This window comes from Macaca thibetana, chromosome 2 (genome assembly GCF_024542745.1).
Source record: "Macaca thibetana thibetana isolate TM-01 chromosome 2, ASM2454274v1, whole genome shotgun sequence".
In the NCBI taxonomy this organism is placed as follows: Eukaryota; Metazoa; Chordata; class Mammalia; order Primates; family Cercopithecidae; genus Macaca; species Macaca thibetana.
This window is the reverse complement of record NC_065579.1, coordinates 5,448,779-5,737,136: the sequence shown is the minus strand read 5'-3', so window position 1 is coordinate 5,737,136 and position 288,358 is coordinate 5,448,779. Positions and strand designations below refer to the sequence as shown.

Here is a 288,358-nt window from a genome sequence, read left to right as displayed (position 1 = left end):
TCTTTACTATTCTAAGCTTCTGAAAACAGTGGAGGATCATTTAGAATGGATGGATGGATAAATAGATTAGATAAAGTCAGAATATATATCCATTTATCTATCTCTAGCTAGCTAGTTAGAATATCACTTATTCATCCTGGCATGGAGAATTACAAAATTTTTAAAAAATTATGATTGGATGAACTATTACAGATCATGTAGTCCAATTGTCTTAATCAGTGAGGAAACTGCCACCAAAGGGCAGTTTGTCCAATGTGAATCTTGAAAGTAAAGATTATACATACAGTGAATGTGTCTGCAATCTGGTCCCAACCTACCATTTTAATCTTACCACCATGAGCTCTCCTTCATGCAAGTTATACTTTCTGTCCCTCATTCTACTCCCAAACCAGCCATGTTATATTACACCATTTTTCCTTGTTCTTTTAAACAATATGCATGTCCTTTCAATTTTCATATTCTGATCCTGTCCACTCTTCAAGGCTCTGCTTTCTTGAATTCTTAATGAACTTTATTAGTGTCCATTTCCAGTGGCACTTATTTTTATACATTCATCATTCTGGTTTTTACTGTTTTATATCGGTATATACATTATAAATAGTACGTATATTTTTCTTGCTAGACCACATTTTTTAAACCACAGAAAAGACTATCAAATAAGGGAAATTTTTTGGCATCTGAATTTTGGTGAAACAATAAAAATGAAAAACCAGTTGAATTCATACCGTGTGGTAAATCACCTCAATGAGTTCTCACAAAATAAATGGGTCTTAATTTATTGGAAGCTTTCTTGTTCTGAAATCACTGACACCCTACTTGAAGAGTAAGCCAAGTGACTTCAGAACTTAAAAAGCTAAAAAACCTAAAGAACCTTCTAGGATGAACTTCCAGCCTTACACATAAAATATGAAGGTCTAAAAAAGATAAAGCAACTCACCCAGCATTAAGACTTGGGTCTTCTGGTTCTTTGTGCCTATACATCCCCATATGATCATAATGCTTCCCTAACGATATTTTTTAGTTGGTGATGTCCACTGCTAAAATGTAAATATGTGTTTTGCTGCTTTGCTACTGTTATCATGTCCATACATTTTTAGAACAAACCACAACTTCATCAATAACTTAGTCTGAACATACCTTTGGAGTCCTGGATTCTTGCATGAATTCTTTCAGATTTTCAGATCTGGCCTTCAGCAAGTTGGGAGGAAGCAGAGTCCAAGTCACCCAGCCCTCTCTCCAACCACTCTAGGCTAAAACCCCTGTTGTCATATATCTGTGCACCTGTTTTCTGGACCACCTCATAAGTTTATGTTCATTTCTATTTTATTGTGTGCTGGTTTCATCATGATTCACCAACAATAAATTTAATTTTTGTTTAATCATTGATTCAACAAATGTTACCAAATGTCAGCTGCTGTCCCACACCTGAGACACTATTGTTACTTCTATTATTAAAAAGAATATGAATAAGAATTACTATTAAGTAAATACTTATTATACGTCAGGTACTCTAATAGGCACTTTACACACATCTTCTCAGTTAAAGAGTTAAGGGTCACACCCAAGCTGTGGGACTACAAGTAAGAATCAGGATTTAAGCCCAAGTCTGCCATCATCCGAAGCCTAGGTCAGCAGAGAAGAGTTTTTGCCCTTCAAGGGCTCAGGTCTAGTGTTAGAGAGAGATCGCTGTCATGATGATTACATCCACAGGGTTCAAGCTATTATTCAGGTATGTACAGGTGTCATTGAGCGTGGTGGAAGAAATCCTAACTCTTCTAGGGTAGTTAGCCAAATCTTTGAGAAATATGTGACATTTGAGCAGAATCTTAAAAAATGACTAAAGTTTGTTAAGTAGATAGGAGGAAGAGGGCTTTGTGGGTAAAGGAAACCTTATGGGAAAGGGCACACAGTTTTTAAAACGTAGCATATTTCGGGGACTAAAACCAGTTTGGCATGACTGGAACATGGCTCCTGCTGAAGCCGAAGAAGCTTGGGGCTTGCAGGCCAAGTAATGAAGTTGGGACCTCACCTGTAAGAAATAATCCCTAAAGGCTTTGAAGCAAAGCAGTTGACATGGTCAACTATTAGATTGAGAAAGCTCACAGCGGTGTGAGGTATGAATTAAATAAGATGGGAGTGGGGTGAGGCGAGTTAGGAGGATATCATAACACCACGACAGAGAGAAAATAAATAATTAAAGTAAGATAGTGACGGTGGAAATAAAAACATATTAAAGAAATGTTTAGGACACTTAATCAACTGTACCTTATGACCAGTTCGATATTAATAGCTGAAGAAAGAAAAGAATTTAAGATGATGCTCAGATTTCTGGCTTAGGTAGTAAGAAGAATTTTCATTCCACTAAACAGGGCAGGTAGAAGCAAAGTTGGTGAAGAAAGATAACGAGTCCAGTTTCAGAACTGCTGACTCGGTGTACATGTGGAACATTCAGATACAGGTGTCAAGATGACAGCCCATACCAGAGAGGAGCATCAGATATGTCTAGGAGAGAGATTCTAAGTAGGCAGTCATCAGAGTACAGTGGTAATTAAAGTCAAATGTTTGTTCTACAAATATTTACTGAATGCCTATTCTGTGCCAGAAGCTGTTTTAGATGCTGAGGATACAGCAGTTGACAAAGCGGGTTAAACAAAAAAAAAAAAGGTATAGCCTTCTTGGAGCCAACGTTCTAGTACAAACAAATCCACGATAACAAATTTACTTTAAGTTAAGGAAAGATGTAGAGTGCTATTAAAAAGGAATAGCAGGGGCCATGTAATCTAGACTGAGTTGGGGAGTAGGAGATGGTCAGAGCCTCTCTGAAATATGGGCATTTAAACTGAAGCGAAAGTCTGGTAAAGGGTTGGCTAAGTAAAAGTCACCCCAAGTGGGAACAGCACATGTGAAGTCCCTAAATTTAGAAAGAGTTAATTTTGTATTCAAGATACTGAAAAAGGTCAGTGTGGTTGAGACATCTCACATGTACCCAGGATGAGAGGTAGAAAGGGGTGAGTTCAAACAGATTTATTTATGCAGAGAAAATGTATAGCTTGAGACACAATATAAATCAATCAATCAATCAATCAATCATCAGAGTGTGGAATACAGGAAGTCAATGTTTAATAAAAGAGGCAGGGGAAGTAAAGCCTACAAAAGAAACCTAGATTTTGACCATTTCCATCACAGTATGGTATCTACTAATGGGCCCCTTTCTCCTAATTAATATAAATATATGAGTCATTATATATGGCTAATTTATCCACCAGAAATGTTCTCGTCCAGGGAGTAGGAAGAGGAATCCACAAAACACTTTGATGAAACTAAAGAACTTATGGAATGAATAAAAAAATGTGAGATAGCCATACAAGAGAATTCTGTTCAGGCATACAAAGGAATGAAATACTCATACATACTACAAGAATGACCCTTGAAAGCACTACGTTCAGTTAAAGAAGCTAGATTCAAAAGACCACATATTGTATGATTCCAATAATAAGAAATGTTCATAGTAGGCAAATCCTTAGACACAGCATAGATTAACAGCTGCCAGGCGCTGGGGAGAGGGGAAAATGGGGAATCACTGCTGAATGGGTACAGGTTCTCTTTTGCAGTGCTGAAAGTGTTCCGGAACTTGATAATGGTGGGAGATGCACAACTCTATGAATATACTGAAAACCATTAAGTTGTATACTTTAAATGGGTAAACTTTATGCTATGTAAATTGTATATCAATAAATATTTATTTTAATGTCCTGGGATACCTCCTTGCATCCTGTTAGTGTCAACACATGACACACTAACATACAGATAGATCTAGAGAGTTTGCTTATATCGGATTATACCAGAATTAATTTTGAAAACTGGTATTGTCTTTAACGAGTTGTGGCTCAATGAGTTATGTCTGTATTGAACAATGAACTTTGGAAATTCAGTTTCATAAGATTAATTTTTTACCTGGAGAGAAACTGAAAAGGCTTTCGGTAATCCATCACAGATACAGGAAGATGACAAGATCCATGTGTCTTATGAAATGTTGCCACTCGCTACCTTATAAAAGTACAATTAGGAAGTCTCATCCTTCGTGCTGAATGATAAGACTGATCAAAAATGAGGCAGAGTTATAACACACTGGGGTTTTAATGAGGTTTTGGGTTCTATCTCACATAAAATATTCATCAAGGAACAAGAAGGGGTGTTTTGCACACCATTTATTCTTCCAGCACTAACCTAAGAGTTCATTTCATTAAGAAGACAGAGAGAGGGGTTAAATTCATCCAACATTCTGAAGACTGCTTTGTGCTCCAAAATTTACATGAAATATGAAGGATGAGAAACGGCATTAAAAGGGAGCAACAGAAAAATAGAAGGAAAAAATACTTTTTAAACAATACTTACAGAAAGTAGAATAAATTACCTGTGAGGTAAGGCTTTCCATTGAGTAACAACTAAATACAAACTGAAATGGAAGTATGGGGCCAGAAGCCAGTTAAGGAGTTCACCATACTCGGAGCTGATTAATCTCCAATATGGATTCTCAAATAAATCGAGGAGCTCATTCTTGGAATTATTTCAAGTCATTCTTGGAATTATTTCAAGTCATTCTTATCTTTGAGGGGTAGAGTAGATGTTGATGAGTGTGGAGGAAGGGAAATTGCGATCTTAAGGGGTCATTCTATCATGTTAAAAATCAACACAAGCAGGGTGTCAAAAGTTGAAGGCTTTTGGCCAGGCGCGGTGGCTCACGCCTGTAATCCCAGCACTTTGGGAGGCCAAGGTGGGCGGATCACAAGGTGAAGAGATCAAGACCATCCTGGCCAATATGGTGAAACCTTGTCTCTACTAAAAATACAAAAATTAGCCGGGCATGGTGGTGTGTGCCTGTAATCCCAGCTACTCGGGAGGCTGACGCAGGATAATCGCTTGAACCCAGGAGGCAGAGGTTGCAGTGAGCCAAGATCGTGCCACTGCACTCCAGCCTGGTGACAGAGCAAGACTCCGTCTCCAAAAAAAAAAAAAGGTGAAGGCTTTTGAGTCACCCTATCTAATTGCAGTTATCTTAGCTCTCAAATCAGTATATCTATAAGTAGCCATCATATGATTTAACTGATAGTGTCCCAGACAGTGAAAAATTCCTAACTGTGATTTCACCTATCCCTCATCCAACAGTAGAGGACTGATCCCCACAGCCAAACCTCAGCCACTGCAGACCATTGTAAGCACTTGTAATAAGTAGAGTGACCCCAGTGGTAATGTCTGTTCAATGGCAGGGGAGAGACAGGCCCTCCCAAAGTGCAGTAAATCTCATTATTCATTTACTTCTCCGTAAGAGTTCTGTTGCTTAACTAATGACGGTTTTAATTCTTAATTCATAGGATACCTTGATAATCTAGTTTTCTTCTTATTATTATAACTTTGAGTTGTAATAAACATCCCAAGTGTTCTGTTATTAAAATTATACTGAAATATCATTTTAATTATTTCTTTTTATTTATTTATTATTTTTTAATAGAGCCTCACCCTGTCTTCCAGGATGGAGTACAGTGGTGCCATCTCGGCTCACTGCAACCTCTGCCTCCCGGTTCCAGCAATCCTCCCACCTCACCTTCCTAAGTAGGAGTGCGGAATTATAGGCGTGCACCATCACATGCCTGGCTATTTTTTTATTTTTATTTTTTATGGAGATGGGGTTTCACCAGGTTAGCCAAACTGGTCTCAAACCCCTGACCTCAAGTGATCTGCTCACCCCTTCCTCCCAACGTGCTGGTATTACAGGCATGAGCCACCACACCTGGGCTTTTATTTTAACATTTTAACTTATGAATTATTTTCATACAAGATAATAGTCTTTTTTATATGCAGCTTAAGTTTATTCTCATATTTTTCTTACTAGCAGCTTCAGGAGAAAAAGCTGATTCTGAAGGAAATTTATTTCCTTTGATAACTTGGCAACATGCAAACCTGTTCCCTCTCTCACAGACTTCATGTAGGAAACAGTCTTTCACTTTGTTGCAGACTGTAGGGAAGAAGAACCAAAGAGAGTCATGGAGGAAGCCACACAGACAGCAAAATACCCTCTTTAAGTGTACATCTGATCATGTCACCTGTCTCTAAAATTGCACATACTCCCAACTCCTTTTTGCCTGCAGAATACTTTAAACATTTTAATGGGCCTTCAAAGGCCTTCCAGGAACTTGTCCCTACCTCCTTTTTCAACCTCAGTTTCTACTACCAACCTACACAAATTCTGCATTTCAGAGATGTCTACCGACTTACAACCACTTGAATATGCCATACTGTTTCACATCTCCATGCCTTTGCACCTGCTATTTCCACTACTGGAACTGCCATCCTTTTCCTAGTTTCCACTTTTGATAAACTCCTACTCATTCTGAAAGACAGTTCCCATCTGTATGAGCTTCCCTGAGCCACCCAAACAACTACCCACTCCCTTGTACTTGTGCCAACCTTATACCTATTATTTATCTCATTGTTGAGTTTATTATACCTCACTGTCATAATTTGTCCTTAAATACATTTTTAGTCAGTCTATAAGTTTCTTCCAAACAAGACCTGTGTATTTTTCAACTTCATATTATTAGCAATTAGCACAGTTCCTGGCACACAAAAATGTTCCATAAAAGTTTCTGAATAAATCTAAAGTATTCATGACCTAAAGAATGAAACATCATCTCTTAAAGAGCAACTTTTTAAAATATAAAATAAAATAATCTCATGTATTAATGTATGTCCACTAGGACAATTATGACTTTAAATATTCTGTCCTATCATCCAACAAGATATCTTGATATTTTTACTTAAAAAATATGAATAACATGAACATGAAAAGTGTATAATGGGTTTCATTGACCAACATTTAATTCTAAACAGTAAGTAAGATTTTAAGTTAAATATATTTCTGTCCTAATGTTTCTGTCCTAGATATTGATTATCTAGACACCAAAAAATAGTTTAAGATGAAATCTGTACATCTATGTCCTTTGTATTCATAGGCACAGACATCTACTAGGAAGCTAAATGTGTAAATTCAGGTGAATTTTCAAAACACACAAAACATTCTAATTACTTGGGTCAATGGGTTGATAGAAACCTTAATCCCAGGACTGACGAGCAAACAGAACATTGACCTCCTCAGACCAATTGACATTTGTTGCAGCCTTCAGGGTGGGATCTTCAGGTGGGGTGAACTGGGTACCAACCAGCCATATGAACCTGGGCAGGGGACTTCTTTCTGAACTGCAGCTCCTCTTCTGTAAAATTAGGGGCCTAGATGATATTCCTTAGAGTCTTCCAGGCCTCACACCCTGTCAAGCTATGGGTTGTTTCAAGCTATAATAAATGATGAAGGAGGCTAAGTGATATTTACTGGTATATGGCAAATAAGAGGCCTGCTTCTCAATTCAACAATCTCATTTTCCCTCCTCACCTTTGAAGACAAAAAATAAAAAATAAAACAAATTAAAAACAAAAGTAAGATGGTTTTCTTACATGCAACACATTTAATATGGGTGGACAAATAAAACATTTATTCTAGTTCATTATAGAAAATATATTGAAACCACTGTCACTGGGTCATTGTAGATGTACATACTTTTGTTATACGTGGAAACATCAAGCAACTAACATATTCATATTTATATAGGATTTACAGTTTTCCAAAGCACTCATGTATCATGCCTTGTTTAATCTTTGAAATATCGCTGAGAGTTAGAACCCTTTGATTTAGACAGAGGATGGGACAGAAAGTTTCAGTGTACTGCATGAGGTCCAGCAACTAATAAATGTAGAGCTAAGATTCAATTGTCAGTCTCTAGATTCAATTCAGCTTCATTCTGTATCAATGCAACCGCTCCCTCCAGTCATATTATTCATGCAGAGGATGTTGCTAAGTGAGACAAGAAGAGATTGGAAGGCTCATTAATTTATTCAAAAACTATTTGCCAGGCACCTACTCTATGCCAGACACTCTGCTAGATGCCAGAGAATATCAAACCTCACATGATCCCTGCCCTTCTGGACTTCCAGCTCTTACACCTCCAGGAGAGGTTAAAGTGGATAAAATGAATTGTATGCCATGGGCACATGTTACAAGTGGGACATAAAGATATAAGCAAGGAACTATGGAAGCCCATTGAACAATTCATTGTGTTCATGAAAATCAGAGACAGCCTCTGGCATTTAGCGAGGCCTTGAAGAGGGAGAAGTATTTCAATAGGTGAACACCGGAAGGGAAGGCATGCCAACATGGAAAGAAGAGCAGGAATGGCAGCCCAGATGGATGAGAGTGCAAAGCTCACCTAGGAAGGCAGTTCTTTTGGCCTGTATGGCAGGAGGAAGACTGAGCGGGCATTGTTTTGTTCAGAGAAAGCCAGACCAGCCCTGAGGCAGCAAAGCAAAATATCCTCTCTATGTTTTTCATTCTCCAAGCTTTGCCACAGAGGATGTTGACTTGCTCTTGGCTTCAGAATATCCTTAAGAATGGTTCTCAAAGTGTGGTACTCAAATCAACAGCATTGGTATTATCTGGTAACTTGTGAGAAATGCAAATTATCTGGCTAATCTCACAAATTTACCAAATCATAAACTGAGGGTGGGGCCCAGAAATCTGTGTTTTAGCAAGTACTCCAGGTGATTGTGATACTCACTCAAATTTGAGAATCACTGCTTTAAAGGACTTCTGCCCATTTGAATATCCTTATACCAAAAGACATCAGTTCTAACCCAGAATTACCAACACGCTCCTGAAATCTACAGGCTAATGTTGTGTGCATGTAGGGGGCAGGGAAGCTTACAAGATGGACTATTTGGGAAAAAACTAGGAATTTATGCTGAGGTGGTGAGTCATCACTTTTTAGGGCTACTTGAAAGGGAGACTTAAGCACCCATTGTTAATTTGAGTGGATGCCAGCTGTGGCCCTACTCTCCTTGGAATAAACTTTTGTTGAGACACAGAACTTACTGTTAGCCTTCTGTAACATCATATTTCGAATGGTGCACAAATAGAAGTTGTGAAATGCTCTTTATGGAACACCCATGTCATATTTAAGCACGACAATTACAGAAGAGACGGTGGGCATATCCATTTCTCTACAGTCTTTGGGTTTGGCTTAAAACTGGTTGTAATTCAGTTTGATAAACGATCACCAAGCTCTCTTTATGTCATCACTATGACTAGGCTGGGAGTGGTGACGGGAAATAAATCACAGCTCTTGTTTTTGGGGCATTCAGTCCATTTCTTCAGAACAATCTAAAAATCTTCTCACTTTTCCCCAGTAATCCCCAGGAGTTTCTCTGGTCCCTACATTTTGGTTTCTTCCTGGAATACTCAGCCAGCCTTGCTTTCTGTGCCCATCAAAATCTGTCAAAGTCATGCTCCAATGCCACCAGTTTTCCTCAACTAGATACGATCTCCTTTTAGACCATGCAGGCCAAATAATTATTTTTCTTTCACAGAGTTCTGTAGCCTTCTAAGAATGCAGTACAGATCTATAATATTAAAAATATTCTAATTAGTTCCTGTATGTCCTGCATGAAAACATGGAAGCAAATAATTTCTAATTAAAAAATACAACAGATCAAATTTTCATTAAACCAAAATAAATAAAAAAAACTCTTTCAATATAGATTCCTCATTTTAGGCTTTTTTTTTTTTTTTTTTTTTTTTTTTTTGAGATGGAATCATGCTCTATCACCCAGGCTGGAGTACAGTGGTGCTATCTCAGCTCACTGCAACCTCCGCCTCCCTGGTTCAAGTGATTCTCCTGCCTCAGCCTCCTGAGCAGCTGGGATTACAGGTGCATGCCACCATGCACGGCTAATTTTTGTGTATAAGTGTATTTTTTAGTAGAGATGGGGTTTCACCATGTTGGCCAGGCTGGTCTAGAACTCCTGACTCAGTTGATCCACCTGCCTTGGCCTCATTCCCAAATGTTGGGATTACAGGTGTGAGCCACAGCACCTGGCCTCATTTTAGGCTTCTTAAGGTGAGGGTGCCACTCAGACTTTACAAATATTTAATGTTGCCTAACAAATATGTGACGGATTTCAGGATTTTGCCATTGTATAAACAAATAAATAATAAAAATACTTAAGAATTTTAGGCTTGGAAGTAGGCACAAAAGAAGCTAGTGTTTTGTGGAAGTTTGGAGGGCAAGTAGGAGGACTGGGAATAAACTATAGGTTATCTGGCTGTGCTTCCTAGGTCCTTCCTAATTAGCATTAATGGGTAATACGTAGTTGCAGTGTCACACAGGACAGCAGAATTTTTTTGAGATAATTGATTGCTACTAGAAATTTTTGAGAAATAGAGTTTATCTGTTGCCAAGAATGGCTAAAATCTGATCTGGATCTAAGTGATAAAATAAATAAATAAATAAATAATCTCCATGTCAGCAACCTAACAGCATTTTGAATTTACATATGATTTTCTACATGATATTTTATTTACGCCTAACAATAGCTCTGTCCTACCCTAGTATCTTGCCACAGATGGGCATTCAATGTATCTTTAAGAAGGGACGAAACGGCCAGGCGCGGTGGCTCACGCCTGTAATCCCAGCACTTTGGGAGGCCGAGGCGGGCGGATCACAAGGTCAGGAGATCGAGACCACGGTGAAACCCCGTCTCTACTAAAAAAAATACAAAAAATTAGCCGGGCGTGGTTGTGGGCGCCTGTAGTCCCAGCTGCTCGGGAGGCTGAGGCAGGAGAATGGCGTGAACCCGGGAGGCGGAGCTTGCAGTGAGCTGAGATCCGGCCACTGCACTCCAGTCTGGGCGACAGGGCGAGACTCCGTCTCAAAAAAAAAAAAAAAAAGAAGGGACGAAACAAAGGATAGCCGAGGTAAGGATTAGTCCCATTTTACAGATGAAAAGCAGAGGCTTACAGCGATTGAGGAAAAGTGACAGAGTCAGAAATGTTCAACGTGAAGCAGAATACAGGCTTCTTGAACATAGTCCGTTCCTTTCCCCACACCACCCTGCATCACAGTTTGACAGACCTGGGTACCACTCCTTCCCTTACATGGAGAAACTGCTTATGGTTTTCATATATTCGAGAGAAAGAGTGTCCTCATGATATTCTCTGATAAACGCTAGCTATGTATAGAAACCCATAGCTAATCAGCCACTTCTGACAGATCGGTGTGAAAGAAAAAAAAATAGTCCACATTTTTTACTTTTACTTTTCAGAGGAATGTGACAGTTTCCCCCTCATTTCTTGGGGCAATGATAAAGAATCCTTCCAACTCTGTACTTAAGCACAAGGAACAAATGTTAGGAGTAATAACTCAATATTAACATAGTAAATTTTGCTGTATAGATTATGAAAAATCTTCTTAAAGTCCTATTTTGTATATGGTGTATATAATATCGATGACATAAATTCCACTCAAAATTCTCTGTGTGCAGAGACATCTGCTGCCTGGCCAATATCTATTCTCACTTCCTCCTTATTAACACAATCTCTATATTGTTGATAGCAACAATGTGCCCAGCTACATATCCTAGCCGCTCTTGTAGATAGGTGTTAAAATTTAAACAATTTTAAGAGGAACTTCAGAGAAGCAGAAAGCATTCCATTGACAGGCCTTTCTTTTTTTCTACATCTCTATTTCTAAAACTCAGATGTGATGGAGCTGCAATAGACAGACATCTTTCGACCATGGCTTGACCTTGAGGATGGAAGCTACAGAATAGGAATGCAGAACAGAAGGACTGAGAACAACTGAGAGGCTGGTGAAATCACAACATCACCATACCAGCCTCTTAACTTCTACGTCAAGGGAAAATTAATTCTATTTAGTTGACAAGTATGACTTAGATTTCTGTTACTAGTTGACCAATTCAATCATAACTGATGAGTCTCCCAAAATATAAGTAAACTAAAGAGCTAGAAAATTTTGATTTGACTATATTTTGAAATTAAAGAGCGACTGAGTAATAGATGGACCAGTGTCCCGTGCTAATATGGGCTAGAAAAAGATGATGATTTTCCCTAAATAAGGCAACCAGAAATGGAACGTTATCAGGAGTCTGAGTCATGCCAGAAAGAAGATGATGATGTTTGCAAACCTGCATAGTGATGCAATAGAGATGGGGGAATGAGGAGAGGTGAATATAAGCATGAAGAGTTTAGAGCAAAAGGTCAGTGAAGCCACAGGAAAAGAAGCTGTCTGGGACTGCAGGGGAAGAAGAACTAGCCCCCCAGACACGTGGGCCAGGAAAAGAAACGTTACACGCCAGAAAAGAAATTCCCTCGTCCAGGAGGTTCAGGAAAAAAAAAATGATTTTCCTTGCAGTACCTGGCACAGGACTTTTTAGAAGGGTATGCACTCAATAAATGTATGTTAATTGATGTACAGCCATTCAAAAAAATCAGTGACGGAAGCTCACCTGGGAAGACTTAGTCTCAAAATACTGGATAAAACACACTGTTTCATCCCAATCCTTTCTTACTCTCCTTTCACTGTCACTAAATAACACCTAAATTATAAGGTGAAAAGACACACAAACACACACAGAGACAGAAAGAGAGAGAGAAAGAGAGAGAGAGAGAGAGAGAGAGAATTATAGTAAAGCAGATGCACATAGTCAAAGCCTCATAGCACAAAGGAATGAGAATTTAAACACACTCAGCATTAACCTGTGACCACTGTTTAAAACCTCATGCTCCATATGTACACATTTGTTTCTCTAGTGCAGTGGTTCTCAGCCGGGGTGATCTGGCCCCCAGGGACATTGAGCAATGCCTATATCTCTGATTGTTATAACTGGGGTGGGAGGAGGGGTGCTACTGGCATCTGGTGGGCAGAGGCCAGGGATGCTGTTAACCAACCATCCTGCAATGCACAGGACAGCCTCCCACTTCCAAACCAAAGACTTACGCCATCCATATCTAGTAACAATGCCAGCTACTTCAAGATTATGGCATACTCTCTCCAATGTTGACAGTCTTTTAGTTCATGTAATATTTGTCAGAGTACCCAACAAGAAAACACCTAGCAGTGTAGGCTCATGAAAATGTAACGTGTGCTCTGTAATTCTTGGCACGACCCAGCTTCCAATGTATTTTTTGTTCACAGGAAGCTTGAAATGCATAATAGCCACAATTATTAAATGTACACTAATTGGCAAGTACAATGTGAAAAACTTTACAAGATAAATCTTACTGAATCTACAGAACATTACTGAGGGATAGGTATTAGTATAAAGTCCCACAGTCAAGGTCACAGCACTTATAAATAAGAGGATCCCAGTACATATCAACAATGGGAAGGTTAATATGTAATCATATAATGGTTGCTATTCTGGATATCTATGTTCTCTGGTGAGTTGAGTTTTTTTTTCCCTTATGTTCATAAAGACAATAACTTGCACAGAATGCTTCCTGAAATGTACTGTGCATTTCTGAACTTTATTTGATATACCATATTGAACATAATTTAATCTTCCCTTAACATGTCAGGGCGGTTATGATGAATATCCACATTGTCCTGTATTAGAGCAAATGAAATATTCAGGGCTTCCTGTCACTTCACTAGATAGTCCCAATGTTTTTAGAGTTTTTCTGTCTGATTTTTATCATTTTTCTTTGTCTGCCTTTCCTGGCAGAGTTGGAACTGCGTCTTTTTAACTACAGCTACTCTGCCTACATTCAGATGCTTCCAGTCTTCTATGGGATTAAAAAGAGAGAAAGAGAAAGAGAGAGAACTATTAATAATAATAAAAAAGAACTATTAGAACTGTAAAATAAGCTCCTAAAAGAACGTCCCATAGCGTAGGGGGAGAGGGGAGGGAGGTAAGAAGGAAGAAGAGCTGAGACTATATAAGCTTCTGGGTATCAATTTTATCCACACCAAATTCCTTTTGGCTTTATTTCTTGGTTTACAACTGAGTTCCAACTACCTGAATTTGTTAAATCTATGAGATTCCGACTCATGTGGTTTTAAAATACAGGTAGTAGACATTTTAATCATCATAATTTTTAAAATCCTACATTTCGCTATACTATATTGAGATCTTATATTATGCATCTACCAAGCTCTGCATGTCCACTGACACTTAAACCCAAATTTATCAGTAAAACCACATTTCCTAGACATTTCCAAACAACAATTTTAGTTTTCAAACATGCAGCTCCCATTTTTAATTGCAGAAAACATCAAAACCCTAATAAAATGTTTAGAAGTAATAAATGTGGCAAGATAATACGAAGTTTTAAAGACTTTTTCACTCTGGGCTAAACTATATTTCGCAATGAGGCCCACAAGACCATTTGGTTTTGTTTTGTTTTTTTTTTCTTTTTTCACTCTATCATTGCTCCTTTGGAAAAGAGAAAGGACCTTTATCAGTACTTAGCAATTGCAGATACAAAACTGCACTGACAGAGATGCTGTGAAGTTTAACTAGGACAAAATACAATAGGACACATCAGTGATTCTTGAAAAATCACAGAAAAACCATGATATATGTGCTACATAATCAATCAGTCCACTGTTTAAAAGATCACATTTAAACAGATTTTCTATATAGTTTTACATAAACAAAATAGGTGGTAAACTGGACCCATGCCTTAGCAGGCTGAAAGCTGACACTGAACCTGCCAGTGGTCAGGTACTCAGAACTTGGCATATCAGAGTGCTGCACTGCTTCTGTAGCTCACCACTTCCCTCTTTAACTCAAGATCAGCTGCTGGCTTGTGAGAACGTTCCCTTGGGTACCTAAATGCTGCTACCAGCAGTTTTATTACATTCTGCCACGACTTTGTGAAGCTGAGCAAGCTGCAGCCTCTGCACGAAGATCATCATGGAGAGCAGAGCAATGCAGAGTTTGGAGCATGCTAACTAGTAAATGAAGTTTTAGGGTGCATTAGCTTTACCTAGAAAGCAGGGCACTTGACTTATTTTGAAATAATGGGTTAGCATGAGAAGAGTTAAAAATTCTGCTTTTCTTTTCAATCATAGTTTTGCGTCACTTAGGTTTTCAATGAAAATAATTTATTTGTCCAGTGCAATAATTAGTATGAAATTATCATTGCAGTTAAGATGTTTTTAAAACCTCATTCGCTACATATCAAAATAGTTATCCCATTAGAAGCTGAAGACACTGTGCCTGAAAAGGTGACTGAGTTTTTCTCTAGAAATTTTGCAGGCTTTTCATTTGCTCTAAAAAAACAAAAACAAAAACAAAAACATAATTTGATCTATTATAGAAACCCAGGTGCCAGGCCCTCTGCAAAGTACACAGGATTCAAAGGTAAGCCATACACGGCCCCTGCCTTCCAGGGGTGAGTGGTCCGGCCAGGCCACCAAGCTGCTTCCCTATGTGCCTTGAGTGGATCATGGGACAGGACAAATCAGGCTTGAAAGTCATCCTAAAACTGATGGTTTCAGCTGCTGATGCGAGGTTTCCACGGAAAGGAAAACATGAGCTCAAAAATGGACATCATCTATTCTAAAAGGATCCCAGAAAATTATAACTACCGAGGGTAAGTTTGTAGCAATACATTAGTGTGACATCATACAAATAAAGTGTTGATACATCATATGGCATTTCATATTTTTTCTCCCGACATCCCGTTAAAATACACAAAAACCAAAAATATGAGCTGACATCACTATAGCAATGAAAAGTAAATTAATAATATCTAACAACAGTTTTTCAGTACCCAGGAGAAATCAGCACTCATCTGTATAAGATGAGCATGCGGCCTCATCCCCAGCTGATGTGTATATACAGGGCTAGAAAAGTAGCAGAAGCCATCAGTCACTCCCAGTGTGTAGCTGCCTCTCAAACCTGCAGAAATCAGAAATCTTACATGCCCTTCCCACATATATTACAATAAGAAAATACAATAAGGAAATGGTTAACTAAGTCATCTAGGATGATTTTCTCTCTCCCGTGACATCTGCTTTTTCCCTAAAGCAGCATTAGTGGATTACCCTTATAGAAGAAGTTGAAGACTGTAATGCCCAGTGGTACATAAATTCCAAGTAGGACGTAATGTAAAGCTGGTGAGTGGCTACTGGTGAAGGTAGGAAGAGCTCTGACCATTATACTCTCTTTTTGGAAAAGTAAGAACTAGAAATATTTCAACTTACAGGGGGTGAAAAATTATCTTCAGAAACAAAGAAGTATCTTCTACATTGCAAGCAGAAGATACTTCCTTATTTAGGCAGAGTCACACTAACAGACCGCCTAAAAACTAGCGAAGAGCTTTGTACAAACCTATTACACTCTCATGGGAAGTACTGGGAAATAACGGAAAACAGAAGCCTCACTTTTGGAAAACTGCAGGGTTGGATTCATGCTCAAGGAAAAGTAAACATTTGGGGGTGGGGGTGGGGCACAAAACAGCATAGGTCGGACCCATGCTATAAAGTTGAAATAAGGGCCGGGCGCGGTGGCTCACGCCTGTAATCCCAGCACTTTGGGAGGCGGAGGCGAGTGGATCACGAGGTCAGGAGATCGAGACCATCCTGGCTAACACGGTGAAACCCCGTCTCTACTAAAAATACAAACAAATTAGCCGGGTGAGGTGACGGCGCCTGTAGTCCCAGCTACTCCGGAGGCTGAGGCAGGAGAATGGCCCGAACCCGGGAGGAGGAGCTTGCAGTGAGCTGAGATCAGGCCGCTGCACTCCAGCCTGGGCGACAGAGCGAGACTCCGCCTCAAAAAATAAAAATTAAAAAAAAAAAAAAAAAATTGAAGTAAGGAAAAGTTGTTCGGAAAGTGCAGAAGAAAACCCTAGTTCTTTAAAAATAATAATAATAATGTAATATTAAGAAAAAACTGGGAATGTCTGTTCTAGGCTGTCAAGTAAATATATGAAATAGTACACTTGTTAAGGTTAGGGATGATGATAAATGATGAGACAAAAAGACAATTTATGGAAATATAGTCTAAAATTATTAAGGGACCTGGCTGAGAAAAGCAAGGTAACAATAGCCAAATTAATCCTACATTGGAATTGGAAAAGAACAAAACTGGCACTATAAAAAAATTAAATCGGCTGGACACTGTGGCTTATGCCTGTAATTCCAGCACTTTGGGAAGCCAAGGCGAGCGGATCACCTGAGGTCAGGAGTTCGAGCCCAGCCTGACCAACATGGTGAAACCTCGTTTCTACTAAAAATACAAAAATTAGCTGGGCATGGTGGCATGAGCCTGTAATCCCAGCTACTTGGGAGGCTGAGGCAGGAGAATTGCTTGAACTTGGTGACAGAGGTTGCAGTGAGCTGAGATCTCGCCACTGCACTCCAGTGTGGGTGACAGAGTGAGACTCGGTCTCAAAAAAAATTAAATCATGGATGTAAAGAGGAAATTCTCCCAAGAATCAGAAAAGGTGAAAGATATGAAAGGGAAGATAATAAAAATAGTACAGACTGGAGATTTATCTTTACAAGTAATTTTTATCCTTAAGAACAAATCTTAAATAGTGAAATAGAAATAATAATCAAGAAAATATTTCCTAAGCTGAAGACTGAGCAGAGTCTGAGATTACCATGTTCCAAACAAAATGTAATCAATCTAGCAAATAAAAATGACTGACATGTCAAGGTTCAACCTTCTGCTATCCAAAACCAATGAGAGCCAGCTCTGGTAAATTCCCTGGGGCCTCTGGATTCAAGACAAACAGACCCAGTTCAAATCGTAGCTTTACTACTTAAAAGCTGCATAATATGGGCAAGTGACAATATCACGCTTGCCATAAAATTCTACTTCAAGAAGCTTTATCACCTCAACACATCCCACTCCCTAATGAAAAATCCCTTTCACTGATCTCCTACTGCATCTGACTCAGCCTGAGTAGGCTTCCTTATTCCTCACTCCATATTCCACAGTCTTCATTCACCAGGGCATGTCCAAAAGGAAGGGTTAAAGAAAAGAAAAGGAAAGGTAAGAGAAAGAAGGAATTAGCCGCAAGGTCATTCTCCCTGGAGTAATAGCAACTGCCTTCAAAAGAGAGTCACAGCTAACCTTTAATAAAATATCTCAAATGATATGTTATTCATCCTCCAGAGGTAATATCCTTGTCTTATTGTAAAGGCAGGTTTGCTTTGGTAGCTGAACACTTCCTGTATTAGCTTATTTCCACCATTCATTTTCATTACAAATTCATTTTCATAAATCTTAATCGTTGCAAAATCCAAATAAATAGTCTCCAATAACTTCAATAAGCATATTAGCCATCTCATTAATTCAACCTCTAAAATGATCTTTCCCAGGGATTACCTGAAAGCTACCTAGGTCAGAGTCAGTCTCCAATACATTCATTTGCTATGACAAGCTGATTTCTATAGGCTTTCACCTTCTAGGAAGTCTGACTTGGGTCCTCTACAAAGAGGAGCCCTTGATAGACTCTTTTAAGTATAGCCCAAACTCTGTCTCCATTTTTTACAGATTCAATGCCTCAAGCTGGGGTTTCTACAACTAATGCAAGCTTTAAACAGCTTCTTCTCCTTTGTCTCTAAGTATCATTTTCATTATAAATAAGGACCAAACCTTTATGGTAAATCTTTTTCTACCAACATTTTCGCTTATTTCATTTTATGAGTCAGAGTCTTATTGATTACCAGAAGGAACAGATCTTAATTATACTTTTTAATTAAATAATGACCTCAACAAATGCACAAATGCTTGTATGTTTAGTACTTTTTATCTCCAAAGATCATTGGGAAACCTGGTTCTCAAGAAGCCTGAGTTCTCCTCTAGATTCTTCTACCAAAGAGCTACAGTAGAGGCAACTCCTTTCTCTTTCAGGGCTTTCAGTAGCGAAGCTAATTGGTGAAGGAGACAATACCAGAATTCTGGTTCATGATCATGCAATGTTCTTTTTAGGCAGGTCACCAGAACTGAGACAGAAACAACACACAAGCATGACTTGGAAAAGTCAGGGGCAGAAAAAGTAACAATCAATTAAGGTAATTTGTGTAGAAGTGTTTTATAAATGCGTAGTTACTAATACAGTTATATGTGGTTGTCAGGCAGTGGTCTATAAAATGAGAAGAGTACCAGATTTAGAATTAGAAGACCTAATGATAATTGTAGTCTAGGGAATATTTGAGTATGAGTTTTCCTACAGATATTAATGGTACAATAGTACTCTCTTCACAGAATTGTTCTGAAGGTCAAATGTAATAATTTTGTCAAAGCACCTACTCCAGAGGGTAGCACATAGTAGAATCTCAATAAATGAGGTCCAAGGCTGGTGGGTGACTTGTTTTTGGGTCATTCACATGCCACAGAACAGGCCTCCTATGAAGCCCATAAAATCTTAGGCAGATGAGTACCCTCAGTCAAATACACTGGTCAGTCCCATTTACCCTTCCATGTCATCTCTCTGGGGATAGCTTTTCATCAGTTTATAGCTTTCCTGATTTAGTGGGCTCTCATGTCAGAGAAGCCACTTAAAAGTCAAATTATTATTATCATTAAACATAAAGAAACATGTTCCAGCTGTCAAATATCAGACAGGCTCTGATTTCTATTCAACATTATTTTCCCTCTCAGAATGGTTGCCTTCCAGCTGCAATCAATATATATTTTTGGCAGAAGAGATACTAAAGAAAAAAAATCTTCCAGCTTGTCTCCAAGGATTTCACTTTTGCACATACATAGAGATCCTACAATAATGGTGACAGCATCCATTTGTTCTGTGTTTGCAATTAGTCTAGCATTTTCACATGCATTGCATAATCCCATTAGATAGAAAGGCAGGTAATAGTATCCCCATGTTAGATAAGAAGTCCCTAAAGGACATAGTACACACAAGCTTCTCCAATCCTACCACTAATAAGTGATCAAGCTGATTGTGGTTCTATGCATGTGAAGAGTAAAAATGTTCCTACCTTTCTCAAGATACGTGGAAGAGGAAGTGGTTGGAATTGTGACGTTAACCAATGCCCTCCTCGTTATAACATACCTTAATATTTCATTTTGTGTCAACCAAATAAATCTATTGTGAGATATAAAAAGATACCTTCATAATAAAATGAAGAGACATTATAATCCAACAAAGTTACCACTGTGTGGATTAGACAAGTAGTAGCAACTGAGGAGCATTTAGTGTGAGCACTTCCTGTTTTAAATGAGCCACAGACATTCCAAGTGATTGAAACTACTCCCCACAGTTGTTCTAGGACCTTGGCCCTTCTGATTTTAGAGGTCTTATCAGAGCACTAAAACTACCATCAGCATTACTTCCCTAATTTATACAAAGAAGGTTTTTAAAAGTCATCAAAGGCCAGGCAAGGTGGCTCACGCCTGTAATCCCTGCACTTTGGGAGGCCGAGGAGGGTGGATCACCTGAGGCCAGAGTTCAAGATCAGCCTGGCTAACATGGTGAAACTCTGTCTCTACTAAAAGTAAAAAATAAAAAAAAATAAAAAATAAAAAGCTGGGCGTGGTGGTATGCACCTGTAATCCCAGCTACTCAGGAGGCTGAAGAGAATCGCTTGAACCTGGGAGGTGGAGGTTGCAGTGAGCTGGGATCATGCCACTGCACTCCAGCCTGGGCAACAGAGTGAGACTCCGGCTCAAAACAACAACAGCAACAAAAAAAAGTCACCAAAAAGCCAGCCCCAAACAGTTTGATTATTTATTGTTATTCTTTCTGCACAGAAGAATCCAGTACAAATTGACGTGATGTCTACTATCTAGAGTTTTACTAACATTTAGTTTTTGTACAGCTAAATAATACCTACCCAGTAGAGAAGAACTAGAAAACACAGAAAAACGCAAAGAAGAAAAACAAATTATCCAGAAACCCCATCCGTGTCATTCAATAAGATTTTTAGTGCATTAATCCTGAAAATCCAGCAAAATCAGGACCATGGTTTATCTAAGGGTAATGAGAAATAAGATTTCTGTATTAAAGAGCTTCAGTTTTTTATTGAAATACAGGTAGTTACAAAATATTTTTTAAATGCATGTTACACACTGGTAATAGGATGGGGCAGGAGAGTGGGTGGAGAGTAAAAAAATAAATTTGACCCAGTTCCTCTTTATAGAATTTTACCTAAATATGAAAAAAATCAACTTCATCATGGTTCATGGAACAATTATAGGAAAAGGTAAGGAAATGAAGATTGAACCAAAGATAAATTGAAGCGAGAGAACAGATTGCTATGCCATTACCATAAATGATAAACCTGAAATCAATAAAGGATGTGCCTTCATATACCCCACGGAATACTATGCAGCCGTAAAAAAGAATGAGTTCATATCCTTCGCAGGGACATGGATGACGCTGGAAGCCATCATTCTTGGCAAACTAACATGGGAACAGAAAACCAAATACTGCATGTTCTCATAAGTGGGAGTTGAACAATGAGAACACATGGACACAGGGAGGGGGACATCACACACAGGGGCCTGTTGGGGGTGGGGGCAAGGGGAGGGAGAGCATTAGGACAAATACCTAATGCATGCAGGGCTTAAAACCTAGATGATGGGTTGATGGGTGCAGCAAACCACCATGGCACATGTATACAAACCACACGGCACATATAACAAACCTGCATGTTCTCCACATGTATCCCAGAACTTAATGTAAAATTAAAAAAAAAAAAAAGAATATGCCTTATCTAAAGTCTCATGTGTGGGACCAGCACTCAAAACAGAATTCAGGATATTCAATTCAATTAGTTATGGAATAAGAGCTTTCATAAAGAAGACACAATCAGTAATGATGAAACTGAATTGATTATCAAAGTTGCTGGTACTTTTGTTTGTTTGTTATGACTGAGTACATACATCAAATTTTAATACCACTAAGAAATAATCCTTAGTACTAATGCAGCTGAAACAAAACCAATATAACTTACCTATGAAGTAGAAGAGAGAAAGATTTTTAGAAATGAATCCCAAAACAATAGCTCTCAATTTGATAACAATAAAATAAACATTAAAAAGGAGGTCATTTCATTTTAAATACCTTTCTTTTCCATAATCAATTAAGGATGCTTTCTTGAGTTTCATATCTGTTTTCAACTCAGTTTTATATAGCTCTGCTTAAATTTAAGATTTTATTTTCAGTCTATGACTTTCTCTACAAAGCAGCAAATGGTTTATCATTTTTGCTATCACTTTCAAATTCGCTAGAAATATGGATGGGTGTTCATTTGTAGTCAAAACATTTCCAGAAGGATTTACAAGCTTTCTTCCTGGGACTTTAGATAATCATTTTTCCAGATGTAAGTTAAAACATAAATACAAGTGCTATGACTTCTATTTTAGCACTCCACAAAATACAAATATACTATAAACAAGTGCCACTATGAAACACGAGGCTCACTTATTTTTTATAGAACAGGGGCCGTAGTCTAGGTGTTGGACATAGGATTATAATTATGAGTAAGAAGATCGACTATTAGAACTGGAAATTACCTTGGAAGTCTTCAAGTCCAAAGCCTTTGTTTATGTCTGAGAAAGCTAAGAAAGGGAAAGAGGCTCATCCAAAGTGAATATTCAGTGAAAATATTCTGACAGCCTAGAGTGTAATGACCTGCAGCAGAACTTCATAATAAACTCACTTCAACCTCACCAATACTGTAATTTTGCTTAATAGTCAATCAAACAGTAAATGTTTAGTGTGCCAACAATATGATTGACACCACATTCCTAGATTAGAGATTAAATAATACAATAGTTTAGATGGATGGATAGATGGATGGATGGATAGATAGATAGATAGATAGATAGATAGATAGATAGATAGATAGACAGACATAAAGACATCATAAGACAGTCTTCACCCAAAACATGTGGAAGCAAAAGGAAAAAAATCATAATACAACATGACACAATTCACAACGTTATAGAATATCACTCATTCATTGATTAGACATTGAGTGAGTACCTACTGTGTATAATGCACTCTGCTAAGTGCTGGGATTCAGATAACAATTTTTTGAGAATTTCCCAACCTAGTGGTGGAGATAATCATGTAAAACAACTGTAGTGAATGCTTTAATAGAGGATCTATATAATAGCATAGAAGGGAGAAAAGCTTCTGGAAAGGTCACAGAGGGCTTCACAGCAAAAAGCCCACATGAGCAGAGTTTTAAAGGATGCGTAGGGGCTGGGTATGGTTGCTCACACCTGTAATCCCAGCAGTTTGGGAGGCCAAGACGGGTGGATCACTTGAAGTCAGGAATTAGAGACCAGGCTGGTCAATATGGTGAAACCCTGTCTCTACCAAAAATAGAAAAAAAAAAAAAAATTAGCCAGGCTTGGTGGGCATACCTGTAATCTCAGCTACCAGGGAGGCTGAGGCAGGAGAATCACTAGAACCCAGGAGGCGGAGCTTGCAGTGAGCCGAGATCACTGCCACTGCACTCCAGCCTGGGCGACAGAGCGAGACTCCATTAAAAAAAAAAAAAAAAAAAAAAAAAAGTAGGAGATTACTATTCAAAGACATGGGGTGGGGGGAAGTATCCCTGATAGAGGGGCAGGCACAGTGAAAGACAGAAGTGAGAGAGCAGAGGCTGTCTACAGAATGGCAGAATGGCAAGTGTGTCAGAGAAGACTGGTATAACAGGAGGCAAGAGGTCAGAAAGAGTGAGATATTGACAGATTTTTAACCTCATGTTATGTATGTTGTTAGTGCTTTATCCTGAAGGAAATGAAAATCCAAGGAGGGGTTTTAAGCTGGAAGAAAAATGTTATCAGACACACATAATGAAAAGGTAAAACTTATCATTCGTTTTACTTCTTAAAATGTAATCTCGGGTTATAATAATGGATACATGCAAATGGTTAGCTAGAAAGATGTTTATCCTTGTGATGTTTGTAATAACAAGAAACTAAAAACACCCTAAATGCCCAAGAATGGGGAATTGGTTTAACAAATATTAGTACTTTCCGAAAATGGATAAACGGGTAGAAATGGCAGATTAAGCACATGCCAAAAATTCCCTCTTCCACTCTGAACTCCGAAAAAAATGGTAGAATAAGTAACGAAAACATGCGACAAAATAAGTTATATATAATTGAAAACTGCGTACTCTAAACTAAGAATGAAAAAAATTTCTTCATGGTGGAAATAGAGCGGCAACCCACAGCAATAAGCGGAGACAAAGCTACTAGTCTATAGGGACCTGGGAACATCTATAAACATTGGGTCGGGATTCTTAATGGGAATATTCAATGGGGGACAAATATGACTCCTGCCTAGTAGGAGAATCTGAGATAGGCTCTCCCAATAAATGCAGAAGCTGAGATTGCACTGCCCACCTTCAAAGAGAAGAGTTCTTCCCACTCTCCTAGGTCTGCGGCCAGAAATGTGCCACTCTGAGGGCAGAAGCAGAAATCCGGCTTCCGCTGGTTTTCTGCTGGTACACAGGGTCTGCGTGGTACACAGAGGCAGGACCTGAAATCTGACTACCCACGAAGGGTAAAACTCATACTGAGATGCTATCATGAGACTTGGTTTGGAGCTGTGCATTGTGTAGGTCCCAGATTTTAAAAACCGCAAAACTCCCTACAGTACTAGAGAGCAGTCTCCAAAGAAAATGACACCTCAAATAAGAATCTTAAAGCACATGAAAAAGCTCAGCAACGGGACATAAAGCAACCAGACCCAACTTACAGGATAATTCATATCCATGAAACGGAGAAAACAGATAAATCTGAATAAGACTTTTTAAAAGGAGGATTAGAACCCTCAGAGAAAAGAACAGACAATAACCATGATAAAAACCGAAAGAATAAGCAGTTAGGAAATTAGAAGAAGCAAATAAGAAAAATGCAAAATGTGAAAAGCAAATAAATATGCTCTAATATGTTTCATAGGTAGTTTTAAAAATGTTAGAGCAAAAAAGAATAGGCAAGTAAAAAAGATAAGGTTTTTAAAAATAAAATATGGCTATTAGAATAAGAATCTCAATAGATAAGTTAAATCGTATGTAAGTTAGAGTAGAATATTGTATTAGTGAAATGGAAGTTAAAAGATGATAGAAAATGCAAAACATGAAAAAATAGAAGAAAAGAAATGTAATTATGGCTAGGAATTTTCCAGAAATTGAACATCGATATGAGTGTGATTGACAGAATGGAACAGCTCTTAAAGTGTGGTCCGGGCGCAGTGGTTCATGCCTGTAATTCCAGCACTTTGGGAAGCCCAGGCCGGCGGATCATGAGGTCAAGAGATCGAGACCATCCTGGCCAACATAATGAAACCCCGTGTCTACTAAAAATACAAAAAATTAGCTGGGCGTGGTGGTGGGACCTATAGTCCCCGCTACTCGGGAAGCTGAGGTAGGAGAATCGCTTGAATCCAGAAGGTGGAGGTTGCAGGGAGGCGGGAGCTTGCAGTGAGCCGAAATCGTGCCACTGCACTCCAGCCTGGCGACAGAGCAAGACTCCGTCTCAACAAACAAACAAACAAACAAAGTGTGGTCCAGAGAATCCTGGATGCCCCCAGAAATTCTACAAGGAGAGCACAAGGTCATGATTATTTTTCCAATAATATTAAATTGTTATTTACCTTTTTCATTATCATTTTCTTATAATGTGTTTTCCAGAGGCTCCATGACAGATGATGACATTGTGTAATAAACTGTGTCAACATATGAAAGAGCTGCATGACTTAGTGAACCAATATTTTTCAAATGATCAATATATGATATTAAAGCATATTCCATGGGTAAAAGATCCATTCAAATTACAAGGTAGGTAATGTGAAAGAATATAAAGAGTTCATTGATATGACTTCGAATTCCATTTTGTCTCTAACCTTTAAGAAACAATCACTGGTTGAGTTTTGATGTACTGTTAAGAAAACTATCTACAATTATTTAAAAGAATTATTAAAATATTCCTCCATTTTCCAACTATATTCCATACAAGGCTGAATTTTTTTAGTATACCTCAACCAAAACAGTATTTGCCATATATTTAATGCAGAAGTAGATATGACAATCCAGCTGTCTTCTATTAAGCCAGACATTAAAAGAGATTTACAAAATATAAAGTAATGCTATTCTTCACACTAATTTTTTTGTTTTTAAAAATATAGTTATTTTAATAAAAATATATTGCTTATAGTAGCATGTAATAATTTATTTATTTTAAGCAAATAACTATTTTTGCATTTCTCAGCTTTAATTTTTAATAAGGTAGGTATTAATAAATATAATTCACATGAAAGCTCATCGAAATCTTCAATAATTTTGAAGTAGGTAGCTCTTCTGAGACCAAATGTTTTGGAGTAATCATCACACATGAACAATCTTTAACAACAATAATATTTTTGAAATGATAATAATAGTGTTGTGAATAATATAAATTGCCATACAATAAAAAGGCCAGGATCTGATGTACATGTATCCATTGGGATAGATCTATGGGCAGATCAGTCTTTCTACATATAATATGAGCACAATAAATAGACCAATGTTGGTTTGTTGATTGCAAAGTACTTTGACTCACAAACAGCTAAAGCACTGAATAAATGTTTATGGAGTCCCCTACTTTCAAAAAGTCTTCAGTCTAGTACACCAATAAGAATGGTTAAAGCATTATTCGTGCATCATAAACATACAAAGTATAATGGGGGCCTGAAGGATAGTTTGAATCTCTTTGAGACTCAAGGAAAGGTTTCATGAAGGGGGTAAAAACTGAATTGCGAAGACGAGTAGATGTTTTCCAGGTACAGTGAAGATAGATAAAACGGGACAGCAATCCAGGCTGAGCAGTGTCAAAACCATGACATTTGGCTCAGCTGGATTGTAGATGGTAATCTCAGGGAATCACCTAGGTCTATCTTATTTATCAGCTTTCATGTCTATCCTAGCCTGGAAACATGGAATGTTGTAAGTATGAAAATAGGTTCTCAACAAATAAATGGAAGGCATGGAAAGAGAGGGAATTGTTGAGGAAGACAAAGACCAGGTTATGAATGTTTTTATATACCAAGTAAACGAATTTCGATTATCCTGCAGAGCTTTGAAGAAGACAGCAGGAAAACATCAAAAGAGAGTGATGTGATTGTTTCTGTGCTTTAGAAAAAAATATCTCTAGTAGTACAGTAAAATATGTATTGCAGGGGAGAAAAGTGGAGATCAGGTGAATAGTTTGGAAACTATTTAGAGATTATATCCCATTTACCATTTATTCTGTATTAGGTGAACAGGATTCAAAGATATCAATTATTAAAGACAAAGTATTTGTGGGGTTTCAGTGGAAATTCCATGTATTGGTCATGTTATCTAATCACCAGTTTTCTAGCAGTCAAAAGTTAGCCCAACATTTGGTAGATGCATTGGACAGGTAGGCAGAAATACTCATAACCACTTACCAGCTGTGTGTTTTGGGGCAAGTCCAGAGGCTTCAGCCCTTTCTTCCACTGTAAGATGGACATGAAATGCCCTTTATTATATTTATACAGTTTCTATAAAGATCACACACAATGATAAATGGGATAACTCTTTATACCTTGGAAATAGTCCTCTAGTTAGGCAAGAAATTGAAGGCTGTGGTGAAGTAGAGGCATTCAACAAAGCATCTTATGCTTCTTGGCCAACACACACACACACACACACACACACACACACACACACACACACAGACACGAACATTCAAACATCATCTAAGAAATCTGAATCCCGTGCTCATTGCTAAAATTATGTGACTATAAGTTAAGTTGAAAGGAATAAATAATTTTTCATAATTAATTGGATTTAAATAAAACTATCAATCTTTTAGGTCACCATAGCAAGGAACTCATACAAATTTCTTTATTTCACTGATGAAGAAACTGAGACCCAAAGAGAGAGTTTGGCTTACTCAACATTAAAGCAAGTTAACAGCCAAGCCAGGACTAGAACGTGGCTCCCTTGACTTCCAGTCCAATAGTCTTCTATAATAAACTGCAGCAATATGACAATAAAAGGAAATAATACAGAGGCTTTATGTGTTTCATAGAATCTCATAGTTGTGAGAAGAGCCTAGGGTGGGTAGGAGTGGGTGATAAAGTAAGGCAACTCCTCTGATACATACCTCCCAGACCAAATGCTTTGAGGGCAACTCTGGATTTTTATGAGTATTTAAAAATAAGATTTTCCTGTTGCCATAAATAAGGAAAGAAATCACTAAGGTATCAGAATGTTCTTTTTTTAAAAGTCTGGTATGGACAAACCTGAAAATTCCAAGTAGATGAACACGTATTAAAATTGTCATTCTAGGTTGATATCCATGCACTCATCTCTATTTACCTCAAATTCCTGCACACATATTGCCGTGTAGCCTGGAAAGATGCATACAGCTTTCACCCATGACTAATCATCACATTTTACCACTTCAAACACAGGGGACAGATCAGGGAGAAGGCACAGTTATTTACCAAACCGTTGAAGGGATAACACAAACAAGCTTCTTTAGAAGTAAAAGAGCAGAAGAGTAGACTGTGTGGGCTTCATTTTGTTCCCTTTATTGACCAATTTGCTTAAATTTTCATACATGTTTCAGTTGTTGAACGTTCTGCTGCCAAGGAATTCATCAAGGCCATAGAAATATGCAGCTCAGGTACAAAGACGAAGTCTGGAACTCTTGGCAAGAGCTGGCCTTGGTCCACTGAGTTTCCTTGCGTTCTCTCTCCTGTCCAACTCAATTTCAGTGGACATTTTATGAGCTCCTACTATGTGCACACTTGGAAATGGAGGAAAAAATAAGGCATAAAGTCCAATCCACAAGGCAATAAGAGAATGCAGGTGCAGCTGCAGTGGTTTTCCGATCGCTTCAAGTTGGAAGCTCTTAGTGATTGAGCGATCGCTTCAAGTTGAAGGCTCTCCCTGGGAAATGATAATGTTGAACCAGGCCTTAATAGGAAATTGAGGATTAAAAGGGCAGTTTTTGCCCAGGAAATCAGCAAATCCAGGTGATCTAACTCCCTTGGCTTCCTGACAGGAGGAGGTGCTCTCCTCACTCATTTACTCTTTGCTTATATTAGGTTGTGTTGAGGAGCATCAGAAAGAGGCAACCACAAAGAGGCCTGTGGTGTCAGCAAGAAAAATGTAAAGAACACTCTAATACAGAGACAAACCAGTTAAGTATTACAAGTTGCCCACATTCATAAAAACTACATCCAGAGACCTCTTCCTTTTTTAAAAAAATTATTTTATTTTAGGTTCTGGGATACATGTGTAGAACGTGAAGGATGGTTACACAGGTAAACATGTGCCATGGTGGTTTGCTGTACCTATCAACCCGTCACCTAGGTATTAAGCCCCCCATGCATTAGCCATTAGTCCTGATGCTCTCCCTCCTCCTGCCCCCCTGAGAGGCTCCAGGGTGTGTTGTTCCCCTCCCTGTGACCACGTTTGGTTTTTCTGTTCCTGTGTTAGTTTGCTGATCATTATGACTTCCAACTTCAACCATGCCCCTGCAAAGGACATGATCTCATTCCTTTTTTATGGCTGCATAGTATTCCATGGTGTATATGTACCACATTTCTTATATCCAGTCTATCATTGATGGGCATTTGGGTTTGTTCCAAGACTTTATTATTGCGAATAGTGCTGCAATACACATATGTGTGCATGTATCTTTATAACAGAATGATCTATATTCCTTTGGGTATATACCCAGTAATGGGATGGTTGGGTCAAATGGTATTTCTGGTTCTAGATCCTTGAGAAATCACCACACTCAGACACCTTTTCAAATTATCTAATTCTTGATCCTAACTCATTCAAAAGTTATTGCTGAGTGTTTTATGACCAGACTCTCTTATTGAGTGATTCCTCCTATATCCAATGTTGCAACTCAAGGAATTTACATTCATACTCAGGATTTTTTGTGCCATATCTCATGTAATCCCTAGAACAATCCATGTGGTAGTTATTAACCTTGTGACAAATTATTATGTACCATAGACTTGGGTCAGTTGCTTTGTATCTAATCAAAACACCATGAATGTTAAAAGTACTGATGCCAAAGTCTGGCCACTGTAATCCACAAAAGCAGCAAAAGGCATGCTATCCACAGACTCAATTCTTGTGATACATATTTAGAAACTACACAGTCCATCCATAATTGCATTGTTCATTGGTAAACACTTATTACATTCAATACAGTGGACTAAAACAAAATGATAAACAAATGACTATGGATAGTATGTTAGAAAGAAACCCTAAGCCTACAGACCTGCATAAGGCCCATACTCTGTAATTAAAGGGCAGTTTCTAACCTCTGAGTACTCATTTTCTTCCACTGTATAAGGGAGATGACAGCAGTAGATTTTGTGATCCCTAAGTTGCTTTCCATTGTAAAAAAAATTTTAATTATAATATTAATAAGATAGATGCAGTTCGATGAATACAAGTTTCTGGCAAATGAGTACTCTCCACTCTAGAAATTCTCAAAGGTGAAAACTGCTCATTCAAGGAAAGAATATAACCTGTTACTCAGCCTTAGTCGAGGAACAAGACTTTAATGGAGAAATGCTTTTTCCCAAAGGAGAAAATGTATTATAAACTAGGAGAGAACTGTGTGTGTCCTGGCTTTAGCCATAAATGCAGAAGACAGAAGCCCAGTGGGGTTTACAGTGTCTGTCACAGCAAGGGTGTAGGGAAGGATAGGTTTAGGCCAAGCCCTTTGCAGGAACATCATACCCTTTCCTAAGCTTTGCAGCCTTTCCATGTTTTTATTTTTTTTACCATCATCTATCTACAAGTGTGATCATGGTTTTTATCCTATAAATAGACTGGGCTTCAGTACTTGTGTTTAGGTGCAGAAAGAAAATAGGGAAATGCAGAAACCAGTATCACTTTGGAGACAGTCTTAGGGATAGAGTAAGTGGTAGGAGAAAATCAGTTGAGTGGCTGAAGCCTGTGGATGGCCTGAGCGCCGGCTAGACCTGGATGGTCCCAGGACACCACAGCAACAGGGTCTGCCTGGGATGCACTGTGGCCAATGACATTCAACTATGTGAAAGAGTGTGGGTATAAAGCTCTTATTCTGTCCTTCGAAGTAAGAAAAATAAAAAAGTCCTACTTTTTTTTTCAAGTGAGACTAAGAAACCAAAATTTAAGATAATTTACATAGTGACATAAATGATAAAACCAAGAATCCTTACATTCACTGTTTTATAATACAAGAGGATTATATAATTTATTATGCACACTCAGACATTTTTGAGAGTACAAGGGGATGCCATTAATTATCACTGCAAAACAGATATAAACAGGGACACATGGTTCTCATCCCTAAAACCCTGTGTTCATGATCCACCATTTCATCTGCTCCATTTTTGTAGCCTAAGAAGGGAGCAGAATACAGGTTTTTATGCCTGTCTTACAGATGAGGAATCTGTTGCTCAGAGAGCTGAAGTGCCTTGTCCAAGACACACAAAAGGTCACCTTACGATAGTTGAAGAATAATACTCAAAGGATTCTTAAAGAGAGGAAACATTAAAGAACAAACTAGGAATCAAAACACCTTATTAAAATGCTTGCAAGTCAACAGTTCCCTGATGTGCTTCACAAGGCACTCAAGAATAGCTGGGCAGATCAGTGGAAACAACCGAGGTCTGCACAGCGTGGCTCACCATTTGCATTGGCTGTGAATACTCAGCAAAATCCACTGGTGCCTATACTCCAAAAGGGTCTTAAACCCAATAGACCACACCAGGTGGTCAGACTCACTCAGGTTGACATATCCTAGGTAAACTGAAACTGGAGAGATGTGCTTTTGACAAAGCCTGTCCAAATGGAGAATGTAGAGGAGAAGGAAGCCTCTACTGGGAACCCATCACACAGCCACCAAACCAGAAGACCATGTGAGTATTCTCAGTTCCATTTAGCATTAAGTTCAAGGAAAAACATGAATCAGTTCTTCCTCCCCTCTTGCGATGAGTGCTTGGAATTAGTTGGAGCAACCCCTGGTCCAGCTCACATCACTACAAGACAAAAGAGTAAGTATGATGGTATCACCCAACATCAGACTTCCTAGACAGAACAGAAGAACGTCAGAGAAAGAGCTGCAGAGTCCTAGGAGCAGAGAGTTGAAAGAAATCTAAGAGAACAACACCAACTCCTCTCTTTATGAAATGGAAAGAGGCCTTAAAATCTGTGTCTGAGTCACATTGCAAATAAGCGGTAGAGTCGGCAAATTAGAGGTAGACCTCAAACTTCCTGTTTTGTGGTCCACAGTGCTTTCTAACTCTTTCCATGTAATAATGTATGCAAGTGAATTGGAATGAATTCATTATATGTGAGTTTTTGGATTGTACTGTGTCTCTCCAAAATTCGTATGTTGGAGTCCTCACCTACAGTAACTCAAAATGTAACCATGTTTTGAGATAGGGTCCTTACACAGGTAATCAACTTAAAATGAGGTCATTAGGTGGGCTTTAATTCAGTATGATTGGCATCCTCAAGGAATGGCGAAGATTGCCAGCAAACCACTTGAAGCTAAGGAAGAGGCATGGAATGGAACAGACTATCCCTAATATTTCTCAGACGGATCCATCCTTGCTGATACTTCAGTCTCAGACTTCCAGCCTCCAGAATGGGGGGAAAATACATTTGTGTTGTTGAAGCCACTCAGTTTGGGGTACTTTGTTACAGCAGCCCTAGAAAACGAATTCAATGAGTTTGAGTTAGAGGTACAGTGTTCCTCCAGCGCCTAATAAGTCACTCATCTGCAGTCTGGATTTGCTCACCTCTAGTGACTGTCGTCCTAACTCCAGCCTAAACATGTGCCACAAAGATTGCTTGACTTTGTGTAGCATGAAAAGTCCATACTTCAACACATACAATAAAGATGGCCTGTCAGACAGTGACTTTACTCCTCCCTCATCTTCCAAACTATCAGCGCCCCCCCAACTCCCACACTGGGAGTTGACTGGGCCTAGTTCTCTATGCAAAAGTGAGCCCCACATTGATAATAACTGGTGAACTTCGGGGTTGAGATGATCATAGCCTTCTCCCTCTTCCTGATCTCACCTATACCGATGAGTAAGCCAGAGAGAAACTCTTTAGGTTGTGTCAGGCAAATTTGAGGACATACCGTGGTGCTCTCAGAGTTCTGGCCCAGAGCGTTTTACATGTAGACAACGAGAGAATTTTTTTTCTCTTGGAACAGAATTTCCAATTGTTTAAATATGAATATTTTCTAGTCATTTTACTAGCTAGTTCAATATATTGTCTTTTTTTTTCTTCTAACAAAGAGGTACAAAATGCTCCAAAGAATAGAAACTGGAAAATTGGAAACTGAGAAAACGAAATAGCCACGTGGTCTATGCCTGAGCAGAATGCTTTGGCACCAATGGACGCAACGTGACCTCACCCTTTTTTTATATTTTGCAATGCAAGCTGCCCCACCCAGAGACATATGATGGTGCAAAAGACAGATCCTGCATGTCTTCCATCTCACACAGAGGTGGTACCCTAAGTGGACCGCCGGGCATTAACAGTTCTGGATTTGGCAGTCCTAATCCGTAAGTCTGGGGCAGGCTGACTGAGAACCCATTCATCAGAAGAGGAAACACTGGAGTCATTTCCAGATTAGGTCCTGGCACTATATTCTCTACAAACACGAAGTAACTGTATTGGTAGAGTGTAAGCCTAGCCGGGCTTACTGTCTAAATGCTTTCCAAAGCTACTCCATCATGAGGAAAACATCGTAAAAACAGTTATACAATATGGTACTCATTTGCGGGTTTTCAATTACACAAGTTGCTATCACAATAGTCAATAACAAAATGACTCACCTCGAGTTACTATGAGCCCTTACTATGCGACAGGCTAAATATTGCAAATGCTTTTCACTTATTTTGTGCTCATCTTGTGCTCATCTTTACAAAGATGAGCACACAATAAGTGTGCCTTTACCTTTACAAAGGTACTCTTGCTATTCCCACCTCACAGATGAGGAATACAGGTAAAGACGTGGTTGAGTAAATTACTCAAATTCACACCGCTCATAAATGGCAGACGCAGAATGTGAAACCAAGCTGGTTGCAGAGCTCATGCTTATAAACCACTATCCTGGTCTGCCTCTCGCACCAAGAGCCACCATTACTGTCACTTCTTTCTCCCCGACTGTGAACTTTTTTGAAGTCAGTGGGGATCCCCTTCTCAGCTCTTCCACCTGCATTTAATGACTGTTGTTGAAAGACTCAAACTCATTCATGTCCTTATGCCCTAACCAAGAAACAATTTCTCCCTCCACTCAACTTTCTCAGTTTCTCATAGATGATTTGACAATTTTTGCCTGGTAGTTGTTTATATACCTTAAACTTCCCTCCTTTCCCCACAGCTTATATACATGCAAAATTCATAGCTAATTTATTTCTGCAATTTCCCTGAAGCCCACCATATTCCCTTGCATTTAATAAGAAGTTCTCCATAAACATTTATGGGATAAAGAAAAACAGGGTCAGTGCATGGCGTGGTACAGAATCCAGGGCCTTCCTGCGAGCTAGCCCAGGCCCAGCTTATCTTTCATAAGGTCTATTTCAATGGGTGCTTAGACAGTGCTCACTGGGAAATGTGGAAGACCCGGAATTCACTCCAGAGCAGTGGTTCTCCATCTTTAATATGCTTCAGAGTCCCCTGAAGACCTTGCTGGGCCTACTCCAGAGTTTCTGATTCAGGGAGTATGTGGGTGAGGCCCAAGAATTCTCATTCTTAACAAGTTCCCTCATGAGGTTAACAGTGCAGATTTAGGGGCCACACTTTTGAGAATCTCTTCTCTGGATCCCAGCTTTGGAGAATAGTAAGTATTTTAAGCAAAAAAGAAATGAGTAGACAGTGAGAAGCTCCTTGGTGGAGTAAGGGTATACAGCAAATAGAGGAGGCATGGAAGGTCATATTTAGATGGGAAATGGGTAAGTCTGGGATGCAATAATGTACAAAGTGAGGTACAAGAAGATAGGCAGAAAATGTGGAGTTGACACAAAAGATAAGCAGTTCTGCTCCAACTTCAGATCACAAAGCGATCTAGCCAGGCACGGTGGCTCAAGCCTGTAATCTCAGCACTTTGGCAGGCCAGGTGGGTGGATCACTTGAGGTCAGGAGTTTAAGACCAGCCTGGACAACATGGCAAAAGCCCATCTCTACAAAGAATACAAACATTAGCCAGGTGTGGTGGTCATGCCTGTAGTTCCAGCTACTCAGGAGGTGGGAAGTGGGAGGATGACTTGAGCCCTGGAGTTTGAGGCTATAGTGAGCTGTGATTGTGCCATTGCACTCCAACCTGGGCAACAGAGCAGGATCCTTTCTCCTCACTGTCCCCCACCCCAGCCTGCCACCCAAAAAAAAAAAAAAAAAAAAAAAAAACATTGATAGACATCTAGATTCATTTTCTCATGCAGGGAGGCCCCAGATCCCACCCACCACTACCAATCAGGGATCACACCCAAAGGTCAAACACCTTATTATTCTAAAGCTTCTAAATCATGATGGCTGCTTTTTGTGGCTTCTCCATACAACTGCACATTATCAAGGGAACCAGCTAACCAGGCCATAGGGCTTCAGACCTGGGAGCTGAGGACTTCATATTTCAGGAGCAGGGCAGGAGGGAGTAATTCTTCCTGAGTTGAGGGAGCCTAAAATCCTCTCTTCTACTCCCTGCCACCAGGTGCATGCCTGATGGTAAAACATCGCATTTTAAAAGATGGAAATAACAAAAACAAACATTTTCTCTGGCTCCCGTGGCGGTGGAAGATTTCTATACTAAGGGCTTTTTTTTTTCCTTTACTGGAAAAAATAGCTTATCCCATGTTTCACATTGCCTCAATGTGAAGAAAGCAGTTTATAAAAGTCAGAAACAGATACAGTAGGGTCAAGGGAGGAATTCTGTTGGGTCCTCAGAAAAATCTGGAAGTGAACACCACTGTTCCAAAACTTATTTTGAACAAAGAACTAGAAAAAGTGGGGAATGATTAGAAGATGAATGCCATAACCAGGTGAAAAACAAGATGACTGCTGCTGAAGGAAATGGGGCAAAGGGGACAAGGGACTATGCCCAGGACACAGGGAGAAGAGGTTCAAGGAGCTGGAAGAGCTATAAGCGCAATGGACTCAGGCAGAAAAGCAGGTGGTGGTGGCCTTTGGTTGGGAGGTGGTGGCGGGGGGAGGTTATGAAGAAAGGAGTTATTGCAGGGGTTATTCAGGTCATCACATGGTGAAAGCCAAAGAGGGCAGACTGTGAGGTGAGGTCTGGTGCGGACAGAAGAAAACTCTCCGCAATGAAAAAAACCAGTGATTGCACAGCAGGAAACCCAATAGGAAACGTGAGAGGCATAAGAACAGCCCAGCCAGACAAGCGCTGGTTCACAATGTGACTTGCTTCCTCTCCTTTAACCATAGCATCTATATTTATAAATGAATACATTCTATTAAGTTTTCTCTGAGGGTCCTCCTAGCTCCCAAGTCCATTAGGAAGTATATTCTTGCATTCATTCTGTCCACAAGAACTTAAGCACTTACTATTTGCTAGGTCATTAGATACTAGACTCATAATAATAAATAAAAGTGTCCCTACCCATAAAGCCCAGGCTCATGAGCTTCCAAGATCACAGCACAGGAATACTTGGAAACTACTTTAAATGAGACTAAATAATGTATTTACATGAAGACATTTAGTAAGGGCCTGTGCTGGGCTCAGCTGAACAAGTCTTCAGGTTATTCGGTTGTTCAATAATATAGGCAGCTCAAGAATATACTTGTAAACATTTTATCTATTCAATACTGTTTCTGACTGTAAGCCACCTGGCTCAACATAATACAGATCATAGAATTAATGTCTTCTTATAAATGATAAAGGGTCAGAATAAGGGAGGCCAGTTAGGCCTCCACTGCAGAAGATAAGAGGTGAGGAGTGTGAACTGAGACAGTAGAACCAAAGGGATATAACAATGTAAACTAGAGATGCTAAAAGGGGTGACATAAAGTCAGACTGGGTGAGGAAAGGGCTGCCTTAGGAATGACTAAGTTTCCACTCTGAGTGCCTATGTAGATTGTGGTGTCATTTGGCAAGGTGAGAAAAACAGAGAGAAGGGAGTGACTGAGGAGAAGACAAAGAGCTCAGCTGGAGTCAGTAGAGGCCTCTGTCTTGCCTCTACCAATCTCTAAAAATCCCTGTGACCAGAGGGATTTAGAAATGAATAAAAAAAAAGCATGAAAGCGAAAAAGTCAGCTAACTGGAAGTCATTTTTTTAAGTTTTCTATTTTTTCCTTTCCCAAGTATCACCCAAATCCTTCTTTTTAAAAGGAAATATCTTTATTCTTGCTTTACAGGTGGGCATACAGGAAGCAATGATGACCTCCCCACCCAGATATTTACTCTAGAAGCTGGCTGGGGCCATAAAAATCATCTCGTCAGCCAACCCCTCCATGTAGAAGAGGAGGAAAGAGAATATGCTGAGGGTCACCATAGGATGACTGCATTTTTTTTTTGCATTTTTAATAATTTGTGCCCCAAGAAAAAAACACACACACCATGTTTCATAGATATTCCATAGTGTCACATTGTGATACCATTCTTCTCTGCCCACCCTTTTTATAAAGATGGAGAAGTTAAGACAGTGGCAGGTAGAATGGTTTGCCCATCATTTTCTCGTGAGTTGACTGAGTCAGACAGAATCCGGGCTCTTGATTTCTCTTTTATAATAGGTTTCCTTAGACCGGGAGAAATGGTGACACACATCTGAAGTTTTATGTTTCAGTAATTCCCCCAGCGGTGGTTTAAAGAGCCCTCATTAACCATATGGCAGCCCTGGTACAAGCAAGCTAAACAGCAGACACCCAATATTCTCTGCTATAAGCCCCGGAACACATACAGCTCATGCACACACAGTCATGCATGTTTTCTCCAATCCCCATTGTTTGCCATGTAAATTCTGCATGAAAATTTCCATGCGGGTCCCAAATCTGAGGTCTTGAGATAAGAAAACCTAAACCTAACTCTGACTCCAGCTCCACCTCTGCTGTTTACTAGTAACTAACTTGGGAGATTCCACTCACCTCTGGACCTCAGTTTCCTCACCTGTCAAGTGAGAGGTTTAGACTAAATCATTTCTAAGATTCATTCCTCCTCAACACTGTACAAGGTCCCAATAGATAAGACTTATTTAATATGAAATATCATCCTCTGAGAATTACAGTGTTATACAACAAAGAATTTGGTCTTTGTCCTGGGCTTCCGGGATGGAGGTTCTAAACTTTTGAAACTTCCCAAATCATCAGAGTGTCTGTGATTCATGCTGGGCCCATGAACCACACCTAAGTTTGAGTTGAGGTGTCTCTGGATGGCGGCTAGTCCTGCCAGAAAGATCAAACATGTAATTAGAGGGTTGCAACTTTGACCCATGGGTCAGAAGGAGAGGGAAGTTGGAGGTTGACTTCGTTCATGTGGCCAATGACTCAATCAGTCATGCCTATGTAATAAAACCGTAATAAAAACTTTGGACCTTGAGGCTCTGGTGAGCTTCCTTGTTGGGGGACCGTATCAATGTGCCAGAAGGGTGACATGCTCTGATGGGGAGAGGGCGTAAAACTCAGTATTTGAAACTCTTAGAGACCTCACTCTATGTGTCTCTCTCTTTTTTTTTTTTTTTTTTTTTTTTTGAGACGGAGCCTCGCACTGTCACCCAGGCTGGAGTGCAGTGGTGCAACCTCGGCTCACTGCAAGCTCTGCCTCCCGGGTTCACACCATTCTCCTGCCTCAGCCTCCTAAGTAGCTGAGACTACAGGCACCCGCCACCACGCCCGGCTAGTTTTTTTGTATTTTTAGTAGAGACGGGGTTTCACTGTGTTAGCCAGGATGGTCTTGATCTCCTGACCTCATGATTCCCCCGCCTCAGCCTCCCAAAGTGCTGGGATTACAGGCATGAGCCACCGCTCCCACCTCTATGTATCTCTTCATTTGGCTGCTTCTGAATCATATCCCTAATAATAAAACTATAATCCTAAATACAATACTTTACCGGGTTTTGTGAATTGTTTTAGTGAATTATCTAACCTGAGAGGGTCATGGGAAATCCCCTTCTGAATCTGTATTCAGTTGGTGAGAGGTGAAAGCGGCCTAAGGAACCTGAACTGGCAGCCGGCATCCGAAGTCAGTGCAGTCTTGTTGGGGGTTGCATCCTTAACCTCTGGAGTCAGTGCTAACTCTGAGTGGTTAGCATCAGACTTGACTTGTAGCATTGCATACAATATATCTACTAGACAATAATTACAATTTATACGTGTTCTTAGACAAGTAAATGGACTCTAAACACCTTCTACAAGTGCTCCTTGGCTTACAGTTACTGGTGTGCTTTGGCGGCAGCATGGGTGTTATGTGATTATAAGAGACTAGCTACTGATAGCATTTTCAAATCATGGTTATGTTGGTGTGATGAATGACATAAAAAATTGTTCCAAGATGTCAAAGAGGACACACTTGTCTGCACCAGCACCTCCTAACAGGGCTTAAAACAGAAACATTTCCCTGCTATATTAAGCAGCTGTTACAAAGTTAAAAGAAAATTTTTTTCTAGGGGGCAGCCATCATTATTCAGGTGTTGACTAAAGCCCTAATATATCATCTATTTAAATGCTACTCTGTGGGGCTTATTTTTTATCACTCTCAAGCAATTCAAATGTTGGTCATCCAGAAAATTCATTTCTTTTTTTCTTCCTAAAGGCACAGGGAACAGAATTGAAATCACTGACGTAAACTGAGCCAAAACAGACTTAGGAATATCTTTCTGTTCGGCTGCAACTCAATCTCCATTCCCTGCGCAATAGTAAGCGTCAATTAATTGATCATAACCAGCAGAAGAAAGAAAATCTGGAATCTTTTGGGAAAGGTCAACTTAAGTTCTAGAGTTGTTCTCATCCTGTATGATGCTGTAAGAGGCCAGTGTCTCCCCTCCATGATACCCAGTCCCCGTATTCCTAAGACTCATCTTGGGGATGCTTGCTCTCAATGCAACATCTTAGAATCCTCTCCCAGAGGTTAAGAATCGGTAGTTTTAAGTTTGATCCCATTAACTTGCATGGTTCAACCCTTCCAGGTAATTCTGACACAGGCGATCTACAGAAACACTTTCTATTGCTTTTCCCCACAGGTCACCACTGAGAGGGCATATGCTGTCCAAGCTGCCTGTGTTAATGGGGTTAAAATGGAAATACGCATCAGACCCACCAGAAGATCTGTGATACAATGTTAGTGAGCAGTGAGTAATCATCACGAGTGATTTGTTATAAAAACAGATCTAAAGCTCCTTGACTCTGAACATGCCAATCAAGACCAACTGATCAGGGTTTTTTTTTTTTTTCCATTTGGAAAAAGGTCAAGCAGCTGCCCGTTTGCTTTTTTCTCTCCAGGGCCATTTTAGGAACTTCATCTGCTCTAAACAGCTGTTCTCAAGTAGAATCGATCCTTGCAGAGGAATGACTGTGGGACCACACTCCAGAGGTGACATATGTTAAACTGTTTTTCAGTTTTTGCTTACCTGTGAAAAGCATATAAGAATAGCAGTCTCTCTTTTCAGTGATACAAAATCAGGGTTTAAAAGAGTATTTTGATGATCATCATCAAATTTCTATAAAGTGTTATGTTTATAATGCTCTTTTTAGTTGTCATGACTTGTATTTATATAACACTTTTTCTTTATTCATTCAATATGTTGCAGTCTACAAAGTTCATTCATATCATACTCTTCATTACAATCCTTCAAGCAGGCAAGGAATATATAATAATATTAAGCCAGGGTAGATAGTAATAAACACAAAGCAGATGAGGGAGACTGACCTTGTTGTTCAAATGTCAACTCCCCTATTTACTTGTGTTACGTGGCCCTGGGCAAATTTACCTCCTTGTGCCTCAGTTTCTTCATCTGTAGAATGAAGATATTAGTATCCACATCATAGTTTCATTGTAAAGATTATGAAATTAATATCTTTTTAAAAAAATTTTTTTTGAGACAGAGTCTCGCTCTGTTGCCCAGGCTGGAGTGCAGTGATACGATCTCGGCTCACTGCAACCTCCGCCTCCCAGGTTCAGGCCATTCTCCTGCCTCAGCTTCCCGAGTAGCTGGGATTACAGGCGCCCACCACCAGGCCCGGCTAATTTTTTGCATTTTTAGTAGAGATGGGGTTTCACCGTGTTAGCCAGGATGGTCTTGATCTGACCTCGTGATCTGCCCACCTCGGCCTCCCAAAGTGCTGGGATTCCAGCCACTGCACCCGGCCTACAAAGTTAATATCTCTAAAGTGTTTAGAACATAGTAAGCACTATAAAAGTTTGTGAAATAAAATTAAATTCAACAAGCATTTGAGTGCTCACAACACCACAACAAAGGCACGGGGATATAAGATTTATACCCCTGTTCCTGTTCTCCAAGAACTTGCAAAGCAGTACTGAGAGGGAGACAAAAATTCAAATAACTGTAAGACAATTTCTTAGGTATCATGAGAGAGTAGTGGGGGCACATCAGACAAGGGGAAAGGTAGGGAAGGAGGTGACAGCAGGTACTAGCGCAGATGACAGTATAAATAGATGAGCAGAAATTTCCCAAGAAAACTGGAAGGATGGAAAAGGGAGAGGATCGGACTTCAGGCTAAGGGTGCAATATTTGAGAAAAATAATAATACTTTCAGATCTTTCCTATGTATTATATATAAGGACTGTGACGAAAAGATGTACTTACTTTGTTTTTGAATCCTGACAATAGTATTTCAAGGTTGTCCTCACTGTTATCATTTTTTACATTAAGAATATGGGACTTAGAAAAGCTTACAGTATATTTCTCCAGGAGAATATACGGTAAGTGGCAGAGCCCATCTGTCTCCATGACTGACACTGAACAGGCTGTTTCTCAGGCACTCCTGAGCCCTGGAGGCAGAAGCCAGTGCGGCGCAATCAGGGATGTTGTGAAGAATGGAGAAGGAAGGAGCTAGCAAGAGTTGGAAGGTGAAAAGAAGGGCTTTTCATGTGCTGATTTTGTATTCATACAGGATAGATGTGAGCATGTCATCAGCTGAGAAGTCAGTAGACAGGATGAAAATATCAGCGCCTAGAAGTAGGTGCTGAGGCAGCATCCCAGAAGACACAGGAGGTGACAGGATCTAGGGGCAACGTTGACTGGCTGTAAATGAAAGGAGAGCCAGCTCTTGCTCGGAACAAGGAAGAGGGAAAGACAGGCACAGAGGCAAGTTTGTAAATGATAAAAAGGGTCAGAAAGTTGGAACTGAGACTGAAATGTAGGCTTGTATGAGCTTAGTGAGGAGAGTCACTGAACTCAATGGAAGACGCCCCACACCACTCCCCATCGCCAAAACCCCAAGAAGTGTCCAGTCTGAGCACCCACCATTCTGTCTCACCAACCTCATGCCCCAGTTGTTCTGAATGTGGTACAGCTGTTTATCAAGATATTAACTTACATTGGTTCTTCTCTTTTTCCTGTGCTATTTAAAGTGGGTTACTTAAGGTAGTATTTCCTTGACTCAGGTATTTTTTCAGTAAGAAAAATAGAAGTTATTTGGAGATCACAGGTCTTAGAAAAGACTGTACTCAGCAAGGAGATGTGTAAGGCTTAGGGATGGAGGTACATGCGGGAAAGACATCTCTTCAGAATATCTATATGTAACAAAACTACATGTTCTGCACATGTAACCCAGAACTTTAAGTATAATTTTAAAAAAAAAAAGACAATGACTTTTTTCCTCTGATTTACTTTTAATAAAATAGTCTCTCACTTCAAAAAAAAAAAAAAAAAAAGAATATCTAGATGAGACAAATGTTTTCCTTGGGACTAAAAACATACACACAAGGGTATTAAGAGGAAGCTGGGTGGAGACAGTCAGCGGCATTCCAGGGAGTGGTGACCGTGTGACTTGCCTGGGGAGCTGAACCCCAGGCAAAGGGCAGTTCTTGGTAGCAGTGAAGACTCTCATGCCCCACACATGGCACATATTCCATAACAGTGGCCAATGACCACAAATGGGTTACGGCTCATAAGACCCAGGCAGAACTTTGACTCTGCCTGGTAGGTGGGATAAGGTCCAATAGTGACTGACAAATAATTCACCACCAAGGAGAGGTAGTCAAAGTCAGAATTGGGTTGGCCTAATTTAAAGGAAACAAAGAACAGCTGCTGTCTCTAAAGGAGCTCTGGCCCGGGGAGCCAGCCATCATCACCATGTCCACACCCAAAACTGTCCCCTGCAGCAGGCTAGGGCATGCACCCAACCGTGCCCCTGCAGCTGTGCATGTGTAAGTAGCTGGCCCCACCTGCCAGGTCCTGCCTCCACCACTATTCTTGTACCCAGAACTGGCCCCTGCAGCTGCCTAGGTGTGCACATCTCCAGCTCAGGCCCACTACTGCCTACACACATGGAGTCAGCCTGACCCCTGTCCCAGCCTGCAGCTGACACCTGCTATCATGCATGTGTACACTGCCAACCTCTGCTACAACATGAGCACATGCAGTCAGTCCTAGCCCCTTCCTCTGCTGCCAGGCACGATGCACAAGCTTGCAAATGACCTTTGCTGCCACACACATGCCTTCAGCCAGCCTCCACACCTGAGCACATGCACACCACTGACTCTGGTCCCCATCACTTTCTGCCCCAGCCTCTTGCCACCAAACTCAGAGACACCACTGAGGAACCTCATAGCCACAGCAGACCTCACACAGCTCTTGCCACCAAGAGCCAGCTTTCTGAGCCAATGAGACACCACATCCACCCCTGGACCTGGAGCTACTGTATACCTCCATTCATGGTGCCCCACACCACTACACCTGGTGCCATGGCATGCCCCAGCATGTATCCCCCTCTAACCATCCCCCACCTCTGCCACAGGTGAGAGTCTTCTCTTACCAAAACCAGTTCATAAAGTTTGGAAAAGGCATGCGTGCATCAAATGCACAGACACACCTTTGTAAGTCTACAAGAATTATGAAGAATCAGAGAAATACGACACCAAAGGAACACAATAAACTTCTAATAAGTGACCTTAAAGAACTGGACATTGTCTATGGCCGTACCACCCTGAATATGCCCGATCCTGTCTGATCTCAGAAAAACTGGAGAGTCATGAATTTTATGACAAAGAATTCAAAATAATTATCTAAAGAAGCTCAGAAAAAAAAACAGTATAGAGATTTCTGAAAAACTAAAAATGCTATTACTATATAATCCAGCATTTTCACCAATGGGTATTTATTCAAAGAAAAGGAAATCAGTATATCAAAAGGATACATGCACCCCCATGTTTATTGCAGCAGTATTCACAATAGCAAAAACATAGAATCCACCTAAATATTCATCAGTGGACAAATGGATAAAGAAAATATGGGAGATACACACACACACACACACACACACACACACACACACATATATATATAATGAAATACTATCTAGCCATAAAAAAAAATAAAATTATGTCATTTGCAGCAACATGGATGGAATTGGATGGAGGTGATGTTAAGTGAAATAAGCCAAGCACAGAAAGACATATGGTCTCACTCAAATGTGGGAGCTAAACAAGTGAAGGTCCGGGAGGTAGAGAATACAATGATAGATACCAGAAAATGGAAAGGGTATATGGATGTTGCGATAAAGCAAGGTTGGTTAATAGGTACAAACACATAGTTAGAAGGAATACATTCTAATGTTTGATACCAGAGTAAGGTGACTACAGGTAACAACAATGTAGTGTATATTTCAAAATAGCTGAAAGGGAGAATTTGAAATGTTCCCAACACATAGAAATGATAAATACTTAAAGTGATATATACCCTAAATATCCTGACTTGATCATTACATATTCCATGTATGTAAGAAAATACCACATGTACCTCATGAATATGTACAAATATGTATCAATTTAAGAGAAGTTTAGCAAACAAGAGAGCACAAAAGAACAGTTTAAAAAAATTAGGAAATAATATAAGAACAAAATTGTAAGTGCAACAAAATGATAGAAAACATTAAAAAATAACCAAATAGAAATTTTGGAGCTAAATAATACAATGACTGAACAACAAGATGGAATAGAGAGCTTGAAGAAGAATAGATCATGCAGAAGAAAGAATAAGCAATCTAGAAGACAGATTGTTTTATATCATATAGTCAGAGTAGAACAAAGAAAAAGGAATGAAAAAGTTTATGTGATATATAAGACACCATCGAGAGAGTTATTTTTTGCATAATAGGAGCTTCACAGGAACAGAGAGAGAAAGGGACAGAAAACCATTATTTAGAAAAATAATGGCTAAAAACTTCCCACCTGGGGAAAGAAATGAACATGCAGGTACATGAAGCTCAAAGGAATCCAACCAAATTCAACCCAAAGAAAAGTTCACCAAGATACATTACAATAAAAAATTAAGAACTGAGAAAGAACTTTAAAAGCAGGTAGAAAAAAAAAAAAAAGCAAGTCACATACAAGTAAATGCCAATAAGGCCATTATAGATTTCTTAGTAGGAACCTTGCAAGCCAAGTGAGAGTGATGATGTATTCAAAATATGGAAAGAAATAAAACTGCCAACCAAAAATACATTACATAGCAAAGTTGTCTTTCAGAAAAGAGGGAGAAAAAAGACATTTGCAGACAAAAGTTGAGGGAGTTCATCACCACTAGAATTGCTTTATAAGCAATACTAAAGAGAGGCATTTGGGATGAAACAAAAGGCTTACTAATTAGTAACATGAAAACATACGAAAGCATAAAACTCACTGAAAATGTAAATATATAGTCAAAATCAGAATACCATAATACTGAAATGGTTGTGTGTAAATTGCTTATAGTGCCAGTATAAAGATTGAAAGGAAAAAAAGTATTTGAAATAACTACAGCTACATTAACTTGTTAATGTATACACAATATAAAAAGAAATAAACTGTGACATCAACAACATAAAATGTGGGGAAATTAGAACCATAAAGCTTTTGTCTGTGATCAAAGTGGGTATCAGCTTCAAGTAGACATATAGGTATAACTATAAAATGTTTTACATACACTTCATGATAACTACAAAGCAAAAACTTACAGTAGATACACAAAAGGTAAGAAAGAAATCAAACCACAACACCACTACAAAAATAAAAAAAATCACCAAATCACAAAGTAAGAGAGCAAGAGAGGAAGGATCTACAAAATATCCAGAAAATGATTAACAAAATGTCAATGGTAAATCCTTATCTATCAATAATTACTTGAAATGTAAGTGGACTAAATTTGTCAATCAAAAGACATAGAGCAGATAAATTATTTTTAAAAAGGCAACACCCAAATATATGCTGCTGACACAAGACTCATTTCACCTTTAAGACCATACACAGACTGAAGATATTTCATGCAAATGGAAGCTTAAAGAGAGCAGAGGTATCTAAAAAGCTAGATTTTAAGCCAAAAACTGTTATAAGGAACAAAGAAGGTCATTATATAATGATAAAGGGGTCAATGCATCAAGAGTCTATAACAATTATAAATATATAGGTACCAAACATAAGAACACCAAAACATATAAAGCAAATATTAATAGATCCGAAGGGGGAAATAAACAGCAATACAATAATAGAAGGGGGTGTCAATACCTACTTTCAACAATGGATAGATTATCTAGACAAAAAAAAATCAATTATGAACTATTAGACTTGAATTACCCTTCCGTACAAATGAGCCTAACAGACATTTACAGAACATTCCATCCTTCAGCAACAGAAAACACATTCTTTTTAATGGCACATGGAACATTGTCGAGTATAGATTAAATGTCAGGCCACAAAACAATGCTGTGTGAATGTAAGAATATTGAAATCATATCAAGTATCTTTTCCAACCACAATGGTAAGAAACTAGAAACCAATAAAAGGAGAAAACTGTAGAAAATTTACAAATATGTGGAAATTAAAGTAAATACTTCTAAACAACTGATGAGTCAAAGAAAAAAATCAAAAGTGAAATTTTAAACTCTCTTAAGCCAAACAAAAATGGAAATACAACACACTAAAAACTACAGATGCTGTAAAACACTCCTAAGTAGGATGTTGGCAGCAGTGAATGCCTACATTAAAAAGAAGAAAGAACTCAAACAACCTAACATTCTACCTCAATAAACTAGAAAAAGAAACTAAATCCAAAGTTAGCAGAAGAAAAAAAGTAATAAAGCTCACAGCAGAAATAAATCAAATAGAAACTAGAACTATTTAAAAATCAAAACTAAGAGTTGAGTTTTGAAAAAATAAAATTAACAAACTTTTAGATTGAATCACTAAGAAGTTTTAAAAAGACACAACTAAGATAAAAAACCAAAGTGGAAACATTACAATAAATGTCTCAGAAATAAAAAGGACATGAGAGATTATTATGAACGATTATCTGTAAACAGAAATGGAAAATTCCTAGAAACATACCATCTTCCAAGATTGAATCAAGAAGAAAGAGAAATCATGAACATACAAATAACACATAAAGAGATTAATGTAGTAATTAAAAACCTCCCAACAAAGTAAAGCCCAGGACCAGAGGCCTTGATGGTTGAATTCTACCAGACATTTAAGGAATAATTAATACCCATCCTAATCATCTATTTTAAAAAATAGAAGTAGAGAAAATACATACAAACCCATTTTATGAGGCCAGTATTATCCTGATATGAAAGCCAGAAAAAAGATACCACAGGAAAGGAAAACAACAGGCCAATACCTCTGATGAACATAGATGCAAAAATCTTCAATAAAATACTAGTAAACCAAGTTTTACAACTCATCTAAAAAGTTATACATTGGGACTATGTGAGATTATCCCTGGGGAGCAAGGTTGGTTTAACATAAGCAAATTAATCAACGTGATACAACATGTTAACAATATAAAAGATAAAAACCACATGATCAGGCCAGATGCAGTGGCTCACGCCTGTATTCCCAGCACTTAGAAGGCCAAGGTGGGCAGATCGCTTGAGCTCAGGCATTCAAGATTAGCCTGGACAATGTGATGAAACCCTGTCTCTACTAAAAATAGAAAAATTAGCCAGGTGTGGTGGTGTAGCACCTGTGGTCCTGGCTACTTGGGAGGATGAGTTGGGAGGATCACTTGAGCCTGCAGAGTGGAAGTTGCAGTGAGCTAAGGTCACACCACTACACTCCAGCAGCCTGGGTGACAGAGCCAACAGACCCTGTCTTAAAAAAAAAAAAAAAAAAAAGTAAAAAGTCATTTTAATAAATGCAAGGAAAAGCATTTGACAAAGTTTGACATCCTTTCATGATAAAAACTCACAAAAAATAGGTGTTGAAGGAAATTTATTCAACGTATTATAGGCCATTTATGAATTGTCTACATGACAATCAATGGGAGAAAACTAGAAGCTTTTCTCTACGGTCTGGCTGAAGGCAAGGATGCCTACTCTCACCACTTCTATTCAACACAGTATTGGAAGTACCAGCAAGAATAACCAGACAAGAAAAAATAAAATAAAAGTTGTCCAAATACAAACTATCCTATTTGCAGGTGACATGATCCTTCATGTAGAAAACCCTAAAGACTTCACAACAAACTCTTAGAATGGTTTTAGTAAAGTTGCAGGGTTAAAAAAATACAAAAATCAATTGTGTATCTTTACACTAAATATTACCTGTCCCAAAAAGAAATCAAGAAAATAAGCCCATTTACAATAGCATTAAAAAAAATACAATGCTTAGAAATAAATTCAACCAAAGAGGTGAAAGATCTGTATACTGAAAACCATAGGATGAAACAAATAGAAGATACAAATAAAATATACCTCTTGTTCATATATTGAAATATTAATAATATTAAAATTATTATACTCAAAGCAATATACAGATTCAATACAATCCCTCTTATAATTTCACTTTTCATGGAAATTGGAAAATTAATTCTAAAATTTTTGTGGAACAACAAAAGTCCCTGAATAGCCAAAGCAGTCCTGTAAAAGAAAAACAACGTTGGAGGCATCATACTTCCCGATTTCAAATTACAGTACCAAGATAAAAAAAATACGATACTACCATGAAAACTGACACAGAGATTAATGGAATTGAATAGGGAGCCCTGAAATAAACCCAGGCATATATAGTCAACTAACTTCCGAAAGGGGAAGAAGATACAATGAAGGCAGGAGAGTCTCTTCAATAAATGATGTTGGGAAATCTATATATCCACATCAAAACAATAAAGTCAGAACATTATAAGACACTACAAAATAACCAACTCAACATGAATTAAAGATCTAAACACAGAGCCATAAAACTCCTAGAAGAATACAGTGAGAAAGGCTTATTAATATTTTCCTTTGCAGTGATTTTTGTTGTTGTTTCTTGGCTGAGACATCAAGCATGGGCAACAAAAGAAAAAATAAACAAGTGGGACTACATTAAATGAAAAAATTTCTGCCCAGCAAAGAAAACAATAAACAGAATGAAAAAGCAGACTAAAGACTGGGAGAAAATATTTGTGAATCATATGTCTAATAAGGAGTTAATATCCAAAATATATAAGGAACTCACAACTCAATAACAAAAATCAAATAACTCAGTTTTAAAATAGGCAAGAGACCTGAATGGACACTTCTCCAAGGAGGACATCATAATCTAAAACAGGTATGTGAAAAGGTGCTCAACGTCATTACTCATGGAAACGCAAATCAAAACCACAATGAGATACCACCTCACACCTTTTAGGATGGTTATTATCAAAAGAACAAGACATAACAAATGTTGGCAAGGGTGCTGAGAAAGGAGAATAGTTATACGTTGTTAGTGGGAATGTAAATTGGTGTAGCTATTATGACAAACAGTATGGAAGTTCCTAAAAAAATTAAAATACAACTACCACATGTCCCAGCAATCCCTCTTCTGGGTATATATCCAAAGGAAAAGAAATCAGTACTTTATCAAGATGACTGCACTCCCATGTTCACTTCAGCATTATTCACATTAGCCAGGATAATGGAAACAATCTATGTGTTCATCAACAGATGAATGGAAAAGAAATTGCGGTGTATATACATATATATGTGTGTGTATATATACATGTATGTGTGTGTATATATATGTATGTATGTGTATATATGTGTGTGTGTGTATATATACACACACATATATATACAGTAAAATAGTATATAGCCTTCAAAAAAGGAGACCCTGCTATTTGCATCAACATGGATGAACTTGGAGAACATTATGCTAAGTGAAATAAGCCAGGCACAGAGAGGCATACACTGTATCACTCTTATACGTGGAATCTAAAAAACAGTCAAATACATAGAAACGGAGAGAGGAATGCTGGTTACCAAAGTTGGAGGGTGGGGAGAAATGGGGAGGTGAAGGTCAAAGGGTAAAGAGTTGCAGTTGTATAGGGTAAGTAGACATCTAGTGTGCAGCATAAGGAGTATTGTGAATAATATGTGTCCATACACAAAAAATTTGCTAAGGGAGTAGATTTTAGGTGTTCTTCACACAGAAAAAGATAACTATGTGAGATGATAGATGTGCCAATTGGCTTGACTGTAGTAATCATTTCACTATGTCTATGTATATCAAAACAGCCTATAACCTTAAATATATACAAAAAGAAAAAAAAGAAAAAAGCATATTTCTTTTGTCTCTGAGTTGATAGATTACAAGTCATATTCAACACATTATTTGCTATTCCAAATACAAACCTAGCATTTTTCATTGTGTCTTATTCACATTGTTCCTTTCACCTTGCCCATGACTTTCTCTACTCTGCAGACTCTGAATGTCCCAAACTTACCTTCTGTCCATAAATAATTCAAATGCCACCTCCTAGGTTGAGACTTCATTCTTTGAGGTGGAAAGTAAGGGAGAAATGTCCCTTTGAGGTTGAGACTTCATTCTTTGAGGTGGAAGGTAAGGGAAGAAATGTCCCTTTGTGTTCCATTATCATTTGGCATGTACATAGACGTGAATTCTGTTAAACTGCTGGCTCTTAGGGAAGATATCACTCATACCAGAACCTTTCCCATCACCCACTCTGATGACCTTCATGTACATAGTAGGTTCACAGGAAATGTCTTATGTCAGTTTTTTCAGTTAACAAACTGACTAATAAAATGTGAGAATTCAACCGGAGGTCAGTGAGCTTTACTTAAGGAATTCTAGTTCAGGATCTATGAATTGAATATTTAAAATTCGATTGGAATTTTCCCTCACTCAAAGTATGATTCCTATGGATGAGGGGTTGTTTACCCAATAGGCTAAGTTTTGCCTACTTGTTGGGTCAATTAGTTGGTGAGGACGAGGCATTCACTTTCTGCGTTTTGTATCCTTAAGGGCACCGGTGGTTAATGACTGTAATCCCAGCACTTTGGGAGTCCACGGAGGGTGGATCACTTAAGGTCAGGAGTTCAAGACCAGTCTGGCCAACATGGTGAAACCCCATCTCACTAAAAATACAAAAATTAGTGGGGCATGGTGGCATGCACCTGTAATCCCAGCTACTCGGGAGGCTGAAGCAGGAGAATCAATTGAATCTGGGAGGCAGAGGATGCATTGAGCTGAGATCTCACGACTGCACTCCAACCTGGGTGACAGAGCAAGATTCTGTTGAATGGTGGGCTATGAAGCTCTCTGCACATGTGTTTTTCTGTGATGTTAAGCTCAGCTTTTTTTTTTTTTTAATCCTTTCCTAACAGTAAGCAATAGTGGAAAAACCCATCTGTACCCACCAGTATGTTCCAGCTGCATTATCTCAGTTGTCTTGTTCTGAATTCGTACCCTTTCCTCTAAGTGAGGCCAGAAGGTTTTTGCACAGAAGCCCTGAGGAAGTGTCTGATGCTAGCAATTCTTATCAGATTCACTCATTGAGGGCGCCATGTGGGCAACGCTGCAGAGCTTTTCAGCGTGTTTGCATTTCTAGAATCAGCAAGCAGATGAGGGAGCAGCCCAGAACAGCTGGTGGAGAAAATAAGAGCAGGTGGGTTCAGAGAAAAAGGGTTGTTTTTCTTTCAAAAGCTGGTACATTGCAGGCATGCTATGAAGGGACTGTGGAGTGGGAAGTGACTGCAGTCAAGAGGCTACTGGACCAGGAGGCACAAAGCTTGGGTATGAAGCCCGGCTTCACTACTTACTAAATGGGTGACCTTGGCTTAGTCACCCAATCAGGCTGATTCTCTATTTCCTTACTGTAATCAGAAGAAATTATTGTTCTGTAGGCTTTATAGCAATGTTCTTAAACGTTAAGGGGCTAGCAGTCTTGTTAAACGTGAATTCTAGCTCAGTAGGCCTGTGGGGGGCATTTCCAACAAGTTTCAGGTGATGCAGATGTGCTGGTTTGTATCATTTTATATAACAAGGCCACACTGGATTGAAGAGGAGATGAAATGAGGTAAGGGATAGGGAAAAGCTTTATAAACTGTCATGCATTTTTTTAAAAAGCTATTTGGTGATTAGCAATAATAAAAACAAGTGCTTTCTATTTAGTACAGCATTTCCTAGGATTTTTTGCACCCCCACACTACCCTGAAGATCTGAACTTCTTTTTAAGGGCTTCCCCACCCTCCCCCACCTCTCAGTTAGTTCTCAATGTGGTTAGTTCTAGCCCAAGGGTTGACTTCTCCTGCTGACAGAAGCAATGGGATCAGCATTTTCCAGAAGGCAGCAGGCTAATGTGGTGATTTAGCAATGCAATGATTCCCCAAAGCTTACTAGAGGGGCTCTGAGGAACCTTGTAGAAAAACACACAGCTCTCTTAAATGAAACATAGTCTGAGTCTACAACAACTCTTCAAAGGTATACATTAGACTTGCGTTGCTTTTGGAAACAGAATAGAAAGAAGTTCACCTCTTGCAAACTACTTTACATTTCTGTCTCTCCCATCAGCAATCTGAGGCTCTCGCATCAGAAGAGAAATGCACATTCTCTAGGGGAAATTATTGATACTGTCCCAAATGTCTGATATACAAGGGCATTCACTGAAGGTCAACTCCCATCCCCAGTTCAGTTTCAGGAGGCACTTACTATTTCAACCTGGCAGAAAGCTCCGATGTTACTTGCCTGAAGGAGCTGGTTATGGCAGAAAACATCCTATAATAGGGAGAAGGTGGACTGACTAGTCCCTGAAGTGTTGCCTTGCATATCTGAGATTTGACTGTGACAGAAGCCACTGGGCAGGAGACATGGGGCATGAGAAGATGGTAATGTACTGTGGCCTCCCCAAAGCTCATCTCCAATATTCTCACTTTCACTGACTTCACCGGCTTCCTTGATGCTTTGTAAATATGCCAAGCACACTACTCCTTAGAGGACTTGCATTTGCTGTTCCCTCCATCTGAAATGCTGCTCTCCCAAACAGGCCATTGCTTGCTCATTGCTTGCTCCCTTGCCTAATTCAAGTGCTTGTCCAAATGTTGCCTCTTCAGTGAGGTCTTTCATGACCTACCTAAGTAAAATTCTAAATTAATCCCCTAATGTCTCCTAGAATCCCCTGTCCTCTTGCCTGATCTTTTTTTTTTTTTCATGATACTTTCCAACATCTGACATAAAATGTTTTATTTATTTCATAGTCTCTCTCCCATCACAGAAGGTAAATCATAAACTCAGAGAACTCTATTGGCTTTTGTTCACTGCTCTATGTAAAGCAGTGCTTAGCACACAATATGTCTCAAGAAATATTGGTGAATTAACAAATCAATATTTTAATGAATTAACTAATCAATTAATAAGAGGGTTATTAAAGTATTGAATCTCAGATAATGTCATGCTCATCAAAACTATATACTAAATATGACCTTCTCTAACAAAGTTGTTTACTCAAAAATGTATTGTTCTGGACTAGGAGATAAATGAAGTCAGTATAACCAAGTTCTGTTCATGTAGCTGTGTAAGTTTATACAGGCCCTTTCCTAGCCTCAGTCTTTTATCACAAAATACAGGAATTACACCAGGTTTTAAGTCCCTTCTAAACACCAATATCATATAATACTAAAAATAATAATAGCATTGGCTTTATATACAACAACAATAATAAAAATATTTACTGAGTGTTAATATGTGTCAGACATCCTGAGGGCATAGAAGCCATAAAAGTGAGTAAACATAGACTTCAATTCCACTGAACCTTACTGACAGTAGGAAGAAGACAAAATACAAAAATTTAATGAATAGTTAAATATTAATCCGAATTCATGCATTGAGAAGAAATGATGAATTTTAATATTCCCATCAGCTTTATAATTTACCTTTGGTTCTCTGGAGACGTGAAACAGTTAGATACTCGCCAGTGATGGTCAAGTAGCAACAGATCTTCCCCCAAAAGGTGAGAATCACCTCCATTTTTCAAAGAAAAATACCAGTGAGACCTTAGTTGTCAGGTACACCTCAGCCTTTCAGAGTGCTCATCACGTTGTTCACTTCCGTTTTCAGGATCAGTCTCTTTGTCCCTTTCAGAAAAGTTCTTTATGTTAATGCTTTTAAGAGCGTTATGTGTCATGAAAGAGTTGCCTTCCCTCTTTCTGTCTAAAGATATGGATGATAACTTTGTCTTAGCCACTAAAAACCTGCCATCAGTGTTTCCCGATAAATCCTTATCACCCATTTGCAGCTTTCAGTTTTGTTTGTCCTTCTCATCCCTTGTTTCTAGTCCTCACCTGTCTCCAAATACCAGCCATGTGTTTTTCCTGGCTTCAAGTTTTACATCTCTCAGATGAGGGCTTGGGCAACACATCATCCATGCCATTTGCAACTCTTTCATTTTGTTATAACTTAGTGTTTTCTGCAACAAGGAAATCTCTTTAAACTTATCAACTCTTCCCTTTCCTATACAATTTCAAGTCATAGAAAAGGAATGAGTCAGTGGTAATGATGGCTCTCAAAAAGCTATACCTGATGAAACATTAGCACCACTGCTAGGTGTGAAAAATTCCGAGTAATAACTATTCAGTCATGGTGGGGTGCAAGGTATCCATGCCTCCATACTTCTTTCTAGTTTATAAAAGAAGAGCACAATGATTGAGGACACATTACAAATATTCCATAATTTCTAAATGCAAATCAATCAAAATCAACACATCTATTTCTCTTTAGCCACACTGGCAGAAAGTCACCACTCTAACAAAATAAGCCATCACCTGCAATACTTGGAAAGAGGTGCATTTCTCAATTTATCCTGAGCTTGACCTCCCATTCCAATTAATTTTGTGTAGTCAACTCTAATGAAATATTAGATCACTCAGTAAGTATTCAGAAGTAGTGCAGAGACATGCAAAAGCCCTGATGTAAGGCTTGATGCAAGATCTTGATGTAAGTTCTTTCTCCAGCACTCTCTGGGCTTCTAGTTCATCATCTTTAGGATGAAAGCTTGAGAGACAATGCCACATGCTTGAGTAAGTTACTTCATCATACCTAATCTTTTCATTGTAATCATTTCATTGTATTCTTCTCTTAAGAGATATTAACAAGTAAAAACTGCAATCACCCTTGCTGAATCCCTGAGATGCTCCCATCACCTCTAACACAAGATAAGTCCCAAATCTCTCCTTTCTAAGTGGAAAGAAAAACTACAGTACTTTTCATAAAATCACTTCAGATGCCTGAGGGTGATAATTAGCACATTTCCTGAGCTCTCTCTTTTTCAGGTTAAGCAACGCCAATTCTCTTAACCTGCCATTAAAGTACTCATTTTATATACATACCCTCTCCACTTTTATGAGCTTCTTCCAAACTGCAGTCCAAAAATGGACACAATGCTTTAACTATATCCAAACAATATAACATATAAACAAAGATCACATCATGAAACCAGAAAATTGTGCTTTTTTAAAAAAATTAATTTGTACAGTTATTGAAATTTAAGATTCACTATATTTAATGTGTTCAAATAAAGTAAAATTAGAATTTTACTTAGCAATAAAACAAATCCAAATAAAGTCCTGTCACATCATAATAAAAAGATACATTTCAGTTTTAAAGATTTGTCACTGAAAATGAGGCAAAGATGGAAGCAATAATTCTGACCACTGTATCTCCTTGTTTTATGTGTAACTACTTAATATGTTTGAGCAGATACATTATTAAAGACATTTGAGGCCACAAAAGAGTCAAACTTCCTTGAAATGTTAATATTGTATAATATGAAAACCAAAAATAAAATTCTAAGGCCCCCAGCAACTTATAGAACCCCTCTTGGCTAAAAGAATTCCAAAATAAACCAGGAACTCTAGTTTAGGCCATGATGGGAAAAGGGAGGTAGGACATGCCTCATTATACATTCTTCCTTTGGAATTCAGGCACAAGTGACCAGCATTAACATTCAAACAGAGATCTTAAGACTGACATAACAGACTCTTTGTAGCAATAAAATTCTAACATGACTGGTAGCAGGCCGTGAAAGAAATTGAAGTATTTTACTCCAAAATATATTTATTTGACATATTTTGAAATGGCCCTGTAAAGCTGTCTCTTGTAAGGAAATCTACAATATGTAGCGAATCCTCTTCCCTTTCCCGATCTTTTCCCTGGTCCAGGAGATAATTCACTACGAGGAGTCTGGCACCTTTTTAAGTCTGGTAAAATCTCAGAAGCCTGGTACCTGAAGGTTTCATTTGCATAATAAAACCTTGGTCTCCCCAACCCTTTATCTTAACCCAGACACTCCTTTCTATTGATTCATGGTGTTTAGATAATAACTGTTTCAACCAATTGTCAATCAGAAAATCTTTGAATCTACCTATAACTTGGAGCCCTGCCCCTTCGAGTTGTCCTGCCTTTCCAGACGGAACCAATATACATCTTACATGTATTGACTGATGACATGTCTCCCTGAAACGTATAAAACCAAGCGATAGCCCGACCACTCTGGGCACATGTTCTTGGTATCTCCTCTGGCTATGCCATGGGTTATGGTCCTCATATTTGACTCAGAATAAATCTTGTCAAATATTTTACAGAGTGAAACTCTTTTCATCAACAAGCAGTAGTAACTTGAAACACAACATTAATTATTTTTCAAAGAATTCATGTAAAAATATTGTGCTGACAGAAAAACAGCAACCAAGAGAATTTTCGGCACCTCCCATATCAAATGAAGTTCTACTTGCTGCGATCTTTACTCTGGCTGTGGTATGGCGGCATGAAAACTGACCTCAGAAACCGTAATTATAGTCCTGATTTTGTGATTGAGTGAGACACATCTTTTATGAAAAAAATTTTATTTTATGAAAAAAGGCATATTATATTCATTATCTGTAAAGTTAGATGATTTTTAAAATTATATATTTAAAGTGTACAACATGATGTTTTGATATACAAATAGTGAAATGATTACTACAGTCAAGCCAATTACCATTTCCATCATCTCAGATAGCACTTTTTTGTAAGAGCACCTCAAATCTGCTGTTAGCAAATTCCCAGTATATAATACAATACAATGTTATTAACAATAGCCCTCATTCTGTACATTAGATCTTCAAACTTATTCATCCTACGTAACTGAAACTTTTTACTCTCCCTCCCTTAGCACCTCCCACCACAACTCTAATAACCTGGTAATCACCATTCTACTCTTTGTTTCTATGTATTCGACTTTTTAAAAAATATTCCACATATGAGTGAGATCATGCAATATTTTCCTTTCTGTGTCTGGCTTATTTCCCTTAACAAGATGCTCTCCAAGTTCATCTATGTGTCACAAATGTCAGGCTCTCCTTTCTTAAAGGCTGAATCATACTTTATTGCATATATACTACAGTTTCTTCATCCATTTATCTTTCTATGGACATTTAGGTTGTTTCCATATCTTGACTATTGTGGATAATGCTAAAATTAGGTAATGGAACTAAGGCTTCTCCTAGCTTTGTGATCACAAACCAGTGCGCTATAAGTATTAGAGAAATTCACCTTGAAAACATACATAGAACTAAATACCTACATTATATAAGTTGAAAACTTTCTTCTAGCCTTCTTATTTAAAAAGAGAATGACTAATAGGGTAATATTCATGCTCAAATATAAAAAGGCCAGTCCAAGGCCAGGCACAATGGATCACGCCTGTAATCCCAGCACTTTGGGAGAATGAGGCAGGAGTTTAAGACCAGCCTGGAAACCCTAGCTTTACAAAAAATACAAAAATTAGCTGGGTATGTGGCATGCACCTGTGGTCCTACCTACTCGGGAGGTTGAGGTGGCAGGATCACTTGAACCCAGGAGGAGGAGGTTGCAGTGAGCTGAGATTGTACCACTGCACTCCAGCCTGGGCAAGGGAAACAGGGCAAGACTCTGTTAATAATAATAATAATAATAATAAATAAATAAAAATAAATATAAATATAAATAAATAAATAAACTAGTCTAAGTCATTTTAGGCAAAACTTTCAGAAATTTGAAAGAGTTAGATTACATGTAGGTATCCACCTTAATTATTTAAATAACAATATATATTATTAGTATTTTCTCTACATTGCTCAGTCTTTGAGAGTTGCAGGAGATTTCAAACTGATTTCCAAAAGATGGTATTTCATTCTATACCTGACAAAGTCTGTTTAATATTTAAATAAAACAGTACTTATAATCTATAAAGCATTTTAAATATGCTGTTTTTATATTCCCTCTATCTTTTCAGCAAAATTAATCCCTTATCCTATAATTTTAGAATTGTGTTTTATCTTCCTTATACAGGCATACCTTACAGATACAGTGAGTTGGGTTCCAGACCACCACAATAAAGTGAATATTGCAATAAAGCAAGTGACACAAATTTTTTGGATACTAGTACATAGAAAAGTTATATTTACATGATACTATAGTCTATTAAGTGTATAAGAGCATTATGTCTAAAAAATAATGTACACAACTGAATTTGAAAATACATCATTGCTAAAAAATTGCTGACAATCATCTGAGCCTTCAGCAATTCGTAATCTTTTTGCTGGTGAAGAATCTGGCCTTGATGTTCATGGCTGCTGATTGATCGTGACGGTAGTTGCTGAAGACTGGGAGGGCTTTGGCAATTCCTCAAAAGGAGACAACACTCAAGTTTGTCACATCAATTGACTCTCCCTTTCACAAACTTTTTTAATAGAATGTTGATAGTATTTTACCTACAGTAGAACTTCTTTCAAAACTGGAGTAAATCCTCTCAAACCTTGTGTTATGGTTTGGTTCTGTGTCCCCACCCAAATCTCATCTGTAATTTTAATCCCCATAATCTTCACATCAAGGGAGAAACCTGGTGGAAGGTGATTGGATCGTGGGGGCAGTTTTTCCTCCATGCTGTTCTCATGATACCGAGAGAGTTCTCAGGAGATCTGATGGTTTGACAAGTGTTTGACAGTTCCTCCTACAGGATTGCATGACCATGCCCAGCTAATGTTTAAAAAAATTTTTGTAGAGACAGGGTCTCACTGTATTGCCCAGGCTGGTCTCAAACTCCTGGACTGAAGCAATCCTCTTGTCTTTGCCTCCCAAAGCACTGGGATTATAGACATAAGCCAAAGTCTTGAAACCTTCACAGTTATTCATGAGGATTGAAATCAACTCCTTCCAAACTACTGTCAATATTGATATTTTCGCCTACTCTTATGAATCATAAATATTCTTAATATCATCTCAAATGATGACTCCTTTCCAGAAGATGTTAAATTTACTTTGCCCAGATCCATCAGAGGAATCACTATCTATAGCAACTAAGCCTTATGAAATATATTTCATAAGTAATTACTCTTGTGATCCACAGCTATTTGATCCATGGCTACAGGATGGCTGTTGATCATTCATGGATCATAACTGTTTGATCCATGACTGCAGGATGGCTCTTGTGTTAGCAGGCATAAAAACAACATTAATCTCCTTGTATTTCTCCATGAGAAGTCTTGGATGACCAGGTGCATTATAAATGTGCAGTAATATTTTAAAAGAAATCTTTCTTTTTCTGGGCAGTAGGTCTCAACTGTGGGCTTAAAATATTCAGGAAGCCATCCTTTAAACAAATGGCCTTTCATCAAGGATTTTTTGTTCTATTTATAGAACACAGGCAGAGTATATTTAACATAATTCTTAAGGGCCCTAGTATTTTTAGAATGGTGAATGAGCATTGGCTTCCGTTTAAAGTCACCAACTGCATTAGCCCCTAACCAAAAAAGTGAGCCTGTCCTTTGAAGCTTTGAAGCCAGACATTGACTTCTTTCTCACTATGGAAGTTGTAGTTGGTATTTTCTTCAATAGAAGACTATGCAATCTCCATTGAAAATCTGCTGTTTAATGTAGCCACCTTTGTCGATTACCTTAGCTAAATATTTTTGGATAATTTGCTGTAGCTTCTACATTAGCACTTGCAGGTTTTCCTTGTGCATTATGTTACAGAGATGGCTTCTTTCCTTAAACCTCATGAACCACCCTCTGCTAGTTTCTAACTTTGATTGTGCAGCTTCCTCATCTCTCAGCCTTCACAGGATTGAAGAGAGAGCCTTGCTCTGTATTAGACTTTGGCTTAAGGAAATGTTGTGACTGATTTGATCTTCTATCCGATCACTACAACTTTCTCATCAGCAAAGAGACTGTTTCATTTCCTTATCCTTCCTGTGTTCACTGGAGTAGCACTTTCAATTTCCTTCAATAACTTTTCCTTTACATACACCACTTGGCTAACTGTTTAGGGCAAGTGGCCCAGCTTTCAGTGTATTTCAGCCTTCAATATGCCTTCCTCACTCAGTTTAATCATTACTAGCTTTTGATTTTAAGTGAGAGACATGTGACTCTTCCGTTCACCTGAACATTTAAGAGACCATTGTAGGGTGATTAATTGGCTTAATTTTATTATGTTTGTGTCTCAGGAAATAGGTCTGAGAAGAGGGAGAAAGATGGGGGAACAGTCAGTCAGAACACACACAAGAATTAACAGGTGAAATTCTATTTGAGAAGTCAATTATATCTACAATACTGAAAACAGATTTTGGTGTGATATATTCTCTAGTAACTTTAAATTTGTTTCTTTTCCTTCAGCAGTCAGAACACATACAATATTTATGGATTAAGTTGTCTATGTGGGCATGGTTTGTGGGACTCCCAAAGCAATTACAATAACAACATCAAATATTACAGATCACTATGAAAGTTATAATAATAGAATAACTTTAAAGATTGTAAGAATTACCAGAATGTGACACAAAGACCTGAAGTGAGTATGTGCTGTTAGAAAAATGGGACAATAGACTTGCTCAGCTCAGGGTTTCCACAGAGCTTCAATATGCAACACATACAACATCTGCAAAGTACAATGACACGAGGCATTCCTGTATAATTTTTAAGCCATGCTGTTTTCTACACTAGATCAACCACGTCTTATAACAGGAATTCTCTTAACTACAGTGATTAGCATACCGCCTGATTCTTAGCAATTATTCATTTTTTGGTTAAATGAAGGAAAACAAATGAATTTAAAGTAACTAGAGAATATATCACAACAAAATGTGCTTCAGGTGCTGTAGACACAATTGGTTTTTTATGCAGAATTTCATATGTTAATCCTCAGCCTCCCTTTAAATACACACATTCCTTCCAAATATAATACAAAAATGTAGTGAATAGGAGACTCCATTAGTTCCTTTCAGTGGTAAAAGATGAAGTCTTGGCATTTTCTTTAAAATAATTCCTTAAAATTATATATTCAAAATATGTATATTATTTGGACCCACTATTGGTAAGACTTATGATTTAATAATCTAAACTCAGTGATATCCTTAAATACATAATAATCTCATAATGTAAACTCTAATAATCACATGCTTTCATAAACTGGAAAAAAGTCTCTGGATCATCTTTTCTTTCACCCACCTCATATTACCAATGACGTAACAGAAGCACATGAGGTGATGCGACTTTGCCAAGGTCACATCAAGTCACCGACTGACTGCCGAACAGCACCCGGATGGATTCCAGATCACCCGACTCCCAGCCCAGTGCCATTTCCTTCCTTCCTGTCCTCTCCGATTTATTCATCTAGAACTAACTGACCACGCAGAAACAATTGGGAATAGTCAGGCCTCTATTAATAACAACTTGCTTGTCATATAGTACAATATCATTAACAAAGCACTTCCCAAATACTTTCTCTCCTTGAATCCCCACCTCAAGAACCCCAGATGCAAGATATTTACCTCCACTTACAACACACTGAGGCCTAGAAAGATAAAATGAAATGTCCAAGGTCACAGAGCCAAACTTGAACCCTGACCTTTTTACAACACATCTAGTTTTCTGTACATCAATCCACAGCAATTTTTGTTATAAAGATAGAATCAAAGGAAAAGAATTATTCACTAAAACCCTATTACATCAAGATTCTAAGGGGGCTTCCCCAGTAAATTTGTGAAGTGTTTATTAATATAGAAGATGATTTCAAAAGAATGTTGATACTAACCAGATGAATAACCCATGCAAAAGTAACAGATGAATTGTTGAGGAAAAGGACAAGACAGTCACTGAAACGAATGTTCAGAAAATGGATTCACACATCAAGGACAAGAAAGGCCTTCATTCCCCATTTATTTCAGTTTCCACTTTTGAGTTGAGGAAACTGAAACACCTCTAACCTCAGGCCTCAGGAAGCAGAAATCCCAGGTTATCTTAAACAACAAAGGTTGTAATCGTTGTAGCTCCAGAAATGCCACCCTTTGAACTGATGCAGAAATCTCCTCGTTGGGACTCACAAAAGGTCCTGAGAAGTACAATTTCAGTCACTAATGCCAGGGGTGCAACTAATGACAAGGCTGTACTTAGAATGCAAAGAGGTGTTCAGAGCTGGCTTCATGGGAGCTGACTGAGAACAGCACATACAGTCTCTGTCAAGAAGGAAGAGAACCAGAAGACGGGTCACAACACACATACACAATAATAAAGAATCATGCTGTTCCCCATTGTTCAAGAATGAGAACAACAGCTGGGCACAGTGGCTCATGCCTGTAATCTCAGTACTTTGGGAGGCTGAGGCAAATGAATCATGAGGTAAGGAGATTGAGACCATCCTGGCCAACATGGTAAAACCCCGTCTCTACTAAGAATACAAAAATTAGCTGGGCATGGGGGCATGTGCCTATAATCCCAGCTACTCGGGAGGCTGAGGCAGGAGAATCGCTTGAATTTGGAAGGCAGAGATTGCAGTGAGCCGAGATTGCGCCACTGCACTCTAGCCTGGGTGACAGAGCGAGACTTTGTCTCAAAAAAAAAAAAAAAAAGAATGAGAACAACAGAGAATGTTTTCTTTCTGATTTTTAGAAACAGCATAGGAATTTCTTCCACCAAGGTGGAGGAGAAACTTTTTATGCCGAACCAGATTTCCCAGGGATGAGGATTGATGACTTTCTTCCATGGACAACAGGAATTTTAGTCACATGGAATAGGATCCATTATTTAGAGGGCTCTAACAGACTGGGGTGAGAGATGAGAGGCATTTCAAAAGTGAAAGAAGGAGATCTTGAAGTGTGTGTGCTACATGTACATCATCCCTGAGACTTTAGCTACTTTATGCCTCAGATATAATGAAAAGTGCTATAAAAATTAAATAAACAAAGATTTTACGTTACTATATTGAGGGCTTTATAGTATTCACTCAATTAACCTTCTATTGTATACTTAACATGTGCCCAGTCACTGAAATTACAAAGCAGAATGACATAGTCCTTATAGAATTAACTCAATTTATCTTCTATTGTATGCTTAACATGTGCCAAGTCACTGAAATTACAAAGAAGAAGACATAGCCCTTGCCTTCATGAAATTCACAGCCTAGAAAACAAGCTAGGACCCAAGAACTATAGTATAGCATAGAAAGAAATCAACACTACAGGAGAGATTTGAAGGACCAGGAAAAGAAGGACTTCTTAGCGGAAGAGGATCAAGGAAAAGCTTTATTGAGAAAATTAAAATCTAAGCATTTGTGGAAATACAAAGTTAATATACTTTGGGAAGATATTATAATATCACTTTCAAGTTATATTGTGCTTTGAATGAGGAATGTAATTATTGTTAATATTATATTACTGATAAAGAACTGACAATTGAACAATATATTTTTATAGTTCTTAGCTTCCCCATAATATACCATTTGCTAATTGTTAATTAAGTCATGAAACCATATATTTAACAGAATACATTACATTCTTAAGTGTTCACCGAAGACAACATTGTCTGCCTCTCCAAAATGTTTAAACTCTATGTTTATACATCTGTTGTGTGCTTTCAAGACAATGTAAACACAGAAATGTCTCAAAAATATATTGCAAAATGACATACTGAAGCTTCTTCCGGGCAACTGTCCCCTGAATTTGCTGGCTGATTTGAAATTCAATCAATACTAACCTGTACAAATAAAAAGAGCCCTGTTCTTCTAGTTTAAGAATGGTAACCCTGCTTTCAGAAGAAGCAGTGAGAACTCCAAGCCATTCTCTCTTTATGGCATTACATGACAGAGTTTGGAGTCTTGTATCTATATCCAAAGTACAGCTCCTTCATTTATGTTACTGCTTTGAAAGAACTTCTTAGAGGTTTCTAAAATCAGTATGTCCAGATCTCTGAGACTCAGAGCCACTGATTAAAATTTCAGTCATATCAAAAAATAATAGGGCTTTTGGGTGGGGGCTCATTATAATTTAGTGGAAAGTGTATTACTATGAGACTCAAGAAACCTAAGTTTCAGTCCTGACTTCACTAGGATTGAGCCAGTTTTTCCAGATAAAATGAAGAAGCTGAAAATTACTTCCAAATTCTCTTCTGACCAAGTTAAGACTCTATTATGGTGCTAGGAAAGTACGAAGTTTTCCAGTTACAAATTGGCAAGGGGATTGTTCTGGAAAATTATCGCTTGAATAGTGAGAGTTAAGACACATTTCCAATCATGAGTTTTGAAGGCAGACTTAATCACTCCCACCCCCTAGAGCCTCTAGCACTTGTTAATATCTTTATGATGGCATTTACCATATTGCAAGTTGAACACTGGTGTCTGTCTTCCATGATAGCATGGAAGGTTCATGAGGTCAGTCACTTATTCATTATCCTGTTTTGCCAACGCATGGCGATATGCATGGCTCAGGCTATGTGTCCAATGTATGCTTGAAAAGTGGAAGAATAGATGAATGAGAATGTCAAAGGTAACGTTAAAAACTTCTCTGGAGATGACCTTGGTAATTTTTCTTAAGCCAGTAACTTTTTAAAGCTATTTGCATGGTGTTTTCTCAAGGGAAGAATACCTTAATGACCCTTATGTCTGACAACCTACAGTATATTGGATAAACTGAGGGAGCTGGACAGGGCACTGCTGAGAACTCCCCAAAATGCTGCATCAAGCACTTCTGAATGGAGAGCATCTTTCCACAGGGTTATTTAGTATTTTTGGATGTAAAGAGACTTCCAAGTAAGTATAAAATATTGAACACTGGCTTTTACTTTCATTCCTACATGAAACATAATTAAAAGTACAATAAATGGCATGTGTGCTTATATGTTTTGCATAAATCTTTAAAGATGGAATAAAAGAGAGAGAAGACAACAGCAAGAAAATTTTAGAACTGGAAAACCAGCTGGTGAAGGTATATTTTTCAGATCTGAGAAAGCTTAGTCCTAAGTCAGCAATGGAGAAAGTCAATAGGCAACCTAACTTGGATTGCACAATCTCCAGAAGTTTAGAAAGTGTTAGCACCAGGTTTGTCTAGGAGTGAGGTGAAGGAGAAAAGGGTAAATTATGCAAAAATGGTGGAAAGTTTGTTTTTAGGACGGTATTATAACCTCAAATCCTCTCCCAAACATCAAGCATCTAGCCAACTGCCCTCCTCAATCCCAGCGGAAGACTAGATGTTTGTTCTTTGTACTGGACAGAGCAGAAACTCTCTGCATAGTGGGCAGAGTGAATACCACACTGAAAATCAGGAGGTTAAGTGAAGATTTATACGGATTACCAAAACCCACAGGACCCTCACAGCCAGGTCTTTCCCAAAGAGTCTTCTTTGAGGAATCTTGGGAAACATAAGAGGTAAGACCTAAAATATGGACCTCAGGAGCTCCACAGTGAAAAGCCACCAACATCACTCTAAAACTAAGATCACTGACAACAAGCCCCACCCATGTACACAAAGCTCCTAGTCACCTTTTTAGCCCCCTACACACACTTTTAAAAATGAACAGGTAACCAAATATAAAAACATCTTCAGATAATCTCTAACATGAAAGATAGAAATGAAAACAAACAAAAAGCTTACTGGAAACAGAGGTTATGGAAGGAGATTAAAACTTCTTTAAAAACGTAAATCATAAATATTCTCAGCAAAGTATTAGAAAATATCGCATCTGTGAAATAAGACGGCATAATATAAAATTAAACAAAGAAAACTGACAAATAAGCCTCTTGGAAATGAAAAATCTGATACCAGAAATTAAAGATAACATCTAAGAAAAAGATTAAAAGATAAATTTGGGCCCATAATCTAGAAAATAGAGAAAAGGCAAAAGAGATAGAGAATAGGAAATAAAACATATGAAAAAGAGAAACCTATGAAAAATAATCCAAAATATAAACAATTAAGTAAGATTTCCAGAATACCAGAACAAAATGACAATAACAACAACAACAACAAAAAAAACAGAGAGTAGGAGATCATTAAGAAAATAATTTCAAAAACTAAATTATTTTCAATTTTCTAGAGATTAAAGAATTAAAGAAAATGTTCTAGAATTAAAGAAGAATTTCCACAGTAAATACACAGCATAATGAGTGAAAATGAAACTATAAGCAGGCAAATTATTATCAATTTTCAAAACACTGAGAAAAAAACATAGACACTAAAAGTTTTCAGAGAAAAAAATATCAGGCATGTACAAAAAATAAGAAATCAGAATGTTAGAATGACATCAGACCAGAACTGGCAGAAAAAAGATGTTGTAATGGTGTAATTAAGTTCTGAAGAACAATTATTTTAAACCTAGAATTCTATACCTAACCACATGATTGTTCAAATATGAGGAAAAATGAAGATATTTTCCAATATGAGAAGGCTCAGAAATTTTATTGTGTATCCTTTGTTTTAGGAAGCTGTTGGAGAATGTATTCCACCAAAATAAGAGAGTGAACTGAGAAAGAATAATACAGAGGATGCAGGAGAACAAGAGATCCAAGCAGACACCTGCAAAAATTTTCTAGGGTGATGGATAAAGAAACCCCGGGTCCAAAGCAATGCACAGAGAAAAGTGTGCACATAGCACCCAGTCATCAGGTTCTGAGGGATAGTACTTCAAGACGAAATTGATAGAATATCTGTGCATCTGAGTGTCTTGAGATGCGATTCAGATAACTGGCAGGGACTTGGAGTTAAATATAGTACAAAGTATGTAGAAAGCTGGGCACATAAAAATAAGACAGTTATCAACCACAGAAAAAACAAAATCTTATGACAAAAGGAGGAGTAATCATAGTTTAATTTGTCTTAGTCATGAAAGTATTTACATAATCATAATCATGCAACTACTAAATACTGATCTCACAAAAATAACAATGTACCAGCCTTGGAAAGATGGTGAGATGGAAAGGATGCATGTTGTGGTGAGAATGTGATAAAAGGAGAGACTTGAAAGCTATTTCCTTGGTGGGACATCAATAAAAAGAGCTGAGAAATTAAGAGGTAGTAAGAAGAGAATATTGTTTAGCATATGAAGGTAAATATCAACAAGAGTTGAAAGTGCTAGTAGAGGAAAAAAATGGGAGAGAGGACAAGAAAGTACTATATTTCACAACATACTTTCTATAACTGTGACAAAAATAGCAAGTAAAACAGAAAAAGAAAGAAGAAATCACCTCAAATTTTATGCGTGAGAGATTGTTTTTATGTTGCTTTTGCTCTAGAAGCATTTCTGATGGAATTGAGTATCACAGGAGATTGCAGTGTGTTCCCCAGCATCCTCCCGTCTTTACTAAGACACGATTCAATGGGGTCAGTTGAGATTAAAAGAGGTTGCTCAGAGAAAAGACAAGGCTGTCGTTGCCATCTGTCTAACCGCACCTTATGGTTATTAGATGAAAATCATCTGCTGACCTTCATCTTCAAAATCTTGTTCATAAATCTTTTACCAATCAAGTTGAGACCTTCCCTATACAAGGTGCTTTCTAGATTTCAACCACTGATCATGATGATGCAGTTTGGTATGATGTGTCTTCCCGGAACAGTTTTAAGAGTTTGATTCAAAAGCATAATCTTTGTGGAGCTGCCATACTTTACAGCACTACACTGAGCTACAACTAAAGGCACACATTGGAAGTGTGGTGCTTAAATTTCATTTAAACAGTTAAGCAAACTCGAATCCGTCAGACTCAGCAAAACCCCATGGCGATGATTTTGTACCAGAGCATTTTGTACCAGACACTGAAAATAATAATATCTACATTTTACTGAATGCTTATTATATGCCAGGTAGTGTGGTAAATACTTATATTATCTTATTTAATAGTCAAAACAACCCTATAAATATCTACTGTTATTATCTCCGTTATATAGATAAGGAAATCTAGGATTATGGAGATTAGGACCCTTGCCCAGTGTCTTCAGCTAGGAATTAGGCAGATAAAAATCAAGACTAGAACTGGATTCAGAAACCCCTCTTTTAGAATTCTGTCTTCTCTAAAGAAGGGTCATCAGAATACCAAAAATATGCCATTGAAAGAGTGATGGGTGAGTTTGGAGACAAACGTATTTCTGACATGAGTCTTCATATATTTAAGCATAAAAGAGTTTGAGAAAATTCATATAACACAGTTGCAAAATGCACGCATATTAGTACTTGTGTCATTTTTACTCCATTATAATTCTGAGTCTTAATAATTTATAGATCTTAAGGAAATAATTTTTAAGACTGACACTTTTCAAAAGATTATTTTCAAAAGGACCTTTACCCTAGAATACTAGTCTATAAATTTCAATGCTGGAATTTTGGAGAGTTGAGAGCCAAAAGTGAACAGGAATGAAATTCATTGTTCCATTAAGCAAGAGAAGTATGTTAGCGGCAGAGATTGGCAAAAATCGGAGTGAAATACTGGGTCACAGTATTTCTTCTGGCCCTGACAGTGTGCTTGTACGTATGCCTTGCTTTGCACAGTAGATGTGTTCTTGAAAAGCTAGTGAATAATTAAAGCTTTGTAAGTAGAATTGTATTCTAGAAGCACTAGGAATCTAATTTTTTAAAGATGATTACAGTAATCAATGTTTTTGAAATGTAAATGAAATCATCACCTACATTACATAATTTGTAACAGGCTTCCACAATTTGCTTGCAACCTTTCTTCCTTTCTTACATGATTCATCATCTACTGTATCCTGTCCCAACCCTACATGGTTCATGAGGGAAGAATATCAGTACTATATTCAGCCCCTAAAACAGTGTCCAGCACAATAAACGGACACTGGATGAATGAACTAAGCAATCCATTAATCTTTTCCTAGTTACTACATGTATATTAATGTCTCTCTACCTTTGCATATAATATTTCACAGCCTAGAATGATTTTCCAATGTTTTCATTTTATCCCTTCTGCAACAGTGAGTTCATATGTCAACTCCTTTCTAGATGTCGAATTCCTCTCTATATTCCCAAAAGATTACATTTATATATTTAGTGTAATAGGGGATAGTTTAAACCTTATCTTAGTCATTGGTTCCTGGCCTATAACAGCTAGCCAGAGCAATACACACAGACAATATGATGGTAAAAGTAAATTTAATCTAAATTTTCACACGCATGGCCAACTGTCAGTTCTTCCTAGGTTTCTGTTTATGCATATCTTCAAAAGCTAATTTGTGAAGCGTTCTTTAGGTCAGTAACTTCATGGTTTTTCATGTCTAGCACCAGTGACAAGCAATGTGCATGGCACAGATAAATGGATACGTCCAAGCATGGATCCTTGTATTAATTAATTAGCCAGTGTGGTTGTGGGTAATGCTGGGCTAATTGTCTATGTGTGATCTCATTGACTCTTTTAAGCTATGGAATTCCCTCATGAGAATGCTATCCCTGATCCCTTATTCTGATATTTCTGAATAATCAGCAAAATACACATCTATTTCTAGATTGAATTCCCAAGTGCAAGAGAATCTTAGACTAGATTGTCTACACCAGGGTTTCTCAAAGATCTAGACTAGCAGCATCAGCACCTTCTGGGAACTTGTAGAAAAGCAAACAAAAAAGCCCAGGCTCACTCTGGGTTCACTGAATCAGAAACTCAAGGGGTGGGGCCCAGTGATCTGTGTTTTGGTACACACTGAAGTTTGAAAACTGGTCAGAAAGTTGTCCTTACTCTTCTGACATGAACAATGCAATGTTTCCTGGACCCAACCAACGACGTCAACATCCCTGTTAAAATAGTCAGGTTCTTTCTTCTGAAGAAATTAGACTTCATTGTAAGCCAGACAATGGGAATAAAATAGTAAACCTATGATTTAAAAAATCAGTATAGTAATCAATTGATGTCACTGTTATTCAGTTTTTATTGCATAATTTAAAACGAGTATATCTTAACTACATTGTTTTAAACTGCATACCACAGCTGCATGGCGTTCTATGGTTCCAAACAGATAAAAATGAGTGAAATAAAACTAGGCAAGGTGAAGAGGAATCTTAAGGATTTTAAGTAAAGAATCCAGCCCCATATAGAAGCAGAGGAAGTAGTAAGCCTAAGGGTCAAATACTAACAACAAGAATAACAACCGTAGCAGCTGTGATTATTGAGTACTAATTTTAAGCTTGGTTCTTTATATATATTTTCCTCATTTGTCTCCATCTAGAAAGAGAGTCATTGTACAAATTAGGAAGCAAGGATACAGAAATATATCTTACCCAAGTTACAAAGACTAAAATGTTGTTAGTTATGTGTTTGATTTCAAGTCTTATGATCTTTCTACCACACCACTGAGCTGCCCAGGTAAGCAGAACAGTTTTTCAGTGTGAGGGTTAGAAAAAGAATCTGCAACTCGGTGCTTAATTAAGTCCCTAGGGGTGGAAGCCGACTTAAGGCACATAAGAGCAGTGGGTTCTTTCTTGAACCCACCTGGAAAGAACCCACCTGATAACAGGCAGGAAGTCCCAGCGATTCCTCAGGTCTGTATCTCACTGGCCCAGGGCTTGAGTGAGACTAAGCCTGCAGAGATTGGGTATTCTGAAGGTTAATAAAATCTGTACATACACAATGGGACTAGTTTTTCAGTAACAAAGGAAGGTTGATTGGCTTATAAGACTATGCTAAAGTATGCCTTAGGTGTTAAGTAGTGGATAAGCTCATAGACTCTGAAGCCAGTCTGCAACTTACTAGCTGTGTGACCTGGGCAAATTACTTAACATCTCTATGCCTGACTTTTCTCATCCCTAAAATAGGGATGACAATAGTGCCTGCCTCATTGGGTTTTTATGAGGCTTAAGTGAGTCAATATATGTAAAGTACAGTGCCTAAACATAGTAAAAGCTGCATAAGCATTATTTCAAAAGACTCAGTTATCTTTTCAAATGTCCTTTCAATGTTTGACATGAATAAAGCACGAAAGCATGAAGAATAAAGAGCTTTTTTAAGTTTAGCTGGATCTGTTTAAATTTATAACTGAGTCCAACACCTATTACAGTTTCTTTTTCCCATAAAGCATAGAAAAAAAATCTGCTTTATGGGAAAAAGCTGTAATAAAATATTGATAAAAGATTTGAAAAAGGATAAAAGCCCACTCATAATTCAATCATTATCCAAATATTGCCACTTTTTACATAATACAATCTACTATTTGTCAATGACCAAATTTTACATTATTATAATTAGTGCATATATCCACATGTACTATTTTTATAATTACCCTTATGTCATAAATACTTCTGATTATAACTCATGTTCATAAACATGTTAATGACTGTTAGATATTTCCCTTTCTTTTATTCTTTGCATAATCAAGAAATTCAGTTTATTAACCATGAAACCCTTAGACCTTGGATAACTTTCATCTGATAGTAGAAAATGCTTCTTCTATCTAAAATGATCAGTAGTAAATCAAACATTGGAAGACATAGTTATTGGTTTTTAAATTGTTTGAAGGCAATGAAGGACTGAGTGCAATTGTTTTTCAATAATATATTACTAATGATTGAGAACTAAAGAAAATCAAACTTCCTATCAGTAATGTCAGTAAAACACTCAGCCCTTGGACTGTTTGTCATTATTCTGTTAGTCTTTCTTTCTTTCTTTTTTTTTTTTAGCAAGAAGGTGCTAGTTAGGGCTGGCGGAGAGAAGAAAACCATATCCACCAAATCAACTTCACATATGACTGTTGTATAAATAAACTCATCTTAATTGTAAAGAGGACACATATGAGGGTGAAGAAAAGACGTTATAAAAACATAATGTACAATCTGCTAAGCAAAAATGCCATCAAGTTCGCCAAAAGAGATAGGAGAGAACAAGCAGCTGATCATAAATCTTTAAACGGAATGTATCCACTGTAGTTCCTATATAAACACTTCACAAATGCTGGATTTTTCAATCCCAGAAGTGAAAAGAATCTTGCCTCTAATCCACTCTTGTTTTGCAGATGAAGAACAAGGCCTTAGAAAGAAAGCCACCAGCTCAACCTGAAGATGGGGCGGGAATTAGGATTCAAATCCAGGTCTCCAGATTCCCAAGACAGGGTCTTTTCCACAAGGCCACTGCAGCCATCCGTCAATTCAGACGTACACTACACTGTGACCTATGTGGTCACAATCATGCTATATACAAACTTTAGCCAAGTAGCACTTTTTCCTCTGTCTTAGTGCTTTCTCACTCAGAATCACATTAACTGCTCCATAGAGTTATAAATCCAACAACTTCAGTTGAACAATTCACAGCATCGAAAAGCTAGCTCAAACTCAAACTGAGTCCTTAAAATTTGATGTGGTAATTATGATCATGCTGTTTTATTTTCTATAGAAGTTAAGCCTAAAGAGGATCAAGAAAGAATACAAACAAGCTTAAAATAACAATTTCTTTGTAACAAGAAAATAAAAAATCAATAATGGGCAAACTAAGAGAGAGAGAGAGAGAGAGAGAGAGAGAGATTTAGTACATTGAGGTTCATCCATGGAATAAATAGAGGAACCATAACCTGATCCCAGATCTTCTAGCATTTAACAGGTTAGATTAGAATAATCTAAGTAGTCTGTTAGATTAATCCATTAGAATATTAGTTATATTTCATTGGAACATGCACCATCTGTATTGTATACCTCAGTGTATCACCAGAGTATACAATATCATAATCCCACCAGTGTGCATACTACAGGTAGAAAGGCTCAGCCTTAGAACAGCTAACAAATAGCAGGTTCTAAGGAAATACTGCTTATTGAATCAATCAACCAATGGTCTTATTTTAAAAGACTGGCACTGATTGGTCTGTGCTATTGCTTTAGTTGTCTCCCTCACATTTATGTTACTGTTATTGAGGGTTTTGCTATATTTGCATAATCTGTTTGTTTTTCATGCTAATGCAAATCACAGCCCATAGTAAAAAAAAAGGACTCATTTCATCTCATCTTAAATTATCTGTAGGCTTGCAAATAAACAGTGATTTACATGGAAACTTTTATCTTGATACATAGCAAATATTTCTCTTTTAAATCCCAGAAGAAAGAAAGAAGTAAACCAAATTCAATTTTAAATAGTGCTAGAAATGTTGAAAATAGTTTGAAATGAAAGAAAACCCTTTAGATAAAATGTATAAATAGTCTAATTTAAAATTTTCCAGATTTAAACAGTTAGAATGATCATATAATAAATCTTATATAATAGTCTTGTTTGTAGAGAATCTAACCCCAATTTATTAAAATATGTGAAAGAGACTAAGAGCAAAAAAAAAAAAAAAGATAGAAAGAAAAGAAAGAAAAACAGCCCAACACATTTTGAAGCAGAAAGCGTATCTAGATTTTTCAGTTCCCAAGTATCTGAAAAGAAATTTCGCAATTTACCTGTGTTGAGGTTTGTTCAATCTGTTTGAGTGCTATCAGTACTGGAGGATTCGAGGAAAACCTGATTGTTTCGCGTGGGTGATAATTGTAGAAGTGAATGAGGTAGGGAGACACTGGCATTGCTGCCTCCTCCTGCCTGCTTGTTAAAGGAATCTTTGGTGCGTTTAGTTATCTTCTGAACGGCCTCTGAAAGTTTCTGGATTCTTTTTCTGCAGTCTAGTCCCTTTGGGCTGCTTCTCAGGCTAATGTCCAATCCACAAACAAGAGAGAAACGAAAACCTAACCACAGAACGGCAGCTTCCCTTTACTTCTTTCTCGTAGTTTAAAGTCTCACTTTTAATTATGTGTGCTTTTTGAATCATCAGTCACGGGGCGTGTTTCAGGTAAAAAGCCAGGCAGAGTATGCACTACAGAAAAAGAAAAGATCTGTGAAGGGGCAACAGGTGTCCTTTGGGACTTCTGCCTAGGTGCCATCAGTGGCATCGCAGCAGTTAAATACCACGGCCTCCCTGGGTGGGAGTCTCACATTCCCAAAGACAAGGAGACAGGGACTATTTCAAAAAGTAACTGGAGAGATGAGAAAGCTAAAATTAGAACTATTGACATAGATCCTAAAAAAATCCTACCGTGCTCTGCATGCAAGGATGCTAATAAGGAGATGAGGAAGAAGATGCTGGGGAAAATGGCATGTCATCTTAGCCTTAAACTCCTGCCATCTATTTTGCATATCTATTTTCAATCCCAAGTCTGTAGTACAGAAATGAAATCTCTCTTCTACACACACTCTCTTAACTCTAAAGAGGGTGATAATAAAAGACAAGGCCCAGGCAGTAGGAGTCCTACAGTGCTCTTGATAAAGAACACATGTATGTGTTAGAGTTTCATAGAAACCATCTTGGAGCTTATCTGTGGATTCATAATTGAGGATGTACATCCTCATCACCTGAGTGCTTCTTAAATATCTGAGTTGCAGGTATTACAGGATGTCCAGTGGTTCTGAGATGTACCCCTGATTGAGACCATTGTTAGTGGCCAGAATTTACACAGTTTATGTTTTAAATCCACCCAAGGTGTAATACTTGGCTCAATATATCTCCATCCCCAGACCCACAAGATGTTATATAACTGCCTCAAAACTAAGTCCTAGCAAAATAGAGACAAATTCAGGTGTTGGAGAAGTTACTATTAAAACTGTAGAATAAGCACAAAAGAAATCCCTTTTGGTAAATTTAAGTTTTTGTGGGAGTTAATGAAGATGATTTATTGAGTGTCTATGCATGTACTTGCTGCTAAATCTCCCAAAATGGCAGAGGACCAATTTCTACCATCCAGGATCTCACAGTCTAGTGTAAAGACAGACACAGTTAAAAAATGATGAAAGTCAGATTATAGTTCTAAAGAGTTATAAATACTTTATTAGCATGAGTTTTATTTAATAATCATGACATTATAGTATGGCACTTGGGATGGGTATAAGAATTCTTATTTTGCAGAGAAACAGAGGTAAGATGAGTTGCCTAAGTCATTTAGTCTTTATGAGCCTTTGTTTTGTTATAAAATAAAGTTAAAATGCCCAATCACACGGTCTTAAGGGAGATTGTATATATTAAAAGCCTTTTGAAAAAGTACAAAGTGTTTCGTGAATGTTATTTATGGGTGTAAATATGTGACAATTCAGGAAACCCAAAATTAATAGATGCAATAAACCCTTATTGGTCACTCAGTAGCACAAACCACCATACCTAATAAGGTTGGTACTTCAAAAACTTAAAAGCATAAAAGAACAAGGATAAGGGAATGCTAAGTAGGTTGACCTCCCCCAGACCTATTACTGAGGCTAACCAGCCTCATAATAATCTAAGGCAGGAAACAGGTTAGGCAGGTAGCTAGCTAAGCGGAATAGCTTTTATAGGAGGTACGTAGCTTGAGTTCAAATGTTCTCCCACACAATAATTTTGTTTAAATAAACCAAAGGGGAAACAAAAGGCAGGGCAGGAATTATGGCTGTGGAATGTTAAGTGCCTCTTTGGAGCTCATTAATTACTGTAAGACTTTATATTCTAGCCCCCCAGATAACCTACTAGAACTCTGAAAGATGAATGGAGAAGACCCATAAAATGTCAGAAATCAACAGCTCTTAATCCTGTTCATATATCCCTACATTGTAAGCTTTTAGAGGGCAAGTCAATAAACTATTTATATCTCTGTCCCCCGCACTTAATAATGTGCCTGGAACAATGTGGCAACTCAGTATTTTAAATTAAATGAACTGGACCCCCTTTGATATTTAAGAATCTTGATACCCAGAGAGGAAAAGATTTGTCCAAATTTACACCATGAGAGCTGGAGTGAGAACCTGTATTTCCTATGCTCAGTGACTATATATCATGATTTTACTGAATTATATTTTACTTATCTCACTATACTGGCTCAGTCTTTCATTATTGTTGTTGTTATTGTTTAACCACAAAATAGCTCTTCTTAAAACCACTTTCCAGTTCTGATGTACTAATGATTGCATAGACATTTCCTTTCTCCCCTGCAGCGTAAATCATCCTGGCTTCAGAGAAATGACTCTTCTATACCTTAAGTGTGTTGGTTCATGGCCCAGACTGAACTCGGATGGCTGGTATGAAATCTAGAACACAGAATTGAATCTTCCTCGGGAATACATGTGCAGGTCTCTCTTGAGAGAGCAAGTCAAGCCACTCCCGTCCAAGTTCTGGAATCACACTGATGTTTCTGGGAGCCCTCCTGGTACCTAAATTTCCTGCACTTCTCCCAACTTACAATCTTCTGAATCCATGAAGTCGGCCTAAAAAACTAATTAAGGCTATCCAACGCATATAATCTGAGTCCCCACTATGCAAACTAAAATGTTCTACCTGAGATAGACACCTAGGTGGTTGCTGGAAAGTTAAAGGCTCAGATTTTTCCCACAAGAAGGTTAATATAGTAGTGAAACTGGAAGAGTGAAATTGTCAAGATCAGAGATTGCATTTTAGTTTCAGAACTAGGCACATTGGGTACATATCGGATGCTCAGTAAATATTTGTTTAAATAAAAAGCACAAAAATCACAATGTTGATTGTAAGAAATGCCAGTATGTGAGGGACAAACAAGTACTTAGGTCATATAAAATATACCAATAAATATTAATTTAATGTGGCAAGGGACATGTCAAAGGAATCTCAAAAGGGTTGAACAGAGAGGTATGACAATAGAAAAGGATAAAGCTATATTTACTCTGTTTAGAAGTGCCTTGATTTAAGTAGTCAAATATCACATTACCATGAGTTAACAGCAGACTTTGTCAGGAGCTTAACATGAACGTACAGAATAAATATTTAAGGATAATTGGGGGTTGAAAGTAAGTGATTGGAGGATGAGCAGCAAGGGTATTTAAAAGTAAGTTTGTTTTCTGATCTAACTATGAGACACACAGTGTCTTTTTCATTTCATTTTTGTTGTTTCCAAAAACAACCAGAAGACCTAGAACATGATCCCATATCCACGAGCCTTCATATTTATTAGTCAGATAATATCAAATCTTCTCTACTGAGGTGCCTGGAGTGGTGTCATTCATTCTCAGATACAATCAGTTCCCCGAGATCGACACCAGTGCTTCTTAAATGTTAAGGTGCATAGAAATGACCATTAGATTTTGTTGAAATCCAGATTTGATTTGGTAGATCTGGAGTAGGGACTGAGATTCTGTATTTCTAACAAATTCCCAGGTGATGCAAATGCTGCCGGTCTGTAGAACACCAGTAGTAATGCCCTACATCAGTGGTTAACTCTGGTCATCCATTAGCATCACTTGGGAGCCATTTAAAAATACTTATGCCAAGATCCCACCCCAGAACTAATTAAACCCAAATTATTAGGGGTATGGCCTAAGCATCTTTACATTTGAAAAGCACTACAGGTGTTTCTATAGGTAATATGCCAGCTTGAGGCTGGAAATCTACCTAGACAAAGAAAAGTGTGATATAGGTGGGGGTCAGTGGGAGGTGAGTGTGTGTGTGTGTGTGTGTGTGTGTGTGAGAGAGAGAGAGAGAGAGAGAGAGAGAAGAGGAGAGGAAAGAGGAGGGGAGAATAGAGGAGAAAGGAGGAAAGAAGAAAGGAGGGGAGGGGAGGAGAGAAGAAGGGCTAGAAAATGAGAGAAGAAAAGAGGGGAGGGGAGGGGAGGGGGAGAGGAAGGAAGAGGAGGAGAAGAAGGGAGGGGGGGGAAGGAAGAAAGGGAGGAAGGGAAAAGGGAGGGAGGAAGGAGGGAAGGAAGGAAGGAAGGAAAAAAGCCTCTTTCCTCACTCTAAATCATGCTTCTCAAACATTAATGTGCATACAAATTACCTAGGTATTTTGTCAAAATTCTAATTCTGACTCAATAGACCTGGAGTAAATATGGAGATTCTGCAGTTCTGAAAAATTTGTCTGCAAAGCACATTTTGACTATCAAGAGTCTAAATCAGTGGTTTTCAAACACTGCTGTACCTAGGGACCTCTAAAGGAAACATATATGCTTTTTTCTTCCACCCCAATATTCTAATTTCTTGGTATGCAGTGCCATCCCAGGATGAGTATGTTTAGAAAGTATGTCAGGTGATTCTAGTGTGCAGCAAACTTTGTGCACCACTTGTCTAAATACTAAACATTTTAACTCATTTAAGAATCTCAAGCCCTTAAGATATGCAAGGCACAAATTCCATCAGAGCTGCTAGGACTGTGTACCAACCCAAAGCTTTGAGACAATGTTAAGTACATGGTGCACAAAAATCACTGAAATTAGATCATGAATTAAACCTCAGGTCAATTGATTTATTTTCCTCTCTTCTTTATGGTGTATGACAGGGAGTGATGCAAAATTGTAAATAAGGAAGCAAAAATAAATTGATCTTATTTGTAAATAGCTGAAGTTCAACTTTCCGGACTCTGGACAACTGCTCTAAGAAAGGTTTTCAAATGCTAGAGGTAACGTGAAGGTTGTCAAGTGTTGGCGATGGGATTCAAGACTAAACGGGCCATTAGATCGGGGTATGGGATAGAGAACTCTGGAATCCTCAACTGAATCATACAATATGACTCTATCTTTAAAGAGTTTCTAATAGAAAAGTATTATATATAGATACATTAGGGAATGTCTTCCTAGAATTAGATTTGAATCTGTTGGGGGAAGAAGTTTGTACATGGCAGCATAAAACGTGAAAGATGCACCAATTAGAGTATTGCACCAATACACATTCCTCTTAATACACTCTTTTTGGCTGGAATAAAAATTTCAAGTTAGCTACCATCGTTAGCCGTGCCATTTGCATCAACTTAGAAAGTCAGGCCAATGTATAAGTAATAAGCCATTCTTAATCTGATTGTCAAGCAGCTAACAAAGCTTCATTAAGAAAGTCCAGGAACTAACATGCATAAAGACTTTCATCATATTTTTTTTTTCAGAGGCAATTATGAGACTTCGGCAAAACGACCACAGTGTTGGCCTACGGCAAAAGTCTTCATTGTCTTTGGATCAGTGCTGTGATTCACTGTATCATTGCTGTCTGGATTGACATAAAACTTCTGAACTGATTCTTTTTGGATATATTTCTGAGATTCTTTCTCCTTTCTGAACTCAAAAGACTGAAAGAATAGCTAGAACTTTACTGTTAGCAATCTGACCATTAAACCACCTGGAATGCTGAGTGACACGTAGCATGTTTTACGGGCAACGAAGGAAAATAAAAGATTACTGCTGAGAGATACAGCCTCTTTTTATGATTGCCCAGGAATTAGTATACACATTGGAGGCAAAACTGTTACCAAGAACCCTTGTCAAATAACTAAATTTAGTGAACAAATACCAGGTGTCATCGAAGCAAGAAAAACTGTTTCATAGTAAAATGATACTCTTTTCCTGTTGTTAACCTTATGTCCCAGAAATACTTAGTCAACTAGAATATTACAAACCTTTATGTGTTAAGAACTGGCTTTTTATTTTAAAATGGAGTTTATAATAGAGTTAATAATATACGCCTCAAGTATATTTATAGACATGGATTCTCTCATATGTGTACATCATTGTCAGACATGGAGATGCCCATCAACGTATCATAAGAATAATTTGCCGGAACTGAAAATTGCCGGCTAGTCTTAATCCATGTTGATTCAGCTCTTTTTATACTGTAAATGCTTGCCTAGGTTCAAGTACTTTAAATCTGCCAATTAAATACTTAAAATACTGTATTGAACATAGAACTGCTATCATTCAACACTCCAGTTTCATTAATCAGCCCAGAAATAGGTAACTCACCACCATTCTCTGATCCTAAGTACATTACCACAGTGACTGACATTCCTGGTTTAAAAATAAAATCTTGTTTCAAATATAGCTTCCCGAGTTCTGGGTAATGAATATAGTTTCATAAAAGTTGACATCATTTCTTCTGATTTCACCAGAATTAAATACATCCAGTATGCCTCCTGGATATCTGACCACCATATCACTCAAGGCTCTCACAACCTGGTGGGCGTTTTAAGGAAAAGGAGAAACAGACCTGCATAGATGGGGTTAAATCCAAAAGATATCTAATCTTGTGATTAGAATACTCGTTGTGTTTATGTGTGTTCAATAGGCCATTCAGAAGTTGATTTTTACAGTTCATTTATCAGTTGGTATGTATACATTATGCAGATTTGCTTATGAGGAGAACATTGAAATATACATGTCCAGAACTAGTAAATGCATTATGCTTGGAAACCAAGCAGTACTCCCATACACTGTTCTTCTTAGAGGTCAGTTCTAACGCATGCTGTTCCAAATAGACCCAATTTCTCTGCTGATATATATTCAAAATGCAGTAGGATGTGGTCATACACACCCAGAAATACCATCTTCATGAGGTGGGGGTGGTGAAATTCAAATATATATATATATTTTTTTAGCAATGCATTATTGGATATCAGATACAAACGTGCCTGTCAGCAATTCTAAAGCAAATGAAATAGATTTATCTGAGTCCATCCATTATAAAGAAAAGATATTGCTTTACCAACACATACCTCCTCCTCCTCCATTTTGGGGGGACTCTCCCCACCTCCCCCCAAAAAACTCATCACACTTCACTACGCAACTGATGGAGTATTAAACACTGTCTTCCAAGCTGTGGGAGTGAAAAAGAAGTCGCCTTCCTGCCACACTTCCCCAGTGCTGCAACGGACATAGCATCTCCTCCTCTATCGACCTAGTGTGATGCTCGCTCCCCAAGCACTGCAGTCCCCTCGCCGAGGATTGCCTTGGCCACACGCACATGCAGCGGGAAGTCCCCCGATAGGGACAACCACATACCTTTGCTCTCCATTTCGGTCCCTTTCGAGTGCTGGGAAGTTCAATGGAAGTTGGCCGGAAGATGTGGGCCCGCTTCAGATTCCCAAATCTGGGAAGCCAATCTGATGATTTCGCCCGTACTTCCTTCCTTCCCCTCAGGCTTCCTGAAAGATGGGATTTCTTAAACCTTGAAGCTGCAATCAGCCACCAAAGGACACTTAGGAGCAGCAGCAGATTGCCTCTACAGGGGATACGTTGCGACGCGCATCTGATACTGAAATGCATGCACGGTGCCCGCTTAGATTTTTTTTTTTTTTTTTTTACCTGGGTCTGGAAGCTGCAGGCAGGAGCTGTCCTCCGAGCGTGGTGCTGCAGGTGTAGTGACAGATCATCCCACTTTGCTCTCTGGATGTACAGCAGATTTGCATGGGCGCTGGCACGCATGCGCAGGGCGTCCCCCCTCCCCTTTTCACCGCCTCCCGCTCCCCCGCCCCCTTCGCCTCGCTCCCCAATACGGTCCTCAGTTATCCCAGCTGAGGAGCTGTAGCATTCGGTCACAGGGAAGCGCTGCTAAAAATAAACGCCGGACCGGATTTTCCTCTGCAAACTAGAAAATGGATTGGACTGGTACTGCGTGCATCAGGACGAATTACTGAAGTCTTAGAGGAAGCTAGTGTCTCCAGGCAGGGTATGGTTTTATTCAGAAGGCAGAGAGGAGAGATTTACGAATCGTTTTTAATGTTCACAATTTGGGTTTCTCTTTCTACTTGCTGCAGTAACTTTCCAGCTGTCTGCTTCCCTCTCCTCTCCCCACTGACTTCACATTGCTTGCTATATTCCTGTATGTGTTTTGTTTTTCGAGAGTGGGGTGAGAGTACTTATGGAACTGTCAAAGGTTAATATTCTCTCGCTTCTTTGTTAGTCAGACTCAGTGTTTTCCTGCCTGCCTCCACCTCAAAACTGTTCCATGAGCAGGCTCCAAGGCTTCTAAAGTTCTTCAAACAAAGCCACTGAGGATATTTTGAGGTGCTCTTTTTAGCTTTTTTCCAACAACCTGCAAGAAGTCCCCAAAAGTGGGGAGACACCTTTTTGATATAAGTACTTCCAAATGCAATACCTAATCATTTTTGTGAAGTTGCAGAGATAGAATATTTTTCTTGTACAGAGCTCTAGAGGAAGATGCAAAACCAAAAACCTCCTGAAGTACTACCTTCATATCAAAATATTTCTAAAGCCCACACTGTATTTAGTTTATATGCAAAATGTTTAATAGGAAAAATTGTGTTGGATTTACTACTTTTATTTTTTTTTCAATAGTCCAGATTTTCCTGAGGTGATCATCTCTCCTTGAGAATAATAATCTTATTCTCCAGAAGTCCAGAAAACCCTGTTATCTGGAATGGTTAAGGAAGGAGATGTGCAGATTCGTCACGTATTCTAGTTCACAAAAGATCCTTCCACAGTAGGCTTCTAGTCGCAATTTTCAAAACATTGAAATATAATAAAATGTACTCCCAACAAGAAACCTGGAGTTATCTCTAATTTAATCTTTTTCTGGTGATTCAGAGGGCATCCTTTGATTTTTCCAATGCCTTAGGGCCATGATTACAAATATTAACCATGGATGGTTCAGCCACACATGGACATTATTAGTGGAGGACTCCCACTAATGAACTGCGTGGGTCAGCAACACCTGGATCCATTCAGCATTTAAGAGTATCGGATTGCAGAGGCCACAGCCTAGGGCCTACTAGTTTTTAGGTTCTCCAATTGTACGCCAAAGTACATGTTAGGAAGAATCACAAAACTCAGGATTTCTTTTCAGTGTTGAATAGGCTTAGAAAGTAGGCTAAGGGTAGGAGTAGTGTTCCTCCTTAAGAACAACAGCCTATTTCATTGAGATAAATAATTTCTGCTCTTAATACTGCACCCCATTACATGCTCATTCCTTCTCAAAGGTTTTAGAACAGGAGATATCTTTAGAATGCATCTCTGTGTACTCTTCATATTTATTCTTTTACAGATGGAGAAGCTAAAGGCAGGGGAGGAGTGGCACATGATAAGAGTCACATGGTGAACCAGATCTGGGTTCAGAACCTAAGCGTCATACTTCAAAGGCAGAGGCAAGCCATCTAATCCAGAATGCTTTTTCATATAACTGCCTTCCCATTATCTACAGTGAATAAGAACAGGGAGAACCTTCTAGTTCATAATTTATCATTATTTTTATACATAATTTTAAGAACCCAGATGCTTTATTAAATAGAAAGCAAATCAAATTTAATGCAAAATTTGTGGTCTGACATTCAAGATCTTTCCATTCTTCTCCAAGCTTAACTCCTAGACATATTATCCTAAACAAACCTCAATATTTTACTTTTTTTTAAACCAGGAGAATGTGGGATCACAGACCCCCACCACCACAAATTATGCAGTCTGGTTTCCCACTTGTGGGGAAATTGCAAGGGTCAGCACATCTGGAGTACAATGGACAAACCTTGACTGAGAGAACCACCTTCTTGATCACAATAGCTCCTCTGTCAAGATTTTTCTTACCTTTGCTTACATCATCATTGCTGTCAGATCTTGACCTCATCAAACCACTACCTACCACAAGTGTCTACAAATTCAAATCTTATATTTTCCTCTAGATCCAACAAAAACTCCATCTCCTTTCTACAGTCTTCCCTGATACTCTCAGTCTGAAAATATTCTCTACCAAGAACACTGATGATCCGCTCACTAATGGTTCCAAAACTGATGATTTACTTTTCCATCACTATTTTCTATTCTGTATCAGAATAATTTATGTATATATCTTGTTCCTTTTTCCCACCCTTATTTTTTAAATGGCCTCCTTTTTCTTTCTTCAGTGTAGTCTACAGAGTGTCCTAAACATAGATAACAATAAAAATGTTTCACGAATTAGTAGCATTTAACATGCATGTTTTTGTGTACTTTACCATGTGACATTAACTACACTCACCATGATAACAAAATGATGATAATATTGACCTAACATTGCTCAGAGCTTACTATGTGCCAGGCACTATAAAGATTCTAAATGTTTTAGTGACTATTATCTTTATAAAGCTATATGAACATGCAAATGGCCAACAAATATATGAAAAAAAATGTTCAACATCACTAATCAGCAGAGAAATGCTTATCATCTTCAATAGACTTTATGCTTCTGTGGGGGCAAAGATCATGTTTTATTCATACTTTAACCTCTCTGTGCTCCAGGTTGCTTATCTTTAAAATAGAGATATCATTTCACCCCAGTTAGGATGGCTATTATCAAAAGACAAAGAAAATAAAGCACATGCTAGTGAGGAAGCAGACAGAAGAGAATTCTTATGCACTGTTGGTGGGAATGTAAACTAGTACAATCACTATGGAGAACAGTATGGAGTTTTCAAAAAAAAAAAAAAAAAAACTAGAACTACCATATGATCCAGCGATCCCACTACTGGGAATCTTCTTTACCAAAAGAAAGGGAATCAGTATATCAAAGAGACATCTGCACCCACATGTTTATTGCAGCACTATTACAAGAGTGAAAATATGGAATCAACTTAGGTGTTCAACAACAAATGAATGCATAAAGAAAATGGGGTACATATACACAATAAAATGTTATTCAGTCATAAAAAAGAATGGAATCCTGTCATTTGCAGCAACATAGATGAAATGGAAGGACATTATGTTTGATGAAATAAACCTAAGAAACAGAAAGTTAAACACCACATGTTCTCACTCATATGTGTAAGATAAAAGAAAAAGTTGATTTCACAGAAGTAAAAAGTAGAACAAAGGATAGGAGGAGCTGGGAAGGGTAGGGGAAAGGAGGGAAAGATTTGTAAAAGGATACAATGTTACAGCTAGGTGGGAGGAATAAGTTCTAGTGTTCTATACCACTGTAATATGGTTATAGTTAATAATAATATTTTACATAGTTTAAAATTAGCAGAAGGAGGATAATGAAGTTTCCCAATACAAAGAAATGATCAATATTTGAGATGATGAATATAATAATTACCCTGATCTGATCACTTACATTATATGTATTGAAAGTCACTGTTTACCCCATGAATATGTACAATTATTATTTGTCGATTTAAGAAATAAAATAAAATGCTATGAGATTAGTCCTATTATTATCTCTATTTTAAAGATAAGCAACCCGGAGCACAGAGAGGTTAAAGTATGAATAAAACATGATCTTTGCCCCACAGAAGCAGAAAGTCTATTGAAGATGATAGAAACATAAATGATTTTAAAAGCTATAGTAAGGTATAAGACAGGTTGTCACAGGTGGAGTAGGAGGTGCAGAAGAGTTGGCAGTCAGCCAGCCTGAGGGTTTTAAGAAAGTTTCCTGGAGGAGACACATACAGAGCTAGTTCTTGAAGTCTGAGCTTCACAGTGTTGGGGTATGAGTGCGGGGCAGGGACCATGTGAGAGTGCAAAAGTACTTTCGGACATAAGAAGTTATTATCATTTTCCAGGTTTCTCTACCAGATGTGAATCTCCAGTGTAAAAGAGGAAAGTGGAAGGAGGCAGAGAAATGCTTAGTATGGGTCTGGGACCAGAGCTACAAAACTCCAGAGTATGTGGGAGAGATCATCATCACATCTTCATCTCACCTAAGTTTTCTATCATACATTTGAATAGAGAGACAGTAGAGCATAGTGAAAAAAATAGATTCTGGAACCAGACAGGCGTGGGCTCAAATACAGTTTGCTTATTATTACTTACTGTACCATCTTGGGTAATTAATCCATTTGGTTCCCATTTTTTTAATCTGGAAAAGTAAGTAATATCTTCTTGTAGGCAGAGCTATTATAAGGACTGACCATAATACTTATAAAAGTGTCTAAAATGCTGGTCACTCAATAAATTGTACTCACTATTATATATAGGGCTTTGGATCCATCTAAGCTTAGAGCTGGAATCCCTGAAGGCCCCCTCCTTTTTAATAAGAAAAGGGTCTAATCCCCACATCCCAAAGTGGAAGGATTTAAAGGAAGAATTGCTTCATAAAAGTGTTGATGAAACATAATTTGATCTAGTTATGATGAACTCACTTAATGATAATCCTGGAATAGGGGAAATAGACTAGTAGCAATTTGCTATTTCAAAATTCCAAGAATTAGGTGAGACTGGGTTTCTTGTATTTGGGGTGAATGTGCATTCTGGTTTTCCCAAAATGTTCCCTTTTTATACTCATTGTCACAACATACTTTTAAAGAATGCCCCCTTTGCCCATCAAAAACAGTTCTGGCTCAAACAATAAATTATATGACCATAAACCTTTAGTTCCTACTAGAATGTACAGAAATAATATAAATGATTGAAATTAATTAACAGCAATGCATTACATTATAATTAACTACTTTAAAAGCCTTGCTAAAATGCCAAACCAATTACCAGCCTGCATACAATTTTTCCATATACTCATGCTGTTTGTCCAGAAGTGCTGAACGTAAACTGAGAGAAATGTGTGACCATTTATTTATGCCCAATTATTTTCTTACTGTTCATTTTTTATAACTAACATCTTTTATAATGTATTTTATATTATATGTACAAAAAAGAAAAGTTGGCCAATTGGGACTTTTTGGTGATGATATTGAGGTCAACTCACCTCTAGAAATGAGTACTCACTCTAAGATGAAACAAATGGTCAGCTCAGTTTCCACTGAGAGTGTCAGTTCAAACTGTCACCAGAATGTAAGCTCTACAAGAACAAGGACCTTGTCTGTTTTGGTCACTGTTGTTTTTCCAGCTTCTAGAAGAGTGTGTGATACTTAGAAGGTTTTATTTAATATTCATTGAATCAATGAATGAGTTTAATGAGATAAAGCTTTTTTTTTTTTTTTCAGGGCCATAAAGCCAATTCACTTGGCAACTGAGAAGCATCAATCAGCAATCCTTGACGGCATAAACTAGGTCATAAGTGACCTGCAAGCAGCAGCAAGATCACCACAAGGCAGGAAGTCAGTTAACAAGTGTGCTCAGTGCTTACTCTTGGGCAAAGACCATAAATAGTCAGTCCTACATTCAGTTTTCTCTGCACTTGAGTTCAGGTATTCCTCTTAAGCAAGCTAATAGGTGGGCCATGCCTTTGCAAACAAGCTAGGAGGCTGGGAGAAATTAGTCATAGAAGATGAAAGAATAGGAAGATTAAAATTTCAAAGCACAAGAAGAAGATGGATTGACGCGGCAAAACTACGTGAAAGTGGCCACGCTGTAGAAGTTAGAGTCCCTCAGAAAGCAAACATGTCTTGATTGCTTACTATGTGCAAGGCTCTCATTCTCTTCCTTGAGTGAGAGTGAAAGAACGGTCTTCCTAAAAAGGCAAGGTCACATGATAAAGCTTCAGTAAAAATGGTTCAATAAAAATGGTTCAGGTTTCAGGGAAGGAATGAAGATAAGGAACAGTCTGAGAAGACAGGAAAGGACAGAAGATGCAGGTCATCTGGGTATATTTTTCCATGGAGTTACCCATCCACACGGTCTGACAGTGGTGTCTCTGGGGGCTATTAAGTATCTAAAGAGACTTGCAGAGTCGTGTAACAGAGTAATGATGCATGGGTGAGGCATCTGGAAGCCAACTGACAAACATTTTTTGCATTTCTTGTTAAGGACTGTCTCCACTTGACGATATTAGAGATTTATACACAAGCTATCAACTGACAATTTCGAGGTCCATCTGTTACGCTGGCATAATGCCCACTTAAAATGTGGTATGCCAATTTCATTAATGTTTAGGTTTTGAGTCAAAACCTTAATCAGTCAAAATAGGATACTAGAAAATAAAACTTTTCAGTTGATTGTCCCTTTTCCTTCTAGGGATAAGAAATAACCTGGCAATCTAATATGCAAAAGTCACTTCTTGAATCTGCTCAGGATCAGTAGGAAGACCAACCCAGTCCTTGAGTTCTGGTGCTAAGAATAGACCAAATGTACATCAAAGTTTAGTCCAAAGAGGCTTCGTAAAAAATGCTGCATCTAAAGAAGGTGGACATTTGACATTTCCTCATCCTGTACTCCTCACACCCTCCCCTCAAAATTCCAAATACACGGATGCTCAATCTTTTTGTAATAATAGCATACGAGTATTCAGTCACAGAAAAATTAACAAAAGTCCATCATTTGTTCATTTACTGAGAAGCTACTATGTGCAAGACACTAGTCTAGGTGCTGGGATACACCATGAATCTGTGGACTCATAATGTGTACATTTATAGTTTCACGGTTGGAATGAACTTCATACATCTTGTAGCCCAAATACTTATTAAACAAGAGTGAGAAATAAGACCCATTAGGAGGGAGGAGGGGGACAACTTTTCTCAAGTCAAATAGCAAGTCATAAACAAGACTAGAAGTAGTCTGCTGATACCTATCTCATTACGGCACTCTCTATGCAAACTTGTATACATTCTTAGGTTGGAGGACTAGTCCTATGTGTGTTGTACTGCAAACCATTGTTTCAGAAGTTTATTTATTTCACTTAGTAAATACATCCAGAAGTTCTTGTTGAAGGGCTGGAAAATGGTAACTATACTAAATGTGTCGCTGCCAATAAGAAACCTCCACAATATGTTCTACACGATGCCTGATAGAGGTGATACAAGTGTATTGTTCATGCGATAAATAATAACAAAGCTTTGTTTTATTAGTAGTGCTCTTACTTGATGAAAAATCTTTATGGTTTATGTTTATATTCAAATCTCAATTCACATAGCGACTGCGGCTACCCAGGGAAAGTGAAATGCAGAAATGAAACAATTAGCTATGCTACTGGTTCCAAAAACCCTGCTGTTTAAAGGGGAGGAAGAGTAATGAGTAATTTAAGCCAACTAAAATTAAATAACAGCAAAAGAATGCAATAGCATAGTGGACCCCACAGGTGTATTAACACAAGGATATTATCAGCAGGGACCTGGAGGTTCATGACTAATTGCTGATAGTACTGATACTCTGCAGTTTAAAAAAAAAAATGACAAATGGATTTGTATATCTGATAGTGTTTTTAAAAAAATATTTTCCGGCCGGGCGCGGTGGCTCAAGCCTGTAATCCCAGCACTTTGGGAGGCCGAGGCGGGTGGATCACGAGGTCAGGAGATCGAGACTATCCTGGCTAACATGGTGAAACCCCGTCTCTACTAAAAATACAGAAAACTAGCCGGGCGTGGTGGCGGGCACCTGTAGTCTCAGCTACTTGGGAGGCTGAGGCGGGAGAATGGCGTGAACCTGGGAGGCGGAGCTTGCAGTGAGCCGAGATCACGCCACTGCACTCCAGCCTGGGAGACACAGCGAGACTCCGTCTCAAAAAAAAAAAAAAAAAAAAATATTTTCCACAACTTTTTACATTTTTTTCTCCAACCATTTGCCCTAGCAAGGTGACTACAGGACTGTAAAGGAAGCAAAGAGTTATAGTTAAGAGGTGGAACCAAGACTGCTATTCTGCCCAGAGCGTTCTCTTGCATACTCAGCTCTAGGCCTAAGGTTGTGATAATATGATGCTGATGCTGCCGGCCCCTTTCCGTCACCTAAAATCTGTCTCAATTTAAAGTATCAGAGGAAAATGTTGTTCATCTGATCTTAAATTTATGTTTATTTATCATGACGGACAAACTTCTTATTTAGCCTACCCAATCGCTTCTAAATTCATTCATTAAACATTTTCCCCTTCTTTCTGAAGAATCACAAGCTATTAATCATTAAAAAGTAGTAGCTGTTATAAAAAGGATACTGGAAAGATTGAGATGTATCCTTGGTTTCTTACTCTGTAAAAGAAGGGACTTTGACAAAACAGTCTATAAGGCCCTTTCCAGCCCTAATATTGGAAGCATCTGTGTTGGACCAGCATCGCATCTAGGAACACTAGAGTTCCTCTAGCCCAACTCCTTTAGTTTATGGAGGAGACACCTGAGGCTTGAGAGGGGAAGACTTTTTGAATCTGAACTTGGAACTGCTAGAATCCAAAGTCGTGTTAGCCATTATCTTATGTTGTCACTTTACTACACTTTAATTCCACATGTTGATGAAGTGCAAAGTATTTAAGTAAATAATAGAAAATAGGTTGAAGTGAAAAAATAGTATTCTACTAGGCCCCACTAATGCCACTCAGCTACTGAATGAAGAAATACAAACCCCATCAAAATGATCTCCACCTACCTGCCTCATTACCCCTCTCCCTTATATCTTTTTACTTGTTTATCTCATTTTTATTGCCTACATCATGCCAACAAGCCAAGTTGGCAGATGATTCAGGCTGTGATACAGAAGAAGGGATAAATACAATTTCACAGAGCTACAAGATTGGATATAAACTTGGGGCTCACTTTTTTTTGGCTCAGGAAACTCTTATCTATCCTTCAAAACCCAGTTAAAGTGTTTCACGAGAAGCCTTCTCTTAATCTTCATAGCATTTTCAGTATTTTTTATTCATGTCTGCCATTTATTTATATATCTGTCTCTCTATAAAGGCAGTGCTATAGACTGAATGTGTTCCCCCAAAATTCATACATTGAAACCTGATTTCCAACATAACAGTGTTTGGATGTGGAGACTATGAGAAATGATTAGGTCATGAGGGCAAAGCAGTTACGAATAGAATTACAGCCATTATAAAAGAGACCCCAGAGAGCTTCTTGCCTCTTCTGCCATGTGAAATTACAGCCACAAGACTGCTTTCTATGAACAGAGAAGTGGGTACTCACTAGACACCAAATCTACCAGCAGCCTTGATTTTGGACTTCCCAATCTTCAGAACTATGATAAATAAATTTCTGTTGTTTTTAAGTCACCAAGTTTGTGGTATTCTGTTATAGAATCCTGAATAGGCTAAGACAGATGGAGTATTCCCATCACATAGCATTGTGCCCAGCATCTAGCAGGCATAGAGTAATTATATTATGAATTCGTTAGTGAGGCAGTCAATGAGTGATTAAATGAATGAAGTCTGAAAATATTCCTGAACCTTTCAATTCAATTTATTCACTCTTCATTATACCCCAGGAGCAAATAAAAATCAACTTTGAATAGCCATGCTTGTTCTACATTGGGTAGTATTATCAACACCGTCAGTGTTTCCCATCAACCTGCTTTATTCTTGCTCTTTTCTCCCCGAATCTCCAAGTTGGAGGAAAAAAAGGTCTCCACTCCTGGCTTCTTAGACTTTGGCCTTTTTTAGTCTTACTTTCTTCTCCCTCTTGTCTTGGATTTCCCATCTCCTGAAACACCCACCTTCCCACCACCACCACCAGCAGCACACACACAATCCTCATTAATAATCTCCTTGCTTGGCTCCATAGACCTCCATGAGCTGAGCTAGTATCCTGACTTGGTCAAGGAAAGAAGGAATGCTTTAGAAAAAGAAATAAATGAATGATAAATATTCTATTGATTTTTATTTTCCAGTTTCAAGCTCTGATTGTAGCTGAATGTTACTGTTTGATCCTTTTGCCCACTTCTTTTGATTTCCTCCCAATTATTTCTTCTTTTAAGCAGGGAACTTAAAATACTCCAATTCTTAGTTTTCTCCCTGAACAGAGGGCACTCCCCCCTTCAGTGAGATGTTAGCTTCCATGGCTAAATATAGCAATCATCTATCAAGGATTTTCCCAGAATATGAAGAGACACTCTACCTTTCTAATAATGGATGTGGTTTTTCTCACTGAACATAAGTATGTTCAAGAAACACATTTAAAAAGATGATGTATTCTTGCAGGATACATTATTGTGCATTTGTAAACTCTATTTTCACATTGATGCACATGCCAAATCACTTGCTATTATTACATTCAGCACTATTTGCTCTGGATCATAGTGCCAAAAGACTAATGTCTTGTAAGTACAGAAAGCAGACACTTCGGGGCGGCACAGATGGAGGTGGGAGAATTGCCAGCAGAAATGGTGCCTTTTCTCCACTTGGATTTTTTTGTTGTTGTTTTTCAATTGTTTAAAGCATGGAGATCATGCAACAAGTATGACTTAGGCCCTGAAGGGAGACCCACTGGAATCTGAATGCAACTAAGCTGGAAGGCATGAGGGAAAGAAAAAAAGAAACAGGATAGTTCATCCATCTCAATGATAAACTGAAAATCAGAATCAAGAAATCAACACTGAGAAAATGAAGTAAGCTTACGAAATTGACTTAAATCACTTTGTGGATTATATATTGAATAAGATTAAAATGTCACCATTTTATTGTTATAATGATGATAAAATAGTAAAACTGCCAAGAGAAGAGAATGGCTTGTCTTTGTGTGGCATCGAAGAATTTATCAAAAAGGCAGCACGATAATTTAGGAAATCAAACTTCTTTCTTAAGCTGAAGGTAGCTCCTAAAATCCATTATATGTTACACAACTAGTTTACATTTATGTTCATTTATATTATGAATTCCAAAGATTGAATTTAATAAACCAAACATCCTAAATTTTGCCTAACATTATGCCTGGTATTTTGCATCTACTGTATTATTAAATCCCCATAACAACAATGATAAGGAACTGAGGCTCCAAGGTCTATTATTTGCCCAAAATATTCAGCAAGTGAGGAGTAGGGTCAAAAATGCAACTGAACACTTACAGAATTTAAAATCTTGACCTTTGTACATGCCTCAAGGACATATACTTGGTAGGTAAGCCATCTTCCACCACTAGTGTTTATATAAACTTGTGCTACAGGAACCCAAAAGAGAGAAGGTGCATTATTTTCCCCGCCAGGGAAGGAGCAGGGAACATTGAAAAGCCTTTTCCATGAAGCAGAGAAAGCCATTTCTGATGGAGGTTTCAGCATTAAAAGCCTCAGTGAAGAGAATGTAGGGTGATTTGGGGAAAAGTAAACAGTTTGGTGTTCCTGCACTGGAAGAAGATGAGAAGATTGGCTAGATGTGGATTGAGGAGGAAGCCGTAACACTCCTGGGATTTCAGTTGAACAGAGAGTTTACCAAATCTGAAGTTTTGACTGTTTTCATGTTTATCTGTCATGTCAGATTTAGCTCCTTGCCTGCAAAGACTGAATCTTGCATGAGTTTTCCACCAGACCTTCCCTTCCCAGTGCAGCTCCTTTAAGGGTTCAGTCTTGGCTTTCCAAGCTGTTGAGACTGCAAAAAAAGAAATATGGACCACATGCAAATTTAGCTCTTCATCTTTTGACTCCACTCACTAAGCAATTTGCTCCTAGATTCTCTCTCTTTACTTAGCCACCAGGTTTGTGTCTGACTTGTGTTAACGACCTGACTTCCCTAGTCAGCATGATACCAGATTCAACTTCCAGCTGTGCTTTTTATCTCTCTTCCTTAATTCCATGTGTTTTTAAACAACCTTCAGGATAACAGCCCTTCCAGCTCTTCCTCTCCTGGCACCTCTGCTCCCACAGAAATCCTGTTGGCTCACCTCTTGCAACTGCTCTGCCCTGGAGGTAAGGTCAAGAGAGAGCTTGGCACAAAGCCTGGTAAGTGATATGTACAGTTTATTAACCACTTACTCTATATACTATGACCTTTGTCTATACAGTTGAACCTTGGTGTCTATGGGGTATTGGCTGCAGGGCCTCCTTTGGATACCAAAATCCACAGATGCTCAACTCCCTGATATAAAATGGTATAGCATTTGCATTTAACCTATGTACACTTACTTTATTATCTTTAGATTACTTATACTACCTAATACAATGTAAATAGTTGTCCTACTGCATTGTTTAGGGAATAATAATAAGAAAAAAATTCAATGTTCACTGCATGTTCAGGACAAATGCAATTTTGTTTTGAAATATTTTTTATCCACAGTTGTTTAAATCTATGGATGTAGAACCCATAGATATGGAGGGCTGACTGCATTATTGTCAAGTTTGTAAATGATTATTCCTAAGTTCACAAGGTTAAATATATCAAGTAAACAGAGCTTTAAAAAGTGGTTGAATTTAACATGTGGCTGGATTCAGTAAATATTGATGGACTGAATTTCAACACTTCTCTCTCATTGCAATTTTGAATTTAAGGTTTTATTTTATTTTCCTGTTTAGCTTTTTATATGTTACTACTACAATAAACATGAAAAATAGTTTTAATTTGAATGCTCATAAAATTGTGCCAAGAAATAAAAAATCTACTGAATGTCTATGCTCAAGAGAACTAAAGTAGGATAAATACTACCTAGTAAACCCTTATTATCCTCGATAATATGCTAAGATTTGGATCAGTTTATCAAAGCACTGGGGTGAATATTTAAATGAACAGTTGTAAAATTTTATATCACAAAAGGACATCAACATTTCCATAACCGTTTAGCTCTTGACATTGTTAATTGATCTCAGTTAAGTCAGCAGATCTGGATAATACTTGTTAACATTTGAGAAATTGTATAGTGCATATTAGAAATGACTATTTGGTAAAAAGCTAAGCACTCTGCAATGCTAATTTTATCAATCTTTGAAATCTAAAAATGAGCTTAACTTGTATTTTCAACTCAGCCAACAAAAGGTAGTTATTATTAGCAGCACTGGTATTGCCAGCTTAGCCTAAAAGAGATTTCACCACTGCAGCCCCAGATCCCACCTTTCCCATGCTTATCCTCTCTCCTACCTCCTACTGAGATCCTCCCATGGTTCCCCCAGATACAGCAAGCTGTGCTATGCCTCTGTGTTCATCCATGCTGCTCTCCCGAGTTGGAAAAACATTGTACCCCCTTCTCTTTCTGCTTCACTCAAACTTCAGTGCAAATGTAAGCTCCTCTAGGAAGCTTTCTCATATCCTGTATATGATTTGATGCTCTCACCCTGGGCTCTCAAAGAACCTTGAACATTTCTTGAGCATGATAACTTAAACTGCTGGAGAGCCTTTGCCCCCCTACCCTTTTAGGCTTTAAGCTTTGTGAGAGAAGCACGCATAATTGTATGAGCAGTGCACCACACCACACAGTCAATAAATACAGTAGTTCCAGTAGTTCCCCCCTTACACATGGTTTCAGTTTCCAGGGTTTTAGTTGCCCACAGTCAACCAGGGTCCAAAAATATTAAATGGAAAATTCTATAAATAAACAATTCATAAGTTTTAAATTGCACCCAGCTCTGAGTAGTGTGATGAAATCTTCTACTGTCCCACTCCATCCTGCCCAGAACATGAATCATCCCTTTGGTCAGCATATCCACGCCGTATACACTACCTGCTCGTTAATCACTTAGTAGTCATCTCTGTTTTCAAATCAAAAAGACATACCATATATAGGGTTGAGGACTATCTGCAGTTTCAGGCACCTACTGGGGGTCTTGGACCATATCCCTCACAGATAAAGGGGGACTACTACATTAGTTAGAGTCAGGAAAGGGTGAGGATTTGTCTTGAAGGAAAATCAAGGCTCAGAACAGGTATGTGACTTGCCCTGCATCACAAAGCTGGTACATGGCAGAGTCCCTGGAGAATCCATTACTCTTGCATTCCAGGGCCAGGTCCTATCAACTATTCACTTCTCTCACTGTTGTCAGTTGGGAGCTCTGGGTATTTTTAAAAGAGTAGTGTCATAAATACACACACACACACACACACACACACACACACACACACACATATTTGATGAATTTCTTAAAGAATTTTAAATAGAAACACTTAAACCTAGAAGTGAGTTTATTACTTTGATGAACACTTAGACAACTACATAAATACACTAATTCCCAAATCACTAAGAATATTATAACAATCAAGTGAAGAATTAAGAAGTAACTACTTCCAAAAATAGGATGACTTCTTATATTTAAACCAGGGAGAAAGGTGAGCCTGTGATCCAAAGGAATATAATCAAAAGGAAGATAGGAGAGTTTCTTTTTTTTCTCATCCAAGCCAATATATTATTTATCAAAATAAAATAAATCATTCAGGATGGTTACTACTTTTCTAGGGCCACTTTGCCAAAAGCAAGACAATTATTAATGATATATACACAAAATCACAAATGTTTAGAAAAATCACTGTGGTAGATGATTCTGAGCCTTTATTCATCACGAATTACAATGGCACTTGTTATTTGAGGAAAGGCTGGCTTTCCAGTTGCTCAGATAAATCTATTACATATAAGAGATTGGGTAAATTGTGAGATAATAACTGTAGACGAATGAGTTAGGTTGTACATGGTCAATCATTTAAATGCCTCCAGCTTTCTTCCCATGCCGGTATCGCTCTCGCAAGCATGGTTAACGTCCCTAAAACCCGCCGGACTTTCTGTAAGAAGTGTGGCAAGCACCAACCCCACAAAGTGACACAGTACAAGAAGGGCAAGGATTCTCTGTATGCCCAGGGAAAGCAGCGTTATGAGAGGAAGCAGAGTGGATATGGTGGGCAAACTAAGCCGATTTTCCGGAAAAAGTCTAAAACTACAAAGAAGATTGTGCTAAGGCTTGAGTGTGTTGAGCCCAACTGCAGATCTAAGAGAATGCTGGCTATTAAAAGATGCAAGCATTTTGAACTGGGAGAAGATAAGAAGAGAAAGGGCCAAGTGATCCAGTTCTAAGTGTCATCTTTTATTATGAAGACAATAAAATCTTGAGTTTACGTTCCAAAAAAAAAAAAAAAAATGCCTCCAAATAACACTCTCAAAGTTTCACAGTATTGCCTTCACAGAGTTAAGCTGGCTGCCAAAGTGACGCACAGAAACTCTTTATCCAGTTCTTGCCTGCTGTACTCTCCAGTCTGTCCTCACAGGACCATGCTTGGTGCCCAGGATCAGTTTCCACTTCCCTGACTCTAGGACATTGCTCACCTCTGGAATGCACCCATTCACAAACCATCTTTGTGTTTTTGTTTTTTCAAAATTTTTCATAGCCACAAAAGTATCTCAAATACCACATTACAGAAATAAAACAAAAAACACTTTCTGGTTTTATAAAATCCTTTTTACTCTTTGAAGAGTGTGGTTTGGGGAAAAAAAACAAAAACAAAAACGCTCTATCACGGACTATTTGTTGAATGAGTCATCCCTTCTAATTATTTATATTCTTAATCACCCCATAGTGAGCTTTTGGAGGGAGGTGGCCCTGTCATCTCCGGGTCTTTCTCAAAAGTGAGAATCCTTCAGCAAATGTGTCAAATGACTGTCAACAATCCTGCTCAGGTTCAAGATGATGCAAATTATCTATGTGATTTTCCTGTTCTAGATGAAACTGCTAGGGATATTTCAAAGCTGGGGAGGCCTACTCGGAACCCTTTGGTAGAAAACGTCTGAAAGGCTACATGGCTGGAAATGGGAAACATGCCTAATGCTCCCTGTAGCACCTGGGGCTGGCTCACCATATCCCTGCTGACTCCCAGTTCTCTGAGTCAACCGCACATGAAAGTGGAGCTTTGATCCCAGCATCTTAAAAATCCTCCAATTGGAAAAGAGTCTGTTCTCTCTAGTAGATAAAAGTGAAATTGCACCTCTGTGAAATGTGTTTGCAGCCAGGAGCAGGGCTCTGCAGGAGTCAGCTCTGGGACAGACACAAATCTCTCTCAATCAGTAGCTACATTTAAACTTTCCATTCCAAAGTGTCTGAAACGGAGCTGACCAAAGCAGCCCAGAAACCTAACCCCTGCAACTTGGGTCACACAATGTGTCTTTCAGCCACTGACATCATTTCTCATTATGGGCAAGTAAGGAAAAGGCCCAGTTTTCCGTGGATGAAGATATATGACTCTTACCAAAGGGGCCCGGCTCCAGCTCATGAAACAAGTATACTTAGCACAATGTAGGCCACTACTCACCTTAAGCTCTGGGCTGACTCCCTGCCCCTGACCTTGTCTGCACATACTGTGGATGTGCAGTTTTCCATAAGGTAAGTAGACCATTAGCAAGGTTAATGACCCATCCACTGTCTAAAATGCTGCCTGACACATAGTAGGCATGCAGCAAATATTTGTTGGACAATCTACGGAATAGAAATTAATTAAAATTTGATGGATTTAGATTTTAACAGCTCTTGATCTCAGAAGAAAAGCACTCTGTAAATAAGGATCCAGCGCTATTAGCATTGATTGGCTGTTATTCAACTCCATATTGGGAGTTTTATAAACTTGTAAATATAGTCTGTACACTTAGAGGCCCAGAGGAGCTGTAGAGACTGCATTTACATCCCATGGAAATGACTTTTTAAATAATAATAATGGTGATGATGATAATAACCCTTTTTATGTGTGGGGTTCTTTTTAGTTTGCAACACGCTTTCACATCCATTATCACATTAACTCTTCCCAACCCTGTGAAGATGTCATTACCTGCTGGTTAAAAAAAAAAGGACTTAGAAAAGTGGCATGACTTGTCTAAAGTCACACAGCTAGTAAGAAATAGAACCGTATCTCAAATTTAACTTTTCCCACACCAAAAAACAACAACAACAAAAAAACCCAGGTAGCATTTTTTTCTACTACATGGCATCTACCTTTGAATGGATTTATTTTTAAAGAAGGAGAATTCCGCCAAGATCATCTACTCTTTGATTGGACAAGTCTCTATAATAACTTCGCAAAAGGTGTCTTACTTCTAAATGAATTCTTACTAAACTTGCTTCAGGATGAGTATGATGTTACTCTAAAATCAGAGTTTGTGTTAGAAAGGACCTCAAATCTCATCCATTCTTTGTTTGTTCAGATATTTATTAAATTTGTACTTTGTGAGGCCCACACTGCTGGAGAAGACACAGGACACAGAGATGTGTCTGTCATCGAGAATCCATTAGATAATGACACGGAACAAGTAACAAATGATTACAATATGAGGCAGAAATTGTTAAGCATCATCCACAAGTCAAACAGGTGACTGGCAGGTGAGGAAGAAACACTAGCTTCCAGCAGAGGAGTTCAAAGAATGCTTCATGGCATTTGTGCTGGCCTAAAAACAAGAAGAATTGGAATAGTGAAGCTAAATAAGGGAAGAGAGAGTTACAGAAGCAAAAGCAGCATGAGGTTGCCTCACGGGTGATAGAGGAACTGGGTTCTTAGAGTAGAGAGAGGAGTGCTGTTGGGGAAGGTCAGAGCCAGAAGACAGAGGGCCTTGAATGCCAGGTTCATTTACAGATGGGGAAACTGGGGCCCAGGGAGGGAAGTGACTCCCTCTTTTGTCTTTCTTTCTTATACATTTTAAAAATTGCATCTGCTAGTGTCTTCTCAGCTAACAAGGAAAACTAGTGTCTTGAGCAACAGAAGCTAATACATGATCTGGCTATTTCCTGTCCAAGTACAATACTGTCAAATGTAAAAAAAAAAATGCTATTCACTTAGGTCCACACTAGGGTCACAAGTGTGTTTGCTTGGGGAACGCCATTAAGCAAGCCATCTCTGAAACTAGTGAAGTAGTGAGCTGGAGTAGAAATAACAAGGGGAGTAGCGGGGTGGGTAGTTAGGAAGTTAGGAGACATGGTCTGTCCCTTTTGTCATTGGACAATAGTTTGCTCTGTAATGTTGGTCGGTAGTGTCCCTTTTCTTTTAACTTTTTTGGAAGAGAATAACACATCTCAGTATTATTCTTCCTCAGCATGTTCTATATAATATTTCCAGTGTTATACTTGCTTAGCATATACTAACAGATTTGTTGTGACTTAATGGATGTGAAGTTGTCTATAAATTGCTAAACAAACTAGAGGGTCCTCGTATAATCATTATCATCTTGTTATTCATAGGTTCAGCATTAATCACAAAACAAACCTCACAGATCATTATTTCCAAGCCTCCTGATTTCTAGGTGACGAAACAGGTCTAGAGAGGGTAAAATGACATGCTCAAGGTCACACTACAAATTAATATTGAGGTTGAAACTAGAACCATGACTCTTTAACACCCAGCCCTGAAGTCACTCTACCAGAACCAGAGGCTGTACTGTCATGAAACCTTGTGAACAAGGCCTACGTGGGACTATAAGTCTTTTTAAAATGATATTTTATGTCTTGATTTAGAATATGGTAAAGTAAGTGCTTTGCACCATTCCCACTTAAATGAAAAAAAAAAAAAGGAGTCATGCAGGTCAAATGATTTGGCTAATTTCTAACAAAGAAACACGCATAAGAAGGAAATAGCAGAAAGTCAGCTTCTCCGTCCCTGGAGGTCAGTCTGCCCAATGAGACAGCATTGCCAGATTCCTAAAAACAACCGCATATTGTTTTCCAAATCACCATGGCTGTCCTCCTCAGAACCCTATATAATACAGATCCAAAGGTCCTGACTTAAACGTTTTATTTGAAGAATTCCATGACTCCACTTGCAGTCACTGAAGTCAGGCAGAAGTAGGATCAGCAATTCCACGCAGCTCAGTTGCCTTCTCACCTGCTCTGCTTCGATGGCCTCAACATCGGCTCATTTCCTAGAGACTCTGACAGAACAATCACTCCTGCTTAGCTTTGCTTTCTTTCCGCTAACATATCACATGCAATTTTACTCCTTGAAATAGAATATGCACTTTAGTAGAAACTCAAACTTTCTTGTCTAAAACCTTTTGGGGCCATATGTGTTTCAACAATTTATACTTATTTGTATTTTAGAAAGACAGTTCAGTGTTTGTCTTACTATATTAAAAACACCCCAGCAGGATCTGGGGCAGGAACCTATCATTGAAAGCTTTCGTGTTTCTTCAGAAAACATGTGAATATTATTAATAAGTGGGCTAACAGTATAAACAACTTCATATAAGGACAGGACACGTTTTGCAACCAAGAGCATTTGCTACACATTTACAGAAAAACTCATATTTCAGAGCATTTTGGACTTCAGAATTACATGTAAGGGATTGTACATCTATACAACTACTCAATTTGTATAACTACTCAATCTAATCAACTATCATTGGTGACTCCATTTGTCCCTCTAAGAGAGTCATCAATGTTAGTTGACTTGTACTGAGTTGATTTTTCCCATGGACCTTTATGTTTTCATAATGAAACACCACAGAAAATAAAATAGACAAAAGGTGTCATTAATTACAAAAAATTAGCCAGTCATCATGGTGCGTGCCTGTGGTCTCAGGTACTCAGGAGGCTGAGGTGGAACGATCAGTTGTGCTTGGTAGGTGGAGGTTGCAGTGAGCCAAGATCATGCCACTGCACTCCAACTTGGGTGACAGAGTGAGACCCCATCTCAAAAAAAAAAAAAAAAAAAAAAAAAAGAGTGTTGCATGTTCTCACTCATAAGTGGGAGTTGAACAATGAGAACACATGGACACAGGGAGGGGAACATCACACACCAGGGCCTGTTGGGGGTGGGAGGCAAGGGGAGGGAGAACATCAGGACAAATAACTAATGCACGCAGGGCTTAAACCCTAGATGACAGGTTGATAGGTTCAGCAAGCCACCATGGCACGTGTATATCTATGTAAGAAACCTGCACGTTCTACACATGTATCCCAGAACTTAAAGTGAAATTTTTTAAAAAATCATTATTGATACGTATTCTTGCATCCTCTTCCTTTCAAAAGCAGTGTCTTTGTTGCTGGCATCGAGAGAAAGTACCTGCCTCCATTTAAATCATCAATGTGACCAAGGACAGAGGATGCAGGCTAGTCTGAAACGGTCATCGCTATGGACTGAATTGTGTATCCCACCCAAAGTCATATGTTGAGGCCCTAACCACTGATTTGACTGTATTTGGACATAGGCCTATAAGGTGGTAATTTAGGTTTAGGTAATGAGGTCACGAAGGTGGGTTCCTGATCTGATGATATTAGTGTCCTTATAAGAAGAGATACCAGAGTGTACTTGTGTGTGTGCATGCATGCGCTCTCCCTCCCCTTCTCCCTCCCACACACCATACAAAGTCACATTTTGCCATCTGCAAGTCAGGAAGAAAGCCTTCAGCAGGCACCAGCAAGCACCTTGCTCTTGGACTTTGCAGCCTCCAGAACTGTAGGAAATAAATTTCTGTTGTTTAAACCACATTTGTCATCGAGAATCCATTAGATAGTGACACGGAACAGGTAAGTCTGTGGTATTCTGTTACAGCAGCCTGAACTGACTAATATAATTGTTGTTAGAATTCTGTTTCTCGGACTGGCTATATTCCCATGCCCTGTACACAGTCAGAAGTCTTACTCATGGTTACATCTATTGAATGCTAAGCTCGATGTTGAGAGGTCTAAATTCTAAACTTGACTCTCTGCCACCAGCTAGAAGTGTGAAACGGGACACGTCACTTCCTTTCTCTGGAACTCACTCTCTCAATTGTAAAGAGAGTTACTCCGTGGATAATCTCTAAGTTTCCCTCCTGCAATGACTTTCTAAGCTGCTGGGAACTTAATCACACCCGGTTTCCATTTCCCAGTAATGCTGTTTGGCAAGGCTAGGAAACAACTCAAGAATCATTTATGCCATCCCTTCTCCTCACTGTACCGCCAAGACAAATTGTGTTGCTCTCACACTTACCTCTGGGGTGTTAGCAAAATCAACGGAGCTCTTTGTGTTTCTCAGATGGAAAAGCTTCTCATGAGTGTCCTTGTAACTTGATTGTGGTTAGAGCTGCTTCATGCATTGCTGATGGCCTGCACTTCTGAAAGATGCTGAGGTATATGCAAATTACAGCAGGGTCAATTTTGGGATAGGAAATAATTCCTCCCAAGATGCCCATCTGGCAATATCCCATGAGGTCAGGAGGCAAAGATTAGGTCAATATCATCCACTACATCTATAAACTACCTTCGCAGCAGTGGCCAGGTCAAGAAAAGAGGCACAGAGGCATGACAGCGGCTTCTTCCATCAAAAGAGCTTTTGTTCTGCTTTTGCTTTTCCTGTTGCTTCTGGCCAGGGATGCCTAACACTGTAATGGTTTCTGAGTCAAGTTGAGGAGTGGCTCCATTCCCTCTGCCCGCCCGCAATCTATTACCAATTTCCTACATACCATCTCCAATTCTGATCTTCAGTTCTTCCTTGTTCTTCCACCCCTGCCCCAATCCTCAAGTCTGACTACATTGCTTTCTCTCTTCTCCTCCTCCTAATACATCAAAGGAATAACAGTCCCACAAGAGGAAATGTTTAATTTTACCATCTAATCAGTACCCAAACTGAAATACAGCTGATGTATCATAATTGACATGGCCTGCACCATCTTGACGTCACAGTGCCATGTTCTCAAAATATTTACAGAAGTATTTCTGCCAGAGGTTTCAAATTCTTGCTGTGCATCAGACTCATTTGAAAAGTTTATTAAAAACACAGATGTCTAGGCTAAATTGGAGCCATCCTATACCAGAACCTGCAGGTGAAGAAGCCCTAGAATCTGCATTGCAACAAGCTCTGCAATAGTCCTTAGGCAATTAGCCTAATATTAGTCATTTGAGAAATATAATATTGTTTCTTGCTCATAGAAGCAGAAATCTTATGTCTTTAATCTTGAATTTTTATTAATTATAAGTCTTTGTTGCATAGAATAAAAATATAATTCTACTACTTTAACAACCAAAAAATGTAAGAACATTGGAGTGGATCATTAAACTCTAAGATAAAGACTGCAGTTGGGCTCAAGAACAATGAAAAAGTCACTTCCCAGATTTCTTCTGTTTCACGTCTTGATGGGCTTCTGAATATTAATTTGGCTTTTCCTTCTCACCTCAGACAGGCTTTCTCCTTTCCTCAGTAGCAGAATGTAATTGCTGCAATTTCCCCAGTGCTACATATTTCGGTCCATATATACAGATAACTTTCTTTTGTAAGGCCAAATTCTCAGGGAAAGATTCAAATTAGTTTTGAAGGTATCAAGTGTCCACTTTACCCAAAGTAAATACATACACACACACACACACACACACACACACACACACACACACACATTCACATTCTCTTTCTCTCTTCCATGAACCATGGTGCAGGTTCTATTAAAAGATTTCTGAATCTCCCATATTTACATTGAGTGGTTCCTTTGGCTACTTATGTTAGCTGGGGTGAGACTGATGTAGAAGCTCTCTCAGTCACCCTATCGTGTGAGTTTGGTGGGTAGCAGCAGTTCTCAGAAAATTGTGGGAAGTTCCTACAAAGGGACAGTTCTCGAAGAAAGTGCTAGAGGAGCAAAAGAAAAAAAAAGTGTGCACTACAATATATTTCTCTTAGTGCCCATCATAGTGCTTTGCTCCTAATAAATGCTCAATAAACATTAATTAAATAGAGAACTGGGCCAGAAGTAGTCGTAAGTCCTGATTTTAAATGACAGTACCAACAGTGATTAGCCATGTACACATCAAACCTCTAAAGAGTTTCTTTATCTAAAGAATGGAGTTAACAGGCAAATGAAAAGGTACTCGACATCACTGGTCACCAGATAAATGCAAATAAAAACTATAGTGAGACATCATCTCACCCTAGTAAATTAACATGGGTTATATTCAAAAGAGGGGCAGTAACAAATGTTGGAGAGGATGTGGAGAAAAGGGAGCCCTTATACACTGTTGTGGGAATGTAAATTAGTACAACTGCTATGGAGAACAGTTTGGAGGTTCCTGCAAACATTTAAAATACAGCTACCATATGATCCAGCAATCCCACTACTGGGTATATACAGAAAAGAAAGGAAATCTGTATATCGAAGGGATATCTGCACTCCCATGTTTGCTGCAGCACTGTTTACAATAGCCAAGATTTTGAAGCAACCTAAATATCCATCACCAGATGAATAAATAAAGAAAATATGGTACATACACCCAATGGAGTACTATTCTGTCACAAAAAATAATGAGATCTTGTAATTTGCAACAACTTGGATGGAACTGGAGATTATTATATTATGTTAAGTGAAATAAGCCAGGCACAGAAAGACAAGCATCACATGTTCTCACTTATTTGTGGGATCTAAAAAATCAAAATAATTGAATTCATGAATATAGAGGGTAGAAGGATGGTTACTAGGAACTGGGAAGAAGGAGTGTGGTTGGGGGGAGGGGAAGATGGTTAATAGGTACAAAAAAAAATGTTAGAAGAATGAATAGGACCTATTAATTGATAGCACAACAGGGTGACTATAATCGATAGTAACTTCATTATTACACTTTTTTTTTTTTTTTTTTTTTCCTTGAGACAGAGTCTCGCTCTGTCACCCAGGCTGGAGTGCAGTGTCCGGATCTCAGCTCACTGCAAGCTCCGCCTCCCGGGTTCACGCCATTCTCCTGCCTCAGCCTCCCGAGTAGTTGGGACTACAGGCGCCTGCCACCTCGCCCGGCTAGTTTTTTGTATTTTTAGTAGAGACGGGGTTTCACCGTGTTAGCCAAGATGGTCTCGATCATTATTATACATTTTAAAAGAACTAGAAGAGTGTAATTGGGTTCTTATAACAAAAAGGATAAATGCTTGGGGGATGGATACTCAATTCTCCATGATGTGATTATTGTGTATTACTTGCCTGTATCAAAACATCTCATGTACCCAGTAAAATTCTGTACCCACAAAAGTTATGTACTATGTACCCACAAAAATTTAAAATAAAAAAATTAAAAAATAATGGAGTTAGTAATATGGTTATTTGGTGGATGGAAAAATTCAAAATTATACCTATACCCACATATATAAACACACTTTCATTTATATATAAAAGTATCATAAACCACAAACGACTCTATAAATATTAAATACTACCCTTTTTTTTTTTTTTTTTCTGGAGACAAGGTCTGGTTCTATTGCTCAGGCTTACTGCAACCTCTGTTTTCCAGGCTCAAGCGATCTTCTCACCTCAGGCTCCCAAGTAGCTGGGACCATAAGCATGTGCCACCACACCTAGCTAATATTTTGTATTTTTGGTAGAGACAGTTGCCCAGGCTGGTTTCAAACTCCTGAGCTCAAGTGATCCGCCCACCTCGGCCTCCCAAAACGCTGGGATTACAGGTGTGATTCACTGTGCCCTGCCTTATATATCACTTTGAATCAAGTAAAATATGTTTGGATTGCAATTTTCCAATTCATCATTAAAGTTTCATGTCCATGATTTAATAAGATTACTTATTCATGGGAATGCTAACAGAAATCTAGAGTCCACCTTGCTTGTAGGTGCTCTCTTTTATCAGAGTTATCTCCAGTTTAAGTGGCATACTTCATTAGGACTCACTAATAGGAGCAGCTACTGAACACTTGCTGCACGCAAAGCACCGTGGTAAGTCCTTTACACACATTATCTCATTTAATACATACAATAATCCTTTGAATTAGGTATAAATAGTATCCCCATTTTACAAAAAAAATAAAATAAAATAAAATAAAGGAAGTTGAAGCTTAGAAAGGTTTGGTAACTTGCCAAGGATACACAGATAATAAGCAGTGGCACCAAGATTCAAGCCAAATTCTTCCTAGAAAACAATTGTGTTTGAGTTTGTCTATCTTAACATGTTATGGAAATTTCTACATTACCCAGAAACACGTTATTGTCAATATTCGCCCTGTAACTTGCTTTAAGATACGATAAATTCGATAGTATCATTACAGCTAAACCTTTTAAAATATAATACATTTCATCCTCCAGGCCAAAGTTGTAAGTGTTGTTCATGGAATTATGTCCTGAATCTGAATCTGATGTATTCTTAATTGAAAAACATTGTGCTTATACTAAAAGTAAAAAAGTAAACAGGAGGGGCCAAGATGGCTGAATAGGAACAGCTCCATCTGCACCTCCCAGTGAGACCCACGCAGAAGGCTGGTGATTTCTGCATTTCCACCTGAGGTAACCAGTTCATCTCACTGGAACTGCTGAGGCCGTGAGTCCAACCCACAGATGGTGAGCAGAAGCAGGGTGGGGTGTCGCTTCACCCAGGAAGTACAAGAAGCCGGGGACCTCCCTCCCCCAGCCAAGGGAAGCCATGAGGGACTGTGCTACCCGGCCAGGTTACTATGCTTTTCCAGTGGTTTTTGCCATCTGCAGATCAGGAGATTCCCTCGTGTGACTGCACCACCAGGGCCCTGGGTTTCAATCATAAAACTAGTCGGCTGTTTGGGCAGATCCCAAGCTAGCTGCGGGAGTATTTTTTCGTACCTCAGTGGCGCATGGAACCGCAGCAAGACAGAACCATTCACTCCCCTGGAAAGGGGGCTGAAACCAGGGAGCCAAGTGATGGGGCTCAGCGGGTCCCACTCCCACAGAGCCCAGCAAGCTAAGAACCACTGGCTTGAAATTCTTGCTGCCAGCACAGCAGTTTGAAGTCAACCTGGGACAATAGAGCTTGGAGGGGGGAAGGCGCATCCGCCATTACTGAGGCTCTAGGAGGTTTTCCCCTGAGAGTGCTAAGGAGGCTGGAAGTATGGGCTGGGCACAGAAAAGCGGCTGTGGCCAGACTGCTTCTCTAGATGCCTCCTCACTGGGCAGGGCATCTCTGAAGGAAAGGTAACGCCCCAGGCAGGACCTTACAGACAAAACTCCCATCTCCCTGGGACAGAGCACCTGGAGGAAGCGGCGGCTGTGGGCGCAGCTTCAGTGGATTTAATCTTTCCTGCCTGCTGGCTCTGAAGAGAGCAGCGGATCCTGACAAGAGGAATTCTCCCAGCACAGCTCACCAGCTCTACTAAGGGGCAGAGTGCCTCCTCAAGTGGGTCCCTGACCCCTGTGCCTCCTGACTGGGAGAAACCTCCCAACAGGGGTCAACAGACACCTCATACAGGAGAGCTCTGGCTGGCAGCAGGTTGTTGCCAACAGGGGTGAACAGACACCTCATACAGGAGAGCTCCGGCTGGCTGCAGGCCAGTGCCCCTCTGGGACAAAGCTTCCAGAGGACGGAGCAGGCAGCAGCCTTGCCTGTTCTGCAGCCTCCACTGGTGATACCCAGGTGAACAGGGTCTGGAGTGGACCTCTAGTAAACTGCAGCAGACCTGAAGAAGAGGGGGCCTGACTGTTAGAAGAAAAACTAACAAACATCAACATCAACATAAAGGATGCCCCCCCACAACATAAACCCCATCCAAAGGTCATCAGCCTCAAAGATCAAAGGTAGATAAATCCACGAAGATAAGGAAAAACCAGTGCAAAAATGCTGAAAATTCCAAAAACCAGAATGTCTCTTCTTCAAATGATCACAACTCCTCTCCAGCAAGGGCATAAAATTGAACAGAGAATGAGATTGATAAATTGACAGAAGTAGGCTTCAGAAGGTGGATTAAAAACAAACTCCTCTGAGCTAAGGGAGCATGTTCTAACCCAATGCAAGGAAGCTAAGAACCTTGATAAAAGGTTACAAGAACTGCTAACTAGAATAACCAGTTTAAAGAAGAACATAAATGACCTGATGGAGCTGAAAAACATAGCACAAGAACTTCATGAAGCATACATAAGTGTCAATAGCCAAACTAATCAAGCAGAAGAAAGGATATCAGAGATTGAAGATCAACTTACTAAAATAAGGCATGAAGACGAGATTAGAGAAAAGAGGAATGAAAAGGAATGAACAAAGTCTCCAAGAAATATGGGTCTATGTGAAAAGACCAAACCTATGATAGATTGGTATACCTGAAAGTGATGGGGAGAATGGAACCAAGCTGGAAAACACACTTCAGGATATTATCCAAGGAGAACTTCCCCAACCTAGCAAGACAGGGCAACATTCAAATTCAGGAAACACAGGCAACACCACAAAGATACTCCTCAAGAAGAGCAACCCCAAGACACATAATTATCAGATTCACCAAGGTTTAAATGAAGGAAAAAATGTTAAGATAGCCAGAGAGAAAGGTCAGGTTACCCACAAAGGGAAGCCCATCAGACCAACAGCAGATCTCTCGGCAGAAACCCTACAAGTCAGAAGAGAGCAGGGGCCAATATTCAACATTTTTAAAGATAAGAATTTTCATCCCAGAATTTCATATCCAGCCAAACTAAGCTTTGTAAGAAAAGGAGAAATAAAATCCTTTCCAGACAAGCAAATGATGAGGGATTTTTGTCATCACCAGGCCTGCCTTACAAGAGCTCCTGAAGGAAGCACTAAATATGGAAAGAAAAACCTGGTACCAGCCACTGCAAAAACACACCAAAATATAAAGCCAATGACACTATGAAGAAACTGCATCAACCAATGTGCAAAATAACCAACTAGCATCATGATGACAGAATCACATTAACACACAATAATATTAACCTTAAATGTAAATGGGCTAAGTGCCTCAACTAAAAAACACAAACTGGCAAATTGGACAAAGAGTCAAGACCCATCAGTATGCTGTATTCAGAAGAACCATTTCATGTGCAAAGACACATATAGGCTCAAAATAAAGGGATGGAGGAATATTTACCAAGAAAATGGAAAGGGAAAAAAGTAGGGGTTGCAATAGTCTCTGATAAAACAGACTTTAAACCAACAAAGATCTAAAGACAAAGAAGGGCATTATGTAATGGTAAAGGGATCAATGCAACAAGAAAAGCTAACTATCCTAAATACATATGCACCCAATACGGGAGCACCCAGATTCATAAAACAAGTTCTTAGAGATCTACAAAGAGACTTAGATTCCCACACAATAATAGTGGGAGAATTTAATACCCCACTGTGAATATTAGACAGTTCAATGAAACAGAAAATTAACAAGGGTGTGCAGGCCTTGAACTCAGCTCTGGACCAAGTGGACCTAATAGACATCTACAGAACTCTCCATCCCAAATCAACAGAATACACATTCTTCTCAGCACCACATAGCACGTATTCTAAAATCGACCACATAATTGGAAGTAAAACACTTCTTGACAAATGCAAAAGAAAAATCGTAACAGTCTCTCACACCACAGTGCAATCAAATTAGAACTCAGGATTAAGATACTCACTCAAAACTGCACGACTATGTGGAAATTGAACAGCCTGCTCCTGAATGGCTAACGGGTAAATAAGGAAATTAAGGCAGAAATAAAGAAGTTCTTTGAAACTAACAAGAACAAAGAGACAATGTACCAGAATCTCTGGGACACAGCTAAAACAATGTTAAGGGTGAAATTTATAGCACTAAATGCCAGCAATAGAAAGTGGGAAAGATCTAAAATCGACATCCTAACATCACAATTAAAAGAACTAGAGAAGCAAGAGCAAACAAATTCAAAAGCTAGCAGAAGACAAGAAGTAATGAAGATCAGAGAAGAACTGAAGGAGATAGAGACACGAAAATTCCCTCAAAAAAAATCAATGAATCAAAGAGCCAGTTTTTTGAAAAGATGCACAAAATAGAAGGACCACTAGCTAGACTAATAAAGAAGAAAAAAAGAACAATAGAATTAAAATGATGAAGGGGATATCACCATCGATCCCATAGAAATACAAACTACCATCAGAGAATACTGTGAATACCTCTATGCAAATAAACTAGAAAATTTAGACGAAGTGCATAAATTCCTGGACACATACACCCTTGCAAGACTAAACCAGGAAGAAGTCAAATCCCTGAATAGATTAATAACAAGTTCTGAAATTGAGGCAGTAATTAACAGCCTACCAAGCAAAAAAAGCCCAAGATCAGATGGATTCACAGCCAAATTCTACCAGAGGTACAAAGAGGAACTTATACCATTCCTTCTGAAACTACTCCAAACAATAGAAAAAGAAGGACTCCTCCCTAACTCATTTTATGAGGCCAGCATCATTCTGATACAAAAACCTTGCAGAGAAACAACAAAAAAAGAAAATTTCAGGCCAATATCACTCATGATCATCAATGCGAAAATCCTCAATAAAATACTGGGAAACCAAATCCAGCAGCACATCAAAAAACTTATCCACCACGATCAAGAATGCTTCATCCCTGGGATGCAAGGCTGGTTCAACATATGCAAATCAATAAATGTAATCCATCACATAAACAGAACCAATGACAAAAACCACTTGATTATCTCAAAAGATGCAGAAAAGGCCTTTAAGAGAATTCAACATCCCTTCTTGCTAAAAACTCTTGGGCCAGCACAGTGGCTTATGCCTGTAATCCCAACACTTTAGGAGGCCAGGGGGGTGGATCACAAGGTCAGGAGATCAAGAACATCCTGGCCAACATGGTGAAACCCCATCTCTATTAAAAATACAAAAATTAGCTAGGCATGGTGGCACGTACCTGTAGTACTAGCTACCCGGGAGGCTGAGGCAGGAGAATTACTTGAACCAGGGAGGCAGAGGTTGCAGTGAGCCAAGATCACACCACTGCATACCAGCCTGGTAACAGAGCAAGACTCCGTCTAAAAAAAAAAAAAAAAAAAAAAAAAAAAAAAAAAAAAAAAAAACCTCAATAAACTAGGTATTGATGGAACATATCTCAAAATAATAAGAGCTATTTATGACAAACCCACAGCCAATATCATACTGAATGGGCAAAAGTTGGAAGCATTCCCTTTAAAAACTGGCACAAGACAAGGATGCCCTCTCTCACCACTCCTATTCAAAATAGTACTGGAAGTTCTGGCCAGGACAATCAGGCAAGAGAAAGAAATAAAGGGTATTCAAATAGAAAGAGAGGAAGTCAAATTGTCTCTGTTTGCAGATGACATGATTGTATATTTAGAAAATCCCATCATCTCAGCCCCAAAACTCCTTAAGCTGATAAGCAACTTCAGCAAAGTCTCAGGATACAAAATCGATGTGCAAAAATCACAAGCATTCCTAAACATCAATAACAGACAGAGAGCCAAATCATGAGTGAACTCCCATTCACAATTGCTACAAAAAGAATAAAATACCTAGGAATACAACTTACAAGGGACATGAAGGACCTCTTCAAGCAGAACTACAGACCACTGCTCACAGAAATAAGAGAGGACACAAACAAATGGAAAAAAATTCCATGCTCATGGATAAGAAGAATCAATACCATGAAAATGGCCATACTGCCCACAGTATAGATTCAATGTTATTCCCATCAAGCTGCAAGTGACTTTCTTCACAGAATTACAAAAAACCTATTTTAAATTTCATATGAAACCAAAAAAGACCCCATATAGCCAGACAATCCTAAGCAAAAAGAACAAAGCAGGAGGCATCACGCTACCTTACTTCAAACTATACTATAAGGGTATGGTAACCAAAACGGCATGCTACTGGTACCAAAACAGATATAAAGACCAAGGGAACAGAATAGAGACCTCAAAAATAACACCACACATCTACAACCACCTGATCTTCGACAAACCTGACAAAAACATGCAACGGGGAAAAGATTCTCCATGTAATAAATGGTGCTGGAAAAACTGGCTAGCCATATTCAGAAAACAAAAACTGGACCTCTTCCTAACACCTTATATAAAAAATTAACTCAAGATGGATTAAAAACTTAAGTGTAAAACCCAAAACCATAAAAACCTGTGGGGAAAAGAAAGCGAGATCAGCCTGTTACTGTGTCTATATAGAAAGAAGTAGACATAAGAGACTCCATTTTGTTCTGTATTTGAGATGCTGTTAATCTGTGACCCTACCCCCAACCTTGTCCTTGCAAGAGACATGTGCTGTGATGACTCAAAGGTTTAAGGGATTTTGGGCTGTGCAGGGTGTGCTTTGTTAAACAAGTGCCTGAAGGCAGTATGCTTGTGAAAAGTCATCACCATTCTCTTAATCTCAAGTACCCAGGGACACATACACTGCCAAAGGTCACAGGGACCTCTGCCTAGGAAAGCTAGGTATTGTCCAAGGTTTCTCCCCATGTGATAGTCTGAAATATGGCCTCGTGGGAAGGGAAAGACCTGATCATCCCCTAGTCTGATACCTGTGAAGGGTCTGTGCTGAGGAGGACTAATATGAGAGGAAAGAAGGCCTCTTGGCAGTTGAGATAGAGAAAAGCATCTGTCTCCTGCCCGTCCCTGGACAATGGAATATCTCGGTGTAAAACCTGATTGTATGTTCTATTTACTAAGATGGAAGAAAACCACCTTAGGACGAAAGGTGGGACGTGCTAGCGGCAATGCTGCTCTTTATGCACTAAAAAGATTTATGGAGATGTTTGCATATGCATATCAAGGCACAGCACTTTTCCTTAAACTTATGTCACAGAGATCTTTATTCATATGTCTTACTGCTGACCTTCTCCCTACAATGATCCTATTATCCTGCCATTTCCCTTTTTCTAAGATGGTAAAGATAATGATCAATAAATGCTAAGGGAACTCAGAGACCGGTGCCGGCGCGGGTCCTCTGTATGCTGAGTGCCGGTCCCCTGGGCCCACTTTTTCTTTCTCTATACTTTGTCTCTGTGTCTCATTTCTTTTCTCAAGTCTCTTGTTCCACCTAACAAGAAATGCCCACAGATGTGGAGGGGCAGGCCACACCTTCAGAAACCCCAGAAGAAAGCTAGGCAATACCATTTAGGACATAGGCATGGGCAAAGACTTCAGGACTAAAACACCAAAAGCAATTGAAACAAAAGTCAAAATTGATAAATGGGATCTAATCAAACTGAAAAGCTTCAGCAAAGCAAAAGAAACTATCATCAGAGTGAACAGGCAACCTACAGAATGGGAAAAAAAATTTTGCAAGCTACTCGTATGACAAAGGTCTAATATCCAGAATCTACAAGGAACTTAAACAAATTTACAAGAAATAAACAAACAACTCCATCAAAAAGTGGGTGAAGTATATAAACAGACACTTCTCAAAAGAAGACATTTATGCAGCCAACAATTATATGAAAAAAGCTCATCATCACTGGTCATGGTGAACAGTTCATAACTTTAGATAGTTTTCTATAAAAAACATTTTACTCAAATGCATGTAATTATAATAAATATAATTTCAAGGACATAAGCCAACAACACCTGGAACTGCGATTAAAATAAATATTTTAACATGATAGGAAAGTATATCTCCCTTTTGGTTAACTAACTGAGATATAAACTCCATTTCCTTAATAATTAGATGCAAATAAGTACAGATTTACTTACATTTTGTGGTAAATGAAGATATGCAAACATTTACGAACCTTTTCCTTTGTCAGTTTAAAAATCAGCTAGTAATTACCTGCTATTCTCAAAACACTTGTGTCAACAGCATATCAGGCTCTCAAGGTTCCTGCTTTAAAAAACAAAAACAAAACAATACAAAACACCTTATAGCCTCAGACTTCAATTTTCATTTTAATCAGGGCTAAATCAAAGATAGTTCAAGGTTTATATATAATATATTTCTGTAGAAATAATAATTTCTACAGAACTATACAATGACAGAAATTTTAGAGAAAATCTAGCCCAAATCCCTTAATTTTATAGACAAGAAAAGCAATGCTGAAAAAAATCCACCAAAAATAACTGAGCAAATTAGCACCAGAGTTAGACTTGAAAACTCAGGGCTTTCTTGATTTCCAGACCTCTGACTACTGATTTGCCCAAATTTCTTTTAAAGTCATGTTTCCAACTAGGCAAAATAGAGCTGAGGGGAATAGGCATCTATTATTTTCATCAGAATATAGGGAATTCATTGGTTGCTAGATTTTTTAAAAAAATATATAAGCACTGTTCTCAAAGAGAATGTAACCAAAAGAGGAATCCAGGTAAATACATATAAAAGATAAAATACAGTAAAGTAACAGAAGAAAACAGTGGTGCACTTATGTAAAATACATATAATCCTAAGAATTACATTTATATTAGCATCACCTTCTCATAAATGAAAGACTGTTCTTTCTTTCTGTCTGTCTCTCTCTCTCTCCCTCCCTCCCTTCCTCCCTCTCTCCCTCTCTCTCTCTCTCTCTCTCTCTCTCTCTTTCTTTCTCTTTTTCTTTTTTTTTTTGAGATGGAGTTTCACTCTTGTTGCCCAGGCTGGACTGCGATCTTGGCTCTCTGCAACCTCTGCCTCCTGGGTTCAAGTGATTCTCCTGCCTCAGCCTCCCCAGTAGCTGGAATTAAAGGCACTGGCCACCACGCCCAGGTAATTTTTTTGCATTTTTAATACAGACGGGGTTTCACCATGTTGGCCAGGCTGGTCTGGAACTCCAGACCTCAGGTGATACACCCGCCTTGGCCTCTCAAAGTGCTGGGTTCACAGGCATGAGCCACTGTGCCCGGCTGAGTGTTTTAATAAATACAACACACAGAAAAGGACAGATATATCTGATGCAATATAGAAGGAAACAGATGTGAGATGTTGGTGGTTCTGAGGACAAGCTAGAGAAAGCAGTCTGGCTCACCATCATTTGGGAAATATTATGGTCCTATAGTGAGGGACTGTGTGGAAGAAACAACGTGACAGTGTGGCACATTTAGGATGTCTTTGATATGTAATTTGACCTACATTTATGAAAATCACTTAAAAATTATTTTTTTAAGTGTAGCAGGAGGTAAAATTTTTGATGTCCTTACTTTTCAGGGCTTGGTCTTTTTTTTTTCCTATGGTAAGTAACAATACTAAGTCAGACTCTGATATTTTCAAGCCTTGTTGCTTTCATGTGTCATAATTAGCACCATGGTTTGTACAGATCTGAAACTGCCTGACCTATATATGCATGGGGCTTAGGAGAGTGGTACATGTTCCCATCAAGGGTTATATCAGGCCAGAGAGATGTATGGATATCGGCAAAGACACTATTGTTAAAACTAGGAAGAAAAGCAAAAAGAAAAAAAAAAAAGAGGAAAAGTCCATATATGTAGATGCATCTTGGCAATAAAGATTTCATCTTCAGTTATCATCAAGTTCTTTGTAATGAATGGGGGATTATGACTCTTGACTATTTGTCTGCATAATGTATCCCACTTTAATATCAAACTTTAATATTTCTAATATGTCTTAGCAATAATCATTACCACAATTGATAATTAAACTACTGTCCTGGAAGCCAGTGCAAAAAGGAAATTCAAATTGCTGAGTTCACAGTGGGTGATAAAACAAATTCATGTCAGATCATACTACGTCCATTAAGAGAGTAAGACTTTCAAAAAGGTTCCTATCACATGCAATTTGGATAATTAAATAAACAATATCTATAACACTAAAAATTTAAGTCCAGAGAGTCTGGAGATGCCTAGGTTTCACCAAGAGGACCCAAGCGGAACGATGAGCAAAGGTTAAATGATACGTCGACACATTTTATCTTTCCAGTAAAGTCCCTTCTGCCTATCCCATGTCCTGATCTTGTGATGTTGTAGCAGAGTGAGGGCTCATATTTCATATCTCCCTTGCGGATTTCTGGTTTTAACCAGATAACAAAACTTCTCAATTTTCTGCAAAACAAATTATTCTTCATTCTCTTAAGGAAGAACCCCAAAGAGCCATGGAAATAAGGAGTACTGATGAAGAGCGCTCATGGACTTTATCCTCAGAGTATATTAAAAGAGATATTTGCTTAGAGGGGAGATGCATGGATGGCAAAGTTGACTGCCTTGTCTTCCCCACTTCCTCACAGGGACATTACGTTATGGCTCAGCTGAACAGCTCGTCATTGCCAAGGTGTGCAATATATACCCTAATGTCTCCCTGTTCTTTCTCTGGCAACTCATTCTCTAAGACCTGTGATGAATGTCATCCACACATGAAGTCCTCCCCATTGCCACTTCCACCATCTGTCACCTCCCCACTCCCACAGTCACTGTTTTGGAATTCCCACAGCACCTTTTACTTATCTTCATTGCACTTAGTTCATGGTACTTGTTTATACGTCTCAATAAGACATTGGGCGGAGACGTCATTACCTCCCTGAAGATCTGTCCCAAATTAAGGACTGAGGAAACATTTGATGAGAAAGCAAATATTACATTCTCTCTGTATGTAACTTCCAGCTCACATCTGCCTCCAGAACATAGCTGTATACATTTTTATCTTTTCTTGATCCTGACACTGCCACTCTTGTCTTCTGGTCTTCCTCTCCGTCTGGAGCTTCCCTCAATTCCAGGACTTCTCTGACTCTTCAGTAACTGCCAAGTAGACAGCAACTGCTGCTCTGCTGCCCCCAAGAGGACCTTGACCAACATAGACATGGTGTGGTTGGTGATGTCATACACCTCACTGGAGAAGCATTCAGGCAGTCATACATGGACCCACCCAGGAGAACAGAATGATGTTTGTCTCCGGAAACAGTTGTAGGCAATGGATATAATAGTAGGTTAAGCCTCGGGGTTGAAACTGTCTCTGCTCATGGAGTTAATCTCTAAGCCTCTCAGACTCTGTAAAAGGTATTGAAATAAATTAATGTCCATTTAGGCTTCCTTATTATCTAGACATTTCCCTTCTGTTTAATCTTCAACATTTCAAATAATTTCTCCAAATGCTTGACCAAAAAGCATAAATGAGAAAATGCTAGATTAGTCTTTCAATCTTCCTAAGACACTTATTTCTCTTTCCTTTCCTGTTAGCCTAGAAAAGCACAATGAATTCATACAGAATTTTAATTGTTTTTCCTTTCTGAAAATGTTCTCTACCAGACAATGCCTATAAAGTGCTCTCAAAGTCTCTAATGAAAGCAACTACCACACAATGCAAAAGATTTTCTATATTACTATTATAGGGATCAGGAGCTTTAAATAAATATCTTTTAATAACTGTTACAGAAGGAACAAAAACCAAGGAATAGAATAGAGAGTAGAAACATTTATACATCACCAGAAATTCACAATAAAGCCTACAGAGAAATATGTGGTATAGGTTTTTATAATATTTAAAATTCCATACCTAGGAAAAGGTTTACTCCTAAATTTGATATCTAAATTTTGAACAAGTACAAGTGGCAGTCACTGAAGAAAACATATGTAGAAGAACGTACTCCGAACTCATAGGTAAAATCCAAGATTATGTTATGTTCAAAAGGTTTGAAGGTATGAGTACTAGGAGACATGGATGAAAATATCCACAATAGTATTATTAATAAGTACTAGGGACGAGTTAAATATCCATCAACAGCAAATAGTTAAGTAAATAGTGGAGTGTTTATGCAATGGAATATCAGACAGCATTGGAAGTTAACAAACTACAGCTTCCTGAAACACCATCGATGAATCTCACAAACATAAAATTGAGTGAGAGAAACCAAACATGAAAGAATGATTCCATTTATACAAAATGTTAAAACACAGTCAAACTAAACCATATCATCTAAAAATGCAGAGGGCTACGGAAAAAAACATAAAGAAAATAAAAAGAAGAGATTTTCATAAAATTTGACGCCGTTACATTTATTAGGGGAAAAGAAGGTTGGAATTGGGAAGACGCGCCAATGGGCTCTGAGGGTGCTGGAAAGGTTCTATTTCTTGACCTTGGTGGTGGTTACATGGGCGTTCACGTTTACAAAACTTTGTGAAAGTGAAGCTGCATATTTACCTGTGTATGTATTTTACTTAATGGCATATTCACAATAAAGACTGTGTGAAAACACCATATAGGAACTGTTTTTTCATTATCTGCCCATAACTATATGTGCTTACTCTTGGGAGTATTATCTCACTCACTTAAAGACTATAATCTCGAAGGTATAAAATAATTTTATAGTTCTCCTTTCGTTATGAAATATAAAATAGAAGAGAAAATTATATCTCAGTAATTTTCCTTACTATTCTCGTTTTGCAGTCTATACTTTCTCTTATTCACCATAAATTACAGTTGGTTCTGAATGACAAACTGGTATAAAACTGAGCAAAGGCGGAAGGTTAGCAAGATGAGACGAGATGTCTTGAGAAAGAAGCAACTTCTGTAATTTCTGTCAGTCCCCAAATACGGAGTTGGAAGGCTGTCACATGGCTCTTTCAAGCTCCTCTTTATAAAGAAGCGCTAGGAACCATTGTCGGGCATAGAAGAAGAAAAGGATTATCTAGTTAAATTGAAAAGGAAATTTAGCACCAGGCAGCCAGATCAGCACTATCTATAGTAGGAGCTATGTAAATTAAAAGCTGCCTTCTTCATAGGTCTTAAAAGAGATTCAAAGGGACACTGTCCTTAGCCTAGTCCAGAGGAAAGGCCTAGCATTTAAAGTGAGGAGGCTGGAATCCACGTCATTTTATTTAAGCCTCAGCCTTGTCAGTCAATTGTAAAATGGAAAATATAATCTTTGCCCTAATAATGGGATAGTCAGGACAAAGATTACAATGATAAGCGAGTGAAAAACTGTTACTTGTGACTTCATCTTACACATAACAAAACAGTAAGCATACGTGAGGGAATTGTTGAGTATTATAAGCTCTAGAAAGATAATTCACATGTGTAAGGTGGATGGTGGGTAACCAAGATGCAGCTTCTTTCAACTGTTCTAACACTAACCCAGTGAATCACTGGCATTAATAGTATTGCATAATATCCCTTGAGAAGGCTGGGTTGGGACAGAAATATGATTGAAAAATGCTGCTTTACAAGTTATGACGGGGACTGAAATAGAAAGCTAATTAATAATTCATCTGAAGATTATAGCACTCATCCTACCAGAATTAGTTTAAGTAGAGATAATATCAAATGAAAGATTTGTCAAAAGAACTTAAACTCAGGTTATTTTGCCAGTTTAATCATTATTTAACATTGGGATATTTGCCAGTTTAATCTGTTAAAATAAATTCCTAAGAAGCTGAGAAGCAAAGAATATGTCTTACCTCAGTGTCCCCAAGACTGCGCAGTGTTGACACATGATGTTTATTAAACAACTGAATTAAGTAGATGGTTTTGTCTCTCTTATGACCTAAAAAAACTATTAAAAACTCTTTTTAAAAATGCAAATGCAAGCCTCCCACAACATGGCATCAGTCCTAGTTGGTTTTAATAGAAATTCCTTTAAATAATCAAGACACAGATAATTCTTAACATTTAAATCCTTAAAATTAATTTTTGATGGCCATCTTTTCAGTTAAATTCACAAAGCCTGCCTTACCTTGATACTAATTTTTTTTTCTTTGAGACAGGGTCTCACTCTGTCACCCAGGCTGGAGTGCAGTGGCACAATCACAGATTGCTGCAGCCTCGACCTCCTGGGCTCAAGTGATCCTCCACCTCAGCTTCCCCAGTAGCTGGGACTACAGGCACACACCACCATGCCCAGTTAATTTTCGTATTTTTTTGTAGAGATGGGGTTTCACCATGATGCCCAGGCTGATCTCAGATTTCTGGGCTCAAGAGAGTCATACCCCTTGGTCTCCCAAAGTGCTGGGATTACAGGCATGAGCCACCATTCCCAGTCTATACTAAATTTTTTCTATAGCTGTTTAACTATTGAGAAAATATATAATGGAATAAGAGTGGAAATCACATTTGTAGTAATGGGAATCGTGAAGAAAACTAGAACATCTACTGATATATTGACACGAAATGAATTCATGTTTCTGAAAGGGACCTCAAGGGTATAAAATATCAATTAATCAATTTAACAAAATACCTCAAAAATATCTGGACTAGCTAAAATAAAAAAATCTCAGTACATGAAAAGACAAGATGTGAGTGAAGATGGGGAAGTGAAATGATCTTTGGTCACTTCTTTTAGTGATTAATTGAAAGCAACAATTGAAGTTAAAAAAAAAAACTTATTTCTCTGAGACAAAACTAGGAAACACCGCTGCCTCTAAGTCACACATATTTGAAGAAGAGCTGTCAAGAGTGGTGAAAATTGGACCAGGGGAAAGTGAGTGGGGAGGGGCCATACCCACTACAGATCTCAAGTAGCAGCAGCTGGCTTCAGTGGCCTCCCAAATATTAGGCACATTAAGAAGGGCAAAAGCAATGACCTTTAGTTTGGAGATGAGGAAGCAGCACCTGGGAGCCTCAATGAACTGCTTTTAACACCACAGCGAAGCCAAAGAATTGAGGACAAATAAGGAAAGGAACAAGAGAAAGCAAGCTTCTGAGATGCCACATCGGCTACCATGTGGAAGGGTGGGAGAAAATCTGTGATGGCCAAAATGCTCTGCGGTTGCTAATTTTTCTTAGTCAACGTGAATAGGACTTAACCCCTTACAGTCACAAATGCTGCTTTGTGTGGGATTTCAATCTGAGGCAGAGAGAATTCCTGGCCCTTCCACACTCTCCTGTTGCAAATAACTAGCCCAGGAAGAATTCACTTCATTGCAAAACCAGGAGCACATGCCATGGGTCAGGACAGAATGAGGTAGTTTTTAATTTTACCAAAACTTTCTGAGAAAAAAACACCTCCATTAGTACAGGGGGGAACATACATGAACAACATCTTCAACAATATTATCCTAAAAACCATTTGTTATCAAGCCATCAACAGCAGCAGGACCTGCATGAAATAACTGTTGAATAGTGGAAGTTCACTACTGTACCCTAAAAGCTATTGAAACTAAAAAATATCAATGAATGCTCATCCACAAGAAGAGAAAACACCATTCTGATTGAAAACCAGTATGGGTTGTTCTGGAAAATATTTGTTAAACAAAGACCCTCACAGAGTGAGAACTGTAAATACGAATAGATCAAAAAGTGCTGCAGTAAGTCAGGGCCTTTGAAAATTACATAATCACTAAGTATTCTCTTCCAGAAGGATAAAGTCCTATTTTGGGGGGGGGGGGGCAGGGGGTTAAATACTGGAAACAAAAATCAAACTGAGCAGAGCAGAGGGCCACTGATGGCAAAGAAGAGCGAGAAGCCTCCATAGTTAGGGGAGGGAAGTCTTCGAGGAGGCGGATTCAAGGAAGTACTCTAACAGCAAAACAAAGTCTAAAGCAGAGAGCACCAACCAAGGCCCAGACAGGTTGAGACTGGTGCACACAAAGCTAGAGGCAGGAAATGTTACTGAGTCTAACTTGGCCACACAGAGAGGCCATGTTTTAAGTTTTCAAGGTGATAACAGAGAAGAGCGTTATTGAGCTCTGAAGCTGGGAAAGAAACCCTACTTCCTTTCTTCCACCCAATAGGAAACTCCTTTGTATAGCCCAGAAAAATTCACCTTATTTAAACATGAGAAACAAAAAGTGAATTCAATTGAACCCCTTAAATACCAGTTACAAGAAAACTATTAAAATAAGCCCTGTCATATCTGACTGCGACACAGAAAAAGGTGGTCATGAAGCACTTGAAAATGAACTATAACGCATGAAGAAAATGACTGAACCTTTGAAGATATAGCACAGATCAGAGATAGAAAATCTCAGAAGTGAAAAGACAGAAATTATATATCTAGGAAGAAATGAAACAAGAACTCAGAGATCTCTGAAAATAATTAAGAAAGAAAAAACGTCCCTCTCCTCAAACGATTCAGTCCAAAAATTATTAGACAAGGCCAAGTGTAGTAGGTATTTATGTGAATGATGCATGTTTGTTGGGGAGTTGAGGGAGTGGGCATTTACCCCGGAGAAGGTCCATTACCAGGTAAGGAGAGTATCAAGAGGGAGGGCAGCAGCCCAGGGACCATGTAGGATGAGAGGAGATCCACACTGCGGGTTGGGTGGCAAAGACGTGACAGAAGGAATAGGAGATTAGTTACACACAGAGAGATTGATCAAATACAATATATCAAGGCCAGTTTTCTCAGAAAATAAACATACACCATGAAAACTGAAATGAAAATGAAGGAAACTAAAATGAACCCTTCAAAAGTAGATTACATTTGGGGTATTGGTGTCACCTCATTATTTTCAAATTATAAATGGATATAGAAATAAATACTGGTGTGTGTGTGTGTGTGTGTGTGTGTGCGCGCGCGCACTGTAGTTCTCTCCACTAGAGGACCTGAGAGAAGTAACACACTAATGGCAATTAGCATACCTAGCACCTGTTTTTAGTTTCTATACACCATTCTCTACCAAAAATAAAATTAAAATAAATGAATGATTGCAGGAATGAATGATTGCAGACCTGGGCCAAGGCAGGGAAAATACCAAAGAAGATAAGCACAACATCTTGTTGTGCATGAAAATAAGGAAGTGCTCAAAGAGTGATGGGGATCAATTCAAGACGACATAGAAGCCATCTTTAAGAAACTCCCACTGGACAAATCTGGGACAATTTGATTATCGAAATAAACTATAATAATCATGGATTATAAACTTTTAAATTAAAAACTACGTAAGTCTATCCTAATTTAAGTAAGTGGATTAAGTAATAATATGATGAAGAGCAAGATATTTACAGTTTGAAAGTACCTCCTTACAAAACACTGCAAAAATAAAAAAATAAAAAATAAGCTTCACAATGGAGAAACAGGCAGACAACTTCTTAACTGAGTGGAAAAAAAATGTAAATAATGTACCACAGGATGGAATGCATTAAAAACTCAGCATCTAGTTGATGTTTTTACTGCCAATGATGTAAAAACTAATCCTAAACATGTAGGAAAAACCAACAAGTCTAAATTGAGAGACAGTCTAAAAAATAACTAGCTGGTAATCTTCAGAAGTGTCAAGGTCCTAAGTTTAAGGAAAGACTGAGAAAAGGTGCTAGATAGCAGACTGAAAAAATGTGACAACTAAACGCAATGTGAGAATCTGAACTGGATCTTTTTGCTATAAAAGACAGTATTAGAAAAACTGGCCAAATTTGAATGGAGTCTGAGGATTAGATAATAACAACAGACCCACGTCAATTCTTTAATTTCGACAGCTGTACTGTGGTTATGCAGGAAATTTTCCTTGTTAATGGGAAATAATTATTCAGTGGTGATGGGACATTGTATTTACTATGTACTTGATATGGGCTGCCTCTGTGTCCCCACCCAAATCTCATCTTGAATTATAATCCGAATTGTAATCCCCACGTGTTGGGAGAGGGATTTCATGGGAGGTGATTAGATCATAGATCATGGGGGCAGTTCCTGCCCCGCATGCTGTTCTTGTGATAATGAGTGAGTCTCAAGAGATCTGATGATTTTATAAGCATCACGCATTTCCCCTGATGGCACTTGTCTCTCCTGCCGCCATGTGAAGAAGGATGTGTTTGCTTCCCTGTCTGCCATGATTGTAAGTTTTCTGAGGCCACCCCAATCATGCAGAACTGTGAGTCAATTAAACCTCTTTCCTTTATAAATTATCCAGTCTTGGGTGGTTTTTTATAACAGCATGAGAACAGTCTAATACAATACTCTTAAAATATTCAGAAAAATAAAAGTCTTTGCATTGTACTTGCAAACGTACTATGAGTTGGACATTTCTTTTTCTAAAAAATAAAAGAGTAAATTAGAAGTAAGATAAAAATAGAAAAAGAAATCTCAATAAGAAAATGATTTTAAATAGCAAGAAATAAAAATAAAATAAATAAAACACAAAATAGGAAAAAGAAAAAACGATTTTAAGACAATGAGAGAAATAAAAGACAGGCAAAGGAAATAGGATATGAGTATTAGTAGATTTCCAGAAGGAAAAAGTCAAACAATGCTGTAAAACACATATTCAAAAACTATAACTCAAGAAAGATTTCTCAAGTTTAAAAAAACTCTTATATAAACTGAAATGAAACTCTAAGTAACTAGTACATACTTCCCAGAATGGTCAACCTGTAAACATAGTTTAATATGGAATTTTAAGGCTAAGAAAGAGGGATCTTAACAGAGGACAAAATGAAGCCAGAAGCAAAATCAACAGTCACTTTTTTTTTTTTTGAGATGGAGTTTCACTCTGTCGCCCAGGCTGGAGTGCAATCCACGATCTCAGCTCACTGCAACCCCCACCTCCCAGGTTCACGTGATTCTCCTGCCTCAGCCTCCAGAGTAGCTGGGATTACAGGCGCCTGCCACCACACCCAGATAATTTTTTGTATTTTTAGAAGAGAAGGGGTTTCACCTTGTTGGCCAGGCTGGTCTTGAACTCCTGACCTTGGGTGATCCACCCGCCTTGACCTCACAAAGTGCTGGGATTACAGGCGTGAGCCACCACGCCCGGCCATCAACAGTCACTTTTAAAACAAGACAAATAATTGTAAGTGTTTTTCCTTGGCTCTTGCTGAGCTCACAGGTATTACTAATATTGCTCAGTGATGTTTATTTGAGGAATCAATGCAGAGTTGGATGTGACTAAAGAATTGGCCTCTAGTAGTGTATGTGGAACAATTATGGGTGAGAATATTTTCAAAGACATTGAGAAAAACACTAATTCTGTACAATCTGAAGCAGAATCTGCAAAACTGTGTGACAACTAATAATGATAAAAATATGGGTGGAGCAGAACAAAATTTTAGTTGGATAAATTTACCAAAATTTATGAAGATATACTGCTTAATCCTACTGTTGTTCATTGTACTATTCATCAACAAGTACTTCGGGCACCAATTTGATTATGTGTTATGAACCAGTCACATCAACAGTCAACTTCATATGCTCTTGTATGCTTAACTGTTGGCAGTTCTGAATATTTTTGTTGATAAATAGAAGTGGAATATTCTTAATTGCCCAACCACACAGAAGGTCAATAACATAACAATGGCAAACATTTTTTATGTGTGTGACATTTTGGGACACTGGCTGAGACAGAAATTTATCGGGATGAAAAGAATTTCCCTTAGTGACTATTAATAAACCTTGACTGGCTTTGGAAATTCGTGGTTGCTAACGACTTGATAATGTTTCTTTATGAATTCAACCAAAAATAACAAGGTAGAACAGTGTTCACACGTGAAACTTATTTAATAATGAAGTCATTTCAATGACAACTAACTTTTGAATCTCAAATACTGTCAAGCTGCTTTATATATTTCCCAGGCTGACAAAAGTTAAGATCAGAAGTGAGGTTCCAACTCTACTCCAATCTGCTGTAGCTATGTTTCCTGAGTTCAAACTACAGTTCAAGAACCATTTTCAGACTTTTAAGATCAGAAGTGAGGTTCCATCTCCACTCCAATCTGTTGTAGCTATGTTTCCTGAGTTCAATCTACAGTTCAAGAACCATTTTCAGACCTCAATGAATGAAATAATATGATTACTTCTATTTCTTGCCCTTCTTTCCCATGCGTAGTCTTTCCATGTCTTATTCACTATTTTTTCCTTCATTCTGTAACACTTTTCCAATTGTCTCCATGGTTTTAAGCTACTATCCTTCAAAATCTTCCCTAAATATTCCAGCCCGAGATTTCACCCTAGACTCAATGTCTATGACAACTATTATCTGGTCTTTCATTTAACCGTTTCAGTATATTCGTTTTGCTACTCATTATACTTCTACCTACACAATCAGTATCTTCGTGTATACACTATCAGTTCCTTAAGAAAAAAGCTACATCTTGAAGAATGTAACCAGAATCATTGGAAATGCTGGTTGATGAGCTGGTTGAGCAAGCACTTCAATAGTTACAAACATAAAAGCGATGAATGAAGAACTCTGGAAAGCCTCATCAGCACTTCATCTCTTAAAAATGTAATACAACCAACATTAGATGGGCATTGTTACTTTTAGCTAGTCATAATTGTCTGTATCCCCAAGGAAATAACAGGTAAGGTAAAATGTGTCTATACCCCTAAAAAAATAATAAGTAAGGTACAATTATTTACTACAGTGATTCTTAACCAGAGGCAGTTTTGCTCCCCAGAGAACAATTGGCAATGTCTGGAGATACGTTTGTTTGTCAAAACTGGAGGTGCAGGATTCTACTGGCATGTAGTGAGTGAGGCGAGAGATGCTGCAAAGGGGTCCTGTAATACTCAGGGGAGCCTCCCATAACAAGGAATTATCTGGCCCCAAAATGTCAACAGTACCAAACTTGAGAAACCTTAATTTACTGTGCCAATGTGGGCTGAATATGTGAAAATAGATTTCAATATTTGTTTTCGACTTTTAAATTATGGCATTTTTACATAACTGCTAGTTTCTATATCTGAGCATCTAGGGTAGATGTTCTCTTCCACATTCATCCGCATTTCACTAGACTGAAAACTCCAGAAAGCTGGAAAGTGGGTTTTGTTTGTTTGTTTGTTTTGTTTTTCAAGGTTTGTCGAGCCTCAGTGCTCAATAAATATTGTTGAGTGAATAATTAAGAATTGAAGTGTTTTCCACTCATCCTTCACTCCCCAACACATCAGCATTTGCTTTCCAGAACTACTGACCCTTAGAAAGCTAGAAAGGCCTTTAGAGATAATCTCATCTCATGATTTTTAATACTTAAAACAGTGACATCTTTTTTTTTTTTTCAAATAACTTCCTAGAGGAAATTCTAGTTCAGAAAGCAAATAATCCTAGCGCTGCCCCCATTGAGTGAAAGGTGAGGGATCTGGAGCCCAACCACCAGCACATCGTGGTGTCCCCTAAAGTGTGCATTCAAAATCTAACACACTCACATAGTCCTTGGGAAAACTGAAGTAGAGAGAAAAAGAAACCGGAATCAAGTCACATGGCCAGTAGTGGTAGATGGGTCACCAGCTGAAGCTGCTCTAATCATACCTGGAAACACAGGTGCAGAACAGAAGCTCTTATTTGTTTTAAACTAACCTAATACCACACTACGCTTTCATATAAAGATGTGTGTGTATGTGTATTTGGAACCCCTATTTTCTAGAGCTGATTTCTCCCTTCATGTTCAGTCCCATTTCACTAGAATAAAGCTCCACAAGTGCCTACCCACCATAGGAAATTCAAGACTTGAGCAAAGTCTGTGTAGATCAACAAGCTATAGAGACATTTCTTTATAAATAATTCTTTCTAGTGAGGCAGGTTCTTCTATGAGACCAAATTAGGCAGAAGAAATTTAGAAAAGTCCTTCAACATCCACTTGGCCTTCCATGTATGTAAATTATTCTTAATGGAGGTAGGGGGAGGGTTATTGCATCATGATGTTTTAGAATTAGGAGAGTGTGTAGCTTGAAAAAGCACAGTCTCTAAATTTATTTTAAAATCCCCTAATACCTACAATTTTTACAGTACAAACCTCAGAAAGCTTGTCAAAATATTTTTGGCTGTCTAGCGGGAGTACTTAGAAGATAGTGATTCTCTAACAAGTCATAGGAAAGTGAAAAAGGAGAGTCCAAAAGAATTAAGGATAGGCTGAAGCATGAGGTTTCTGTGTTGATCAAAAGACTCCAGTATATCTAAAAACAGAAATTTGAAAAGAGAAATTAATGTAGAAACTTGGGTGGGGTCTCTTCATCCACTTAACAGTCGATACAATTGTCACTAAGAACAATATAAGGAGACTGGGTCTGGGCATAGAACTATGTGAAACAAACAGGCAGGTGATGCCAAAATTCAGACACCTTCTAGGCCAGGACCTTCACTGTTAAGGAAGCCATTCTTAGACTGTGACTTTGTTATTTATTCTCTTATATTTTGTTAGTTTCTCTTCCACACCATTAGCATAGAAAAACACAAGATGACTGCAAGGTCAATATGACAGCAAGGAAGATTCCGCTGGCTGGAGTCATGCCGTGATCTTGTCAGAGTCACAGGATTAAGATGGAAGACGCTGTCCCCAAAGGTTTCTACCACACAGAGAACACATGGTAGGTAGCGATCAAATTTAAGCAGGTTATATACCCAACCTAGACTTACCTTCTTGTCACGCAAACCCCCAAATGGCTTACTTTTAGGATTCTCATATAAAAAAGCTGAACAAAACTGATGTGTGAATTAGTGAAGGTCAATGCTTGAACTATATTTAAGGACCTGAGAGCCAAAAATAGTTTGTGTTTTCCAGTAAAATCCTTTTGTAAGCAACAGCTTTATAAAATGTCACAATCACAGGTGTGCAGAGGGTACAGAGAGATCCGTGACTATGACCATGGGACTGGCCTTGGAGAGGTCTCAGAACAATGATACCACCCTGATGTAAAGGACGAGACAAGCAGAAGCACCGTCCTCTCATTTATTCCAACCTATCTGAGCACTCCCTGCCACTTCTGTCCATCTCAGTTTATCTACAGCCCCAGCCAGGATCTGCAAATCCCATTTAACCGTCACAGTTTATCATTGCTTAATCTTTGTGGGTAGCTGTTGTCTTGGTGTTTGTTCTTTTACAGCTAACAGCTCTTCATGAAGGCTCTAAAGACAGGCCACACATCTCATCCTCAATTTACAAATGATGAGAGCAAACAAGACCCAGAGAAGGGAAAGCTTTGCCTGAAGTGTCACAGCTAATGTCAGAACCGTCTGCATCCAGGTGGTCCAGCCCCTTGTCTAAACACTCACTATCGGTTCACAGGTTGCCTCAGCACGCCCTTTCCTCCCCAGTACAGAACATTCTTCCGTCAACAGGTTCCTCTTCAGAGGACAGTCATTTGGTAAATTTCAACAATCATTATAGAAAGTACCTGCCCATCACCACAAAAGATCAGATGAGTCTGACTTTATTTTTAATCATTATTATCTTGTGAGATGGGAAGTTTCTCTAGATGTATTAATTCCCATAAATGAAGAGTTTGGCTCATGATAGCAGATACTTGCTTTGGTCCTCCAAGCATAGGCCGTGTTGAGGCTGGAAGGAACAAGGATCAGAAACAAGCTTCTGTTTATCTCAGGGTAGCTTCAACTATCATAACCAAGGAATGCTGTCTTGCCTCTTGGGTCAATCACCTAGGACATCACTCAAACCACACCTCAATCTTCAGTTTGGTGATAGTCTGGAAAAACTAGTTTGAGATTCCAATTTCTATTAAAAAGTATTAATGTAAATTATAGATTTATAAAATGCAAGCAGTAAGATTTTTGTAGTGGGTTTAGTCTACCAAAGTCTACAAATGCTCGGAATTTTTAAAAGGTATCGTATCCAAAAAATATTCAAAAACCCCCTCTAAATTACAGAAATAGTGTTTTAAAAATACAAGTGGTCTATTTACATGTATTTCATTTTTACATCAAGGCCAGCTGAAAGATCCATTAAAGTTGTCATACCTTTCATTTGTAGCTAATTCGTAAATACCTCTCTCCCTGTATCTTTAAAAAGAGTAGTATTTTGCTAATAGTAACAGTTCTACTGCCTACTCCTCTGAGCTCAGAAATTAAAATGATAGAGACATTTGGTCCATCTCCTTGCCCTAAACAGAAAATTTTCCATAAATGGTCATTTATCTTCTCTTAGCATTCTCTAAATGATCCATCTATTCTGCTGATGAAAAGTTCTGGAAATACTCAGGGTTCTGTCATCAGAACACAGTCCAAGGTTTACCTGTTACCTGAATGCAGCCCCCCCTATGCAGGTACATAACAGAATTGTTCCTAAACAATAAAAATAGATTCTAATACCAGAGGCAGGATAACACAGAAGAAAGTTCCTAATTTTTGAAACAGACAAACAAATACCAGAGGCAGGATAACACAGAAGAAAGTTCCTAATTTTTGAAACAGACAAACAAATGGGTTCAAGCACTGACTCCGCCCTACCACTTAATTAGCTATGTGACGTTGAACAGGTTACCTAATTCCTGAGTCTTGAAGTTTAGACTCACGGTGTTTAGAGTTGTTGTGATACTTAAATAGGCTCATGAATATAAAGCATCTAACAAGAACTGTACATGCAGGTGTTCAATGTTTCCTCTGCCCCACTGTAGGTGTTGGTGCAACTTAGTAAGATTTTTAAAAATAAGATTCTGTCAAAATGAATGTTCCAAGTGTGTAGATAGATGTATAGATCTAAACTTGAGGTTAATTTGGAAACTGAGGCAATTTTAGTAAAAGCTAGAACAGCTACCCCAATCCACATTTTATGGATAAGGATATAAAATCAAAGAAACAAAATTTCAACTACAACCAAAGTTAGCCCCTTTTATCTTCTGTGACTAATGGCGAGGCAGAAAATGGCAAGTGAAAAATATATCAATGCACCCTCACCAAGGTCACATTAGGAGTCCATTCATCTAGAAAAGAGAGGGAGAGTGGTCCAGAGGGCAAACATTCTCATCTTAGCTGCCATACCAAATTACGGCTACATATGTCTTCAGACATCTTTGAACAACCGTGTATTTACATGATGGTTAACATTAGACTTTTCTGAGATTTCTTGCATATTCTTAACCACACAAACCCAGTCACACGGTCTCTCTGATGATCACTGAATGTCGAGACCCAACCGCGGAGAAAAACTGTCGATTCAAACGCAGAAAAACAGTCACATTAAATCAACATAAAATTTCAGTGTGATATAGGAAATGGTTTATGAAACATGCTGCTTTTGAACTCATTGCTAATAGAATAGCACTGGAAATGGGCATAGAGAAACAAGACTATTGTAAATTATTACAGCTTCAGTCCTAAAAAATAATTTTTCCAGGTAATTAACATAAGGTAGAATTTTAGATATGTAAGTAATTCTCCATTGGTGAATATTTATTCTAAAGTGTTTAGATTATACATTATCTGTTTAACTGTTGAAGAAATTACAGCATAAGAGTTGCCTCTTTTTTTTTTGAGGTGGAGTCTCACTCTTGTCACCCAGGCTAGAGTGCAGTGGCGTGATCTCAGCTCACTGCAACCTCCACCTCCTGGGTTCAAGCTATTCTCCTGCCTCAGCCTTCTGAGTAGATAGGATTCCAGGCACCTGCCACCACACCCAGCTAATTTCTGCACTTTTTATTAGAGACGGGGTTTCGCCATGTTGGTCAGGCTGGTCTTGAACTCCTGACCTCAGGTAATCCACCCGCCTTGGCCTCCCAAAGTGCTGGGATTACAGGCGTGAGCCACCGTGCCTGGCCAAGAAGTACATTTTAAAAATTAACTGTTTTCCTCAAAGAGGGGCATTGATTACATCCCTGTAATAATCTAAAAAATACATTTGTATTTACCTGACGTTAATAAAGAAACAGCAACAGAGATTGATCCCTATTCTTCCCTTAATATAAGTAGTAGCTAGTGCTCCATTTAATGACAGAAAGGCAAGACTATGGGAGAGTGAAGAAAGTGGTTCCCAGATGCTTACCTGAGACAGTCAGACGAACAGCCCCTCCGTGACTCAGGGAAAGAGGTTCTGGAGAGAGCTTACCCGGATGGAACTTGGGAGAGTGAAGAAAGTGGTTCCCAGATGCTTACCTGAGACAGTCAGACAAACAGCCCCTCAGTGACTCAGGGAAAGAGGTTCTGGAGAGAGCTTACCCGGATGGAACTTGAGGCACCTGCACCTTCTCTAAAGACCACTGCTGAGCTTTGAAGACACAGGAAGCCCCCCAGGCCCTGGGAGACCAGCACCGCTGCTCAACACGCCTGCTTTTCCTTCCCAGCATTACCAGCAAAGGCTGAACTCCAACTCAGAAAATTCCTCTTGGTGAGGCAGTGATCCGATTCCAAACCACCAACGTTTAGTTATGACCAGGGGGCTTAATTCTTCAAGGAAGTGCATCATAAAAGTCACCCCAAAGAAACCTCCAATTGGTGACATAAAAACGTGTGTGTGTGCTCACACTCATGTATGTGCGTGTGTGCCTACGGTACACAAGTGACTAGGGGCTCTTACCCTCCTTTCCACTTTTCCCACCTCTCCACACAGAAGTAAGATTAGCCACATATGCCTGCTCTTGTTTTCTCTGAAATAATTCTGTAATTTCAGAAATATTTTTAAAATGTCTGGTCCTGGCTCTACCCACTTCTAAGCCAACCTTTACTGGCATCTTTGGATCTTCCATTTCAGAAGAGAAAGCCAGAGAACAGAGAATAACCTACTCTCAAAATAGGTGAAACAAGGTCTCATTGGAGAACTGAAGGCCTGTTGAGTAATAGCTTATAAATCCCCCCGATCAAAAAGTCAGCCATGTATCATGTTAAAATTATGACTCCAGCCTCAAGGCACTGTATTCTGTGCTTGAAACAGAAGTGATTTTAACCAATCTTCTGAACTTCAGAAGGACAGACTGGTTAGTAACTCAATGGTTTGCTTAAATTTCAGATAAGAAAAGGTATTGGACTACATCCCATTTCTACCCCTCTCAACATCTGAGCCAAAAGTCCTACGTTATGGTACCAATAGGAAATTCCAGGAATTGTTTAAAGGATTTTTAAATTACTAGAGCCCAGAGGCCTTTGGACCTTTTTTGATAAGTTTAACCAAGAATTTGTACAGTGATCTTCACTAGGACTAGAAGTGGCAAAAACAAAACAAAAAACAAAACAAAACAAAACCAGGGTCAAGAGGATCTTTGAAACCAGTTTTGGTTTTTTTTGGCCTGTAATGGAATTTTATCTGAAAACACGGCACTTAAAATATTGCAAATATTGCTAAGTGTATGTGAGACACCAGTTCAGAGAATAGTTATGGTAGTTTATAGTTTAAAGGAACAGTTGCTGTAATATGCTTGCTACTTTGATGGTTTATAACTATTTTAATCTACAAAGTGTAATGTAATGGTCAAAGTATGATACATTTTTAACAGGAGTTGGCAGAAGCATAGTTATTATAGAGGCTTTTTTAATTAATCAAATCGGATAGCATAAACTAGCTCTTAGATAAAATACATGGTAACCCTGATACCTATCCCAAGAAAGAAAAGAGGCACACGACAAGTGCAATAGTTTAAGTATACTGAAGTAGTTTGGTATACCAGTTTAAATATTTTGATGAGCCAACTTCAAACTGGCTAAAATAATTTAGGTGTTGACTCATTTCACTAGGAAGTCTAGAGGAGGAGAGATCTAAGACTTGGAGGGTGTGGTGGGTCATGTTTTAATTCCCAGCTCCCATAACGCCATCCAATGTCAGCGTCATCCTAAAGCTAGCTCTAGCCAAGATTGCCTGATACAAGCTCAGAAAACCAAACGCCGCATGTTCTCACCCTTAAGTGGAAGTTGAACAATGAGAACACATGGACACAGGGAGGGGAACATCACACACCTGGGCCTGTCGGGGGGTAGGGGGCTGGGGGAGGGATAACATTAGTGACGGGTTGATGGGTGCAGCAAACCACCCAGGACGTGTGTGTACCTATGTAACAAAACTGCACGTTCTGCACATGTAACCCAGAACTTAAAGTATATGAAAAATAAATAAATACATAAATAAATAAAGATTGCATGATAGTTGTCAGTAGCAAAAGAATCCAAATGCTTTCTCTTCCATATCGGGGAGAGTGTATGTTTCTGTCCCGGCATTCCAACTTGGAACGCTGAGCATGGCCCTGACTGGAGCGTCTTACGTCCTGTGTCCCTTGTTAATGTTGTGGCCAGGGAGATGGTTTGTGCAGATCGGCTTTTCCAATTATGATGCGTTTCCAGTGCTGGGGATGAAATCACTTCCTGAGAAGGACAAGGATCATGTGGAGGATAGACACTAGTAGTAAAACTGGGGAACGAGGAAGACTGAATGTTGGATGTTCACTATATGGACAACTGGTCTGAAAGACACTAGCAAGTCCATGGCTGCATTTATTGAAAACTGCTGTTAGTATAATACTAATAAGAAAATATACTAATAAGAAAATAATTCCCAGATTACAAACTAACAACAACAACAAAATTTCAAGGCCAGTATGTTTCCTTTTTTATTATTATTTTTGTGTTTGACTTAGATGGTTGAATGTTTTCATTTTCATTTATAAGCATTACATTAATTTCCATGCAAAAACCCAAGATCGCATATGTCTGATTTCAATTGGCCGAAATCCAACCCATGAGTTTGGACATTCAAGACCAAAATGAACACGTTGCTTGACCTTTCCATGAGTAGACATCATGGGTGTCCTTTGAAAGATCAGCAGGCCTCCTGACCTCTTAAACACCAGTTTGCCATGAGTCCATGTGAAAACAGGGAGCCAATGCCTTACAGCACCGAAATCAGGCAAGTAACTTCATTCATGAAGACAGGACACCTCTAGACCAAGGACTGCACCCACAGATATTTCCTGGTTCCTGCTCTATAGCGATACCTGCTTTTGAACAAACGTGGTACCTTCTATTTGGGGATTATAAGTTCTTCCCGCCAGTTTTCCTCAAAACTCTCAGGAAGAGTTAGAGACTTTACAAAAAAAGCTTACCTCGACGACCCCAAAAGGAATAAATACAAAGACACCTACTTTATCCAGTATGTATCTTCCCCAGCTTTAGATGGAGTCAACATGTATAAAGCTTTAAAAACTTCTCTCAGTAAGACAGGAATCAGGAATATCAAAGAGGGTAAAACAGGACCCCACTATTGAAGGAGAACGAGGCAAATGCAAAGAAGCATTCCACTGATCGAGAGAAATGGGCAAAATGAAAAAATGATAGAATTTCAAGAGTGGTTGTTAATTTATACTGAAACACACTTTGCAGTTCTGACAATGGCAAAGATTAGTGCAAATAATAATTATAATGGTATGTTCTTTAACAGGATTTAAATAAGGCTTCAAATAATTACATATGCTAAAACTAACATTTGGAAACCGTAATTCTGTTTGGAAAACTCAAACACACCCTTCCAACCACCCAGTGTTCTCTGATTTGAGGACAATTACATTCAATGAAGTTGCTCCAAAACACAATTTGTAGTATTATCACTTTCAAAGTTTACATTGTTTGGTGGAAAAGGGGGAAGCTACTCTGGTCACTGGTCAAAATAAATAAATCCAGCTAACACGCCAGGTAGTTCCCAGGTTCATATGATTCTCAAATATCAGTAGTGGTGAAAGCTCGCAAGAAAAAAAGACAAAAGCAAAATAATAAAAATAATACAATAGAATCGTTAAGCATCAGAGATTTGTTTCCTCATACCCATGAACAAATCTGCACCAAGCATGAAACAGAAAACAGCAAGAGGACTCATGGGCATTTTCATCTATGGCTCAAGATCTCCTTAAAAAGAAAAAAAACTCCAACAAACTAAAGAGCATGACAATAACTACAAAAAGTAAACAATGAAATCAGAAGCAGAATATGAAATAGTAATATACTGTTTCAGAGCCTGCACCATCCTGCAGAACCAGGAAACTTAAAATTTGTTCTTAACAAATCCAATCTAGGCTGGATATGTAAAAAACAGAAAGATAGCATCATAAACCAACACGACACATTATCAGAGTTTAAGAACCAGGGAAAAAAAAAAAAAGTCAGCTAACACTCAGAAAAACTTGTCATCAATTCTGAAATGGGGCCTTGTGACATCGTCAGGATTGATAAAGACAGAGATGGACTTTCCCGGGTTCTCAGTCACTAGCTGCTGCAGTTTTTTTGCCAAACGGTCATCAGGCTGGTTGGGGTCCCCTCCGTCTGACTGTGGGGAGGGGATGCTGGTGGTGCTACCTCGCCTCTGGAGCTCCAGTGTCAGCCGGTTGGCTGCCTTGACATGCTCAATGGCAGTACGCAAGTGCTCTGCCGGGTCTGAGCGCACAGAGGACAGCTTCCGGGCGTGAAGCATGACTGTCTCCTCAGACAGGTGTTCCAGCATGTTGCACTGAGGGATGAAATAATTGGGGCACATCTTGTTGACCAGACAGTGTTGCAGGTCATCGATGAGGCCCAGCAAAAAGTGGGCTGCATAGTCTTCTTGCGCCAAGTAGTTGGCAGGAAGTCTGTCGCAGGCCCAGAGCATCATGCTCCGCAGGTGATAGGGGCTAATAGCCTTGGGCCGGGACAGCAGTTTAATGATGATGGCTTTGCAGGCCTGATAGGCCTGCATGAGGCTGCTGGAGATGCACTTCTTCAACTGCACCTCGCTCCTGGCAAAGGACAGCCGCCATTCATTGTCCTTCTTACCCTTGTAGGAGCAAGCAGGCACCAAGTAAAACCCACTGATGACCTCTTCCTCAGTAATCTTCCCATCCCAAAAGTGGTTCTCCATGAGCCAGCTCTGGGCCACCGCAGGCCAACCTTTGAAAGACACCACAGGGACAATATCGTACAACATGCGGCTACTCCCTACACCCAGAATGATGGAGATGATGGTCCCATTTTTTTCTACCTTCTCCACCTTTGGCATCCCTCGCTGGGGTTTCTTCTGTATTTCTGATAGGACAATGCTGATAGAATCATAGAACCAGTCAGCCACTTTGGTAGGTGAGAAGAAGTAGTTGGTGGCACCATTGATGTGATCTACAATGGTGCAGCAGTCTTTCCATTTACTGATTGTCCCCTCATCAAAGAGCCGAAGGCTCAGCCAAGAGTGGCACAAGGCTGAGTGGCGCATGTCGAGTGTCACAGGCTGATTACGGTCATGCAGCTTGAGGGCTGGCACCAAGAGGGTAAAGTCCATATCATAGTCAGTCCCCCGGGCATAGACATTAAGCTCGTCTAAGTCCAGGTCCACCACGCCTTCCCGGACACCTCCAGAGAGCAACAGGTACTCATTAGCCACTGGAAGCTTTTGGTCCAGCTTTTGCACCATTCCTAGAAATAAAAAAGGAAAAAAAAACAACATTATTATAGGAAGCACAGACATAAAGAGTCTTATGCATGAATACAGAATGTTCTGAGGTTCCAAGAACCAAAATTCATTATCAGTACAAAATCAGATCTCAGGCTGCTGCACAGATCTGGTCAACGGTACTTTTACACTAGTGCTAGAATCCACCCTTTTCCAAATGGAAGAATTATGATAGATTTTTCTCTCTTAGTGAAAAGCAGTATCATTTTCAATAATAAACCAGGGCCCTTCTTCCCCCAGTCATCATCTCAGTTAACGGAATTGCCATCCACTCAGTCGTGCAGACTGAAAACCTCAGTACATTTCAACTCTTTGCTGCCCTTCTACTGCCAAATCTTTTCCATGAAACCTCTGCCAGGGTTCTCACCTCCTTCCCTGTTCTCCATCTCTCCTGCCATCATAGGAGGTTCGGCCTTTTTTATCTCTTGCCAAAGCAGTTTTCCTTCCCCAGGCTCTTCGCACTTCACTTTTCGTTGTACCAGCGGTTCTCAGTGTGGGCTGGAGACATTTTCAGGGGTAATGAGTTCGTAACTCTCTTTATAATAATATTAACACATTGTTCGACTTTTTTTTTAAGAGACAGGGTCTTGCTATGTTGCCCAGGCTGGTCTCAAATTCCTAGTCTCAAGCAATTCTCCTACCTCGTCTTCCCCAAGTGCTGGGATTACAGGCATGAGCCACCATGCCCAGTCTTGTTTGACTTTTTTACTGTGTTGCCATTGTACTAATGGCACAAAAACAACGGAGGATAAAACTCCCAGTGCTTTAGCAGCAGCCAAGACACTGATGCCAAACTCTACTAGCAGTCAGTAGATTCTTTACCACTGACATGCATTAGCAATTTTTTTAAAAACCCAGTTTTACTTAAGAAAATCCTTGATGAAGAAAAATAAGTTATTTTATTGAATCTCAACCTTTGAGCCATTAGAAAGATTATTTTCCTAATAGTCTGTGTGAGGAAATGGCAGTAACCATAAAACCTCTCTTCCTTATACTGAAATGGGAAATCTGTTTTCAGGAAAAGCACTCACGTAACTGAGTTGTGAGCTGAACTAGCTTCTTTGTTCATGGAACACCACTTTTACTTTAAAGAACAATGGAAAACTATGGGCTATTTAGATTTGGGTATTTGGCAGACATTTGCTTCAAAAATGAACAAAATGAGCCTGGCTTCAAGGAAACTACTGACAATATTTATTGCCAATGATAAAACTGAAACTTCTAAGAGAAAATTAAATTTAGAAAATTCCGCACCGTGAGCGTGACAGCTTCCCGAATTGTATACGTTTCTGATTAAACTGGCGGTGACATTAACGAATGTGATTTCTGATGAGATTGTGAGTCCTTTTGAGAACCATGTCTCATGTATTAAGCAGGCATAGAAGACTCCGCGCATGCAGTAGGAACATAATTGAAGCTATGACTAAATGATAAGGGAACGAATGCATGAAATTAATAGGTGGATAGCATTAATAGATAGAATGAATTAACATAAATACTTAAAGGCTAGACTAAAATGATTGTTCCATAAACAACATATACATTTTCCCTCCTTCATTATATATGTGCTTATGCTTGATTAGCTGACAAACTACCAGCATCATCCTGTGATTTATTTAACAGCGTTTCCCCAAAGATCATAAAGACCTACCACAAATGATTATAATATTCCATTATTCATTGTAATTCATAGTTTACTCTTCATAGGAGAATCCCAAATCAAATAAACCATATGCACGTGTTTTGTTACTATTATCGTTACACTCTGAATGTTTGTGCCCCCTACTCACATGTTGAAATCCCAACTTTCAATGTGATAGTATTAGGAGCTGGGGCCTCTAATAGGTGGTAGGTGATTAGGCGTGAGAGTGGAGCCCTCATGAGTGGGATTGGTAGCCTTATAAAAGAAACCTCAGAGCGCTTCCTCACCCCTTCTGCCATGTGAGGACACAGCGAGAAGACAGCCCTCTATGAACCAGGAAGCCGTCCCTCACCGGACAATGAATCTGCAGGCACCTTGATCTTGGCTTTCTTGACCTCCAGAATGGCGAGAAAGAAATCCCTGTTGTTTATAAGCTACTCAGTCGAGGTCCTTTGATATAACAGCCTGAATGAACTAAAACAATTATACTTTAAAATTTAACGCTCATTTATTAAATTGTGCTCGTTTTCACTCTTTAAAATCCTATTTTCCAAACCACATGAACCATGAAAAAGTCTTTTATTTAGTACCATTTCCTTACACACAGAAATATGGCACGTTATCATTTTCTTTTTAAAACCGTAAGTTAGCCAACATTATAGTGTCAACAATTCACCACAAAGAACATCCAGCAAACCTGACTTCTTGGCTGTTTCTCACACTATCTGCACTGTGATATGGCATCCAGGTCCCTCTTCAATAAAGGACTTATCCCAGCTGCTTAAATGCTATCCCTTAAGGATTGTCTCAGCTGCAGAAGGCCGTCTTCACCAGGTCAGGTCCTGTGGCTGGGATGGGGGTTGCAGGTGCACATCCAGTAAATGATTAGTGTGGGAGTGTCCCAGCTCAGGATACTCTGAAGGGCCATTCAAACTGAGTTCCCAGTGGGGTTGGCTGTGGCGAATGATGCGCCTGCAGGGAAGCTCAGCTTCTCCTACTTGAACCTGCTTCCTTCCCCACTTCGACAGGTGTAGATCCCAAGGGTGCTGCCTCATAAACATCCTAACTCCATTTCAGAGGCTGCTTCCTGAGAAACCCAGCATACTAAATACTATCTAAGCAAAACAGAAGATACTACCTACTCCCCAAGCAAAAACTGTCTTCAGCATGGAAAATATGTTTTCTTTTTAAGCCAAACTTAATCTGGATTGAGAGTTCTTATAAATGCCAAGACAAAGATCTGTTTCTCAAATGTCATTATCTTTTAATATTAACCTCATCTTTGCCAGGTAAAGAAATACTACCACCCTACGTTTTGGTTATTGCTTTAAAGGATAAAATTGATTTCTCAGATTCAGGTTAGGTTATAAAAATCATTTTCATTATTTTATGAACTCACATGTCAGAACAGTCAGTTTCAGTGAGATATATTTGATAATGAAACAGTGTACTCCTCATTATTTCAAACATTCTTTCATTCTAGCATTCAGAATACCATAAATATACGTGAGAAACACTGTGAAATGCTGTGTTGTGGTTAGTAAGTAAGATCTGAATCTATTAAAGCTATATTGTTATTTGAGTACCACACTGCTGCCTCCTCTTAGGCACAACTAACTCAAAATCCTATGTATCCTTTTGTCCTGGACAGAAGAAAACCGGTTTTGAGCCCACCAGCTAAGACTTGTCTATCTAATCAGGGTAACTTGTGCATTAACAACCTAGAGATAATCTGTCTACAAAAGTGCCACTGAATTTTGCCTTGGATTGTCACAATTCTGTTTGGAGAGTCTTGGGTAAGCCATAGCTAAAACTCCCTTCTGCCCTCTGCTGGATATAAGAAGTTTTAATGTGTTTTCACTTGTCAATATATACACTAGAAAATTCCTGCCAATGATAAAATACTCTCTTTCCTCCCAACTGATGCTTATGCGTCTCGTTAAAATGGTGATCCTTTATTCAAAGGAGTCAACATCAAGTATTTGGCTAAATTCTAATTTTCAGGAGGTAGGGTAATTTTGAACACTTCTTATTCCTTTTAAAGTGAAGAAAGCCCTTTAGCAGCAGAAAGAATACTGCAGACACACATTTACTACGCCCCTAGAAGTTAGAAACAAAGTCCCTAAGGCCACACTGTTCCAGAAGCTAATCCCTTCTTACATCCACATTTCCATTTAGCCTCCCTGAGCGCATTAGTCTGCAATTTTACAAACGATACGGTAACACAACTCGAGCCTTCCCCAGCGTTATACAAGCCCAAATGTCTTCCTTGAAAACTTTCCTGGGCTAAGTTTAAGTGAAAATGAGCTGACATCAGCTATCATGGCAGATGGGTTGCCATGCAACCAAAACACAGGGCTGGAAGGGAAAAAGACAGAGGAGGGAAGCATTTCAACTGTACGCTTTGGCTGTACGGATCAGTTCCAACAAGTGCCATCTCTGCAATGATCCAAGGTTTTTTGTGTAATTATGGGAGGATAAGACTGAGTGACCCTGGCTGTTTAGCTGTGAGATTATCCAAAGGCAGGCGTGGGAACAAAAGGAAGATGCACATACACCACTGAGCTTGTTAGCAGCAAAACAAAAAAAGGATAGAGGATAGCTATTCCCTTGGGTGGGTCTCTTCTTTTCATGGAGGCACTGGCATATGCCTGCTCTTAAGTAAAACTGCCACTCAACCTCCTTTCCTGTGATTCTCCATTTCTTGGTTTTGATATATTTCAGAGAGTTTTTACTTAAGAATATCTTAATAGTACCCTTTTATATAGATACTCAGGTCCTAAGTTTAAGGAATGTGTTTCATGTCATGCTTTCAGTTATCTGCTGATTATCTTTAGAATATCAAGTGAAAAATGGAACTCTGTCTCTGACTTCTTTATGTTCTAGTGAATAAAACTATATCATATTCCACTAAATTGAAATTGCAAACCTTCATCATGCAAACATATAATGCCAGATTGCTAATACGAGAGCACAAAAACTAAGTATCATTTCTTGTTGTCTTTACAAGCCCACTCCAGTAAGTCTGTGAAAGCTCAAATAGAGAGTTCAAGAAATACTAAGTAGATAAGTCAAAATAGTACTTGTATAGATTTCTTTAAAACACACACACACACACACACACACTCTTACATATTTTAAGGGAGAAAGATTTAAAAAAATAAAATTTTTATGTCTTATAATTAAAGTTACAACATTAGATAAATTTTATCTTTTTACATACTTTTGAAACTATATATATATATATGCCTGAATATCTCAGTAATATTCATTGTTTCATATAAAAGAGCTTCCTTTTTTGGCTCCAACTCACGTAGCACACACCAGTAACAAACAGTGTCTTATTCCAGCAGTGGGTTTTAATGGAAGGAAGGGTACAGGGTGGGATGATGTTGACAAAGTCCTTCTTTGATTCTGATGCATCCCCTAGGATAAGTCTCCTTGGTTGACAATAAACAATATAAAACCTTCCTATAAAAATATTATGGCTTATGTTTCCAGGGCGGAAGTATTTTTGTCAAACTTACTTGACATTCTGAGAAACATCTGAGATGTGGGCATGGCCACCTTTTTCTAAGAAAGTCACTCATCTATGAAATACTTAATGACCCCAGTTGGAAAAGGTTTTAGGCCTTTCCTCGTTCATGCCCAGAAATCATCTCTCTGAAGAAAAAACTGGTTCCAAGAAGAGAAATCACTCATTTGAGGTCATATGGCCTTAGTGACAGACTACCAGCATTGTTGCATTCCAACGTTTGTGCAAAGATCAGAACGGCACATGCGCACTGATCTCCCCACGACAATGCACAGTGGCTTCAGGGGGAAGCAGCAGACGTCTCAGGGCAACGTGCCGGCTTTGCATTTTTATTGGTCAAATCTTTAGCGGGACCTGGGACAACTGGCAGAACATGTCTGGCCACCCACACTTATCGTAAGGAGGAAGGGGCCTGGCTTGCCTTGAGAGAGCCATTAGTATTCCCAAATAGACTGTGAGACCCTGGAAATACAGAAGACAAAAACGGAGCTTTCCAGTTTTTCAGTAATATTCTGAGTTATTAGTACTCACAATTATAGTATGTTTTATATGTCAAAGAGTCTGTTTTATTTTGCATAATTTGAGACAACTGCATGTAATCTTACTTTTTAGAAAACTGATTAATTCACATATGGTAATGGCAATGCCCTACTGACCAGACTATACACACACACACACACACACACACACACACACACACACACACACACACACACACACGTGTATAGTACGAGGGCTGATTCAAAAGATACCTCTCAAAGGAGTCTTTCTTTGTACTTCCCCATTCTGATACTGATATGTATGCAAGAACACTGGACTCAAGACAGGCTTGCGCTTGGATCCTGGGCTTGTCATTTACTATTTAAGTGAGGCTGACAAATTAACCTCTCTAAGCAATTCTTTATCTATTAAAAAACAAACAAATTGATGAAAAGTAAGTAAATGCATATAAAAACCCACCCTTACAGGATTGCGATGAAATGTCTAAGCACATCGTCGATATTTAGCTCATTTGCCCCATATGTTCTTCCCTTTTCCTACCACACATAAAACTGGAAGAGCAAATAACGCAGACTCCACAGAGTTATTTCAAAGGTTTAATTAAACAAGATAGTCTATTTAAAGCCTCTAGCACATGCAAGGCACACAAAACATGTCAGAGGAAGGGAAATGAATGAAGTATTCTCTCCCCCGGCTGTACCAAGACTGCTGCTAGCCAAGGCTGCTTTCTCTGAGTGGATGCCATCGTGTGGCACGACACACAGGGTGGCAGGCAGAGGGCAGGCTGCATTCTAGCTCTTTCTTGTCCTCTCACCCAGGTATCCCATGGAATGAACACCCTGTACATCCTAGTGGAGGGTCTTGACCTGAACTCGTAAGTTAGCACTTTCGACACCTACTGTCATTGTGAGCTGTGTTCATGGTGTATCTTTCCTCCTAAACAAGATAACAATACACAATCATCCCTTGGTCCCAGGAACGCCTACATATGCCGAAACGTGTGCATACTCAAGTCCCATGGCTGACCTTGTGGAATCCGCTTACACAACAAGTTGGTCCTCTAAGTAGGTTTCATATCCTTTTCAAATAGTATATTTTCAATCCGCATTTGATTGAAAAATAGCCACCTATAAGTGGACCTGTGCAGCTCAAACCTGTGTTGTTCAAGGGTCAACTGTGAAGCATCTGGCACAGTAACTCACAAAAAGGCATGGCAAATGAAAGATCCTATCTTAGGTGACATCTATAACCTCCTTGTGGTCAAGATTTTTTTGCTGCATTGCTAGTGTAGACTTTAGGTTAGAAGGCACCTGTTTTTTGTGTGTACCATTTCTTTCAATCAACTTGAATATCTCATTAACCATAACCTAGGATTATGGAATCTGCTGCATAATAGAATATGAAATCCTGTCAGCATATGTGTATAAAAGTGTTTACTAATAATCTAAAAGACGGGAAGAAAAAAATGCCTCTCTAATCTTCCATTATTTTCCTTCTTAAAAATTAAAACTGAAGGTCTTAAAAATGGGTGGGCTTTGTCAAAGTCTTACAAGCTATTTTAAACAGAATGAACATGAGTTAGACCTGGATTCAAGTCCAATTCATTCATGCCAACATCAACCACTGTGGACCTTGGTTTCCTTAAACAAAATTGTAGAATAACAACTGGTACAAGTTTGTTGGGTGGTCATGGGAATAAAATGAGAAAATGCACAACAAATTACTTAGTGTGTGGTTTTGTGCTTAGTTGGTAATCAGTAAACAGGGGTTGCTGGCACATGCATACACACACCAATATATTATCAATATTTTTTTTCCCATCAACTAAGTCCTGACCTTTCTTTCTTTTCAGTACTTAGGATAGTTTAAGAACTCATGGTTTTTGCCATTCAGAACTTACCGGCAAGACTCAAAAGAGAGTCGTATTAGCCCTACCTAGCAGCTTCCCAAAGTCACAATAGGGTACAAAAGTTACAGACTGACATTTTATAGGAATGGTGTTCACTTGAGAAGGCTCATTCTTGAAAGGCCAAAAAGAAAAAAAGTGAAAAGCAAGAGTAATGCCAATATGGTGTCAAACAGCTACGTAAGGATACAGAAATGTATCAGGGATGACCACGTTCATGCTCTCCTGCTCTTCAAAAGAACACACAAGCTTGTGATAGAGATGTTCGAAACAAAGTCAACTGTACCCCATCACTGACCCTTTGCCCGGGACCCAGCTGGGTCCGGTTTCCATTCCTTTCTCACTTGGAGATGTATACGTAAACATCTCAAATTACTCCGTATACATAAACATCTTAATTACTCCGAAACTGGAAAGCTGTGTTTAATTGGGGAGGAGAAGGGGGAAGTCTACATTTTAGAAGAAAAATAATGAAGTAGGCCAAGTCCAATAAATTGCAACAAAGATAAAGATAGGATTCAAACCTCAGATTTTACTTATTCACGCAGTAAGTATGAGCGTCTCCTTTGAGCCAGTACTGTGCTAGACACTGAAGAGACAAAGGTGAAGAGAAACACACCACCCCCACTGCAGAATGCTGATTATTTAGTGAGAAAGCCAAGTGTTAACTGTATCAATCAGGATGGGTGAAGTTACGCTGAGTAACAAAGCTAATACCTCAATGACCCGAAACAACCAAGTTTTATTTTTCACTCACACTAGATGACCCTCAAGGGTGAGTGGGGCAGGAGGGATTGGGGGTGCTTTTCTTTCCTTCATTGAGGACCCAGATGGGTAGAGCAAACCATGTCTAGAAAGAACTTCACAGTCACTCTACTGGAGGAAAAGAAGGTTCTAGAAGTTCTCTTTTTGGCAGTTAAATGCTCTGGCATGGAAATGACGTACATCATTTTCATACACAAATCATTGGTCAAACCAGTCACATGGTCCCATCCACACCCATGAAAGAAAGCCCAATTCTACCACATGCTGGGAGAACTGGGAATCTGCGACATGCAGCATGAACAGCTCCCACACGAATCAGATAATTACACACGAATCAACATATGATTAGAAACTGAGATAACAGCACTGAAGCAAATGAATAAGGTCCTAGCCAAAACGCATAACAGGAATAGGAGGAGTGAAAATTGTTTAGCCTGAAAAACAGAAAATTCAAAAAGTCTATGAGAGCCATCTTCAGATACCTGATAAGCTGTGCTAGTAAAGGAGAAACGGAATTTACCTCTATGGTTTCGCTGAGTAGATAGAGGGAGACGTTTTCAGTGTAATGTTGTGTACTCACTCATCCGGCAGAATCTTCTAGCAAGGCTGCCTGTGGAGGCAGTACCTTTCCTATCCCAAGAGAGGATCAATCAGAATCTTCAGCAGGGATGGAGTCTCAGTATAGATGTCTTCCGAGGTGGCTGCCCATCCCAAGAACCTACTACTTAAAACAGACAACTGTAACGTAGACTTCTAGAGCCACCTATGACCATCCAGGGTGGGCCCAGTCACAGTGGCTGTAAGAAGACTCTGAGCATTACGCCCAAAGGCTGGATGCCGCCCTTCCTTCTCATCTGGCCTACCCTATGTCATTTGTAACCTGCAGCCCTGCTGCTGTCACATCCTCCAGTCGACTTCACCAACTTTACAAAGAGAGAACTAGCACTAGCAATGACACACACAACAGCAGAAGAAGAGCTGAATTTATAGTACGCGTTTGAAGTACATGCATCTCATGACAAGGACTCTCTGAGAAGGGCACAAACATTTATGGCACTACCATGCACTAAGGCACAGGCTGAATGCTTTACCTGTGTCATCTTGTTCAATCTTCTCGGCCCTTTCAAGTGGGCAATAGTGTCCCCCCCACTCCTTTTTTTTATGAGACGGAGTCTCGCTCTGTCACCAGGCTGGAACACAGTGGTGCAATCTCAGCTCGCTGCAACCTCCATCTCCCGGGTTCAAGTGATTCTCCTGTCTCAGCCTCCCAAGTAGCTGGGACTACAGGTGTGCACCACCAAGTCTGGCTAATTTTTGTATTTTTAGTCGAGACGGGGTTTCACCACATTGGCCAGGATGGTCTGGATCTTTTGACCTCGTGATCCACCTGCCTAGGCTTCCCAAAGTGCTGGGATTACAGGCGTGAGCCACCATGCCCAGCCTAGTGTCCCCATTTTACAGATAAGAAAATTAAGAAAAATAGCAGCCAAATAAATTGTTTATGGCCATGATAGCTGACCTGGGATCCAAATTCAAGTTGATCCTCTGCTGCTTTCCTGTATTAAATGGGCTTTCCTAGGAGAGAACAAACAACGTAATACCTTGGGCCTTTAGAACTGCCACATAAACAGTATAGGAAACGGTAAGTAGAAATTTATTTCTCCATCCAAAAATGGAACAAATTCTATTTTGGAGTAAACAGATTTCTAGAGCAGATTAAAAACTGACTTTAGTCATCTCTGGGGAATAAAGTATATGAGCAAATGGGTCAAGGATCATAGGAAAAAGATGATTATAAATGACATTATAAAAAGATATGTAGTGCTGAGATACACAGCTATGTGAGTGCACGCGTGTGCAAGTGTGTATGTGTTGCATACTTAGCTCTTGGACAACTTTCAAAGAACATTCCACCAGTGTTTTAATCACAACGGCATCCTTGAAATTCTTTCAGGCTCCCAGGACAAACTCTGAAAATATTCCCACGTATTCAGATGCGTAGTCTAAGATGTTATTTTAACCCAACATCAGAGCCTTCATTTGAAGGTCATACGCCCTAAGTTTCTACTACGAGGTTGAGGAGGCAGGTGGAGGTAGCCAGGAACATGATTGCCAAAAACATACTAACCGCAAGGCCAGGAGCTTTTACTGAACTCTGAGGCAACAAAGTCTTTTCCCTTTACAGACAAGCAGTATCTATCACGGTCACATTATGTCTCTGTACAAAACTCTTATCAGGCACACTGAGATATGGAGAAAGAAACAAAGAATTCTGTGTCTTCTCTAAAAACAAAAACTGGTATCCATCAAACTGTGATAAGGGATAATGCTCCTTGTGACGAGCACCCTAAAAAAATGTGTCACTATCCATGTAAAAGAGACCCTGAATTGGTGATCTACATTACACACTCGAATTTGCTAAATTAGTTTAAAAATGATCCCAATTTATATAAAGAAGCCTCCTCCTCCAAAGGACTTACAATCTATCACTGGCAAGTCAAAGAAGACCCTGTCTTACTTTAGACAAGTTTACTAACTTTGTAAACTTAGAAATTTTCAAACATACACGCTAGTAGGTATAACAGTATAATAAATTCCCACATATCCATCACCTAACTTCAACAATTATGTTTGCCATTCTTATTTCATTTATTCCATTTTTTTGGCCCAGTATGTTAAGGTAAATCTCAGACAACCTATAATTTTACCCATAAACAACACTTTCTCAATTAGACAAAGACATTTGTCTAAAGACTTTTTAAGTATAACCACCACTCTCATAGCTAAACAAAATTAATAACAGTTCCTTGTTATTACAGACCTCACTTGACTTTACATTGTTCCTAATATATGAGTACGCTTGTGTGTGTGCGCACGCACACATGCATGTATGTGATTTTGTTGATATCCTGCCCTGTGTCCCCAGCCCATCCCTGGGTCCACTTGCAGCTGTGACAGGCAGTCCCCCAGATGTTCCCAGTCCCTCTCCTCAAGTGCCAGTGACTCTGCCCCTTTGCCTAAAGGCAACCTCTCTCCAGCCACTGCCAGGAAGTACAGGGGAGTTAATGCAAGAGAACCGACACCATAGGGGCAACTGTCAACCAATGGGGCAGAATCAGTAGATAAATGCCCTGGCTTCTTCCCCAGACTCTGTGCGCGATTCTACATTGGGTTCTACACAACCTCTCAGATTAACCCATTCAACTGCTTATTAATAGACAGAACCTTTATTGGCTTTTCTCCCTTCTGTCTCAATTGCTCTGTTCCCTCACTCCTGTTTCTTTGTGTCACCTCCCATGTGAACTACCACAGCAAAGTAATTCTTGTTTCTGGAACTGTAGTGGATGGGGGGTGTAAATCAGGGACAGACAGGCTCATGTCTGTTAATAATTCTTGATGAAATTATATTTCATACGGACAACTGGCCATGAGCCTGGAAGCCTAAGCTGATGATAAGGGATTACTTGCTCCTTCCCACAACCAGTTATAGATCCATTACACGTCTTATAAAACTAGATCTGAGAACAATTCTCAAAAACAGTTCATTAGCCTTCTCAGAGCAGCAAGCTTGCTTTTCTGTGCATTTACAGCTGGCATCTTCCCTATTATTTCTTGCTTTGTTGTTATCTCAATTCTCACTTCCCAAGGGACATTTTTAAGACCTCTGGAAAGCTTTGGAGAGGTGAAAATCCATATATTCTTCAGATACAAGCATTTTTTTCCTTAAATTCCAAAGAGAACAATGGGGATTAAGGTTGGGGAAGGTGAATTTAAAAAAACAACTCACTCCAGGAACCAACCTTCAGAGTGGAGTTTTGTTCAAACAGACTCACCTTACTTATACATAAAAGCCTCAAGCCAAATTTAAAGACCAAAACAACGTTTCTCTTTCAGCCTCTGTTGATGATTATTCCGTCTCTATTCCTCTAAATTGTACAGAAATAATTCTAAATGATATGTTTAGTCTCTTTGTTCAATCACCTTTTGTCCGTACTTTCTTTTGTGTGTGTTTGGTTTTTTGGGGGGTTTTTTGCATTATTATTATTATTATTATTATTATTATTTTGGAGATGGAGTCTCACTCTGTTGCCCAGGCTGAAGTGCAGTGGCACGATCTTGGCTCACTGAAACCTCTGATTCCCAGGTTCAAGCAATTCTCCTGCCTCAGTCTCCCAAGTAGCTGGGATTACAGACGTGCGCCACCACACCCGGCTAATTTTTGTATTTTTAGTAGAGACAGGGTTTCACCATGTTAGTCAGGCTGGTCTCAAACTCCTGACCTCAAATAATCCACCCACCTCGGCCTCCCAAGCTGCTGGGATTACAGGCATGAGCCACCATGCCCGGCCGTACTTTTTTTTAGTGTAGTGCTTACACTAATTATCAATTATGTGTTTACCTGTCAGTGTCCCTCTGATGGCTTGTGTATCTCCCACCCTAACACAAGAGAGGTTCAGCAGAGTAAGCTGAATCAATAAACAGATGGTGTAGCCTAATTACATAATTTACTAAAATAAACTCTTTTTTTTTTTTTTTTGAGATGGAGTCTCGCTCTGTCACCCAGGCTGGAGTGCAGTGGCACGATCTTGGCTCACTGCAAGCTCCGCCTCCCAGGTTCATGCCATTCTCCTGCCTCGGCCTCCTGAGTAGCTGGGACTACAGGAGCCCGCCGCCTCACCCGGCTAGTTTTTTGTATTTTTAGTAGAGACGGGGTTTCACCGTGTTAGCCAGGATGGTCTCGATCTCCTGACCTCGTGATCCGCTGCCTTGGCCTCCCACAGTGCTGGGATTACACAGGTGTGAGCCACGGTGCCTGGCCAATAAAGTCTGTCTTTATAGAGGATAAAACCATCAGTTGCTATAGTTAGACTGACAACACTGTCATTGTCAGACATGATGAAAGGCTCCAGAGCCTCTCTATCTGCAAGCAAGGGAATCACATCACATGCTCAGAAGAGATGAAGGAGAAGCTAGCGGCTTGTTAATGAACTGTGCTGTAACTACACAGACACGTCCCCTCTTGTTCTTTGAGGATAATTTAGCTCTAGGACATTCTCCAAAGCACCAATTTTTAGTCAACAATCTCATCAGGGAAGCAGGAGAAAAGTTACTATATAACTATAGTGTGATCTATGATCAAAGTCTAATACCTGATTTCTAAAAAGATTAAAACCATGTATTTTTTTTCCCTTGATGTGTAAGTGGAGAACCTATAAATCAATGGATTCCTTACTAAGCCATTCCCAAAAACTGCCAGGAGATGGCATCCACACTCTACTCATTTATTAAGAGTTTCTAGCTGGGCTCCGACGTCTTACAATCCTAGAATAAAATCTTCGGGAAAACAAGCTCATCGACGGGCTAAAATATGATAAGCCTACATTAAAAGCATCAGTCCCAGGCCTATTTACTTTGAGGTTCCACCTAGTGACTTACAACCTTTTCCGTTTAGTTCCCCTGAGAAAATCCTCCTGATAATTTAGGAGCTGAAGGGATCATCTAGGTTGAGCCAAGACTGAAAGACGCTTTGTCTTGGCAAGCAACGTGGCTGACAATGGGTTCCCAACGCATATTCAGGAGCTCTTCGCAAGGCAGAGTGGTCCGCTTGCACTTACTGCAGCTAATTTTTTTTTTCTTTAATGAATAAAGCTTCAGGTTCCAGGAAAAAAAGAAAAAGAAATCAGAGGAAACAGCCTTTGATGTTATGAGGTTAAGACACTACTCTTCCTTCTAGACTGTTTCATTCTGACTACAAGTGAAAAAATACACTGAAGACTTTAGGAGCTCAGATGATTAATAAAAAGAAAAATTTTTAACCTGTCTTCAATCAAGTCAAAATAAACAATACATATATTGTGTGATGCTTTGCGGTTTCCAGAGAATGGCCACAATCATTTCCCATTTGCTCCCTATAATTACTTGAAGAGGAGCTCCGGAATTCTCACTGCAGGGACGTGGAGGCTGAGGCTCCTGGCCCTAAGTAACGAGTCAAGATGAGTACACAGAGTATCCACCTAGTTCTTTGGCCTAAACCAGACTAAAACTAATCTGGCCACACACAATTATGTTGAAGGAAAGATAGAGGATCATTTTTTTCCCCATCAAGTTGTCAATCTGTTGCAAGGTGGGAGAAAGGGCTCAAACTGTACAGTGTGCTCTATTGGGAGGAATCTATGACAGTTAGAGCCAGACTGCCTGGGTTACTGAGAAGATTCCCTTCTTTCCTTACCTATGCCAGCAAAATACACACACATCCTTCCTGAAAAATAACTTGTCTTTAAGTGCCGATAGCCAAGTGCTTAATAGCTATTAATCAATTTTCCACACGGCTTATTCACAATGACCTCCTGCTTCTTCCACATGGTTTATTCACAATGACCTCCTGCTTCTATTGTTTTTGCCTTCATTTAAATAAGTAAATGTTATTTCAAATATTAATTTCCTCAATCTAGTTTTCAAATCACAAATCAGTAATATCCTAAAAACATGCTATTTTGAAAAATAATGAGTACGTTATTAAGTCTTAGAAGTATTTCCATCGTGTAAAGCTGGAATGTTTGATACATCCAGAAGATACATCCAGATTAGTATAGCTACACCCATCACTGTAATTTAAGAAAGGACTAAGGGATCAAATGAGTTTTTCCAAGGAAAACAGACATTAAAAAAAAATACTGACAGGCTAACAGACTAATAAAGAGCTGAATCTACTGAGACAGAATTGCCCACCTGATACTTGCTTTCAGTATGTGGGTAAAAACATACTTTATTGTTTGAGCTTGAAAATGTTCAGACCAAAAGAAGTCAGACTTAACCAGCCAAAGCCCTCTGCAGAAGTTGAAATTTGCAGTTTAAAAGCACGGGTAGATCATTTAAGAGGGCAAAGCTGCAGTGTTTTTAAATCCACGCCTGCTCAATAAAAAAAGTCTTAGACAAAGTCAAAGATGAGTCTCGTAATGCTGACATGGGAGAGTCATATTCTGAGAGATGGCTTTTTTCATCTACTTTCCCCCAACCATCTAAAAATGGATCAAGTTGGTGGATGAACAGTGGCATTCAAATATTCTAGCCAGAAATTATTAACCAAATGATGGCTACTAAGGGAGAAACGGAGCCAGAACTGACTTTCAAGGTTATTTATTCAACTGCCATGGTACATATGAGGTTGCTAAGGCCCAAAAAGCAAAGGTGACACAGCACTGCACCTGGCACAGGTGCCAGAAATAGAACCCAAAGTCCTCGATTCTCAATCCAGACCTCTCTACTTCATATATGGCTCTCGAACCGCGAGGCTTGTTAAAAATGCAGGTTCCCATGTCTCACCCCACAAGGACGGAAGCATAATCTCCAAGGAGACATGTGTTTAAAACTAGCAATGTTGAAATGCTTTTAAAAATTGAGACCGCCTCTCTCTCAATTTCAAAGTAGAAAGTTTAACTGCATGAAATCAGTAAAGGCAAAGCTGTCAAGTTAGAGGAAGGAATTTACTGTCTCAGTAATTCTCTAAGAGCTGAGACTGGCTACTCTTCAAATCAGGAAAGACACGTTTGGCGGGCTTTTGGAAACACGGTAGTAAATGAGATTCAGGAGGGATGTGGCAGGTCTCATTCTGTACCACCAGGGAATTCATTCATCTCTAACCACCCAGGTATTCATTTACTTTGAAAGAAAATGATGTTTTTGTGCTAGATTTCTGCTATTTTTTCAGGGCCTGTTATCTCCCTCTACCCATCAGATAGGGATGGATTTTTGTCCTCTATTCAACCTCAAGCATAGACAAAGTGATTGCATCACCAGCCGAATCCTTAAGGACAACTGGCGCTCATACCACACTTTGCATGGGAGCACATATGTGGGTCAGTGAGTATCAAGTGTCAAGCTGACTTGGCAGCCAAGCAATAAACCTGCAGTGATGGCCACAATTACAGCTCAGCTCTCAAAACCAAAGATCACACAGTTTGAACAGAGGTGTACAATATCCAAAGCTATCAATTGTCCCAGAGTTGAATTTAGAGACGATAGATTAAATACAGACACCTGTATTTATACTGTGTCCCTTCCAAAAGTCCAGTTTGGGTTTTATAGTGAAGTGGCAAAAAGACTAGAGGACAATTTATTTTTTTTTTTAAAGATGGTGCCGACTTGAAAAAGGTTATTAAAGGACTCAAGTGTGCTATGATTGTGAGATGCAAAAATCCCATTTTGAAGATAGTGACAAAAATGACATTTTGTACACAGACCTAAGTCTTGTTATGAGAGTAACTTTCAGATGAAAAATTCCGTAATTCCAATCTAAAAAGAGGTGGTTTGAGGAGAAACTTGCCAGTAAAATCAGATGAAGTTTTCATTCTTTCCACTAGAGGTCACGCCTTCCTAATTTTTTTTAGTTATTGGACTGGCTCCAATCCAAAGAGTAAGGCCTGAGGTTGAATATAAATTTTTAAAATTAATACCTGATTTTACTGGTATGCTTTCAAAGTGAGTCAGAACACAGTGCTTCTTGCTGGTGAATTTCAAATGCCCACATGCTGTTTGCAGCAATTCTGCTGTCACCATGGGATGTCACATCTGTTGTTGATAAGATTCACAGCGTTGCCGGGCACGGTGGCTCACGCCTGTAATCCCAGCACTTTGGGAGGCCGAGGCGGGCGGATCACAAGGTCAGGAGATCGAGACCACGGTGAAACCCCGTCTCTACTAAAAATACAAAAAATTAGCCGGGCGTGGTTGTGGGCGCCTGTAGTCCCAGCTACTCGGGAGGCTGAGGCAGGAGAATGGCGTGAACCCGGGAGGCGGAGCTTGCAGTGAGCCGAGATCGCGCCACTGAACTCCAGCCTGGGCGACAGAGCGAGACTCCGTCTCAAAAAAAAAAAAAAAAAAAAAAAAAAAGATTCACAGCGTTGAGGTGAACAAGGAAGACAGAAAAGAAGGATGCCAGAAGAGATGATGTGGATGACGTGATAGAAAGATTATTAATTTAGGATACAGGCAAGCTTGAATGTGGACCTTAGCTTCATGATTTATTAGCTGTGTGACATTTGGATAAGTTACTTGACTTTCTGAAACTTCAGTTTCCTCATTAAAAAAAAAAATTGGGGGTAATATCAATCTTTCTCACAAGGTTCTTGTGACACTTGACTGAAATAGTTACATAAAGCTCCAAGTACAGTTTCTGGAACTTTGCAATACTGAGAAAATGTAATTGCATTTTTAAAATCATATTCTGTTCACACTTCTGTAAGTTAATGAGTAACACTCTTCCTTATCCTGTTATTTGGGCGTCTGACTTTTAAAAATAAATATTCCAATATTTTTTCTATCTATTCTACCACCTTCCTCCTTGTTTTTCTTTTAATTTTAGTTTTTAACAAGTAATGTAGTCATGTGGTTCAACATTCAACAGCACAGATGTGACTCTGGAGGGGAGGATCTGTGTTTGAGTCACCCCTTTATTACCAAGAGCTCCTCATGCAGTGCTTTGTAATGCAAGTAACTGTGTGTCAAGTAATGTGGGTTGAGTGGGTGAAACCTCTTGACAACTCTGACAGCTTTGTAAGGGACAGAAAACACTTGGAATGAAAAATTACCACAAAGCACCTGGTAGATAGGAGAGAGGGAAGGAGGGAAGGAAGAAGGGAAAGAAGAGAGAAAGAAAGGAAGGGGAAAAAACAGACACACGGATTTAGCTTTATATCATCTTTTACAGGACTCAATGATGACAGCTAGCATCACTGCAAGCAGTAAATCTGTCATCATTAAACAGGTACCACCAGAGCCCTGCACCATCATTCAGGTGACAAATACTTCAGATTCTGTCCCTAAAATGTTTGTGGTGTAGTGTGCTCCCTGCACACCCCATGCCACTGTGTGTCCCTGTAACAGTCCAGCCAGGGTCCCCATGCCACTGTGTGTCCCTGTAACAGTCCAGCCAGGGTCCCCATGCCACTGTGTGTCCCTGTAACAGTCCGGCCAGGGTCCTCACATCTCTCACAGGGACAACTGCAATACCTCCGAACTACACTCTGCTCCCACCAGCGCATCCAGCACGGGCTGCCAGAAGGAGCTTCTTGAAAGATGGGCTCTAATGACATCACTCACCTGCTCAAAATCCTCGCACGGTGCCCCCATCTCCATAGCCAAGGCCTCCCACACTCTGAGGCCAACCTCCATTTTCGTCCCTGTCTTAACCGCTCCCCTATGTTCTGAATTGTCTCCAACCACCAAACGGATCCCCCACAATATGCTAGTCCCCCAAATATGTCCAGTGCTTTCCAGTCCCCAGCCTCTACTCGTTCTCTTCTGTGTACCCTCCCTCCTCCTTGCCTGCTGAAATCCTGCCAATTCTTCCCACCTAAAAGCTTTTGCCTCCTCACCCTCCACAGTCATACACATTATTTCCCGTCCCCCTTCGTACAGCGTTTGTACTACAGCTATCTGAGCTCATTCTCATGTCTCACACGAGACCATGAGTTTTTTGAAGACAGGAATGGAGCCTTATTCACCTGCATCCCCGTGCGTTGTGTGTCTGAGGTTTAGGCCACTGAGATCTAGAAACAGTCTGACCTGCTACAGAATATGTCACGGCAACATGAACTGCTTATACAGGATTGGCAGACAGAAAAATGACGTCAGCACAATTAAAAGTTGTAGTGCTTTCACATGCAGTTTTCCTAGAATGCTAATATTTTGTACAATCAAGAACTAGCAGCTTTAAAAAATGTACTCAAACACAGAACACAGCAAGTCACAGAGTCCTCAGCTCAGACGGACATGTGGTTCTTGGTTCAGAAAGCATGTGGCGTTTCTTTTTGTACTGCTGCCTACTGTATCCTTGTCTCTAAAACTCAACAACTTAATCTATTCCTTACAGTCAATCAAGCCATCTTCAACCATTTTTAAAGGTAAAGTCCTTTTTAGAGTAGTATTTCTTTTTTTTTTCGTGTTTCTTTTGCTTTTGTTAATGTCCTGCTTACAAAGTCAAATAGGTTTTGGGTGATATGCTCATAAGCCTGCTTTTCCTGTAAGTCATGCTTGTTTTCAGAATGCAATTGTGCAGAATATGAAGATTTTAAGGAATATATATATTATATTGTTATATAAGTGCCTAGACCAGTGTTCCGTTGGAGATAGAAGGCCAACTGCTGGTCTTAATAAATGAATGATTACAAGGTCCCTCAATACAGTTCCCTTGAATGTCAATTGTTTGAGCCAGCTCTCACCTAACTGAATATCCGAGAGGCAGGAATAGAGCTTTTTTTTGCTAGAATCTGAACTGCCAATGGAAACGCTCTTGGGCAAGACAGGCGGACCTGACCTGGCACTGGAATATAAGTGACTCATAGTTTTCCTGGATAGCTGAGCATGTCTGAAGAATGCTAGGTCTCGGGGCTCCTGAAGAGGGAGAGGCCATCTGGGGGCAAAAGGGAAGGGAGAAGAAGAAAAGAGAGATAGGAATCCATGTTTACAGAGAATCTGCTAAGGCCCAGTTATATATTAAGATTTATATGCAAACATCTTTGAGACTTAATCCTCAATTGACATTTAGAAAGGCAGGCTCAGTGGTGAAGGGGTTTACCCACAGTGACTAACACAGGGTTGCCTGAATCCAAAACACTGGCTTTTCACGGCAATGGTGGTTTCCAAACCTAGCTCAAGGGCTGGACCTCCGGAGGAGCCCTGTAATAAGTGGAGGGTAGAGGTGGAAGATGAAGTGCAAGGAAAGAGTGTGAGAGTCAAGTGAGCAGAACCTGGGCTTCCTACCCCCGCTTCAACCACGTGGATGGGTTTTACACATTGGGCTTCCTCTTATGCTTCTATTTGAAGGAAGAGTCCTATAGTTTTAAAAGGGAGATGGGGAAAGGGTTAGAAAATCACTGCATCATATCAAGCTGCCTATTTCCCAATTCTGCCTGAGGCTGGCCCCTCAGCAGAAAAATAAATCAGTGCTTACAAAAGATCTTCTATGCAGACCACTGTTGGAGGGGTCCCCAAGTTCCTTCTCTAATCATTCCAAAGCTGTCTCAAAAGACTACTCTTCACCAACTGTACCCACTTGTTCAACTATTTTTACCCATTTCCAGGTATTCCAGCTTGGGAGGCACCTGACATCCATCTGTAGAAGTGCAGGCAGCTTGGAGAGCAGGCCCTGCAGCTCCTGCTCTGGGGACGAGCTCTGAACCTGAAGCAGGACACCCAGGGCCTAGTCCTGGTGCTCCCTACAAGGGGGTAGGAGGATCACCTCCTCTCCTTAGGCTTCTGTTTCCTTGGCTACCAAGTAAGCTGGGTGGAATACATGGTTTTTAATGTCCTTCTGACTTTCCGGACTCTATACATAAATAAGTGTGTTTGTGTTTCTGTGGGGGAGACAAAGGGGAGGGAGGTGCGGTATTAAGAGTGAGTTTGTATAACAGCAAGTCAGGGCTAAGATGTATAGAAGTACACACCCCCCAGAAACACATAGAGGCATATGCAGATCCTTCAGACAGATTTCTCTAAAATTTTTGGGTGTCATGAAACAGACTGTAAAAAAGAAAACAATGACATTATGAATGCTGATTTAACTTAAGCACAACAGAGGAAGGCAGACCTTGAACTCCTCAGAGATAACAACTTTGGATAATATAAAAGGTAATTTCAGATCTTTCCAAAGGCCTTTCGAAGTCCAGGGATGAGGTTCTGTGTTGCAGGGAAAGGACTCACACATAATTTTTGTTAAAATGATTAGAAAGAAAATAACAGGCACTGGATTTACAGCCAGTCTCCGGGCAATGAATGATTTGTCACCTTCTTCTTCCGTTATTGATTCTCGCCTATAGACAGACAAGGAATGACTGCTGATGAAAGTGCCTGTGTAGAGGCCACTCAGACTGTGTCAAACATTCCTCCAGCGTCCCGCCCCGGGCTCTCTGCAAAGGCCCAACCTCCTCAGAGATGCTCTGCTGCCTCATTCAGCCAGCATTTGGAGGTTCAACTTCTGACTACCTATCTCGCAGCTGCACCCTGCTTTCCATCCCCACAAATCCTATTTTCTGACACGGGGGCTCGCTCTGTCACCCAGGCTGAAATGCAACGGTGTGATCATGGCTCACTGCAGCCTCAAACTCTTGGGCTCAAGCAATCCTCTCACCTCTGCCTTTTGAGTATCCAGGACTACAGGTGGTGCCACCACACCCAGCTTTTTTTAATTATTATTTTTTGTAGCGATGAGGTCTTGCTATGTTGCTCAGATTAGTTGCGAACTCCTGGCCTCAAGCCATCCTTCACACCCATCCCTCACAAATCCATTTTAAACAAATAGAACATTATGTACCCTTCAAATAACAATGAACACATCATTTATTTGACTAATGCTGCTGCCTTCCAGAACTTGCTAATGTCACTATCCACTGGCACCTGGGCTCTTAATAACATCACTTATTTACTGGGCACCTACTTTGGGCCAAAAGGTTTCTTGTGAATTGTTACAAATCTTTATAATGCCCTCTTATGATGAAGACCTTGAGGTTAAACAAATGCTCAAAGTTACATAGTCAGTGGATCTGATAGCTGAACCAAGCTGTCTAACTCCAAAGGTAGAGTGGACTCACAAACATCTCGTCCAGAGTAGTGTGAACTATCCACACCCGCTCCCGCCTCATTCCTCAACCTCATCTCACAACTTCACTATTGCCCTGGGAGACAGCAAAGCACCTGCAGCTTTCAAACACTACAGGATCCAGAAATGAAGGAATCTGGGAGATCCAGGCACAAGCAAGGAGCACCAAACCTAGAGGCAAGTTCTCAGTCCAGAATTTTCTGCCCCTTCCCTCTCTTCTTGCCTAATTCTACCAATTAGGTTCACTGTCACACTGAAAAAGAAACTGGAAATTGCTTCCCGGAAGTTAAGGCGCTAATTAACATTTACTCTTTGGTTTCGATGTCTGGAATTGGAGAACAATATTCTTAACACAGCAGAGAACACCTGCCCTGCCACAATGGGAGTTTGATTCAGAGTTGACTCAGTGATTTGGAGGTTTACAAAGTACCATGATGGGCCGTCGGGGTCCTGGAAGGTCCTGAGGACAGAAAGTAGGAGCCAGGGAGGCAGCAAGAGGTAGCACCCAGGAAACGCTTTGTCAATTTCAAAACTGTGCTCAATTTTTTTTTCTCTTCCTCTTCCTTTCCCTCCCCTCCTATATAGTCTCCTACTCCCCAAACCCAAGATAACAGGATGAGTACTACATTCCAGTTGCAAACTGAGTTAAAATGGCACCTGTGAGGCCGAGGCGGGCAGATCACAAGGTCAGGAGATCAAGACCACGGTGAAACCCCGTCTCTACTAAAAATACAAAAAAAAAAATGAGCCGGGCGCAGTGGCGGCGCCTGTAGTCCCAGCTACTCGGGAGGCTGAGGCAGGAGAATGGCGTGAACCCAGGAGGCGGAGCTTGCAGTGAGCCAGGATCGCGCCACTGCAGTCCAGCTTGGGCGACAGAGCGAGACTCCGTCTCAAAAAAAAAAAAAAAAAAAAAAAAGGCACCTGTGAACCTAGGCATTATTTGAAATGTCTTTATATGGAAATACATGATCTGATTCTAAACAAACAAGTGTATACCTAGTGCATTTCTAAATGTGAGGGAGGTGTTATTCACAGCAAGTCCCTGAGAAGCTAATTCAATGTGCCACAAACAAGCATAAGAGTTCAAAAGAAAAAAGGTGGGGTGGGGTGGGGTGGGAGGTTGGAATGGGGCATCTGCTTAAAGTTTTCATTCCTAATAGGAGATATTTCTAAATTGAGTTGAAGAGAACTTGTGATACATTGGAGAGTCACTTACACTGTTTCACTTCAATTATTGGTTTCTCCCCAAAATAAGATTCAACAGAAAAGGTAACAAGAGTTCACCTCAGATACCAGTCTCAACAGGCATGGAGGTAGAGACCTCATTAATAGCATAGGAACTCACCAAGTAACTTTATTCCTCCCACCTCTTTTGAATATCCACATAGAAGTTCTCCTAATAGATGTAAGAGCAAATGCAAATGACTCGCATTGTCAAGAATAAGGTCCACCGCGGGGAAGTTCTACCGGGGACCACGAGGAAGCATGAAGGCCAAAACTTAGTCTGACCTATTCCCGATGAGCCACTGGTTTTCCCCATGGCCATGGTCAGGTCACTTTATCCTTTATGGCTTTTGCTTTTCGATGTGCAAAACGGAAACATTCCACTGATCACATTCATTCACCTTATAACTGCACAGGCCCTTAGAACATCTAATCTAACTGCTTCCTTGTATGGATGAGAACCCTGAATGCCAAAGAGGTACTGCTGGTAGTTACAAGCCACGCAGTGTCCGAACTAAGATTAGAGCAAGGTCTCCTGATTCTTAAGCAAGCACTCCGATACCCTGCTATCAGTCAACTATTACCATACAAAGGTGATGAGATGACCTGAAAATGTGTAAAGCTATATCCTTACAGGACAGTCTGGCCATCACCCTAATGGCAACATTCAGTTGACATTCAATCTCCATAGTTTCTACTAAATGGATATGATAAAATATGCCATATCTGATACATTTATAAGCCAGTATAATATTCATTTAAAGTTAAAATTTACCTTTAAAATACATATCTGAATTATTTTCACACCAAAGATCCTATGTTCTAGTGTATTTATAGGTAGCATTAACCAAACACATTTAAAATAAAATCACAATTACCTGCAAAGAAATTGTTTAGGTTTCATTTTAATTAATGTCATACAAAAATGAATCCAATTTGCTTTAAAAACATTGAGTAAATGTCTGACAATCTCTATAACGACTTGCAGCTAGAGCATTCCTAACTGCATCTACTCACTGCTTCACAAAACCCATTTCTCTGGCTGGGCACGGTGGCTCACGCCTGTAATCTCAGCACTTTGGGAGGCCAAGATGGGTGGATCACCTGAGGTTGGGAGTTCAAGACCAGCCTGACCAACATGGAGAAACCCCATCTCTACTAAAAAGACAAAAAATTAGCCTGGCGTGGTGGCGCATGCCTGTAATCCCAGCCACTACGGAGGCTGAGGCAGGAGAATCGCTAGAACCCGGGAGGCGGAGGTTGCACAATGTGAGCCAAGGTCACGCCATTGCACTCCAGTCTGGGAAATAAGAGTGGAACTATGTTTAAAAACAACCACCACCACCAAGAAAAAAAAAAAAAAAGAAGAAAAAACCACCCTTCTCCAAAATAAGTCTACTCTCCTGGCTGAGAGCTTAAGAGACAGGAAAAAGAATATTTATGGCTAGCTTGGACTGCAGGACATATATTCATGTGTATAAAAGGTTAATTTAGAACTCCGGTACTCATGTTAACCTGTTTTATTCAAATAAACTTATTTTTTAATAAAACTAACAGATTAAAAGAGTGAAAAAAAATTAAAACTGTGGAAATAATAATTGTTTCCTATGCCAAAACATAGCAGAAATACTTCTGTCTGAGGACATCCAGATGGTCTAACAACCTTTAAGGAAAAGATAGTAAAAATCACTGCATTTCAGGGACTTCTTTTTGAGAGAGCTCAGTGAGTACAACTGGCAATGTCTAGTTTAGTAATATATCCAGCTTCACCAAGAGAACACTGAACAGTGGGAACAGGGTCAGATCACTGAGGGATGTAAATTCCGGGGAAGAATTTAAGACTCTTCACCCCTTAAAACCATGTTATCCATCCTCCCACTTGGACCTGAAGCTTTTTCTGGGGACAAGAACAATGTCACAGCCCAGTGTCTAAGGCCCTCATTGTAAAAGTTCAATTTGTTGGATCAAAGAAAAAATAAATTGCTCAAGTAGGTTGGGAGATGTAGTTGCCACAAATAATATGGCAAAACATTCATGTATTTTTAAATTTTTTAATGATGGAAAGTTTAATTAAAGTTTGTTGTTCCTCTTCTATGCCACGTACAGAAAAGGTGCACAGAAAGTCCTGAGAGGTACACAAAACAAAGTCTACCCAAGCGCTTATTCCTCCCAATCTTTACCTTCTTATGTAAAAGATCTGCCTAAAACATTACATACCCCGAGTAGCTGTCCTTGATTATGTCTAGCTTAGGGGTCCTCCTATGTGCTCATGTTCTGCCGTGTAGAGGAGCCCCAATATATTCTACTTTCCTGTCTCCCATTCAGAAAGCCAGCTCTTGAGAATCGAGGTCTGGTGATATTCAGGTCACTTACCTACTTAATTTTTTTGAGACAGGGTCTCACTGTCACCCAGGCTGGGGTGCAGTGGTGTTATCATGGCTCACTGCAGCCTGGATGCTACTTTACTTCTAGTTCCTAACACAGTAATCGGCACATGGTAAGCCTGTTGAATGAATGAGTAAATTAGTGGTTTGGAAAACACAGGACTGGATAAATGTGTGCGTAGGGGAATGCAGTTCATGTCAGGCAAATCCTCATGCCAGAGCAAGTCAAACAATGGAGTATGGAAGAGGCCTCAGAGATCATCTACTCCAATTCCCTCATTTTCCAGAAGCCAAGGAATGTTGGCATAGTGCCCATGAAATAAAAAGAAAAAAATTAGAAAACATAAAAGAAAATTAGGAAAAGCAAACATTCTCTCCTATTAAATGAAGCTTCCAGCCCACACGGATCTGCAAGTGGAATTTAAATAATTAAAATTTTCACAACACTAATTGCATTTGGCCCTTATTAGTGACTTCAAATGTGTCCACCTATTACCTAATGGTGTCAAGTCTACGTCTTCCAGGCTCAATTACTTAGTATGTAGATGAGGCGAGATTCTCCGTTCTCTCCCTTCTGCGTTTCTCCAGCCTTTCAATGCTCATTAGCACCTCCAACAGAAGGCAGAGGAAATGAAACTCCGATTTATCAATGTCAACTGTTGAACCAGCAAATTGCATCAGTCCCGCCCCCACATGGAAGTGTTTGGACAATTCTGAATAAACAAGATGTTGGCAGCTGTATTCCAATGGTTCAGTAATTGCATTGTTTCCTACTGTGCTCTATGGGTTGTGAAATGAATTTATTAAATAACCTACACAAGGGGAATGTGGTGTGCTCTAGCAGACACAGCTCTGGGCTGCTGCTGGGAAACTGTCCATAGTCTCCCATTTTGACCACTAGTCTTGACTCCAATTTTTCTGGTCCTCAGGCTCCTCAACTATTCACAAGGATAGTAATTCCGCCCTGGGCAGTAGAGAAATCTCTAGTACTTAAAACACTATGTGCTTTTTTCTCCCCATGCAGAGGTTTAACATTTATCATATTCTCTATATACTAGAACCTTGCATACTTACTTTCAGACCAAACTATGCCCTTTGAGTACAACATCCATAACACAAAATGGTACACAGGGCTTGTAGGAATGTAAGTTTAACTGACCACTTCATACTGGATGACAAGTCAGGAAAGGAAAATTGAGTCAAGGCACGTGTAGCAAATGGTGGAGGGATTTAAACATATAGAACGGGAAGCAATTCTATTGTCTTCAGTATGTTTGCCAGTTGGTATTTTGCCAGTTTTCTTGGGCTATTAAAACTAGTTGGTGTTTTGTAAATTTAGCCTGGCTGTGTGACAGAATGAGAAACCATTTTCAAGTGAAGATGGAAAACCTACTTATATATCATTGTGATTATAAAAGGGAAAAATAAATTAAGTTTTAATATAAGTCAAGCCTAAACCTAGTTGACCCCATGTCAGCTAGTGTTAAACTGGCCTCTTCATCTCAGGAGGCGGACGAGTTTGAGATTACAGAGAATGCCCTCAGAGAGAATCTCCCTGCAACTCTGGTATTAGCTGGAACCTAAGTAGCCCAAGGTCTCCTGGTGGTTGGAGCATTTTTTCTAGACGCAGAAGGAGGCTGAGTGCAGATAAGATACGGGAGGACAGCTTCCTTTCAGCTGTAGTTTGGCACTCACTCGGCATTCCAAATTAGGCGTCAATTGTTTTCCCTTTCCTTTTTTTTTTTTTTTTTTTTTTTTTTTTTTTTTTTTTTTTTTTTTTGAGACGGAGTCTCGCTCTGTCGCCCAGGCTGGAGTGCAGTGGCCGGATCTCAGCTCACTGCAAGCTCCGCCTCCCGGGTTTACGCCATTCTCCTGCCTCAGCCTCCCGAGTAGCTGGGACTACAGGCGTCCGCCACCTCGCCCGGCTAGTTTTTTATATTTTTTAGTAGAGAAGGGGTTTCACGGGGTTAGCCAGGATGGTCTCGATCTCCTGACCTCGTGATCCGCCCGTCTCGGCCTCCCGAAGTGCTGGGATTACAGGCGTGAGCCACCGCACCCGGCCATCTTACCTGCTTTCTGCAACAAAATGTTGGTGTTTATAGAACATTCTGTTCTTTCTAGACTGACTTAGTGTCCTTCAAGGCACTCTTCTGAATAAACTGATAGTTTTGTTTCCCCCTCCCCACCATAAAAGTAGAATGACATATGTGCATAGAAGTTCCTGCTGTAGCTTTATGTTCCATACGCTTTGGCTGTGTCCCCACCCAAATCTCATCTTGAATTTCAGCTCCCATCATTCCCACGTGTTGTGAGAGGGACCCGGTGGGAGGTAATTGAATCATGGGATTGGTTTCCCCCATACTGTTCTCGTGGTGGTGAGTAAGTCTCACGAGATCTGACGGTTTTATTTGGGGAAACCCCTTTTGCTTGGCTCCCATTCTCTTCTCGGCCGCCATATAAGACATACCTTTTGCCTTCCGCCATGTTTGTGGGGCCTCCCCAGCCGTGTGCAACTGTGAGTCCATTAAACCTCTTTTTCTTTATAAATTACCCAGTTTTGGGTATGTCTTTATCAGCTGCGTGAAAATGGACTAATACAACGTTCTTTGGATTCTGGCTGAATGCAAGTTTGTTTTATTTTCTAATTAGGAGCCCTCCAGCCAAACTGTAGGTCAACAGCCCAAAGGGCAGCACAGTCAAGTGTGGGTTTTAAAAAGCCACACACAATGACGCATGGAGAAGTGAAGATCAGCATCTGAGTCCTACCTGGAGTGTGCTCTGGAATGGGACAGGAGACCAAGGATCCAGCGCACCTCTGCAGCAGGAGTGGGGCCCGAGATGCCTGTGTCCCTGACTCACAAGAGCTAGCAAGCCGTTTCCTCATCTGGGGCCTGTTTTCTCATTTGGAAAATGGTAGATTTGGACAGGTTGATTTTTTTTTTTTAAGTCATACTTATTAAAGTATACTTTATATACAATAAAACTCACCCCCTTTTAAAGATGCAGTTGGATAAGTTTGGTAAAGGTATAAAGTTGTATAACCTCCACAATTAAGACAGAATATTTCCATCACCCCAAAAAGTTTTCTCACACCCTTTGGCAGTTAATCCCCTTCCCAGCCCCCAGGCAATCTCTGTTCTGATTTATGCCTGTAGTTTTACTGTTTCCTGAATGACATATAAATGACACAGTATATAGCCTTTTATGACTAGCTTCTTTCACTTAGCATGATGCTTTTAAAGTCCATCCACTTTGCTGAGTATCAATAGCTTGCTTCTTTTTGTACAGATGTGACACAATTTATCCATTCACCCGTTTCTGGGTTTTTGCTAATACGAATAAACCTTTTGTAAACATTTGTGTACAGGCCTTTGTGTAGAAATAAATTCCATTTATCTCAGATGAATACTTGGAAGTGCAATCGCTGTTCCATTTTTTAAGTGTGGGTGTGTGTTTGACTTTCTTATAAAGTGTCACATTATTTTCCAAAGTGCTTGTACCATTTTGCATTCCCATCAGCCATGTATGGACTGGATGACATTAAATGGGCAGCCTCAGATAATGACTGTTGTTACTTTGACAAATCAGTGCCTCATGTGTGCACTCTTCTGGAGCATTCCTCTGTTTGTTTATGTTTGTATGTATGGTGTATCTATAAATGGTGAGACACGATCTCACTCTGTTTCCCAGGCTGGAGTGCAGTGGCACAATCACAGCTCACTGCAGCTTCAACCTCCTAGGCTCAAGTGATACTCCCACCTCAGCCTCCTGTATAGCTGGAACCACAGGCATGCACCACCATGTCCAGCTAATGTATTTGCTTATTGTAGAGACAGGGGGGGTCTTGCTATGTTGCTCAGGCTAGTCTTGAACTCTTGGGTTCAAGGGGTCCTCCTGCTTCAGCCTCCCAAGTAGGTAGAACTACAGGTGCATGCCACCATACCCAGATAATTTTTTGTATTTTTTATTTTTGTAGCGTTGGGATCTTGCTATGTTGCCCAGTCTGGTCTGAAACTTCTGGCTTCAAGTCATCCTCCCACCTTGGCCTCCCAGAGAGCAAGGGTTACAGTTGTGAGCCACCACACCAGGCTACATTCTTCATTTTATTCAAAAAATATATTATGAACATAGAGTTTTTCTGACTCTTAGTATGTTAATGCTTCAAAGATGTGTGTGTGAGTGTGTGTGTATGTGTGTCAAAGGGAGAGAAGAGAAAAAAGATGAGGATCCACTGATGGACATCTGAGCTCTGAGTTCTGAATAATGCATTGACATGTTTCATTTTAAGCACTGTTTGGGTTCCATTCCGCACCCCCACCCCCTGCAAGCTAATGACCTCACCACTTTGAGCACCCAGCTGTTGCTGTCTGAAACCTGACTTTCACTATGAACAGACTCACAGCTGCAATACTCTGCCTACCTAATAATGCATGGCTCTTATCTGCTTCATACATCCCTTTTGTTAACCAACTTCACGAGGCAGGCTCCTCTGTTTTTCTGGCTATTTCTCCCCAAACCAGTTATCTCTCTGCAAAAGAAAAGGAAGAGGCAAGTACATCTTGAGAAGGAGAAGAGTTTGGGTTGCAGTGCAAGTGCTATTGGAAGTCTGCCTGTCTGTTCATTTTGCCACTCAAAGTGTTGTTCATGGCCCAGAAGCAAAGGCATCATCTGCTTGCTAGAATGAAGAATCTCAGTCTGCATTTGGGACCTGATGAATCAGAATCTGTGTTTTAACAGAAGACCCAGTGGATCTATAGGCATGTTAAAGTTCTAGAAGCGCTGGAAAGGAAGATAAATCACAAGGAGTTTCCATTTATTCAATTTAAGGACTGACCTATGGGTATGAGATGGCCAAGCTAATAAGGACAAAACCATGTCTAAAAGGCTGGGTGGTCTGAAGGAAATAGCCGACACCCAGTGATCCTCACCTCCTGATACCCGTACTCCTGTGTAGCCCCCTCGAACACTGAATGAGGGTTGGCCTGTGTGGCAAATCAAATAGGTAAATGTGATAGTATGAGACTTCAGAAACTAGGATATAAAGACACTGCAACCTTTTCTTGCCTTGATTCCTTGGATCACATGCTTGGGTAGAAGCCAGTCACTATGTTGCAGCACTTCAAAGGAACCTTGTGGAGAGGCCCACAAGGGGATGAGCTGAGGCCTCCCAACACTAGCACCAACTTGCCAGCCATGTGAGTCCGGCGGAAACTCTAGTCAAATTTTAGATGACTGCAGCCCTGCAACCTCATAAGAGACCACAAACCAGAACTACTCAACTACACCACTCCTAGATGCCTGACTCCAAGAAACTGTGTGAGATCACAAATGCTTAATGTTGTTTTAAGCCACTAAGTTTTGGAATAATTGATTACTCAGCAGCAGAAAACTAGTACAGGAACAGAAAGATGGATCTGAGGCTGAGTTTTCTCAACTAGTAGCAATTTTCCATAGTCACATCACCTTCTTAGTATCTCAGATGACTCATCTGTGAGAGGAGCCATGGCAGTTCGTCAAATCTTCAACACTTTTGAATGTAAGATGCACCGTTACTTTACAAATCACTAGAATAGCGAAAAATATTCATATTTAGACAATCAATTCTAAGATGCATACTATTATTAGGGATGTACAATTGTGAGAAAGGGGAGCATCTTAAAAAAATAAATCAATGAAATACAATTATTTTACTTGTTCTGCCCACCACACGGAGATGGTATAAGGATCAATGGAATAACAGATGAAAGACACCTGGAAGGAACTTGATGGGCAGCATCCTGAAGCACCACAGCTTGAGAAGGGGAAATGCCATTACAGTTATCCAAAGTAGCTAATTAAACTGGCTCTGCTGGGCTTTGCCAACTCACTTTTAATGCTATTGCCTCAGGCTCCTATCACAATTTATACTCAAAACGACTGCTACAAAGCCCAGCTGAGAGGAAAAAAATAGTCAAGGAAAACCATCTACAGCAGTGTTCCTTAAACCTGTTTGAGCATAAGAAATCACTTGGTGCCTTTGTTAAATATACACCCAGGCCCCTTGCCTAGAGACTTTGATTCAGTAAATCTGCAGCTGGCATTGGAATCTGTATTTTAACAAGGGCCCCAGGCAGTTCTTACGAACATACAAGTTTTAAAACACTGATCTAAACAAGATAATATTGACACACTTACTGATATTTTTTCTTGGATCAAATTGTAATAGAAAATCACAAACTTAGATTGCCTTAGTTACATCCCCTCCCCATATAAAAATGTTTTCAACTAAGTGAAAGATTTTACTGAAGGCCAATGCAAAAAACTTGTCTTACCAAGTAAAGTTTATCATCAGCTGGAAAACTTAAGTGATGGCAAATTATACTATTCAATGTTTATAATATTCACAAATCTGCATAATAAAGATATGAAAGAGTATGTCTGGTCAGGTGCGGTGGGTCACGCCTGTAATCCCAGCACTTTGGGAGGCCGAGGCAGGCAGATCACGAGGTCAAGAGATTGAGACCGGCCTGGGCAACATGGTGAAACCCTGTCTCTACTAAAAATAGAAAAATTAGCTGGACGTGGTGGCGTGCGCCTGTAGTCTCAGCTACTCGGGAGGCTGAGGCAGGAGAATCACTTGGACCCAGGAGGCGGAGGTTGCAGTGAGCCGAGAGATCGAGCCACTGCACTCCAGCCTGGGCAAAAGAATGAAACTCCATCTGGAAAAGCAAAAGAAAAAAAAAAGAGTACCTCTACTGACAGACCTGTCTCTTTTAAATCAATCAATAAAAGTTGCTAGGCAACCATTTTTTCCTTTTTTGCATAGACTGCCAGGAATCTTTTATCTAAAATGTATGCGCTCAAACAATAGCTATCTACCTATGTCAAATAAAACATGTCCTGCTACATAAACCTTCCTGTGAGACTTTAGCTTTGCCCTGTATTTTAATGGACACATTACAGTCAAATCTTTTTTCTTTAGACCTTTTTTTTTTAGAAGAAAGCAGAAAACAAATTTTAAAATCAATAATGTTAGGTAATTTTTGTTGTTGTTTCTAATCACATTCAGACTAAACAACTGTACCACAATTTCTAGCAATTCTTCTTCCAGTTGCTTGGGTTGTCTCCCCTCATGGCAATCCCTTGGCCTGCTTTTAAAACACAAAACAAATGCTAACCCTATCTTGGCAAGTAAAGTCAATGACTCATTCAAGCCAAAGAGTTAAGAGACTAAACAAAAAATAATTTTAGAGCAGCTCCTCAAAAGGCTCTTCTTTTTTTCCTCCGACGTACAACATAATTTTCTGACAATCTGACGCAACTATGGCAGCACCTTCAAGCCATTAAAAATCATTTTTCTGCAAAAACAAAACAAAAACAAAAAACTTCCACTTCGTTTTTAAACATCTCACTTGTGTGCCTTCAGTTTCGCAACAGAAATTCATCCTTGACCTAAACTTCTAAACATTTCACAAACAATAATTAAGTCACTAGAACCCTGCTGTGAAAAGGGCATTTTCTGACAGATGGGCAAGGAAAGTCAGAGCACAAAAATAGATTTGATGCTTTTCCAGCCTTACAGAGCAAGGAGGCATGAGGCAAGGGTTTCCATATCAACCCGCAGATCAACCCTAGAGCTCTGGGGGCACGTAGTGTCTCAAAAGCACATGACTAAGTTGTCAATACTTTAGATCATGTGGTAGTGTTACTCACTGTTGTTCCAATGGAGTTTCTCAATCTCTATGATTCTTCTCATACCAGCCTGGCTGCCCAGGCTAACTTCACCTTCTTCTTCTAGGGAAAGATCTTTTCCTCTGTTGAGTCCTGCAGACTTCCCTCTCTTTCCATCAAGGCTAATCCCATCCTTATCTGTATTCCCATGACACTCACAATATGGCATCACAAATGGTTGTCTCATATGTCTGTCTCTGCTACTGAACCAAGCAGCTTGAGGTCAATGATCTCAGTTCATTCATCTTTGAATTGCAGGATCAATCACACTGCAGGCACATGGTACATGGCAGGTACTTGGCCAATTGGTGTGAATGAATGAATCGAGTTCAGCGACGCTGAGGTCCCTCAGATTCTCTGACTCAAATCCAGTTATGAGGCCGGGCATGGTGGCTCAGCCTGTAGTCCCAGCTACTCGGGAGGCTGATGCAGGAGAATCGCTTGAACCCAAGAGGTGGAAGTTGCAGTGAGCCAAGATTGTGCCATTGCACTCCAGCCCAGACAACAAAGCGAGACTCCATCTCAAAAAACAAAACAAACAAAACAAACAAACAAACAAATCCAGTTATGATGCAAATAAGGACATGAAGACGGAGGAAGTAATTTTCCCCAGTTATATCAAAAAAAAAAAAAAAAGACAAAAATCCAGATTTTCTCATCCCCATTCCACTGCTTTTCCATTATGCCTCCTCTTTGCACATGCTGTTTCTCCTGTGGGGCCACTACTTTTTGTGTCTTCTGTCACTACTTTTCTGACCTTCCCAAGGTTTCTCCCAAGTCCTTCACATCTCAGCCAAGGAACAAAAACAAGGAAGCCAAACACAACAAGGAAATGCCAGCTGTTCTACTGTGAGAGCAAGACAAACTCGGAACAATAATACAATGCTGGTGAAATTTCTTTCTGGGATACACTGAAATGTTCCTTGGATTGTGCAGACGATTGCTTTCTATCAGAGGTACAGATGTTTGAGAGGACTGTTCATTTTTTTTTTTTTTTTTTTTTTTTGAGACAGAGTCTTGCTCTGACGCCAGGCTGGAGTGCAGTGGCGCAATCTCAGCTCACTGCAACCTCCACCTCCCAGGTTCAAGCGATTCTCCTGCCTCAGCCTCCTGAGTAGCTGGGACTACAGGCGCACGCCACCATGCCCAGCTAATTTTTGTATTTTTAGTAGAGACAGGGTTTCACCATGTTGGCCAGGCTGGTCTCAATCTCTTGACCTCATGATCAGCTTGCACTGGCCTCCCAAAGTGCTGGGATGACAGGTGTGAGCCACTGCGCCCGGCCAATTATTCACATTTTATTCGCCCATGGATCTTTAGAAAGTGTCTTAAAAAAAAAAAAAAAAAATCTTAAAAACATACAACCACATTTGCAAATTTTATTCCACTTAATTCAGAAAAATGCTAGGCTCTGATTCCCAAGTCACTTATAGATTCCAGAAAAAAATGATAACAATTTGATCTAATTTCTTAAAACATTTTAACTGTCTGTTGGTCTAAAACTATTTATTAAGACATTAAGAATCATTTTCAGTCTTAACTCTGGAATTAAACTAAAAAAATCAGATGAATCACTTCTACTATTGTCTCTGTTCTACCTCTGGTTAAATATAACAAAACTCTGCCAACTTACAGATTTACTAGCCTTGATCCTAGAACTCATGGAGAAAAACCTGACCTCCTTTGGAAGATCAAGAAGAAGAAAGGATTGGAGGAAAAAAAAAAAAAAAAGCCTTCCCTCAGACAAAAAGCTTTTGATTACAGGATGCCACTATTTTCAGAATGTTCTTAGCACATTCCCAGTAAAGCACCATTATATCCTCCCTCTCCGGAGTTGAAAAAAAAGTCCCACCACTCCTAAGCTGGGTGTCTCTGAGGTGTTGGAGTGAGGCAATAGTGAGGTCAGAGAATATGGTTATATGCTCTGGTTTGTTTCTGAGTGGATGGAACTGGGTTATATATCAAGAGATCTAATTATAGACATAGCTCTATGCCTACCTGGACCTCAGCTTCCTTTAATATTAAATAGAGGGCATTCCTTGAAGGTAGCATTCGGTGACTCCCTAACACAGAGATAATCTCAGAGCGTGTTTCTGAAAAAGCAGAAAATGGATCAAATGTCTTTAGGGAGTTCACTCTATTTTACTTCTGCTACAGAAACCCAAGGGTGCCTGGCACCCACCCCAAGCCATTGCTTCACACAGAACTCTGACACACAAAAGCAACCTGGGCACTTGTTATGGGCTAAGTTGTAGACTCACAAATCCTTATGTTGAAGCCCTAACCCCCACTAACCTCAGAATGTTACTGTATTTGGAAATACAGCCTTTAAAGAAGTGATTAAATTATAATGAGGCTGTTAGAGTGAGTCCTAATTCAATCTGACTGGTAGCCTTATAAGAAGAGATATCTGGATGCACAAGGGTGCACATACACAGAAGGCGGCCATGTGAGGACACAGCAAGCAGGCGGCCGTCTGCAAACCAAGAAGAGGGGCCTCAGGAGAAACCACACCTACTGACACGTTGAACTTAGACTTCCAGCCTCCAGAACTGTGAGAAAACAAATTTCTGCTGTTTAAACTACGCTGTCTGTGGCATTTTGTTATGGCAGACTTAGCAAGCTAATACAATACTGAACAGATTTAACTGTTTAGATGGTTCAATCATCCTGCCTAGGTTTCTCCTTTCTCTAAAGAAAAGACTTTCATCTTAATGCTCATAACTAATTTTCCCAAGGTCACACAGTCACTTAAGTGTCAGAAGAGGTACTCGAACACGGCTCATGGGAAGAAACAGGTACCCTCAGACATCTGTACTTTTTTCTTTTTAAAAAATGCAGATGATACAACAAAACACCAAAACACTTGGCATAGACATCCAAAGACCATACCCAGGGTACGGTCATAAGGCTTGAAGAACCCATTTTAAATTAGGATTATGACACTGAAGAACTAAAAAAATACATGTTAAAATATGCCCTGTTTGAGCTCAGAACTATGTCAGCATCTGCTGACCACAGTAAGTATTAGCAGTTCTTCTTTCCCCCTAGAAAGCCCACACGTTTCCTCCTGAGAGAGCTCTCCATTGCTACTTATTCTCCTCTGAGTGGCTTTCTTTCCCAAAAGGGCCTTCTGAAGGCTATAAACATGGAGAGACATTCCCACATAAACACGCCTATTGTTAAGAGTATTACCACACATCAGTGTCAACATTAGCACTGGAACATGTCTCCTTCTCGGCTCCTGGTCACACTCAAGGCCTGAACAGGCAATCCTCCATCCCTGTCCGACCTGGGCTCCCCACCAAGCACAAGACGCAGCTCAAGGGGAGAACAAGCTGCAGACTGTAACAGTTCATCATTCCAAGGCATGCCCCTCAGCGGAGAGGCATTAAGATGAGCTCCTGGGAGAGAACCCAATGGAGGATTCCTGTAGCAAACCTTGATTGTCAGACCTGAATCAAGGAAAGGGCTCTCGCTCACTGGTTTCCAAATGACATTCCCTGGATGAGTCTGGGCTTTCTGCATCTGAATCATCTCAAAAGGTTTTGCAAAAAAAATATAGATTCCAAAATGCCATTCTAGGACATTCCACGTCATGAGTCTGGGGCTTTGGATTCTGTATTTTTAAATGATCCCCAGGTGACTGTCTAATCTGAGAAACACACAAAACTGCCACACATTTTTTAGTTGAAAGAAAACAAAACAACTGAGAAGAAGCCAATGCCAACAAATCACAGTTCTTATCAAGTCAGTATCAGAAACATCAGAAACCCGGAAGTACCGCCCATCTACTTCTATATTAGTTTTCTATTATTACATGACAGAACACTCCCAAACTTAGGGATTTCTAACAACAAACACTTCTTATCTTTTCGTTTCTGTAAGCTGAGAATCCAGGAGCAGCAGAGCTACATGCCTGCACAGGCTCTCTCAGGAAGCTGCAGCGACTGGAGCTACAGCCATCTGAAGGCTTGACTGGGGCTGAAAATCTATTTCCAAGTCATTGACCAGAGGCCTCAGTTCTTCACTGGCTGCTGGCAGAAGGCCTTGGTTCTTTAACACACGGGCATCTATATAAGACATCTTAAGCGTGCTCATGATAGCAGCTATTTCCCCTACAGGAAGTGATCCAAGAGAGGGCAAGGAGGAAACCACAGTGCCTTTATTTATTTATTTATTTATTTATTTATTTATTTATTTATTTATTTTGAGATGGAGTCTCGCTCTGTTACCCAGGCTGGAGTGCAGTGGCCGGATCTTGGCTCACTGCAAGCTCCGCCTCCTGGATTCACGCCATTCTCCTGCCTCAGCCTCCCGAGTAGCTGGGACTACAGGCGCCCACCACATGCCTGGCTCGTTCTTTTTTGTATTTTTTTAGTAGAGACGGGGTTTCACCGTGTTAGCCAGGATGGTCTCGATCTCCTGACCTTGTGATCCGCCCGTCTCGGCCTCCCAAAGTGCTGGGATTACAGGCTTGAGCCACCGTGCCCGGCCACCACAGTGCCTTTAATGACTAGTCTATACAGTTGCACACTATTGCTTCCACTTTTGTCCATGCATGAAAAGCACGTCACTAGGTCCAACCCACCTTCAAGAGAAAAATGGGCTCCATCTTTTGAAGTGAATATCAAATAATTTGTGGACATATTTTAAACCAGCATACTTTCCAATGTTTCTGTCACGCCAAGAATGAAGTAGAAATTAGAGATACAAAAATACATACACAATTTTGACTCTGCCCTCATGGAATCTTGGAGCAGGGATAGAAGGGACAACCGAAGTATCCACTGTATTATCTTCCTTTTTGGAAGTCAAACTGGTGAATGCCCATTTAGGTCAGGAGCAGAAGCACATCCTGTACTGAATTAGAAGTCAAAAAAGCCTGGGTTTGAGACCCTGGTTTCCCACTTTTAGCTATGTACATCACTTAGCCACTAAGTTACGACCTTTTTCTTTTACAAAGGGAAAATTACTTATGACTTCATGGTGGTGAGGGGGGAGTGGGAGGCCCGGGTTTTGTGAGGGCTAAAGAAGATAAAGTACGTGGCTGTGCTGGAAAACCAGCTGAGTGCTGTAAATATTAACACTTACAATTACTAGCATGCTTATTAGAAGCAAAAATACATACATATCAGAAGGTGAAGAGGTCAACACACACAGGTCACCTTAATTCCTTTTGCATGTACCCACTCTGGATTTGTATACCTTCCTTCTTGGAGCAAAACAGCCTTCTGTGTCTCTCTGGGGCCCTCATCTCCCTGCTCCAAACTATGTTTTCCTTCTGCTAAACCTGTCCTACCTGTGGTGTTCCTGGCAATTAGAGCTGGATGGGCCCTGTACAGCATACTTAAACAAGTACCCAAAGCTACTTCATCAAGCAACTCATCTTGAAGACTTACAGTTAACTGCTCCCTAAATGTTTAAATGTTCATTTATGTTGAAGGTGACAGTAAGAAGGAACAGCACATAAATATAGAAGTTTCTGGAAATATGTTGTATTTGCAGATATGTCTACATATACATTTATGTGTCTGTATGTGTGTGTATCTATTATTTACCTAAGTCTAGATCTAGGTATATGTAAAAACAAACTACCAAGACACAATTCTACTGTCATCAGAATGGGAGCTTTCCCAGAGCTCCAGAGGAAGGAATTTGATTCAGAGTATAGCCGCTAAAGAAAATGTCAATCTATATGTCAATCTATACGGAGAACAACCTTCTAACCACCTAGGAATATAGATGTATTTGAGAAAGTTCATTCTCAATTCTTTTTCAAATCCCTTTCTCATCTTTTCCCAGTATGTTCAGACTCTTAAAAGAGATCCAAAAAATTCCGTTTTAGGGAAACTCACCGTGGAGAAGCATGTAACGTTAAACCAACCCCCGGCCACTGCGGGTAAAAAATAAAAAGCATCTCTATGCAGAGCTAAGAAAGGAGGTTGGAAAACAATATTCAAAATTCCTCCAACCATTGGGGGGTAGAAGACATACTTCAATAAAAATGTTTCAAAAAGATATGTCTTTAGCGAATAAGCCAAAAATCTAAAGATCATTACAAGAATAAGTCTAATGTCCCCTGCAGATATAAAAGATGATCATGAGAGGGAACACAAAAACTCGAGGCGTTCAAGTTTCAGAAAGCCCCTGCAGTGTTCCCCTTTCTGCAGAAAAGGGCGAATAACTGAAATTAGAAACATACACATTACACATTTTCAAAGTCAACCAAAGGGACCAGTATTTTGTTCAAAATGAAAAAGAAAATCAAAGCTCCTTTATTGAATTCAACCACCATAACTTTGTGCTTGGGAGTACGCCAAAGACTTCTTTCTCTTTTTTCTTTTCTTTTCTTTTCTTTTCCTAGAACCTCCCTCTGAAGCTAAGTCGCGGTATCCAGAGTGCGTTATTCGGAGAGTTTCCAATTGAATTTCCAGCACAGTCCCTCCAAACCTAGAAAACCCAGAGACTGTTCACAAGAGCATGACTTGTTAGAAACAGGTGAGCAAGGCGCTATGGTAGAAAGTTTCTTGTGGTGGGAGGAGGTGACCAGCTGAATCTCCCCAGATGACTTAGTAAGAAAAAAACTGCTAAAACACAGTATTTGTATGGGCCTCTTAAGCTCCCTTGATCAGCAGAACAGTCAAATAACTCAGAGGCTTTGGCTAGGCAGCTGCTGAACAGATGAAGGCCGGGAAGATGAGGTTTTAGTTGCTTAAGACAACGTCTCGGAAACTTTTCCCCCCTTAAAATTGTTATACACAAATACTTCCCTGCAATCACCGGGAGCTTCCAAGTTGTTCCTTTTAATGAACACCAAAGCTTACAGACAAGAGGCAGGTTGTAGAAAACATATTATAGAAAGTGAAATCAGCATACCATTTGTATAGTGGACAGAACACGGGTTTTAGATTTAAAGACTCAGGAGTGAATTCACGTGCTCTGTCACACGGTAGTTGACTGACTTAGATAACCAACCCTTCCGGGCCCCAGTTACCTCTATCTCTTAAAAAAGGAGGAGAGGGCAACAGATTATTCTGAAAACAAAATAAGTATCTTCATGAAAAGCACTTTGGATGAAGGGAACCACACAGTCAAGGAGACCAGCCTGCAAACTTACACAGCGCAGGCTAGCTGGCAAAACAGACCACATGCGTGCAAAAACAATATAAGGCAGTTATGGCAGCCTGCCTCCCCGGTGGCCCCTAACAACCCCACCTTCTGGTGTTCACACCCTTAGTCACCTCTCACCTTGTATCAAAGGTAGCAGTCAGTGTGATAAATAGGAGTGATAGTTTTTGCATCCAAGATTGGGTTATAAAAGGCATTGCAGCTTCAATCTTAGTCTTTTGTCTGTCTCTCTTTCTCTCATCACTCACTTTAGAAAAGCCACCTGACATGATGTTGAGTAGCCCTACGGAGAGGACGGAGAGGACGAAGTGAAGAAGTGAGATTTCCTGCCAAAAGCCTCACAGGCGAGCTTGGAAGTGGATGCTCCGGCCCAGTCAAGTGCTCCAAAGGCTGCGACTCTGGCCAACAACTTGACCACAGCCTCATGAGCAACTCTGAGCCAGAGCCACCTGCTAAGCCACTCCCAGATTCCCGACCCTTGGAAACTATGGGAGATAATACATATTTGTTGTGTTACAGTGTGGAGTAATCTGTTACACAACAATGGGTAACTAATACATCAGGCTACGCTGGGGGTTGCTAGGGTTTGGAAGAGGAAGAAATCCCTGAAAGCTAGGGGTTCTTTGTCAAAGGAACAGGTTTTGAAGGAAGGATGAGTTTGTAAGAAGTGGCAGAGTCTAATGTGCTGTAGACACGAGTAGAAGTGAACCAGGCAGAGGGGTGAGAGGGTTTCAAAAAAGCTCCATGGGCAGTGGGTCAAGAGCCAGGGATGGCAGGCCAGAGTGTCTACACTTTATACAGGCAATGGAGTGCAAGTAGGGTCCTTAAGCAAGGAGATGACTGGGCAGTAGCTAGGAGTGCAAGTCACCACTAGGGGGGCATGTAAAAGATGAAATAGCTGTTGTAAAACCAGAGGCAGAGAGGTCAACCAGGAGCCTTCCGTAAGGACCCAGTGGGGGAAACAAAGAGCTGAAATGGGGCATAGGTGAAGTAGGAATGGATTGAAGAGATGAATGGGAAGTACGGCAAGAACATGGTCTACCGCGTTGAACACTGGCCTCCCGTGGCTGCCTGTCAGAGCCAGAGGTTTCTAAGCACTCACTTGGTCATTTAATATGTGTGCATATTTAGTTCCATGCCTGAGGACAAAGCTACCGCAGGACACATTTTTCAGTCAAAGCACCACCGTTCATGCATATAACATGCTGTTCTGGTACACAATGCATTGCACTACAAAATTAATGCCATAAATATTATAGATGTTACAGACACAAAATTATAGTAAATATGTAAGCTTCGTTTCCTCTTAAATCAACTTGGCCGCAAGAACTGACTCCAAATTACACTATCTTTAATAAAATGAAGTCAACTAATAATACTGATAATAAAAGAGAACACATGGAAGTAATACAGAGAAAATTCAAAAAATAATCCTTTATACCAGTGACAGGTCTGAGGAGGAAAGGCCTGAAGAACAATATTAGTATTATCAATCTCATCAAGTCATCCTATGCAACAAAAGAAAAATCATCAATGGAGATTCAAAGAACATTTCGATCCTGGAATTTTTTGGTTCTCTGGGAAGTGGACATGGTCCAATGACTCTGAGGTTGTCATATCCACTGTGCATGTTAAGTGCAATCAGGGCCATTCTAGTGGAAATTATGGCAGGAAAACTGACAAAAGGGCCCTAGCCTTTGGCAGACTGTGTCTTTGACCAACAGAAGTCTTAAGAGACTGGAGGTAAAGAAGTAACATGCCCTCGGGGTGAAAAGAACACATGTGGCCTTTCCTTCCCAGATATACGAGGTTAGTGCCCAGCTAGCTTAGTGTGCGTGGGAGGTCTTTTAGCCTACACTCATTCTGTAGTTAGGAAAGCTGAGGCTGAGAAATTAAAGCTACTAACTCAGGTCAGAGAGCCTGAAGATGAGATCGGGGCTGGCATCCAGATTTACTCAGGGAATAACATACTTCAACCCTGGGCAGCGAGAGGCTCAATCACCCACATCGGCAGCTTCGCTAAAGGATCCTCTGTCACTAAGTTAGTCCTGTCAATGGAACTACAAAAGACAAGTGCTGAAAGCAAGCTCCTTCCTGTCTCTGACACGTCAGAGTGGAATGTTCGTCAGCTTTCTTATGGGGAACACGTGCTAAAAACCCAGCTTGAGTAACCTATGCTTCTCTGCTTGCTATGATCAGACAAGGAGACTGTCATCACAGCGTAGAGGCCAGTCCTGCTAACATCATACTGTGCTGGGACCACAGAGATGCTCAGCAAGCGTACTTTTAGATTAAAAAGCAATAGAGGTAGGGACATTTGCTCATGAAAGTTAGACACGATAAATTCACAGAAATATAAACATATCTCTACTTGGGAAACAGTGACGTCTGTATACAGTATGTACATATAAATAGCAAGACAGCTGGGTCAGGGAAGAGAGAGTCCCTCTCCATCCCAAAAATTGTAACAGAAAACCTATATTCACATCCTGGCTTTACCACTTAGCCATGTGACCTGCAGGTTACTTCACTTCCTGGAGCCTTGTTTACCCAAATTATAAAATAGAAATAAATATCCTCTTCTTTGCCAACCTGCCAAAAAGACTGTGAGAGAGAAGTACCTACACAGCCCCCAGCCAGGCTCACAAGCAGCCATGGCAAACCTCCATGCACAATCAGATAAGGAGCCTCCTGAAACGTATGCTCCATTTGTATGTGAGTCCCACACTAGCAGACTTGGGCCAGAGCACCTGTCCTCCCAGCCCCAGAACTCCCACTCCTCCTCTCCTACCATGCTTACTTCATCTGCTGATTATGAAATGTGCTATTTCTGTCCAGGGTTTGATTCCTGCTCAACTTTTTTCTTTCTAGTTCTGCCTCTCTCAGCTAGAAACCTGTCCTGACCCCACCTGAACCCCCCCGTGTTGCAGCCACACCAGCCCACGGGGCATCTAGTGCAGCCAGGCACTCTCACTTACACTGTCCTTACCTCGGTGATGATGAAGCCTGGACACACAATGCCCATTAACAGTCGAGCTTATTTTTATTTTACTTCCGTACTTTTGGAGGCAAGGAGCGTGGACAGCTTTGGCTGCCCTGAATGTCGCTTGGTGCTCATGTGAATTAGATGTCCCCATCTTCATCACCCTGTCAGGAGATGGATGCCCCCACTCATGTGGTTATTTCAGAGGCAAAAGTATCTCTTCCATAAGACCTCGGCCAATCTCTAGTTGCCTCTCCCCATTGCTGTGCGCTCTTTAGCTTCCCCTGTCCCTTCCTTTCACCAACTGATTAGTAAATGAGCAGATGCAAAAGCTTAAAATCCAATCCATCGCAAGAACAGAAAACCAAATACCGCATGTTCTCACTCATAGGTGGGAATTGAACAATGAGATCACTTGGACACAGGAAGGGGAACATCACACACCAGGTCCTATTGTGGGGAGGGGGTAATGGGGAGGGATAGCATTAGGAGATATACCTAATGTAAATGACGAGTTAATGGGTGCAGCACACCAACATGGCACATGTATGCATATGTAACAAACCTGCACGTTGTGCACATGTACCCTAGAACTTAAAGTAAAATAAATTTTTAAAAAAATGCAATCCAAAGACCACCCATCCACTTCTGTTTACAAGCTCACGTCTCCTGATACCTCCCTCCTCTGGCAGATGGAGCCAGCACAAGCTTTTGAGGGAGATTAGGTGGAGCCCTGGGACACCTCTAAAACAGAGCTCCCCAATTCTGATGGGCTGGAGACTCCAGGGAGACAGGAAATGCTTCAACACCCTTTCCTGTCAACCTGACCCCTTCTTCACATTAACTCTTACGGTCTGATTCCAGCCTGTTCCTTCACAAGGACACCATTCACATACAACCATGTTTTGCCTGAAAAAGAGAAACCTGAATAAGCCAAGAGCCCTCCTTTGATGTGTAGGAGAAAGTCTGTTTCCAAGCCTCCCATCTCTCGGCCAGGCGGTTGGCAGCCTCTTTCTCTTTTCTCCTCCAAAGGAAGGCCAACATGATTAAAGCTCTGCCCCTTTCGTTCCCACTTGGAACTTTTACAACTGGTGATTAATAGCCTCTTAAACAAGAGTGATCCTCTACTCACTATTGATTTGGCTGCTAAGTCAACTTGATTCAAAAGTAAAAGAAACACGTATTCATTGTCTCAGTTCCTTGGGAAACTCGGAAGTTGCAGACTAAATGATGAAGAAACCTACAGAACAGTAACAGAAGGATGATAGGGTGACCAGCACATATTCCTCAAATGACATAAATTACTAAGGTTTTTTTTCCCTTTATAATTAAGAGCCAGGGTAAAAGTAACTTCCATCAGTTACATGTCACAGGAAGGACAAGGTACCATTCCTAACTCGGGTAACTGCCTTTCGCACCCCCAAAGGTGCTCATTTCACTGTAGAGTCAAGGGTAAGCTTTGTGGTAGAGAACATTTTGCAGCTATGAATCACAATTCCCATAAAGAAGTGGTTCCCCTCCACTCCCTGACTTGCTGAGCATCCTCATCTATGCTCCAATTATAAATTCCCATCCCAAGACCGAAGGGTCACAAAGGTGAGCAAATCCTCCAGCTCTGCTCCTTAGCCCATAATTCTTGCCTCAGGTCTGAAGGTTCCCCACTCTAACAGGTTGATAATCTCTGCCTTCCCCACCAGAGTGCTCAGAGGGCCTTAAGGGAAGGAAAACGGAGACCAAAATGTCAAATATTACTGTGGTCTACTTCACTCCCCTCCACCAGAGGCTCAGAAAGAGTGGTACACAGGAGTCCACATTCTTTTATGCTCTCAAATCATGCCAGAGGCCAGGGGCCAGTGACTGGAGGCCAGGTGCGATGGCTCATGCCTGTAGTCCCTGCACTTTGGGAGACTGAGGTAGGGGGATTGCTTGAGCCCAGGAGTTCGAGACCAGCCTGGGCAACAGAGTGAGACCCTGTCTCTACGAAAAATAAAAAATAACTTAACCGGACATTAGTAGCACACACCTGTAGTCCCAGCGGCTTGGGAGGCTGAGGTGGGAGAATCACTTGAGCCCCTGGAGGTTAAGGATGCAGCAAGCCATGATCGTGCCACTGCACTCCAGCCTGAGACCCTGTCTCAAAACTGTATCTATGAAATAAAATAAAATAAAAATAATGCCTTTAGCTAAGTCGTTGAAACATTCTGATTAAATGCCCAATCATCTGTCTGGTTTAGACTCTAATCACAGTCATTATCTCATCTTTTAGTTAAATGTTATAAAACTTACATAGCATATCTTATTAATCCATATAAGCCTTTCTTCCATGCACATCTGAGATACATACAATAACAGTAATAAAAACAAGAGCAGTAACATTAAAAACAGTATTTATAGAGTGCTTACTCTAGGCCAGGCTTGGACTAGTTCATATACATTACTTCAATGAATCTTCATAACAAAGTTTTGGTATTTTGTTTATTTTGTTTTTATATATAATTACCTGCTCCACTGTTCTTCCTTCTCTCCTGCCCCAAGGCCACAAACCACGCCCTTGGCCCAATGTGTTCACATGTACCTAAACAAATCCACCCCACAGGGTCACTGGCAACACAGTTCCAACTCCCAGCCCACTCACAGCATCACCTCTTATGGAACCTGGAGATTTGGGGTCTCAGAAACATCTCTTTCTAAAACCTACCAAGAATACCCTGAACAGGAAAGCCATGCTGTCTCATTCAGAATCAGAGGAACAGCCATCATCTGACCAAGCCACATTCTGAACATGCACTACTGAAAAGCACTCCCTAGAATAAACAAAGCCAAGGACCACTTTTATCATTCCTGCTCCTCATACCAGAAACTTTGAGTCTGTGGTTTTCTTGAGGCTTCTCATTTTCACTTTTCTCTTGTACCTGTTTCAAGATAGGAGGTGTAAGCACAAACACTGGCAGTTGCATGCATGGGCACCTTCATCCCTGCAAACATTTTGATTAAATGCCAATTAATTTAAAATCTCCCACGTGGTCGATTTGAGGGTTCCCTAGACTCCTTTACTTAGAGGTAGCAATTAGAGCCCCATTGGGGGAAAACTCATCACCAGATGGAAGCAGAGGCTCCGGAAACACCTTGGAAAGAGTCATCCCTGAGTCTTCATCGTCTCCAGGTCAGGGGAGCTGTAAGGAATCTAAGCCTTCATTAATCCCCCAGATACTCACACGATTATTTGTCAAACAAGATTCAGATGATTGGGGCTCAGAGACCCAACATTATTTTGCTGATTCAATGTTGAAAATGAATTCATAAACGTGTAAAGGCATAGTTTCTCCATTTAATTATCTAGAGATTAAGAAACACTAAATCTGTCAGACCTTATCATTTGGGACATGCTTGACAAATATCACCTTCTTCCCTCCCTGAAAACAACCAGAGACCGTGAAAAGAGAATGGGCTCTTCAATAGGTTGAAACTGGGTCCTTACCCTAGCTGTGCCACTAACTGGCAGTTAGGATCTTGCAAATGGTGTCTCCAAAAGGCGAATTTTCCTCATTGTAAAATAAGATCAACTCACATGAAACATTAGGATTAAATGAGACAGCCTGTGACACACAGCAGATACTTAACTTCCTTTGTTCTACAGTTATAACCATGAAACACCCCTCCCCATAGTGCTCCAAAATCAAAGTTCTTGCAGGAGAAACAGCAATTCCCAGTTCAACACAGCAGCAAATCAGTTGTCCAGACTCTACAAACTCAGTAACTCCTCAGCCTACCTGACAACTTACTTTATTAACTGGCTAAAACATCCTAAAGCTGTTTGCATAACACTCTTCCCTGGGGAACCAGAGGTGGAAATGATTATTTGGACATGATCTGAAAAACAAACAGTCGCATCCATTTTACATGGGGTAAAAATATCCCAGACAAGAAGGGCAGGTAAAAATCCATATAAATATGAAGGACCACCAAAAAAACATTCAAACAGAATTCAGTGTGGGCTTAACTCTGATGAACTGTACATGCTCAAAAATAAAATATAACCAACCAAAATACACTAATGTCTATAGCTGTAACATTAACATTGGTGGCAGCTTGTTTACATTTTCGGCCAAGAAGTGTTCTTCCATCTGGTCACATAGCCGGCATGACACACATATTTTAAAGTTATTTAAATATTTCATGTGTGAAAACAGAGAGGTTACTTCATGTAGGCAAATTTGGAAGAAGTCAAGTGCTAAATATGCTGCAAAGATCCTGCTTAACCCACGGAAACTGACATTTTTCTTTCAGCCTGCCAGTTAAATGCCTACTCTGCTTTTTAATTCATTCACCCACTTCTACAAACATTTGCACTGACATTTTGCCAAAGAGCTATCCCACAAATCTCTAATGGGGAGGGAAGAAAGGAGTACAACAAATACAACATAAGTTTTAAACTCTGGGGGCATCTTCAAAAAACTCTGGCCCAGGTAAGGCTCCAAATCAAGCCAGATAAAATAAGTACTTTTGATTCTTGTAATTTTTTATTTCTTGAGCTAATCTGTCTATTCTAATTGTGCTTAACATATCACAAATTCAGTTTCATTATGAGATTCTCAATGGGGCAACCCATTGAGAACTTTAAAGCACATGTCTACATACGGCACCCCTCTGCTCAGTCCTGAAATGGCTGGGATTCCACTATGAGGACAAACCAAGATCCTCTGGCTAGCCAGAGGAGTGACAAGCCGGCTTCCAGGCTTCCCACCACTCCTCGCTCCCATGCTCACACCTGCCTCGCAGCCTGTTACTTGAACCTTCCGAATTCTGCACTGTGAGACTCTTCCTCCAATGCTCCCGTGGCTAATTCGTTAACAACCTTCAAGTGCAAGTTTTTCATGTCTTTTTTTTTTTTTTTAAGATGGAGTCTCGCTCTGTTGCTCAGGCTGAAGTGCAGTGGCACGATCTCGGCTCACTGCAACCTCCGCTTCCCGGGTTCAAGCAATTCTCCTGGCTCAACTTCCTGAGTAGCTGGGATTACAGGCATCTGCCACCATGCCCAGCTAATTTTTGTATTTCTAGTAGAGACAGGGTTTCACCATGTTGGTCAGGCTGGTCTTGAACTCCTGACCTCGTGATCTACCTGCCTCGGCCTCCCAGAGTGCTGGGATTACTGGCGTGAGCCACCGTACCCGGCTGTTACCATCTTACTTTATTTAATATTTCAACCATTTTACATCCCTTTCTACTTTGCTCTACTTCAACTTTTTTTCATAACACTTATTTTATTAAATAAAAAAACCATAATTTACGTCTATTGCTTATTATTCTGTTTGCCCTGCCAGAAGAGTATAAAGACAGCAAAAGTCCTTCTCTGTATTATATTGCTCACTCACATGTCCCAAGTGCCTAGAACAATTCCTGGCATAGAATATGCCTCATAAATGTCTGTTGAGTGAATAACTAAACTGTCAGAGACAGAAACATTATGTCATAGAAAATTTTTCTTTTTTTTTCTTTTGAGACAGAGTCTCACTCTCTCATCCAGGCTGGAGTGCAGTGGTGCGATCTCAGCTCACGGCAACCCGTGCCTGCTGGGTTCAAGCAATTCTCCTGCCTCAGCCTCCTGAGTAGCTGGGACTACTGGTGCGCGCCACCACGCCAGGCTAATTTTTTATATTTTTAGTAGAGAGGGGGTTTCATCATGTGGGTCAGGCTGGTCTCGAACTCCTGACCTCGTGATCTACCCGCCTCGGCCTCCCAAAGTGCCAGGATTACAGGCGTGAGCCACCGCACCTGGCCCATAGAACAATTTTCTAGGGTTCCACTAAGAAAAGACTAAGCTGGGAATTCTGATCTCCCAGGAGATAAACTCTACACTGAAGGAAAGCACCTGGGTGATATCTCCTACTAGAATCTAGACAGCAAGCTCAAGCAGAGTAACAGAGAAGTGGACAGACTGTATACCTCTCAAGGCAGGCCACTGCAGGGTCTCTTCAATTTGAGGTTCAAGGCTCTCAAATCTAGTACCCACCTACCACATCTCTTATTCATTCCATCATTCATCGCATGTGTGGTGAGCTGGGCAGCACGGTTAGACCTGCTTGTACTTCTCCACATTCCACAGAAAAGAGGTGCTTCCTATCAAGTCCCTTCGTGCACAGGCCAGGCCCCACCCAGATACACATACATGCTGAAAGCCTTTGGCCTCAGGCTCAGCCCTGCAGGCTGCTGAATCAGCCCTGAGCAATCCTGTCAGTGGACCGGAGCCCACCCCATCTCCCTGAGGCCCAGATCACTTGTGCTGCCCTAAGTCCACTGTGCACCATAATCTGAAGGGCAGTTTAGACAAAGGACTCGAAGTACAGCACACTGTAACAGCCACCCCACACCACAGGCCACCCCCAACTCTGAGCTACTGAACTCCATAGTCAGTTAAGACCTTTGTAACTCCCTCCCACGTTTATAATCATTTTTAAATACGTCTTCTATCCGGTGACTCATGCTGTGTGCCGGGAAGAGTATGGTTAAGAGCGCAGACTCTACAGTTAAACCAAGCTTGCTCTGCCACTTACTAGCTGTGTAACCTGTCTACGCCTTCTTCTGTTGCTGTGTAACCTATGTGTGCCTTCTTCTTTACCGGCAATATGGCAACAGTAACTCTGCCTAGGAAGTCGAGTAACTGTGAAGACAAATGAATTTAAAAGGTAAAGCTCATGGAACAATGAACATAGAACACCCTCAAGATATGACTCCTATAAACAAAATGTGGTATAGCCACACCATAGCATATAATTAAGCTATAAAAATAAATGAAGTATTGTTACACGGATAACCTTAAAAACATTATGCTAAGTCAAAAAAAAGCCAGACACAAAAGGCCACCTATGATACAATTCCATTTATATGAAATGTCTAGAATAGGCAAATCCATAGATTCAGAAAAGAGATTTGTGTCTGCAAAGGGCTGCTGGGGAGGGGGGAGTAGAAAGGGACCACTAATGGGTATGGGGTTTCTTTTGGGGGCAATAAAAATATTCCAAAATTAGATAGTCATCAATATGAATTTTGTATATATACTAAACCACTACATTGCACACTTTTTTCTTTTGTCTTTGTCTTTTTTTTTTTTTTTTTGAGATGGAGTCTCGCTCTGTTGCCCAGGCTGGAGTGCAGTGGCGTGATCTCGGCTCACTGAAACCTCTGCCTCCTGGATTCAAGCGATTCTCCTGTCTCAGCCTCCAGAGTAGATGGGATTAAAGGCATGCACCTCCACATTCCGCTAATTTTTGTATTTTTTAGTAAAGACAGGGTTTTGCCATGTTTGCCGGGCTGGTCTTGAACTCCTGATCTCAAGTGATCCCCCTGACTCGGCCTCCCAAAGTGCTAGGATTACAGGCGTAGGCCAGCGTGCCTGGCCAATTTTTAAAAGGTTCTTATTATTTATCTTCCTCCTCTTTGAGCTACTCCAAGACAGTGCCCAAGTCTTATTGCTGTATCCTCTAAAGTATCCAACACAAAGCAAGACATGCTGTCAAATAAACTAAGGAACCACGATAAACGTGGAGCCAAAATTTTCTAGGAAACATCAACAAAGACTGGAACAACTGGGCAGCTTCGAGGAATGACTGGCAAACTTGGGCGAAGTTTTATCCCCCAGGCATCTGGAGTCGTGCCAGTGTACACAGATTCACTGTGGCCAAGGGTCAAGGGCAGGTTCTGCCAACAGGGGAAACGATCAGAAAGCAGAACTGAGACAGATCAGTTCAGGGAGAGAAAATACGGAGCAAGACGCCTCCTTCATCCTTTCACCAGGATTCACACTCCAGAGACACTATTTAGGATGCACAGCACCCATTTCCAAAATGCAGACCTATATGTATGGTCACTCTTCGATCGATGTAATTGCTACAAAAGCGAAGACATTGGAAAGAAAGGTTGTGAGGCGAAAGAACGCCACAGGAAGCAAACAGCCCTTACTTCAAAGCCGCAGGTTTTTGTTGGCTTTGCTTTTTGCTTGAACTGGCAGTCAGCAAAGAATTCTTAAATCTATTCTAGCACTCAGCTGAACCACCCTTGCAACCTGTTTCATATACAGGTTCTAGAGGTCACTTCGTAGCAGAACATTTTAAAGGAGGAAAAAACAGAAGAGGGAGAAATAAGCAATTGCCTCAAACAAGGAAAACAGTCTCTTTACTTCAGAGTGAAAAGAAAAAATAGATTCAGTTTCTTGCATCTTTTTGAATCCAAAAGCAATAAATACAGGAAATGTTAAACAATGAGAGCAAAATAAAAATCAATGTCCATTTGTTAGCATGGCTAACGTAATTTGGAGATGGACGACTGCCAGAAGCAGGTGAAGACCAGTTGTCTGGCAAGTTCTCCAATTTTGCCCTAGAATTTTCAGAACGAGTTCCCCACCACTGACCCCCACTTCCCGTCACTTTAACCAAGATGCCCGCCATCTTCTGTCTGTTACAGTCTCGCTGCATTTCCAAATTACTCCAGGTTTTCCTGTTCCTACCTTCATGACTGCCTGGAAATCCAGATTCTTAAAAGTGCTTTTTAAAATATCCCATCATCTTTCATTTCTGTTAACTACTTTTCTTTCTCCCTATCGCTGCCCTAAATCCAGTTTTCAGTTCTCTCTCTCTCTCTGAGACCATTTTCATGGCCTTTGACCTGGTTTGTATTTAGTATATTGACTCTCTGATTCCTCTTCCATATAGTCCCAGCATTATAAATGGACAAATGAATGAAAGCAGTCTAGACTCCTTAACCTGGCCTTTGAGACCAACCACACTCACCAACCACACTGCCCCTCTAGGGTCTCCTCCCACTTCAGGACCCCTCACTCCACATCTCCACACCAACCAACAGTCATTCCATCCCACGCTGACCCTGTAAGAATTTAACACTCCTTTCTCTTTAGGAGGCACTTCTGTGACAAATGCTTTTTCACACTAAGGTAGCATTTAACATAAGGTAACTTTTATCATCGGACACCTGCGGAGTTTCAGCTCACCACTCACTGCAGATTTAACCATGTCTTATCTATAATGCCTTATTGTGCCCCTAAGTACCCATCATGGGACAAAATAGGGATTACAACAATAGCGGTGGTGTTCCCACCTGAGTGTCACTCAACGAATGCACACTGAATATGTAAATGAATCAATGAACCAAACAGAAAAATAGCTGAAAATATTTATGTTGCACTATGCTAGATGTTCCACATACATCTCTGGTGTTTTTGTTTTGTTTTTTTTAATTCTCAAAAGACTTACAGGTACAGGTGCACCTTGTTTGATGGTGCTTTGCTTGATTGTGCTTCTCAGATAGTTGTGACTTTTACAAATGGAAGGTCTGTGGCAATCCTGCATCAAGCCAGTGAGCATCATTTTTCCAATAGGAGGGTTCACGTGCGTCTCTGTGTCACATTATGGTCATTCTCTTAATCTTTCAAATGTTTTCATTGTTATTATACGTCATGGTGATCTGTGATCTCTGATGTTACTATTGTAATTGTCTTGGAGCACCAGGAATCACATCCATAGTGTGTTCCGACCGCTCCACAACCAGCTGTTACCCCAGCTCTCTTCCTCCCCGTGGGCTTCCCTATTCCTCGAGACATAACAACTTTGAAGTTAGGCCAGTGAATAATCCTACAGTAGCCTCTAAGTGTTCAAGTGAATGGAAGAGTCACATGTCCTTCACCCTAAGTTGAAAGACAGAAATGGTTAAGCTTAGTGAGGAGAGCATGTCAAAAGCTGAGATGGGCTGAAAGGCCTCTTGTGCCTAACAGCCAAGTTGTGGATGCAAAGGAAAAGTTATTGAAGGAAATTAAAAGTGCTACTGCAGTGAACACATGAATGATAGCAAAGTTAAACAGCATTGTTGTTGATATTGGGAAAGATTTACTGGTCTAGATAGAATACCAAAAGCCAATGTCCTATCCAGAGCAAGGCTCCGACTCTCTTCAATTCTCTGAGAGCTGAGAGAGGTGATGAAGCTGCAGAAGAAAAGTTTGAAGCTAGCAGAAGCTGGCTGATGAGATTTAAGAAAATAAGTCATCTCTGTAACATAAAAGTACAAAGTGAAGCCACCAGTGCTGCCGTGGAAGCTGCAGCAAGTTATCCAGAGGCTCCAGCTAAAATAACGAATGAAGGTGGCTATAGTAAACAACAGTGTTTCGATGGAGATGAAACGGTCTTGTATTCAGAGAAGATGTCAATGCAACTTTCATAGTTTGAGAGAAGTTAATGCCTGGCTTCAAAACGTCAAAGGGCAGGCTGCCTCTCTTGTCAGGAGCTAATGCAGCTGGTGACTTGAAATGGAAGCCTATGTCCATTTACCATTCCGAAAATCCTAAGGTCTTTAAGAATTACGCTAAATCTACTCTGCCTGTGCTCTACAAATGGCAATGCAAAGGCCAGATGACAACACATCTGTTTACGGCATGGCTTACTGAATATTTTAAGCCCACAGTTGAGACCCACTGCTCAGAAAAAAAGATTCTTTTCAAAATAGTTCTGCTCACTGACAATGCACTTGGTCACTCAAGAACTCTGAAGGACATGTACAATACAATTAATGTTGTTTTCACGTCTGCTGATACAACATCCATTCTGCAACTCATGTACCAATGAGTAGTTTTGAAGTAAATGTGAACGCTCAGATACTTATCAGCATTTCTTAGCAATGAAGTTTGTTTGTTTGTTTGTTTGTTTTTCCAAGATGGAGTCTTGCTCTGTTGCCCAGAGCTGGAATGCAGTGGCATGATCTTGACTCACTGCATCCTCCACCTCCCAGGTTCAAGCAATTCTCCTGCCTTAGCCACGCGAGTAGCTGGGATTACAGGCGCCTGCCACCACGCCCGGCTAATTTTTGTATTTTTAGTAGAGATGGGGTTTCACCACGTTGGCCAGGCTGGTCTCAAACTCCTGCCATCGTGATCTGCCCTCCTCGGGCTCCCAAAGTGCTGGGATTACAGGTGTGAGCCACCGTGCCCAGTCAATAAAGTATTTTTAAATTAAGATATGTACATTTTTAGACAAAATGTTATTGTACACTTAATACAGTATAGGGTAATGGGAAATAAAAAATTTGTGCGATTCACTTTATTGCAATATTCACTTTCTAGGGATGGTGTGGAAATGAACCCACAATATCTTTGAGGTATGCCTCTATGCAGTATCATCTCCATTTTACAAATAAGGAAACTGAAGTTCCAGTTTCTAAAATCAGAGTGAAAACATGGAAGTGCCAGGATTCAGTACTAGGTCCGTGTACTCTAGAACCCATTCTCTTGATGACTAACCTCCTCTCCACTTTCCCCCTCCTTTTCTACCTCTCCATTTACAGGATAGATAATGAAGCTTCAAAGAAGCTATAAAGCAAGACAGACTGGGCATGGTGGCTCCTGCCTGTAATCCCAGCACTTTGGGAGGCCAAGGTGGGAGATTACCTGAGGTCAGGAGTTCAAGACCAGCCTGGCCAACATGGCGAAACCCCGTCTCTACTAAAAATACAAAAATTAGCCAAGTGGTAATCCCAGCTATTCAGGAGCTGAAGCAGGAGAATCACTTGAACCCAGGAGGCAAAGGCTGCAGTGAGCTGAGATTGTACCACTGCACTTCAACCTAGGTAATGAAGCAAGACTGTCTCAAAAAATAAATAATTAATTAATAAGAAAATAATAGTAATAAAGCAAGACAAAGGCAGAATCAGAGACCTACATGCTGTCATGTTTCCAAAGTTCAGAATAAAATCAACCAGGAGGAGACTCTGACTGCATTCAGAGGGGATGCTCTGGTCTTATTAGAGGTCCGTTTGAGGCAGTAAGATACAGTCCTTTGTACACAGACTCTAACACTAGACCTGGAGACTCTACACTTAGGTTTAAAATCCAGCTGCAATTCTTTTAACTATGTCACTTCACTACTCTAAATTTCAGTTTTCCCATGAGTTAAATGAGAATCACAATGCCTATCCTACCAGACTGCTATAAGGTGAAATAAGGAAACGGGGGAAATTAGGCAATAAGCACCATGAGGATGAGACCCAGTTAATCTTTTTCATGGCTCTACCTCAGCACCTGGCATTGCCCTTGCATGTTTTCTGAAATCTGAATTACAGGGGTTGTTTGTTTTTGGTTTTTCTCTCTTAAGACAGTCTTGCTCTGTCACCCAGGCTGGAGTGCAGTGGTGCAGTCTCAGCTCACTGCAACCTCTGCCTCCCAGGTTCAAGCGATCCTCCTACCTCAGCCTCCCGAGTAGCTGGACTCCAGGTGCACTCCATCAGCCCCAGCTAATTTTTGTATTTTTTGTAGAGGTGAAGTTTCATCATGTTACCAAGGCTGTTCTTGAACTTGTAGACTTAAGCAATTTGCACATCTGGCCCTCCCAAAGTGTTGGGATTACAGGTGTGAGCCACTGTGCCAGGCCAAATTACAGCCATTTTAAGTTTTTCTCTTATCTACTTATTATCTTCTGTCTGTTTGAGATCTAAGCATAGTAACTGATTTAAAAAGAAAAATAATAACAATGATGATGACATTATTATTACCCTAAAACATAAGCAAAGGAAAAAATGATCACATACTACAGTCAGCAAACAAGAAAAAAAAAGGACTTGTACTTCATTATAGCTGCTATGACTGCATACTTTTCACAATAAAAGAGACTGAAAGGTAGAAAAAAGAAAGGCAAGCAGAAATATGAATAAATAGATTAAGAAACCCAGCTAATATTCTAACTGTCTAATCAAAAACAACAGGCCCTGCAAAATAAATGGAAAGATCTGCTCAGAGAGAAGCAATTGAAAGCTCAAATTGAACAGTCTCGGCAATTTGTGGGAGAAGAGAGATTCTGAAATGGGATAATGTAAGAACAAAGAACAAAGCATTTTTATCTGGCTCCCAAACAATTAAATGAACCTGCCAATTCCATGTGGAAGATGAGCTTTAAAGAACTGCAGTCATGTCAAAGGAACATTCAAAGCCAGCCAGAATTCATTAGATGCCAGAGGAGAAACAGCTACAGATTTCTGAACAGGCATCTCCAACCCAAGCCAGCAGGAGCCCAGGGCAGCCTAGAGCTGCTGGAGACTCAAAGAGAAACCACTCTTCTATCGCTTTCAGCGTGCGCATCTTGCCCAACCTCTGGACCCGGTTCCTCCCACAGGCACGACTAGTCCACATGTGTGAAATTACAGCAATTAGGCTAAAGAGGAAAAAACCCTGGTTGTGGGTGAGGAAGGCATATGATCAACCCTGACTGTCTTCCACGTAGACAGGGAGGAAGATTCTTTAAGATTCCTCCTTCTGAGACCATCTCATCTGTGACGTGGGACAAAGGTGGAAACACGCTGCACGAGGAATTCAGTTCATGAGTCAATGGACCTGGCAAAATCACATACAATAAAAGTGGCCTTAGGCCGGGCGTGGTAGCTCATACCTGTAATCCCAGCACTTTGGGAGGCTGAGGTGGGTGAATCACCTGAGATCAGGAGTTTGAGACCAGCCTGGTCAACATGGAGAAACCCTGTGTCTACTAAAATTATAAAAATTAGCCGGGCGTGGTGGTGCCTGCCTGTAATCCCAGCTCCTGGAGAGGCTGAGGCAGGAGAATCGCTTGAACCCAGGAGATGGAGGTTGCGGTGAGCCGAGATCGCACCATCGCACTCCAGCCTGGGCAACAAGAGCGAAACTCTGCCTCAAAAAACAAAACAAAACAAAACAAAACAAATAAAAAAAAGTAGTGGCAGAAATCTGTAAATTCACTGAAAAGGTAAGGTTGACATGTTTTAATGCATATATCATAAGAGACACATGGGACCTGAGGCCAAAAAAGAGAACAGACTTATGTCTCCCACCAGCCGCCTCCCTGCCCCTCAGGACACTGCCTCATGGCTGGGGCTCCCAACCCTATGTCGCCAGCGCCATTTCCACTGCTCTCACTCTCTCAATGTTTTCCAAGTCACATTCCTGGAATTTAAAGGACATGAAATACAACGTCATATTATAATTCCTATCGGAATCCTAGAGATGTCTGAAGATCAATACATCAAAACAAATGTGATTGCACCATGCAAACAACAAAGTATTTTACTAATAACGTTATTTCTTTGACAAGTTGTGAACTTCTGCAGAGCAGGATTCACATTTCCCCCTCGGCATTTCTAGTATTTAATATTGAGTGCCTCTCATACTTTCTAGGAACTCAAAAAATGGACAGATAGACAGATGGAGCTACGAATCAACCAGCCCTGAACGCGCAGTCTATTGCAGGTTATAAAGGACACAAGGTATGTCCCCAGGCCTGTCATTTAACCGCTCACAATCTACTTGGAGAGGATATCCTCCCAGGAAGATGACAGTGTCCAAGACAATATACCTCTATTTACAAGTATACAGGTATTGCAATAAAGGCTCTATTTACAGCGTACAAACCATGGAACAATCTGTGAGCTGGAATCATCCACAAAGGATTCCTGCACACCGTGATAATTTTATCATACAAAATGGAAAAATTGGTGCCAGGAAAGCTCTTAGGAACCAGTTAGACAACTTCCTGATTTTAAGGTTGAGAAAACTAAGTCTTTGGTAGGGGTTCACGTGTGCTGGGCTCACAGAGCAACTCCCACAGCAAAGCCATGCTGGCCGACTCCAACATCATCATCACAAAGCCCGCAGACCCAGAGGAATCCCAACCCATCCCTGAGCAGTACTGCACAACACAGAGCAAACCGTGTTTCATCTCAATGAGCAGAGCAGCAAAACAAGCCTGATAGAAATATTCACTCCCAAATCATGTATTAAGCACCATGAGGAAAAATGCTAGACGGCAGTGGAAGAGTGGACACACAGAGATACATGCATACTCTCGTATCTTTCACTGTCTCTCAATCTCTCCCTCCTGTCAAACCACCCCCAGCCCCGACATGGTTGCTGCCCACAATAGATCTGAGACAGTGCCGGATGAGGAGCGGGGGAAGAAGACAGCACTTTTGCCGTCAGATCCTAACTCAAATTTCACCTTCCCAGCAAGACCTCCCTCTTGGAACACTCTATTTAAAGTTGTAACGCCATCCCTGCCCTAGCAGCTAACATCCCACACATACTTTTTTTTTCCTCTCTGCTCTGAGTAAAGCAACGGCTCTGGGCAATGATCTGTGTGTTTCCTTCAGCACTTCATCCACAGCACCAAGCAAAGAGCCTCAGACATATTAGGTACTCAATAAAATGTCTTCTGAAAAGGATGAATCAACGAATGAATAAAAACAGAAACCAGAGGCGGCTTTGTGAAGAAGACACCACTTGAAATCCCCTTTAAATGGATGGTGTTCAGAAAAAGGAGCCATTGACAAGAACTGGGACCACAGTTAAACATCCCAGGTGAAAGAAACAGTAGGGAAAAGTATTCAGACGGGGAAGTGTGGGGCTGGAATAACACCAGTGAGGGGCTCCTTTGTCTGAAACGTAAGATGCATAAATGACACTAAAGCAGAAAGGATGCAGAATGAAGCCCAAAATGTGGAAAGCGTATAAGCAAGGGTGGAGGGCCACCGCTCACTCTCAGGAGACCACCTTCGTGTCCCCACAATTACACAGGCCCTGTTAGAAAGCAGTTCAGCGAGGTGGGAAGTGGGGGGAGGTGGAGGATGATTCCTGAAAGCCAACGAACGCAGGACAGGCCTCCAAACTGGTGCCCACACGGCCAAGCAGTTTTCTGAGCCAAAAGCCTACCTCCTCTTCACTCTTGGCGATGTGCTGACCCACCAGAGAGGCCAACAGGGTCTCCCCAGCACAGCAGAGCCGTGCTGTTCTACCTCCAGTTCAGATTCATGCCACAAACTGCCGGGCAGAAACTGACCCTGATGTAGAAGGCTCTTTTTAAAATGTGGGGGTTATTTTATTTATTTATGTATGTATTTATTTTAACGGTGCAAAGACCAATCTGGGAAACAAGTATATTTCAAAAGGAGAAAAGTCATTAACATGCATAAAAAATAAAGGCAGTAGAATATTGATGGTGGCAATTTAAGAAAGCTGGCACAATGCACCTCGCCAATTCACAGAAATTGACAGAAAATATAGTCCACATTGCAAATTAAATGGAGACAGTGTGGCTTTAGGATGCAAGCAATTGCTGAATATGCAGAGACGATCTGCACATGGTGCCAGCCCGCCCGGGGAGCCAGCTCTGCCAGCAGAGGTGGGAGACTTTATCAAGTCTTGAGAAAACGTAAGGCCTGGGGCAACTTCCCCGCCTTATGTCCCTGTCTCAGAAGGCAACAATGTCTCCCCGCTAATCCAGACACATCTGAAACAAATCCATAGACACCACAGAGGAACCCAACCAGGATTTTAGTGAGAAAGGTTTTAAATACCAATTCTATGGATTTATCTTCCTTTATTCTGTAAACAAAAGCAGAATGAGAAAATAAATAACATAAGCTGATGATTTCTAAAGTGTTAGAGTAGTTTAAAAAAAAGAGCATTAAACTAGAAACGAAAAGGCTGAACATCGTTGCTGGTTTAGGTGGACACACAAGTGGCCTCAGGCAAATCCCTGGACTTCTCCGGCTCTTAGATTCCCTTGGTGACTGCATCTTGGCTAAAATTAAATGGGAATTATTCTAACAACCCTACAAGTTGATACTATTATTAACCCAATTTTACAAAGTACTTTCTCCAAAGTCACAAACAAGAGATGGAGCCAGGTATGCAAATCCGATTTCTGGGGCTCGGTTCTCAATCCTTCAAGTTACCATTTCCAAGTCCCCTGTGGTTCTAGTTCTGACCATCTATGTATTCATTCAAATAAAAAGGGCTAGAATTGCCAGCATCTATGTGCATCTAATTAGTACCCAAGTGTCAGAGGAGACCCTGCTAAATGGTAGGAGAGAGCTGCATCCTCCTCAGTTGCCTAGAATAACAGTACAAAATCCTAAAGCCTTTTCCATAGCTATCCCCAAATTTAAGGTGTTTGGGAATGAAGCAGCAGCACAGTGACCTTTAACACAGACCCATTTTGGGCCGGGCATGGTGGCTCACTCCTGTAATCCCGGTACTTTGGGAGGCCGAGGCAGGCGAATCACCTGAGGTCAGGAGTTCGAGCTAGCCTTACCAACACGGAGAAACCCTGTCTCTACTAAAACTACAAAACTAGCCCAGTGTGGTGGCGCATGCCTGTAATCCCAGCTACTTGGGAGACTGAGGCAGGAGAATCACTTGAACCCAGGAGGTGGAGGTTGCTGTCAGCCAAGATTGCGCCATTGCACTCCAGCTTGGGCAACAAGAGCAAAACTCCGTCTCAAAAACAAAAACAAAAACATAGACCCATGTCTATCATGAACCATGTCTCTACTCTCCCCCCACCACAATCCATTACCATGCAAGGTGCAATGAAACATTATGATAAAAGTGTTTCAACAAACTGAGGCAACAGGCCAAGTACAGCAAAGTCAAATACAATCATACAAGAGCCAAGCCCTGGTCTTGGGGCCAAAATGCTCAACGGTACAACGCTCAAGGAACATGGTTCAGCAACATTACATGAAACGAACGGTAAATTCAAATGTTTCAAGAGTGCGCTTTGGCGGCCAAGACTGTGTGAATGAAGCTGCATGAACAGAAGTAGACTGCCTGGATGGAAATGTACCTGCTTTCATCTGTGCTGCTCTTACCACACCTGTTTCAACCAACATCCTGGAAGTTCTGCCAATATGGAGGAAGTGAGGTAAGGAAACGACAGACTGGTTGACGATTTGAAGGAACTGGGAACATTCAGAAAGGAAGCCAGGAGCACCATCTTAAAACTTTAAAGCTCCCTCTCTCCTCTGAAACATAAGTAGGATTGGATTCCACATTCATGTGAATTGTAGAATAACAGAGAAAGCAGGGAGACAAATTTGGGTTCAATAATAATAATTCTCAGAAAGCTGCCGCCCAAATATAGAAATTCACCTCTAGAACAAGTAACTTCCTCAGGGTGCTGAAACAGATGCTGGGTGACCATTTAGAGGAGAGACTGAGGAGCTCAGGAGTCAAGATTTCATGGTAAGACCAACGCACTGTTGTCAGTTGAATTGTGTCCTGCAAAACAGGTATGTTCAAGTCCTAACTCCCCCTGCTCCTTTAACTGTAATAGAGTCTTTGCAGGCCGCTCACTCTGAATTAGGGTGGGCCCTAAATCCAATGACTCATACACTTCAGAGAAAAGGGAAAGTTGGACGCGGACGTACACAGATGGGAGATGGCTATTGTGGTCCATTTGGGCTGCTATAACAAAATACCTTAAACTGGTAATTTATAAACAATGTAAATGTATTGTTCACAGTTCTTGAGACTGGGAAGTCCAAGGTCAAGGCATTGGCAGATTCTGTGCCGGGGGGAGGCCTGCTCTCTGCCTCAGAAAATGGTGCCCTGCTGCGGCACACTCCCATGGCAGGAGGGAGAGGGAGCTCCGGGAGGCCTCTTTTATAAGGGCACTAACCCCACTGACAAGGGCAGAGACCTCATGAGCTAATCACCTGCTGAAGGTCCCATCTCTTAATACTATTGCACTGGGGATTAGGTTTCAATACATGAATTCTGAGGGACACAGACGTTCCAGACCGTAGCAATGGTTACAGAGGCAGAAACTGAAGTGCTGCGGCTACAAGATAAGGAACACCAAGGGTTGCCAGCAGCCACCAGAAGCTAGGAAGAGGCAAGGAAAAACCCTCCCCTAAAGCCTTCAGAGGGAGCACTGGCCTGCCAGCTCCTTGAGTTCAGACTTCTAGATTCCAGAACTGTGAGGGAATACGTCTGTTTTGGGCCACCAAATTTGTGGTGATTTGTTACAGCTGCCCTGGGAAACTAACACATACACGAACACCCAACTCAGGGACATTCCAGCTGTATCTACGGGACTAACAGTTGTTTTCCAAGTGGGAATTGTGATGGTGCACTAACATTAATTCTTGAATCAAAAGGAATGTTAGCACATGGTGTAAGTTTAGTTTTTTTCTTTTTAACTCATTCATACACTTATTAAATATTTACTGAGTACTTAATATGGGACAAAACTTCTGCAGTGCCCTAAGGACAAAGAAGACATGATTCCTGTCCTCGAAGAGCTCATTGTCTACTACAGTCTGAGTGTTTCTGTCTCCCCAAAACTCATATTGAAATCCTAATCCCCAAGGTGATCATTACTGGGGGATGGAGCCTCCAGGAAGTGGCCATGTCGTAAGAGCAGCGCCTTCATGAATGGGATGTCTGTACTTGAGACTTCAGAGCTCCCTTTCTCCTTTCATCAGGGGAGGACACAGTGAAACAACAGCTGTCTGTGAACCAGGAAAGGGAGCCTCGCCAGACACCGAATCTGCCCAGATCCTTGATTTTAACCCTTCCAGATGCTAGAACTCTGAGAAATTAATTTCTGTGGTTGATAATCCACCCAATCTATGATATTTTGTTAGAACAACCTGAATGGACTAAGACACTCCCCGCCAAGAAAATGTAAAAACATAACGTGACAGATCTCTTTACATCAGTAGTGGAAGCTGTGACAGAGACACTTACAAACACAGAGGTGAGAAAAAGTGAAGAATGATCCTCTGTGGCAGTGGGTATCAGGGAAGGCTTTCTGTCAAGTTTACGTTTGTGCTAGATCTTTAAAAAGTAGGTGTGCGTCAGGTGAGCCAGGTGGGGAAATACTTTCTAGGCACGTCAAAAGGCCTTGGCCTAACTCTTCCAGATACAGATAAATGTGGGGAATAAGGAGGGAAGGACAAGAAATAAACCTCAAAAGCTGTGCTGAAGCACCTCAGTTTGTGTGTGAACTGGTCCAGGAAATCCCGCAGGTGCTCAGACAGTCCTCTTTTTAATGTTATCATTATTACCATTACTGTTACTGGAGAAATGGGGCCTTGCTGTGTCGTCCAGGTTGCTCTTGAACTCCGGGCCTCACACGATCCTCCTCCCCTGCCCTCCTAAAGAACTGGAATTACCGTGCCTTTTTTTTTTTTTTTTTTTAAAAGTGTGAACTACCGTGCCTTTTTTTTTTTCTTTTTTGAGACAGTTTCACTCTTGTCATCCTGGCTGAAGTGCAATGGCACGATCTTGGCTCACTGCGACCTCGGCCTCCTGGGTTCAAGCGATTCTCCTGCCTCGGCCTCCCAAGTAGCTGGCATTACAGACACCCGCCACCATGCCTGGCTAATTTTTGTACTTTCAGTAGAGATGGGGTTTTGCCATGTTGGCCAGGCTGGTCTCGAACTCCTGACCTCAGGTGATCCGCCCACCTCAGTCTCCCAAAGTGCTGGGATTACAGGTGTGAGCAACAATGCCTGACCTCTAACTCCAATTTTTAAGAGTCGTATTCAGCGACTGCCCTCTCACCCAGAGCACTGTTTTTTCTACTGTTTCATTTTTAGAGCGACTCCAGTTCCATATTCCTCCTCCCACACTGCTTATATACCCACCTTACGGTTTCAGTGGGAATATTAAAATACTCGCAGATGAAAAGCCAGACAGAAGACACCTCAGATGGTTTCCCCCGCCCCCCAACAGATTTTTAATTCATTCATTTCTCCTCAATCTGGCCTACAGAGAAGGGAGAGGCTGAAATGAAAGTAACAGCTGCTTCTCAACAGTGGAGGTGCGTGAGGATGTCAGTGTGTCGCACTTGACAGCTGTGAACGATCTTAGAACATAATTATGTAACCTCCTGCATGTGGAGCTCTCCACCCTTCCGGAACACTCTCATGTGTCCCTGGGCTTTATTCTTACAGCAACCCAGGGAGCCGATCGGCACGAACGAGGCTGGAAGGAGCCTCAGAGGGAGGTGAACTGCAACATAGAAGATGACCCAAGGTTCCACCTCAGTCTCCTGCTCCCGGGATGCTGTCGCCTTTCATGGTTTTGCTTGAATTTCATAAGAAGCATATAGAAGGGCTTGTAGGATTGTATATTGGAGAAACGGTTCAGCAGGAGTATGTAGAAATTCAAAGTGCCTGCATTAACATTCCACTGGAAGGGCAAAAAGAGCAAGTACTGCTTTGCTTCATCTCACAAGTAAGAGAGATTTCAGAAACATGATCAAAATAACCACACCTCTGCGTTCTGAATTTGGGAGTCCTAAGAAAAGTGTTAAGAATAAAGTGAGAATTAAAGCTGTAAGATGTCTATGGCTGTGATGAAGCTTAGAGAGCAGGTTTGGTCTACCAGGCCCCCTCCCCACCTTCCCCGACCCCCACCCCACCCCGCCCCCACCACTGTTCTGTGCGCAACATATGATTGTCTCTATCAGCGGCCTTTAAGAAGATGCTGATCCCTAATGGAAATGACGAGTTAACGGGTGCAGCACACCAACATGGCACATGTATACATATGTAACAAACCTGCACGTTGTGTACATGTACCTTAGAGCTTAAAGTATAATAATAATAATAATAAAAAAAAACAAAATAAAACAAAACAAAAAACAAACAAAACAAAAGAAGCTGCTGATCCCTGCCTGTCATCTCAGCACTTTGGCAGGTGAAGGTGGGAGGATCGCTGGAGCCCAGGAGTTTGAGAGCAGCCTAGGCAACATAGTAAGACTCTCTCCCTACAAAAAATTAAAGCATTAGCTGGGTGTGGGGGCTCATGCCTGTAGTACCAGCCACTCTGGAAGTTGAGGTGGGAGGACTGCTGGGGCCCGGGAGGTTGTTGAGGCTGCAGTGAGCCGTGATTGTACCACTGTACTCTGGCCTGGGCAACAAAGGAAGACCCTGTCTTAAAAAAAAAAAAAAAAAAAAAAAGAAGTTTCTGATTCCAAGGGTAATGATGAAATCAACTCATCAGAAACTGAGACTAGAGCCACTGAGCTTTGTGTACCAATAGATTTTTCTTCTTAAATATCATTACTTCAAGCTAATTGTTCATCTCTAAGGCTCCGAATTTCCCCATAATGCTCAGGTTAGGAAAACACTTCCTAAATATATACTAAGTATATATTTAGTGTATATGTTTAGCAAACTTTAAATATATACTAAAATTAAAATGTACAAATGTAAGCGGGAATCACATTCTTCTTGAAAGAACTAAAAACATCACTGGCAAAGTCTCTTTAATTTGCTAGGGTTAAAGAAACAAAAGAACATCAATTAGATTGCATCTTCTGGTTAGAAGATCTCTCTTTCTCTGATTAAGAAGGGAAGGAAATGATGCAAGGAAATAAAAGACTTACATTTAATTAATTTATTCACCTCAACCTACTCTCCAGCCCAATATGTATGCTGTTGAGATTTCCTTTTGCCTGACTTTCAATGTTAAAGATACAATGCATCTCAGCATGCACGTGTGCTCGTGTATGTAGACATGCACGGACACATCCACATTTAATTCTGAATTAATTTATTCTTTCTCAGGTCCCCTAGGTCGTAAATGAATTCTAAATCAACCTAACAGTCGGGCTTATCCATTAAGGCTGCCTGTTTTTGAGGCATGAGACATGAAATGTAAGAATATTTAAAAAAATAAAAATTGTCCTCACACCAGGTAAAAGATAACTCAGGAAAGAAAGTTCCCATCTTTAGAAGAGACTTCATTGGATTTCTGACCAGTTGCTGAAATACCCTCTATTACCATGTGCTCTGACCATCTCTCCCCTTCTGCTTCACACACCTAGAAACTGACAGCAAGTTCTACGTGAGGAAAGAATGTACATTTTCCTTCCTCCCAGAAGGGAGAAGGAACGGGTAAAGCTGTTTTCCTTCCCTCTCAGCTTTCTCCCTTGTGCGCATGCATGCACACCAGAGGTGTGAAGCTGCAGGCTGGAGGGAGATAATAAACCCAGAAAATATTGTAAGATTAGGTTATAAAAGGACTGACTTTCCAACAGGCATGCATCAGTGGACCACTAATGAACGGGAGGAGTACTGGGTAAAGGGAGGAAAAGGCTGCTCAAATAAGGAGCTGTAATCCTCAGTCCTTTGTACCCCAACCTCCACAGCCCTCCCAGGACACAAAAATGCAACAAGCAAAGATGCCCGCTACAACGCAATCAAAACGGGCTCGCTCGCTCTCTCTCTGGCTGAGAAAGGTGTCCCAGCAGAGCCAAGGAGCCTGAGGCTGATGCAAAGCAGCTCCCTCAAAACTGACAAGCAGCATTTTGTCAGCATCTTATTTGCAAAGAAAAAACAATATACCCTGTCTGTCACCTCAGTATGTACCTCCATGGCTCAGTGACACAGAGCAAAAGGGGAAGGCGGCAGAAAGTGGTGAGTAGAGGTACTCTGGCTGCTTAGGGTATAGGCCTCTGTCCTGGTTGCTGTTTTTTATTTGATTTCTAAAAAGAGGGCTCAGAGAAATTGGACTAATTGCTGCTCCTCTCAGGCCTCAAGTTTTTCATCTGAGAAAAGGCTACATGACTAGATGGCCATGGCAGATGCAAGATGGCTGCATGCATATTCTTTGACACTCTCCCATCAAGAGGTTGGGGCTAGGTCCTGTGCCCTTGAATCTAAGAGGGTTCTGTGACTGCTTGACAAACAGAGTAAGAGGGAAGTGACGGTTTGCTCGTTTTCAGCGTTAGGCCTTCAGAACCTGGCGGCTTCCACTTCGTATCTCTTGGAATGTTCTCTCTGGGAGCCCGGATCTTCCACATAAGGAAGCTGACTTAGACTAAGGCTGCCATGCCATGAGAAAGGCCAAGCGAATCACACAAAAAGGCTGGGGGTGGGGAGGGAAGGAACACTGGAATGAGGGAAGGGAAGAAATGTTTGGTCAGCTACCAGCTGAGGTCCAGAAATCATAGAGCAATTGTAGGCCATCCCCTTTGTACCCTGTCTGAATTTCTGACTCCAAGAATCACCAGATATAATAAGGTATTATTTTAAACCACTAGGTTTGGGGGTAGTTTTATGCAGCAATCAGTAACGGATACAGGGACCTATAAATGCCCTTTTAGCCCTAACAACTCTGATTCCGTGATCTTCATGTGTGCCAGCGGTCCTCCACCTCTTAGCCCATCCTCACTACGGCAGTCATATCCAAAAGACAGAAGGGCTAGGTGCATGCTTACATTGGACTCTCATTGTCTGACTCTTCAGAATCCATGTCCCCACTGAACTTGAAACAGAAGAAGCAACTGGAGCAGAAGGGGAGAGAATCTCTTTGAAAATGCAGTGGGAGACAGAGCCAAGTAATGGAAAGAAACAAGGACTAGTGACATCATTTGACTCCTTTGATCAAGCCAACTCTACCCATGAACTTATCACTGACAGTTAATAAATTAATATTTTGCTTAAGCAAGTTTGTATTAAGTTTTTTAAAAAATTTTGCTGCTGCTGACACTCCTGCTAGTTAATGGAAAGAGGGGTTTCACTTGCCCTTGATTTTTTCTGTTCCTAAATAATCAGTCATCAGTGGCAAAATAAGGAATCATCTTAATGGGGGGGAAAGACATATAGGCAAATTTTTAAATATACCAAGGCTCCATTTTGCAGTCCACAAAATGAAAAGGTTGGTCTGCGCTATGCCCAGGGAAGGATGGTCTCTAATATCCCTAGGATTCTATCAGTGCAACTCTTTCATACAATTCACTGCCACATAAAATCATGAAAAATAAGATAACCCAACAGACTGATATGAGTGGCTAGCTAAGCAAACCATCATAGAAAGCACAGTGGGGAATGACGTAGTCAATGAAATGGTAAGTTTGGGGACTATGCTACTAACTGGAACTATGTCCGTGAAATGATACATTAAGTAATTAGGTAGGCCACAGACTAGTTGTTAAAAGAAATATACTGCATTTAGTGATGAAATAAGAGGAAGAGGGCAGACCACTTGAGGTCAGGAGTTCGAGACCAGCCTGGCCAACATGGTGGAACCCCATCTCTACTAAAAATACAAAAATTAGCTGGGCGTGTTGGTGTGCGCCTGTAATCCCACTTACTCAGGAGGCTGAGGCAGAAGAATTGCTTGAGCGCACGAGGTGGAGATTGCAGTGAGCCAAGATGGAGCCACTGCACTCCAGCCTTGGTGACAGAGTGAGACTCCACTGCACTCCAGCCTTGGTGACAGAGTGAGACTCCACTGCACTCCAGCCTTGGTGACAGAGTGAGACTCCACTGCACTCCAGCCTTGGTGACAGAGTAAGACTCCACTGCACTCCAGCCTTGGTGACAGAGTGACACTCCAAAGAAGAAAAAAGAGACAGAGAGAGAGAGAGAGTGAGAGGGAGAGAGAAAGGAAGGAAGGAAGGAAGGAAGGAAGGAAGGAAGGAAGGAAGGAAGGAAGGGAGGGAGGGAGGGAGGGAGGGAGGGAGGGAGGGAGGGGGAGGGAGGGAGGGAGGGAGGGAGGGAGGGAGGGAGGGAAGAAAGAGGAATAATGTGATAGGCTTGAGTAGTGGAAGAGACTGACACAGTGAATAAAACAATCCAACACCTGAAAGCTGGCTCCAGCTGAGGTCTGATGCTGTAACCATCCTGTCTCCCAATCACTGGAACAAACCCCAAAGCACTTCTATCCAGAGTCATGTAGTATGTGTCTGACTCAACCCAGGCTCTAGTCACAGTTGGGTTTCCTGGCTTTGCCAAAGGAAACTAAAAGCTGCCAATTACCCAGATTCTTACTGGCCTCTTGGTTCTGAAAACTCCCCTTTCTCCTCCCCATAAAAAGACACTTGACCTCACCTTGCACTTGGGGCCATGGCCAGTTCTGCAGGAAGGAAGCATATCTGCCATCAATGAGCCTATTCCAGCCTGCACAGGACACAGCAACAAGCCTGCCGCTGACATTATCAATAAGGAAAAGCATCACTGCGCTTTGAGCAGCCATCAGCACTGTCTATAACCTGCTGAACTGAGCTAGGAAAGATACTCAAACAGCAGGAAATAAGGGAGCTTCAGCCTTCAAATTATATTACAGCCACGCAGAGCAATTCCAAGAAAAAAAAAAAAACAAACTGCATATCAGTAATACTTGGATGGATGATGCTTAAGCTTGGAGCAAGATGCTGAGATTTATCAGAAAGGCTAGCCGAAGAATAAGGCTCACAATTATCATCAGGAAATAAATTACACAACCAAATACTGATGCTCTTGGCCCACGACTGCTTAGACACACAATAACCTCAAAACCACACAATCAGGACTGCCCCTCTGTCTCTTCTAATCCACAGGGAGGACTTCTGTCACACAAATCCATAACACGGGTCAGGAAACCTAGTCAGGATTCCTGACTGTGTCTCTCTGGTAAATGGCAGCCTCTGACCCTCCGCTTCTCATCTGTAAAAGGATTAAATAAGCCAGAAACATTTAAAGCCCAAGACTAGTGAGCACGACGAGTGAGCACATTGGATCTGATGGGTATTTCTGTCATGCCTACCCTTATTCTCAAAAATGCAAAGGCTGGCCGGGCATACTGGCTCATGCCTGTAATCCCAGCACTTTGGGAGGCCGAGGTGGGCGGATCACCTGAGGTCAGGAGTTCGAGACCAGCCTGGAAAGACGGTGAAACCTTACCTTCACCAAAAATACAAAAATTAGCCAGGCATGGTGGCGCACGCCTGTAATCTCAGCTGGACATGGTGGTGCAAGCCTGTAATCCCCGGCTGAGGAAGGAAAATCACTTGAACCTGGGAGGTGGAGGCTGTAGTGAGCTGAGATTGCACCACTGCACTCCAGCCTGGGTGACTCCGTCAAAAAAAAAAAAAAGAGAAAGAAAGAAAGAGGAGAGGAGAGGAGAGGAGAGGAGAGGAGAGGAGAGGAGAGGAGAGGAGAAACTGCAAAGGCTAACAAGTTTGAGGAGTTAAAAAAAATGCAAAACCCACATAGAAGCAGGCAGACAGTTTCTCATCATATGTCTTAAGGCCAAAATACATTATGACCCAACTGGGAATGGTTTCCTATAGCTATTTTAATCCCATGCCTCTCTCCTCCCAACCAGTGTGAGGACAGTTGGTCACTACCACCCTCAGAGCAAATGTTGGATGCAACTTCCCAACCAGACATTGTTGCTGTCATCACAAATGGATCTTAGTTGTAAGATGGGGATAAAGACGTCTGCTCTGCCAAGTTCAGAGGTTATTAAAAGGCCATGAATGGGGATTATGAACGTGAAAGTTTCCACCTGTGAAGCTTCAACTCACATGGAACACGGGCATATTCACGAAGGCAGGGGCTGAGTCCATCTATTCTCACAGAATCCACTTTCCACCCACCCCGCCCTTGTTGACAATCACCTGACATGAAAAGTTACACATATTTGCAGACTGAATGTACCCAGGCTTATTAGAAGAGGAAGGATACTAACTTATGAAAAATGACAGTTATTTAGGGGTTGATGGGACCTACTAAATATAGATTACTTATGCCAAAAGTGTGGCCCCTGTAAACTACATATTTCAATTTTTCAGCAAATCTCTCTTGAGCGTTGACTGTTTACCGGACACTGAGAGGGATACAGGGATACAGGAGAACACGGAATAACATAGTTTGTCCTCATGGGGATTATGTTCTATAAAGAAGAGCTGATATTTTATAACAACAAATAGATATTAGAGGTGCAGGTATGGGAATAAAACAAAAACCTAGCCTCATTTACAGAGTCAGGGAAGAAAGCCAAAGAATAAGGAAGGCAGAGCATGTTCCAAGGTCTGAAGCCAAGAGTGGTCAGGATAAAGGGCCTCAAAGGAACTCAGAGCCAAGAGAATGAAGAGGGTGGAGGCCAAAGATGGGCTGCGGAGGTGGGGAGAAGCCAAGTGGCCCTAAAACAGGTTAAGAGGAATGCTTTTATTATTTTTTATTATTTTTTATTTTTATTTTTTTAATTTTTTTTGTTGAGACAGAGTCTCGCTTTGTCACCCAGACTGGAGTGCAGTGGCCGGATCTCAGCTCACTGCAAGCTCCGCCTCCCGGGTTCACGCCATTCTCCTGCCTCAGCCTCCCGAGTAGCTGGGACTACAGACGCCCGCCACCTCGCCCGGCTAGGTTTTTTTGTATTTTTTAGTAGAGACGGGGTTTCACCGTGTTAGCCAGGATGGTCTCGATCTCTTGACCTTGTGATCCGCCCGTCTCGGCCTCCCAAAGTGCTGGGATTACAGGCTTGAGCCACCGCGCCCGGCCGAGGAATGCTTTTTGAGTTAACTATGGTGGGAACCATGGAAGCTGTTATGCAAGGAGCATGATAGGGACAACACTGTTGGCAGCAAGGGGTGGGAGGGGAAAATTACTCGGACTCTCCCGGGTGGTTTAAAAGGCCCTCCAGTAACTAGAAATGCCCTTGGGTACTGGATAGAGACACCACATGGTGCTGAAATAGAAAAACCACTGGTGCAGTAGATGGAGGTAGAGCTGAACTCATCTTACTACATATCCTAAACATTTCACTCATTTTCTTTTATATAATCATGATCCAAGTTTGTCTCTCATAAAACTGAGGTGTGGAAATAATCCTTACCTAGCGTTCTGGCTGTTTGGATTTGGATAAAGAAAAGTTTACTCATTTATTACGCAAAACCCCACCTGTTTCTAAAAAGGATTTGAGGTCGTTTACAATAAAAAAGGTAAACAGAGACCAACCAAATGTATCACAAGGTAAGGGAGATAATTGTTTGCCTTCTGCACTAGCCCCCTAGAGTCTAAGGATCAAAAGTTACAAAGCCAGCCGGGCGCGATGGCTCATGCCTCTAATCCCAGCACTTTGGGAGGCCGAGGCGGGCGGATCACGAGGTCAGGAAATCGAGACCATCTTGGCTAACACGGTGAAACCTCGTCTCTACTAAAATACAAAAAAAAAAAATTAGCCGGGCGAGGTGGCGGGCACCGGTAGTCCCAGCTACTCGGGAGGCTGAGGCAGGAGAATGGCGTGAACCCGGGAGGTGGAGCTTGCAATGAGCTGAGATCGCGCCACTGCACTCCAGTCTGGGCGACAGAGCGAGACTCCATCTCAAAGTAAAAAAAAAAATTTAAAAAAGTTGCAAAGCTCTGACTTTATGGCTAAATATTTCAACGCAGAGAAAAGAATCATGGGTGAAGGTAATGTTCTCTACGGGGGTGGCTAAAATTATGAAACAGAATCAGGCTCTAGATTTTCTCTGGGCTCATCTTTGGACAAGCCCCTTCCCCAGTCAGGAGAGCAAAACAATAGAAAATTAATAACTCAAAAGCAGGGAGGTCCCCACCCTACGTCTTTAAAAACAGGGGTCCCAGCCAAGGTTTCATTCACACACACATTAGCGGTGCCATTAGATCCTGACCTCTGTTGCCTTAGGAAGCTCACCAAAAGTGATTCATTAGCTCCCCAGTAGCTTAGTCCAACAGATCCCAAATTTGGTGATACTCAGCAAAACACTAAACATAAAATTCACAAGTTTAGAAGACACACACCCCCAGGCAAGCAACTCAAAATGCTGCGCCCCTGCCTGTACACCCTCGTCCTCGACACCCATCGCGTGGGGACTGCTCTTGTGCTACCCTCCCCACTGTCTCCAGAATGAAACCCTAGTCTACCCCGGCTCTGTCTGCCTCCCTCCACCTTGACAAGGGCTACAATAGAACGGTCGCTGTACACACAATTACTATTAGTACGATTACATTAGAGTTAAGTGACGGTTAACAATACCCAAGTGTGTCACTTCCTATATTCCAAGGAGCATTTCTAGAATGACAGTACTCGACTGCACGGTCCCCTGGAAACTTCCCAACTTCATCACAGCACACACAGAGAGTGATAATGTAATTTATAATATTTATATGATACTAGGGTGAAGGGGAAGAGGCTCCTCAGGACCAGAAGTAACCAGTTGCAGGTCTCCACACTCATTCTCTACCTACAGCCCATCCCTACCCCAAACTGAAAAGCTCTGCCTAAGGAACAAGTGAGTTCACCATAACCTTCCCTTCTTCCCACTCCTACCATTCAGGCCACTTCACCACTGGAGAAACCAAGCAGCCCCTGTTGGGCCACTCTCCTGTTATCTTGTTATCCCTCCTCTACCACTGTCTGACCCGCTGTCCTAGTCTGAGGGCTTCACTCCCTGGAAACAGAAGGCTACCTTAGTGCATTTTTTTTTTTTTTTTCAGTCAGAATCTCACTCTGTTGCCAGGCTGGAGTGCAGTGGGGAAGTCTCAGCTCACTGCAATCTCTGCCTCTCAGGTTCAAGCAATTCTCCCGCCTCAGCCTCCTAACTAGCTGGCACTATAGGCGCGCACCACCACGCCCAGTAATTGTATTTTTAGTAGAGACGGGGTTTCACCGTTCGCCAAGCAAGTCTCGAACTCCTGACCTCAGGTGATCCGCCTGCCTTGGCTGGCCGAAGTACTGGGCCTTAGTGCATTTATTCTCTTCACTTTCACATTGAGCACAATGCTTGCCTAGCACACTGAAAGTACTGTAAAAAATGTCCGTTGATTCCCAATGGAAATGAGTGGTATTGTCTACTCAAAGACCAAAGAGGAAGTGAATGGGAAAGGCACAAAGAAGCATCCAGGGGGTCTAGCAGTTTCTCTCCATAGACCTGGGTAGTAGTAGTTACACAAGTGTATACTGTGTAAAAACTTACTGGGCTGTACATAAAAATTTTGCCGTTTACTATGCAAAAGTTGTACCTCAGTAAAAAAAGAAGAAAAAGCATTTGTTGAATGAATGGCTGAACAAATGAATAAATGAGTCAGAACCACAGCTAGAATCAAGGTCCATTCCCCAAAGCTCTGTCACTAACAATGACTAGGATACCTTATAAAACTTAAGCTGATAACACTAATGACACCTCACGCTGTCTTACGTTTAAAAAAAATGCATCCACAAACATCAAAATTTACCTAAACGATGTCACTAACTCCCAGTTTCCCTATTCCAGCCCTATCCCCACCACTTAATTATCCTGTATGTATAGTTGCTTATCCAGTGCTTCCTGTCAAAACACTCTTAAAAATAACTTTTTATGGACTGCCTGTGCTAGATATCCTGTGTGCCCCTTCATATTCACTTCCCCCCAGCTCCTTGCCCTGGAAAGCTGACCTCTACAGACTGCATTGAGACTCTATAGCTTGCTGGCTTCTAGTAGTGTCCAGCCAGTAGGGAGCACAGCAGAAAAACAGAGAAAGATTCGAGGAAGACAGGAACGTAAGCTTGGAGCATCCATTCTCCTAACTCCTCTGCAAGGTCAACTGGGATGGCTGCTTTCCTCAACCAGTCGCTCAACGCATCCATTCTATCAAATGCTCTTCAGGGTTTCCGAAATCTCTCCTCCCCTGGCTGTTAGGCCTAGGGGTGCTTTACAGCCACTGCACTGACGATGCACCATCCTGGTGGTTTCCTTTCACCCCAACCACACCTTTGTAAACTGTCCCTTTAAAAATAAAAAAATTAAAAAAAAAAACTCTTCTATTTATCCTAATTTGGGTGTGCCACCTGACTTCTACTGAGACCCCGACTGAAACAGTGATTAACAAACAGAAAGCAGTTATGTTACATCTGCAACATGGAAAGACCACGCTACGCCATGTTTACTGCCTCCACTGCAATTTTTATGGGTCATTATTTATTACTTAATGTGTAACGCATGCAGCCATTCCCCTACTCTCCAAATGTCAGCTTCCTGAGGACTGACACTACTATAAATCTTAATATCCTTCAGATTACCTGGCATCTAGAAGATACTCTGCTGTTTGCTGAACGAATGGATGAATGGATGAATAAACAGCATGGTAAAATCCAGGGTGAAAGAAAAAAGTTAGAAAAGAGAATATAAATCAGGATTGCCATATGGATGCATAGAGAAAAGGATTAAAAGAACATAAAGCTTGAATTTTTCTTGTTGTTGTTGTTTTAGAAAGACTGTAGATGGATTTTTTAATTTTAATTTTTCATTAAATTTGCTATGTTTATACAGCAATACTACTTTAAAAAGAAAATATTTTGTGTCCCTGAAATCTGGAATGAAATGGAAATGTAGTAAATATGCATATATACATTTAATGGATGTACACATGGAATACTAAATTTTTTTTAGAGACAACCAAATGATTAAATATTAACACTTTCCCTCTGTACGTAGCTATTAAAGAGTAATTAAGACTTTCCACGGTGTTAAGCAGCCACTTGCCTAACAAAGTTGCCATAATCATGTTAAGACAGGGCAGGTGGAATCAAGTGAGATTACCTGGATTTATGGCCCACATTTTTATTATCAGCAGTTCTTCCCAAGCAAGGGACAACATGGCTACATACACTCATTTCTACACATTTTTCAGAGGTCACTAAACCAACAATAGAAGTGGAAGTACTCCCAGACAGATGCTGAAGACGTAGGTACTTGTCCCAGATTAACCAGGATGTACCTATGTGCCCCTAAGCCAGTTATTCCACCTCTCTCGAGTCCACTTTTCTCATGTGTAAATTAACAGTCCCTTGCCAAACCACACATCCCTACAGTTCTGACACCTTCTGCTCACTACCTCCAGTGTGAAGACATCCAATGGCAATGGTAGAAAGTCAATAAAATTCCTTGGATGTTCCCCCAGGCACTGCCAACTCAGCAGTCCCCAATGCCAAACTCTATCTCATCCTGAAACTTGCTTCCTTTGGCTGTCTGTAGTCCTTTCCTGAGAATGACCCCACTACGCATTCTTGCGCCCAAGACAGAAACATGGCTGTCATCTTGAATTTATTTCTGCCTTTGTCCTTACGACCCACATCAAAACAACTCTGCTCACTCTGCCTTCTAATTAGCTCTTGAATCTGTCTAGTTTTCTCCGTAATTGCTGCTCTTACTCCAGTTCAGGCTTCCTGGATTATTGCAGCAATCTTTTCTCCTGGACTACGTCAACACTTTCCTAACTGGTCTTCTTCGTTAGTCCATTCCACCCCTTCTCAACCTTGTGGTCGCAGTGGTTGGTCTTCCGAAAGGGCATTTCACTTCCCCACTTAAAACGCTGCAATAGACACTGCCCTTAGGATAGTGCCCTACGTCCTAAGGCTGATGCTTTATGATCTAGCCCCTGCTCCCTCTCACTTCTTGACACTCCCCTAGTTATACTAAGCTTCTTGTGGCTCCCCCAGGAGCCACGTTTTTCCTGGGCTCATAGCCTTTGAACATAATATGTTCTCTGGCTACAATGCTCTCTCTTTCCCACTCCTTCCTCCCTTTTGGTCTGGCTACCTCCTACTACTGCTCCTTCAGGCTCTGGCTTTCTCTAAAAACTTCCTTACAGGCTCCAAAGTGGGTTGGATGCTCTTCCTATGTGCTCCCATGGCACCTGCTATTTAATACCCAGAATTCTAAGTCTGCTGGTTGAGTGAAATGATGAGCCACCCTCTGCCCTCGAGTTTATTTCCAGATTCTAGAACAGCGTCTGCCCACAGTGAGTAATCAATATATGCTTATGGGTGGAATGTATGAAAGAGAAGGAGAGAATCAGGAAGAAAGGAACGGAAGAAAAGCAATGGATTTCTAAGCAATCCCAAGACCCCATACTACAACAGGATTTGTGTCAGCCAGGGCCTGAAGGATTCCACAGAAACCATGGCTGAACACATACTTTCTTCGTTTATTTAATTTAAAAGATGGAAGAAATTCCTGGAGGTTACCATCTCCTATGTTGTATTTAAATTGTATTACCCTCTCAAATCATTCAAGATGATTCTGAGCTCATTAAAACAAACAAACACACAAAAAAGCTCATAACTCTCTAGGTCATAATTTGAGAAAAAATATGAAGTTAAACTTTCAAAATAATAAAATCCGACAATCATTTTGAGTGTTCAAACCATTTCAAACTAGTTACCCTTCACCACGCAGGTCATGCGTATCCTTTAACAATATCTGAAATTCTGTTCATGCCAGTCCCACTTCTCTACCCTGAGCTCTGCCCGTCGTGTCTACCAACTCATCCACAATGGCCTCCTTGGCCACCAGTGTCGGTGACACTATAGTTATCTCACTGTTCTCGCACAAGACCTCATCTAGAGGCTTTCCCATGGTGTACTGTATATTCATAATTATATATTTGACATACATACTGTACAACATGTATCTGTAGTTACTCAGCTCAAGGAATCTAGCTCAAACTCCTATACAATGTGTCTTTATGAATAAGTAATAGCTTAGTGACACCAAATTACTCAGATTGGGGCTGAGGATCTAGCAAACGCACATGCAAGTACTGCAGACTGATATACGTGTTCTGCACATCTTTGTGTCCAGACGTTGCCATGTCTAAATTCTGATGGGCATTTCTGTTGTCAGAACTTGAAAGGGCCAAAGATACAAGTGGTTAGGGATTTGCGGGTTCCCAAATAAATCATTACTCTCCTTTCACATGAACCTGTTATTGAAAAAGAAAAAAAAAAAGAAACATTGAGAGGCAGCGACGGTGGGATAAGCCATATACTAGGCAGAAACTGCCCCTACGAAACATCGTCAAGCAATTCTTCCTCTTATCCTCACCTCAACACCCAAAAAAGGAGAGAGCGACAAAATGACTCCAAAAGGCTTGACTCCGTGGTGTATTATCTACTTACGAGTTCTCTTCCCCCAGGCAAATTCAGTGGCAGGACAAGTCATTTAAAAAGTGGACACAGATGAACGCCTTTATAGACCTCTCTCCCCTTAGAGAGAAAATTGGAGAAGAAATAAAAAGCTTAACAATTTCTAAGGTATTAGGTTTTTGCCTATTACTTTCAATAGAATAAAGACTTATTCAGCAGCATCTTCTGGTCTAGTTTGCCCTTTCATAAAAAATTAACTTTTTTATAGCCTTAAAAAACATCCATTAAGCAAGTGAGGTCTTTGAATGTGTCGGCACTTCTATAAGCTATGTCTTGCAGACCTGACTGTGAAGATCGCAATTCTACTTTTCTGTCCTCGCCAACATGCTAGCCATGGGATGGGCACTTTGTGCTGAAGAGCAGGTGTGGGGGCTCAGGGCTATAACCCCAGCACTTTGGGAGGCCAAGGTGAGCGGATCGCTTGAGGTCAGGATTTTGAGATCGGCCTGGCCAACGTGGCGAAACCTGGTCTGTACTAAAAATACAAAAATTAGCTGGGCGTGGTGGTGCACACCTGTAGTGCCAGCTACTGGGGAGGCTGAGGCAGGAGAAATCGCTTGAACCCGGGATGCGGGGTTTGCAGTGAGTCAAGGCTGTGCCACTGCACTCCAGCCTGGGCTATGGAGGGACACTCTGTCTCTCAAAAAAAAAAAAAAAAAAAAAAGAAGAAGAAGAAGAAGAAGAAAGAATCACCATGTCAGCGTAATTCTAAAGGCGCCCCCACTCTCCTCAAAAAGAAAAAGAAAGAGGTGCTCAAGAAGCAATGGTCATACTTCTGCAGGCGCTCCTTATCTCCCTAAAATTCACACTGATTCTAAAATCCACACAGCAGGGGCTGGTTAAGGCTCAAGGTTAAAAGCTCCAAATTAAACTGAGCTTCGTGGGCTAGAAGGAAAGATCAAAAATCTCTTTCTCTGCCTCCAGTGGTACTTTGTAATAAAGAGAAGAGATTCCAAGGGACCAGACAGCACCTGTGGCTCTCTTCACACCGATGTCACCAGCACCACAGCCTTCAAGTGAAGGGCGAAGTTCTGCAAGGGGACTCTGAGAAGATGGAGAGCCAGGTCCACCAATACTCCCAGTATTAACCACGGACACAAAGCATTTGAGCAAATGCAGTGACTAGAACAAACCCCCACCGGGTCTCAAGGCCTGAACTGTGTCTTCATACTCCCATCTCCACCCACATTCCTTTCGAGGTGATTCGTGAGATTACAATTTCCCCTAGAAATTAAAAAGTGATTGGAGAGGCTGTACAAATAGAGGGCTTCCCAGAAGACACCATTCATTAAGTGGCAGGTTGGAAGCAGGAAGGGGCAGAGAAGGGGATATCTGTTGGAGGCCAAAAAAGAAAAATCTTTCTTAATCAACTTTTAGGCAGAAGCTTTCAATTGTTCTAGAGAAATTTCTCCCAAAGCAGATAAATCTTTCATTGATTAATGTCATAAGCAATTAAAATGGATTTTTATTGCAGAGAATACCCATAGCAAGAAAACCTTTTAAGCTTTTCCTTAAAACCACAAAGCAGTCAACTTCAGCACCTTGCCCAAGGCCAAATTCCTCAAATGCCAAACCTCTGACAAGGAGTAGACAAGGAGAGGATGAGCTCACTTGGAGAAGAGGAATGGACTGGCAGATCCTCAGCTTCCCAGGATTCCACCAGCTCCCAGGACCACTCCAGCAAGAGAAATGGCAGGATTTCTTGCCTCACCAATGGCTAGTAAACCACTCCAGAAACAAACAATAAGGCCAGGCGCGGGGGCTCACATCTGTAATCCCAGCACTTTGGGAGGCCAATGCAGGTGAATCACAAGATCAGGAGTTCGAGACCAGCCTGACCAACACAGTGAAACCCCGTCTCTACTAAAAATACAAAATTAGTATTTAGCCAGGCGTGGTGGCAGGTGCCTGTAATTCCAGCTACTCGGGAGGCTGAGGCAGCACAATCGCTGAAACCCAAGAGGCGGAGGTTGCAGTGAGCAGAGGTCACGCCATTGCACTCCAGCCTGGGTGACAACGCGAGACTCCATCTCAAAACAACAACAACAACAAAAAAACCCACAATAAAATCCACTGTTGCAGGTTGGATTCTTCAGAAGCAGATGCTGAGACAAAGTTTGAGGTTCAACATATTTATTAGAAGAACTACCCTTTTAAAGGAAACAGGATGAGGCAGAGAAAGCAACCCACGAAAGCCTCAATGGGGTGTCTGGTGTCCAGTGAGCCTTAATACTCCAACCTTGCCTGTCACCAGATGTCTCCAGATGTGAGTCCCCCAGGAAAAGCATGGCCTAGGGCGAGGAGCTCTCAGAGGTGACGGATCCTCATGGAGCTGACAGGGAGCAGAAGGCTGTCTGCAGAGTGCACTACCTGCAACTGTCAGCCAGCCCTCCCTCAAAGGGAGCCAGGCTGGCACATCCCTGCAGTTAGCACATCCACCTGTTCCAAAGACATAACCTGTCTTTAGATTTACAGTGAAGTTTAAGAAGATTAAAAGTTTAAGTTATGTTACTGGGAATTTACTAATATGAATAAAATACAAACCAATAGGAAATATTTGCATTAGTGCTTAAGATGACAATCATTTTTCAGATTATAGAAAAACCAAGTGCAAGAAAATTTTGCTCTTCCCACTTACTGAAAATTACAAGGAACAGACACACACACACGTCTGTGTATAGATATAGATGTATATATTTATACACACGTCTGTACATAGATATAGATGTACGTATTTATATAGAAGATGGTCTGGATGTTCCGAAAATTGTTCACAGTAATTATCTCTAAGTGCTATGATTTCAGAAAGATTTTGCTTTCATCTTAATATCCTTCAGTATTAACTGCATTTTTGGTAGCAAGTTATCTGTCTTTGTAAACAGAAACATACAAACTTAAAACAAAAGCATCCTTTATCCCCTCTGGAAGACTCCTATATCCCACCCACGAATCCAGCTGAGAACCAGCATTATGGAGGAAGGACCCCAAAACTAGACAAAAGTCTTGCATCCAACCGTGAATCACCAGGAGAACAAAGGCTAATGACTGGTGGCTCTGCAGCTCTGTTTCTGAGGCAGGGGGAACCCAGAAGATCCCTACGGCTCCTTCCAGCTCGATGTCTTAGGGTTTTAAAACAAATGGCAGCCACCTTCCCTCCTCTTTTTTTTTGTAATGAGAAGCTAAATTTAACTGACACACACACAAAATACCCTAAACGTATAGCGTTACTCTCAGAAAACTGTACTGACAGCTATGAAGTTTGAGCCGTCTACCAGTTACCAAAACCCTTCTGGGAAAACAGCAGCCTCGCTGGCAGGTCTCTGTCTCAGAAGCTGCGGAAGCTTCCGTCACAAACTGGCCAAATCAAGAGAAATAAGTTCTTCGGTACCTGTGGAGGCCAAGAAAGGAAGGCTTCTGGAGAAACCTGGTAGCACTGGCCAAAGACGGCCCGTCATGTCAGATGGCCAACACAAAACTCCTGTGAAATGTTATCACTAGGGAGCTATAAATGCCACATGAACAAAACGAAGTGGCATCAATGTTTATCTGTTCTTGTCCCCAAAAGTATTGGGCTCTGGTTGTCATTCTCTGTGATATTTGCATTTTATCCCAGTCTTATAAACACTGGGATCCAAAGGAACGGTGAGCCAAAAGGATGATTCCTCTGGCTTATCCCACAATAAAACATTTCCCAAAGGGAACTCTTGCCTGGCTACTTCCTTTATAGGATGGAATAGCCTCTGAACGCCTTGAGGGCAAGGGTCGTCTGTTATTCAGTTATGTATGTCTAATGTCTACCCTAAGACTTGGCACAAAACTGACATTCAGTAATTTTTTTTTTAGACGGAATTTCACTCTTGTTGCCCAGGCTGGAGTGCAATGGCGCAATCTCGGCTCACTGCAACCTCCACCTCCTGGGTTCAAGCGATTCTCCTGCTAATTTTGTATTTTTAGTAGAGACAGGGTTTCTCCATGTTGGTTAGGTTGGTCTCGAACTCTTGACCTCAGGTGATCCGCCTGCCCTGGCCTCCCAAAGTGCTAGGATTACAGGCATGAGCCACTGCGCCCTGCACATTCAGTAATTATTAAACAAAATGGCCAAATGAATGAATGGGTATGCTCCTTGGCTAAATGCAGTGACACTAAGGATAAGATGAAACACTATGCAACACTTGGAAATAAGGCAAAAGGCAGGCAGCATGTCCTTTCAATGCCATACTGGTGTACTGTCTAATAGGTGCGCCCAAGGGTTATCTGATTCTCTAGGAGATGATGCACCTGCGTTTCACTGACTGTTTACCACTGGTTACAGCTCAGACTTTATGAAGTTACATGTTAACTTGGAGATTTTTATCCATTATAGATGTATATGATTTCTCTGCCTGGTAGAAATAAGATCCCCAGATGTTATTGGTCTATTGCCCTACAGGACATTAACAAGTTTCCTTTTTTTTCGAGATGGAATTTCGCTTTTGTCACCCAGCACCCAGGATGGAGTGCAATGGTACGATCTCGGCTCACTGCAACCTCCACCTCCCGGGTTCAAGCGACTCTCCTGCCTCAGCCTCCTGAGTAGCTGGGACTACAGGTGCCGGCCACCACACCCAGCAAGTTTTTGTTTTTTCAGTAGAGATGGGGATTCACCATATTGGCCAGGCTGGTCTCAAACTCCTGACCTCAGGTGATCCACCCGCCTCAGCCTCCCAAAGTGCTGGGATTACAGGCATAAGCTACCACACTCAGCTAATTTTTGTATTTTTAGTAGAAATGGGGTTTCACCATGTTGTCCAGGCTGGTCTCGAACTCCTGACCTCAGGTAATCCACCCACCTCAGCCTCCCAAAGTGCTGGGATTACAGGCATGAGCCACCATGCCCGGCTAATTTTTGTAATTTTAGTAGAGATGGGGTTTCACCATGCTGGCCAGGCTGGTCTCGAACTCCTGACCTCAAGTAATCCACCTGTCTTGGCCTCCCAAAGTGCCAGGATGACAGGCGCAAGCCCGTGTGCCCGGCCTGACCAGTTTCATATCTAACCTAGCAATCTTATGCCGGTATTCTTCAGGGTCTATTAACTACACAGCTCCTCAAATGCTCTTTGAACCAGCTTTAGCTTCCTACTGGTTTCCTCATTAATGAGTTAAATACATCGTTGCTATGTACCTATTTTGTATTTGTATGAGAGTCATGTTTAAAACTTTAAAAATTACCTATTGACAAGAAAAAAATAAGAAAAGATCTAGTTTGTAGCATAGCATGAGAGTAAGACATGTACATAAACGTTTATATTTTAGGTTAAAAATGGTAGGGTGGAAGACAGCTATTGACAGCTGCTGAAGTGCAGGGAATTTTAAAAATGGCTTGTAGCTTAGTTTATAACTAGGTTTTGTATTTATTGTCAGGAATATAAATCCTTGGCCATTCTCTGAAAGAATGGGGAAAAGGAAACAATGCATTAGAAGGTATCTGGAAACATGACCCGGTAGTTGTAGTTGTATCTCTGTTAGAGTTTAGTGGGATCACTAGAGCAAAAGACCAGAATTCCAGTCCCAGGAATGCCTTTGTAATACTAGAAGAGTCACCTCTCTCTGAATGCTAGTTTCTAGCTCCAAAGATATATAACTATTAAATAGTTCCCTGATTTGAGGCTTAAATCACCTTGATTCTGGCTTCCTTGATTCCCCTTTAGAGACATCTCACTGCCGGAAACGGTCTTTTATTCCATTTAAAATAAAAAAATAAGTCATGTTAATAGTGGTGTTGCTGCCTGAAGGCAACAATCAAATCTGGATGAAATCTCACAATGCTCTCAAGCTTGATCCGTTTCTGTGGTTGACTCTCGGCATCTGAGACTCCTTGTCACAGCAAAGTAGGTGAACATGAGTCAAAACCATTTAGATTCACACACATGAAAAGCCACGTCCAAAGCCCTTGGCATGGGCATGTATCAGATGAGACACTCCCCTACCTTTCAAAGTTAGGGTGCGGTGTTCATGTGGGGATGGAAAACTGCATTTTCCTGCATTTCCTTCATTGCTATTGTTTACATTCTAGACCTATCATTCCTTAACTTCTCCACCATTCAAACACTGTAAATCATTCTTTAATTTTGCACTAATCCTCTCTCCTTTTTAATGATATGGCAACTGAAATTGAAGTGAACTTCAACAGTGTTGGAGATTCAGGTAGGTGGAGGTGCATGTCTTGTTCCATCCTGATCAAAGTCGAACAGAAAATCTGAGGCTGGAGCCTCTTTTTCTCTCGGCACATGCACACATGTGTACATTTCTCCCCTTTCCACGCCTGCCTTCCCCATAACACCCACCACAGCACCCTACACATAAGAGGAGCCCAACAGATATCTGAATACGCGGACAAATCTATGAATTACTCAGATAGAAAAGGACAGAGCGTCATTCCTGTTCTACAGAGGTAAAATCTGATACAAAAAGATTTAGTGTCATGCAAGAGCCAGGAAGCAATTCTTCTGCTACATCTGGCACGATTCAGACCCTTAAAAGATAATTATATATGTTTCTGGAAGATTAGAGATATTTGAGAGTTGAGGTAAGAGCAATAAATATGACTAAGAGGACAAAAATTGGTTCTGTGAGGGAAATAAAATCATAATAGCAAGGGTTAGACTAAAGACAGACTTCAAGCTCTCTTCAAATACCGGATGTGACTACATCGTAAGCCCAATTTAATTACTAACAATAAAACATCCACAACGAAGAGATCTTGATACAGACAACCTGCATAAATTGCACATTATTTAAACTCTTGGCAGGATAAATTCTATCATTTTTGTCAATGTGGCTTAATTAACAATATTTCTGCTCTCCACTCCCACGACACGCACTCTGATTTAAAATCCCAAATCTTCTCCATTGCCAGAAAGAACATCTACAGTGATGGGTTTCAGTTCTCTACTCATGAATAAATTTGTGACCTTTATCACACCCTTTAGGCGAGGATTATTATAATGAGAACACTGATCAGTTGCCTCCACACGCACAGCAGGAAAACCCTGAAGTGAGGGAGGCCAGCCTACAGGGAAAGGCAATTAAACACACAACAGCCCTCTAAGAAGCCCCAAGAATTCCTTCTCAATCATCTTTAAAACCAACATTCGCCTCAGATGGCTCTGAAGTAGTGCTGCCCAGAGATGGGACAGGCACAAATGACAGGGCGATGTGCTGTCTGAGTAGAAGATGCTTTCAGGGCCACAAGGCCACAGCAAGCTGGGACTCTGCCACCTCAAATCTTCCTTGGAAGCAGCACAACTATACATTCCAATAAAAACAAAAATGACCACGGCCCACCATTATTAACTCTTTGGAACCTCACGTGAGTCTCAAGTGATGAACAGAAGGGCTTGTTCAAATTTTGGACAACCCCACACACGTCACAAATGGCTCTTTTTAATTACTTTCCTTACATCTTTAAACTCCACTAGTTCAATTATTTTTATAATTTTTTTTTCCTTTGGAGATGAAGTCTCACTCTGTCACCCAGGCTGGAGTGCAGTGGCACGATCTCGGCTCATTGCGACCTCTGCCTCCCAGGTTCAAGCAATTCTCTGCCTCAGCCTCCCGAGTAGGTGGGATCACAGGCACCCGCCTCCACACCCAACTAATTTTTGTATTTTCAGTAGAGACAGGATTTCACCATCTTGGCCAGGCTGGTCTTGAACTCCTGACCTCGTGATCCACCTGCCTTGGCCTCCCAAAGTGCTGGGATTACAGGTGTGAGCCCCTGCACCTGGCCTATTTTTATAATTTCTTTACAAAGTCTCCATTGTTTTGTGATGAGGTGGGAGTATAAATAAAAATCATACTTGCTCACATTCTTGAGTACTTGAGTTCACAAAATATTTTCACACACATTGACCAGTTTTCTTAAAGTATTTCTTTTGTAGTATTTCCAAACACATAACAGAACTAATACCATGAGTACTCATTCATCCATCAGCCACCTTTAGCAAATCTTGACACTTTGCTACATTTCCTTCAGGCTTTTGAATAATAATAATAACAAAAGCTACAGATACAGTTATTCCATTCCACTCTCCTGTCATTTAGAGAGATGACTACCATCCTGAAATATGAGTGTGTCACTCTAAAGTACATTTCATACTTTTACCACGTGTGCGTTCATAAGCAATTTATAATATTAACATTCAATAAATGGTGTCATGTACTAGTCATTCTACAACTTGCTTTTCTAAAACTTACGTTTTTGAATTTTACCTTTGTTGGAAATATAACTCTAGTTCATTAATTCCAATTTAATTCCATTTTCACAGTAACTTTTTACCTAAAATAACGAAAGAGTAAATATCTTGCCTGATTCTAATAAGCAATAACTAATTCAGATTTCGCTCTCATCCATAAGTCCATGTTCTTCTACCATAAAACTCTGTTTTCTGAAATTAGAAGACTGGAAATTACTAAGTCTTCATTTAAAATCCCATCAAGCTGTAAGTTAAGGAAAGGGGAAAAAAAATCTCCACTTTCGCCACCGTCCCTAGATTCTTCACTATACAAACAGGGCTACCAATTCATTTCAAGAAGATGCTGAACTAAATTCTTTGGTTTCTTTATCCACTCTGGGAAATGTGAACACTAACCAGATATCTGATGATATCAACGAACTTTACTTTTTAAGAGACAAGGTCTCGTTCTGTTGCCCAGGGTGAAGTGCAGTGACGTGATCATAGCTCACCACAGCCTCAAACTGCTGGGTTCAAGCAGCCCTTATACCTCAGCCTCCAGGACCACAGGGACACGCCACCACACCCAACTATTATTAACTTTTCTTGAAGAGTGATAATGGTGTGTTCAAAAGGAAAAAGAGGTTGCTTAATATTTATAGAGCTTCAATGTTACAAGAGGAAAAGGGTTCTTGAGATTGATTGCACAAAAATGTGAATGTACTTAACACTACTAAACTGTACACTTAGAAACTGTTAAGATCATAATTTTATGCTATGTGTATTTTACCACAATATTCAAAAAAGGAAAGAGATATATTTAGGGATAAATTATATGTCTAGGTTTGATCTAAAATAATCCATGGTGGGGTAGAGGTTACGGAGAAAACAAAACTAACTATTAAAGCTCAGTGATAGGTATATGGGGGTTCATTATACTAGCCTCTACTTTTATGTTTGAAGTTCCAAAATAAAGTTTAAAAATGGCTTAGCCCAACCTTACTAATAGGTTGCTTTGCTCTTAGGTTAAAAATAAAAAGCATTCTATTTTTTGAATGCTAGCAGCCCTAAGACCTGCTTTACCTTTTGCAGTTCTAGAAGGGACATGCTTCTCAAACTTGAATGTGCATTTGAGTCACCTTGGGATCCTGTGGAAATGCAGTTTCTCTTCAGTGAGGCTTGGGTAGGGCCTGAAATGCTACACTTCAAACAAGCTCCCAGGTGCTGGTGCTGCCTCACAGGTCCCACATTGAGGAACAAGGCAACAGGGGACTCGAAGGCTGCAAGTATTTGCAAGGGGACAATCTAGCAAGGCTTTATTTAAATTGCATATCTGGGGACTAGAAGAGCACCAACACTGCTCCTCCGTTCCGGGAAACAGTCTCCTGACTCCTTTGCACCCCAGCACCAGACATCACTATTCACTTAGTGAGAAACTCTACAATGGACAGCATCATACAAAAACATCCTAGCAATCAGCTTTATTCCTTCAGGACCAGCCTGACACACCTAAACTCCTTAAATAGCCATGAAAATCTAATGCCCTGAAAGATTCTGCTCCTCAATCTATTAAGTAATGACTAAGCCAAAGAAACACATCCAGAGACCAAAGTGCAGAGGCCCAGGCAAGAGCTGGGAATCATTAACAAACTATAGGAAGGTTAAACGCAGAATATCTTAGAAGCTCTAGTAAATTCCATTAAATGAAGAAATAACATTCATTGAAGCATGCACGCTCCTAAGCAACCATCAACATCTCTGAAGAATCAAAAGAATTTCTACCCATAGAAAATCTTATCCACAAAATACAGTTATTCCCTCTAATGTTTTATGGTTGTCAGGTTGACTTAACCAAAGTCTTCTGTCCTCACAGAAATGCTCTATTATCTGCTAGACTATGAATGCCCGGAGGACAGGGATTATCACTGACGATTCTTAAGCTGTTACCATAGGATCACACAGCTCCCATTTATTGTGCTTTCGAGGTGAGTACGAAGTAGTTTATATGACTTATTTCACCTAAAATACTCTGTCACTATTTTATTTATTGGGTCTTTACTCACTAAATCCCTCCACTCTTCGCAAGTACTTTTCCTAAAATGTTAATTCTTAGCTTCTTTTTGTTTCTTTTTTTTGAGATGGAGTCTCACTCTGTCGCCCAGGCTGGAGTGCAGTGGCGCAATCTGGGCTCACTGCAAGCTCTGCCTCCCGGGTTCACGCCATTCTCCTGCCTCAGCCTCCCGAGTAACTGGGACTACAGGCACCCACCACCGTGCCCAGCTAATTTTTTGTATTTTTAGTAGAGACGGGGTTTCACCGTGTTAGCCAGGATGGTCTCGATCTCCTGACCTTGTGATCTGCCCGTCTGGGCCTCCCAAAGTGCTGGGATTCCAGGCTTGATTTCTTAGCTTCTTTCAGCAGAATGATGTAAAGGAGCAGGTGCTACCCTCTTTGACCTGTGAGCTCCAGACCCAAGCTCTCTAGAGTCCAAGGGACTCTCCCATCTCTACCAGCTCAAATCATGCCCCTTATGGTTCACACAGGAACAACAGGGAGCCAGCCACGGGGAGGAGCATGGAAAGAACCCACCCAAGTGCCTGCCCTCAGCACGCCCGCAATCCAGTGGAAAGGCCACCAGGCAGAAAGATTAAAATATATTTATGATTGATCCAACAGATACACACACACACATATATATAGGTAGTTCAGGCAGGCAGAGGAAACCTTTCCGACAAAAGGGTTAAGGAGTTCTCTTATTATGATAGTTTTGGGGCTGGACCTTCAAAGAGTACTTATAACACATAAACAAGGGGAAAAATGAACTAAGACACTGAAGCACGTAAGAACAGACTAGAGAGTAGCTTGGAATGGTTGGAATGCACAGACTCAGACAGCAGGAGCTCCTGGCAGAAAAGAATTCAATGGGCTGGCTATTAAAAGAAGCCGTTTTGCTCTGAAGCTCTAACTTTGCAATTAATACTTAATTTTTACTTGAGAGTGTTATTCTTTTTAAAAAGTCTTATTGCACCTAGTTCCAGCAGCATTTCCTTGAGGCTGCAGCCTGTAGGGAAATTACAAGATACTTGCCCAGGACAGGTCCTACCTCTGCTGGCCCTAGAGTTTATCACAGGAAGATTTTTTTTTTTTAAATGTACAAATACAGTTTCCAGAGGCTTGTTCCAGGGTGACTCTCAAGCCCAAGCCAAAATACGTAACAAAGAAGACAAATCCATGTATGCAGAGTATAAAGATGTGAAAAGTGTTTTGTGAATTATTTGTAAAGCCTGCAACATAACAATAAAACATTATAACTCTTATCACTGCTGGAATTAAACTCAGTCCAACGACCTCCAATGTAAAAGAATTAAGGTCCTGAACACCCACATCCAGAGTCAACACTTAGTTTAACAAAATAAAATAACAAAAGTGTTGCTTAGTCAGTTAGGAAAAAAAAAAATCCAAGGACAGACATCAGAAATGACTTCACTGTGAAGGACTTTTTTTTTTTTTTTTTTTTTTTTTGAGACGGAGTCTCGCTCTGTCGCCCAGGCTGGGGTGCAGTGGCCGGATCTCAGCTCACTGCAAGCTCCGCCTCCCGGGTCTACGCCATTCTCCTGCCTCAGCCTCCCGAGTAGCTGGGACTACAGGCGCCGCCACCTCGCCCGGCTAGTTTTTTGTATTTTTTAGTAGAGACGGGGTTTCACCGTGTTAGCCAGGATGGTCTCGATCTCCTGACCTCGTGATCCGCCCGTCTGGGCCTCCCAAAGTGCTGGGATTACAGGCTTGAGTCACCGCGCCCGGCCGAAGGACATATTTCAAGAAATAAGAAATGTCTAATGCTATTTCTGAAACTACAACTAGTCAGAAAAAAAAAAAAAAAATTCTTTTTACTTTTATTTATTCCCAGAATAATAGAAACAAGAACCAAGGGCAACCTTTTCTTGACATCCTTCTGGTGTTTCTGGAAAAATCTCTTCACGGAATAAACAGTGCAGCATGTCCCTGCTTCCCTCACAGAACAGGTATGTAGGATCATTTTCAGTATATAAAACGAGTTAACGGTAATGCGCAAACAGAAATTCTCATCATTATGTAGATGATCTATCTGCACTGATCACAGATGCCAGGGGAAAGTCCCAACATAAATAAAAAGACTAAGAAGGTTTTTTGCTGGTATTTTCAATGCGATATACCTAGGGAAATCATAATTTGAGCAAGTCTTGGAAACTCAAGACACCAAATAAACAAAGAGCTTGTACTTGTCCTTTAAGGAGGCCGGGCGTGGTGGCTCACGCCTGTAATCCCAGCACTTTGGGAGGCAGAGACAGGTGGATCACGAGGTCAGGAGATCGAGACCATCCTGGCTAACACGGTGAAACCCCGTCTCTACTAAAAAATACAAAAAACTAGCAGGGCGAGGTGGCGGCGCCTGTAGTCCCAGCTACTCGGGAGGCTGAGGCAGGAGAATGTGGCGTAAACCCGGGAGGCGGAGCTTGCAGTGAGCTGAGATCCGGCCACTGCACTCCAGCCTGGGAGACAGAGCGAGACTCCGTCTCAAAAAAAAAAAAAAAAAGAAAGAAAGCCTGTGTTTCAGAAGGGGGCAGGCTTAGCTTGTAATGTCTGATGGGGCATCCTGACAAAAGGGAAACCTGAACTTCATACGTGAAAATTTTCTAGGTACAGAAAAGTCTGATGCAATCTGATCTGTAAGCAATGATTACAGGAAGGAAAAAAAAATCCTACCTCTAAAGTTAACAGTTGGCATACCCTGCCACTCCTGACTGCGCAGGTACAAACTCGTAAATTCTGAAAGCCATGAAGCCAAGTGATTGTGCTATCTGGTAAAAGCCTTTGAAACAAGCGAATTTCAGCAAAAATGATATATGCTGTGAGGATATGGCATTACATCATCATGATCCTCCTTACGTCCTCCATGGCAGGCGGTTATTGACATAAGATGTACGTGCTTCTCAGGAGTCCCTAAATACTAGGTCCACGCAGAGAAATGGGGAGAGGAAAAAAGAATGATGATTTTAAACCTTACTCATAAAAACTCAGTTTATCCTGAGTGGGGGAAAAATGATAGCAACGTCTCCTATCCAAGTCTAACATTGTATTTTTAGAGGTCATTTACATTATTTCTTAGCAGCTTATCTCAAAGAAAAGGAATACCATTCAGGGGAAGACTTATTTAAACTACAGAACACCTTCTTCTGACTTGTACAAAGTTCTTACAGAAGTTTTCTGGTCAAATTAATTGGGTGAGTCATTGTATCTCAAACAGCTAGGTGTATTATGCAATTTTTCATGAGAAACCACAAATCCATATTTATATATGGTCACCTGAAGTTTTACACATTGCCAACTAATTCAACCATGCATTTGTAATACATTGAGGGTCAAAACACGACGAGGCTGCAAGCTAAATTCAGACTGCAGGCAGCCGATTCATAATATCTGGATTAGAATAATTAATATAATAGAATGAGAGCAGGAAAAGCATCATCAGAGGCACTGACATTTGCTGTTTCCAAGCTGGTAAAAGAAAGGCAAAAGAGAGGTATTTGCAAATCCACTGCAAGAGAAGAGAGATGATAGGAGTCCTCCATCTGCATAACATTTTCAAGGGCTTCCCTTGCAGGCTTGGTGTGACACCAAATGAGGTTCTAGAGGACACTGTTTAACATGATGCCTGCCACCTAGCAAACAGCCAATACACGTTAATGCTTTTATTACTGTGATTAAGATAGGAAAAGCTTAAATGGGTCTTCCACACCAGCTGCATGACCTTTGGTAAACTACTTAACATTTCTACCTCAGTTTTCTCATCTGTAAAATGCGTCGGCAAAGACCAAGCTTCAGTAAATGTCAGCTGTAATTACTGGTATAGAGGTGATGGGAATCCCTTCCCAAAAATGTGATCCATGAGAAAGAAAAGCTCTAAAACCTGTGAACACAAGGCAAAGTTTTAACAAATTATATATCAAATGGTTGATTTGATTTGAGGCCTATTATGTAACCTACCTGCACTTTTACTGCTTGGTTTGTAGAGTGGAGAAAACAAACTCATTTACTTCATAGAGTAAAATCATCCTATACATTTTCTTGTGTCAAACAATTATAACAATTATTAGCCCAGATATTAAATATTAACATTTCTATTTCATGACACACACACCCAAGAACACCACTCAGAAATTCATGTGGCATTGGCAGCTCCTTTGACCCACACTTTAGGAATTGTGCTACATTATAACCCCCACCGCCCATGTTGCAGGGTCCACCTTCAGCTCCCAAGGTGCCTTCACACCCAGCAGGCTCACTGGTCCCCACATCCAGCGACCAGGAGTTCAGACAATTTTGTCCCCATTTTACAGATGAGGATTTAGATACTGGGTCCTTGAATTAATAACCCAAAGCTCATCCCAGGTTATGACCTTGCCTGCCTCTAGTAGCAAATTAATGCTACAGAGAAAGGCTCAGTCTGCTAAACTTTAGTCATTGCTTTTTTTTTTTTTTTTTTTTTTGAGATGGAATTTCACTGATGATGCCCAGGCTGGTGCGATCTCGGCTCACTGCAACCTCCACCTCCCAGGTTCAAGGGATTCTCCTGCCTCAGCCTCCCGAGTAGCTGGGATTACAGGCACCTGCCACCACACCCGACTACTTTTTGTATTTTTTAGTAGAGACGGGGTTTCACCATGTTGGCCAGGTTGCTCTGGAACTCCTGACCTCAGGTGATCTGCCCTCCTCGGCCTCCCAAAGTGCTGGAATTACAGACATGAGCCACCGCACTCAGCCATAGTCACTGCTTCTTAATACAGCTGGTACGAGCAGACTCAGGGCTAATATTATAGCAACTGAAAAGTAGAACGTAGCTCTATAATTACCCTAATGTTTCTAACAGAATTACACAAAGGGCATAGAATTATGTACAAAGGGGGGAAAATTGTATTAGACACCTCTGAACCTTTGAAATTGTATTACTTAGAACCTTGGCAAATGAGCAGTAAGTATTTAAAGAAGATTAAGATGAATTTCCCTTTTGGTGTCCTACTTAATTTGCACGACAATATTTGGCTTCCACAGTCAATGTAAACTGCTCAGGGCCTTTTTGGTGCCTTCCAAGGCACAGTTACATTCAGCCCAGCCAGCTGCCCAGAGCTTTCGCACCACCAGAAGCAGCAGGGGCCAACCTCCCAATGCAGGTCAAAGCGTCCCTGGAGTTTAATGAGTCACCCTTCTGAGAGTCACAGGCAGGGCTGTGGGCTTCCCCATGTGTCAAGTGACACGACGTCTTCACTTCTTCGAATGAGAACAGAAACTGCTCTCCAAAGATTTCCTGGAAATATAAATCACTGCCCTCAAACCGACCACCACTGCAAATCTCTACATCTAACCCATCATTTCAAAAGTATAGCTACCTGACACAGGTTTTGATATCAATAAGAGACGACTCTACTTATGGAGTCCTAAAATCACAGACTAGGAAGGGAAGCCTAATTTCCTCATTTTATAGCTGGGGAAAGTGAGGGCCAGAGAGGGGAAGTGATGAGCTGAAGATGACACAGTAAGTGACAGAAGAAGGCTGCCAACACCCTTGATTGCATGGGAGAACACTGCATTTCCTGAAACATCTGGGAAACATCCTTAACAATTCTCAGAACTTAGCACTCAGCCTCAGGTGGGCTTCCCTGCCCATTTCTCAGGGTCCGGTCCAGGCATTCCCCCATGTCCAAGCACTTTTCTCCCTTTCAAAACCAGTGCGTGATTCCCACCCCACACATCTTTAAAGAGCCACCCCTGGCTGGGAGGCGGCTCATGTCTGTAATCTCAGCACTTTGGGAGGCTCACAGTGGGAGGATCGCTTGAGGTCAGGAGCTTGAAAACAGTCTGGGCAACATAGTGAGACCCTGTCTCTACTACATATTTAAAAATTAGCTGGGTGTAGTGGTCTGTGCCTGTAGTCCCAGCTACTCTGGAGGCTGAGGCAAAAGGATTGTTTGAGCCCAGGAGTTAGAGGCTGCAGTGAGCTATGATCGTGCCACTGCACTTCAGCCTAGGGAACTGAGCAAGACTCTGTCTCGAAGAAAGAAATAATTTAAAGAGCCACCTCGTTTTCCCATTCTGTTCCCTGTTCAAGCTCTTCTCTCCCCAGCAAATTTTTGTTGTTTCTGTTTTGTGTTGTTTTGTTTTTGAGCTCTGTCACCCAGGCTGGAGTGCAGTGGCGCAATCTGGGCTCAAAACGACCTCTGCCTCCTAGGTTCAAGTGATTCTCCTGCCTCAGTCTCATGAGTAGCTGGGATTATAGGCGCCCACCACCATGCCCCGCTGACTTTTTTGTATTTTTAATAGAGACGAGGTTTCACCATGTTGGACAGGCTGGTTTCGAACTCCTAACCTCTAGTAATCCACCCATCTTGGCCTCCCAAAGTGCTAGGATTACAGGTGTGAGCCACCACGCCTGGCCTCCAAAGGATTTTTGAGTAGAACATGGTTTCTGCAGCTTTTTGCCCAATCCTGTACCTGGCTTCCCTTGAAGACAAGCACAGGGACTATTTTCACCTGAGAGGTGTTCACCTGTCATTTTAATAGGGAGGCGACAGGTAATTGGAGAAACAAACCTGGAACATTTCAAAGCTGCCAGTCTGACAAACATCTTGCCCATGTCCGTAACATAACATTTTTTTCTGAGAAAGCGACTGGAGTTTCCACTTTATTGCTCAAACTGAGATGAATCTCCACCCCTCCACTCTTTAAGAATCCTTTTGCTGCTTCCCACCCCATTCTTCCATCTCTCCCCTGAGTAACAGGTGCATGCATTGTAACTAGGGTGCACCAGTTTCACCAGGCAGCTCTCCTTCAAGGGAAACCTCCCTTTAGGCTTTTTCTCACCTCATCACAACACAAACAGGTAAGACTGATAAGAAAGCCAAACACTGATAAAGAAATCTCCTCTTCGTCTGACATCTCAGAGCACATTCCTGAGCTTGCCTCAGTCTAAGAGGGTTCTCTGGGCATCAAACTCATCACCAACTCTTTCTTCACCAACCCTCCCCACATAACCAGCCAGTCCCACACAGAAGCAGGAAACAGGTGGCCTGGGTTGGGGGGAGGGGGCCGAGGGGGCCTGCTAGGGAAATCACTCCATGGCTCCCGCTTCTCGAGGGGCCTGAAGGAACAGCAGTGCTTTCTTAATACCATTCCTTCTGGTCCAGCGCTCACCTTCTTCATTTCACCAGCAGGTGCCCAACCCACCTCACCAGCTTCACCCTCAAGAAGATTAGTGGAATCTTAAATCTCATATGCAGACTTTCAAGAGGGAGTTCCACACTCCCACACCCAGACATAGTCCCATCATCTCCAAATCAGGTCTCCCTCAATTATCTCTCTTCTGTTCTAAGGAAAAACTACTAATACAAGCATCCGTTTGAAACCTCAGCTTTATTTCAATCTATTTCAATCACTTCAATCCAGCCAGGCAAGAGGTCCTCAATCAATGAAGCCAACGACTGACTGCGGAGAAGCAGAGATTCTGTTCCGCTTCTGAAGGCCCTCTTGGGCTTGGTTTACAGAGCGTCTGGAATAAGCACCCTGTTTGGCCAATTATATACCTTTTAAAACATCCAGAAAACTATTAAAGAAAAAGACAATTTCATTCAGTTTCCTGGAAAATCTAGCTTTTTTGTATTTCTAAGATATTTAGAAAATCACTAGGAACTTCATTCTACCTATTCAAGTTGTTTGGGGGGCTTTTTTGTTTTGTTTTGTTTTGTTTTTTTGAGGCCAGCTCTTGCTGTGTTGTCCTGGCTGGAGTGCAGTGGCACGGCCCTGGCTCATTGCAACCTCCGCCTCCCAGGCTCAAGCAATCCTCCCACCTCAGCCTCTCAAGTAGCCGGGACTACCGATGTGTGCCACCATGCCTGGACTAAGAAACCGTTGAGTCAAATTCTTCGCACAAAGAATCACACTAGACCTTTATTCAGACAACTTCATGCTACTTTTCTTTTCACAGGCAACAAACTAATCCTACTTCAGGAGAGAGAAAAAAAGGATTTTCCGCAAAAACATGGAAGAGAAGTGCAGTTTCATGTACTCTGCTGCTCGTTGAACACACGACACAGGCATTAAGTTAATCCTTAAAACAGCCCTATGAAGTTGGCATTCATCCTCTACAAAATCTTTTTTAAAAAACACGGCTATAAAATTAGAAGGTGAAACACATTCTCTTATCCCTATTACACTGACAAGGAAACTAATGCTCAGAAAGTATAGTTTGCCCAAGGTCACACAAGCTGTCCCACACAAGCTGTGACAGGTAGGTCGGCCTGACTCCAAAGTCCACGTTCCCTCTTCCCACTATACCACATCACCCAGCGTCCTTCGCCTTTTTTTGTTTTACAGATGGGGTCTTTCTATGTTGCCCCCTGTCGTGCAGTGGCTATTCACAGGTGTGGTCATAGTACACCGCAACTTCGACCTCTGGGCTACAAGTGATCCACCCACCTCAGCCTCAAAGAAGCTGGAACAACAGGTGCATGCCACCACACCCAGCTTTCCTTCATATTTATTTCTTCTTCTGTGGCATTGATGCTCAACTTCCCTTCCAGATCCACAAGGACAAAAGCACTGGTATTGTTCATCTCAAACAATGAAAACTTAACACAGAACCACAAATTTTGCCTCAAAGACATTGCCACTGGAAACCAAATCTTCCCCTACTAGCCCAGTATCCTGTTAGCAGTTCATGGATATTAGCAACACCAAAATAATTACCATCAATGGCTAGTTACTGAGTATCTCAACAGGCAATAATCCAGCTAGAACTCTGATATTCGGAGAAAAGTTCCAGCTTTGGGGTGTCTCGGGTGTCACTGCAGGAGCTTGCTTATGGCTGTGGAGGAGCTCCTAGGAGGAGCAAAGAGCATGGGATGAAAGGAGCAGAGCTGCCTCCAGACACGACCTGTGGAAGAAATGGCAGGATGAGAAAGTGAGGGAAAACCAATGGTTGCCTTCTCGGATTTCTAAAATGAACCATCAAGGTGAAACAAGAAGTAAATTCCTCTATGGAAGGAGGAGAAGAGAGACAAGCAAACAGAAAACAGGGAAACTAATAACAAACAAGTTCTGCAACTTGTAGCAAACAATTTTCCCTCAGTAGATTAAACAATCTCATGGGATCCATGAGGTATTTATTAGAATGTGGTAACAGGTGACAAAGGTCGCATAGCTTGTTCAAAGTCGTCAAACTAGTCAGAGAGACTAGTTTGATGCAACAAACTATGCGACAAACAGAACGGTTGCATAGCTCGCTCAAGGCCACCAAACTAGTCAGCAACAGTGGAAGACAAACACCCAGGTTTCCGGACCCCTGACCCCAGGGCTCCTGCTCACAGCCTCTGTGGAGACTGACAGGAGGCCCCATGAACCTAGGGTTAAAGTCACTCGGTTTTGAGTTCCCATTTTACCAGTAACTTGCCATAAGATAGAGATTAGTGAGGACTGTGACAAACTGAAGAAAACGTGGCACGTCTGGAGGAGGCAGCCGCTATTCAGTCCGGGTGATTATGACCATACAGGAAATCACGTCTAGTTCTTCCAATTTTTCAAGACAATCTCCCAGCTTTTAAATATTTGCTCCAAAATTTTAAAAACAGCATGCTGGTCAGATCGAACACATATGGGGGCAAGGGTGGAATAAGCTCACAGGTAACCAGTTCCAAATATGATGCATATAAAATAAAAAACCAAAGGCTGAGCGTGCTGGTTCACACCTGTAAACCCAGCACTTTGGGAGGCCGAGGCGGGAGGATCACTTGAGCCCAGGAGTTCGAGACCAGCCTGGCCAACATGGTGAAACCCCATCTCTACTAAAAATACAAAAATTAGCTGGGAGGGCATGTAGTCCCAGCTACTGGGGAGGTGGAGATGGGAGGAGCGCTTGAGCCCAGGAGCTGTGATCATGCACTCCAGCCTGAGTGACAGAGCAAGACCCTGTCCCAATAAAAAAAAATTTTTTTTTAAATAAAGGACCAATACTAATAGCTGATTCCTGACTGAGAGACCACACGGGCATGGAGTTATTGGTACTATAGTATTATCTCTCATGCAAATATACTACTACATTTTAAGTACATGTAGATGCTATTAAGATAAAATTTAAACTAATTTATATAATTAAATTCACAGTAGCATTTTATAACTATTTATTTTTTCCAAAAAAAAAAAAAACTGATAGCAAAAATACAACTAAAAATACATGAACCTCATGTATTTTTTTCCGGAGATGGGGTCTCACTATATTGCCCAGGTTGGTCTTACACTCCTAAACTTAAGCATCCTCCTGCCTCAGCCTCCCAAGCAGCTGGGACTACAGGTGTGCATCACTATCTCATAATTTTCTTAATTGAGAAAAAAGAAATTCTCATATCTAGAAAAGGCTGGGAATAACTGGACTAGACAATTTCAAAAGATGTCAGTCTTATCATTTCATGATTATATGCTACAAAGAAGTGGGAGACCAGGAAGGAAAGATAAGTTCCCAAAATACATCAAAGTATATACTTAAAGCTCAGAACACTCATAGCCATCTTAGTGCCTCATGATGAATGATGTACCACCCAATTGCCCACGTTCAAGAACGAAGGTAAAATAGCCAACAATACCAGCAACATTTGTTGATCTCCTTTTCAGGCAATTTAAAAAAAAAGACAGAAACAGATACACAAAAGGCCATCACTGAGTTTCTATGGCAGTGTAAAATACCAGATATTAAGCACAAATAATTGCAAATTCATAACTGACTGGTACAACTAAGAAACCTGTGATGCTAGAAGGCCAGGGAAAAATTTGACCTGTTCTAGGCTAGCCTGAAAGGCCTCCCCAAGAAGTGGAGATTTGATGGAGCTGAGATCTCATGGATCAGTAAGAGTTAAGTGGGATGAGAGAGATGGGGCATTCCATCAAAGGCCTCTGTAGGCAGGAGGATGTGGTATTTTCAAAGAACTGAAAGGTCAACGTGGTTGAAATGAGAGTAAGAGCTTCTAAGATTTCAGTGTGTGGCCGAAGACGCAACAGGAGAAAGAGCATTGAGGACCTCTCAACATGTTCAGAATGTTTGTGTCTTTACCTTAACATACAATACAAGGCCAGTACCTCACACAGTGCCTATCTCATAGCAGGCATACAAGAAATATGCAGTAAAACTGAAGTGGTTACAGGAGAGGAAGCTAGAGATGTGGGCTGGAGCTGGGTTTCCAAGAGCCTTGTAGAACAGGCTAAGGAGTTTGAACAGCCAGGCGCTGTGGCTCACGCCTATAATCCCAGCTTTCGAAAGCTGAGGTGGGTGGATCACTTGAGCTCAGGAGTTCAAGACAAGCCTAGCCAACATAGTGAAACCCCATCTCTACTAAAAATACAAAAATTAGCCAGGCATGGTGGCGCCCGCCTATAGTCCCAGCTACTCGGGAGCCTGAGAGGATCACGGGGCAGGAGAATCGCGTGAACCCAGGAGGCAGAGGTTGTGGTGAGCTGAGATCGCACCACTGCACTCCAGCCTGAGCGACAGAGTGAGACTCAGTTTCAAAAAAAAAAAAAAAAAAAAAAGGACTTGCTGCACAAAGGTTTCCAAGGTCTCTGTTGAAGAAATTGATGAAGGATGGATGTATGAATGCAGGAAGGAAACAGTACTGAAAAAGAACTACAGATGGAGAAGGCAGCAATAATACCCAGGTGAGGAGCCCGAGATGGCAGAGAGGATGAAGCCAGGGTTGGTTGGTCTTGGATGACAGAGACATTAAGTGGATCATTTCCCATCAATCCTCTTCCCCAAGAAACAGAGATTTTTAAATTGTTTCCTATGAGGTTCTACAATGTCCAGATGGTTCACTATTCCATGGAGAAATGAATGTTTCCATTCCTATTAAGACTTTATTGCCAGAAAACCATGAGTAAGTATGTTGGGAATGAGGCTTCTCTGAGAATTTCAATTCCAATCCTCTGCATCACGAGCACCAGCATCTCAAGAAGTCATTTCACCCCAACAACCAATTGTGTACTATCCTATGAATATGCTTCAATGCTTTAAGACAAGTCAATGTACAAACATATGCCCTCGGAAAGCAGGAAAGCTGGAAGGGTTATTCATATTAACAAATAATTAGTCACTTTTTAGTCACTGTAAGAGTCACTTACAGCACTAAAGAGGCCAATCGCTTAGTTCACATAAAACCCAACTCAATTTATAAATTGTGGCCTCAAGGTCAACTTCCTAAAAATACATTTGGCATCTGCCTTTCCCTGAAAAATAGATCTGCTCCCCCATTATCCCCACAATGATAGACTACATTAACTATGTCCTAATTAAATGTTCTACATCTGAAATTAAACCCACTGGGGGAGTGTGGGGAAAAGCCTGCATCTTCATAAGGCTGCCCTAATTTAGTTAGTGTCAAGGGCCCCATTGACCTTTATACCTCTTTAAATCAATCAGTTAGCTGGGACACACCTTCTTACTTTCAAAAGGAGGAGGCTGTAGCTAGGATAAGATTTCATACCAAGGACTTTTCAACAAACAAAATCACAAGCATCAAAAAATGTTTGTCCTGGGAGCTGCCAAGGAAGACTAACCGATAGAGTGAAAAAGGCTCTGGACCAGGAACCAGAACCACATCAGCAACTGGTTTCCAGGACAGCAAAACCGTCATCTCTTCCACCTGCCCACTACCCCTCCCTTCTGTTCCGCTCAGCGTGTGGCACCACCCCACCTTTGTACACCAGCAACCACACAGAGCCCGGCACAGTCGGTTTTGTGAAGGTGCAAAGAGGGCAGGAGCCAGACTGCCGATGTTTGAATCCAGCCTCTATCACTAGCTTGAGCAAAGGGACTTCCTGGCTTTAGTTTCTTACCTATAATGTGTGGACGGGTAACAGCACTCTCCTTACAGGACTGTTGTGAGGATTCAATGGATTAATGATTCTAAGTACTTGGAACATCGCCTAGCAAACAGGAGGGAAGAGTTTCTCAATTTCATCATTCTCATCACTACCATCACTGTTTGACCTTGAGCAAGTCACTGTTCACTAGGGGTTAAGTTTCTCCATCAGTAAAACGATGGGGTGGATGAGCTGATCTCAGAAAGATTCCCACTAGCTTAACTCCTCTCTAATTCTCTGAATCCTATTACAACACCCTAAATCCTCCTAAGCCCTAAGCCCAGCCGCAGGGAGTGAAGGTTATGCTGGTTCTTTCAGGTCTCGAGGAGGTGGTTCAGCCCATGCAGCTGCAACTCCTCCCAGCCACAGGCTGGTCCCATAGTCCAGAGTCCAGCCCGCCAGCCTTGCTTATTATAGATATTAATTGTTCAGAGATCAAAATAGTCATCATGCTATTCAAAGCTGTGGAAACAGCACAGGCATAAGAAAAGGTCACAGTTTAGAGGAAAGAAACCAGAGAGAAAGACACGAGGAACAAATCAAAAGACCAAAGCAAACACGAGAGACCAAAAATACACCTTGCCTATGAGGCTATTTATGTAGCATCCTTCCTCTAATAGCAATTAAGAGAACTTCAGACTACAAGGTGGCTTTGTAACAGGGGAAGTTTTCCCTGCCTTGAAGCACAGCCCTCTCGAGGTGACTTCCCTTGCCTTCAAAGTCAGTAGAATCTTCCCTGGGGCACAAATGCTACGAAGCCAACTGTCTCGGGTACAAGTATCTTTCTTAGAAAGCATTATTTACTCAACATTCACTTAACCTCCATTCTGCCCAAAAGTAAAGGCAGTGTTCAGGATGATCGTGTCCCCTCTTCTTTTTGGCCCTCAGTTTCCATGTCTATCAAAGGAGGAGGGAGGAAGTCAAGCCACCTCATTTTCAAGTTTCCTGGCAGCATTAAAATTATAAGAATCTGTCCATGATTGGTACTTTGCATGGTAAGAGGTTTTGTTTTGCTTCTTTACATGAAGTTTTGAAAAAAAAACTTTGTCAATTTCTGCCTGAAGCTAGACTTCTTGGGTTAAATCCTCACTCTACTAGTAGCTCTGTGACTTTGGGCAAATTACTTAACCTCTCTGTGTTTCAGATTTCCCATCAGTAAAATAAGGATAATAGTACTGATAGAGTTTGGATATTTGCTCTCCTAACAACTGGTATCTCCTGTTGAAACGTAATCCCCAGCGTTAGAGGCGGGGCCTGGTGGGAAGTGTCTGGATCATCGGGGCAGATCTCCCATGAATGGCTTGGGCCACACTCTTGGTGATAAGCGAGCTCTCACTCTGAGCTGTTGAGAGATCTGGTCATTTATAAGTATGGGGGCACCTTTCCCCCCACTTTTGCTTGCTCCTGCATGCGCCATGTGAAGTGCCTGCTGCCACTTTCCTTCCACCATGATTGGGAACTCTCTGAGCCTTTGCCAGAAGCTGAGCAGATGCCAGCACCATGCTTCCTGTACCACCTGCAGAACTGTGAGCCAATTAAACCTCGTTTTAAATTACCAGTGTTGGGTATTTCTTCATAGCAATGCAAGAACAGCCTAACACAAGTACCTTCCTCACAGTGTTGGTGTTAGGACAGATTTAGCTAAAACACATAAAGTACTTAGAACCACACCTGGAACATAGTTAGCAATATTTTAGTGTGGTTATTATTATTTTCAAACATTTTCCCATTCAAAGAGAAAATGTACTCAGAAGACAGTATGCAAGGACAAACACACACACAGCAGGAAAACTGGCTTCTAGTCATGGTTCTGCCCCAAACTAGCTGTATGCTGTGGATGAACTCCCACCCTTCCCTGGGTCTCAGTTTTCAGAGCAGGCTGCAAAAGATCTTTCCTGAAAGTATTCCGATCAGAGGTCATAAGCTGACAGGCAGCGTTCTGTTTGACTTACCGTTTTAAACCCCATGGTGTTTCTTTACAATTTGATTTATTCTCAATACTTAAAACCTGGGGATTTTTCATAAAAATCCAAAACATCCAAAGTTCTATCAGCCCAGACCCTCAGCCCTGGGCCCTTGGCTGTAGTTCTTAAAGTGTGGTCCCTCAACCAGCAGCGGCTGCATCACCTGGAAACTCATCAGAAATGCAAATTCTCAGGCTCTGTTACAGAATCAGAAACTGTGGAAGTGGGGCCTGGCCATCTGTGTTTCAACAAGCAGGACACTGATACACACTGACGTTCCAGAACCACTGCAGTGGAGGAACAACGGGCAGGTGTTGAAGGGCAGTGGCCCCATCACACAACAGGGACAAGAGGTGATCTCCATTTACCAACCTCCCCTGCCTCCCTGGCATCCCCGACTCTTACCGAGGAGTCGGCATTTACTGAGCCACCCACCACTCATCTTCCTTACCATCCAGTCCCTGGGCGGTCTTGGGCTCAGCAGCTCTGACCTAGGTGGACCATCTCTTCTCACAACAGGGTAATGAGCCCGCAGGCACCATATGCCCGTAGGATTGAGTTGTTCCAAATCAAAACTGTATGAAATGCAGGCTGTGCACACCAAGGGCACAGTTGAAAGAACAAACTGTTGAGTTGCCTTTATTAATCACAACACAATCCGCGCAAGCAGCTGCTATTAAGAACAGCTGCGGCTGCTCAAAGGCTGATCTTGAAGCAGCCTCCAGTGCTCACGGCTGAATGCCCATCAGGCGCAGGCAGACTTGCAGTCTGCTGGCTTAGTTCTTCCTCCTGAGCCTTACTCAGTGCCTTTCTCCAGACCAGAAATCGTCCCCTTTCCATTCCTTGTGACAGGGTGGGACGGGGTAGAAAAGGTTTTGTTTTGTGTTTAAATTATTGCCAGCTTGGGCAACGTGGCGAGACCCTGTCTCTGCAAAATATTTAAAAATTAGTCAGGCGTGACCGGGCGCGGTGGCTCACGCCTGTAATCCCAGCACTTTGGGAGGCCGAGGTGGGTGGATCACGAGGCCAGGAGTTCAAGACCAGCCTGACCAACATGGTGAAACCCCATCTATACTAAAAATACAATAATTAGCCAGGGGTGGTGGCGGGCGCCTGTAATGACAGTTACTCGGGAGGCGGAGGCAGGAGAATTGCTTGAACCTGGGAGGTGGAGGTTACAGTGAGCTGAGATCATGACATTGCACTTCAGCCTGGGTGACAGAACAAGCCCTGTCTCAAAAAAAGAGAGAAAAGAAAAGGGAAAAGAAAAGAAAAGATTAGCCAGGCGTGGAGATGTGTGCCTCCAGTGCCGGCCACTCAGGAGACTGAGGTGGGAAAATTGCTTTAGCCCAGGAGGTTGAGGCTGCAGTGAGCTGAGATCGCGCCACTGCACTCCAGCCTGGGTGACAGGGCAAGCCCTGTCTCAAAAAGAAGAAAAAGGAAAGAAAAGGAAACGAAAAGAAAAGAAAAATTATTGTAATATGAAGAATGAGGTGAGTTTCAAAGGATTTGAGTTTGATCCCACCTCCACCATTTAGTGACCTTGAATGAGTTACTTAACTTCTCTTGATTATCATTTCCTCCTGTGTTAAAATAGATACAATAATAATACCTCCTAGGGTTGCTGTGAGTAATAAATCAAATCAGATTATACATATGAAAGTATTTTGTAAATTGGGGAGGACTAGATAAAAATAGAGGCCTATCAGCATCATCCCATGAAAACTGCAGTTTGAACCATAAATCATCAAATGTGGAAGTCACTGTTTCTGGCCTAGGACTATCAAAGGTAAAATCTGAGAATCACAAGGCTACAGAGGGCCTTCTGAGGACTTGTAATCCAACTTTTCTACATTCCTCCTATCCACCCCCGCCATCCCTGAATGCTATTAACAGGAGTCTAGCAAAAGTGTGGTCCCACCTGGAAAACCTTACCCACAGGAAGCTCACTACGTGCCAAGGCAGGCAGTCCCACCCCATCGGAGGACTTATCTGAACACAGACCATTCCTCCTTATGGAGACCAAATTAAACTTGCGAAAATTTAAGGCATCTTGAAAGCTCCTTTCAAGTTTACCCCTCACCTCAGGGCCTTTACACCTGCTGTCTGTCTACCTGGAATACACTTCCAGCCAGTCTTCAGATGGCTGGCTGCTGCTGCTGCTGCTGCTGCTTCCATTTCAAACGTCTCTGCTTCAGGGAAGGCTTCTCAACTATTCTTCACTCTATCCTACCCAATTGCCCACCATCATCATATTCTTTGCTTCTTGTTTTTTTACAGCACACACCCCTGTTTACTTGCATGCTTCATTTTGTTAAATCCTCCAGGGAAAAGAAGATCTATGGAGGTAGTGGTCTTGGTTCTCATTCATTACTCTGTGTACTTACACAGTAATTGCACCAATAATTACACTAGCACGTGGCAGGCATGCCAGCATATGTTGAATGAATTTATGAATGAATGAATGCTTAACACTATTCTACACACATTGTAGATATTCAAATAGTAGTTGGAAGAGACAAAAGTCTTAACAAGACTTATACCAACTCCCACTACCGACTTAACTCACAAGTCTTCTTGCGTTAAGAAAAAAATATAAAATATAAACAAATTGAACAGTTCCCATGCCAGCTTTATTCATAGCAGCACTGTCCCTAGTTATCTCTTTATCTTGTGTAGAGTGAATTCATGAAAAGGCACTTAAGTGGATGAAAAACAGATAGCTGTTTCCTGGAAACAGGGCCTCATAGAAGGGCATAATTATGAACAGTTCTTAAAAGAGATTACTCAGCGGGCAAGTACTTACCCAGGTCTATTGTAAACACTGTCACAAGCCCTAAGGACGAGTTGGGCAAGGCCTAAAAATCAGACCTGGGGAATGAATATGAGTATAGGGCTTGTATCTACTCATTCCAGTCTCAGTTAGACTGACCCTCTATATACCCTTGACTCAGGTGGAGAGGGGAGAGGTCCAAAGGGGAATGAAACCTATTATCCTTCCCTTGTCTGCAACTATGGAATCAACCCCCGCAACACAAGAAAGATGGCGAAGGGTAGAAAAGTCTACAAGCTCTTTCCAGGTGATATACTGACTGCGGCAGAAGACACTGCGGCTGGTTGGAGTCTTGATCTACAACTGATTCTGTGACCTCGAACCCAGTCACATCAGCTCCCGGAGTCTCAGTACTCCCATCTAGAAATGGGGATTAACAGTTCCTCTACAACCTTTCTCAAAGGCCTCACCTAAGGATAATACCATACCAGATGTGAATATTTATTGTAATCTATAAAGCACTGTGCAAAGGTAAATTGTGATTGATGGCAAATAACAGTAGTTCATAATAATAAAGGATTCCTACAACTTGCATTCCAGATGAACCATCCAAACACTTGGGAGGATGACTGATAAGCACGTCAAACGCCATAATGAGAAAGATAACGTGTGCCCACTGTGCATTCTGGAAAGCCCTGAGTGTGGGCATGCCAGAGGTCTAGAAGTGCCCTAACATGCCTGTGAGGAAACACTGGGGTCCACAAGAAAGGGAACATTACTATGAGTCATGAGTTGCAGTTTGCTGTTCCCAGTCAACAAGCTACAGCAATCACTACGGACATTTCTTATATTGCCCTAGGATAGGTCTTAAGAAATGTGGAAAAACTTGCCCTGCACCCCTCTACCACATAAGGAGATAAGATCAAGAATTTCTTGACTCCAGAAAACATGATATAGCATTGCTCAATGGATTTTTAAAAATCATAAAGAGACAAGGTTAGAAAGTGCTAATTTCTCAGAGACTGCAATAAAAAGCTTCACTGGGAAGAGCTCTTTTAAAGAGTGACTCAAGTCACATCACACTTAGTGAGCAACTACTATGTGCATGACCCCCCGGGTGCTGTAAAGATAAACAAGCCAGGGATTCTTTCCAGCATGGGAAAAAATAGGCTAAGGGCCATAAAAGGGACCAGGCATTAGGCGGAAACACAGGAAAGGTAAATTTTCTTCTTCTCCAAGAGATATAGGCAGGCTTCTGAGTCAAGCGGCATCTGAGCTGGGAGAGAAAAATAAAGCACAGATAAGGTGTCAGAAGGCCATCTGTAGAAGCTGGGACATTTAATTGTTTCTGTGACATGGATCCTCTCGACAGACTGTAGAAGCCTATAGATCCCTGCAGAGAATAGCATATTTAAATGAATATTATAACATCACACAAGATTTCTAAGAAAATCAGTATTAAAATACAAAATGCATTTTAAAGTAAATTTGTGGTAGAGTACCATATGTGATAATTAGCGCCTTAAATAATAAAATCTAGCAGCAAGCATAATATCCACCATAATTTCAAAGCAGCAGTAAACATTTTTTGAGATATCTGCAACAACTGTGATGTGAAATAAAGATGCCTGGGATTTCTATTGGCAACAAAAACGTATGTACCACTAATAACACTATGGTTTCCCACCTTGAAAGAAAATGCTATAGTTAGAGGTTAATACAAATAAAGATGTCCTTTCTCCCCACTCAAGTTCACAGGCTCCATGTTGTTTCCATGGACCCAGGTGAGGGAACTCTGATAGAGAAAAACGGCTCGGCCAGGCACGGTGGCTCACGCCTGTAATCCCAGCACTTTCGGAGGCCGAGATAGGCGGATCATGAGGTCAGGAGATGGAGACCATCCTGGCTAACACGGTGAAACCCCGACTCTACTAAAAACACAAAAACAAAATTAGCCAGGAGCGGGGGCGGCGCCTGTAGTCCCAGCTACTCGGGAGGCTGAGGCAGGAGAACGGCGTGAACCCGGGAGGCGGAGCTTGCAGTGAGCCGAGATCCAGCCACCGCACTCCAGCCTGGGCGACAGAGCGAGACTCCGTCTCAAAAAAAAAAACAAAAAAACAAAAAAAAAATACAAAAAATTAGCTAGACATGGTGGCACGCAGCTGTAATCCCAGCTATTCCAGACGCTGAGGCAGGAGAATCACTGGAAGCCAGGAGGGGGTGGTTGCAGCGAGCTGAGATTGAGATCGGCCACTGCACTTCAAGCCTGAGCAACAGAACAAGACTGTCGAGAGAGAGAGAGAGAGACAGAGAGAGAGAGAGAGAAGAGACAGAAAGACAGAGAGAGAGAGAGAGGAAGATCTGGCTGTGATCTCCTGTGGTCCCAGGTACTTGAGGTGCTGAGGCAGGAGGACCGCTTGAGTCCAAGAGGTCGAGGCTACAGTGAGCCGTGATGGTGCCATTGCACTCTGGCCTGGGCAACAGAGTGAGACCTGTCATTCATACATATATACACAAATAACAGAAAGTGCTCTAAGTTCTAGATATGCATCTTCTTTGGAACAAAAAGAGATGAATGAAAGAAGCTAGGAAAACATCATTCTACAGGTTTTAACTTATAGCTCCTCTTTTAAAATGCAGTAGATGACAGCATATTGATAAATTTACTATTTATAAAAGGGCATGGATCCCATACCATCCCTGTTATGTAAATGTACGCATATGTCTGGGTATAAGCATATGTATAACATAGATGTTTAGAAAAAAATATGCATCAAAATGTTAATAGTGATTAAAGTTTAGGAGTGATTTTACTTTTTCCTTTATATTTTCTATCATTGGAAAATGGGCAAAATTAGGCCCAACATAGGTCAGGAGACTTAGGGTAAAACACATACCACATAGTATAAAACACAGCTGGTACAATAACTCAGAAATTCCCTTTTCTCATATTTTATATAAAAGCTTTCAGATTCAGAATTGAATGCACCTGAACACATGAAGTACATATAATTATTAACCCCAACTTATATTTTTAGAAACTGAGGCTTAAAGTCTGAGTGACTTGCCCAACGTCACACAGCAAATACTAATAATTGCAGATTCAGAGGTAAAATCTGAGTCTCCTGGCCCTCCTGAGCGCAGGATATTGTCCTTGTTAAAAACCAGGGCTTTGTATTCATCCTGACCCTGGTTAAGTCCCACCTATGCCACTCACTTGCTGGTAAACTTAGAGGAATTCCTGTATTTTTCTAATTCTAGGCTTCACCACAGTTTTTTTTTTTTTCCACCTCAAAGTGTAACGGTGATGATTAAATGATACAATCATGTAAAGTCCTATGAAAACCTGTGACAGAGTAAACACCCTTGTCTCACTCACTATGCCGCTTTGTCTCTGTCCCAGGTGGAAGAACTGTTATTACTTTCCAGGAGCAGACAGACATTATCTGCTCATTAGGCTCAGTAGCTTGGTTCTACTCTCAAAAGTCAACTGGAATCACGCTCATTGTGCCTAGAACAGAGAATGCAGAACATCAGGCCTAACACGGGACAGGATGTCGAAATGCTGAGCAGCTCATCTGGGGATCTCCAGGGATTTGGACTCAATAGGTCTGAATGGGACCAGAGATTGTGAATTGTTAGAATCTAATATTTCTGTGAATTTAAAAGGGGCTCAGCCTAACTGCGAGCAATGCATTATCCAATGGGTGGCACGACAAGGAATGACAGGAAGATCCAGGACTGTCAACAGTTCTAGGCCTCTTCTCTCACGGATGAAAGGCAGCCACCGCCCAGAACCACGGAGGGGGAATTGAAACCAATCCAAACTAGCACAAAAATCAATGTTTAGAGGGATCCCCTGTCCGGGATACATAATGTTCTCAGAGATAGAACAAGCTTCTGAGATTATCCTGTCCACTCTACAGATGTAGCACATAAGCGGACACAACTCTGGGGAACTTCCCAGGCACTTGGAGGCCCATGAAACACCAATGCATGATAAATTCCCACAGTAAATCCTGCTGGGGGAATTCATGAGGGGAAAAGCAGCAATCAAACACTGGAAAGGTAGGGCTTCAAAATTACCCACTCTGGCGATGTGGAAAGTGCCTAAAACTATGGTAGGTCCAGGAGCACCACACCGTGGTTTACATCTTTGAAGTGGCCACATGGCACTTACTGGCCTGGGAGGAGAAACAGCCAGCAAAATATCCTGCTACAGTTGGTGGGCAAAGGAAACAGGGGAAGGGTCCCTAAAGGCCCTTATGAATTTCTCAAATTTTTGCTCACCATTTTATCCTCAGAACCCTGCATGCTGATTGGCAAACACTATTACATTCATTATTTGTCAGATGCGTGAAAAAAAAAAAAACAGAGGGAGAGAAAGAGGGACAGACAGGAAGACAAAAAGAAATTATCTCAGGTGGGACATGGTGGCTCACACCTGTAATCCCAGCACTTTGGGAGGCCAAGGCAGGTGGATCACTTGAGGTCAGGAGTTCAAGACCAGCCTGGCCAACATGGTGAAACCCCATGTCTACTAAAAGTACAAAAGTTAGCCAGGCATGGTGGTGGGCACCTATAATCCCAGCTACTCGGGAGGCTGAGCAGGAGAATCGACTGAACCCAAGAGGCAGAGGTTGCAGTGAGCCGAGATCGTGCCACTGCACTCCAGCCTGGGCAACAAGGGTGAAACTCTATCTCAAAACAAAAAAATTATCTTTGCTCCTCCAGGCTAGGCAGGCTACTGAGTGTAGTATGTCTCACCCAAAAGTGATGGAAACCAATTGCTACTACAGTAAAAGGAACATGAGCCTCTGAGTTAGGAATAACTGGATTCAATCTCAAACTCTGAATTATCTTGGCCTAAGTTCTTGACTTCTTTCTTTGAGCCTCACCATTTCATCTTTAAAAGGGGATAATAACACCTATTTCACTTCCAAAATAGTCATGATACTTACACAGTTGTGGAAAAAAGATTACATGAGCTAACGGATTTAGGCAAAGTAGCTAGCACCACGGTCAGCACATAGTACACGCCAATATCCTCCTGGGCTACCCTAATTGTACTCCAAAGTTCTTTCAGATGTCAAGCTGCAGAAATAATTCCAATTTAAGCACTGGATTTTCTAAGAAAGTACATTTTTATCCCAGAACTCTGGGAAGTCGAAGCAGGCGGATCGCTTGAACTCAGGGGTGTGAGACCAGCCTGAGCAACACGGCAAACCAAAAATACAAAAAAAGTAGCTGGGCGCAGTGGCTCACGCCTGTAATCCTAGCACTTTGGGAGGCTGAGACGGGCAGATCACCTGAGGTCAGGAGTTCGAGACCAGCCTGACCAACATGGAGAAATCCCGTCTCCACTAAAAAATACAACATTAACCAGGTGTGGTGGTGCATGCCTGTAATCCCAGCTACTTGGGAGGCTGAGGCAAGAGAATCGCTTGAACCCCAGGGGCGGAGGTTGCAGTGAGCTGAGATTGTACCACGGCACTCCAGCCTGGGCAACAAGAGACTCCGTCTCCAAAAAAACAACAAAAAAAAATTAGCCAGTTGTCCTAGCTACTTGGGAGGCTGAGGTGGGAGGATCACTTGAGCCTGGAAAGTAGAAATTGCAGTGAACTGAGATTGCACCACTGCACTCCAGCCTGGGTGACAGAACGAGATCCTGCCTCAAATAAATAATCAAATAAATAAATAAACAAACATTTCTTTAAATAATAAACTCATGTATGTATTTTTAGTTAGCAAAGTAATTTCACATTCTGACATAACAGTTCTGAAATACAATGCATTACTGTTATCCATGTTTAATAAATGAAAAAACTGGCCAGGCACAGTGGCTTATGCCTGTAATCCCAGCACTTTGGGAGGCCGAGCCAGGAGGATCACTTGAGGCCAGGATTTTGAGACCAGCCTGGGCAACACAGTGAGACTCCATCTATACAAAAATTAAAAAAAATAAAAAATTAGCTGGGCATGGTGGTACACACCTCTAGTCCTAGCCACTAGGGAGGTTGAGGCAGGAAGATCGCTTACGCCTAGGAATTTGAGGCTGCAGTGAGCCATGATCATACTATTGCACTCCAGGCTGGGAAATGGAGCAAGATCCTGTCTCACAAAAGAGAGAGAGAATACTAAAACCACACAGCCAACAAGAGGCAGACTGGGAATGGAACTATAGATTTTAACATTTTATTATAATTACTATGATTTTCTCAATCAAAAATTCAAATAGGAGATCTTATTATAGAATACTTGAACTCAGACTGTTCCAGAAATCTACTTACATTATGCTAAAACTTATAGCTAAAATCAGAAACAAAATCCTGAAAGAAGAAGTGATCTTTTAAAACAAAGCCTCTCCTCTGGATTTTATGCATCTATTGTTAATAGTCTCAAGTAAGAGAAGAGGAACACGTCTTAGAGTAAGGCTGATCTGAGTGTTAGTAGCATCTCTACCATTTATTAGCTACGTGACCCTGGATATCCAGTTTCTTAACCCCACTAGATTTCAATATCTTCATCTATGTAATGGGAAAGCAATACCTCCTGAAAAGTCTATGTGAGGGTCCTGGCCCTGAGAAGACAATTAGTAAATGATTAACTACCGTAAAAATCATGCCATGGTACCGACCACTTGGTCTGTAGGTTAGGTGACGGCTTGTCTCTTTCCTGCCTTCTCCAGCATTTGCATACCCCCTGTTCTGCATCTGTTCAATGGGGACACAAACCAGTCTCCATCCAGCCTCACCAGGGAATGAAGATAACAAAAGAGCTGGCGGAGACATTATGCAAATACCAAATATTATTAAAACATTAATGAACTCTGGCAATTTCCCTGAATTTTGATAAATGGTGTTTATTATGCACTGCCAGCCTCTCGCACAGTCTGGGCTCTCAAATATTAACTAGCTAATAACACCAATCATTCTCCTAAAAGACCAAGGTATAGAGGAATAAGAAGTGAATCTAGACAATGGCAGCTAACACCTGCCTCCAAAAAAAATCAGAATCTCTACAAACAGAGAGCATCAGGACAGATCCCAGAGACCAGAGTGACCACCAGCAGGCTCAGATCAACCCCACAGCTTGTGCCGAACCCTGCTTTGATAAGACAGTGGAGTGTCTTGGTGTTGACAGGTCATTGATTACGACAGCTGTCTACCATCTCCTTGCTCTTCAGTGTAAAATTCCTCCAAACAAGACAAAATGAAAAGGATCTGTGAAGCTGGAGGGGCTTCAAACTTGGCTAACAATCTTACAGAAAGAGAGTAACATGCCTCACCCTTGCCAACTGCCTGAAACATGAGGCAGTATTTTTCTCAGCTCCACTAAAGAGGCTTGCACCCAATTCATGGTTGGCCACTTCATTCTGCGTGAGGGGATAATATTTGTAAGCTGCTAACAATCCTCAGGTGCAGCTCAGATACAGAACAAAGCCAAGAGGACTTGCCCCCCCACAACTCCCTGAAATGAGGGCCTGGTGCCACCCAAGTGACACCTTAACAAGCTAGGGGTCATTAAGAGACTTCATTTGCATATTCATTAAAGAACCAAGGCTGTGGCAAGTGAAACAAAGTGTACAAAAAAATGATTTTGTTCTTTAAGCCAAGCCAAAATCTGCTTTAGAAAAAGTAAATCCACATAGGAACCCTTGCTGCCGCCAAACCTCCACTTGTCTAGAGCAGTCAGCAACTCATTAAAGGAAAGCAAGGAACTCGCAAATGAATGCGGCACCACACACAGGCAAGCTCATTTCGCCATCTGCCTTCTAGTGTCCAGAGGGGCAAAAGGCTTAAATGACATTCTCCTGGCTTTTCTCTCCTGTAGGTGGAAATGCTAAATTCCCAGGGGGCAAGAAAGACTGCTTGCAAGGTCAACTGGGTAAAAAGGAATAGAAGCAAATCTAGTTTGCCTGTCAACACAATGCCACCCATGGCATTAAACACATGCAAAAATTAAGCACCCTAGAATAATTTACTTCTTTATATTTGGATAAAAGCTTTGCTGACTCAGTGTATCAGCTATGGAGTTAAGCATAGAAGTTCCTAATGAGCCAGGCACTTAAACTTACCCTCCCTACATTATCCCATTTCCTGACCTATGACACCTATGACTACCCTAACTGGCGGTGACCCAGTACCTTCTTCTAGTAAATGACCTACGCAAGTGACGTCAGAAATGATCTGGGGCTGTATTAACACAATGGCAGACTTCCATTATTTGTGCCACAGAGAAAAGCTATGATTTACTAAACAACTTAAATACCTGCCCTCAGCCTTCTGTGTGTGTCCCCACCTTCCCGACAATCACTATGTTGGCTTTTGGCTTTGTAAGCATTTTAGGCTTCCCTCTGGAAGCTCACTCCTACCAGGTTATGAATTTAAATATATATACATATATATTTAATTCATCTATTCATCTAAATAGTTGAACGGTCGAATCTGTCAATAAAAAGAGTTTTTCAACCCCATACGCAACGTAGGATACACTTGGAGAGTGCGGCGCAAAAGGTAAAAACCATCCTAGAATTTTAACATGTTTCATCCAACTTCCCAACGCGTGAACAACTACCAGCCGACACAGACACGTTCAGTCTGTATTACCCCCTCCTTGGGCAGTGAGGAAGAAGAAAACCTAGAAGGAAAAACGTATCCCAGGATAGAAGCAGCAACAGCCAACTAAAACCCAAGTAGACTGCAGGAGAAATAGAAAAGCCCTGTTTTCCTCTGTGGCCAAAAGACCTTTTCCAATCAAATGTTTCAACACCCGGAAAATTGGCTGATCTATTTGTAGAGAACACACAGAGACGAGCGTTAGAGCAGCACTACCCTGGAGTACCAGTTCTGCGGAATGTTGACCGCGGGCCACGCACCGCATGACAGCCACGGATCCACTGGCGGAGCCGCAAGCTACAACCCAGGCGCCTGGCAAACTCACACTACACCTCAGTAGCAATAATCCCAACGGCAGGACACCTGGGGAGGGTGGGCTCGGTCTCCCAGGCCTGGCTCAATTATGTTCCTTTACACAGCATTCAATCATGTTTCAGGAGCCGTAGGTGAGGGGCTGGAGGTGGGAGTGGGGGGCACATTTTCTAGCCCCCGAAGTCTCCGGGGTTGGAAATTCTGGGCACCTCCGTCGGTCAGCGCTAAGACAATACACAAAGAGCAGGGAACCGGCGCTCCTCTGCGGCCAGAGCTCGGCGCCCGGTCACAGAAGAGCTGGGAATTAGGAATTCCGAGCTCAGCGAGAGCCCCGGAGAAGCACCGGAAATGCTTCGGAACGCTTTAAAGGGAAGTCAATTTGCAAATCAAAGTTGCAGGAACTCCGGACGCCCAGACTACTTCAGCGGGTGACTCGGGAACACCCAACAAGTTTGGCCACCGGGGGCTCGGCATGACAGCGCCGCGCCGCGAGACGAGAGAAGCAACTTGTCGCTCGGGCGCCAAGCCAGAGCCCTGAGCCGTCTCCGCTCCCCAGCTCGGGAGAGCACCCAAGAGCCGGCGTCGGGAAGGCGCAGGTCCCTGCCTCCAGCAGCCAAATCCCTCAAGTGAAGGCACCTCAGGGGCTCACCTGGACCGCACTCGCTCCCAGGGGCTTCCCCCAACTGTGCAAAGCTTCACCGCGAACGCCTCACCTGCCTGCCAGCCCCCGGTGGCGGAGAAATTAACAAAAGAGCAAGCGAACAGGGGGAAAGGGAGACACGGCGTAAAGTATAGTAAGGAGGGGAGGGCAGGCAGCTCGGCTTTCCGCGGAGAAAGAAGAGAGAGGCGGAACGGAGATGGCTTATACCCCAGGCACCGGCTCGGGAAGGAAACCGAGAAGGGAAGAGGTCGAGAAGGGGGAATAGGTTTTCTACTCCACTTCCCACCACACACACACCTCCCCCTTTTTCCTCCTTACCCAGCATGGAAAAGATGAAATCCTTGGCTGTGTGAATCTCCAGCGCTCTCTGGTCGTCGTATTCCCGCTGGTCGTGCTTCGTAAATTCTTGGATGAGTTTGTTCAATTCCTCCACCCGAGCTCCCGACCTGAAATCCAGCTCCGGGAACGCAGGCTTGTTGTTACAGCCCAGGGAGGCTGCCTTGCTGGCGGTGGGAGCCGCCATCTTCATGCAAAACGCGCCGAGTAGCAGCTCCGCGGCAGCGCAGCACCCACCCCCGCCCCCCACCCCGCCCCCCTGGGCCTCCTCCCCTCGCAGGCTCCCAGGCTTTGGCCCCGGCCCGTGGGCGGGTTGGCGGGCGGGCGTCTGGGCGGGCGGTCCCCAGCTCCGTGCGCTCTGGGCGTGCGAGCTTCGGGAGGAGCTGGACTGCAGCGAGGGTGCGTGTGTGGCCCCGACACCCTTTTCCCGGCCCCACGCCCGCCCCGATGCTGCGCGTCCCTGCCCTGCCCTGGCCCTCGCTGGCAGCAGCAACAGCGGTCGTAGAGCCAACCGGAGCCTCCCCCCGAGCGAGGAAAGTGAAGTGGAAACAATGTGAAATTCACCAGCTCTGAAATCAACAAGCTGCCGGCTCCGGTGTTACGGAGCCAGCACCAGCGTCTCCATTTAAAGGGACAGCGCACCCAGTGGAGAGGAAAATAAATAAATGACAGAGGTCTGAGCGCATATGCCACTTGCCAATCCGTACTTGGGAAGACGCGCGAGGTGTGGATGCATTCTTTCTCCACCTCCACGGCCGTCCCCCCATCCCCTTTCTGGGCAGGGTTCGTCAAGCGCATTCGAGGAGAAAAAAGTCTTCCTCCGTTTGATTTTAAGGGCGGTGTCCTGGGGGAGGACATCTCTGTGCGCGTTTACCTCTCTATCCCAAAAACTCCAATACCTTTAAATAGTAAAGGAAACTGCCTTAAGGAATATGAAACCTGTCTTCTACTCTTCCTCTTGGATTGCCAAGATGATAGGATTGAGCGTATCAAAAAAGAGAGTCCACATCTAACCCAGTATTGGCAACTCCCATTAACCCATAGAATATCCCTACCTTTGCCCAAGGTAATGAATGACCTGAATAACAGTTTATCTTAACATATAATGAGTTAATGAGATTCAATCTACTCTAGTATAAAGACAGGGAAACTAAAGTGTGGGTGTGGGAGAGGGGAAACAATGAATTGCCCCAGGTTCCAAGGAATGTTGAATGACAAGATGAAAATTTTCTCATTCAACGGATAAAATTTGAGTACGCACTATTTGCCAGATGGAGTGACAGAATGTGACAGTGATAGCCAAAAGACATGACTCCTACCATGGAGTTAGGCTTACATGACAAGGCAGGTTCAATCTAAGTCATGGTCCTTTAGGCAGAATAGAGTCTCAGAGGTGTTTTTAGTGTTTATGGGGTGTGTCACTCAAACACTTAGGAGGCCCATTGGCTCTGAGAAACATAGGTTATCTTATCTTCCTCCCCGATTCTCCAAAATCTCTCTTCTCTATCCCACATTCCCTGATTTAAATCAGGCCTTTCTCACTTTCTTACCCGAGTTCTGATGGCCGAGAATGCAAATTGTTTTGTTGGACATGGAAGGAAGTACACGCTCTTCCATGCCTTCCTTTATAAAACGGGAACAATAATTCCTGTCTCACAGGTTGTTTTAAGGATTACATGAGGTAACACAAGCACTTAGTACAAGGACTGACATAATAAGTACTTAGCTATTATCAGCTTCTACTATTGTTATTAATTCTTTCACTTTTCCTCAGTCTAGTAACGACTTGTTGCTATAGTGATCTTTAGAAAACACAGATCTGACCACTGACATCCCCCTGGAATTCCTCTCTTCTTTACTCCCTTTACACCAAAACCAGTTCCTCATCTGCCTTTTTCTTAAAGCTTTCCCAAGACCCTCCCCTCAAGCTGGTGGCAACTTTTCCTTCCTCAGACCCTACTCTTAGAAGCTTTCATATGATGCTAATGAATTTTGACCTTGCTTCATCGTTGTTTTTTGTTTTGGGTTGTGTGTGTGTGTGTGTGTGTGTGTGTGTGTGTGTGTGTGTGTGTGTGTTTGAGATAGGGTCTTGCTTTGTAGCCCAGGCCAGAAGCTTTCATATGATGCTAATGATTTTGACCTTGCTTCATCGTTGTTTTTTGTTTTGGGTTGTGTGTGTGTGTGTGTGTGTGTGTGTGTGTGTGTGTTTGAGACAGGGTCTTGCTCTGTAGCCCAGGCCAGACTGCAGCGGCATAGTCGTGGCTCACAGCATCCTCAGCCTCCTGTGCTCAAACAGGCCTCGCATCTAGGTCTCAAAGGGATTACAGGCATGAGCCACCACACCTGACCACTTCATTGTTGTTAATTTAAGTTTTAAACTAAAAGATTATTGGGGAAGAGGACTACATCTTATTCATCTTTGTATTTCCTGCAGCATATGGTCCTACAGAAGGGTCCTCTATGTTGATTGGATCAAGTAGTGAGTGAAGAACTTTGGCATAATGAGTTAATTTCTCTTACTTTTGGTTTCCTTCCCTTTGAAACACACTTCCTCACCCTCTCAGTATGAGAGAGGATCCATGCCTAGATAAATGCTAGTGGACTGATAAGGAAGTGACTTAAGAGCTCTGGTTTTTATGCCAGGCATGGTGGCTCACGCCTGTAATCCTAACACTTTGGGAGGCCGAGGCGCGTGGATTGCCTGAGCTCAGGAGTTCAAGACTAGCCTGGGCAACACGATTAAATCCCATCTCTACTAAAATACAAAAAATTAGCCAGGTGTGGCAGCATGTGCCTGTAGTACCAGCTACTCAGGAGGCTGAGGCAGGAGAATTGCTTGAACCTGGGAGTCAGAAGTTGCAGTGAGCCAAGATCGTGCCACTGCACTCCACCCTGGGTGACAGTGAGACTCCGTCTCAAAAAAAAAAAAAAAAAAAAAAAAAAAAGAGGCTCTGGCTTTTGCAGCTCTGCCATGCTGCTGCCCTGACTTTTCATCCTGAGAGGATATTAACATTACCTGGGCAGTAGCCGAAGCCACACAGGTGTTTGGAACTCCAGCACAAATTGATCCACTCCCATCTGTCAGTGCTTGGCTAGTGATCAACGGCAGGCACCTGTGCCACAGCTGGCTGAGGCCGTCCTTCCATAGCGCAGAATGGTTCTAGTTACCTCCAAACCACGTACAGCTAGAAATACTTCAGACAACAAAATCAGAACACTTTTTATTGGTTAATTTCCAAGCATATGAATGAGGCATCATTACTCTTCCCTTACTTTTACCTTTTTTTTTTTTTTTTTTTTTTTTTTGAGACGGAGTCTCGCTCTGTGACCCAGGCTGGAGTGCAGTGGCGCGATCTTGGCTCACTGCAAGCTCCGCCTCCCGGGTTCACGCCATTCTCCTGCCTCAGCCTCCCGAGTAGCTGGGACTACAGGTGCCCGCCACCTTGTCCGGCTAATTTTTTTTGTATTTTTAGTAGAGACGGAGGTTTCACCGTGTTAGCCAGGATGGTCTCGATCTCCTGACCTTGTGATCCGCCCGCCTCGGCCTCCCAAAGCGCTGGGATTACAGGCGTGTGCCACTGTGCCCAGCCTATTTTTACCTTTTCTTGTGATATTTATATCCATAAAGAAACAACAGGTTGTTAGTAGAAAGTATTCCTGTTGTGCCGTAGTGCTGGGCCTTGGGGGTTTGAATGAGTGAGTGGTCTCTCTGATGTTCCTCATTGTCTGTTCTTCTTCCCATCAACCAGATCAGAATTCTATGAAGCATGGACCCTCAGTGAGCCTGCATATCCAGATAATGTGGTTGGATGGTAAACTAACACCTTCCTAGGCTCTAATAGAATGCTGATAAGATTGTGTCAATATCCCTTGTTGAATTCGAAGAACAGAGAAAAAAGATCAAAAACCATAATTTCTTGAATTGATCTATTGGGATACTTTAACCTCTGAGCTTTTCGAGGGCAAGTACTCTGTGTCTTTACCTGTGTAAACACTGCATTTAATTTAATTATTGACCCATCTTATGACGTTAGCTAATATGTTCAAATGAATATATAAAAGAACGAATGAGGCCGGGCACGGTGGCTCACACCCATAATTTCAGCACTTTAGGAGGCCGAGGCGGGTAGATCATGAGGTCAGGAGTTCAAGATCAGCCTGGCCAACATAGTGAAACCCTGTCTCTACTAAAAATACAAAAATTAGCTGGGCATGGCGGCACGCACCTGTAGTCCCAGCTACTCGGGAGGCTGAGGCAGGAGAATCGCTTGAACCCGAGAGGCAAAGGTTATGGTAAACCGAGGTTGCACCACTGCACTCCAGCCTGGGCAACAGAGGGAGACTCTATCTCAAAAAATAATAATAATAAAAAAGAGTGAATGAACTAATACCATCCCTCAAAGTCCAAGAAGTCAGAATTTACGTCATTTTTGCTACAATTTACATATCTCAATGTAAGCTATCTATGGTTTCCCAGTATTTAGCTAAGTGTTGTTATAAATGAAAATATTTCTGCATGCATTTAATTAAATGCCCCAATTTTTATGCCTTTTCCCCCCTGTGTGTGTTATATGACCTAAGAGAAGAAAGGGAGATAGAGGGGAAAGTAGAGAGAGAGAAAAAATAATTATTAGAAGATGTTAAAGAGTATCTGAGCCTTGTAATAAAAATGCGTATCTCTAGAATTTTGACAGATGGACAAAGGTCAGTGGAGTCTACCATCTAAACAAGCACTAAGGTAGGCTTTTCCTTTGCTGGCTCTTGCAGCATCAAACAGAACCGAGTAACAGCCTGCATCTCCAAGCTGCAGTCACACTTAGAGGCAGAACTTGCCCTTCTACTCCCAACTCCCGAATTTTATTAGCATGTGAAAGAAGTCTTCATCTTGCTTCTCTGGAGCTGTTTGTTGTTAAATACAGCTCTGAAGTTCTGTGGCAAACTCTCAGCCATGAATAACTGGGCTGTGCAGAGCCTGCATTAAAAATAGCAAGCTCCACATCCACATGACGGATTAACAAAATATAATTTTAAACAAAGATTCTCTGGTCTGACGGAGATTTAAATAGCAGCCTAGGCTACAAGATCTGGCCTTCTTGGGCAGCTGGGTTTTCAATAAAAGTCTTAACAAATGGAAGTGCCCTGTTTTTTTTATGATTTGAAATGCAGGCAGGAAAAAGAGAGGCAAACATCACAGACGTGTGGAATGTTGACAGTAGAAGGCACTTAGATGATAAATTCCATCTACCACCCTTATTTAGCAGATGGGAGAATGAGGGCACAGAAAGAGAAAGGAGACTTGACTAAATAGTAGAGAAATTCTGTTTCAATTTTTCATACTAACTTTAAATTTACTAAATATTTGTTATTGTGTTTCCAGACTGCCAGAGGAACATGAAAAATGCCATGAAATTTCATCAAAATTATAATTAAAAAATAAAAATAAAAAAAGGAGAGTGGCCCTTGGGCAAAATGCACTCATTGCACTTGGAAGTTAAATCTCAGTAAACCAGAAATTGCTGACATTTGGAATTACTTGGCTGTGATTTTTCCTGGCAATAGGTAGACAATCAAGACCACAGCTAAATCTCTTTGGTAGTCATAAACAAAGGTGCGCATGTCCCTGCTTGGGCAAATTGAGCAGTTTTACTTCTGATGAGATTAGGCCGTTGCATTTTTTTTTTTTTTTTTTTTTTTGAGACAGAGTCTCGCTCTGTCGCCCAGGCTGGAGTGCAGTGACACTATCTCGGCTCACTGCAACCTCTGCTTTCTGGGTCCTGATTCAAGCAATTCTCCTGCCTCAGCCTCTGGAGTAGCTGGGATTACAGGCACATGCCACCACACCTGGCTACTTTTGGTATTTTTAGTAGAGACGGGGATTCATCATGTTGGCCAGACTGGTCTTGAATTCCTGACCTCGTGATCTGCCCACCTCGGCCTCCCAAAGTGCTGGGATTACAGGCATGAGCCACCGCGCCCGGCCTTAGGCGGATGAAATATTAGTGAGGTCCCCAGAATAGTATAAATAACCCTCTCTATTCAGACTATTCAGTCCCAATAAAGTGAGGCCCAAGTGAGCCCACCTGCTCTGATGTGTTCACGTGGTTCAGAGGGCCTAGTCCCAGCTTCTCCCTCAACCCTGTATCCTAATAACCTTGGGGGTGTGAGTGATCTAGCTATAGAGAAAAGTACAGGAATATAAATCTCTCCACCCAGTCTCTCATTTTATTCTCTGCTCTCTCTCTCTTCCCCAACCCTGTACCCTAATAACCTTGAAGGCGTGAGTGATCTAGCTCTGGAGAAAAGTACAGCAATATCAATCTCTCCATCCAGTCTCTCGTTTTATTCTCTGCTCCTGCTATACTCAGGGAAGCAAAATCTGTGCATGTGAAAAGAAGGAAATGAACTCTAGGGATGGAAATAACAATATCTGATAGCAATTATTAACGATTCCTTATGATAATAGAGCACTTTACAGTTCAACAAAGCACTCATCATAAAATTCATTTATCAGTTCCTCACAACCTCCTACTGAAGCAGGTTAGTGAGGACTATTATTATTGTTTGCATTTTGGAAATAAGAAACTAAAGCTCAGAGAGATAGTGAAATTTGTGGCTAATTGTCATCCTTCAGCTCTCTATTTAGATGTCATTTCCTTGAAAACAGCTTTTTTCTGGATCTCCTACACCCCCACACACTCAGGTCTAGGTCAGGTAAACTCCTTTGTAGACTCTCCTTCCCTTTGGACTTATGTCACTGTTCATTCTCACACTTCCTTGTATCTGCCTGATAACTTATCTGTTTCCCTCACAAACATGTATGCAACATTGTCTCTCTTGATCACAGATTATCACCAGTACCTCTTACTGGATGTGTAGAACATAGTAGATATTCAGTAAATGTTTGATTAAAAAATAAATGCATGAACAAGGTGGCAGGCTCAGACCTCAGATTTGAGTCTTCTGATTTATGATCCAAGTTATTTCCGTGAAACTTCACTGAGTCTGCTGTTAGCAACCATTGAGTATACAGAAAAACACCAATAATCTCTCACATTTTAGAGAATGGGTACAGTTTATCAGCATTTCACATACACAATCTGATTCCAAATTTTGATTCAAATTTCTTTATTGTAAACAAAGCCTTTTGCTCAATAAAATTTATGACAAAATAACTTTAAAAATTAAGTTCATATTTTCAATCCTTCTCTCTTTTGGGAAAACCCATTTGACTTAAACTCTACACATCGGGTAAGAAAGGGCATAGTAATAATTGCAGGTAATTTTAAATAACTCTAAAAATCCTCTTTGCGTATTACGACAGCCTTAACCCCATCAGCTGTTCTGGTGAAAAGGTGGGTCCCTCATAACCAACCAATCCCTTGATACTGTTACGTTTTGTTCTGACCCTTGAACTTGCCAAAAGGCCCTGTTCTTGGTTCTCCACACCAATCCATATCCTACTTTACATATACCCTGGGTACTAGATCAAGTGCCAAGGATAGACCATAATCCTTTGTCATGGGAAAAGTGGAGCTGTTTGGCTCGCTTTGCTGTGGTCAATTAGTTAATTAAAAAGAAATTAATTTAGTTTTTTTTTTCCCATGTGGCTCCAGAGGGTGGAACCAGGAGGGACTGGTGGCAGCTACAGACATAGAAACTTTGGCTGAGGATGTGGAAGCATTTTCTCACAATGAGAACCACTCTTCACAGAACAGGCTGCTTTATGAATGAGTAAACTCCCCACCACAGAAGGTGTTCAGGGCTGTGTTATCCATCCATCAGGATTATGCTAGAGGAGGTTCCTAAGTTAGTAAAGAGCTTAGACTATGACCTCTGAAATGTCTTTCAGCTCTAAGAAGCTCTGACTCTATGATCCATTTTCAGTTAACAGGAAAACTGAAACCAGCTTCCTACAAGGATACACTGCATGACGGAGCTATGTTCTGCACTGAACACAAGGCATTTGAGATCTGTTTTCATGTAAGGCCCAACGAAGATCAAGGATTGTGTATTTTATTTTTCTAGGCTTAAAAATACTTATTTCCTTGTTTCTGGCTTTTTGTTGTTGTTTTTATTTTGTTTTGTTTTGTTTTTTGAGACAGAATCTCGCTCTGTCGCCCAGGCTGGAGTGCAGTGGCGCCATCTCTGCTCACTGCAAGCTCCGCCTCCCGGGTTCCCACCATTCTCCTGCCTCAGCCTCCCGAGTAGCTGGGACTACAGGCGCCGCCACCACGCCCGGCTAATTTTTTGTTATTTTTAGCAGAGACGGGGTTTCACTCTGTTAGCCAGGATGGTCTCGATCTCCTGACCTTGTGATCCCCCTGCCTCGGCCTCCCAAAGTGCTGGGATTACAGGCGTGAGGCACGTGCCCGGCCGTTTCTGGCTTTCTTACTGTGCAATTCTAGCAGGTTATTTCATTCCACCCGATACAAAGAAGTTCTATGGTACACAAACATGCCACAGACATCATATACATACCGTGCAACCCAAATTTATATTTGGAGAAGTTCTCAGTAAAAAGAAAGGGTCTTCCTTTAACATATTAATTTACATGCTCATTGTTTAATGATAGAAGGCAGTTCTCTGAGCAAGTCTATACCATTGACAAAGGAATTGCTATAATGCCTGTTTTGTTTTCTAGATCTTGTCAAAAAAAAAAAAAAAAAAAAGCTGGGCGCGGTGGCCCACGCCTGTAATCCCAGCATTTTGGGAGGCCAAGGCCAGCGGATCACAAAGTCAGGAGATCGAGACCATCCTGGCTAACACGGTGAAACCCCGTCTCCACTAAAAATACAAAAATTAGCCGAGCGCGGTGGCGGGCGCCTGTAGTCCCAGCTACTCAGGAGGCTGAAGCACCAGAATCGCTTGCACCCGGGAGGCCAAGGTTGGAGTGAGCCCAGATTGTGCCACTGCACTCCACCCGGGGCAACAGAGGGAGACTCCGTCTCAGAAAAACAAAAACAAAAACAAAACCTCTCTAAACCCTACACTGTAAGAAGTTTATTGAAAAACTTGGCTTTCTTTTTTTTCTCTTCCAACCACGCTCAGTGCAGTACAAGAATAGCAGGAGCTGTTTCCCCTGATCCGAGACCTGGTGTGTTCAGTTGTGGTCCCAAGCTAATTTTAAATTCCAAGTGTAAAACCTGGAGAGAGGGGAGAGAGAGAGAGAGAGAGAGAGAGAGAGAGAGAGAGAGAGAGAGAGAGAGAGAGAGAGACAGGATTTGAGGAAAATTCTGATGTTTCTTCAGCTCTGACAGTATTATCACACACACAGCCATAAATATACTTCCTGGACCATGACTTCTAATTCTGCTTATTCTGTTAGTACTTTCTAAGCAGCAGAAAAAAGTACCCTCACACCCCTTATGTTCTCCAAGTTTCTATATAGTCTAATAGAAAAAAATGAGAGGAAAAAAGAAGAAAGACTAAAAGAGAACACAGCTCCCTTATTCTGTTTAATTTGTGATTATTCTTGTCTATTTAAACTATCTTGGGGATATGAATACATGCATTTTATTAAGATTTGCCTTATTATTATTATTATTTTTGAGGCAGAGTCTCGCTCTGTCACCCAGGCCAGAGTGCAGTGGTGTGATCTTGGCTCACTGCAACCTCTGCCTCCCAGGTTCAAGCAATTCCTGTGCCTCAGCTTCTGGAGTAGCTGGGACTACAGGCACACACCACCATGCCCAGCTAATTTCTGTATTTTTAGTAGAGACGGGGTTTCACCATGTTGGCCAGTTTGGTCTCGAGCTCCTGACCTCAAGTGATCCGTCCGCCCCGGCCTCCCGACGTGCTAGGATTACAGGTGTGAGGCACTGCGCCCAGTCTGCCTTGAATTTTTTAAAGGGGGCTAGATAGGAATATATCAGATATACATTGTAAATAAATAAATTCAGACAAAAGCCAAAAGTCAGAAGATTTCTGTTCTGGTTCAGCTTTGGCCATTAGTTTCATGATCAGAGAAAAATCTTCTCCTTTTCTCTGAATCTCCTCTTCCTCTTGATAAATGAATAAATAAGGTGTCATCCAGGCGTGACATTCTGAGGCTACAGCTCTAACATGAGAAGACAAATAAAGCAGTCTTGTGCTCCCTACAAATTCTTAACACAATGTGTTTGCTTATTTCCCCCAGTCTATCCTTGCACAGCTGGACATTCCATAGTTGAATGTTCTAATTTTTTTCTAAGGATCTTTGCTCTAAAAGAATTAGCCTGAAATCAAAAGAGAAGAGAATCTATAAGTGCATTAAGACCCCCTCCTTGACACGTCTTGGCTAATGGCCTCTTATTCTCTGCTGGTGGGGTATGAAGCAAAGTCTGCTGATGAAATTCACTCAGCAGCTTGGCCCTAGGGCATGGCTACCTGGCCTCTGGGTTCTTAGGGCCCCGCCAGGGCCCAGCAGATTTGTCAGACTCCAGAAATCCCTCTCCCTCCAAGGTGAGCAGAACAGAAGGTACCCCAAGAAAGTAACCCAGGATGTATTTACAAGAGGTTGAAAAACAGTTATAAAAAGGTTTTCTGGCCCTAAAATTAGAAGCCAAGGATGATGTTCTGAAGCCTAGGTGTGAGATCAACATAGGTATAGAACTTTATAACCAGGCTTATAAAGCAGTTGACACAAGAAATTGTGGTTTTGGCAAAAAAGCATTAAGGAGTCTGTATTTCTTCACAACCAAGATATGGAAGAAATCTGGTCCTAGGAATCTGGGCTGCAGTTTTCTTTACGTATTTTAGAGAAGAGCAACTTTATAAATTTCAGATAGTAATTAGTGATAGTAATAAAAAGACATAACAATCTTCAGGCAATAAATAACATTCAAGTATTTCTGATGACAAAATTATATGCAAAATTAAGGATATAGCCATGCATAAAAATCACAGATCTTAAAGAAGGGTGGAAAGGAGTTTCCAATTCTATCATCACATCAAAATCTTAATAATACAGCTGAACAAGATAAGGTGAAGAGAACAGAAGTGACTTGCCTATGGGAACACACAAAATGGCAGGACTGGAATTTTTTTCCACACATGTCAGCACAAAAGCCAAAGAATGTGAGGGCCTGTGCATCAATTCTCAATAAATGACTACATGTTGCAGTCCATAGTTACATACTGCAAAACCATAAATAGCCAAATTTAGCCAAAACCTAGTAAATAGCCTAGCAAATGTTCATAACCTAGTTAATATGGCATTTTTCATACAGTTGTCTTTTTATGTCTTCATTCATTGAAAAAATATTTATTGAATCCCTGTTATGTGTCAGGCGCTGTTCTTGACAGTGAGTATACAGCGGTGAACAAAGCAAACATTTTCGTCCTACTGGAGCCCTAAAGATTTATTTTTGAAACTATTTTATGCAGTTGTGAGGACAGACGAGTTCAAAATCCGTAGGGCAGGCAAGTCTGAAAACTATAGGGCAGGCTCCCAGGAGTTGATGTTGCAGAATTTCTTCTACAAACTTCAGTTTTTGTTTTTAAGGAATTTCAACGGATTGGATAAGTCTCATCCACAATATCTAGGGTAATCTCCTTTACTTAAAGTCAACTGGTTGTAGAGGTTAACCATATCTATAAAATACATTCACAGGAACACCTAGATTAGTGTTTGATTAAATGACTGTGTACTAGAGCCTAGCCAAGTTGACACATAAAACTAACTGGCACGCCATCTAGCCGATAAATATTTATTAAGTGCTTATCACATGCCAAGTTCTGAGATAAAGCACACGCAATCCCTGCCCTCTACAGGAAGGGCATACGTCATTTAATTAAAGACATTAAAAATGTTATTCAACAAATCTATAAGAGATAGAGAGCAAGAGCTGTCTCTGCAGGTTTGGAAGAAGGAATACTACTTCCGGGTAAAGAAGCGGAAAAGCTGAAAACACAAAAGGCAGTTGACCTTGTCCTTGGAGAACAGGTAAAATAAGAACAAGACAGGACCGTGGCATTCCTAGTGAGAGAAACGGCATCAGAAAAAGTGTGGAGTCAGGAAAATGTGTGATGTTTATAGAAACATTGAGTGGTTCAGTTTGGCTGGTAATATAGAGCATTCATCAGAACCTCTTTTATTTAGCCAGTGATTACTCCATGCTTGTTCAAGTACTCATTCCAAAGCTATTAGCACACTTGCAGATGAAACCGAGAGATCCAGAGATTCCTCCAGAATCACACAGAAAACCTGGAGGGCACGACACATACAAGTCGATGCCATTTCCTTTTGGAAGCTAGATACTGCTGACTCTTCAAAACAAGTTTGCCATCCTTGAGAAATAAGAATGCTTCATCTCTGTTTTTCAGTTTAACTGTCTTTGAAAACGCCACTATTTCTTCAATAAATGGAAGAAATGTATTAGGCCCCAACTTTTAATGAACGTATAGGTATCAATGCACCAAATAATATGTTCAGGGATTTATGTATCACAAAATGCAAACCTTACTGCTTTTACCACTCAGTCAAAGGTAGTTTTCGATTTTTGTTTTTGTTGTTTGGTGTTTTTTTTGGGGGGGGGGGGCATGATACATAAATTGCTGTGGTCAGGGGTGCATAGAGAAAATATAGGAGTCACAAGGTTCTCAAGAAAGTAAAATTAATCTACGACTCTTATTATTTCAGTTTTGTGCCTTATAAATTCATTTTATTACAATTCCTCTCAGGCATCTTCTTTCCATGCCCCAAGCCGCTCCCACATTTCGAAGAATTGTTGGTTTAGCACACTACTATTAAGAAAACATGATGTGTGCCTTACTTATTCCACCACCAGCCTCTCCCATCCCTGCATTAAACTCAGTCATCTTTTTGCCCACATAGGAATTCATGTTTTCTACTGATGAACTAACTAGCCATGGTTTTGTCCTGAAAATTAATGGTTTTATGGCATTCAAAAGAATGTGACTGGTTTTGAGGCTAATGTAACATTTTAAAAAAATAAGATAATTATAGGAATTATAGGATTCCAGACACTTTCTGGGCCAGTCTTTATTCAGCTTCATGCCACTGTGAATTGAGCAGAAGCAAGTTGTACCCTTTCTTCCCCCTCCCCCTCCTAATTTCTGCTTTATAAAAGGGAAGCTGAGAACCTGCACCAGGAAGTGACATAATCAAGTGCCTGGTTTCATATCCCCATAAAGTGCATTACTTTAATTGAATCTACCAAAGAGGCTAGTAAAAGAGAGACTGGGGAGAAATGAGGTTATTGATCAGAGGTATTAAATAAATGGACATCATCGAGAAATGGATGTTAACAGATGTGTGGAACGCTCAAGAAGTGTCAGAGTTCAACTTCCTCAGTGAACAGCAGAACATTTGTCTTGTGGTGACATTCTTCTATTATTTTCCAAAGATGGAAAATGTCTAGAGGCTTAGAATCATAATATTACCTTACATTTGCATAATGCATTAGATTTATTGTATATGATCTCATTTTAATGTTCATCCCCATAATAATCCTGTGGGACACGCAAACCACAGATTCACAGACTGTTGAATCACATTCTGGAGGGCAGAGGTTACCCTCTGCAGCACATCAATAACACCTGGGTAGGAGGAGTGTGTCTAGGAGGATGTCTTTGTGTGTCTCAGAAGGGCAGGTGTAGAGAGATAGATAAGGAGCATGGATAAATGGTAATCATGCCAACTAGCTAATGACCTTCCTTAAGAAAAACTTCCCCTCCCAGGGTAGGTGTCAATCTGTTATAAGAAGATTTAGTTTATCATGTTTCACTGTAGTCTGAGGACAAGATCATATCCCATTGGACAGGGAGCAGAGTCTCCCCTTAAAAAAGTAGCATCTGGCCGGGCACAGTGGCTCATGCCTCTAATCTCAGCACGTTGAGAAGCCGGGGAGGGCAGATCACCTGAGGTCAGGAGTTTGAGACCAGCCTGGCCAACATGGTCAAACCCCATCTCTACTAAAAATACAAGAAATTAGCTGCGTGTGGTCGTGGGCGTCTGTAATCCCAGCTACTTAGGAGGCTGAGGCAGGAGAATTGCTTGAACCCGGGAGGTGGAGGCTGCAGTGAGCTGAAACCGCACCATTGCACTCCAGCCTGAGCTACAAGAGTGAGACTCTGTCTGAAAAAAGAAAAAAAAAAAAGTATCCTCAGAAACAATCAAGGCAGAGGCGGGGCCTTAAAAAAGTACCTAAGGCAAATCTGAGGCAGTAGAAAAGAAGAAGCTTTGTTAGCTCAGGATTAGATTTTGAAGAATGTGAAAAGTCAAAAGTCATTTCCAGATTGGCAAGGCTCCTGGGAGGCCAGCAGTGGAATGTGTGGGGTGTGGTCAGCAGGTTGAGCGTCTGTGTCTTCCAGGGCTTAATCCTACCAGAAACTGTACCAGGAAAAGCTCCAGGTGCCTCCTGATTGTTAAAGGAGAGCGTGGTGTCACGTGGGAAGAGTGCAACAAGTACTTTAGCAAGAAGTTTCTTCAAGAATAGGAAATTTCAAGTGGCATGTGATTGGTGGAGATCCAACTCCTCCACTCCAGAATTCTAATGCTGCAGTTGCCCTCCTTGGGAGAGCTTAGTCTCAGTTTACTTAGACAGCTTACCTCATGTATTTATCCAAAGACAATGACTCAGTTCATTTCAATGGTAAACTATGGAGGTGAGGGCTGAATGCCAGTTCTCTCTTCTTCGTTTTTGTTTTATTTTGTTTTGTTTGTTGAGGTGGAGTCTCTCTCTGTTGCTCAGGCTGGAGTGCCATGGCACGATCTCAGCTCACTGCAACCTCCGCCTTCCTGGTTCAAGCAATTCTCCTGTCTCTGCCTCCCAAGTAGCTAGGATTACAGGTGTGCGCCATCACACCGGCTAATTTTTCTATTTTTAGTAGAGACGGTATTTCACCACGTTGGCCAGCCTGGTCTTGAACTTCTGACCTCAGGTGATCTGCCTGCTTCCGCCTCCCAAAATGCTGGGATTACAGGTGTGAGCTACCGCTCCCGGCCTCCAGCTCTTTCTTCTTATGTTCAAAGAGTAAGTATTTCCCACAGTGGGTCTTTCATAGTATATCACATAGACAAGACCTATGTAGTCTAAATGGAGATGTCAAGTCCGGTTTTTAGACCTGTGGTAACTACCCCCTGTACCTGGGTAGATCCCCATTCCCTCAACAACTTCATCTTTAGTAGCTAGTATTTGTTGAGCACCAAAAACATCTCAGTCTCAGTGTCAATCACTCTTCACAATTTCCTTAGAAGTTGTAGCATCATTTTCGTTTTCAGAGTAGGAAACTGAGACTTTAATGGATTATGTAATCTGTCCAAGGCTACATAGTAAGCAGCAAACCAGGACTTTCACCAATGTCTACTTGAATCTAAGTCTATGGTCTTGACTACTACACTGCATGTCCTGCTTTCTGGTCACTTCCCAGAGCACGTGGGTAGGGTACCATGGGAAAAGGCGTATGGCCGTGTTAGGAGGCCTAACACCTTGGGTTTGTCCTCTGCCAGCTATATGATCTTCAGGTACCCTTGCTTCTCTGAGTGTCAGTTTTCCTTCTCTGCAAAATGGATATTATTATTTCCTCCTAGCTATAAAGTTATTGTGGAGGGCAAATGAAAAGATGGAATGTGAATAAAAACTATAAAAATGCTGTAAAGGGCCAGGCGCGGTGGCTCACCCCTGTAATCCCAGCACTTTGGGAGGCCGAGGCGGGCAGATCATGAAGTCAGGAGATTGAGACCATTCTGGCTAACACGGTGAAACCCTGTCTCTACTAAAAAATGCAAAAAATTAGCTGGGCATGGTCGTGGGCGCCTGTAGTGCCAGCTACTCGGGAGGCTGAGGCAGGAGAATGGTGTGAACCCGGGAGGCGGAACTTGCAGTGAGTGGAGATCTCGCCACTGCACTTCAGCCTGGGCGACAGAGCAAGACTCTGTCTCAATAAATAAATAAATAAATAAATAAATAAATAAATAAAAATGCTGTAAAGATGGCTGGGCATGGTGGCTCTGTCCTGTAATCCAAGCACTTTGGGAGGCTGAAGCAGGCAAATCACCTGAGGCCAGGAGTTCAAGACCAGCCTAGCCAACATGGTGAAACCCTGTCTCTACTAAAAACATAAAAATTAGCCAGGCAAAGGTGTGGGCGCCTATAATCCCAGTTATTCAGGAGACTGAGGCAGGAGAATCACTTGAACCTGGGAGGCAGGGGTTGCAGTGAACCGAGATCACGCCATTGCACTCTAGCCTGGGTGATAGAATGAGACTCCATCTCACAAAAAAAAAAAAAAAAAAAGTATGAGGAACTGATACATGTCAATTTTATGTCTTCCTAATATTTCTGGAATTGATGGGGCCTGGAGGTGGAGGAAAAAGGCCCAAGGGAAGGGGGATATTATTTATTCTTTCAACAAATGCCATACACCATAGTGTGCCAGGAATAAGGAAGAGCAGATATTCGACAGCTTCCGGATGGCTGATCTGTGAAGCGCTTGATTTCTTTATCACATCTCAAAGAGATTACCACTTTGGTCAATTATTGAGAAACACTCTCTGAGTTGGTACCTGAGCGATAACTGTGTTGAAAATGAAATAAAAGAAAAGGTGACCTTAATGCTGGCCTCCAAGAAGGCTTTGGTCAACTCAGCACCTTTTGCAAGCTGTCAATTTACTCCCCAAATTGTCTACTTAGATAGTTTTCCTCTCTCAGACAAAAAAAAAAAAGTAGCCTGTTCAAAATTAAAGTCTACTTCTCAAAGAAATATCACTGTGGGAATGTAATTCAACAAGAATTTCCAGAGTGTTTTATGGTTTCTATAGCATGCTAAGATTGACCTGCTACAAGGGGTAGAGAAGTGGATGGTAGTTGAACACCATTACAATTAACAATAAATTAAAAATAATTTATTTTGTGTGTGTGTGTGTGTGTGTGTGTGTGTGTGTGTGTGTGTATATATATACTTTTTTTTTTTGATACAGGTTCTAGCTATATTGCACAGGCTAGTCTCCAACTCCTGGGCTCAAGCAATCCTCCCACCTCAGCCTCCTGTCCTGATTGGCTAGGGCTACAGGCACATAGTCTGAAAGACATGGTCCCTCCCCTCAAAGCAGTAATAATTTCCATGGGAACTGTCCTAACATATGTGGAATTTTATAAGTTGAAACAGGTTAAGACAGAAATGGACTGAAACCAGATGTCAGTGTAAGAAATAAGTGTTTGGACATTCTAAGGTTTATGTTCTTGGATTAAGAAAAGTGAACCCTTATTGTGGAAGGCTCTGAAAGTGAAGCAGAGGAGCTTTAATTTGGCTTTGCAGGCAATTAATAAGCTAATTAAAAGTTTTATTTATTTACTTACTTTTAAGAAACCGTCTCACCCTGTCAGCCAGGCTGGAGTGCAGTGGCGTACTCACAGCTGACTGCAGCCTCCACCTCCCTGGGCTCAGGTGATTCTCCTGCCTTAGTTACGTGAGTAGCTGGTACTACTGGCGCGCACCATGATGCCCTGGTTTTTTTTTTTTTTTTTTTTGAGACAGAATCTCACTCTATCGCCCAGGCTGGAGCGCAGTGCCATGATCTTGGCTCACTGCAACCTCCACCTCAGCATCCTGGGTTCAAGTGCTTCTCATGCTTCAGTCTCCCTGTTGCTGGGACAACAGGCACGAGTCACTACACCTGGCTAATTTTTGTATTTTTAGTAGAGACAGGGTTTCACCATGTTGGCCAGGGTGGTCTCGAACTCCTGGCCTTAAGTGATCCGCCTGCTGAGGGCTCCCAAAGTCCTGGGATTACGGGCATGAGTCACTGCGCCTGGTCCAGTGTTTTACTTTTTGTGGAGATGGGGTTTTGCCATGTTGCTCAGGCTGTTCTTAAACTTTTGGTCCCAAGCCATCTGCACCGGCGTTGGCCTCCCAGCATGCAGGGATTACAGGTGTGCGCCACCGCAGCCGGACTCATTAAAGGTTTTAGAGCAGAACGGTAACCATGATGAAAAGATGGAAAATCCAAATCCGGTGTCATAGTTAGGGCCCTTTAATTTGAAGCTTTTATTATCAGAAGTAATTCAAATCAAATTAAGCAAAAAAACAAATTGTAAGTGGAGAAATGAACAGACTCACGTAACTAGAAAGCTCCTGTAGTGGGCTTTGCTCATGACTGCTCAGGCATTCAAATAACGTCCATCAGCTCTCTGGCTCCATTATTAGGCCATTTCCATGCAGCAGTAAGATGCCTACAGACAACTCCGTTTACGTGGGGTTTAGAGGTTATGGGCTCAGAGTAAGAGTCTTTGGAAAAGGCACCATAAGGAGTTCTGATTGGCCCAGCTTAGGTTTCCATCCCTGAAAAACCCACTGTGGCTAGTAAGGTGAAGCCATTTGCTTGGCCAGGACCAGGTCATATGCAACTGCTGAGGTAAGGAGGTGACCCGTGTCAGTCCTTCCTTCACCTTCTTTAACCACATAAACCAAGATATTTACAGAAGGAGTATGGAGTAGTTTCTTAAAAGAAGAGATACTGGGCCAACACACACACACACACACACACAAGTGCATTACCTAAATTTGACGTTAATACACTTACAATCTAAGATAGAAAATCTTTTTTTTTTAAAAACGTAGTATATTTATTTTAAAATTGTATTTATGCATTCATTGTATAGACACGCAATGCTCTATACATAGTCTATATACATATACTATACATAGTCATGGCTCCTATTTTTGAGTATCTACCACAGAAGTTTCTCTATTTCTCTACAAGCAAACAGAATAGGTTCTGAGAAGTTAGTTATAAATCCTTCTGTTCATAACTGAAATCAGAAAGTGGGGGGGATGATAAAGTGAGAATGGTTAATGAGTACAAAAGTGCATTCAGAAAAAATGAATAAATAAATAAAAAGACCTAGTATTCAGTAGCACAATTGGGTGACTACAGTTAGGACCCTTTAATTTTAAATTAATAATTGTGTGTGTGTGTGTGTGCGTGTGTGTGTGTGCGTATGTACATATATATACACATATATATTTGAGACAGGGTCTAGCTACATTGCCCAGGCTGGTCTCGAACTCCTGGGCTCAAGCAATCCTCCCACCTCAGCCTCCCAACTAGCTAGGGGTACAGGCACATGTCACCACTCATGGCTAATTTTTTAATTTTATGTAGAGACAAAGTCTCTCTATGTTGCCCAGGCTGATTTTGAACCCCCGGCCTCAAGCAATTTTCCTGCCTCAGTCTCACAGTAGCTGGGATTGCGCAGTATATTTTAAAATAACCGAAAGAGTGGAACTGGAATGTTTCTAACACAGAGAAATGATAAATGCTTGAGGTGATGGATACCCCAGTTACTGGGATTTTACCTGTATCCAAATATCACATGTACCCCATAAATGTACATAGCTGTTGTATACTCATAAGAATTAAAAATAAAATGTTTTCTAAAAAAGAAGGTGTAGCTGATATTGTTTGGATATTTGTCCCTGCCCAAATCTTATGTTGAATTATAATTCCCATTGTTGGAGGTGAGCTCTGGTGAGAGCTGTTTGGGCCATGGGGTTGGATCCCTCGTGGCTTGGTGCTGTCCTCACAATAGTGAGAGAGTTCTCGTGAGATCTGGTTGTAAAGTGTGGCACCTCTCTTCCACTCTCTCTCTTGCTCTTGCTTTGGCCTGTGATGTGCCTGAGGCTTCCAGAGGCCTGATCAGAAGCTGAGCAGATGCCAGGCACCACGCTTCTTATATACCCTGCAGAATGATAATCCAATTAAACCTCTTTCCTTTAAAAATTACCCTGTCTCAGGTACTCCTTTATAGCAACGCAACACAGTGGAAGAACAGCTTAACACAGTAGCAGAGATGGATAGCTGACCACCAAAGACTCCTTCATAGTGTAGGTTGTTGCTAGAAAGTGATACCCAACTAGGGCATATTTAATGCTCCTGCTCCCCTGCATCTGGGGTGGAAGTCACATGGCGAATTCTTGCCAATGGAAAGAGAGAGGAAATGTGTGAGTCAGTCACTTTGGGTAGAATACTGGAGTGGGTGTGTCTTCACCACAGCCCCTCTGTATGTCTTTAAGTGAATGGGGAGGATTCCTTGGATCCTGCAGGAGGAGTGGGCCACAAGATAGAGTTCTTGGTTCCCTGAATAACTGCATGAAATATCATCCAACAAGAATCATCCTAACTGCATTCCCAGATGATTCAGAAGTAAACTTTTCTTGTGTTAAACCTATAGGAACTAGAGTCTTTTCGTGTGTTTGTTTTTGAGATGGAGTCTTGCTCTGTCGCTCAGACTGAAGTGCAGTGGCACAATCTCGGCTCACTGCAACCTCCGCCTCCGGGGTTCAAGCAATTCTCTTGCCTCAGCCTCCTGAGTAGCTGGGACTACAGGTGCATATCACCACGCCCAGCTAACTTTTTGTATTTTTAGTGGAGATGGGGTTTCACCATGTTAGCCAGGATGGTCTCGATCTCCTGACCTCATGATCCACCCGCCTAGGCCTCCAAATATCTATAGTTTACACATGAGAGAAATGAGATTGAGAGAGGCACATAACAAGTTCCTGATGACATGGCTAAGAATTTAATCCAAATGTAAATGAAACAGAATTTAATAAGATGTGAGAGTTTTTCAGATTATTTTTTAGTCTGCCCTGTCAAGTTTTAACAGAAATGTTGTTTTCACCAGCTCAGCTTCTCCCCTCTGTCTTCTAAGAAATACCATCTTAGCCTTATTCATAGGACAAAGAGTGGAGAGATTCACCTGGAGACATACAGGAAATGGTGTAGATTCTTGTATGTTTTTTCAACTCTTAGGGTCTGGGCAATTGGAAAATAAGCAAAGAAGCTGAATAGATCTATATGATCAAGTGCTGTGAAAGAGAAAACACAGAAAGATTGATGTGGCGTGAAAAACTGAAGGACTCCGAAGGAACTGATACTTTTGGGAGAATTTAAAAAGTGAACCAATCACTCTTCCCCTTGCTCTCAGAATCTAGTACGAGTCAGTTTGAAATATATCCATTTCTGAGTTATAGCCAATTATTCCCAACATCACTGAAAATTCCAAGTATCACTGAATAAATTATTGTGGAAAGTGCTGCTTTTCAAACTTTTATCTGAGATCTCCCTAATGCCAGTGGAAACTTTAGCTCTGGGCACTGGCTGTAGTTACTTTGTAAGATGCTAGAGACTTTCCATCTTTTCCATACAATTTATCTTTGGTAATAATGTCTCTTCTTTATTCTGATTGGTGGTAAAACTCTTAAAATTGAGCCCTGAGTGGATCACGAGGTCAGGAGATCGAGACCATCCTGGATAACCTGGTGAAACCCCGTCTCTACAAAAAAATACAAAAAACTAGCCGGGCGAGGTGGCAGTGCCTGTAGTCCCAGCTACTCGGGAGACTGAGGCAGGAGAATGGTGTAAACCTGGGAGGCGGAGCTTGCAGTGAACTGAGATCGGCCACTGCACTCCAGCCTGGGCGACAGAGTGAGACTCCGTCTCAAAAAAAAAAAAAAAAAAATTGAGCCCTGATACTTGTTCAAGGGATGGAGTAAGAAGTAGAGCTAATATTTAGAAGAGAAAAGACAGTGGGTTAAGTTCTTTGAGATATAAGTAACAAAGATTCAAAGATCCTAGTGTGTCTGGAATTTATTCCTTCCAGTGGGTTCTTGGTCTCCCTGACTTCAGGAGTGAAGCTACAGACCTTTGCAGTGAGTGTTACAGCTCTTAAAGGTGGTGTGTCTGGAGTTGTTTGTTCCTCCTGGTGGGTTCGTGGCCTCACTGACTTCAGGCATGAAGCTGCAGACCCTCGCAGTGAGTGTAATAAAAGTAGTGCAGACCCAAAGAGTGAGCAGCAGCAAGATTTATTGTGAAGAGTGAAAGAACAAAGCTCCCACAGCATGGAAGGGGAGGCACAGGTTGCCCCTGCTGGCTCGGGTGGCCAGCTTTTATTGCCTTATTTGGCCCCACCCACATCTTGCTGATTGATCCATTTTACAGAGAGCTGATTGGTCCATTTTACAGAGTGCTGACTGGTCCATGTTACAGAGTGCTGATTGGTGCATTTACAATCCTCTAGCTAGACAGAAAAGTTCTCCAAGTCCCCACTCAACCCAGGAAGTCCAGCTGGCTTCACCTCTCACTAGGTCTGAGAAATGGCCCCATAACGTAATTTTAGAAAGATACATATAGGGGAGGGGTGTTCCCGATGAGGCCTATATGACCATGAATACCTGTCCTTGAAACTCTGGGTCACAAAAGTGAAAGTACATCCATAGGCATGTGGATATTGCCAGCTATGTGGGTAAAATCCTTTAGATGGAATGAGTTAAAGCTAGAATGAGCCCCTTGCAGGTATGTGTGGCATATCCTCCTATGGTACTCTTGACTCTTAAAACCAGTGCCCACCAGTGCCCAGGAAAGAACAGTCTCATGAAAGAAGAAAAAGATGACTTGAAACCCACCTGGTAAGAGAAAAATTCTGTCACTGGGTTTCTCTTAAAAATCCAATTTGGGGCTGGGCACAGTGGCTCACACCTGTAATCCCAGCACTTTGGGAGGCCAAGGTGAGCGGATCACAAGGTCAGGAGATTGAGGCCATCCTGGCCAACACATTGAAACTCCGTCTCTACTAAAAAATACAAAAAATTAGCCTGGCGTGGTGGTGGGCGCCTGTAGTCCCAGCTACTCGGGAGGCTGAGGCAGGAGAATGGCATGAACCCCAGAGGCAGAACTTGCAGTGAGCTGAGGTCGTGCCACTGCACTCCAGCCTGGGCAACAGAGCAAGACCCCATCTCAAATAATAATAATAGTAATAATAATAATAATAAGTAAAAAAATCCAATTTAGTTCAGGGAGCAGATTTTTCTATTTCTTAGTCATCTCTCAAAAAAAATTTTTTTAAGCCAAATCTTGGAGAAAAAGGACCACAGACAGGAAAATATTTTATCTATTCCAGAGTCATATCAAGCAATATGTGTTCAGGCACTCATTTTAGTTCCAAATGTGTGTCCCTTGATTCTTGGGTGAAATCAGTTACTTTTCCTTCAATCTTGGTCGCTACCAGGACTTTAGAAAGAATGCTCCTTGGATTTTTAAAAGATAATTAGCAAACTGGATATCTATATGAAAGTAATTTTGTACCTGTGCAAAAGAGTGCATTCAGCAGACAATTCACTCTTGTGGCTTTTCATTAGCTAACTTTCCCTCGGGGCAATTGAGAGGTTAAGGCCCTACTCATCCACTTTCTCAGCTTCTGTTAGAATTACTGCTGTAATTCACCAAGGGGAGTCAAAGAAATGGCACCTCTCACCAGAACTAACCCTTGTAATTGAGGTAGATTCATTTAATAAGCGTCTCATATGTTAGTCGTTTAAAGGATATTATGTAATCCTCTCAACAACCTTATAAATTAAAGCTAATCTCAAGAAACTGGTTTTGAGAAGTTCAGTGATTTCTCCCAAAGCACACACTTAATAAATGGCAGGGTGTCATAGTCTTTGTAACTCTGAAGTCCATTACCTTTCTGCTCTGCTTATTGGCTTTACATATCTCTCTCCTTTAATATCACCCATAGGTTAAAAAATACCAAGCATCATATGTCTTCTGGGATTAGAAGAGTCTAAAAGGAAATGCACATACTTCATCTGCCAGGAGCAATATGTGACCTCACTGCTTTGGTGGCTTACATACTTTTTAAAATGCAATCAAATCTTACCCAGATTTCTCTAGGTAGAAATCTTACCATAGTAGAAATCTTATCTTTCTTTGCTTCTTCCTTCTTTTTTAAAAAAAACTTATTCATTTATTTTTCTTGAGACATGGTCTTACTCTGTCACCTAGGCTGGAGTGCAGTGGCACAATCATGGCTCGCTATAGCCGCAACCTGCTGGGCTCAGTTAACCCTTCCACCTTAGCCTCCTGAGTAGCCGGAACTACAGTTGTGGGCACCACGCCCAACTAATTTTTATATATTTTGTTGAGACAGGGTTTCACCATGTTACCCAGGATGGTCTCGAATTCCTGGGCTCAAGTGATCCACCCGTATTAGCCTTCCAAAGTCCTAGGGTTACAGGTGTAAACCACTGTGCCCAACCACAATCTTATCTTTCTACTTATAAGACAGAAATACACTTTATTAATATACCTTTACTTGGAAAATCTAATTATAATAGTTGCTTACTATTAAAAAATGAACTATTTTTATAAATATCAAAATTTAACATTAGGGGTAAAGATAACATTTTAATTTTTAAATCAGCTTGACTATTAATAAAATACAAAATATTTCCACATCCCTTGAAGTACCTTCTGAAAATCTTTACTTTAGAATTATTTCTTTCTTCTTCCCCTGCCTCCCTCTCTCCTCTCTTTTCTCCCTCCCTCAGTCCCTCGCTCCCTTTGAAATACGTACCAAACATCTCCTAAGAACCAGAAACTGGGGAGTGAGAAAGGGTCCCTGCTCTTAAGAGCTCATGTTCTAATCAAAAGAGACATAGCATGATCACAATTTCCGGAAGAAAAACATCAGGTGAAGCGCAAAGTATTATGGGAGTTTGGAGTGGGAGGGACTATTCTGGCTGGGTGTGGAGTTGGGATCTTGGAAGACTTTGGAAAGGAGGTGGCTTTTCAAGAGAGGTGGGAATAATATATGCTGTGTTAGAAACAATGGCTTTTCAGATGGAGGGAAAAAGCATGCTGGAGAAGGAGAAGGACAGGCCACGGAGTTAAGGACAAGGTGAGGAGTGCGTGGAGGGGAGTCATGAGAGTAAGACCGGAAAGGTGTGCTGGGATCACATGGAAAAGTCAGTGAAGGTCCCTCTGAGGAAGAGTAGCCCTTAGTCCAACAGGTAATCGGACCATGAAAAAGTTTTTCAGCACGGGAGTAAAGATATCCAAGCTGTCCTTTTTTCATGAGATTAGCCTGACAGCAGGCTCCTGTGAAACATGGATTACAGGAGGGACAGCCTATTGTCAAGGAGAACAATGAGGATAATAATTTCGACTCCAGCGAAGGGAAGCCATCCAAGGGAAGGATTACTCATGATGAAGGCAAGAGACAGCTCCAAGGTGATGTGATGCGAGAAGTAGGGTGTAGAGATATCCTAGTGTACTGGGTTGAATAGTGTCCCCCTAAATTCCTGGCCTCCTGGAACCTGTGTATGTGACCTTTTTTGGAAATAGGGTCTTTGCAAATTTAATTAAAACAAGGTCATACTGGATTAGGTTGGGACCCAATTTAATAATTGCCTTTATAAGAAGAGAGAGATTTGGAGCCACGGAAAGATACACACACAAAGGGAGGAATTGCCGTGTTAGGATAAAGGCAGGGAGTGCAGCGATGCAGTTACAAACGAAGGAACACAAAAGATTGCCAGAAATCCTAAGTAGCTAGAAAGAGGCAGGGAATGATTATTTCCTAGAACATTCAGAGAGAGCATGGTTCCTTGGAAACCTTGGTTTTAGACTTACAGCCTCCAGAACTGTGAGGGAATACATTTCTATTGGTTTTTTGTTGTTGTTGTTGTTGTGTTTTTTTTGAGACGGAGTCTCGCTCTGTCTCCCAGGCTGAAGTGCAGTGGCCGGATCTCAGCTCACTGCAAGCTCCGCCTCCCGGGTTCACGCCATTCTCCTGCCTCAGCCTCCCGAGTAGCTGGGACTACAGGCGCCCGCCACCTCGCCCGGCTAGTTTTTTGTATTTTTTAGTAGAGACGGGGTTTCACCGTGTTAGCCAGGATGGTCTCGATCTCCTGACCTCGTGATTCGCCCGTCTCGGCCTCCCAAAGTGCGGGATTACAGGCGTGAGCCACCGCGCCCGGCCTACATTTCTATTGTTTTAAGCCACCAACTTCGTAGTAATCTGTTACAGCAACTCTGGGAAACTAATATACCTGAACAACCTTAGAAAGATCAAATGACGGTGGTCACGTTCAGGAACAAGGAGAGATTCATTAGAATTTGTTACACTAAAGAGGAAAGAGCATGTTTATATGACAAATTATATAGTGGGCCTTTGTGGAGGGCACAAACATAAACAAGGCATTCCTACTAATTCCAGAATCTTACAGACTCATTAGTGAAGACTATGAACAATCAGTGGAAGGAGCTGTAATCACGGAAACAGATGAGGAAACAGACTCAATGACGTGAAGTTACTTATGAAAATTCGCAGAACTATAAAGTGGCAGAACTGGGCTTGCGCTGCTCTCTCCCGCCTCCTAGTCCAGTTCTGAACACAGATTTTCACAGGAGAGTAAAAATAAAGAGGAACACCGTGGAATAAAGAAAGAGGCTTAGAAAAAGGAGGCTGGCGCTCTCCAAGGATTAGTCCCTGCTTTAAAAAAATCTCTGTCCCAGAATGGAAACATGGTAATCTGTTTGCAAATTCCCAGTTTCCCAGCCCCCTAACTCCGCCCTAGTGTTTGAGAGCGCTGTCCTATTTCTCTTAAATCTCCGAAGACTGACAATGATGACATCATTGCTTTGGCCATTTTTAATTTTATCTGCTAAAAGATTGAAACTTAGAATAAGTAGGTCACCATAAGTTGGAACAAATGCGTCAAATGTTTCAGAAGCTCCAGCCTTAGAGCAAAACTAGAAGTGTTAGTCAACCAAGATAAGCACCACCTTGGGAGAGGCATTTGATAATGTGTTTCTCGTCATGTAATAATATTATAAACTGACAGGATCAGGGAAAAAACATGCAGGTCATTTAAGTTCATCTCTCTGTCTTTTAGGAATGATTAAAATATGAACCATCTAAGAAGGACAGAATCCGGTTGACTAGACATTTGTTTTTCTTTTTCTTTTTTTTTTTTGAGGCAGAGTCTTGCTCTGTCGCCCAGGCTGGAATACAGTTGCACAATCTCGGCTCACTGCAACCTCTGCCTCCCAGGTTCAAGCGATTCTCCTGCCTCACCCTCCCAAGTAGCTGGGACCACAGGCATTCACCACCACACCCGGCTAATTTTTTTGTATTTTTAATAGAGATGGGGCTTTACTATGTTGACCAGGCTGGTCTCGAACTCCTGACCTCAGGTGATCTACCTGTCTTGGCCTCCCAAAGTGCTGTGATTACAGGTGTGAGCCACCGTGCCTGGCCCAAACATTTCTTAAAAGCCTCTGGTCAGGGGGCCTGCTGACTGGTTCTTAAATTCATAGAAATGCTAAAAATAGAACAGCCCTTACTTAACTAGTTACTAAATTGAGGTAGGACCACTATCGGGTCTGCTTCTAGGTTGTCGCACTTAACCCTCAAAACAGCTATAGAGATCTCAGTCTACCTTTTCATTTTAGGGATAACAAAGTTGATCCCATAGAGAGGAGAAGTAACTTGCTAAAAGTTAATTTACATAAGAGGAAATCATATGAAAAACACTTAGAGAGATGTTTGGCTTGCTCAGTTACTAAAGAAATAGAATAAAAGACCATTCTGAGATGCTATCAAATCATCAAACATTAATCTTTTCTATCGAATTTTGTTTAATCCCAGTGATGATCAGGCTGCAAAGTAAGAGACACTCACATTTGTGGAAGGTGTCGTAAACGCATTCAATTGCTATGGTTGTTTTCAAAGGCAATCTGCTCATTTAAACCATGACTTATACAAAGGGTCCTACCCTATGACTGAGTGATCTAGTTTCTGGATTTACATCCTAAAGTTTGATACATTTAAAACAATTATTTGCTCGGATTTTTAGAACAGCGTTATTCAATATTTGAGAACTCTAAGATCGTGTAGTCTGAACTCTTCCAAAAACAGATAAACAGATTGAGACACATGAAGAAATGATTTTCCAAGGGTCTGAGCCAGGTCAGAAACCACGATTCTTGTCCAGTGATATTTTATTATGCTCTGGAGCATTTTGGTGAAAAATGGAAAACAATTCACATCTTCCCCAATGAAAAGGCTAGTTTAACAAAATTGTGAAGAGCCTGGCTTCCTGGACTCAAATTGTGACTCCATCAGTCACTAGCTGAGTGGTTTAAGGGAGGCACTCACTCTCTTTGTGTTTCACCCCCAAACCAGTGCAATATAGAATCTCTTGTATGTCCCAGCCATTGCTGCCACAACCAGGTTTTATGTAGGCTCTGAATGACTTCGTGAAGTTGTGCAGGCAAACTAGAGTACCTAGATTCAAGCCCTCATGCCTGCCTTTGTTGCCTAGCCTGAGGCTTCCCTGTTGATTACAGAGGTGTGACATGCACCAGCCCAGCAGTGTGTGTGTGTGTGTGTGTGTGTGTGTGCGCGCGCGCGCTATCTGTATGTCTCAGGGTAGTGGTGGGTGGATAAAATATTTCATGGGGCAGATGGAAACAGGTGGACAAATTCCTCCTCCCTCCCGCTATAGAACTGTCTAAAACGCAGCTTACGCGGCCTTTTGGAGAATTGTCTCCTGGGAAGACAGTCTTAGATAGATGGATCTATCACACTTGCTGGTAACTAGATTAATCACATAACCTCAAATGGATTCTTCCCCATTCCCTGCCTCACATTACTTTTCCTTCACTCTTGCCTTCCTGGAATTGCACCTTAAATAAAGTAGTGTATGGAATCTTTTGCTTCAGGATTTGCTTTATTTTAAAGCCAGACTAGGGAGATGGGACCCACCTCAGAGGGCTTTAATGAGAAAACATTTAATCAGTAAAAATGGGTAAAGTGGTTAGAACAGTGCCTGATAAATAGTAATTACTATGTAAGTGTGAGCTATTCTTATTATAGTGTATCACTGTGTAGCTCTGGAAAATAGCAAATATTTAGACTGTGCTGCTACATAGGAAAATATATGTAAAATGTTAAGCAAAAACAGAACATTGGAAAGCAAGCATCACAAGGATAATAGTCCCATAAAAATTACATATACACAGTGAAGATAGAAGAAATGACATAGAGTTGGAAATCGTGATTCTGTAATGGGGAAGAGGTGCTATGTTTACATTTCCACAGAGGTCGTTATTTATCCAAAGTGGAGTTTAAATAAACAGAATACATACACTCTCTTTTCCCTCTGCTCGGAAATGCAGTCCAGTGCTTATAACTCCTCAGAGCTGGAAGGTCTTTCCATGCAAGACTTTTCTTTATACTGTAATTTTAATCCAATTTCCTTTAATTCTTGGTTTATGGAGATTGGGAACCGTGGAGCAGTAGCGGTGATGAAACAACTCGCTGTCTCCGCAAACAGAGAGCTGTGCTTCTGCTTTTCACGGGGCGGTGAGATGATAGGCTCCTCTTTTGGGGCTGCTTTGTCTCACACTCAGGGCTCAACCTGCTCTGTAGTGGCCCTCAGCAGCACCCAACACGCAGCAAGAGTCTGAAAACGACTTTTCTTCCTCTCTCTCCTCTTCCCTTTCCTCTCCTCAGGCTCTTGGAGTCCAGACTAGGAAGAAATGATATGCAAGTTGTGAAAGACGGAGTCCTGAACTTGACTTCATTAGAATTTCATGCACATCATTGTGTGTGCACAGAGAAAAGCTTAATGTGGGCAGAAAACATTTTTCCATGGGGATGGGGATTGGGAAGACTCATTATGCTCCCTATTCTCATCTGTTTATCTGGGAGTCCAGTTCTGTGTTTGGTCATGTGACCGCACTTGGTTTAAACTCTCTAATGGCCTCCCCTAGCACTTAGAGTTAAACTCAACTTCTTGTCCTGGTGGCAGAGCCCTCCTGCACCCTGCCCCTGCTCACCTCTCAGAACTTGCCTCACACCGTTCTCCTTGGCTCACCACTTTCTAGCTAACTCAGTCATTTTTGTTTGTTTGTTTCTCAAACCTGCTAAACTTGTTTTCATCTACGGCTTTTTAGACTAACAGTCCAGAATACTCTTCCTCTCCATGTTCACTCCTTTGGTTTCTTCTTGTCTTTCAAATCTCAGTGTAAATGTCACCTCTATAGAGAAGCATTCTCTGGTCGTGCAATCTAAGATACATGACTCATTCGTTTACCTTACCCAATTCTGGTTCTCTGAAGAATAGCCATCTGGTTTTGTGTTCTTTGTTTAGATAGTATTTGTTTGCTGTTTGACATAATCTTTGAAGGAGGGAGAACCTTGTGTGCACTGTTCTTCTGTTCTTCCCTAAATTCTGTAATAGAGCCCAACACAGAGACACACTCAATAAGTATGTTGCATAAATACATATGAATGCACAGTGAATGTTAGGTTAACGGGGGCTTCCAGGTGGCTCAGGAAGAGCAAAGGCTGCAAATGACACCTGGACCTTTCTCTCTTGAGCTGAAAAGCAGGGCAGACCCATTGCTTTTCCACCCCTTTGTACATCAAAAACCATATTATTAACACCCTCCAGCTGGCAAAAGAAAAGAGGACACTGAGCTGATCTATCTATGCCATATAGTTTGTTGGTTCAGAGTATTAACTACTTGAAGAATCACACACACACACACACACACACACACAATCAGATTTAAAGACTTACTATAAAGCGACAGTAATCAGGACAGTATTGGTGACAGAAATCACCAATACCATATTGACCAATGGAACAGAATGGAGAGCACACAGACATCCGTAGAAATATGGCCAATTGATTTTTGGCAAGCTTCCAGAGGCAATTAATGGAAGAGATGATTTGTCTGTTCAACAAATGATGATGAAACAATTGGTCGTCCATATGGAAAGCCAAGAACTTTGACCAAAACTTCAAACTTTATACAAAAATAATCCAAAATGAATCATAGAACTAAATGTAAAACATGAAACTATAAAGCCTTTTTTGGTAATTTCTTTGTTGTTGTTGTTTTTATTTTTCTTTTTGTTTTTGAGACAGGGTCGCCCAGGCTGGAGTGCAGTGGCAAGTACACGGCTCACTGCAGCCTGGGGCTCCTGGGCTCAAGGGATCCTTCTGCCTCAGCCTCCTGAGTAACTGGGACTACAGGTGGGTTTCATCATGCCCGGCTAATTTTTTATTTTTTGTAGAGCCAGGGTTTCACCATGTTGCCCAGGTTGGTCTCAAATTGCTGGGCTCAAGTAATCTGCTGCCTCCGCCTCCCAAGTGTTGGGATTACAGGCATGAGCCACCACACTCGGCCCTATAAAACCTTTTGAAGAAATGATAGGACCAAAATGTTTTTGACCTGAAGTTAGGCAGAGAGGCTTTTTGTTTTATTTATTTTTTAAAATGACTTAAAAAATTTATTTATTACAAATTTATTATCTTACACTTCTGGAGGTGAGTCTTAAATGGGTTTCCTTAAGCTAAAATCAAGATGTCAGCAGGGCTGCCATCCTTCTGGAAATTCTAGGGGAGAAATTATTTCTCTGTCTTTTCCAGCTTCTGGAGAGGCCTGCATGCCTTGGCTCATGGCTCCTTTCTCCATCACCAAAGCCAGTACTGTAGTGGCTTCCAATCGCCTTCTCCTTCTCTCTGACCCAGACCCTCCTGTCAGAGAGTTCTTAAACAGGACCCTCCTGTCAGAGTTCTTAAACAGGACACCAAGAACATGATCCATTAAAAAGAAAAGCTGATAAATTGGACTTCATAACAATTTAAAAAGTTTGCTTTGTAAAATACATTATTAAGAAAATGAAAATACAAGCTACGAACTGGATGATGAAAATAGTTGTGAATCATATTTCTAACAAAGGACTCATACTTAGAATATATAAAGAATTCTTAAAACTCAATGGTAAGAAAAACACATTTTTTAAATGGGCAAATATCTTGAATAGACACTTTTCTAAAAGGAAATATAGATGGCAAATAAGCACAGAAAGGGATGCTTAACATCTCTTTAATAAACACATAAAGAAGTTCAAATAGAAAAAATGCAAATTAAACCACCATGAGATACTATTAAACACTTACTAGAAAGGCTGAAATTAGGCCAGGCACGGTGACTCATGCCTGCAATCCCAGCACTTTGGGAGGCCGAGGCGGGCGGATCACCTGAGGTCGGGAGTTCGAGCCCAACCTGACCAACATGGAGACACCCCATCTCTCCCAAAAATACAGAAATAGCCAGGCGTGGTGGCGCATGCCTGTAATCCCAGCTACTTGAGAGGCTGAGGCAGGATAATCACTTGAACCCGGGAGGTGGAGGTTGCGATAAGCTGAGATTGTGCCATTGCACTCCAGCTTGGGCAACAAGAGCGAAACTCCGACTCAAAGGAAAAAGAAAAAAAAAAAGAAAGGCTGAAAATAAAAAAATAAAAAAAAACCAATAACTGACAATACCAAGTGCTGATAAGGATATGGAGCCACTGGAGCTGTAATATTTTGCTGGTGAGAAGTCAAGATATAACCATTCTAGAAAAGGTTGGCGGTTGTTATAAGGTTAAACAAATGCTTACCATGTGACCCACCAACCTCCCTCCTAGGTATTTCTCCCTCAAAAACAAAAACTTCCCTTTACACAAAATCTTATATGTAAATGTGTATAGCAGCTCTATTCACGATCTCCAAAACCTGAAAACAACCCAAATTTCTTTCAACAGATGACTGCATAAATAAATGTGATACATCTGTATCACAGAGAACTAATCAACAATGTAAAGGAAGAGACTATTGTTACATGCAACGGCAAGGATGAAGTTCAAAGCATTACACTGAGTGGAATAAGGCAGTTTGAAAAGGTTATATACTACAAAATTCCATTTATATCACATTCTCACAAAGAAAAAAACTGTGTGACAGAGACCAGATCACCGAGTTCCAGGGGTTAGCATGGGAGGAAGGTGTGATAACGAACGGTAAAGTGATGGAACTGATTTGTATGCTGATTGCGGTGATGGTTGCATGAATCTACACATGTATTAAAATTCTTAGAACTGTACATCAGGAAGGCAAATTTTATTGTACAAAATTAAAAAAATTAATGAAAGAACTAATAATTATCAAGACCTTGAATCCAGATTCCATTACTTTCTAGCTGTGCTATATTGAACCAGGTACTATTTTCCTTAAGCTTCAGTTATCTCATCACCTAAAATGTGTATAATAAGGGTATCCACATCTCAGCACTTTGGGAGGCCGAGGAGGGCAGATCAGGAGGTCAGGAGATCGAGAACATCCTGGCCAACATGGTGAAACCCTGTCTCTACTAAAATACAAAAAATTGGCTGGGCATGTGGCACACACCTGTAGTCCCAGCTACTCGGGAGGCTGAGGCAGGGGAATTGCTTGAACCTGGGAGGCGGAGATTGCAGTGAGCCGAGATCGCGCCACTGTACTCCAGCCCAGAGACAGAGCAAGACTCTGTTTCAAATAAATAAATAAATAAACAAATAAATAAATAAATAAATAAGGGTATCCACATCTCATAGGGATATTTGGTGAATTATAGGAGGCAATGTGTATATAGTTGCATGTACAGTGGCATATTAGTGAATACACAATAAGTTTACCTGTTAATATGGGGTCATTATTTTCAGAAGAAAAATCTTTAGAGGAGGCTGAATGTTATGGTAATAAGGACCAAACGCTTTAATAAACAGTTATACTTAGCTTTGAATTGCTTATCATCTTGGACACATTAATCACTCTCTCTGAACTTTAGTTTCCTAATCCAAGAACAGTGATGTAATATTCACTTTATTATATTGTGATGAGCATAACCATTAATATATGTATAATGTCTGGTACTCAGTGAGTGCTCAATAAATGATAGCTGTAATTATGATTTCGAGTGGTTCAGTAAGTAAAATATGATTTCTTCTGACAATGAAAAATTGTGTTTACAAATATGTAATTCTAAATGATTAATTATGCAACAAAAGAGAGAGCTGACGTTATGCAAATGTTTTCATTTGTACTGGGCTGGCCATTCACACATAGTTTCCTATTCATAGCCAAAATGGTAATTGACTGAAATGAGCACTGTTGCATTTTAATGAGCCCTTAAAAGGGCAAAAAAATTCTTCTAGTACAATACAGAATGGATTTTCCATCACAGTGTGTATTTTTCTATTTTGTTATTTTAATTCGCAAATGGAGTCCACAGGTCTATAAATGGCCTCCTTCATTTCATAATGCTTTCCATCTCTCATCTCAAGGATGTGTTTTAAAGTGAATTAAAGTTAGAGCCAATGCCACCTAGGGCCGGCTAGAAAGGCCTGGTGGCCCCTATGGGCTAGATGTGTAGAGACAAGCTGAATTTCTCCTGGGTTTATGTTTTTTTCAGTTTGTTTATCATCATTGTCATCATCATCATCATCATCATCATCATCATCATTATCATCAACTGGGCTCTGATTATCCAAAAAAGGCTTTTTGGTTCTATAGCACCTCCGATCACATTGAACATTATTTAAGCTGTTTTTTTTTCTTTGCTGTTTCTCTTCATTCATAGATCCATGAAAAAGGAAACTGTTGCTTTAAGATGATAACAGATGCACATTTTAACAAAGGACACCAGTCTGTCAGCCAGATGTATAAAAACACACCTTCAGCAAAAGACACTGCTCGTAAGTTAGATTATCTTTCATTGTGAATTAAAAATGTTCTGAAATGGCTGATATGGTTTTATTGCTGCTGATGAATGGCATTATAGAGGTTATTGATGGGAATGGAAGAACAGAATACTTGAAGCACAAAGCTGGAAAAGATCTTAGAAATTTAGCCTAATATTGCTATCATGTCAAAGAGGAAAATGGAAATCTAGAGAAGAAAGTACCAGGCACATGTTATCCAACAGGCAAGAGGCAGAGTCAAGATGAAAACCCAGGTCTCTTGCCTGAAGGACAGGTTAATTTTCTCTATACCACATCATCTCTCCAACAATATCTCTCCATTTTTTCTGTTCTACTTTTTAACCCCAGGTTTGCGAAGTTTATTTAATTACTTTGATTCATAGAATACTATCACCACTAATGCATACTAATACTCTTCCATGCTTTATTATTGTTCATTTTTTCTCCACTCATAATTGCCATTCCCAGCCCTTTCTCCCCCTTCAACACTTATTCTACTGTATTTGATACGTCCTTAAGTATGAAAATGCTGCTTTATCTATGGATTTTTATTTACTCAAACATATTATGCTAGAAATTTTCATTCAGTACTGTGCTTTTAGGTCTATCCATGTAGCTACATGTTAATTTACTCTGACCAGGGCTTAGAATTCCAGACTATTAACTTACCACATTTTACTTATCTATTCCCGTCTGGTGGATACTAGGTAACTTCTGTATTTGATAGCACAAACAATGCTGCCACAATTAAGTTCTTTCATTTAAATATAGGGTCTCCTTATGTTGCCCAGGTTGGACTCAAACTCCTGGGCACAAGCGATCATCTTTTCTCAGCCTCCTGAGTAGCTGGGACTGCAGGTGTGTGTCACTGTGCCTAACTTTATCTTGTATTTGTCTCTCAGTGAACTCATGGGAGAAATGTCTTGGGTACACCCATTGTTGGGATTGTTAGGTTATAAGGTACAACCATTCCTTTTTTTTTTTTTTTTTTTGAGACAGAGTTTTTCTCTGTCACCCAGGCTGGAGTACAGTGGTGTG

General features: G+C 40.9%; 3 protein-coding genes and 1 non-coding gene across 6 annotated transcripts in view; 1 reads left to right on the top strand and 3 right to left on the bottom strand.

Annotated features, from left to right (window-relative positions):
* FGF12 (fibroblast growth factor 12) overlaps positions 1–81,733 on the bottom strand; it is a 584,467-nt gene extending 502,734 nt beyond the window's left edge. The window contains exons 1-2 of the mRNA XM_050779249.1: positions 81,578–81,733; positions 81,275–81,417 (exon numbers count right to left, since the gene is read on the bottom strand). Of these exons, the coding sequence (XP_050635206.1) occupies positions 81,275–81,287 (13 nt within the window). The 5' untranslated portion in view covers positions 81,288–81,417; positions 81,578–81,733. The remainder of the gene's footprint in view (positions 1–81,274; positions 81,418–81,577) is intronic.
* Positions 1–96,830, top strand: part of LOC126948019 (60S ribosomal protein L36a-like) — a 731,948-nt gene extending 635,118 nt beyond the window's left edge. For both annotated transcript variants that reach the window (XM_050779250.1, XM_050779251.1), the window contains exon 2: positions 96,418–96,830. In XM_050779250.1, coding sequence (XP_050635207.1) covers positions 96,451–96,771 — 321 coding nt within the window. In that variant the 5' untranslated portion in view covers positions 96,418–96,450 and the 3' untranslated portion in view covers positions 96,772–96,830. The remainder of the gene's footprint in view (positions 1–96,417) is intronic.
* Positions 83,643–83,804, bottom strand: LOC126949576 (U1 spliceosomal RNA). Its single transcript, XR_007723850.1, has one exon. It is a non-coding gene; the product is annotated as a U1 spliceosomal RNA (small nuclear RNA).
* Positions 96,831–134,377: 37,547 nt separating the features above from the next.
* MB21D2 (Mab-21 domain containing 2) lies at positions 134,378–253,569 on the bottom strand. 2 transcript variants are annotated; one of them, XM_050779247.1, is made up of 3 exons: positions 252,936–253,016; positions 137,625–137,755; positions 134,378–137,220 (listed from the first exon to the last, which is right to left on the bottom strand). In XM_050779247.1, the coding sequence occupies exons 2-3, from the start codon at positions 137,656–137,658 to the stop codon at positions 135,956–135,958; spliced, it is 1,299 nt and encodes a 432-aa protein (XP_050635204.1). In that variant the 5' UTR covers positions 137,659–137,755; positions 252,936–253,016; the 3' UTR covers positions 134,378–135,955. The 2 variants fall into 2 exon arrangements, with proteins under 2 accessions (XP_050635204.1, XP_050635203.1); XM_050779246.1 differs by lacking the exon at positions 137,625–137,755 and having other exon boundaries at positions 252,936–253,569.
* Between the last annotated feature and the right edge of the window lie 34,789 nt (positions 253,570–288,358).

Excerpts from the sequence above, each read along its gene's own strand:
- MB21D2 (XM_050779246.1), bottom strand. The coding sequence starts at position 253,146 with ATGAAGATGGCGGCTCCCACCGCCAGCAAGGCAGCCTCCCTGGGCTGT. Across the intron at positions 137,221-252,935 it reads TTTCATCTTTTCCATGCTGG|GAATGGTGCAAAAGCTGGAC; the intron begins GTAAGGAGGAAA and ends TTTTATTTCTAG.